Raw genomic sequence first — 262,690 nt, 5'->3', positions numbered from 1 at the left:
TCAGGAGCCAACAGTAGTAAAAATAACGGACAAAGAAAAAAGAATAAAATTTTTTAAGGATATAAAAAGAGAACAGGTTGCGATATGAATCTTATGATTTCCAAGCCATTTAAGTCCGTGGGAGTTGTTTTAGTCGAATGACTCGAATCTAAAGGTAAAATCTATATCTAGCGTTCTGGTTGCTTTTGTACCACTACCGATTAAGCAATTAGAGCATGTTTCACGTTCTACTACTCTGCGTGGGCTCGACCATGACAGGGAAGATTCGAAGCTCTATGTTCTCAACTTCACACGTGAAGTAGCAAACATGGAAGTCTATTAAGTTGTTAACATCTATCTTCCCATTGGTACCGATCAACCGTCATAAAAGCCACGGAACTCGGCTGTCATCAACATCAAGTCTTTGTGAAGTATTTCTCTTGTGATAAATATTCAAAGTTAAATTAAAGTTGTTCCATGCATGAATGATTGGTGATATTCTTAACTAGTAGGCAACATTATTAAAAGTGATATTCTTGATCAATTTGTTGAAAGACACTTCAATAGCAAACTCCTTTTGAATGGAAATAGTTACCCACAATGATGGACCCATGATTTGATTTGAGAGACACGTAACTGACGTAAGTATGCATGTTCATTTGAATATATATATATATATATATATATATATATAGCATTTGAGACCAATTTGAAAAATTAAAAACTATTTATTTGAAAACTAAGTCATGTGTGTGTTTGTTTCTTAAAAAAAAAAAAAAAAGAAGAAGTCATATTTAAGTCAAAACTCAAGTTATGAATTGAATTTTTTTACTAATTAAGAAATATACTACAATCTATGTAAATATATATATATATATATATATATAAACATTTGTTATATAACTATTTCCGTACTCAATTGTTTATACACATTTTTATGGAGTATAAATGATTGCAAAAATAAAAAATTTAAAATTGAGACTCTATTATCTTTTTTTAAAGGTAACAATAGTATTATAATTAAGTTCTAAACCATAATTTACATTGATAAAATATGTTTCTTTTTATTTCTTTTTGATAAAATTTAACGCAGCAGAAGGAATAGCTTATTAGCTATATCAACAAGAAAATTTCACAAAAGAAAAAACAAAAGTCCAATTATATTATAAGTCAAGTAAGGAGGGGGTTGTAAACTTGAAACAACTAATAAGTATAAGTTACGGCTCATCCCAAAAAATAAAAATAAAAGTGGCTCATTAATGTAAGAACATCTCCATGAACTTGTACATTACCATATTTTTCTTAGTATGATTAGGGAATTCACAAATACAACAAATTTATTGTATTATCCATTCTCCCTTGGCTATCAAATGATGTAACACGTCAACTTTTCGGCCAATAAATATGCTAGATATGTTCTATTGTACAAAAATTCAAGAAAAATTCTTGTGTCACACCAAAAGGCACAACATTGGCCACAACTCACTCATATGACGAGTTGTGGTTGGTAAAGGAGTGATGGTAGGTCCATGTAAGGACACCCCTCCACCAACCACAACTCGCCACATGAGCAAGTTGTGGCCAATGTTCTTCCTTTTGGTGTGACACAAGAATTACTCAAAATTCAATGATGTAGTTGTCAGAATTATTTAAAGAATCATTTTGATTTCTATTTGCTCTTAAGTGCCAAACTACATTTTCCTATGTACTTTAATAACATGGGTGAAATTTGTGTCCAGTGCCATTTTGCACTAGGCATGATACAATTCGGATACATATCTAATTTTGGATACTGCATTACAATGTGTTTAGTGCAAAAAAACATTGGACATAAGCCAAATCCAATAACACATGCATAGATCACAAGAAAGATGTATAGACTTAAAAAAGAAATAAAATATAAATTGTCCTAAAATTATCATTTTTTTAATCTAATATAAAAATCTTATTCTAAGATAATTTAAGTGTATGTGTAAAGCTTCCTCTCACATACTTGAATTTTAGCCCTTATCCCCCACTCCACAATTATTTGTATTTATGGAATGATTATAGCGCCAAGTGTGTTAATAATAAGATTATCAATATTATATCTTGAAAATATGTGACGCGTTAATGGGAGGTGCCATGTCAGTTGATATTAATTCCACCAAAAATTTGCAAAGGCTTGTAAAACGAAGCCAATGTCAAATGTGCATTTAGGTACGGGTAGATTTGAGGAAATTGAGGGCGAAGGTATTAATGAAGAAGCTCTTGCCTGCTTCACCAAACAAATTGTGGAATAAAAGGAAGCTCCGGAAAGAACAATGAAACTAACTCCAAGAATATAAATTAATCTGATTAACTATACACTTTTAGAGCTTTCTGATCATATTTCGTCCTATTCTAAAGACCAAGGAGTCACAATATGGTTAGCTCTTAGCATCAAATTAAGTTTCCTGAATCCAACCATTTGCCAACCAAACAAAGCAAGGAATTTTCTAGTTGAACTTAAAAACCAAATTACGTAGGTGTTCCGTCACAGCTCCCAAGGAAGCGACCATATGATAGGGATGCAAGACATAACAGCCGGCAAACTTTACTAGCTGCCAAGTGCCAACACAAGCTGCACAGCTTGCAATTGCATGCAAAACCAACAGACATGTATGTGGACATCTCATGTAGAGACTCGGTAAAAACAAAGCCATTCTAGGAACCTCAAATGAACACATCCAAGCACGCAAAAAAAATTTTAAAACGAAAGCTGGATTGGAAATCTAATCCAAACAAAATGTTACACATTAAAATACAAGAAAGTTAAAACATATAAATATATGGTAAAGAAAAGCCTCCCAAAAGTTTCCCATTTATGCAAAAGAGCAAATGGAGTCATATGGTGAAGAAAGAATAGAGAATCAAATTAATCAATCACACAAACCAAGAGACCCACGAGAAAGCTCTGGCAGCACATTAGAGGCTAAGATGGCTGAACTGACTAAGACAAAGGAAGAACTGAAAAGAGCCAAGGACAACACCATGCAGTCATGGCTAGACTCCAAGCCTCTCATTGATGAGCTTGAAAGACTGAAATCCAACCTTGAAAGTGCCAAAAATGAATCTACAACGTCAAATATTGTTATCTCAGAGCTTGACTCACACCTAGGGAGCACCAACACATCCATTAGAACCAAAAAGGAAGAAAAGCACAAGGCAACAAAGATGATCAATGAAATAAACCAGGCTTTGGATCGAACACGTGAAAAGATTAAGAGGCTCAAGTTGGATATGGAAGAAGAGCAACAAGCAAGGTTAAAGCTGAAACAAGTCCTGAGCGTAAAGAAGCAAACTCTTCAGACATTGCAACTCATGCTTCAAGCTACACAATTAGAGTCAGAAGCATTGGGAGCATCTGCAGCTGAAGCACTTCACCATATTGAATGTTCAGAAAAGGATGATACCATTGTCCATCTCAGTCATGAAGAATACTATGCCTTAAAAAGAAGGGCTGAAGAAGAAACAACACTTGCAGATTGGCATATTTCTGTGTCCACGGAACAGAAGCTTGCTGCTGAGGCAAGACAGAACTTAGCTTTAACAAGAATGAAAGATTTCAACTCACACAGCAAATTGCAGAGAAGGGGACTCAACAAGGAAAAGAAAATAAGGGATGGATTCACAAAGAGGAAGGCAGAAGAACAAGTTCCAAGTATCAAAGTGGGAGCTTCAGTCAACAACAGACGGAATACTTCCCCTAAAGCTCAAGCCAAACTAACTAAATCTGATCAGGGGAAACCACCACAACAGTTCAGAAGATCAAGAAGTAAAAATAGATTTAACAATAGAAAGTCAATTAAGAAGAAGAAATTATCAATTTTGCATAAAATAAAAGGCTTTGTACGAAAAATAACAAGATTTTTTGGATGATTCAGATGAATATTGTATGTAGCATTATGGTTCAAGCAAGCAATAATGTGCTATAAGTCTAGTTTGACAAAATCACAAAAATTGGTTCAAGCTAGAGTTTTCTAATTTGTAATTTGTCTCCTCAGAAGATCGGGCAACCCATTCTTGTCCTCCAACAAAGCCTGAAATAGACCAAAGCATCAAGGGTAAGCAAAAAGATTGAATGCAAACAATTTCTAGAAGGCAGATTTCCTATTCTGACAAATTGGCTGAATCTGATTATTCAAACCATCAAAAATTCAAAACCAGTGCACTGTCACAGAAGTTTTCTAATCCAACGGAAACAGAAAAGAAAGGAAATTCTTGACAGATACAAAGACCTGTCATTTCATGAATAATCAATAATTTGTTTTTGTATTTCACAATATGGCCATATAATCATATGATAATAATCACACAAGGAGCAGAAAATTTGTACCTGACATTTCCTAAAGCCAATCAATATCTGCAAACAAAAAAGCCTGAACCAGCTGACTATATAACCTAACAAATGCCCATCAATTCAAAGCCAAACCTTCCAGACAAAAGGGAGACTGTACATCAGAAAAAACAAATGGGAAGTTACTCTCAAAATTAAAAAATGAAGAGCAATTTTCACCAAAATGTGTTTAGCATACCAGATTGTGGCCAGAACTCTATTGGAACATTCTAGAGTAAGCTTTCTTTTCCTGATCACGTCTATCAGCAATCTGTAACCAGTATGAGCTTTCAAAACTATGTCCAATTGGAAATTTGTAAAGAAAGAAAACACAATGAACCATTACTAAAGTCACATCTAAACAATATAAAATGTGAAGTTCATTTACCTTCTTCCGTGCAGCAGCAAGCTCTTTCTTTATTCCTCCTGAAAAATGGAAAATAAGATGTACAGTCAAGAATTTACCCACCCCCCCCCCCCCTTTTACCACTGCGCACCCTTGGTGCGGTAGTCACCCTTGTGAGGTGTTAGGGGCAAGGGCCGGGTTTCAAGTCTCTAGGAATGAGCTTCACACACATATACACTTAGATTAGGCTAAAATAGAAAATCTATCTTGTGTATATATATATATATATATATAAATAAATAAAATAAAAAGAATTTACCCCTTTTAATAATATCCAATACTGAAAAACTTTTCTTGCTCCAAGTCAAACTTAAAACCTTAAAGCATAACAATTTGTTCATTTGCAAGAGACAATTTGTTCAACAGGAAGAGAAGAAATTAGTCTTCATGTCACTTCCAGCATCAAAATTCTACATTAGAAGACTGCTCATATTAAAGAAAGGAATGTCAACCGTTAAAGTCACTAACCATCATTTGGCTCCAATTCTGATGCCTTCTTGAAGCTTTCAACTGCAGAGTCTATGTCATTTAATGCCATATATGCCTGAAATTGGCAAGACCATAATACAAATATTAGAAATTACCAGTAAACACACAAAAAGGACCACAATGGTGCAGGCAATATGTTATGACAAGTATGAGCAAGCTTTTGCAAGTAATTGGTAACACAACCTATTTATGATTTGTCAACTACTTATTCTAAGTTATTTTAAGTGGAAGGAGTTGTCTTTGAAATTAAAAAAAATCCAAAAGTTCAAATACTTCCATCAAGAAAAGGAAGAAAAAACAATCATGAAACCAGTATCATCCCATCATGTACAAAACCACCAAGCAATATAAGGTCTATAGTCTATAGTTCAATTATACTTTTTTTTGTGACAATTTGATAATTACAATGGGAGAGGAGGGATTTGAACCCTAAAACTCCATTGGAAACACTAGGAAGTGCCAATTGAGATATAAGGCTCTTGGATATAATTCAATTATGCATATCAGACTCTTGTATTTAAAACTCAAGCTTATATTCTTGGTGAAAATAAAATAGTTGACAATGAAACTGACATTTGACAAAAATCCAATTCCTTAATATCTTGAAACCAACATAATGATACAAGGCCTTCATGGTATAAGCAATAAGATTCCAAGAGGCTTGTAACTCAATTGGCACTTCCTGTTATTTCTAATGAAGAGGTCTAGGGTCCAAATCCCCACCCTCAACTATTGTCGTCTAGTGATTCTGTCCGGTTGGGATACCTGGCTTATATCCTAGCAACCAAAGTTAAATCCCAGCAATGGATTTAATACTTTCCTTTTATCTATCTATCAAAAAAACAGAAAAAAGAACCAGCGGTTAACATGAAACCGAGGTTGCTATATTCATAACCAAAGCATTTATGCATACCTTAAATGTTCTTAATATATATATATATAAAAATTCAAAGGTCATTTGAATAAATGCCCTCTTAACTCCACATTTTAGTTGCCATCATCATGCCTTGACCCCAGTTGTATAAAGATGTACTCTTACTATTAAATGTCAGCTAAATTTCTAAATTTAAGAATGCTCACTGTACTTAAACTTCTTCCAATTCGGATTGCGCATGCAATATGAGTCATTAAATTAATAAATATTATTCTCACTAAAAGTTACTATACTCTATTACATCAAAAGGGGGGCAGGGGATAATTATCAATATCAGATGAAATATAAGAAGAGAGAGAGAGAGAAAGACAGGGGATAAACTAGAAGCAGACACTGACCTGGCCTTGGCGAAACAAAGCTTTCACATTATCTTCTCCATCACGCATTGCAAAGTCTGTGTCCAATAATGCTCCTTTTAGATCTCCTAATTTCAGTTTACAGGCCTAAAAGAAAAATGGCAAACATCAAGCAATAATGTAAGGGCAAAAGGAACCTTAGTAATGTAACGAAATTGTAATCCCATAACAAAAATATGAAATCTATGAGGAAAGCCAATATAATGAGATATCACCACATATGTGTGTGTATGCACAGTGTATGTGAATATGCAAGGCAATTGATCCGAAGACTACAGCATCTAGTAGAACTGTAGATGGTTAAGATATTAGCCTCTTCACAAAATAGAAAGAGCAAGCAACTAACCATCACTCCAAAGGTGAGAAGACAGCAAAATTTCGTTGGAACAATTGTGACAACATGTTACATGCATTCAGACAATAATCAATTGTCTGGTTGTCAACAAAAACAAAAAAGCTTTGACCAAAGCACCATGTAAAAATAAAATAACAATCTTGATCTTTAATAACAACCATGTCTATTATTAAAACGAAAAATAAGATCAAGCTTGAGATTCATAACCAAGTCAAATGATAGGATCAAACTAAACTAGGGGGGTTGATCAAAGAAATTGCAAAAGATGATAATCAATGGATATTTGAGCCTTCATTAGAGCCTCAAACTCAATTAAAGGATGCAAAATCAAAAACTTTCATTGACAGATGTTCTTCTAAACAGAAAATTCAATCATCAAGCAGGTTATTTATGAAATGTCACTACTATATCTTCAATACTAATGCTCAAGTTCACCAAAAAAAATTATCAAGTAAATAAGTCCATCTTGTCTTAATACAATTTCTGAATTTTTTTAATCAAATAATAAATGATGATTGATCTTGCCAAGAGCCTTGTAGCTCAATGGCATTGCTTGGTCTCCTTCATGAGAAGAACCAGGATTTGAATCCCCCCCTCCCCTACTTGTTGTAATGATTGAATTTTCAAAAAAATAAATGCCTAATATTTCTAGATTATGACTAAAGGATGCACTATAATCAAGTGGAAAATAAGTAAACTTACAGAACTGTTTGTAAATATCTGAGACTTTGTCTTCCGCAAGGAGGAACTCTTCTCTGTGAAGTCACAAAGGTAAACTCATCAGCTGGACAAAGCAAGCAATGCAGCAACTTCAGTAACACATTGTTAAAAGATGTGATCACAAGGAAAAATAGAAGTTCACCTTCATCAATGTCATCCTTTTCCCAACATACATCCAAGTAGCGCAAAGCTTTACGGTACTTTCTAAGAGCCGTTTTATGGTCTTGCTTCTGCATGTAAAGAAGTCAGGGAACATCATGTTAACAGAAGAAAAATAACCACTTTTCGAGCAAAAGGGAGCCAGAGATGTATTTTCTGTGATATTTAAATGTATGCACAGATCATTTAGATGGCAAGCATATGTACCACATATTTTACAATTTTCCTTTTTGACCAAACAAAGTGAAAATAAATGTCAAGCAGAAACACAATTCGACATCATCTACCTTGTAATACTCATTTCCAAAAATCTTGATGTCCTCTACAGCCTTCATCCACCAAGAAATTTCATCTGGTTTGGTGTCAAGGTCAGCTGGCCAATCCGCATAAGAATCACCGTCTTTAAAGAAGTTAGATATTCCATCATCTGCCCCCTCAGGAATCTCTCCACAATCCACAATTACAACATCTTGAGAAGGAATATCACCCTCTTCAGTAGTAACGTGCTCAGCCGAACGAACCACTCCCATTCCTTTGATTACCCTCCCAAATACAACATGTTTTCCATCTAGATGAGACGTGCGAGTTGTAGTAATAAAGAACTGGGATCCATTGGTGTTAGGTCCCGAGTTAGCCATAGATAGCATGCCTTTTCTCTCATGTTTCAACTCAAAGTTTTCATCTTCAAATTTCAAGCCATAAATCGATTCTCCTCCAGTACCATCCCCAGCGGATATGTCTCCACCTTGGATCATAAACCCTTTGATGATGCGATGAAAACGACCCCCCTGCATTGAAGATTTTGCTATATAATTAACAAAAATGACTAAGACTTGCAAAAGACTCAATAGATAACCATATGAACTGCAAAAGTAGAGTACTTTACAACATATCAAAATGAGTTGATTGGCTTCTTAAGTGTTACAAGTAGAGTTTATGCCAGTTTTAAATAAACTTTTAAGTGTTACAACTGACATATGCATAAAGATTTACATAAATAAACCCACACTCATACTCAAATCACCACCCCCTGTACTTCAAAAAATAAAATCATGCACAAATAGTTAATCCTTCAACTCCATCTATGCCTATGCTTAGTGTCATACACTTTGTTCACAGAGGTTGGAGGCGTAAAATTTAGTCACTCTATTATGAATGGTCAATCTGTGGCGGATTCATATCCGACCTCCAAAAATATTGTCAATAGTTAAGGGGCTGTTTGGTAGTATATTTTGAGCAACAGTTTTTAGTATTTAAACAATATTACACGTATTTCTAAACACTTTTTCACCCACGCTTATTTCCAAAAAATACAAATAATGATACTAGAACAACATTACCAAACAAGACCTAATCCTTCAAAGAATTTTTTTTCAAAAAAATAACAATAAATACTGATTACAAATGGAACCACATAAAAATGCATTTGTTCCTTAAAAGTGGTAGATTTCTCGCATTATTATCAGTTATTATTCATATATAAAATACCAAAGATAATGATGTTTAAAAAAAATAAAAATAAATAGTAAATAAATTGGTATTGAAATTGAAAATTTTGGTAACACAAAAACGCATGGTATGCACCGACACGGACATGGGTATTCGGTAACACGAGCAATTTTTGAAAAATTATAACATGATAAGACAGATAGAACACCGTTACGACCCCATATGAAAGTGTCCATGCATTCATTCATATCACAAACAGAAACAATGCGTTGTTGTTTAAAACTGTGGAGTAACAGAGTAAAGAAACAAAGCCAAAGGTTTAAAAAGAAGAAAAAGAGGGGGGAGGTGAGGTTTGACCTTGTAGTGAAGAGGAACACCGGTGTGAGGACCAATGCCTTTTTCGCCGGTACAGAGAGCCCTGAAATTCTCGGCGGTTTTGGGAACCACATCCTTGTACAGCTCTATCACTATCCTTCCTTCTACCTCTCCTCCTATGCTTATGTCTAGGTAGCACCGAGGGTTCGCCATTTCTCTCTGTCTCTCTCTCTAAAACCCTAAGTCCCGCTCTCTTTTTTAATTTTTGAACTCTAGTCTTCGTCGATGATCACACAAAGTCACAATAACTATTGTCTCTACCACCGCCGCTCACTCTATAATACTAATAAATAAGCACCGTACCGTAGTAGAATCTCAAGTCTCAACTACTCTCAGGGGCTATTATTGCTAAGATACGCGGTGGTGCGCATCGTGGCCCCTTTCTGCTTTCTTTATAATTCTTAGCTACCCTGATCTGACGTGCCTTAAGTTGTTCGTGTTGTTTGTGTGATCAACCACTAGTGGCCGTATGATTGTCATGTGTCATCCTAATTAGAAACCGGCCCCAGCGGATAGTGTAATCTTTTACAAGTCAAAATAAAATAAAACAAAAAATAGATTATAGGGCCTCCTCTAACTCGAAAAAGTAGTGTCACTAATTAAAAATGGGTTTTTTTTTTTCTAAAAAAACAAAAAATAAAAATGGGTAATTCAAAATTTAGTTATTGGTTAAAATTCATTAATCATATTCATTACAATATCAGTTTATAAGTTTCATGTAATAAAATTTTTAGTACTTTTCAACTCAAGATAAGAGTGTTGTAAAAGTATTGTGATATTTTGTTGGGTCTCTATACTTTCTATATTCTCTAATTGAACCCTAATTTGAATTTAAAATATCTTCCAATTTTAAATTTACATCAATTTTGTACCAAGCACATTTCTAATTGAACCATAATTTTGTGTTTAACAAATTGTCTTTACATATAAATTCATAAATCTAAACTCATAAAAATATAAAGGGGTTCAATTAGAATTTATTATATTTTTATGCAATATTGACAAAATTTATGCACAATTCCAGATGTGTTGTACCTTATGTTATCAAATTGAATTCAATCACTTGATTATATTATCCAATAAAGCAAAAATAGTATTATATTTTTCGAGGATAATTAAATTTAACCATGTTGTTCATTGATCAATATAAGTATATAACCATGTGGTTGAATTTAATTGGGAAACTTAAGTTGCAACATCTAAGGAGTTGTATTTAAGTTTTATAGTATTACTAGTCGCTAACCCGTGCGATGCACGGGAAAACTATTAGAAAATAATAAAGCATGCATATATTAAAAGACAATTTAAGTTCATGTGTGCTTGCAAGGGATACATACCTAAATAGTTCTTGCGGTAGAAATAAAAGTCTTATCTTTGAGATAAAGAACTGATGTAAACAAACTAACCTTACATAAAACAAATTAAAAAAAAAAAAAAAAACATAAAACTGATGTCACGGGAAATTCAACCACATAGTAGTAATATATAAATCTCTTAAAACCTAAACCTAAACCTAAACGTAAGGACTAAATATTTATGCGCCTTCTCTTGCTTTCCTGATGTATTTGGTTAAAAATATAAAACTGATGTCACGGAAAATTCAGCCACATAGTAGTAATATATAAATCTCTTAAAACCTAAACCTAAACCTAAACGTAAGGACTAAATATATAAACAAACTAACCTTACAAAAGTTGAACTTTATAAGCTAAAATCTATACCGTGAGTTGTAGATCTTGAATGCTATATCGTGCGTTTAGGGCTTCCTACATCTGGAGAGAGAGAGAGTTTGTAAAAACCAAAGAAAATCTCTCTATAGCTTAAGAAACACAATATACTAAAATCAAAGAGATAAAATTTTCAGAGGACAAAATATTATAGATAATTTAAAAGAATTTTGGTTTAATTCTTGAACACTGCAACTCCATAAAATTCATACTAATAATAATATTTTATGATAGCGCAGTTAGAATTTTGGTTTAATTCTTGAACACTGAATTGGAAATTGATTATATGAGTATTCAATGGTGAACAAAGTACTATGTATTAATTAATATATAAACAAAACTAACCTTACAAAAGCTGAACTTTATAAGCTAAAATTTATACCGTACGTTGTAGACTGGAGAGAGAGAGTTTGCAGAAACCGTGGTTTTATATTTCTTAACTTGAGAGAGGGGTAAGGTTGCTAGGGTTTTGTAGATCTTGAATGCTTTAGGGCTTCCTACGTCTGGAGAAAGAGAGAGTTTGCAGAAACCGTGGCTTTATATTTCTTAACTTAACTTGAAAGAGGGGTAAGGTTGCTAGAGTTTTGAGGAGTTATAATTTTTATTTATTTTTTATTTTTTAAATATTGTGCTGACGTGGAAAATTGTGGTGCCAGCAAAGGCTTCGGTTATATATATATATATAGATAATAGTATACAACTTGTTAGTTATAAATTTAAAATTAAAACAACAATTACCTCACATTATTTAGCGAGCGAATGTACATAATGAGCACTCTAGATTACAGATTCTCTCAAATACTTAAATTGTTAGAAAATTATGAATTTAACCATTTAACCATAATTTTAACACACTCTCTCTCTCTCACATGTGGGTCTAAAGAGGATGGCGGAGTACAATAAATTTAGATGCGTAGGCTAGTATTCCATCACAAGGTTTCCCAGAGGTGTAAATTATAGACTCGAAGAACTCTTTCTAAATTTAGTTTTCTCTTCAAGGGACTAGTTCAATTATGGCCGGATATGAGTCTTTAAGTTTCTTCCTCTGTTTTTTAATTTCTAACAATAATAATAAAAATAAAATAAATATATTGACAATAACTAATTGTTGAAAAATTAACATTAAACCCAATTGATTAAACCAAATGGTAATGTTTCTAATATTTTATCACAAAATAAAATATTGTAATGACCACCTTAAAAAATAAAAACAGTGTGACGTTTTTACAATATTTTTCACATTATAATTAATTTAACATCATTTTCATATATTTGCTTCACTAAAAAAAATAAATTTTATATATGTATATAGTAACTTATCATCTCAATAATATAAAAATTATATCAGTTGTAATTTGTCATCTGACTTGTCATCTCATTAATTATTAAAAAAAAAATTGTCATCTCAATAGTCCCATTATCTTTAAGCACTTTTGAAAAAAATGCATGAAAGTTTGTTTCGATATAGACGTTGTCCTTGCCTCCTTGGAGGGAAGGGAGGCCAAAGACAAGATATTTTTTTCAAAAGCGAACAATTGACTTGTTGGCGCTTTGAGCCAATGTGGCTAGCTTATAGCACCACTAGCTTGCAACCAATTATGGAGCTGTCAACCATGACCGACTTAGGACTTGTTTGATAATGATGTTCTAATAATGTTGTGTCCATCTAGTTTGTGCGTTTGCGTTCACGTTTGCAAAATTGCATCTGTTTTTTTTTTTTTCTTAACCCAGCATTTCTTATACTGTTTATAGGACATGAATAGTATAAGTAGGCAAAGCTATAGTGTTAAAAGAGTAAATAGTATTGCAGAAATTTTTTTTTTTTTATTTTCAGTTTTCAGCAAAATAAGAGGTATCCAAATCCATACATTGTTTGTATTTTAAAAAATAAATATAAGTGAAAAAATGTATGAAGATACGTGTAATGTTATTTAAAAATTGAAAACATATGTTTAAATACATGTAACAAACGGGTTCTTAACTTTTCAACCTTACATGATTATTCCTTAAAATAATGCTCGTTTAGCCCCCTTAAAATAATGCTAGTTTAGCCCTTTTATTTTGTCGCAGAGGAAGATCCACTCTTATTTAAATCCTTCACTTCTCTCTAATTTTTAATTAAATTTATGACACGTTGCATTTACTTGATCATGTATTGTTTACATGAGTTTTTTTTTTTTTTTTAAATGCCACGTCTCGTATGCGTCGCATCCAGTTTCGAAACACTAACCCCCATACCTCCCTTTTTTTTCTCTGAATTTGCATCTTTCTCCTAATTAATTAAAAGCTAATATGAATTAAGTGTAACCATCTGATGCTATTAATACAACCAGAGTTATTCCTTTCAACATTTATCAAAGGTAGCTTACAGACCAGCATTTTCTACGTACTAGTTACAGCCTTTCAACGCTTTTGAAGACCATCCATATCACATACAATTACAAAGGTTTTTAGTTCACCACCCTACAGTTCTTCCTAATCTCTCCACTTTGTCCAGTAAGTACACCTATGTTGGCCATCTTCACCATTGATGCTCCGAAATCCCGGGAGAAAGAATAAGGGAACTTGCTGTAGTAAGTGACCAGTGAAGCAGTTTTATTGTTCCCCATAAGAACTTGATCTGACTGAAGTAGCCCTGAGTTGTTCACAAGGTTTGTGTAATAGCTATTATCAAATTTGTCCGAAGTGACTGGATCCAAGGGAGCTAATTTTGTGTCAGAATCAGCTTGGTTTGGGCATACGCTCTGCAACTTTTGTAGGAGGGATCCATCAAGTGTTGGATCAGGTTTACCAGACTTAGCAAAGTCGAAAAGCCTTGGCTTGAACGTAAAGCATTGAGCAAAACCAATAGTGTGCGCACCTGTAATATTAATGAGCATATGAATTAATGAAAAATATTTTGACTAGAATAGTGGTTACTACATGTTACATAGTTACATTCCAAAAGCAGGAAATTTTCTTAATGTAAAAGCATGCAAAGCTTATTTTTTAGTGAAGCAGAAAAATGGCAAGGTGATTGTTATATATATGAAGTCTATGTTGCACACCTGATAGCAACACTAAATCCTTTATATCAAGACCCTTTGAAGTAAATTTTGCGGTGATATTTTCTAATGGCTCAAAAGGGCTTGGCAACTGATCATTAGCTGCACTCTGACTCGCTGTTGTGCCATCTCGGCGACCCAAGGGTACAGCCCAAAAAAAATATTGACCTCCAGCCTGAGAAAAAACATAATGAAGGACTAAAATAAATACACACACAAAAAGAAGAAGAGGAGATAAATATAGGATCATAAATGGATATTAGAGGGAATGGAGAGTCTTAATAATTTCAACGAAGTATATAGGACTTTCTTACAAGATAAACAGCTTCTCTTGCTACAAGAGTCAGTATATCAGCACAAGAAACTGTGGATGGGCAAGCTTTCTCCAAAGTAGCCTTGATTGTGTCGATAACCTCAAAGCCTCTGGCTGAATTTTTGTTAGGCGATGCATTTTTCTCCCCCGTAAATGTGGTGGTATCATCAAGTAACAATGATCCATCACATCCCTTTGACCAAAAATGAGAAAACAATCTTGCAGTTAGTTTCTAAGAAATGGAGTCAAAACAATTCATATTGCTAACCGGTAGTATTACAAGCAGCATTAATTAGGACCAATTTAGTCATTTCTGTTTTGTACCTTTTTTTTTGGTACGTCTTAATAAGTTTGTCATAGTACAACAAAAATGAACACATGACATAATATATATGATAAGGGGCCAGATATGAAGGGAATATGAGTTGAAATTCCAAGTGTGAGATGATTATAAAGTTCCAATAATCTCTAGAAGTCAACAAAATTCTTATATCTTTCAATCCTACGTAGTAGGAACCATTTTCAGTTTGTGACTTCTAGTGACTACTTTAATAGGGATAGCATAGCAGTGAGGGTGTTTTACAAAAATTAAACAACTAAACAAAGCAGGATAATAGAGTTACATTAACAAAACAATCGTGGAAGTGAAGCCGCAAGAGTGAGGCTGCAATCCTAGTATCATTTGCAATGGCTGACCAGACAGTTTTTCGAACAATATATGTAAGATTGGGACAAGTGGAATCATAGAATTTATAATCAAGTTGGCAAGATACAGGAGGACTTAGGATCAGGAGGCAAAACAAGGCCACCGAGAAAAGTTTGTAGGGATTTTGATCCATATCTTAAAAGTGAACAAAGTATGTAAATGCTCACTAATGCAGTGTGACAATAACTTGGAAGTACAAGCAATTTATAAACGGGCAATCAAAGGAGAACGCCAGCTAATTATCAATTAAAGTCTCGTGAAGAGTGGCAGATCCACTAGTGTTGTCCCTATCAGTCAATTAAAGTTTGGTACAATTCCACATTTCTGTTAATGGGGGAAGAACTCAGCTAACCCCACTTCCTTGAAATTAGAACTACTAAAGTGGCAGGATGATGTATTTCACTGGTACTAAAAGACCACTATTAGATGATTATCAACACCCGAAAGTTGACTTAAGTGTCTCCATACGAAGAAATTTGCACTCCGAGCATGTTCTCTCTCCTTCTCTCTCATTTTCAATTTTGGTGTAAATAATTGGATGGTTCTTAAGTTCTCGTGATATCTATAAAATCATGAGTTCAAAACCTTTAGCCAACATCTTAGAGTCACTCTCATAAGATTTCTCACTATAATACATTTCAAATCAATTATCAATCAAAACGAAATCAATGTTTGTTCAATGTTGAAAATAATCTATGATTAATTTTGTATTAAATTTATCAATAATTCCTTTTCAATGTAAAAGAAAATAAAGTATTCATTAAAAAAATTATATTTCATTTTGTGCCAATGGCAGCTCTATAATTTTTATTTAGAGGGGTCAATAATGGCGAAACCATGAATTTATTGGCAAGGGAGGCGTGAGTAAAAAATAAAATGATTTTTTTTTCTCTATATATATATTTCACATTATATTTGTGGGGCCTAATAATTTATGAGTCAGGTCCACTTGCTCGTGGGAAGTCCAAAGGCCCAAGCCAAAGAAGACTACGGCCCAAGCTCAATAACATAAAACCCAAATGGCCCGGAGATGTTGCCGAGGACAGTTCAGTCCTCGGCAGACCCAAAATTCCAACCGAGAAGAGGGGTAAAAGCGGTATAGGACCAGACTGGAAAGGAAACCTAAGATATCTCGGGAAAGCTGCCCTCATTACTCTTCCCAGATAAGACTCTGCATCCAGCAAAGCCGGATTCTTCGGCTTTATCAACCTCCCCCAGTGATTCTAGGATTAGACTAACGGGACAAATATCAGTCTGGGAAAGGTTGACCCTACACGTGGACGAAGGACAGCGAGCGTGAGCGAGTATAAAAGAGAAAGTAAGTAATCTGGATAGGGGGGCTGGGGAAAAAAGGAGAAAAAGAAACCAGGAGCTCCCATCCCACCTCTAGGAAAAGAGACTCCAGGGAGGAAAACACCTGAACTGTGTACGCCACCACGGGAAGAAAAACCACCGCCGGATAACCGGAGGAAGACCCTAATGGTCCTCGGACTAGGTCCGAGGAATCCAACCCCTCAGGATGTGATGCTATAGGGCTTAAATGTTCAAATCCAATTCCTTTTTTCTACATAAACTCCTCTAAAAACAGGACCGGACCATCGCCCCGTGATCAAAGGCAAGCCTTTCAAGCCCACTCTCTACAAATCATATTGTGAGGGATCTTTCATGTATGAGCCCAACATCATTATTGGGCCATTAAATAATCGTGTCCCTACAATTGGCGCCGTCTGTGGGGAGGCTTGCGTGTTGGCACAGGTGGCGTTCGAGTCAACTCTCTAGCAAGCGGAGATTCGCGGGTTTTCCCCCCATCTCCAGCGACATGCAGTTGTTGTTCCGACATAAAATGGTGCCGGGGCTTACGTCCTGTAGCGCCAACGGCACGGGCAGCTCTAGGAGCTTCCGACCTCAAGTCAGTTCTCCCCGCCATGGTTAAGGGGCTGACCTGCGAAAAAGCAAATAAGTACAAAAAAGTACTCAAAAAGTTTTGGACAGAACCAAGGCCTTGCATGGTCCTCGGACTCAAGCTTATGGGGAAACCAAGTACTCAAAAAAGTTTTGGACAGAACCAAGGCCTTGCATGGTCCTCGGACTCAAGCCTATAGGGAAACCAAGTACTCAAAAAAGTTTTGGACAGAACCAAGGCCTTGTATGGTCCTCGGACTCAAGCCTATGGGGAAACCAAGTACTCAAAAGAGTTTTGGACAGAACCAAGGCCTTGCATGGTCCTTGGACCCAAGCCTATGGGGAAACCAAGTACTCAAAAAGTTTTGGACAGAACCAAGACCTTGCATGGTCCTCGGACACAAGCCTATGGGGAAACCAAGTACTCAAAAAAGTTTTGGACAGAACCAAGGCCTTGCATGGTCCTCGGACTCAAGCCTACGGGGAAACCAAGTACTCAAAAAAGTTTTGGACAGAACCAAGGCCTTACATGGTCCTCGGACTCAAGCCTATGGGGAAACCAAGTACTCAAAAAAGTTTTGGACAGAACCAAGGCCTTGCATGGTCCTCGGACTCAAGCCTATGGGGAAACCAAGTACTCAAAAAAGTTTTGGACAGAACCAAGGCCTTGCATGGTCCTCGGACTCAAGCCTATGGGGAAACCAAGTACTCAAAAAAGTTTTGGACAGAACCAAGGCCTTGCATGGTCCTCGGACTCAAGCCTATGGGGAAACCAAGTACTCAAAAAACTTTTGGACAGAACCAAGGCCTTGCATGGTCCTCGGACTCAAGCCTATGGGGAAACCAAGTACTCCAAAGAAAAGTTTTGGACAGAACCAAGGCCTTACATGGTCCTCGGACTCAAGCCTATGGGGAAACCAAGTACTCAAAAAGTTTTGGACAGAACCAAGGTTTTGCATGGTCCTCGGACTCAAGCTTATGGGGAAACCAAGTACTCAAAAAGTTTTGGATAGAACCAAGACCTTGTATGGTCCTCGGACCCAAGCCTTTGGGCAAACCGATTACTTGTAAGGAAAAACTACATCACATGGACCTTAGGATTTATCCGAGGAAAACTCTCCACTAATAATTGGGTTAGTTCCTAAATTGCGAGGATTCTCAAGTCTGCTTTCGGATCTTCAGCACCAAAGGGATCGATGCAGTATAGAGTAATAGGTCGCCTGAAAAACAATCTGAGTTCTCTATTGCTCAGTCAACTCCTTAGATGGATTATTTAGAGATTATCATTCTCGGACGGTATTCTCGCACTTATCACAGAATATTCAATTGTGACCTCGGTTAGTTTCCTAAATTTAACTTACTATGAATTATCTTACTATGAATCATCGTCATAATGCCTGATAGTGTTGGTAAATCAGAATTAGTTGGATTATGTTTCAAGGTTTCCTGTTCTAAATATCTTTGAATAAACACACACATGGAGCACACTCATTCACAAAGTAGTACTGCCAAAAAGAATAGTATTCAAAACAAGTAAATAAAATTCCCCTTTTTACCAAGACAAGGAAATAGTACATCGTACAATGAAAAGCGGAAATCAGCTTATGGCAAAGCTCATTACATAATCAAAAAGAAAGATACAAGAGAATAAGACAAAGCCGAGGAGGCAGTACAGACGAGAGGTTGGCTTCTGAAGCTAACCACATAATCAAAAAGAAAGATACAAGAGAATAAGCCAAAGCCGAGGAGATGGCACAGAGGATAGGTTGGCTACTGCTTCAAGACCTTGTTCTTCCTCAACGCTTTTACATGCCCATAACTCAGGCAGTAAAAGAACCCAGCTTGGGGCCTGCACCATCGAAGAAAAGGTGCAGAGAAAGCCCAGTTTCAGGCTAGCGTAGCTGAAGAAAAGGTGCATGAAACCCAACTTGAGCCTCACACCGCTAAAGGAAAGGTGCGGGGAGCCGGAGGTTGAGGAGCCTTCACCAAAAATTTGCCTGCGACAAGGCAGAGGCGATGATGGCGGAGAATCTTTCTTCTGACACACCAAAATTCTGGCATGAACAGAACCTGCTTCGGATTTTGACTAAAAGAGGGAGAAACACCTTCCCCCTCTGTCGAAACGGAATATTCTCTTGAATTTATGCCTCCTTTGCCCGTACCTCACTAATCTGAGTCTCAGGATGACACGGTACCTCTGCGGCGGAGAGAGTTCCTTCTCCCCAACCCTCGCCTTAAACATGTTATACTAAGGAAGGACAGCACCGGATATGGAAGTTATGATGTGGGAGAAAGCTGAAGGATTTGTGTGTAGATAAAGCAACTCTCTCTCCTATTTATTTGAAAAGATAAGGTGGTGGCATTTAATTCACGCAGCGTCCCAAGGAACGCTACAGATAAAATGGCTCCGGCTCAATCTCCAACGCCACCTGCAACCATGGGATTAAAGGAGTCTCGGGAAGGTGCACCTCGAACACTGGGACGCTGAAAAGTACCGCGTGACCAAAGACTACAGAAATATCTCTTAACTTGTGGGCCTAGTGAATTCACGGCCCAAGCCCGTTCTGCATGGGGGCCCAGGGACTATGGCCCACGCCGAGGAATAGCCGTTGCCGAGGACAACCTCCTGCTCGGCACCTCGCGAAATATCTGAGGATAGGGAGAAAGTTTCAGACAGAACCAAGGCCTTGCATGGTCTTCGGACTCAAGCCTATGGGGAAACCAAGTACTCAAAAGAAAAACTATAAGTTTTGGACAGAACCAAGGCCTTGCATGATCCTCGGACTCAAGCCTATGGGGAAACCAAGTACTCAAAAGAAAAACTATAAGTTTTGGACAGAACCAAGGCCTTGCATGGTCCTCGGACTCAAGCCTATGGGGAAACCAAGTACTCAAAAGAAAAACTATAAGTTTTGGATAGAACCAAGGCCTTGCATGGTCCTCGGACTCAAGCCTATGGGGAAACCAAGTACTCAAAAGAAAAACTATAAGTTTTGGACAGAATCAAGGCCTAGCATGGTCCTCGGATTCAAGCCTATGGGGAGACCAACTACTTGGAGGATAAAACTAGGTTTTGGACAGAGCCAAGGCATTGCGAAGTCCTCGGACTCAAGCCTATTGGGACGCCAACTACTCGGATGAGGAAAGTCCTCGGCTCAAATGCTGTAAAATGTTAAGGCCAATAAAAGTGTTAGGATGATGGCGAGACGCCCCACTATTCGGTAGCCTAAGGGGGCTGTTCATTTTTGCGGGTAATATGTCTTCGGATGATTACTCCCTACACCGCATGGAGCATCCAATTCTAATCTCGGCATTGTTTTGGGTAAGTATCGTTATTCACAAATAGGCATTGCTGTGTCAAACAATTCTATTAAAGTTATAGTGACATCTTTTTGTTAGCAAGTATTTTGGCCTTAGTTATCATTGATTCAAATGCTATACTATTATGCCGAGCAGCGCTTGCAAATTTGTAAAAACATAGAGACAAAACATGCGAAGTAAGATAAAAACAATTTTTTGTTAATATGAAAAATTATTACAACATACAAAGATGGGCTTAAACAAGCCTATACAAAAGGTGAACTGCCGAAGCAGCGATAACATCCGCAATACAGATAAGTAAACAGCCAGGTGTCTTTTAAACTCGTCTTCAAAGTCTCTCCAATCTCTGCCTCAGTATTGCTCATATTGAAAGAAGAACTTTCTTTAGAAAAAGATGAAGGAGAAGGAAGAAGAAGATGAAGGAGAAGGAAGAAGAGGATGGAGGAGATGAATGAGGAAGATGGAGGAGATGAATGAGGAAGATGGAGGACATGAGTAAAAGAAGGAGGAGAAGAAGAGAGAAGAGATGAAAAGAAAGAGAAATGAGCAAAAGAGGGAGAAAGAAAAGCACTAGGATGGACCTGGTGGTGGAAAGAAGAAGAAAGGGAGGCAAAGGGAGGCGCCAGTGAACGAAGAGAGGAAGAAGCAAGGGCACTTAGTCCCTGCCCCAGTCTTGACTCCTAACACACTGGAGCCATGTTAGATATGCTCATGAGAGAGCGGGTGGTACTGATGATGCGCTTCCTCGGCTCAGTCACGCCGAAAGTGTGACGTGACGAGTCTCTGCTTCGGATTTTGGCTGAAAGGAAGGCTAGACGAATCTTGAGTCTCCGCCATCCTTGCCCTGACCGAGCCATTTCGAGCTTCGTTAGGACCTGGTGTTTCTGGGAGGGGAATGATTTTTTCATTGCTTATTACTACGGTGAATGTATTTCAGGTTAAAGTATAACTGGAGAGTAAAAGTAAACTCAGGAAGGAACCTGAGGGTTTCAAATTTTGATGGGGTTAAAGGGATTCATCTGTGGGAGAAACAACTCTTGTTCCTTCTCTTTATATAGGGGACGAAGAGGAGAGTACTTAATGTGTTCAGATCTCCAAGGAAATCTGCAGACATGAATACTCCCGTTTCATTCCCCCACGCCATCAAAAACCGTTGAATCTGGGAGGTCTCGTAAAGAGAAGATATTAAAGACGCGCTTCGGATAACCAAACGGCATAAACGCATCGTGCGCAAATTAAGGGGAACGTCTTGTAGACCGATACATTCCCTGGGCAGGTGAAGAGTCGCCAGCGTCAGTCAAGCGCTGAATTAAATGAGCCATAATGAAGGCTCGGTATTACCAAAACCCCCCTCTCCAACTAGAAAGTCGAACAGCAGGGTTTTGAGGGGCTATTGTGGGGCCTAATAATTTATGAGTCAAGTCCACTTGCTCGTGGGAAGTCCAAAGGCCCAAGCCAAAGAAGACTACGACCCAAGCTCAATAACATAAAGCCCAAATGGCCCGGAGATGTTGCCGAGGACAGTTCAGTCCTCGGCAGACCCAAAATTCCACCAAGAAGAGGGGCAAAAGCGGTATAGGACCAGACTGGAAAGGAGAACTAAGATATCTTGGGAAAGCTGCCCTCATTACCCTTCCCAGATAAGACTCTGCATCCAGCAAAGCCGGATTCTTCGGCTTTATCAACCACCCCCAGTGATTCTAGGATTAGACTGACGGGACAAATATCAGTCTAGGAAAGGTTGACCCTACACGTGGACGAAGGACAGCGAGCGTGAGCGAGTATAAAAGAGAAAGTAAGTAATCTGGATAGGGGGGCTGGGGAAAAAAGGAGAAAAAGAAACCAGGAGCTCCCATCCCACCTCCAGGAAAAGAGACTCCAGGGAGGAAAACACCTGAACTGTGTACGCCACCACGAGAAGAAAAACCACCGCCGGATAACCGGAGGAAGACCCTAATGGTCCTCGGACTAGGTCCAAGGAATCCAACCCCTTAAGATGTGATGCTATAGGGCTTAAATGTTCAAATCCAATTCCTTTTTTCTACATGAACTCCTCTAAAAACAGGACCGGACCATCGCCCCGTGATCAAAGGCAAGCCTTTCAAGCCCACTCTCTACAAATCATATTGTGAGGGATCTTTCATGTATGAGCCCAACATCATTATTGGGCCATTAAATAATCGTGTCCCTACAATATTCAACACAACTATATTGTATAATAATCTTTAAAAATATTAACATTCGAAAGATCATTAAAACAACAATCATTGGATGTGTAAACAAATAAAATTAAATAACTAATTATACATTTTTATCAAATTAATAATAACTTATTATATAATTTATATTTATAAGTTATAACAACTGAATAAAAAATATTAAATAAATAAGAATAGTAACACACTTAGGAGTAGGGCTAGGGTCTGGGAGTAATTGTGAAACTAAGAAAAATAATACTCCAGTAATAAAATTTTGCTTTTGAAGTGTATGGTTTTTTTAAATATGCACGCGGTCACTCTTTTGAAATTGGAGTATACAGCAAAAGACTTCTTGGACTTGGAAATGTGTAGAGCACTTGTCAAAATACTTGATCGGACATAGAGAAAAACTAAGAAAACATAATTAAATACAAATCAAACATAGAGAAAAACTAAGGATCATGTTCAAACTTATTTCGATTGGGTTTAACAAAAAATTTAAAGTTAGGGTATTCAAATTTTTATTGTAGGGGTCAAAAAAAATTATATATAATTTTTTTTTTTAGGACCAGGTCAGGGGGTTCATTTGAACCCCCTGGGTTGGTCTTGGAGCCGCCCCAATTTGTAGTTGGTTTTCCTATAATCTACAAGTCAAATAAATGCTACATTTAGTATCTCATGACATGCCTAATATTCTTATTAACTTGAAAATTAATAGGTGCTTTCAAGTAATAAACAAATTAAAAAATTAATCCAACCACACAAATGAAGTTTGAAACTATTATGCCTCTGTCTCAGCCACGCAACATTATTTAGTTCTTCACGTCTGATAAGTGTTTGAGAATTTTGAGTTTAATTGAGTTATAATTATGTGTGCTTGAGTGTATTGGGTTTTCAATAGAAATTTGATGTGGCGTTTATTCATTGGTGGCGTAAAGAAGGCTCTTTACGCCAGCTCCTGACCAAAGGATCTCTCTATAAAACAAAAACAAAGTAAACAAACAAATCATTGCGGTGAAACTAAATAGCAGCATGGTAGTACCTAGATCCTAAAGTCACAAACATGTAAGCTTTGTTTGGTGGGAAGGAATGAAAAGTTGAAGGATAAAAAATATTGTATTTCCAAGTGGTGGAGAAGATGAAAAAGAGCAAAAATAAAAAAATAAAATTAATATTATACCATTTTTATTAAAAGTAAAATAATGAAAAAGTAATAATAATTTTGCACTTTTTCTTTTAGCGTGTGTTTGGGACTAGCTTATAAGCTAACTTTTTACTTTTTAGCTTTTATAGATAGCTTTTTAAAATCTTAATTTTTTTCCTTCACTTTTTTAAAGTAAAAATATACTTTAACAAACTTTAAAAAAAAAAAAAAAGGAGTTATTTTCTTTCTTCTTTTCTTCCCAATTTGAAAGGGGGAAAAAATGGTGGTCCAGAGAGAAAACTCCATCCATCCATCATCATTTTTTCTCCTCTCTTTTCACTCTAACCAAACAAATGGAAATCACATTTTCCTCTCACTTTTCCTTCCCTCATTATCTATAATATTCCTTTTACACACCAACCAAACATAACATTAACTTTGGTCCCAAACAGCCAACAACCAAAGTGCAAAATACACCGTAATCTTTTTTTTCTTTTTCCTTTTTTCTTTTTTCTTTTTTCTTTTTTGAAAAAGAGTCAAACATATCACATTTGAATTTTATATTTTTTTTAAAAAATTATCTAATAAGGGATTCATTTACATACAGGGGGAGAAACCACTAGCCAGAAGAATAGGTTAAGTAACCATTTTATTTTTTAAGTTACTTTGGCCAACTTTCAATTTTGGAGGCCAATTACACCCCAAAAAAATTCTTTTCTTTTTTTAATCCATAATTTTAAAACTACATATATAATTTAAAGTGTTTTAAAATTTGGTATCTTCATGGTTCCGTCCCAGCAGATAGAGATAAGTAGGCCAAAGTTAGGGCACAATTTTGGTCAAAATTTATGTTCATAGACCGAAAGTGCTACTTATATATATTTTGTGCTAAGTGGAGTATACATATGCAATGTAATGGGGACAGGTGCTGAAATGGATCTATCGAAGACTAAAGGAAAGCATGAATAGCCCAAATGAGTTGAAGGTGGGGTTAGGTGGCTAAGTTGGGAGACCGAGACTTATTTCACTCCAAGGATATGAAACAAATTGGATCTTTGATATTTCTAACACAACAATGTTATTATTATGCACCAATCCAGATTGAAGCTGATAAGAAAGATGATTGTTTTATCTAATTAATGCAGTACCGCCTGTGATGGCTATTGATAGCGTTTTGTCTTGGTTTGGATCATAATTTAAATTTTAACTTTCCAGCATTTTTAATTTACACGTTTTAGTGATGTCCAATCAATCAACTTTTGGTATGGATTTTTATAACTATATAAAAAGAATGAAGTTTTTAATTTTGTTTGTGAATAGATTATGACATTTCCTTTTCAGCTTTGTAGAAATGTAGGAGATTTTTTTTTTATCATTGTTTTGCCCTTATAATGAAATGAGAATTAAATTATAGCCTGTGTTTTTGTAATTCAATTGGTTTACAATTGAAAGATAATTTAGATTTTATGATGACAACAATGTCACATACTCAGAGAAATATCGCCATAATAAGTGGTTTTAAAAAGTTTAGATTTTTTTTGGGCCACAACTAAAATTTATTTTTATTCATTCTTTTGTCCAACAAAAATATCATAAATGTTCTGGTTTTTCAATTCTAGTTGGTACAAAGCGATTTAACTGACAGTGATTTTCTCAAGCAGTTTCTTCATTTGAATGTTTTGATATTGGTTGGTCCAATACCAAATCCAATCATTGCACGCCATATCAATTATCTGAGCTTTCCATGCAATTTCTTGGATTCTACTTCATTGATGCAGCGCATTAATTTTTTGAGTTTTCAGGTCATCTGCATGTGTGCATATATTCATTGATTTTTTTTTTTAAATGAAAGATTGACCAAGTTAGTTAAAGTGCAACCAAAAGTGCCACGTAGCCCAATGTGATCAATTTTGTGCATTCGGTATATGAATTATCTTTCTCACATCATATGTATACATAATTGTGAGTTTCATATGTTGTGAGAAATATTAGAGAATGCGGCTTGTGCATCTGGCAAATGTGTTATCTTTCTCCATCATGTATATACATAATTGTGAGATTCATATGTTGTGAGAGAAATGATAGAGAATGTAATTTGTATATCCAGCATATGTCTTGTCTTCTTGCATAATATATATACATAAACATAGGATTTATATGTTGTGAGAGAAATTATGCATATATCGAATGAATGCATGAGGTAATTATTGTTATTCCAACAACATTAAGGAAGAATTATTTTTAGAAAGAATAAATAAAAGATTTGTAATAAGCGGTTTGGCAGTCCCCTCCCTTTTTTTCAAAAAATAAAATGAAATTGTGAAGACTACTAATGAAGACTAGAGATTTCCTATTTGGGCATGCAATTTTCAGGGTATATTATGGTTCCTTCTAAGTCTTACACTTTGTTTGTTTCGATGAAAAATATTGTGTCAAAATAGTTTTTCGTATTTTTCAGTGTTTGGTAGCATTAGAATAAATAAGTCAAAGGAAAACTATTTATAGTCAACATAAAAAGTATAACTTATTTTAATAGATTGTTTTCCACTAGTTTTTTTTTTAAAACAATTCTATCTCACAGCAAACTAAATAAGTGAAGTTAGAGATTATTTTTCAGCACATTTAAGGTTGTTACCAAACATAAGAAAATGAGATAGCGTTATGAAAAATGTTTTTTGGACTTTTCTAAAAAATATTATTGCTAAAACAAACAGAACATTAATAACATGAGAATTCTTGCATTTAGTGTGTTTGCTTTATTTGACTCCCTTTTTTTTAAGCCTAAACAGTAATTTCCCTATGAAATCATTGAAATTTGTGACTACAAGTTTATCTAGCCTCTCCTTGTAAATGTGGTTTTCAAATGTGTGCACAAATGCATAAGACACCGGAACCCAACCCAGATGGTGTTTCTTTCTATCTTCTACTTCCTCCCCCTCCCCCTCTTCCTATACTTTTTTTAGGTTTCTATTTTTTGTTTAGCAGGAATTGGCTCTCAACAATGCCCCGATAATTCTATTTTCTTTTCTATTGCCTTAATATTTTGGGGCCTATGACTAGAATTGAAATTTCAGACCATCAAATTTGACAAAATCCCATGAAGTTTTAAGTGGAATTGGGCATTGGAGTTCCTTACATGTTTTAAGGGGAAAGTTTCCGGTTCATTTTTGGTTCCCGGTTTCCCTCATATGGTATCTAGTGTGCCTACTGCCGCAAATTTTATTTTAAGTCACCGGGATATATCTCTCTCACATGAGAGACCCATTCTCATGTGAGAGAAATGCGATATATACCAATTATACCTAATACCTTCCCCAATTGCCGATACATAAGATAATTAATGGTTCCCCTCACGGCTGCAAAATTTAACCTGCCATCTGAATCTTCTAACTCAGCCATTTCATTGCAATATTGCACATATGAGAAAGCCTTGGGAGTTTGGACCCAGATATGGTGTGTCCTATTCAATAAACACACTCATGATGATTGCCTGAGTTTCTAAACATTGGCTCCCCCACCCCCACCCTCCCCTCTATGAGTCTATAGGATTAAACAGATTGTGTGTATGCCCAAAGTTAATGTGTGACAATTGTGAAGGCATAAAGTGCATAACATTGCCTTTTCTTCTTCTTCTTACTTTTTTCAGGTAGGTGCATGACACAACACTTATAAAATAAAATAAAACAAACAAGTGTGTAACAATATACTGGAGAGGAGGTAAGGTTCATTTCTCATCCACCAATTATCAAATCAGGCCAGAGATCTTGATGCATACTGAGAATGCACTAAAAGAAAACGAATTTAATAGGTACAACTCTTTCTTAACAAATTACTATGATTCTCCAATAGGACACAAGAAGCTGTTTTTTTACTATGATTCTACAGTACCCTTGATGTAATAATCACTAAATAAGGCCAATTTTTTTTTTTTTTTTTCTCTTCTGGCCAGGACAAAATACTACTGAGTCAGTCAACTCAATTGTGATACTCTCTAACAGAGGTTACAGAACAAGAAATCGAAGAAGCTCTCTGTGCAGTCATAACAGCAAGAACAACTGCAACCCAAACAAAATTAAAAGACTTAAGAAAATAATATTACAAAGTACATAAATCAATTTTTTTTTTCTTCCTCTAAGAATTTAAGTTTCAAGCCCAAAAAAATAAATAATATTACCACTCATCCACGACCTTGTCTTGCTCATCCTGTCCTGCCTGGAAGTCCTTGCTTGAAGTCTCAATGGATTGTGGTGGAGGAGGTTCCATCTCTCTCTCTCTCTCTCACTGTGTCTCTTTGAGACTGTGACTTTCTCTAGGTTTGTCTGGACAGGCTCTAAAAAATGAATGGAGAAAGAATGTGGGTAATCAAATCACGTGGAAGCACTTGGGTCGGCTATTAAAGATAGGTTGAAGCCAAAAAGATTTCACCTTTTCAATTTTCCAAAGAAATTATTCTTTCTTCATTTTTGATTAATTTAATTATAGACAAAGAATCGTGTATCGGGAATTTGATTTGACTATAAAGTATAAAGGATGATGCCACTCACAATTCACGATGACTACATAAGACAAACGTAAAAGGAGAGTGGCAGAAATTACGTACTAAGGTGGTCCCATTTAGATTGTAGCCGTTGGATAGCCATTTAACATTAACTCAGAAGGACATCTAACGGTTACAGATGAACAACAAATAAGGAACAAAAGGACTCCATACTTGTTATTTCCTATCCCATATTCCCATATTCAATCCTTTTCATTTTTTTGGGGCTAAAATCTAAATCCTATCTCATTCAATCCGGATGAACGAAATACACGCAAGCAATCAACTACCCAATTTATTGTTTTATTTCATAATTTTTTTTTGATGTGTTTCAATTTATTGCAGTTATCTGGGGATGCTTCGCCTGGTGTGAATTTTTTTTTTTTTTTAAATAGTAATTTACTAAATTACAAATTACACCATCTACAATACATGGTCATTTTGATTTTGTCCGTAATCTATATATATATATATATATATATATATAAAACCGAAGCCTTTGCTGGCACCACAATTTTCCACGTCAGCACAATATTTAAAAAATAAAAAGCCTTTGCTGGCACCACAATTTTACACGTCAGCACAATATTTAAAAAATAAAAAATAAATAAAAATTATAACTCCTCAAAACCCTAGCAACCTTACCTCTCTCTCAAGTTAAGAAATATAAAGCCACGGTTTCTGCAAACTCTCTCTTTCTTCAAACGTAGGAAGCCCTAAAGCATTCAAGATCTACAAAACCCTAGCAACCTTACCCGTCTCTCAAGTTAAGAAATATAAAGTCACGGTTTCTGCAAACTCTCTTTCTCCAGACGTAGGAAGCCCTAAAGCATTCAAGATCTACAATGCACGGTATAGATTTTAGCTTATAAAGTTCAATTTTTGTAAGGTTAGTTTTGTTTATATATTAATTAATACATAGTACTTTGTTCACCATTGAATAGTTATATAATCAATTTCCAATTCAGTGTTCAAGAATTAAACCAAAATTCTAACTGCGCTATCATAAAATATTATTATTAGTATGAATTTTATGGAGTTGTGGTGTTCAAGAATTAAACCAAAATTCTTTTAAATTATCTATAATATTTTGTCCTCTGAAAATTTTATCTCTTTGATTTTAGTATATTGTGTTTCTTAAGCTATAGAGAGATTTTCTTTGATTTCTGCAAACTCTCTCTCTCTCCAGATGTAGGAAGCCCTAAACGCACGGTATAGCATTCAAGATCTATAACTCACAGTATAGATTTTAGCTTATAAAGTTCAGCTTTTGTAAGGTTAGTTTGTTTATATATTTAGTCCTTATGTTTAGGTTTAGGTTTAGGTTTTAAGAGATTTATATATTACTACTATAAGGCTGAATTTCCCGTGACATCAGTTTTATGTTTTTTTTTTTTTTTTTAATTTGTTTTATGTAAGGTTAGTTTGTTTACATCAGTTCTTTATCTCAAAGATAAGACTTTTATTTCTACCACAAGAACTATTTAGGTATGTATCTCTTGCAAGCACACATGAACTTAAATTGTCTTTTAATATATGCATGCTTTATTATTTTCTAATAGTTTTCCCGTGCATCGCACGGGTTAGCGACTAGTGTATATAAATTTGGATTTCTTCCCTTATTGTTGTCTTAATGTTGTGTAGTTTTTTTATATATAAGTTATTCCGCTAATTTCAATTTATGAGGTGACATTTATGTGTGTTAGTTTGTCCAATAAATTCATAAAATGTTATTCAAATTATGTCATATTAATTAAATAAATTGTTTTCCCTTAATTTTTTTTTTCATACATTTCAAACTTGGGGCCTATTTTCTATTTAAGACTCCCAAACAATCCATTTTTTCTTCTAATATATGGTATATTTTTGTGAATAAATTTTTTTGTTCATATAATTAGTTAAAATTACAAGAAATATTAAAGATTTTCTATATAATCTAAACAACATAAATGTTTTCTATCTCATTTTCAAGGTTATAAATCAATATAGGAAAATAAGACAATTTTCTAAAAAACATTTTATTTTTTTTTTAAAAAAACATAAAGTGGAAAGATGAGTAGTGTAAATCTAGTCTAGCATAGAGATAACAAATGGGGATCTTTGCCTGGTGTGTGTGTGTATTTTTTTTTTTAATAGTAATTTACTGAATTGCAAATTACACAATCTATAATATGTGGTCATTTTGATTTTGTCGGTAATGTATAAAAATTTGAATTTCTACCCTAAACGTTGTGTAGTTTTTTATATAAGTTCTTCTACTAGTTTTGATTGATGAGGGACATTTATGTGTTAGTAGGTCTAATAAATTCATAAAATGTTGTTTTAATTATGTCACATCAATTAAATAGCCTAAAATATTGATAAAATAAATATTTTTAAAGTAAAAAAAGTTACATAAACCAAAAGATATAAAATAAAATAGAATAATTTAGGTTTTTCAACATTTTATCGACATCCAAATAGAAACCCTACAATCCCAATCTCCAAGCATATCAACCTCAAAACAAATCCTATCACACACCTTGTAACAAAAACTCAACGCATTGTGTTAACCACGACAACAATAAAAAATAAACATAAGAGAAATGCAAATCACTACTTGTTGAAGGCCATTGAGTTTGAATCCAACTTAACGGCTTTCAATTAGAGTGATGAATAGAGGTTTTAGGCCAATGGGTTGATGTTGCATAGAGGCTCTTAGGGATTTTGAAATTTGGTGATTCAATCAGTCGGGTGGCATTGTAATTGAGGTCCCTTGGTGGGCAACGTTACTTCAACTTAGTCAACCCAAATTGTGTGAGCCCACTTGAGAACCATTGCTCAAGACAACCACCCGTGACCCTTCCACGGCAAAATGTGTCACACACTTGGTACAATCATTAAAAATGATAATAATTTTAAAATATACTAGCCTCAAAGACTCTTCTATTTTTTGGGTAAATTTTAATAATTTGCAACCATTATAATTTGGGATTACTACATTTTTTAATCACAAAAAAACCTACGGGTGTGATGAAAAAATTATTTCACCCACAAATGCATAATACTCATCACATTTTTAGGAATTTTTTGTGATTAGAAAATATAGTAATCCCAAATTATAATTGATGCAAATTATTAAAATTTATCCAAAAAATAGAAGAGCCTCTAAATACACGCGTGCTAGTTTATTTTACAAAATAAAGAATTATTAAGGAGTTGTGCATAATTGCATGCAAGTTTTAACTTCTCTCACCCAAACTCAACTAACACCAAATTGTGATGCTTTGGCCTTTATGCAATCCACTAAAAAAGTCACCTTGCATTAAAAAAAAAACAAAACAAAAATTATATGAGTTAAATATGTTTTATGTTTTTAGACATTGAAACAAATACATGGTTGTTGTGTTTTTTTTTTTTTTTTTTTGGATCTCGTTAGAAATTAGTGCAGAGAAAAGTCTATAATTAAAAGGAAAAAAAAAAAATACAATGTAGAGAGATGTGAGGAAAAAATAGTTCAAACACCAAAATTACACAATAAATAAAAATATTAAGGGTACGTTTGGTACACTGAATGTGGATTACAATATGAATGATAATTTTTATTACCAAGAATAAAAGGTGTTGTAATGGAATAACTAAACATATTCATTAGTTTGGCTGTGAGTTGTAGTATTAAAATAAAACTTATGATCTATTTTAAGAAATATCTCATTGATACAAATATATTTCCCAGAAAATAATATATTTTAAATTTTAGAGAGATGAGTTATTTTTTGATGATTTTTTATTTTCATAATTGTTAGGTGGATATGGAAAGTTTATTTATTTGGAAATATATTAATGTTAGAAATTATTACATCTACTAAGGAATAGCTATTACAACCCTTTTAGAAAGGAATAATTATTCCTCATTTTAAAGAATAGCTATTCATAAGGAATGACTATTCCCTATAATAAAAGCATAACCAAACTATTGAATATCTAAACTATAGGAATAATTATTACATTACAGTGCCTATTACTGTCTACCAAACGTGCCCAAAAAGTAAAAATGATGCACCGATTCTTAATTATGATTCTTAATTATAGCGATCTCATAAACAAATTCTCCCATAAAAAAAAAAAAAAAAAAAAAAAAAAAAAAAAAAAAACAATACCTTGAAGAAAAGTTACATACCTTTTAATGAAATAAAGCAAGGTTTGTAGAACAATTTTTTTCACTTCAACTGTAGCACACTTTAACATATGTATCACTCAAAGAACATGTTTTTCTCTTTTAGTTTCTGGTGTGTTTCTCTCTTCTATTCAATTAAACCACACTCACTACTTTTATATAAAGAAGTAGCCGACTGACAGAATTTGGTTATCAATTAGGAATAGATGTAACAAACAATTGAGACTGCCAACAAAATTTCTGTTTCAATTAGAAACAGAAATAATAGTTCTTGTATACGTAGGGAATTGTTTTTTTTTTTTTTTTTTTTAATTTTATATATATATATATATATATATGTAAAAACTTCTGGGAAGAGTTTGTGTTTGTAAGAAGTTCAACTTCTGAGAAGTTTTTGTTTGTAGTTGTGGGGTCAGAGAACTCGTGGCCTAGGCCCACTCTACATTAGGGCCCAGGGCCCAAGCCGAGGAGAGCCATTGCCGAGGACGACCTCTTGCTCGGCACCTCATGAAATGCCTGAAGAAATGGGCAAACTGAGTGTAGGGGCAGGGCAAGGGAAAAAACTGCCAACATCATAATACAAAACCCTGTATCTGACAAGTCCATACTCTAAACCATACCCTTTAACTTTCCCAACGACCCCCAAACCACTCTAGGTATGGGTTGACAGGACAGGTCTGCACCCCAGAAAAGTGAAACTTACACGTGAACTCTAAAGGGGGAAACAAACACTAGTATAAAAGGAAAAACCCCCCAGAAGAAAAGGGGACTCCCTCCCCCGGTAAAAGGGAGAAAGGGAAGAATATAAGGCTCCTTGGACAGCGTCCGAGGACTTAAGTCCTACAACCCGTACTAATGGAGGGCTTAGCTAATCAAGCCAGGCCCGCCCATATAAGAACTTCCATAGACGCCACGATTAAACCGTCCACCTGTACCCAAGGTCATGCCTTTCAAGCCCACTCTCTACAAATCATATTGTTGGGGCCCTTTGCATACGAGCCCAACGTTATTCTTGGGCCGTTAAATAAATCGTGTCCCTACAATTGGCGCCGTCTGTGGGAAAGGCTTGCGCGTTGGCTCAGGCGGCGGCGGAGTTGAGCCTTTATCAAGCAAGGGTCTGCGAGGGTGCCTTTATTTCTAGCGACATGTTGTTGTTGTTCCAACATAAGTTCCCACTAGGAGCTATGCCTGGCAGTGCCAAGGGCACGGACAATTCTAGGGGCTTCCAACATCAAGCTAACCCCTCCCCACCTGGGTCAAGGGGCTAAATTAAATCAATAAATAAGTAAAAAATACAAGTTTTGGATAGAACCAAGGCCTTGTGTGGTCCTCGGACTCAAGTCTCTGGGAAAACCAACTACTTAGAAGAGAACTACAAGTTTTGGACAGAACCAAGGCCTTGTATGGTCCTCGGACTCAAGCCTCTGGGGAAACCAACTACTTAGAAGAAAAACTACAAGTTTTGGACAGAACCAAAGCCTTGTATGGTCCTCAGACTCAAGCCTCTGGGGAAACCAACTACTTAGAAGAGAACTACAAGTTTTGGACAGAACCAAGACCTTGTATGGTCCTCGGACTCAAGCCTCTGGGTAAACCAACTACTTAGAAGAAAAACTACAAGTTTTGGACAGAACCAAGGCCTTGTATGGTCCTCGAACTCAAGCCTCTGGGGAAACCAACTACTTAGAAGAAAAACTACAAGTTTTGGATAGAACCAATGCCTTGTATGGTCCTCGGACTCAAGCCTCTGGGGAAACCAACTACTTAGAAGAAAAACTACAAGTTTTGGACAGAACCAAGGCCTTGTATGGTCTTCGGACTCAAGCCTCTGGGGAAACCAACTACTTAGAAGAGAACTAAAAGTTTTGGACAGAACCAAGGCCTTGTATGGTCCTCGGACTCAAGCCTCTGGGGAAACCAACTACTTAGAAGAGAACTACAAGTTTTTGACAGAACCAAGGTCTTGTATGGTCCTCGGACTCAAGCCTCTAGGGAAACCAACTACTTAGAAGAGAACTACAAGTTTTGGACAGAACCAAGGCCTTGTATGGTCCTCGGACTCAAGCCTCTGGGGAAACCAACTACTTAGAAGAGAACTACAAGTTTTGGACAGAACCAAGGCCTTGTATGGTCCTCGGACTCAAGCCTCTGGGGAAACCAACTACTTAGAAGAGAACTACAAGTTTTGGACAGAACCAAGACCTTGTATGGTCCTCGGACTCAAGCCTCTGGGGAAACCAACTACTTAGAAGAAAAATTACAAGTTTTGGACAGAACCAATGCCTTGTATGGTCCTCGGACTCAAGCCTTTGGGGAAACCAACTACTTAGAAGAAAAACTACAAGTTTTGGACAGAACCAAGGCCTTGTATGGTCCTCGGACTCAAGCCTCAGGGGAAACCAACTACTTAGAAGAGAACTACAAGTTTTGGACAGAACCAAGGTCTTGTATGGTCCTCGGACTCAAGCCTCTGGGGAAACTAACTACTCTGGGGAAACCAACTACTTAGAAGAGAACTACAAGTTTTGGACAGAACCAAGGCCTTGTATGGTCCTCGGACTCAAGCCTCTGGGGAAACCAACTACTTAGAAGAGAACTACAAGTTTTGGACAGAACCAAGGCCTTGTATGGTCCTCGGACTCAAGCCTCTAGGGAAACCAACTACTTAGAAGAGAACTACAAGTTTTGGACGGAACTAAGGCCTTGTATGGTCCTCGGACTCAAGCCTCTGGGGAAACCAACTACTTAGAAGAGAACTACAAGTTTTGGACAGAACCAAGACCTTGTATGGTCCTCGGACTCAAGTCTCTGGGGAAACCAACTACTTAGAAGAAAAACTACAAGTTTTGGACAGAACCAAGGCCTTGCATGGTCCTCGGACTCAAGCCTCTAGGGAAACCAACTACTTAGAAGAGACAATACGGGGTTTGGACACAACCTAGACGTTAGATGGCCCTTAGAATCTACCCCGAGAAAGAATTCCCCATTTGATAGTTGGGCTAATCCCAGGACTGCATGGATTCCCCAGCCTACCTTCGGATTCTCAGTACCAAGGGAATTGGTGCAACTGCAATATAGGGCCATACGTTGTCAAAACACAGTTAAAGTCCCTCGCTGCTCGGCTACCCTCTCGGATGAAATATTTAGTATTTATCGTTCTCGGACGGTCGCCGCGCATGCATTACGGGGCATTAAGCCGTTATCTCAATTGGTAAGGTTTTGTTTCAAGGTTTCCTGCTTTAAGTAGCATTAAAGGAAGATACATACATAGCGCCCCCGTTCACAAAGTAGTTGCTGCTGAAAGGAAAAGTATTTACAAAGAAATAAATTCATCTTTTATTAAGACAAAGAAATAGTACAGCGTACAATGAAAAGCTGGAATAAGCTTATACTAAAGCTAACTACATAAGCGAAAAGAAAGATACAAGAGAGTAAAGAGAAAGCCGAGGAAGAAGTGCAGAGGAGAGGTTGGCTGCTGTTCCAAGACGTTGTTCAAGGAAACCATTCCTCAACACTTTTACATGCCTATAACTCAGGCAACCAAAGAGCCTAACTCGGGGCTTGCACTGTTGAAGAAAAGGCGCAGAGAGCCCGACTTCTGGCTAGCGTAGCTGAAGAAAAGGTGCAGGGAACCCAACTTGAGGCCAACACTGTTGAAGAAAAGGTGCAGGCAGCCGGAAGTTGATGGGCCTCCACGTAACCACGCCTGCGATATAGCAGACGGCGCTGATGGCGGAAAACTTTACTTCTGACGCACCAAGAATCTGGTGTGACCAGTACCTGCTTCGGATTTTGACTAAAAGAAGGAGAAATACCATTTCCCCCTTTGTAAAGGCGGAAGATTTTCTTGAATCTGTGCCTCCCTTGCCCAAACCACGCTACCTTGAGCCTCGGAAGGACCCGGCGCCTCTATGGCGGATGGATTTCTTTTACCCCTGTCCGTGTCTCAAACATATTGCACAAAGGACGGATAGCACTGAATACGAAACTGTGATTATAGCTGAAGGATTGTGATTTAGAAGAGAATCGGAAGGTTTGTATGTAAGGAAAACAACCTCCTATCCTACTTATATAAAAGATAAGGTGGTGGCATTCAATTCGTGTAACTTTCCAAGGAATGCTACGGACAAGGCAGAGTTGGCTCAATTTCCAACGCCATTCACAACCGTAGGATCTGAAGATCCTCGTGAAGACGCGCCTCGAGTATTGAAGCGTCAAAGGACTTCACGTGATTGGGTAAAGGAACGCCTCTCAATTTGGCACGTCCTCCATGTAAATGGAAAAACACAAATATTATTAGTAGAGTACGGAATCTGAGCAAGCTATGATGTAAGCCCAACATTACCAAAACCCTCCTCCCCAACTAAAAGTCGGACAGCAGGATTTTGAGGGGCTATTGTGGGGCCAGAGAACTCGTGGCCCAGGCTCACTCTACATTAGGGCCCAGGGCCCAAGCCGAGGAGAGCCATTGCCGAGGACGACCTCTTGCTCAGCACCTCATGAAATGCCTGAAAAAAGGGGCAAACTGAGTGTAGGGGCAGGGCAAGGGAAAAAGTTGCCAACATCATAATACAAAATCTTATATCTGACAAGTCCATACTCTAAACCATACCCTTTAACTTTCCCAACGACCCCCAAACCACTCTAGGTATGGGTTGACAGGACAGGTCTGCACCCTAAAAAAATGAAACTTACACGTGGACTCTAAAGGGGGAAACAAACACTAGTATAAAAGGAAAAACCCCCCAGAAGAAAAGGGGACTCCCTCCCCCGGTAAAAGGGAGAAAGGGAAGGATATAAGGCTCCTTGGACAGCGTCCGAGGACTTAAGTCTTACAACTCGTACTAATGGAGGGCTTAGCTAGTCAAGCCAGGCCCGCCCATATAAGAACTTCCATAGACACCACGATTAAACCGTCCACCTGTGCCCAAGGTCATGCCTTTCAAGCCCACTCTCTACAAATCATATTGTTGGGGCCCTTTGCATACGAGCCCAACGTCATTCTTGGGCCGTTAAATAAATTGTGTCTCTACAGTAGTGGATGGAGAGTGTTATTTCAATGTGGAGAGTGCTTTTTTTTTTTTTTTTGGACGAAAACACCATTTTAGTTTCTACATTTTGGGGTCATGGGGTCAGAGTCAATTTGGTCCGTACATTTTGATAGCAGTCAATTCGGTCTCTGTTATTTTAAACTTGCAACCAATTTGGTCCCTACCATTAAATTGCTAACATAAAATGTCTACATGGCAAACGGTTTGCATTGTTGACGCACACGTGACTATAATAATAATTTAAAATCAAATAATTAAACATTAAAAAAGCCACCTCAGCATTTTAATAAGAATGAAAACGCCATGTCAAATAATAAAAAACTGAAAAAATTAATTGAAAAAAATCAAATAAAAAAATTAAAAAAGAATCAATTTATTTTCTTTTCTTTTTGTATTCATTCACTTTCTTAGCTACCAAACACTATACCCAGCAAGCAACACAGTAATCTGAAAACTTTGAAGCTTTATCGGTGCTTCGGTCCACTTATCGGAGTGAATAGTTTGAAAGCTTTGAAGCTTTATCTGTGCTTTGGTGATTGGGATAAGCTAAAGGAATGAACACCATGCTTGAGAATTGTTCATCTTTTGAAAACCCTTGAATTGTTCAAATTTGAAAGTTCAAACGACTGTTATTGTGATTGGAGGAGTAGGTTTGTTGTTGTATCGGTACTTGTGATTCATCATGACTCCTACTTGTTGAAGAAGAGAAAATATGAGTAGTCAGTATTGTAACAATGAGATTTGTATAATATTAAACCAAGTTGAGCTTTATAACACCAATATGATCATAACACGGATGCTTCTTGTTATAGTTTTGATAACCGTGTGAATGTGTTATTTGTGTCATGTTTCTTGCTTGTTAGGTATGATGTTTGGTAGTTAAGAAAGTGCAAGAATACAAAAGAAAAAATAAATTGAAGTTTTTTTTTAAATCCATTTTCTTTGATTTTTTTTTCATTCAAATAATTTTTTTTCAGAATATGTTACCCGATGTGGCCTTTTTTTCTTTCATTAAAATGCTTAGGTGGCTTTTTTAATGTTTAATTATTTGATTTTATATTATTATTTTTATAGCCACGTGTGCGCCACAATGCAAACCGTTTGCTACGTAGACATTTTTTATTAGTAATTTAACGGTAGGGACCAAATTGGTTGCAAGTTGAAAATAATAAGGACTAAATTGATTGCTACCAAAATGTAAGGACTAAATTGATTATGACCCCAAAATATAGGGACCAAAATGGTGTTTTTACCATTTTTTTTATTTTTTTATTTTATGAACGTAGGGAGTATTTTGGTGTACTGGGAGTGTTTTTTTTTTTGGATAGAACATTTTTTTTTCCAATAGGAACGTGGGTAGATAATTGGTAGGTTTTTTTTGTTTTACTTGAATTTTTAAACGTTACACAGGGAAGACTTTTTTTTTTTTTTTTTTTTTTAAACTAATAACAAAATAATGGATGGCCGGGTAGTTTTTTAAAAAGAACATGGGATAGTATTTCAACCTAGGAGTAGAAGTAGTGTTTTAACGTGGGTAGGAATTTATTTAGGAGAGAATTTACTATTTTAACCCATTTTAATTGATTTTTTACAATAAAAAAAAAGTAATAACTAATTTTTTGAATTCTCTTAAACAAGGTTCAGTGTGTCACAAACATCTAGTTTGGTAAATGTTTATCTTGTTTTGGTGAAAACCCCTTCTGAAATTTTTTTTATGTATTTATTGGTATGCGGTACGACATAAAACTACTTTAAGTGGTTAGTGAAAAACAAGCCTAATCTTTCTTTTCTTTTCTTTTTTGTTGAGAAACTAGACAAAGAGTCTTGGACTTTATTGAATAACCAAAACTAATGAACATCAAAACTAACCAACGGCATAATGTCTTCAGGCATAGTCTCAGACCAAACCTGACAGCCTACAATGTTTTTTGCTTTTTGTGGCTAAGGAATCAGCCACCAAATTGCCATTATGGTGAACATGTTACATGTATGAAATCAAAGGACAGAAAGGATGAAGCTAAACATCGAATATCCTCCACAATGTTTCCATAAGAAGCTAAGAGCCTGTTTGGGTAAGGATTTTTCATTACTCAATTTTCATCACTCATCACTCATTTTTTCACACTCATTTGGCAACATCACTTTTATTTTCATCACTCAATTTTTTCACACTATTCATGGGTCCCACACCTGTCAGCCAGTACAGTTTTTTTTTTTTTTTTTTTTAGTACCCAACTCACCGAAGCTAATATATATATAAACCAAACCGAACAGCCAACCCAGGAAAAGAAAAAGAAAAAGAAAAAAAAAGGTCAAAAGTTGCGGCTATGGGTCCCTCATGTGTGTTTATTTACGAAAATGCCATTGAGTTATGAGTTATGGAAACTGAAAACAGTCTTTTGTTATTTTCAGTTTCCATAACTCATAACTCAAAAATCAGAGAATTGAGTGATGGAAACAGAGTTATGAAAATAGAGTTATCGTTTGGCCAAACAACTTTTTACTATGGGTCCCACCATTTTTGAGTTATGAGTTATGGAAACAGAGAATTGAGTTATCAAAAAACTCAATCCAAACAGCCTCTAACATTGCATATCCCTGAGAAACTGCGTTGATTTTTTTTTTTTTTTTGATGAAAAACCGTGTTGATAACAATAGCCGAATCTCCTTCAAAAATTACTTTGTGAAGACCAAGTTCAGCTGCAAAGTTGACAACACGACGACATGCTACTGCCTCCATATCTAGTACCGAGTTTGCTAGCGAGACAGCCACAGATAGAGCTCCGACTACCTCACCACGCCAATCACGAATGATAACACCTATCCCTGCTAAGTTTGTCGCCCCTGAAAACTCACCTTTGAAAAAAAATACTAGAATGTATATTAATAAAAAGAATTTTAATTCTCGCTCTTAAATTTATATACTTGGCCCTCCTCCCCAAAAAATTTACAAATTTATCTAAGAAATCCAACAAATAGATAACAAGAAAATCTATAAAAAAATGCATATATCCAGATGATAAGAAAATCTCTAGACAAATCATAAATCCGATCTAATCAAAAACGATAACAACAAATCAATTACAAATCCTAGCAAAAAAGATCACAAAAACCCAATAACATTTATCCAATTTCTCCCTCTCACTTGAAAGCTCTATGCCCCTTTTAAATGACTCCTCCCTCATAGCCATAAAGACAACTCCTATGCCACATATTGATCGCTTCATCCACACATTAGTTAGATCTAGAAAATATTAAGATATGCTAATTGACTTACAAAACTCTTGATTATAAAATCCTATTATTAATTTTTTTTTTTCAAAAGAAAAAATACAAATAATAATTAATAAATTAATGCTGAGGGAGGACTCTCGTCTCGGCCCCTAATCAGGTATTGTCCTCTTTGGAAATGGCGTTGAGCCTTAGTCCTCAAGGATTTGTTCAATCCCACATTGGGGAGAGACGCTTCCCATTCATGCCTTATAAGCCTTTGTCATAAGGATGAGTGTACCACTACAAAGATTAAAAAGAGAGAGAATAATTTTTCCTTTTTTTTTTTGGCTAGGCAGTTGCTTGCCATCTTCCTTTGCAGTTCCTATTCTTCAATATCTACTCGAACATGTGAGAGAGAGAGAGAGAGAGAGAGAGAGAGAGAGAGAGATAGAGAGAGAAGGTGGAGCAGAGTCTTTTTGGAGGTTTTATATTTTTTTTGGGGCAGTTTGTGTGAAGGTAGGATACATGGAAAAGGTGGGTAAGGTGATTCTAAGAAACTTGCCTGAGAATGCTATAATTTTGTCGGGCATGTTTTTAGTGGGAGTTAGATATGTATTTTTACTTGAGTATCCTTTAATTTTGTTTCTACTTAAACTTAGGAGTATTGGGGGTATTTTGGAACCAAAAAAAAATTCAGTCCAAACAAGGAAAGCCCTTTAAATAGTAGTATAGATATATATAGTATATGATTATTTATTTTGTTATTGTTTTTCAAATAAAATATATATTTTATAAGATTATGATAAAACCATACAACGCACGAGTTTTTAACTAGTAATTAGAAAATCTCACCACGCTTACCCCACCCCAAGTGTGTGTATTATTTAATTTGTATATATAAAATTAAATTATTCATATATAATTTAAGCTTTTCTATACATATTATACTCCGTATAACTTACTACCGAAAGGTCCAAAACTCTCTCTCTCTCTCTCTCTCTCTCAGACCATGGTCAAGACAAAGCAAGCCCAAAAAAAAAAAAAAAAACCAAAAATGTTTTCTCCGGTTTACATGTATCTCCACTACCTTACTATGTCAGTTGGTAGCTCTAGGAATTTTTTTTTTTTCAAAATAATTCTTATAAAACTTAAATTATACAAAATTTAATAAAAGAAATTTTCATATATTGACAACAAAAACATTAAAAAACACACACATATACACAAATACATAAAATTTTACAATTTCTTTTCACGGGTTTTTTTTATTTTGAAATTGTTGTATGATAGTTTCATTATCAATACTACAAGTTACATTTCTTTCAAAATTTTAGTTCAATAAAAATATTCTTGGACTTTTCCATTTTGTTTGTAAGAGCCTAATATATGGTCAAGGGAACTTAAGTTTAAGGATAAAATTTAACTATAAATTTAGTTGTAGCATAAAGCTATAAGTCTCACTAAAAAATTAACATTGTAACATATTTTGAAAATTTATCTATAAACTTATTTTTCATGTATAATTTTAAACTACAAAAATTCAAAAATTAAACATTTAATTGATAATATAGTTATTGATCTTTGATTTTATTGATATTTTGCAAGTATGAAGAATATAAAAAGAAAATTTAATTCAACAGTGGATTTGTCAAAATTCAAATTTAAAAAAATAAAAAAAATTAAGTGAAACTGTAACCTTAATTTACAATCAAGTTTATTGTCAAATTTTGTCTAAAGTTTAATTACCGTTGGGTCTAAAAAAATTTAGAGTGGTTACAAATTTTTTTTAAGGGTAAGAAAATCATAAAAAATTTTAATTTTATATACAATAAAATTTTGTTTCCAGGTCAGTGGTTCTGTTACCCCGTCTTTAGCATGGTCATTAATGTTAGCTATCAATAAATATAAAAAAACTAAAAGTCATACGACCGCATAGCGCAGTGGATTAGCGCGTCTGACTTCGGATCAGAAGGTCGTGGGTTCGACTCCCACTGTGGTCGATGTTCATTTTTTACCTTCTATGATTTTGATTAAAAAATTAGAATTTAAAAGCAGTTTATTGAGGCATTGTTTAACTATTTCATGAAATACTAAATACTATGTAGTGCAAGTATTACATGTGAAGGGTCCAAATCAAAAGTTTGAAACATAAAGTATAATTTAATCTAAAACCAATTACTGCCAATTTCTTGAGGCAGTTTAATCAAAATTTTTAAAATTTAAATGCAGTTTATTGAGGCATTGTTTAACCATTTCATGAAATACTAAATACTATGTAGTGCAAGTATTACATGTGAAGGGTCCAAATCAAAATTTTGAAACATAAAGTATACTTTAATCTAAAACCAATTACTACCAATTTCTTATGTAATCTTCATTTTTTTTTTTTTTTTTTTTGACCAAAGGCGATAAAATTTTATTAAACAATAAAAAAAAGTACAAAACTACTTAGTAAGAAGAGTGTCAGAAGCAAAAAGCCTACGCAGAGGCTATGATAGCTACTGGGCTCAGAAAAAGAAAAAAGAAAAAACAAACATGAAAAGATCCAAAGCAAGATGTGTGTACAATTACTACTACACAGGACAGAGAGCTACCATGTGCCGTTGATACTCCTCAAGGAAAGCAATCGCTCCACGGTGGATCCCAGCAGGGTGAGGCCGAACTTGCTCAAAGTGGACCTTATTGCGAGCATTCCACAGGGACCAGGAAATCATAGCCCACGCTTCCAGCTCTTTCTTTGGAAGTCTACCCATCATCTGCCTAGTCAGTAGGTGAAAACATGAAGCTACGGAGTTGGACTTCTGAATTTTGCCTCAGACGTGGGACCAAGTGCACCGAGCAAACGGACACTCCCACAGGACATGGCATGTTGTTTCATCCTGTTGACCACAAAAGCCACATTTGGGGTCAACTTGTACTTTCCGCCACCGAAGATTGACCCTAGTAGGCAGGATGTCAGAGCAAGCACGCCAAATGAAGTTCCGAACTTTCGGGGGAGTATTAAGGGACCAAACCTTGTTCCACAAGCCCTTATCCTGGTTAGCAAGAGAATGCTCCCCAATGGTTGCATTGGAAAGACAAAGTGCAACATGGTAGGCGGATTTGACCGAGAATGTTCGACTCTTTGTCTCAATCCATTGAAGTTTATCTCGTGTTCGTGCATCCTCTAACTTAATCCGCAGGATATCATCCCTTGTGGAAGCATGGAATAGTGACTGAATCAACGGTCTATTCCACTATCTAGTATCAACATCAAACAGATGACTAACCTTAAGTGATCGGTCCGCTCCAGGCTTGAAACTAGGAGGCCGTAGGAGCCATTTATGACTCTCTATGCCAACAGTTTCGCCATCACCAATCTTCCAGGCAGAACCCGTAGTGATGAGCTCTTTTGCTTGAAGGAGGCTGTGCCAAACAAAGGAGGGGTTGCTACCCAATTCAGCATCCATAAATGAGCAGGAAGGAAAATATCGAGCTTTATACACCCTATAAAACAGAGAGTGGGACCCCTGAATAAGGCTCCAGCTTTATGTAATCTTGTTATCAATGTTTACTCTTTCTCAAAAAAAAAAAAAAAAAAAAAAAAAAAATCAACGTTTACTTATAATTCCTATTTTAAAAAACGTTTACTTATAACGTTCATATAAAGGCGTCAAGGTTGTTTCAAGCACTAGAATTTTTTTTTTTTTTTTTGAGGAACATAATTAAAATGCTAGACAGCTCCACTGTATTGCTCAGCAAGGAAAGCAAAGGTCTGTGCCATTAAAATGACAAGGGACTAGATGCTAATGGCCTTTTAGCCTATCACCACCTCCACCAGTATACTATAGGGTCTAATCCCTGACGTCTTCATTTAAGCCGAAAAGACAAAGTACTAAACAAAATAATTGATCTTGTTAATAGTTATCCATAAAATAATTGTTATTAAATTATTTTAAAAAAATTTTGACATTATTTTTACAAAAAATATAAAAAATTATTTAAACAATTAATTAATTTTTTTTTTGTTTTTTATCTTTTTCAATAAAAATTTTCTTAAAATAGTTTCTAAACGAATGCTCTTAGGACATTTGATCTATTAACATTTCCTTCTCCAAAATAATTAAGGACAGCTGGACAAAGCATTAAAGAACCCAAAAACAGACTTCCTAGCTATTTCTTTTTTATTAAGCCTCATTCAAATGCTCAATTAAAAAGATAGAAAAGGCTAGAGGGCTAGATGCCTATGACCTTTTGGCTTATTGAAAGTTGACACCTCCACTGGTATACAATGAATTTTGGTCCAACAAATGTTTAACAAACTTCCCGTCATGTTCTTCAGGAAACGATGCTCTAGTAACATTGCAGCAGATGGTCTCTCTGCAGGATTTCTCTTCAAGCAGCACTGCAAAAATTCCCTGCCCTCAGATGACAATGTTTCAGGTATGGGGGGGGCATCGTTCGCTGCCCTGTATGCAGCTACAGGCTGCATCAAATATGATAAATGCAACTTAAACAAGAGGGGGAAGATCTAACTGCAAATAACACGATTAATGCAACTCCAACTATAATATACCATCCACTATAGTAAATCCAAAGACAGCAGACAAAAGCTACAGCTGAATGCAGAAGGCAAAAGTTGCCAAAATTTGCCAAACTTTACAGAACTAGGTAACAACATGAAATAATAAGAAATGTAATCCGATTACCACACTTCAGTATCTCCTATGAGTAGACAACGACATTACAATGCCACCAGATACATCATAAACATATGCCACAAATGCTCGTCCCTCCTCCATCATGGGTGATAGAACCCACATGAGAAAGGTGGGAAAATCAACTCTGAAATTGATTGATATTCTGCTACTAGCAGGCAAAATTAATTTGGTCTATTTTGTCAAACGTAACACCTTTTTTCCTCTGTATCAATTCCATAAAACAGAGTACAAGATATAGAGATACAAGAAACTATTTTAGGAAGCTAATCTTCGTCTATACAATATTTACGGCTACAATCATGTTTTATCCCTTGAGTGAAGGGATTCCTAAATCTAAGATTTCCATAACTGGCTAATTGCGGGACTCACGCCAACACTCCCCCTCAAGTTGGTGTGTAGATATCTCTAACACCTAACTTGTCAAGTGAGTCATTGAAGTTCTTACTGGAAACTGCCTTGGTAAGAATGTCAGCTAACTGATCTTCAGATTTAACAAAAGGAAACTGAATAATCTTCTCTTCCAGATTCTGTTTGATGAAATGTCGGTCTACCTCCACGTGCTTGGTGCGGTCGTGTTGAATTGGGTTGTGAGATATGTTGATGGCAGCTTTGTTATCACAGAATAAATTCATTGTAGAATCAGGAGGAAAACCGACCTCTGTTAGCAAACCTCTAAGCCAAAGAAGCTCACATAATCCTTTCGCCATGCCTCGGAACTCAGCTTCAGCGCTGGACAATGCCACTACCTTCTGCTTTTTAGTCCTCCATGTAACTAAGTTTCCTCCCACAAATGTAAAGTAGCCTGAAGTAGACTTTCTATCCAAGATATTCCCAGCCCAGTCCGCATCCGTGTACCCTTCAATATTCAGATGAGTGTTCTTGGAGAGAATTAGTCCTTTTCCTGGTGATGACTTTAGATAGCGAAGAATTCGAATTACGGCACCCATATGGTCTTCACTCGGATTATGCATAAATTGGCTTACCACACTTACGGCGTAAGCAATGTCTGGACGAGTGTGAGATAAGTAAATGAGCTTCCCCACTAGTCTTTGATACCTCACCTTATTGGCTGGCACCTGGTCCGAATATTCTCCAAGCCTATGGTTCTGCACAATCGACGTATCCACAGGTTGACACTCTAGTAATCCCACTTCCGTCAATAAGTCTAGTACATATTTCCGTTGGGAGAGGAATATGCCTTTTCTTGACCTCGCCACCTCTATTCCCAAAAAATACTTAAGCCCTCCCAAGTTCTTCATTTCAAATTCAATAGACAATTGTTCTTGTAGCCTCGAGATCTCATCGGCGTCATCCCCCGTAATTATCATATCATCCACATAAACTATTAATGCTGTCACCTTGCTTTGTCGATGTTTCAGGAAGAGAGTGTGGTCAGAGTTACTTTGGCGATAGCCATACTTCTTCATAGCTGAACTAAATCGGCCAAACCATGCTCGAGGTGACTGTTTTAGTCCATACAATGCCCTCTCCAATTTACAAACAATTCTGGTCCCAGCTGATCCTGTATTCCGCCATCCTGTATATCCTGGCGGAATATCCATGTATACCTCCTCATCAAGGTTGCCGTGAAGGAAAGCATTCTTCACGTCGAGTTGATGTAGTGGCCAGTCCAAATTTGCTGCAAGAGATAGTAAGACTCTAACGGTATTCAGTTTAGCTACTAGTGAGAAGGTTTCTGAGTAATCTATGCCATATGTTTGGGTAAAACCCTTCGCCACAAGTCTCGCCTTGTATCGGTCAATTGATCCATCAGCCTTGTATTTTATAGAGAACACCCATTTGCATCCCACTATTTTTTTCCCTTCTGGTAATGGGACCAACTTCCAGGTATTATTTTTCTTTAAGGCTTCTAGTTCTTCTTGCATTGCTTGTGCCCAGTCTGGATTAGATAACGCCTCCTCAACACTACTGGGAATGTGGCAGGAGGATAGTGTTTGAGTGAAAGTCTTGAGCAGCTTGGACAGACCTTGAGTAGATACATAATTTGCAATTGGGTACTTAGACATTCTTTCTTCTTCATCTGGGCTGTATTTGTTCGGTGGTTTCCCACGATTGTGTCTAAAAGGCAACACATAACCAGTAGAAGAATCCAAGATATTAACATGTAAAGGTGCAGTAGGAGTACTTACCTCAGGGACATTCTCAGGAGGAGAAGGGTCTTCAGGTACTGAGGAGTGAGGGGACTGAGGGTACTCTGTATTTTCTGGTTCTTCATTTTCAGCTTCTTCATTTCCAAGTTCTTCATTTCTTAACTCGACATATTCAATCTCTGGTGGTACCTCATCTGGTTCAACCTCTCTATTTCTAGTTCCATGCTCACCCACGGGGGCCATCAACCAATTCGACTCTTCTACTTGAGTCTCCCCCTGAAGGGAAGAATTGGATACCAGTGAAGGATAGAAATTCTCAGACTCAAGAAATGTAACGTCCATGGTGATATAGGTTCGGTTGGTAGTGGGGTCATAGCACCGGAAGCCTTTTTTATGTAAACCATATCCCAAAAATAAGCACCGAATGGCACATGGGTCCAGTTTGGTACGTTGATTTTTGTGGAGGTGGACAAAAGCAACACACCCGAAAATTCTAGGAGGAAGCATCAATATTGAAGGAAGGGATACATGAGTAGAGAGGATTTGTAAGGGGGTTTTAAAGTGTAAAATTTTAGATGGCATACGGTTGATTAAGTACACGGCAGTAGCCACAGCATCCCCCCAATGGCAACTTGGCACCATTGCTCCAAGGAGTAGGGCACGAGATGTTTCCAAAATATGTCGATTTTTCCTCTCGGCGACACCATTTTGTTGTGGTGTTTGAGAGCATGAGGTCTCATGGAGGAGGCCTTGTTGTTGGAAATAGGCCTGAAATCTTTGGTTGATGAATTCGCCACCATTATCGGAACGAAGAATTTTTATCTTGGAAGAGAATTGAGTTTGAACCATGGCATGAAATGCTTGAAAAATGGTGAAAACTTCATCTTTGATTTTTAGATGATAAAGCCATGTCATTCTAGTACAATCGTCGACAAAAATTACAAACCAACGATGACCAGAGGAAGTAGTTATTGGGGATGGTCCCCACACATCGGAGTGTATCAATGCAAATGGAGTACTAGTATTAGTTTTATTCAAGCTAACTGGATAGGGAACTCGTTGGCTTTTAGCCTTGATACATGTATCACATTTAAAGTCAACATTCTGTAAACGGGCAAATAAAGATGGGAGTAGATGCCGGAGATAGCCAAATGATGGGTGCCCCAAGCGCCTATGCCATAGCCAAATTTGCCGTTCGTGGTTATTGGTTTGATGGTGCGTGTGATTTGCTTTGCCTGGGCTGAAGTCATCAAGGTAGTACAGTCCCCCCCTCTTAGTACCACGCCCAATAATCTCCTTGCTGAGAACATCCTGAAGAAGACAAAAAGTAGAGTATATTAGTACAACACAATTAAGTTCTTCAGTAACTTGACTCACAGACATCAACTTGTTGGAGAGAGATGGAACAAGAAGTGTGTGAGCTAGAGAGAGAGAGGGAGACAGGGGCACGGTTCCAGCCCCTGTGACTGGGTAAGTTGCCCCGTTAGCATTGGCAATGCAAGTCCTCCGTGGCTGAGTTGTGTTGGAGAAGTCATTTGGATCAAATGTCCTATGATCCGTTGCTCCGGAGTCGATAATCTAGGCACCATCATTCCAAGTAGTAGAGCTACAAAAAACTTGACCACAATTACCTTGATCTGGGGTTAAGGTAGAAGGTTCAGCCACGGGAATAAGAGATAGTTGAGGTTCAACCGCGGCCACCGCTGCTCGACCCGGGACGTCTTCAGTTGTAGGAGCATCTCTTTTCTTTCGGGCTTGTAATTCGTGCCACCAATCTGGGTAGCCATGTAATTTGAAACAGGTTTCTCGAGCATGCTTTGTACTCCCACAGTGAGTGCACTTATTCCCACTAGGATGACCTTTGGATCGCGAGGAGGACCCAGATTTCACGCCTTTGATGGCCATAACAGCACCACTAGCCACTGTTTCTGCTCCCGATATCATCACAGATTGTCTGAGATCTTCCCTTCGAATGTGAGCATATGCCTGCTCAATTGAAGGGAAAGGTTTCAGGCGAAGAACATCGCTCCGAACATGATCCAATCGATCATCTAGTCCGTCAAGAAAAGTGTATACGTGCTTTTCCTGTAAAATGGAGTTGTAGCTTTGTATGTCGATTGCACATTTCATTGGATTCGGTCGACGAAAATCGATCTCTCGCCACAAACCCTGTAGATCGTTATAGTATTTTTCTATAGATCCGCCTGCTTGTTTCATTCGAGATACACGACGTCTGAGCTCGTATACCTGCGAGGTGTCAGTTCCATCGAAGTATGTTGTGGCAGCAGAATCCCATACCTGCTTAGCCGTTGGGTAGCGAATAAAGTTCACGACCAAGGAGTGGTCCATGGAGTTGATCAACCAGCCTTTCACCATGGCATTCTCAGTGCGCCACTTACGAAAGGAGGGGTCGGTTTCTGGTGGTTGGGGGTAGTCTCCATTGATGTATCCCAGTCTGTCTTTTCCTGAGATGTACATCTCAACAACCTGGGACCATAATCCATAGTTGGAACCATCCAACTTGACACTGATTGGAACCATCGGGGAATCAGTGATGGGAGAGGAAGAGGTCTGGACCCTTGACAAAACCTCTGTCATTTTTTATGTTAGATTATCAAGGATGGTTTCGGTGGAGTCAGCCATGGAGGCCGAGCAAAATCTTGACCCCTGCCTGATCAAAACACAGGGAACCCAAGATCATGCTCTGATACCATGTCAAACGTAACACCTTTTTTCCTCTGTATCAATTCCATAAAACAGAGTACAAGATATAGAGATACAAGAAACTATTTTAGGAAGCTAATCTTCGTCTATACAATATTTACGGCTACAATCATGTTTTATCCCTTGAGTGAAAGGATTCCTAAATCTAAGATTTCCATAACTGGCTAATTGCGGGACTCACGCCAACATATTTTTTCTTATTACCATTAAACATTTCTAAGATGAACTCCCGATTCGGTGGACATGCCAGCCATAATCATCTCATAACTTCAAAAACATTTAAATAAGCACACACTGTTCTTCATCGACATCTGATAGCATGGACATGTTACGTGAATTATAAGTTTTATTGATTTACTTGAATTACAATGTCGCTTAACTTGATTTATACAGAAAAGACAAATCTAAATATTGAAAAGAGATCATATATGAAATCTAAATAGGACTGGAATTATATATATAATTTCATAAGTAAATGTTGTAACAGAAAGATTGTGGTAAGATCCACACATAAATTCAGTCCACCTCACTTAAATTTATCACAACACTTGAATTGTACTTAATAACAAACGGACTACAAGTTTCATTACATACATGCTGCTATAAACTTCACTTTACCACTACAAAATTAGCCACTAGTTAGTGACCAACAAGTACACTGCCAATAAAACGTAATTGGCAAGGGGCAGTGCCAAAGTGGGAACTGCTTCAAGGGGAGCCCAAGAAGGAAGGTATGAATTACGAACATCAGGGAAAGGAGAGGAAGGAAGAACTTGCACATTATATATTTTTATCATAAATATTGTGTGCTTTTTATTTTTATTTTTTTGGTTCTCTAGGGAAAAAACTAAATTTCCAGGAAAACTTTTAAGAGGAAAAAAAATAATTCAATCAACACCCCCTTGATCCTGTAAGCATAGCTCTTCCATCACATCATTTTGAATTACCTCTTTTCACAGCATTTCCAGACAAGACAATAAATACCAAAACACATTTCTGATTAAAAAGTTTGTGATCTGTTGTTTTTGCATAACAGAGGAATTGAAGGACATCATTTATTGATTTCTTAGCGCATCAAATAACAATCCAAAAAGGAATTCAGGGCAAATTTTTTTTAATTTTTTTATTTTAACACTCTCATTCTGTTAGTGGGAAAGCACATCCATTCGGCATAAATGAACTGCTTGAACAATGTAGCTTGACCTTACCCTCATTCAGTCATTGGTAACTTAGATGGGAAAGACATGTACCAGAGCAGCTAATGCAAAACAACAATCCAACCAAATAAACCTTTCAAAAACTGAATACAATGAGGTCTTATTGCACAATCTTTTTTTTTTTAATCAAAATTTAATTTGAAATATGCAAAGAAACATCAACTCCTATTGTAATACTGCAGGTTGAAAGTTTCATGATCAATAAAGCATATAAAGAAACGGTAGGTACGTACCCTTCATACTCACTCCAAGGAGGTTTTCCAGTGATCATCTAATCTAATCTAATCTAATACTATATATAATAGCAGAAGCCTTTAACCACGTGCTGAAACGTTAGCAAAAATGCTTATCTAAAAAACTGACATGTATAGAGTTTAAACGTTACAGTTATGCAGAAGCTAGAAGCCTCAAGAACAAGAAGTAATATGTTACGATTGGGTCATCTCTATGGAGACGTCCTCTGCCTCAGTTAGTTGTGTGAGTAGATCAGCCAACTCAGTGGCTCACTCTTTGGCTAGATTTGCTAAAGGAGTTGAGGATGAAATAGTGTGGTTGGAGGAATCTCCCCCACCAGCATTGGAAGCACTGTATTTTGATTCATTATAATTTAATGGCAATGACTTCACTTTCAAAAAAAAAAAAAAAAAAACTGACATGTATAGAGTTTAAACTTAAAAAAACCCGGACGGTGTGTTTGGAGTGGTTCATCTTCAGACAGTAACCTGCTTATCAAAAAAAAAACGCAAGCCCTTTGAAAACGCCAGCTGCTTTTCCACAGAACAAAAGGAAAGAAAAAAAACAAAAACCCTAAAATCCAATCCGTATTTTCCGATCAAAATTCAGACTCACTCAAACTAGCGATACTTCGCTGCACCTTTAAACACACAAATCGGACTTGCGTGTTTCAACCTATCAAACAGACGAAAAATAAAACTTCTGCAACAGTGAAAACCTCTGCGACGGTGGAAATCTCTGTTCGTTCTCTACAACAGACGATTTAGAAGCTAACTCGTCTTTGCTCTTCAACAACAAACGATTCAGAAGGTAGACATTTTCCCCCTTTTTAGTTTTTTCTATTCAGTTGTTGTTTCTAGGGTTTCCAGAAAAAAAAAAGGGGTGTAGTCGAAGGTAGGCATTTTTTCCCCTTTTTTTCCTAATTTCTCATTTATTTTTGCAATTTCTTGAATCCTGTTTTGTTCGATTGCAGTATAAATAGACGAAAAGTAAAACCTCTGCAAGAGTGAAAACCTCTGCAACGGTGGCAACCTTTGTTCGTTCTCTGCAACAGACGATTTAGAAACTATCTCGTCTCTGCTCTTCAACAACAAACAATTCAGAAGGTAGACATTTTTCCCTCTTTTTTTGTTTTCTATTCATTTGCCGTTTCTAGGGTTTCCAGGGAAAAATGGGTATAGTCAAAGGTATGCATTTTTTCCTCCTTTTTCCCTAATTTCTCATTTATTTTTGCAATTTCTTGAATCCTGTTTTGTTCGATTGTAGTATTGATTAAATTTAGTTTTAGTTTGGCAGATTTCTGTTTAGATTGTATTTTTAAAAAAAAAACTAAATGCTTGGAATATACAATCGTCTTTCTTGTTTTCCTTTTTTGATATTTAATTTTATTTTTATTTCTCTATTGAAATATACCTCTATTGATATTTATTTTCATTTTTTGATTTATTAGAAAGTAGGAACTGCTTTTATGTTTTGTTTACCTATTTATGTCTTTGTTGGTTTATTTTTGAGATATTTTACTTTGTAATCTTGAGGGTTGTATAACTGCTAATTACAATTTCAAGCCAGTTTTGAATATTTAGTTTGTGGTCCTTAGCATAAAGTGTTTCATGTACAGCTTTGCAACTCAATGAACTGCTCAAATGTATTTTTAAATTGAGATCCATGGAGGAGTGTACCAACTGTAGGTTTCACAATAGTAACATTTTGTAATACAGTTTCTAAAATTTTGAAACCTACCTAACTTTTAATGGTTGGTTATCTTTTAAACTTAATAATTAAATTATAATTTTTGGGTTTTTTGGTTTTCTCTATTACCTGTTCTGTTATTTGTAAGGGGGGTTGAGAGTGTGGGATTTTGAATATTTGGTCAATGTTATTTTTTGTTTACTTTGAAGAGTTTGTTAATGACCATATTTATGAGATTGATTCTTTAAGTAACATGCATGGTTTATGTGAAGGTACAATTTACCTGCAGTTACATTCTTCATATCTATTTGGTTCTTTAATCTGTTTCTTCAACTGTTTTTTTAAATATATTATTATATTTAGGGATTCTAATCGTAGTATACTTTTGAAAGAAAAAAAATTTGTTATAAATTTTATTTTTTAAAACCTTTTTGTATAATTGATACCTGCATTTGTAATTAGTGTTTTGCAGAAAACAGTCTTACACTTCTTTTGTTATAAAGACATTTTCTTTGTTGGTGTAAAAGCAAAGCTTTTTTGGTTGATGTGCTCATCCAAAAGTATGCATTTATAGACTTTCAATTACTATTATAAGTGTGACGAAAAATATTAAAATATAGCAAGATGCTAACTTCTGTTTTTGGCTTGACTTTTGTAATTCATTAGATTGATTAGAAAAGCTTTGAGGAATTAAAAAGCTTTTTTCGGTTTTTGAAGTGGGCCTTCAGTTTTATTTGTGTCTACATAATTTCAAAATCATATAATTATGATACAATTTTGTTTCAGTTTTGATAAAGTAATTTAAATTGAAGTATTTCATTGAAGTTGGTATTGTCATTGTAATTCTATCATGTTCTATCATGACTGATAGTTTGTACCTGTTGGATGAACATTTTGTGGGTTTGGATGGTTGTTTATGATGTAATCCATAAGAATTACCCCATACTAGCTTCTTATCTTAGCATTAAAATTTGATTTTCGGATTTTAATTCAGATTTCAAGTTTCAAAGAATACATCTGAATTAATTCTATCTTTACACCAAATTTCATGATTTTAAACATATTTAGCACACTCACTTCTATTCTTGCCTTTGTATTTTTCTTCTTAGTATTTTATTTTACTATTGTTTCTCTTCTGATTTATTGTTTTGATTTACTGGAATGCTTACTATTATTTTTTTAAATTTTCCTTCTTGATGTTTATTTCAAAATTGTTGTATTAGACTTGGTATCTTTTATTTTTTGTACTGCTCAGGCTATTAGGTTCAGTTTATTGGCAGTGTTTTTAAATTTGTAATTGTTGTTGTTGTTATCTTTACTTATTTTGTATAGTCATTTGTTTTAATTGTGTATGTCTCATTCTTAGTATTAATTACTTTATTTTTAATTATTTCAGTAAACTGATAGTTTTTTGTTGTTTAATACAAATAAACCTGCCATGTTTTGTGTTTTCAATAGCATTTACATTCTCACGTTCTATTGTAGGTTTATCATCTCTGTTTTGGATTTTAAGACCTTTTTTTTACTATTCAAGAAGAACTACTGAATTAAATAAAGAGGTTAGTATTGCCAAATTTCCCCATTGTTGCTTTTATTTAGATTAGTATCTTTTTATCATTTGACTCTTAAAACAGATGCTAAGCCCAAATTCCCCTTTGTTGGTGTTATTTAGATTTGTATCTCTTTATAATTTGTTGATGCTTGATTAAAAAAAAAAATTGAACAAAAGTAGCTTTGAGAAGATTATTAAATATGTACTCTTTCACTTTTAAAATAGATGCTAATTTTACTTTTGTTTTTCCATCTTATAATAGTAAAAGAGAAAATGGAAAATGCAAGTTTAGAACGACAGAAAAGACGGATGATGATGTTTGAAAAGCGATCCAAAAAAAAACAGTATGAAATACAAAATACTTTACAAAATGAAGTTGCTGAAGCTAGAAAATACAGGAAAATAGTCATTGCTGAAAAAAAAAAAAAAAAAAAAAAAAAAAAAGGAGAAACAAAATGGTAGTCAATCATGAAAATTGTTCATTACATTCACCCGGTAATGCTATTGAACCTTGGAATTTTGGCCCACCTTCTTATGTATGTAAGCATTGTGGTGCTGTGTTATGGTATGAAGAAAGGAGTGTAAAATCTAAAAGGCCTAGAATTCCAATGTTTTCTTTGTGTTGTATGGAGGGTAAGGTGAAGTTGCCTTTGCTTAGAAAAACACCTCCTCTTCTTAATGAGTTATTAGATCCTCTTGGTGGACAACGATCTAAAACATTTAGAACTCAAATAAGGAGTTATAACGCAATGTTTGCAATGACATCTATGGGTGGCAAGGTGGATAATAGAGTTAACGATGGTAGAGGGCCATACATTTTCAGACTTAACGGTCAAACCCATCATAGGATTGGAACACTTCTTCCTAATAATGGTGAGGACCCACAATTTGCACAGTTATATTTCTATGATACTGAAAATGAAGTCCAACATAGAATGAATGCCTTTAGTAGCAGTACAGTTAATAAAGACCTTGATCCATCTATTGTTGATGCATTGGTCCAAATGTTTGATGAGTCAAACAATTTGGTGAAGATATTTCGTATGTCTAGAGATCGTTTCATAGAACGTGATATTCATCATTTAAGATTACGTCTTATTGGCTCACGAACTACAGATGGAAGAGAGTACAATCTTCCTACATGTTCTAAAATTGTTGCAATTATTGTTGGCGATATTGGTGTTGATAATGCATTTGGTGATATTATTGTGGAATTAAAAGAAGGAGGGTTACATAGGATCAATGAGTTGCATCCATCGTACATGGCATTGCAATATTCTCTTTTATTTCCATATGGTGAGGATGGCTTCAGGCTTGACATATTGTACAGAAATATAGATGAGACCAGATCTGACACAAATGACTTCGTTACTATGAGAGAGTATTACGCATTTAGATTGCAAGAGCGGGATGGTGAGGGACATACATTAATATCTGGTGGCCTATTATTTCAGCAATTTGATGTAGATGCCTATACATGTATTGAGGCAATAAGACTTATGTGGGTGAAAAATAATCAAGAAAAGTTGAGGATTGAACTGTATAATGGATTGAAGGATGCGGTTATGAGAGGTGATACCACCCCTGCATCTGCTGGAAAAAGATTTGTTTTACCTTCAAGTTTCACAGGAGGTCCAAGGTATATGATTGAAAATTACCAAGATGCAATGGCAATTTTTAGATGGGCTGGCTACCCAGATTTGTTCATTACCTTCACATGCAATGCAAAATGGCCGGAAATTGAGCTTTTCCTATCTAGGAAACCTGGGCAAAAAATTGAAGACCGACCTGATGTGGTTGCAAGAGTATTTAAGATAAAACTTGATCAACTTTTAAACGATTTAAAGCATGGTCAACACTTTGGAAGAGTGATTTCTGATTCCTTTTGGTGTTTATAATTACTCTATATTAATATATTTAACTTGCTGTTTTGGTACCAGTTGTCTATACCGTTGAATATCAAAAGAGAGGCCTACCTCATGCACACATATTGCTTTTTCTACCGTTGATTCATATTACTGAATGTACAAATGTTTCTTTAGAACTACCTTACTGAATGTACGTATGTTTCTTTAGAAGAGTAAACTGAATGTAAACAGAATGTACTGTTAAGTTACTATGACTATATTAGTGCTTTTTAAGTATTTTCTTTTGGTTCAAACACAAGCTTCTGATATGTGAGTGTATATTTATGTTAAAGCTCCTACTATATATTGATCATAGATTAAGACAACTGCTTCTATATTTTTCTATTATGTCTTATCAAAACAGATTTCTAATTTATCTCAACACATTGTGCTGAACTATGATTTTTAGCCTGAATGTACAAATAAATATGAATCAATATGTTGTTACAGAGTGCTGTAGCTTGGAACATTTGCTTTCAAAATATATAGGATCATGGACAAAGTAAAAAAAAAAAAAAAAAAAATTGCATGATGCCATGAAACTCTGTCCTTAGAATCCTTAAAACTTTTGTGAAAAAACCATATTTTGTTGTGAGAGAAGTGCAACTCAAACTTCAAGATTGATTTAAGAACAAATCAGAAACATGTTAATTCAATGAAAACCTGAAAGAAGTTTCAACTTCAAAGATAGTAACTTTAATTTTAGAATCTCATGGGAGTCTATTACCTCCACAAGTAGCATTTACTTCAGTTGAAATAGAATGTTACAAAAAAAAATTTCTCTTTGATTTGGTTATGAGCTAAGTAGATTTGATTATCTACTGAAGATGGAAGCACTGGTCATAAAAGAATACCGCTCCAAATGCTTCAATCATATAATTGTTTTTTTCTTTTTTCTTTTTTTTTTTCTTTTTTCCTTTGATTTGTATATGAACTAAGAAATTTGAGTTAGTTTTGAGTGTTTTGGTTGGATTAATTAAACAAACAAATTGATAACTAAGTATCATACACACTTTACAACAATTTTTTTTCTTTAAAAAATTATTTTATTACACAAATTTCTCTGCAACTTATGAGATTTCAAATGATCCCGTGCATTGCGCGGGTTAAATACTAGTTTCAATACTAGTACAACCCAAACTCCAAATATCTACAGCAAGAGCAAGAACAGAACTACAACAATGATCTGCATAAAGATCACGTTTGAAGATCTGCAGAAAGACAATGATCTCAATAGGAGAAGATAAGGTCTATGACAAATTGATGTAGCAGCAAGAAAATACCTCAGGAGCCATCCAGTGATAAGTTCCCTTAACAGAAAGATTAGCAGCTGGTCCAGTAAGCTGTGCAACTAGTCCTAAGTTACTTAAGCCCAATATTAGAAACATCAACTAGAATCCCAGAAAGCAAATTATTTATAATGGCAAGTTGGCAGCAACAATTCTTTTTATTGGTAAGTTGGCAACAACAATAAAAGAGACCAAGAATGGTAATAATGATGAACATGATGAGACACCAACTTATAGAATTAGGTATGACCGCTAACCCAGGTAATCACCCATATTTCTTTGAATTATCCTCAGCTCATTACTGTGGCCACGGGGTAATTAGCTACTGGAAATAACAACAATGTCCTACCAAAGAATTCACTAATTTAAAAGCATCCACCTAAATGCTTGAAGTAGGGAATTGAATAAAAAACACGGAAAGAAAAGCAATATTACTAATTGTAATATTTTACAGGAGCATTCTTCACACTACACTAAGGATTACACTACACAGATTCTGCTTTCTCGTAACAGGGGTCATGCTGATGTCATGACCAGAGTCAATCACAATTGAACATTTGAGCATGACCCCAGTTACGAGAAAGCAGAATCTGTGTAGTGTAATGATGTCACAACCATAGAGTCAATCACAATTGAACATTTGAGCATACAAATGTCAAATTATCTACTTTTTAAAAGAAAGTTATCCAGAAGTTTTTAAAATCTTTAATGAAAAAATAGGAACACCTAGGTGAAGTCAAGAAATTTTCTCACCAAAAGTTCAAGAAGATTATGGACTGCTAAGGTGAATCCATAATCAGGAAGAAAAATATGATGCAGAAATACCATGTACTAGATGTAAAAGGAAGAACGACTACATTAAAAGATAAACCATTATGCAAGATAAAAATCAAAATAAAACATGATACAATAATAAAGAAGAAGATGAAAAGAAAACAAATTCACATGTTTAGTCAGCCCAAAATCAGCAAGCTTGACAACTCCAGATGAATTAACAAGCAAATTAGCCCCTTTGATGTCCCTATCAACACAAGAAAAGAAATAAATTCCAAATGTCAAATAAAGTGTCATATTAAGCAAATTAACCACAATACTAATGCCACACTGAAGAGATAAATAGAAATTTCACAAACATAAGTGTTAAATTCTAATTTGCAACACCATGTAGATGTTTCAACAAACCAAATTAAATGTGAATTGTACCTGTGAATTATATTTTTGCCATGCAAGTAAGCCAACCCAGAGAGGATTTGGCGAGTAAAATTGCAAACAACAGACTCTGTAATGGCTTCATAATGTTCTCAAACATAATTATTGATTGAACCAGGATAAACATACTCCATATATATATGAAACCGGTCATTGACCTGGATATGCATAACAGTAATTTCATACATTGCTTCAAGGATACTACTGTAAACAATGTTGAGAATGTCTAAACATGAAACTGGGAGAATACTCACTATTTCACTACCATAATACTGTAAAATATTTGGATGATTCAGCTGGCTGAGAAATTTGATTTCCTGAAACCAATAATAGGAGTAATAGATTCATGAGGCTAGAAAACCAAATAAATAATTTTAAAAACAGAAAGAACCCTGTTAATTATAAAGATAATTTACCAAAAGAGTAATAATAATAACAATCATGCTAATAATAAATAAATAGGAAAATTTATATATATAGAGGAAAATTTAAAGCTCAACATCAAAGAACACGTCATACATACTCCCAAGTCACAGAGAACAAAGACAGCAGGAAACAGATAAGCATTTTTTAAACCAAACTTCATAAAAAAATTCACTGGCCAAACATCAATCAACTAAGATACTTTTCTCTTCTAATGAATCACATCACATGGATTAGGATTGTTCTGAATAATTACAGAATCCAAGAAATAAAAGGTGCCTTCTACAGAATCCTACATATTAACAAGAACTCATTATCTACATAAAGTATAATATAAGATCCTTATCCGCATAATGAAAGCAACAACTATGAATCTATGATAAAAGGAACAGTTAATAAAAATTAATAGATTATTTTTGCTAAAAACTTTCTTTTTTGAGGAACTACCTAAGTTAGTTTTCTTTTCTTTTTCAATAGGAACATTGCCAATGTTATGCTCTCTCTTTTTTCTTTTTAATTAGAGTTGTTAGATTAACTCAGAATTTTTTTTTTTTTTTGGGAGTTGTTTGTTGCGCGGGGGGGGGGGGGGGATCACAGTTCTGTACCCAAACTCTAAATGGTATAAACAATATATATGCTTTAAGAAAAAAATTAAAATTTGGGGGTGGGGGGGGGGGGGGGGGGGGGAACCTTCAATGTGACTTTGCCACCGACTCCAAAGGTTTAACCCCCCCCTTGGGGGAAGAGAGAGAGAATGTGCAGTCCTTAGAGCAAGGATTGCATGACTAAATACATCATTGTATGCAAAGCACATAGAACAGATCCTCTATTCAAATAAATCCTCAGGTGAGCAAGGAGAAAGGGGGCTCAAGTTATATAGGCTTGCTCATGTATAATAGAGAACTTATGCAGAATCTTCAAAGCCAAAATATTAATTCATCCACATTTCTCAATGAGGAAAAATTTTAATGTGAGAGTCCTGGGATTTGACGGCAGACTTAAAAGGCCACAAGAAAAAGAACACTAGTAGGATGACAACCTCAAATGCAAAGTGTGTGTGTGTGTGTATTTATAAAAAATAAGAAGGATAACTGATAATGCATGGGATTGAGGTACTCTTAAAGGCTAAAAAAATGAAAAACATTTGTTTCAATCAACCGGGGAAGTTCCGAAGTCATAGAAGTACAAAAGTTCACCAAGAACACAGACATACACATGTAAAGGAAGGCATTGTCCTAATATGATTTAAAAATTAAAAAAAAAAAAAAGATAATGCTCAGGATTAAGGTATCCACACCATATACTGCAAAACCTTCCTAGTGAAAATTGAAAAGATAAATAAATAGATAAAGAGGACAAATTGCCTCAAATTATTTGAATTTGGTTTCTTTAATGGGTTTACATGGAGTGAAAGGAAAAGCTTTTTACTTGGTGCAAAAGATAAGGAGTTTTCCTTGGCATGGAAGGAAAAAGAACTCCTTATTGAAGAAGCAATTGGATATTCCTTGTCCATCAAGGAAAAATTAGAGTCTTATAAATAAGTATTGTTGCAAAGGGTTCAGTGGCTTTTGCCCAAGGGTTATCCCACAGAGGGTGAGGAGAAGACTCTTAGAAGAATATGGAGTAGCTTTCTTCGAAGAGTAGTTTGACTGTTTATATATTTTTGTGTGAAAAAGTTTTTGGGTGCATTAGGGTTTTGGGATTGAGTTTATGTGTGTCAGATTTATAAATTAGTTTGTGATTGTGAGAGGATTTGTTTATATTTGTGAGTTTTATGAGTATCATTTGTTGTCTTATGTGGTTGTTTTAATTTCCGTTATAGCCTTATAGGGAAAGTTCCCAAAGATGGAAAATTAACAAGCACACAAATACCAATCCCAGTAAAATCATATATAAAGAAATATAATGTATGGTCCATTAATATGCCCATGCAATAATTAGCCTAAGCATAATTGCACCTGCTGGGTCAACCATTACCAATGTTCACATGTTCGAGTTCCAACTATTCATTGCATTCATATCTACCATAGTTTGTCCACAAAAGCTTTGTGCTATTTGAGGAAGTGGATGAGCTAATGGTTGCCCTATTATGAGGAAGAAGATATGGGATGCAAGCTAAACCTTTTTTTTTCACACATATATAATGAGCAAAGGAGATCAGCTTTGGTGCAATGGCAAGTGCCTTCCACCAAAAGCAAAAGCAACAGGTCGTAGGTTTGAGTTTAGGAATCAGCCTCTCCAAAAAATTGAGGGGGAGGCTGCTCACCACAACCTCTTCCAGATCCCACAAAAGTAGAAGTTTTATGAGTTTAAAATATATTGCCAAGATATGTTAGCAAAGAATTCCCTAAGATAAGAACAAAAGTAAACACTTTGCGGCAGCTATTAGCCCATGTTGGTAGCATAAAATTAACCATAAATCAAAATCAAGACAATTCATACCAAGATCTTTAATCCTTACTAAAATATTTCCTTAAACAAATCAGGACAAAGGCTTGATATGTTTGATAACAATATGTTATGATCCTAGTATCCCACATGGATTAAGTATTTATAAGATCTTGGGTACCATCCCATTGCAAGTCGATTTTGTGGTCGAGTCTTGGAGGGGAGACCTAAAGACTAAATTAAAAATGGTTTTTACTAAGTCATTGAATAACTGATAGGTGAGTGGAGCCGCAAAAAAAAAAAAAAAAAAAAAAAAAGAGAAAGGGCAACCATCGGGTCATTGTTGATAGAGTGGGCCGTTGTGGATGTTAGCTACAGAGCGTGGGTCCCACATGGATTAAGTCTATGCTTAACAATGTGCTTATAAGCTCTCGGGTACCCTTCCCTTCCAAGCCTGTTTTCAAGGGTGAGTTCTACCCATGGATTCCTAACACAATATATGTAGTTATAAAGCAAACTAGTAGTGCAACAAATTCTGGAGAATGACCTGCTGTAACTGCATTATACACTCTGCAGATCTTGGGTCATCAGGAATTAATACAACTTCCTTCATTGCACATAAAGCTCCAGTTTCCCTGTAAGAAAAGAGTAACTGTACTAAAGAGTTTGCTGCAGGTAAAGAAACTAGCATAAGAAGTAAATCAAGCATACCTGTTGATGGCAACATAAATACGTCCAAATGCACTGCTCCCAATATGTTTTCCTTTAAGCCATTGACTATTCATCGGTACTGACTCCAATTTAGCTATAGGTTGGGGAGTAGGAGCAGATGGTGAAGGCATGGCTGCTCCCAGAGGACTGTGAAGGGAAGAATTATTAGAACTGAATGCAGGTACTGACTCCGATTTAGCTATAGGTTGGGAAGTAGGAGCAGATGGTGAAGGCATGGCTGCCCCCAGAGGACTGTGAAGGGAAGATGTATCAGAACTGAAAGCAGTGTAACCAAAGAACACAGGGGGATGGAGTCCCGGAATCATTTCTGCTGATGGTATCTCTCTTGAGCTTTCAGAGCCATTTTTCTCTGGATTCTCCTGCCTACATGACTTATCACGATAATCCATACTCTTTTTCACGTCTCTTGTTTCACAGCTAGCAAACTCACTGAAATAGAACATGTGGAAGGTTAGCTCAATTATGGTGAACTACAACTAATAAGCCAACATAAAAAGAATCAATCAAAATTCAGAACATTAAACGGTGACGAAAATTAGCATGTTTTCCCAACAGGTCAACAAATAAGATGCAACTGACATTCATTTAACGTAAAGGAATCCCGTGGATGTGCTTTTATGCACATAAGTTATGCAGTTCACCAATCAAAATCCACACTTCTGGTTATCAAACTCACACACACAATTTGCACACAACCAATCCGTGCTTGATTTAGCTATTATAAACAAAATACCAATTGATCACCAATTCACCTTTGCAAAATCAGACAAAACAGTAACACAAATTGACAGGAAAGTATAAAAAACCAAAGCTGATTATTCTACCAGGAAAAAAAATGCCTAAACTTGTAATTTTTTTTAAAAGTGTATATATATATATAGATAACAAGATTCCCCTCTTTGAACTAGACTCTTATGTGGTTTAAAAATACCCCTAGACCCTACGTTTAATAGAGACAAAACTTGAGAACATTCCGGTAAAAATATATCTCCAACTCCACATAAAATGCCTACAAAATAGGACATTTTCCTACTAATTCATGTCTTCAAAATAAACTTATCCAAAAATTAAAATATAAATAAATAAATAAATAAAAAACTACTCAATCCACTTTGATATTTTCCTCAAGCCACATTCCAAAACTTTTTTTTTTTTTTTTTTTACTTTATCAAGACTCATCGGTTTCTTTTATTTCACTTTTCTCCTTTCTTTTTCTTTTTTTCTTTTTCCATATTTTTTTTCCGGTTTCCTTAATTCCTAATCTCACATACACTAGAACAAAAAAAAAAAGAGCCTCATCGCACACGCTATATTTGAAACTGTGAGTTTGACTGCAAAGACGAAAGGTTTTTTACCTTCTAATTGGAGAGTTTGAGCAAGCACTGTCTTGGTCTCTATCTCTATCTCTATCCTCAAGTCCTCTCCTAGGACACGTCTTGGGTGAAGGGAAAATGAAGTCAACAGAACACGACCTTTCCTTGGGGCGAAATATCCCTAACTCCAGCAGAGGTAGGCGCAGAGGTAGTGCCTGAGACTTGGGCAATGGCGGCAACGACGATGACGATAACGATGATGACTGCACAGACATATAATCGCTATGGCTGAGCAAATCAACAAGCAAAAGTGGCTCCATCAATGACGACTGCACAGACATGTAATCATTGTGGCTGAGCGAATTAACCAGCAAAAGTGGCTCCATCGGGCCAGCGGAGATCCCGGAAATGTCATGGTCACTATGGTGGTGGTGATGGTCATATCTCTTTTCTTTTACTACTTCTTTAAGAAAGAATTTCCAAAGTATGAAATATGCCAAAAACACTGATAAGACTGTTGAAAGGACCAAAACAAAAGAATGAACATAATCAGCCATGATGTACAATATCTTACCTAATGAGACATATTTTTTTTTCAATCACTTGCAGAAATTCAAATTTTCATAAATCCAATTATAGTCAAACATATATTATTCACCCAGTAGTTTCATAGTACAATTCAACAATGAAATTCTATACGTGTCTTGTTGTTGATACTCCCTAAAGATCAGGGCCAGTTCTAGGCCTAGGCCTCAGGTACCCTACATCTAAAAAATTGAAAACAAAACAAAAAGCCCCCAAAATTGTACAAAATGTCTCAAAAGTTGTAGGGTTATAATTGAATTTTTTTTTTTGACTTCGGGATAGAATTCTCCTCTAGCTTAATTTAAGTGTATGTGTGTGAAACTTTCTCCTGGAGACTTAGATCCAGCCCTTGCGCCCTACACCATCACGCCAAAGGTGTGCAGTAGTAATTGATTTTTTAAAAGAAAAAGATACAGGTGGAATTTTCATTCTTTCTCTCAACTCTAGGAAGGCCCACCAAAATATTGAGCCAATAGAAATCCAACCTGTTAAATTACCGATTGTTTCAAAAGCTTAAGTTATTAGGATATGGTAAATTTAATACCATGTTAAATTACCGATTGTCCCAAAAACTTAAGCTATTGGGATATGGTAATTTAATTATTTAAACAATACTTCTAACACTCCCCTTTACATGTGGGCCGAAACTAGTATTTAATAGCTAAGACCCTTCACGTGGAAATTTAAATGAGAGGTAAACTGGAGGAAACAATGATCAAACTTAGGACCTCCCGCTCTGATAACATGTTAAATTACCGATTACCCTAAAATCAACTATTGAGATATGATAAATTTAATCATTTAACCACACGATTCTAACACAACCAAATTGAATCCCCTATATCGTTTCACCAAAAGAATGAGTGTGTTCATTAAGTGGATTAACTATTATCAATTTTTAAAGAGATGTTAATAAATCCTAAATATAAAAACTTTATAATTTTTCATCTCAAAAAGCAAGAAGAAAGGTTTTTAAACAAAAGAAAAAATAATAAAAAGGCAAGTTAAATAAATATTATTTAATTGATATTTAAATATTAAAAAAACCCCCTTAAAATTATTGTCTTTGGCCTCAAACTATATTGAGCCCCTGCTAACAGTTTACTTTTACTACAAAAAGGATACACTAGCGCTATAAATATCTTCAATAATATGCAAACAATACTTCCTAAAACACTTGCCAATTATAATGTAAATTTACATATATACACACACAAGAAGAGAGAGATGGTAGTACCTTTCATTTTTGTCTTCCTGACAAAGCATTTTCCCCACTGTGCTCTTCCCAAATCCTCCAAAAGAAATCAAGAAAAGCAGCTGGACCTCCTCCTTCAACAGCAGCATCTTCAACTCCTTCATTGGCATATCCAACCCAACTGTAAAATCCGGGGGACTACAAATTGTAGAATCCACTTTCTGCAGAATAAGATTCACACTTTCTTTTTCAGCCACCTCTACAAACCCAGCTGTAAAATCCGGGTGACTCTGAATTGTAGAATCCAGTTTCTGCAGAGAAAGATTCACACTTTCTTTTTCAGCCACCTCTACCTCAAGATCGGAGAGGAATTCCTTGATAGGCTCCCATAACTTGGCCCACTCTTTGTCACATACCACAAGCTTTAATTGCTCAAGATCCTTTATTGATTCTGGAAACTGAGTACACAATCTCAAGCACCCTTTCATGTTGAGCTCTTTTAAATTACACAACTCACCAATGTGTTTTGGCAACTTCATAATGCTTAGGCAACCAGATATGTCTAGAATAATTAACTTATGGAGGCTTCTAATTGAATTTGGTCGCTCTAACAAATCAGTACATGACCTAAGCCTTAGCACTTCTAAATTCACCAGTTTTCCAATTTCTTTTGGCAATGCAAACAAGTTATGACAATTGGTGATGCTGAGTTTTTTGAGGTGGACAATATCACATAGCCCAACAAGCAATTCCTCCAGATCATTGCAACAGTCAATGTTTATCTCCGTCAAATTTGGAAATGCATCTGAAACCTGAATTGTACAATTCTCAAAAGCCTTACCAATATTACACATAAACAAGGATATTTTCTTCAAACTCTTCAATGGTACAAGGGTCTTGCAAAGCGAAGAAATTGAAATCTTCTCTAATCTGATTCTTTTTAAATTGGGTAGAGACCCGAGCAATTGAAAATTTCTTATTTTGGAATGGAAGAAACCATAGTTATTGATTATCAAAACCTTGAGTTTATCCATTTTCTCCACAAACTCAGGTAAGGTGTAATTCCTTGTATGAAAATTCAAAACTAAAACTTCAACTTTGGATCCTTGAATGTTGCACCAACTGGATGAGAATAATTCATCTGCAAAAAGAATTTTATACAATGTGACAAGCCATCAATATTATGTAAATTACATATTGTGTATGTCTGTGTGTCTTTGATACAAAGAAAAAGTGCCAACCTGTTGAGATAGATAATAGGTGAGCATTGATGAGTTGCTGTTCTTCTGTCCACCACTTTGGTAGATTGTTTCCACTTATGTTAATAATCAGTCTTGACCTTTGCCCTATAGACTTCTGGCTGATCTGATGCATAGCAAGCTCTCTAAGAATACTATATTGTGTGACAAAGTCTTCATTGTAATAATTTTTTACCTCACTTGCATCTTTCCTGTGAATGGGAAAAATTTAAGCTTAAAACATATTCAAAATTTTCAGCTTCACATATGAAAAATATATGTTCCATTATCATCCAACAAAATTAAGAATATAATGACACAACAAAGGGAAATAGATTCTATCAGTTTCTATCTACAATAATTATATTCAAGTGTATGCCAGACAAGAAGCAAAAAGGTGTTAACTATTAAAATTTGAAACACCCCTCTTTGCCAGGGCATGGTAGTTGGAAACTTGAAATATCTTATTGTTTCTAGATTGGCATAAGTTTCCTTTTTTCGAGCTCTTGTTAGTAACCACCTTTCAAATCAATGGTATGAAAAATCCTAAATCGGCCATTGACATGTCAAATAAACTATAATGACATATTATCGAATGCTATCAGAAGTTAATTAAGCCATAAGAAAAATATTTTGGGCCTTAGGCCAGGTATAGAGTTACGGCATAATACAACTAGCAGTAATAACGTGAAGAAATCACACAACAAGAAAATTGTAGTATAGAGATAAAAGTCAGCATACCTTGCCATCACAAGACAAGCCAGATTTCGAATGTTGAGTTCTTGTAAATTGGCAATGGCTTGCATGCCATCTTCATCCAGTTTATACAATTCTGCCCACATATCAATGAGGGCAGCGGCAGGGATCCTTTGGTCTTCGGGAAATGAACCTAGGTCCATGAAACACTCTTTGATGATGACCTCGTCATTGGAAAATTCTAGGCTTTTTTGAAGATGATCAAGCAGCTCCGTATCAGAACTAAAATAAAATTGACCCTCAGACCATTTCATTAGTCTACTGTGCCATACTAGTTCATGCTGCCTACGCAGTAAGCGACCAATCACTTTAATGACTAGCGGGAATCCCCCACAGCCTCTTACTATCTGCAATTCAAGGAAACAAATAAACTCAGTTATTGTTTGGAAGTTACAGGGGTAATTTTTGGCCCAAGCAAAGCTTTAATGTATGTGTATGAAAACATATATATATATATATATATATATATATATCTCACAGATTTTTTTTATTATTTTTTTTATAAGCTTTTTATATCTCTCACATATTGACAAAGTACCTTTTTGATATCTTCTTCTGGTGGAATATAAGAGCTCTCCTCATTCAGGGATGCTGCGTGACGAAAAAGAGTCATTGCATCTCCATCATTTAGCGGTTTTAAGTGATATGTAAATTCAAATCTTGGAAATGCAGTTCTTGATGTAACCAAAATCTTGTAATCTGGAATATCAAACTTAAACTTCTCAGGAAGGGATTCTGATCAAAGCCAGACATCATCCAGGATCAATAATATAGGATCAGGTCCAATATGATTCAGCAGTTGCAGCAGACTGTCAATTGCATCTTCATCACTTTGAAATTGAAACGCAAGCCTCAAATTCTTATAATTAAATAGGCTTTGTACAATGAGCTTCATGTTGGGAGTTTTTGAAACTGTGATGAAGAGAATATTTTCCTTAAATGTGCCTAGCCAACCAAACACAATGTAGTTAGAAAGCTGCCATGGAGGCACATTTCAAGGCTCACAACATTACACACAAAAATATTATTAGGTCTACAAGGAGGATTACTGAAATGATCATCCTGGTCCTTTTAACTAATAAAATGCTGTCATTTATGCAAATGTGACATCACTTAGTGGGTTATTATTTTTAATTTTTGTGCTGATTAGGAATCTGACTAACACATATGCATAAATGACATTATTTCATTAGTTGAGAGATTGGTTGGGAGGACCACTTCAGCAATTCTGTGAACCTAATAATTTCTCCAAATACACGTGCTAGCACCATAAATAACGTCAACAACATGCAAATTAGCAGCACTTTTTATAAAACTTTCCAAGTAAAATTAAACACACACAAAAGAAAAGAAAAGAAAAGAAATGGAAGTACCCTTAATTTCTTCATCCTGACAAAGCATTTTCACCATTGTGGTTTTCCCACATCCTCCAGGAGCAGTCAATAGAAGCAGAGCACCTCCTTCTTCAACAGCAGCGTCTTCAACTACTTTATTGGCATATCCAACCCAACTAATAACTCTTGGGGTCCACAAACCCCGCCCAACCCCCTTGGTGTCTCCACGCCCCCGAACGAATCCATTTTCTTGTTTACACTGTTCACCGTTTCTAAAGTCCTCAACTCATTCCTTTTGCACAGTGCTTGCAAACCAAGCTGACAGAAACTGAAGATTTCCTCGTTCAACTCTTCAAGGTTGACAGAGAGTTTGACTATTAAAAGGTATTTCCCCCAGTTGTTCCACCACGGGATTTTCAAGCACTTGCAAACCAGCTTCTGTCCCTCCTTCATTTGTTCCATCAATCTCTTTGTTTCCACTTCTGGGAGATCAAGCTGTTCGCTTGATTGTGTTATTTCGTTGACCGTTGGAGCCAAACGATCTAACGTGGATTCGAGGCGTTTAAGAAAGGGTTTGCACACACGAGCTTTGCTTACCACATACTTAACTGTGTAATGTAACACTGCAAAGGCCTCTCCAAATGCAGCCCCACCCACAAATGCTGCTGCCATGACTGTACTGGTTTGGTTCGCTCGCGACGCAACAGTTGTCAACTAACCCAAACGTCCAAATTCACCCAAAAAAAAAAATTGGAAAACCAATTAAGGGAAAAAAAATTCACAAATTCAAGATTTCACACACCTAGATCGGAGCTGAAACTTGACGGAATTCACACCCATAGCGACCCAGATTTATTTTTAATATCTTGAGGCTGAAACTTTACGGAATCGGAGTTGTTAGATCATTTTTTGACCCAGATCGGAGCTCAAAGGGAGAAACCACTCGGATAATGTGACCCAGACCAAACTTGACGGAATCGAAGTTCTTGGAGACCTCCGCCGTGTTGATCTGCGAGAGAGAAAGTGTGTCACAGACGGAGGGAGAGAGTGAGATTTGGAAATAAACAAATTATCTCTATTTGATTTTGATGTAATGAAGATTACAATGTATACTGAACGACTTCATCATTGAAATACTCAAAGAGCTACTTAATCAACACTCTAAAGTCTGAACATTGAACTTTGAACGCTTGAATTAGTGACCGTTTGGAAAGCGTTTCCCTCAGCACGCATTTAAAAGGTAGGTTCCATAGAAATCATGCACTTATAGTCAACTCCATTTTAAATACAGATTATATATTTTGTTGGGTTACTACAGTATATCTTTGGTGCGATAGTCACTTTATAGGTATAAGTGTTTATGAGGTGTGAGGGATAAAGATTGGGGTTTAAGTTTTTAGAAATGAGCTTTACACGTATATATATATTTTATATATATCTTTGGTGCGATAGTCACTTTATATATATATATATATTTTTTTTACTGGGTCCCACACTGTACTATTTATATTTAAAAATTATTTTGTTACAATATTTTTAGTAATAAGTTTTCAGTTTTCAACAAATAAGCGGTATCTAAACAAATCATAAGTGACCGTTTGGAAAGCGTTTCCCTCAACACGTCTGTGTTTGGCGTTTAAAAGGTAGGTCCCATAGCAACTGTGCACTTGTTAGCCAACTCCACTTTAAATGCAAATTATATATTTTGCTTGGTCCCACACTACACTATTCATATTTAAAAATTATTTTGCTACAATGTTTTCAGCAATAAGTTTTCAGTTTTCAGTAAATAAGTGCTTGTGGGGACTCTTAGTCCTTCTAGTTCAGTCCTTCTATAGAAGCTTCTCTTAAAAAAAAATGGGGGCGGTTTAGGTCTAGTGTCCTAGACCCATTAAGATGGTAACATGTGTTACTATTTGACTGAACCACCATCCTATGGTCCAATGTACTAGAAGTACTAGACCTGGACCCAAAAACAAGAGTAACCACATCAGCTCTTGCAAACTTTCCGTCTATTTTGCACAAAAAAAAAACTACTTTTTTATTTTACACACTCATTTTTATAAAACACCTACATCAGTCTATCTATTTTACACATCTATTCAATAAAATATTTATTCTTTTACAATTTTTATTATTTCCTCACTCATTACCCTTTTCTCTCACAAACCCAACACTACCAAAAAATACTAAAATATTAAATGCATGAGCTACAGTAACCGTTTATATATGCACGATTATTATAGCACTTGTGCATTTATGCACAATTTTACACCCACTGATATGAGTTTTTTTGCTCAAAATGTGTAAAATGTACTACTTTTTGTATTTTGCATGAGCTGATGCGGTTGCTCTAAGATAAAGCAACCAGATTGGACAAAAGTATGGTTTTTCAAAGTTTGGTAACCTAATAATTTCTTTCCGGTTTTATGCTCCTTTATTTTCTTTTTAATTTTTTTTAATGTATTTGAATCTTTCAAATTAGGAGTTCTTTAGGGCAAACTATTGCTTATTTATTGGTAAGCATATTACTATATTAGCTATTTTCTCTTTCATACAAAAAAAAGAAAAGAAAAGAAAAAACGTTTAAACATATTAGGAGGTGTGAAGTTATTTGAAATAATGAAGAAAGATTAAAAAATATTCGATATTATTTTTATCGAATTAAGGAGTAATTTAGTATACAAAATTCCAAAATAGGTGTTGAAAAATAAGAGTGAAAAAAAAAATTTTCAACGTGGAATTAAAGTAAAGAATGAGTGACAAAAACTTCACAGCTCTTTGAATCTAGTCTCTCTAAGATTTTTTTTTCCTATTATTAAAAAAAAACTTAAATTATACTGTGGGGCCCGATAATGTGTGGGCCAGGTCCATTCATTTGTTGGGGTCCAAAGGCCCAAGCCGAGGAAGGTTATGGCCCGAGCTCGATAGTACAAATGCACAACGACCTTGGGATACAGCCGAGGACGATTCAGTCCTCGGCATGTCCAAAGTCTCACCGGAAAGAAGGGAAAAAACGGTATATGACCGGCTTGGAAGAAAATCTAAAATATCTGGGTCAATAGAAAAGGATGCGCTAGAAAGTATAAAGACCAGGGAAAGCTGCCCTTACTGCCATTCAATACTCTGCACCTGATAGAGCCATACTCTTCAGCTTTTACAACCACCCACAACCACTCTGGGTATGGGCTGATGGGACAAGTATCAGTCCGGGAAAGTCGATCATACACGTGGACGAAGGATAAGGGACACATGCGAGTATAAAAGGGAAAGGGAGGAATCTATAAAGACTGGCTGGGAAAAATGGCAAAAAACCAGAGCCTCTCAGCCCGCCTCCAAGAGAAAGACTCCAGGGGCGAAGACGACTTAATCATGTACGGATATCACGAAAAACCCACCGCTTGGTGACCAAGGCCTAGCCTTTCAAACCCATGCTCTACAAATGATATTGTTTGGGTCTTTTTACGAGCGAGCCCAACACTGTTGTGGTTCATTACGAATCGTGTCCTTACATATACAAAATATAATAATTAGAAAATGTGAATATATTATCGTAAAATAAAATGAAAATATAAAAAGTTTTACAATTTGCTTCTACTAGCAAAATTAAAAGGTAAAAAGAGATTGGTGAGATATAAAGTGAGAATTAAAAATACTGAAATGAAATTAATAAAGTGAGAGTGAGTCTGAAATAATAATAAACAAAATGAAAATAGAGAGAGAAGAAAGCGGAGGGGGGGTGGGGACAAGGGAAGAGTAATGAGTGATACATGCTGAGGCTAAGAGCTGAGCCGTTAAGAAGAGCAATATTGTTATAGTTGCAAAATCGAAGAGAGCAGAGTTGTTGACGCCACCGATGAAAACTCATGGCCACGATATCTCTTTTGGTACCCTTTTTTTAGGAAAAATGAAATTAAAAATTATTTTTTATAGAATGGGTTAAACAATTTATGAATCTCAATTATTAGGGGGTTCTTATTTTTTGTTTCTTAATGATATTTTTGTTGAATATTTTGTTTATTTGTTGTTATTTAGCCTGATTTAGTTATTGTTTAGGTTATGTTTGTTATTTTTTGGCCCAATTTTTATTGTTATTATTTGGGCTTTTAATTTTTTGTTTAAGGGGTTAAGGATTATGTTTGGTGAGCAAGGTTATTTACTTATTTTTGTGTAATGCTAGGGAGACAACAAAATGTCACTAGAATTTTACAACATATCTAAATTAGCATATCAAAAAATTAAATTAGAGACCATAGTGAGCTCACGTGTGAGTTGGCATACTAATTTAGAAATATAAAATTATTGGAGAGAGAGAGAGATGATAGTCAAAATAGGTTAATTATAAAATAATTATTTCTATAATTTTTTTTTTTTTTTTTTTGCAAATATAATTTTTTGTTGGCAAGTCACCCTAACTTCTATCTATTTGTATAGCCACCCCTGTTAGAATCCTTCACTTTATAGCACAAGCATAGTAAGGTTTCTTAACTCTCTAAATTTTTATGATAGTGTTTCTTATCTGTAAAATAATATATTTTGTGACTTTTTTTTTTTGGATTTGTGTGTATTCTTGAGATATAAACGATGAAATAAACAAAAACATTATATATTATTAAAAACAATGTAAATAATTAAAATTATAGATTATTAAAAAAATCATCATTATTATTATGGGTTCTGATAACAGATATCCTTAGAATGTTTGTTAATGAACCATTTTAAGAAAATTTTGATAGCTTTTGGCGTCATAGCACCCACCAGAATACTTCTGGGTTCGATCCCCGCATCTTCACTTTACAAAAAATGAGGGCTAGACCAAATTATTGAATGAGAAAGGACAGTCGAGCAAAGCCTCCAAAAAGCCAAAAACCAAATTCCTATAGTTAAGCTGGAACTGTTTCTGATCTTCTTAGATACATCGACCTTTACTTATAATGTTGTAACAAGGGCGTTAAGGTTGTTTCATGGACTAGAATCAGAACGCTAATGAGGCATACCCCATTGAAATGCTCAGCTAAAAAGGAAGAAAAGACCCATTCAATAAGAATTATAAAGGACTAGATCCCAAGGGCCTTTTATATAACAAATGTACCTACAGGGTTCGATGATCCCTGGCATCTTCATATAGCAAATATGATAAAGGGCCAGACCAAATTATTGAGTCAGCAACGACAATTGAACAGCCTCCAAAATGTGAAAACCAACTCACTCTCCCACATGATTTAAAAAACGATTTTGACCAAGTAACTATTCTGGACCCAAAAAAAAAAAAAAAAAATGCTGAACTAAGTTCTCTAATGAGGGAACAATGACTTTTGCTCCAACAATTAATCCTACCATCCGATATCTTCATTCAAGAGAAGCTTTATCCCCTCCACTGGAAGAAATGTATTTATGTAAAACAGTCACATCAGACCATAGTTAAAATGAGAGTATTAAGACAGATCAATAATTTCAACATCTAATATGGTAATATCTACAAATTATTTATTGACTCCAATTATAAAAGTATTATTTCCATCCAAAAGTATGGTTAAGTAACCGTGATATCTGAAGCTCTACATGAGTAGCATGCAAAAACTGCTTCTAAATTCCCAGGCAGAATAAACTTCCAGAAGGAAGAAACTTTTATAACTTTGAGAGCTGTTGATGAAAAAAGAGAGGCAAAGAACCTACTATCAGATCACCCTATGGCTGCAAGTCACCTACTATAGCATCTGTGAAGTCTATAACACAATTTGCACAGCTGCATATCAGCAGAACCCATGAGAAAAGGCCAGTAGCAGTTTTTCCCTTTCTGCAGAAGGGCTGGGATGATCAGTTTATTTTCAGAAGCAACAATAAGTTGCATGACATTTATATTTACCATCAAGTTCTTCCCATTAAATGCTCAGTTGCAAGATGGTCCATCCAGCTGCCCCGAGTTCTTCACGAAGGGATGTTCTAGTAACATTGCAGCAGACGGCCTCTCCTCAGGAAGTCTCTGAAAGCAGCACCGCAAAAAGTCCTTGCCCTCAGATGACAATGTTTGAGGTATGGGAGGGTTGTTATGCAATACCTTGAAAATGGCTGCATCCTGCATCCTGCATCAAATATGATCAATGCAACTTAAACAAGATTGGGAAGATCTAAACACAAATAATATAATTAATGCAACTCCAACTACAATATACCACAAAAGCTACAGCTGAATGCAGAAAGCAAAAGTTGCCAATATTACCAGATTCTACAGAACTAGGTAACAGTATGATATAAAAGAAATGTTATCTGATTACCACACTTCAGTATCTCCTACAAGCAGACACACCAGACAAATACATTGTAATGCCAACAGATACAACATAACATATGCCACACATGCTTCTCCCTCCATAATGGAACCCACATGAGAATTAAAGGTGGGAAAGTAAACTCTGAAATTGATTGATATTCTGCTACAAGCAGGCGAAATTAATTGAGTCTTTTTCTAATTGTCATTAACTATTTCTAAGATAAACTCCCAACTCAGTAAACACACTAGCCATAATCATCTCATAATTTGCAAAACAGATAAATAATCGCACTCACTGTGTTTCATCCACATCTGATAGCATGGACGCATTACGTATGAAGTATAAGTTTTATTGATTTACTTGAATTACAGTGTCACTTAACTTGATTTATACAGAAAAGACACAAATCTAAATATTGAAAAGAGATCAAGTATCAAATCGAAGAATTAAATATATAATTTTCTAAGTCACTGATTGTAACAGAAAGACTGGTAAGATCCACACATATAAACTCAGCGCACCTCACTTAAATTTAATGCAACACTTGAATTGTAATTAACAACAAATTGGACTACAAGTTTCATTACATACATGCTGCTATTAACTTCACTTTACCACAACAAAAACAGCCACTAGTTGGTGACCAACAAGCACACTGCCAATACAACAGAATAATTTGCCAATTGCTGAAAATCCATGGGTTTTGATCTTTATGACCATAAAAAATAGGTGGTCGGGAGATTACCATGATGCTCTAAAATAATGTGTCTCAAAAAATAAGGGAACAAGAACTAGAACTTGAAAATGTTGGCTGGCTGGCTGATATGCTCTGAAGTCTAAACCAATCATTATGGGTTTGGTGGGTTGGCACAGCCGAAAGTTCAAAGATTCTTATTGGGCTTTGCGGGTTGGGGTGTGGGCTTCCAATAATTTGTTTTGTGGGTTTGTTTTAGGTTTGACTTAGTTGGGTTAAGTTTTTAATGGGCTGTGTTGGGGTTTTATTGGGGTTGGGTAAAAGGTTCTTCGGCTTCTTATATGGGTCGGGTTGTGACGGTTTGTAAGATTTTAATATGAATCAGGTTTGGGTGAAAGTTAGGTTTTTTTTCAATGGATCAGCGTTTGGTGACCTCTTGGGTGGTGGGACTCTTTGATAGGGCAGAGGACTTTGACGATGGCCCTTTTTTTATGGTTATTTTTTGGCAATGGTGGCAGGGTAGCTGGGCACTGTGGTTGGGTTTTCACAGATGGTATCTGATGGGAGGGTTTGCTGTTTGACTTGGGTTATGTGGCTGATGGGTTACAGTGATTTGATGGGATGAGAAACACAGCAAAGGATTTTTATTTAGTTTAGATTTTCCAGTGGATGGACTATGCTGGTTTGGTTGTGCAGTGGTTGGGATTTTGGGTTTGACTTGGGTGTCTAGTGTGAAAGACAACAGTGGTGAGGTTTTTATTTGTTATTTTTAAGAGTGAATTTGGTTCAGTTTTTTGTAAAAGTGCATAATGAAAAAGTGGAATTTTCAAAAAGTGCATAATGAAAAAGTGCATTTTTAAAAAGCTGAGTGTTTGGTAAAAGCTGCTAAAAAGTGCTCTTTAAAAAAGCTGAGTGTTTGGCTAGCACTTATAAAAGTGGCAGTTTGAGGGATAAATTACCAAAAATGACAATGTATATATAAGAGCATCTCCAGCAGGTTAGACAAATTTTTGTACTGTTTGGACAATCAACAGTGACATTTATCTTTTGCCTACCCACTTTTTTAATTTTTATTTTGTAATCAAATTTTTTCTTTTTTAATATTTATTTTTTCTTTTTCTATTCATTCTCAACAATTATATTTTTCAACAAAAAATGTTGCATCCACAATATTTTTTGCAATACTTTCACAAGAATCATAACAAAATCTTATATGGAAAGTTGTTACTAGTTCTAATTTGAACCCACCACTGAAATTATATTTTTACTTATCAATATTAGCTAATTACTTAAAATTTATTGTGAAAATATTGTGGTAATATTTTTAAATTGTGATTTCTAATTCTTTGCCTTTCTTTCATTTATACGTTTCCTTTTCCTTCTCTTTTTTTTTTTTTTTTTTTTTTTTTTTTTTTTTTTTTTTTTTTTTTTTTCACTTGCATCCTCTCCTTTTTCTTTTTCTTTACTTCCACTTTTCAGAAGCTCCTCATTCTTTTTTTTTTTTTTTTTTCCTTTACTTCCACTTGATTCCAGAAGCTCTCCGGCTCTCTCATTTTCTTCTTTTTTTTTTTTTTTTTCCTACTTGATTCCATAAATTCTCTACTTGATTCCATAATCTTGCTTGCCTTTTTGGTGTCATTATCTTCAAAGTTCAAACACACATAGACACAGACACGCATGGAGAGAGGAGAAATTGTCTTTGCTCCACCACACCGCCACCGCTGCTCCTCCTCCTCACTGCGGAGTGCATGCAACCAGGGGTCATATCGGTTTTTTTTTTTCTTGATTATTTATTGTTGTTCTAATTTTTTTTTTCCTGTTCTTGATCTGCTGTTGTTGTTGTTTTGATTTTAGATTTGTTGTTTAAATTATATCAGTTTTATGAGAGCAAGAATTTTTTTGCTTTTATTGTTGTGGTTTGATTAATTTTAAGATTATGCTTTTGAGTTTGTATTTTGATTATGCTTGAGATGTGAGGTGTGAGAGGAGATTCGTGCAAAGGGAGAGCAGAGAGATCAGATGAGGGGCGTGAGGCTTCACGCGTGAGAGAAGAATTGTTATGGGTATTTTCGTAATTCATCATCAGTCCAATGGTAACCGTATGCGCGTTATGATTTATGGACCTTAGGAGGTCCATAAATTTTGCGCGTTTTGGACGCGATTTTTGCCTGAGCCCAAAACACAATCAAAAAGTTGCGTTTTGGGTTGAGCTAAACACAATTTTTCTTCAGCTTTTTCTAATATGCGCGTTTTCAGCTCCTAAAAGTGCAAACAAACGCACACTAAATCTAGTTGACCATCAGTGATGCTCAAATGGATTGGAATTTGCTCTCATACCATGTTGCAGGACAATATCAATAGAAAAATAAAAGAACAAAAATTCTGGTTGTGCTCCCACGTCACAATGTAGCTTTATCTTAGCCTTATTCAGTTGTCAGTAACTTAGATGGGATAGACATGAACCACAGCAGCTAATGCAAAGCAACAATCCAACCATATAAACCTTCAAGATCTGAATATGATGAGGTCTTATCGCACGATTTTTTTTAATCAAAATTTAATAAGACATATGCAAAGAAACATCAACTTATTGTAATACTGCAGGTTGAAAGTTTCCCAATTAACAAAGAATATAAAGGAACATTAGATGCTCACCTTTTCATACTCACCCCAGGGAGCTTTTCCAGTGAACATTTCAATAATAGTACAACCCAAACTCCAAATATCTACAGCAAGAGCAACATCAGAGCTGGAATCTCTCCGCAACACAGCTTGCATGAGCTGCAGAAAGACAATGATCTCAGTAGGGGAAGATAAAGACCTATGACAAATTGATGTAGCAGCAAGAAAATACCTCTGGAGCCATCCAGCATGGGCTTCCCTTTAAAGATCAGCTGCTTGTTCTGTAAGCTGTGCAACAATTAGTCCCAAATTACTTAAGCCCAATATTAGAAACATCAACTAGAACCCAGAAGGCAAATTAAAATATCAAGTTGGCAGCAAAAATTCTATTTTATTTTATTTTATTGGTAAGTTGGCAGCAACAATAAAAGAGACCAAGAATAGTTATAATGATGAACATGATGATACACCAACTTATAGAATTGGGTATCACCGCTAAACAAAGGTAATCACCCATATTTCTCTGAATTATCCTCAGCTCATTACTGTGGCCAGGGGGAGATTAGATACTGGCAATAACAACAAACTCCTAACAAAGGATTCACAAGTTTAAAAGCAGGCACCTCAACATCCACCTACATGCTTGACATATGGAATTGAATAAAACACAGAGAGAAATGCAATAATACTAATTGTAATATTTTACAAGAGCATTCTTCATACGAGGGATTACACTACACTGATTCTGCTTTTTCGTAACAGCGGCAATGCTGTTGTCACAACCATAGACTTGATCACAATTGAGCATTTGAGCATACAAACGTCAATTTATCTTCTTTTTTAAAAGAAAATTATCCTCAAGTATTGATAATCTTGTTTAATGAGAAAATAAGGAACAAGTAGGTGAAGTAAAGATATTTTTTCACCAAAAGTTTAAGAAGACAAGGGACTGTTAAGGAGAGTCTATATACAGGAAGAAGAAGAAGACGGAAGAAATACCATCTACTACATGTCAAAAGGAAGAACGACCGCATCCAAAGAGAACCATTATGCAAGATAAAATCAAGACACAAGATGATACAATAAAGAAGAATAAGAAGAAGACAAAGAAGAAGAAGACAACGAACTCACATGTTTAGCCATCCCAAAATCAGCAAGCTTGACAACTCCAGATGAATCAACAAGCAAATTAGCCCCTCTGATGTCCCTATTGAGACAAGAATAGAAAAAATTCCCAAATGTCATATTAAGCAAATTAGCCCCAAGACTACTACCACGCTAAAGTGATGCATAGAAATTTCACATGCGTAAGTGTTAAATTCTAATTTGTGAGTTGCGACACTAAGTAGATTGTTTTAACAAATCAAATCAAACGTGAATTGTACCTGTGAATTGTCTTTGTGCTATGCAAGTACGCCAACCCAGAGAGAATATGGCGAGTAAAATTGTGAACAACAGACTCTGTTATGGTTCCAAAAAGTTCACGAACATATTTATTAATGGAACCAGGATGAACATACACCAGATATATAAAAAACCAGTCATCGACCTGCATATTTATTAATGGAACCAGGATGAATATACTCCAGATATATAAAAAACCAGTCATTGACCTGCATATGCACAACAATATTCATACATTGCATCAAGGACACTACTATAAACAACAATGAGAAAATCATGCAACTGGGAGAATACTCACTATTTCGCTACCATAATACTGCACAATATTTGGATGCTTCAGCTGGCTGAGAACTTCGATTTCCTGAAACAAATAATTGGAATAATACAGGCATGAGGCAAGAAAACCAAAAAAATAATTATAAAGACAATTTACCAAATACTAATAATAATAATAATAATATATTTATTTAGGAAAGTTATAAAGCTGAACATTTAAAAACATATGTCATAATAATTATAAATTAGGGCAAAAGCTTGACATGTTTGATTTCAATACATAATTATAGAGCAAACTAGTAGTGCAATAAATTCTGGAGAATGGCCTGCTGTAACTGCTTTATACACTGCAGATTTTGGGTCATCAGGAAATAAATCAATTTCCTTCATTGCAAATAAAACTCCAGTTTCTCTGTAAGAAAAGGGTAACTGTACTAAAGACATTGCTGCAGGTAAACAAACTAGCATAAGAATTATATCAAACATATATACCTGTTGGTGGCCAAATAAACACTTCCAAATGAACAGCGCCCAATAAGTCTTCCTTTATGCCATTGGCTATTCATCCATAATGACTCTGATTCAGCTATAGGTTGGGGAGCGGGAGCAGATGGTGAAGGCGTGGCTGCTCCAGGAGAAAGAGGTAATGGATGGACTTTTACAGGAAAATTACTTTCATTTTGCACTGTTGAGGTTTCGAGGGATTATTTAGAGTGATAATTTATTTATTTGAATAAAAAGATATAAGTGGATTTTCCATTCTCTCTACCACCTCCAAAATATTGGGCCAATAGAAATCCAACTCAATTGAAACCCTTTAATTGTTTTACCAAAAGAAAATTGTTATGAGTGTGTTCATTAAGTGCATTCACTATTATTAATTGTAAAAGAGATGTTAATAAAACCTGAATACAAAATTTTAAATAATAATTTTACATCTCAAAAAGCAAGAAAATGGTTTTTAAACAAAAGAGAAAAAATTATAAGATAGAAAGTTAAATAAACATTATTTAATCAATATTTAAATATTAAGAAACATCTCACTTAAAATGTATTGAGCCCCTGGAAACGGTTTACTATTACTATGAAAAGGATCCACTAGCACTTTAAATAACTTCAACTAATATGCAAACAATACTTCCTAAAAATCTAGCCAATTATAAAGTAAAATTACACACACACACACAAAAGAATAGCGAGATGAAAGTACCTTCAATTTTGTCATCAGGACAAAGCATTTGCACCAATGTAGTCTTCCGCATTTGCACCAATGTAGTCTTCCGCATTTGCAAATCAACCTGCCAAACCTTGCAATGTCCTCATCCAACTCGCAGAGTTTAATGGCGTAATGGACCTTGAAACAGTAGTTCCACCACCGGATTTTCGAGCACTTGCAAACCAGTTTCTCACCCTTTTTCATTTCTTCGATCAAGCCCCTTGTTTCCTCTTCTGGGCAATCAAGTTGTTGGCTTAGTAGTTTTATATCTTTGATCATAGGCAATAAACGATCTAGCGTGGATTCAAGGTGTTTAAGAATGGGTTTGAACATATGGACTTTGCTTCCCACATTCTTAACTGTGTCATGTAACACTGCAAAAACCTCTAAAAATGTTGCCTCCAGAGCAGCCCCTCCAACATATGCTACTGCCATAAATTGTTCTGTATCCAATATATTTGGAAATCCAATTAAGAAACAAAACCAATCTACCCAACTATGCCAAAAAGAAATTGAATTTTTTTTTTTCGCTTTTCTTTTTAAGATGAATTAGATTTCTATTCAAATAAATGAAAAAGTAAACTAGCAGTGAAATGAACTCCTATAAACATCGAATTCTTCTTAGCATTTATATAAACTCCTATAGTCAATTCTGGTATATATAAAAAATCCCACTTTTTCAATTTTTGCTAATCTACAATTTACAACTACTACTCAACAATCTACCACCATTCCATTTAATTATAAATTATTCTCTCTCCAGACCAGAAAAATTCACAAATTCAAAATTTCACATACCCTGATCGACCCAAAATTTCACACTTAGATCGGAGCTGAAACTTCACGGAATCTTGATGCTGAAGTTCACAACCAGAGCAAGATAGAGTCACAGACGGAGGGAGAGAATGAGGTTTGGAAATAAATAAAAAATTATCTTTATTTGATGTAATGAAGATACACTGTTTACTGAAAGACTTCATTATTGAAAGTGGAAACACAACACAAGAGCTAGAGCATTAGCATTGGGGATAGCATTGGGGAATGCTAATGCCAAACCTAAAGGAAATTTAGCATTTTTAACTTCAAAACCATCTGCATCAGAGAATGGTAAATAGCACTATTGCAAATTTTTTTGCAATAGTGTTACAGTGCAATTCTAAACATAGAATTGCACTGTAGCAAGTATTGTATCAAAAATAATATATTTTATCTCTACTCTCTCTCCTCTGTCTCTCATCTCTCTCATTTTTTCTGTGCTCTTCTCTCTCTCTCGTCTCTGCTCTCCATCTTCTCTCTCGTCTCTCTCATTTTTTTGAATGGATTTGCTCTGATGGCTCCAGTGATGTTTTTTTTTGAATGGGTTTGCTCTGGTGGCTTTGGTAATGATGTTTTTTGAATGGGTTTGCTCTCTCGTCTCTGCTCTCCATCTTCTCTCTCGTCTCTGCTCTCCATTTGCTCTCTCATCTCTCTCATTTTTTTGAATGGATTTGCTCTGATGGCTCCGGTGATGATTTTTTTTTAATGGGTTTGCTCCGGTGGCTCCAGTGATGATGTTTTTTGAATGGGTTTGCTCCGGTGATAATTTTTTTTAAATGGGTTTGCTCTGGTGGCTCCGATGATGATGTTTTTTGAATGGGTTTGCTCCGGTGATGATTTTTTTTGAATGGGTTTGCTCCGGTTTTTGATCGGTGGCCTGGGTTTCAAATCGGTGGCGTGGATTGGTTGATCAAAGGCATGGATCGGTGGCCTGGCTTGGGTTTTTGATCGGTGGCCCGGTTTTTGAATGGGTTTGTGTTTGTGTGTGTGGCTTGGCTTTGTTGCTGGTTTGTGTTTGTGTGTGTGGCTTTGTTGCTAGTTTGATGTTTGTGTTTGTGTGTGTGGGTGTGGTGATGGGTTTGGATAGGTTAATCGATGTATCATGGGTGTGTGTTGTGTGTTGAACTAGTGCTAGAGGAGAGAGGAATAAAAATGACTGTTGGAAAGCCCAGGAAAATGAGACTGAACGGTTGGAAAGAAATAATAAAAAATGGGTTAAAGAATAATATTTTAATAAAAATAGAGTTTTGGGATGTGGAGGTATTGTAAAATGGTATGATATATTGACAAAAGTGGTGTTTTAGAATGGTAAAATAGAATAACATTGAAATTTCCTAATGCTAATGCTCTTAAGTCAAGAGTCAAGACTCAGAAGTCTGAACTTTAAACTTTGAACTGAACGAGTAGGATAGTCAAGACACAGAAGTTAGAGCTAGTATCTGGTGTACCCGGCATATATGCCGGGTACAAGATATAATTTTCGCAGAAGTCATTTATTATTTTCAGTTTGGCGATTAATGTTACCCGTATTTTAAAACAAATCAAATAAATGGTAGACCTGTGACACAGTTGACCGCATAGCGCAGTGGATTAGCGCGTCCGACTTCTAATTAGAAGATCAAGGGTTCGACTTGTAACTAAAATTAAAAATATTCTTTTATTATTTAAACATGGTTGGAAATACGTGTAATATTGTTTAAGTACTGAAAACTGTTGTTCTAAATATACTACCATTAAAAATAATTTTTTTTTGATAAAATGTTAGAATTTAAGAGTGGTTTTTTGACGCATTGATTGTTGGGAAATTAAGGCATGTTTGTTAATATTATTTAAAGGGTCTAGTTAATGTGTGTCCTAAGGGCACACATTAATTTCCATTTTTGGAAAATTTTTTTTCGAGAATTGAAAAAGTAATGCATTGATTATTGGGAAATTAAGGCATGTTTGTTAATATTATTTAAAGGGTCCGGTTACTGTGTGCCCTAAGGGCACACATTAAATTTTCTATTTTTGGAAACATTTTCTCGAAAATTGAAAAAGTTGTCATTACTTTTTCAATTCTCGAGAAAATTTTTTCCAAAAATAGAAATTAATGTGTGCCCTAAGGGCACACATTAGTAAAATCCTTATTTAAACAGCACAACACGTATTTTCACAACACTTTTTTACTTACATGTATTTCCACAACACTTAAGCAACTTTGTTAAAACAACATTACCAAATGGGTCCTAACTTTTTTTGTTTTTCCTCTCTTTTTTTGGGGTTTGAGATTCCATAAAGTGACATTGGAGAATTAGATAAGTGTAAAATAAAAAATCACATTTTCTTGATAAAACGAATGAATTTAAATGTAGTTTATTGACTCAAAATGCACTCTCAAATACACAAAATCTAGAATATAGATTATATTAATGGGATGGATTGTAAAATAAAGAATTAGATGTTAGGTATATTGTTAAGTGAGAATGTAAAATAAATAAAATTGTAATTTAGGCAGACAAAATGCATATTCTTTGCTGGAAGAGAATGCTCTTAAAATTTAAATACAGTTTATTTCCGCCACTTTAACCATTGAGAATTAACCTCTCTCTTTTTTTGGGACTCAAAACTTGACACAGTTACATCAGTAGGATAATTAGATAAGTGTAAAATTTAAAACAAAGTTTTTATTCTATTTTCATATTGGTTATATTGTCCATTTTTGTTAGTAATATAACCATTAAATGCCCTTCATGTTTAACCATTTCATGAAATATTAGCTCTAAAATTTGGCGCAATGCAATAGTTTCATTGTTATAACTTATAAGTAGAAAAATATATTATTGAGGTTTAGATTATTAATGATAATGGACAACATAATCAATATATGAAAAATAAACTCTAACATGTAAAATTCTAAAACATGAATGGTCAAAATGAAAACAACTCCAAACTTTAAGGGCCAACAATATATTTTAGTCGAAAACCATTGAGTTTCAATGTCTTGTGTGATTTCTTAGTTATATGATTATATCAACTTTTACTTATAATGTACATATAAAGGCGTTAATTTGTTTCATGCACTAGAATTAAAAATGCTAATGACATGCAGCTCCATTTAACTGCTTAGTTTAAAAAATAAATAAAAAATTAGAGAGTTTCAACATATGACGTCTACTCTTGATAATTTTTCTTTATCAAATACTAATTGATTTTTGGTGGAAACAGGGATTGAACTCAAATTTCTTATTTAAAAACAAAATATTTTACCAATTGAGCTAATTAAAACCCACAATTGCTAGGCTAAAAGGAAAGACCGAAAGAATAGATCCATGCCATAGAATTAATAAGGGGCTTGATACTAATGGCCTTTTAGCCTATCAGCACCTCCACAAGTATACCTATAGAGTTTAATGATCCCTGCGTCTTCACTCGACCAAAAAGATAAAGGGCTAAACGAAATTATTCAGGACAATTGGATAAACCATTAAAGAAGCCCAAAACAAACTTCCTAGCTATTATCTTAGGTACATCAAACTAAGGCATTAAGACCATTTCATGCACCTGAATCAGAATGCTAATGCCGCAAGCCTCATTCAAATGCTCAATTAAAAAGATGGAAAAGGCTCATGCTGTGAGAATGATGAGGGGCTAGACATCGATATGCTTTTGGTGTCTTGGCACCCCACTGGTATACTGCTGGGTTGGATCCCGACATCTCACTTAACAAAAATTGATAAAGGGCTAGACCAAATTATTGAATGAGAAAGGACAGCCGGACAGCTTCCAAGTCAAAAACCAAATTCCTATTGTCAAGCTGGAACTGTTACTGATCTTAGGTACGTCGACCTTTACTTGTAATGTTGTTACAAGGGCGTTTGGGTTGTTTAATGCACCAGAATCAGAATGCTAATAAGGCATACCCCATTGAAATGCTTGGCTAAAAAGGAAGAAAAGACATACTATGAGGATTACAAAGGACTAGACCCCAAGGGCCAGACAATATATTGAGTCAGACAAAACAATTGGGTAGCCTCTAAAATTATTAGAGAAAGAGGTTTCTGGAAGTTTAGAGAGAGAATTTTGAGAGAGAAGATATTTCTCATTCATCAAAATCAGAAAATGTACAAAAGTGATTAATTAGATGAGTCCCTGTTTCTATATATATAGCAACAGAGGAGCTAAGACTGAAAACAGAAAATTAACTAACTCCCTAATCTAACGGAAATACAACTGAACCATTAGATGCTTGACAGGTGGACTACTAATACAATTAACTGGGATTAAATCACTTCACATGCTAAGCACATGATCTTATTAATCAACACGCAGTCGTTTTGTTCTTCAGCTTACTCTGATCTTTTAACCTCACGCGTGTCGTTTTGCCTTGCACTTGATGTTTGGCTTTGCCATTTTTATGTGATTCAGTTCCATCTTCAACACTCCCCCTCAAGTCCTGAACCTCAAGTTCTAGGACTTGACCTTCTTGAACTGAAACTTGATCTGTGATTTGTGCCTTTACAATCCTGGGAACAAAAATGTCCTTCAAACCCAGCTTTCCAAAAAGTCTTGTAAAAGTTGAGAAACCAAGTGCTTTGGTAAAAATATCTGCCACTTGTGAATTAGTAGCAACATGAAATGTTTTAATCATACCCTCCATGATCTTATTCCTTACCAAATGACAGTCCACCTCGATATGCTTTGTCCTTTTATGGAAGACTGGATTTGCAGCTATATGCAAGGCTGCTTGATTATCACAGAACAACATAGCTGGTCTTGTATGATTCACCCTTAAATCTTTAAGTATTTGTGGCACCTAAGTAATCTCACACGCCACACTTGCCATTGCTCTGTACTCAGCCTCAGTTGAGGACCTTGAAACAACACCTTGCTTCTTAGACCTCCATGAAATTAATGATTCCCCTAAGAAAACAGCATAACTCGTTAAGGACCTTCTAGTGTTAGGGCATCCAGCCCAATCCGCATCACATAAGCTTTTAATATGCAGATTAGATTGGCTTGGGAAGAAAATGCCTTTTCCTAGTGAGCCTTTTATATATTGAAGTACTCTATTGGCAGCTAGTAAATGGGGCTCTCTTGGCTGTGATACATACTGACTCAGCCTGTGCATAGCATATGTGATGTCTGGTCTTGTCAAAGTAAGGTATAAGAGTCTCCCAATGAGCCTTCTAAACTGAGCAGGATCTGTCAATGGCTTTCCCTCATACTTAGACAACTTTAAGTTCTGCTCCATGGGAAACTTGACTGGTTTGGAACCTAGAAAATCTGTATCTTCCAAAATTTCCAAGGCATACTTTCTCTAGTTCAAGCTTTTACCTGCATCAATTCTAGCCACTTCAAGTCCTAAGAAATATCTTAAGGACCCTAGATCTTTTAAACCAAATCTGTCATCAAGAGCCTTCTTCAAATGTTGAACACAAGTTGGATTATTACCAGTCAACAATATATCATCTACATAAACTAAGAGCACTGTGAATGAAGCTCCTTGTGTGTGTAAACAAAGAATAATCTGATTTTGATTGAATGAAGCCCATTTGCAAAATGATGGATGAAAACTTCTCAAACCATTTTCTAGAGGCTTGTTTCAATCCATAAAGGCTCTTATTCAATTTACATACTAGATGCTCCCCCTTGCTGTGAAAACCAGGTGGTAAACACATGTAAACATCCTCAACCAACTCACCATGGAGAAAAGCATTATTGACATCCATTTGGTGAAGAAACCACCCATTCACATCAGCCAAAGATAAGACAATCCTGATTGAAACTGACTTAGCAACAGGGCTAAAAGTTTTTGAATAATCCAAACCAAGCTTTTGGGTAAAACCCTTGGCAACCAAACGAGCTTTGTACCTCTCTATAGAACCATCTGAGTGATACTTAACCCTATAGACCCATTTACAGCCAATGGGAGACTTACCTGCAGGTAAAGGGGTTAGTGTCCAAGTATTATTGAGCTCCAAAGCTGCAATTTCCTTGTCCATGGCAGCTTTCCACTCAGGAAACTGAACTACCTGAGAGAATGAAATAGGTTCTGATGGGACAGAACTAACAGCTATGACAAAGGATGCAAACTGAGGTCCAAGATGTGAGTAACTGAGAACATTTGAAATGTCATAAGGCAAACCAGAAGCAGGCTTGGTACTAACTTCTTTACAAGAATAATCAGCAAGGTAAGAAGGTAGGTGATGGGTTTTGGTTGATCTCCTTAAGGCAGGTAAGGAAGAGGATGAGGAAATAAGCAAAGATTGATCAAGGGAAGGTGGTGAGGGAGGAATAATAGGGTCCAAAGCAGAAGGTAAAGACACATCAGGTTGGTAATCACAATGGGAAGTATTAGAAGTAGAAGGAGTAGGATCAATGGTTGAATCAGGTTGGGAAGTGGCCAAGATTGAATCAACCAAAGGAAGGTTAGGAGGATCAGAAACATAAGGTGCATCATAAACATGAGATGCATCAGAAACACAATGGGGAAACACAAAAGAATCAAGATAAGAAGTGGAAGGATGATCTGATGAGACAAAAGGAAAAATATGTTCATAGAAGATGATGTCCCTGGAAAAATGAATAGAATTGGATTCAAGGTCAAGAACCTTGTATCATTTAATGCCATGAGGATAGCCTAAGAAGACACATTTTCTAGCCCTAGGTGCAAATTTGTGCCTATTATGTGGTAAAGTGGATATGTAACACAAACAACCAAAACACTTTAAATGTTTATAAGATGGAGAAGACTTAAAAAGTAATTCATATGGACTTTTGTTATTTAGAAGTTTGGAAGGCAATCTATTAATAAGATAGACAGCAGTGAGAATGCAATCACCCCATAAGCACAAAGGCACATTAGATTGAAATTTTAGTGATCTTGCAACATTGAGAATGTGTTGATGCTTCCTTTCAACGATTGCATTTTGTTGAGGAGTATCAACACATGACAATTGATGCAAGTGCCTTTGGAATGAAAAAAATCCCTCAGGAAAAATTCTGTACTATTGTCACTCCTAATAGTCTTAACAAAAGCATGAAATTGAGTATGAACCATGTTAACAAAATTAGGAATGAAAAACTGAGTATCAGATTTATTCTTGAGAAGATAAACCCAAGTACAATGAGAGAAGTCATCAACAATTGTTAAAAAATACCTAAAACCTTCAACAGTACAAGTGGAAAAAGGACCCCACAAGTCACAATGAACAAGCTCAAAAGGCTGAACAGATGCATGATTGCTAGAAGGAAAAGGTAACCTCTTTTGCTTAGAAAGGTGACAAACTTCACAACAATCTGGATTATTGAAAGCTTCAAAACTTACAATCTTATTTAACAAAGAAAGCTTTGAAAAAGAAGGGTGTCCCAATATGCTGTACCATAAAGTGGAAGAAGAATGGCCAGCAGAAGTAACCAAGGCAGTAAGAGCAATCTGAGAAGCAGGAGCTTGCAGCAGATACAACCCTTGACACTCTTTACCCAGACCAATCATGCTCCATTGAGCAAGGTCCTGGATAAAACACCAATTTCCAAGAAAAATAAGGCAACAAGAAGATTGTTGTGTAAGTTTGCTAATGGAAATAAGATTGAAACTGAAAGTAGGAACACATAAAACATATTTTGGATCAAATTTGGATTGGCTGAGGCAAAACCATCCATATTGCCAAATGTCCAGAAGGCGAAATTGCTGAAACTTGATTTGCCATAGCTTGATTGCTTCCCTTGTGCTTGTAGCCTGGACGATACCCATGTAACTTATAACACTTGTCTGCAATATGACCACTAAGGCCACAGTAAGTACAAATGGGTTTATCCTTCTTGAAATGACCTTTGTTACCACGATTGCCTTGATTCTATCCTTGATTGCCATTAAAACCCTTAGCATGATTAGCAAACATAGCAGTAGCCTCAGTAGGATAAACTATATTGACTCCATGCCCAAAACTCCTTCTCTTTTCTTCTTGCAAGATCAAGGAGCAGACCTTGCTAATAGATGGAAAAGGCTCAAGCAATAAGATCTGACCTATTATGTTCCCATAACTATCATTTAATCCCATCAAGAAACGGAAAACATGCTCCTTATGTTGTGCTTCCAATTGAGAAGCCTTAGAACCACATGTGCAAGTACAATTGCATACAGTGAAAGGTTGAAAATTGATGAACTCATCCCACAGAGTCTTAAACCTAGTGAAGTATGAACTTACTGTGAGTGTACCTTGAGAAAGACGAGCAATTTCCTTTTGCAGCTCAAATTGCCTTGGAGTATTGCCCTGTGAAAGTCTGTCTCTGAGGTCAATCCATAAATCCCTTACAGTGTTGATATACATCACACTTGCCTTGAGATCCATGCTGAGAGAGTTGGTCAGCCATGAGAGCACAGTGGTATTACACCTACTCCAAGAATTGTACAATGGAGAGGTAAGATCTGGCTGTGAAATTGAACCATTCACAAAACCAAACTTGTTTCATGAACTTAGAGCCAAGAACACTGATCTCACCCAACTCAAATAGCTCTCTGGACCTGTTAAAGGCTGTGAAGTAAGAACTATTCCTGGACTCTTAGTGGCTGGAAGAAAATAAGGATTGTTAGCAGATTCATCTGCCATTGTTGTGCTCAGAGAAGGCACGGATTGAGTGGAAGATTGTGCTTGATTGGCTGTTGAATCAAAAGCCATGAAAACTAGAATTTCAAGCGAATCAAGAAGAAAAGAACGAAACTTTGAAAACTAAAACTGTTTTGTAACTAGAATTTCAAGCGAATCAAGAAGAAAAGAAAGGAACTTTGAAGACTAAAAAGTGTTTGGCAACAGCGAAAATGAAAGAAAAAAAAAAAAAATCTTGCTCTGATACCATATTAGAGAAAGAGGTTTCTGGAAGTTTAGAGAGAGAATTTTGAGAGAGAAGATATTTCTCATTCATCAAAATCAGAAAATGTACAAAAGTGATTAATTAGATGAGTCCCTGTTTCTATATATACAGCAATAGAGGAGCTAAGACTGAAGACAGAAAATTAACTAACTCCCTAATCTAACGGAAATACAACTGAACTATTAGATGCTTGACAGGTGGACTACTAATACAATTAACTGGGATTAAATTACTTCATATGCTAAGCACGTGATCTTATTAATCAACACGCAGTCGTTTTGTTCTTCAGCTTGCTCTGATCTTTTAACCTCACGCGTGTCGTTTTGCCTTTCACTTGATGTTCGGCTTTGCCATTATTATGTGATTCAGTTCCAGCTTCAACAAAAATGCCGAAAACTAAACTTCCTGCATGATTTAAAAAATGATTTTGACCTGCTAACTTTTATGGACAAAAAACAATGCTGAACTAACTTCTCTAATGAGGGAACAATGACTTTTGGTCCAACAATTAATCCTACCATCCGACATCTTCATTCAAGAGAAGCTTTATCCCCCTTCATTGCAAGTAATGTATTTATGTAAAACAGTTGCAATAGGTCCATAGTTAAAATGAGAGGATAAGATAGATCAATAATTTCAACATCCAATATCTACAAATTCATTTATTGACTCCAATTGTACATGGAGGTAAAAGTATTAGCATCAGAAAGTATGGTTAAGTAACCGTGATATCTGAAGCTCTAAATGAGTAGTATGCAAAACTGCTTCTAAATTCCCATGCAGAATTAACTTCCAGAATGAAGAAGCTTTTCTAACTTCAGAGCTTTCAATGATAAAAAAAAAACGAGGCAATTAATCTACTATCACAACACCCTATGGCTGCAAGTCACATACTATAGCATCTGTGAAGTCTATAATCCAATTTCAACAGCTGCATATCAACACAGCCCATGACAAAAAGCCAGTAGTTTTTCCCTTTCTCCAGAAGGGCTGGGATGATCATGATTATTTTCAGAATGTTATTTATTTATTTATTTTTTTGAAAAGTTCAGAATGTTCTTTTGGTCTATGTGGTTTATCCTAACAATGTAAGACAAACTATAATAAAAACAACAATTTAGCAACAATAAATGGCATGACAATTATATTTATCGTCAGGTTCTTCCCATTAAATGCTCAGTTGCCATCCAGCTGCTCCGAGTTCTTCACGAAGGGATGTTCTAGTAAGCTTGTAGCAGATGGCCTATCTGCAGGATTTATCTTAAGGCAGAGACTCAAAAATTCCTTGCCCACAGGTGACAATGTTTCAGGTATAGGAGGGGTCATCCCTTTACCTAACCTGTAAATGACTGCTACCTGCATCAAATATGATAAAAAGAAATGTTATCTAATTACCACAATCCAGTATCTCCTACAAGCAAGCACCAGACAACTACATTGCAATGCCACCAGATACAACATAACATATGCCATACATGCTTCTCCCTCCATAATGGAACCCACATTTTTTAATATGTAATAATCAATAACCATTTCTAAGATGAACTCCCAATTCAATGGACATGCTAGCCATAATCATCTCATAATTTGCAAAACATATAAATAAGCACACTCACTGTGCTTCATCCACATCTAATAGCATGGACGCATTAAGTATGAATTATAAGTGTTATTGACTTACTTGAATTACAGTCACTTAAACCTGATTTATAGAGAAAAGACACAAATCTAAATATTGAAAAGAGATCTAGTATCAATCTAATAGGACTTGAATTAAATAAATAATTTCCTAAGTCACTGATTGTAACAAATAGATTGCGGTAAGATCCACACACAAAAATCCAGCGCACCTCACTTAAATTTATTACAACACTTGAATTGTACTTAAGAACAAATTGGACTACAAGTTTCATTACGTACATGCTGCTATTAACTTCACTTTACCACAACAAAACTAGCCACTAGTTGGTGACCAACAAGCACACTGCCAATACAACAAAATAATTTGCAGGGGACAAAGCCAAAGTGGGAACTGCTTCAAGAGTAACACAGAAGGAAGTTATTAATTATAAACATCAGGGAAAGGAGAAGGAAAAACTTGCACATCATAGATATTCATAAAAAAAATTGTTTTTTTGGGGGAAAAAACTACATTTCTAGTAAAAAAATTTAAGAGGAAAAAGAAATCCACCAACAACCCCTTGATATACCATGTTTAGGAACACAAGAACACAAGAACACGAGAATTACATAATACAAATCCTATGTTATGATGAACCATAAGGAAATCTTTAAGAGCTACATCTTTATTATATAAGAGTGTAGTATAAATCCTTTTTTTTTTTTCTACTGAAAGTACAAATCCTAAGTTATGATGTACTACAACATGGATGTATATAAGAGGTTAAACCCTAAACTAGCCATACATTATTTATGGTTAATAGGCTTAAAGTACAAGTAATAAGAGACTTAGTTTGCACAAGATTGGGCTTGGATTTGGCCCTGGGCCTATAACAATGGGCTAATATATATCTCTAAAATGATTCATCTCAAAATAGCCCATTGTTGAAAATCCTGGGTCTTGATATTTATAACCATAAAAAATAGGTGGTTTGGAGATTACCATGATGCTCTCAAATAATAAGGGCCCGTTTGGTACTTGTGTTTAAACACATATTTTCAGTTTTTAAACAATATTACATGTATTTCCACCCACTTTTTTACCCACATATATTTCCAAAAAAATACAAACAATATTACTAGAATAACATTACCAAATGGGCCCTAAGCCTCAGAAAATAAGGGAACAAAAACCTCTGTTGGCTGGCTAAGGTGCTCTGAACCGATCGTTATGGGGTTGGTGGGTTGGCACGACTAAAGTTCAAAGATTCTTATAGGACTTTGTTGGTTAGGTTGCAGGCTTTCGAATAAAACTTTTGTGAGTTTTTTTTTTTTTTTTTTTTTTTTTTTTGACTTAGTCAGGTTAAGTTTTTGAGATAATTACGCTTTACCCACCTATGGTTTGCCTCTAATTTGACTTGCCAACCCATGGTTTCAATTTTGACACTTTACCCACCCGAGGTTCAATCCGTTACTGCTCCGTAACCCACCTCCCTGTTTGCCGTTACTCTAACACGTTTTCTTTCAAAATCAAAACACAAAACAGATCAAAAAGTTAAGGTTTTTGATTGCTTAAGAACTTCTATGAGAACATATGCCCAGAAAAATCAAACCTAAGTCAACCACTATAAATATCATATTTTCCTTCTCTATGGTGGGCAGTTTGACCAAATAGACCTGAAGACACTATTTAGAGCACTGACTGAGAAGGTCGGTTGGCAAGAAGAAGCAATTTGTGTTATTAGCCAAACAATAGCCTGCTGCCAAACAAGAAGTAAAAAACGCCAGGGAGCAAGTCTGAGAGCAGATATATGGTTTAATTTTGTTGGACCTGATAGGCTTGGTAAGAAGAAAATAGCTCTTGCTCTTGCTGAGAAATTACATGGAAGCCAGGAACATTTTATTTCTATGGATTTGAGTTCCCAAGATGGGATGATTAATTCAAACACAATCTATGGTCTCAAAGGAATGAATGGTTATGATGTAAAGTTCAGGGGGAAAACTCTTGTTGATTGTCTTGTTGAGGAGTTAACCAAGAAACCCTTGTACATTGCCTTCCTTGAAAATGTAGATAAAGCTGATGTACTGACTCAAAATAGTTTGTCTTAGGCTATTTGGACTGGAAAACTTTCAGACTCACATGGAAGAGAAATCAGCATCAATAACATGATAGAGAATGTTGTAGAAGAATAGGTGAGAGGAAGGAGACAAGTAGATAAGGAAAATATGATATTTATAGTGGTTGACTTAGGTTTGATTTTTCTGGGCATATGTTCTCATAGAAGTTCTTAAGCAATCAAGAAACCTATCTTTTTGATCTGTTTTGTGTTTTGATTTTGAAAGAAAACGTGTTAGAGTAATAGCAGATAGGGAGGTGGGTTACAGAGTAGTAACTGATTGAACCTCGGGTGGGTAAAATATCAAAATTGAAACCACGAGTAGACAAGTCAAATTAGAGGCAAACCACAGGTGGGTAAAGTATAACTATCCCTAAGTTTTTAATGGGCTGTGTTGGGGTTTTATTGGGGTCAGGCAAAAGGTTCCCAGGCTTCTTATATGTGTTAGGTTATGATGGTTTGTATGATTTTAATATGAATCGGGTTGGGTAAAAGTTAGGGTTGTGGAGCTTCAATCGACATTTGGTGACCTCTTGGGTGGCGGCAACTCTTTGAAGGGATAGAGGACTTTACAGCGATGGCCCTTTTTTATGGTTTTTAATTTTGGCAATGGTGGCGAGGTAGTTGGACACTCTGGTTTTGGTTTTGACTAGGGGTGGCAAATGGGTGGGTTTGGGGTGGGCATAATTAGGTTGGGTATATAAAACTCATTTACCCATTAAAACCCATTTGACTAATTGCTTCTAACCCAAATCCAATCCAACCCAATTATTATGGGTAAACCCCAACCCACTCAATTACCTAATTATCAAAATTATCAAAATGTCACTAAAGTGAAAATGACCAAAGTACTCTAAAATCTTCAAAAAATGACAAAAATACCTCCAAATCTAAAATTACCAAAATACCCACAAAACCCAAAAAATGACTAAAATGCCCCCGAAACCTTAAAATGACCAAAATACCCCTCGAAACCCAAAAAATGACCAAAATACTCCCGAAACCGAAAAAAATGACCAAAATACACCCGAAATCCAAAAAATGACCAAAATACCCTTGAAACCCAAAAAATGACCAAAATAACCCCAAAACCTTAAAATGACCAAAATACCCCCCTAAAAAAAACCTATAAAATGACAAAAAGGCCCTAAAACTTATAAAATGACCAAAATACCCTTGAAACCCAAAAAATGACCAAAATATCCCCGAAACCTAAAAATGACCAAAATACCCTCAAAACCCAAAAAATGTCCAAAATACCCCCAAAACCTAAAAAATGACCAAAATAATCTTGAAGCCTAAAAATTAACCAAAATAACGCTGAAACTTAAAATGACCAAAATACCCCCGAAACCTTAAAAATGGCCAAAATAACCCCAAAGCCTAAAAATTGACCAAAATAACCTAGAAACCAAAAAATGATCAAAATACCCTCAAAACCTAAAAAAAGATCGAAATATCCTCGAAACCTAAAAATTAAGTGAAATACCCCCTGAAACCTAAAAAATTACCAAAGTATCCCTGAAACCTAAATATGACCAAAATAACCCCTAAACCTTAAAATGACCAAAATATCCTCGAAACCTAAAAAATGACCAAAATACCCCAAAACCTATAAAATGACAAAAATGCCCCTTAAACCTATAAGTCAATAAAAATACACCCTAAACCTAAAAAATTACCCAAATCCCCCCTAAAACTAAAAAATGACCAAAATACTCCCTAAACATAAAAAATGGCAAAATACCCCCTAAACCTAAAAATGACTAAGATACCTCAGAAACCTAAGGAATGATTGAAATATCCCCAAAACCTAAAAAGTTATTAAACGACCTCCAAAACCTAGAAAATTACAAAAAATGGCCCTAAAATCTAAAAGTTAACGAAACACCCCTAAAACCTAAAAAATTAGTGACATTCCCTCAAAACCTAAAAAATGACTAAAATACTCTTAGAACCTTTAATTTAACGAAAATACCCTCGAAACAACCAAAATACCCCAAACTCCTATTTTGGTAATTTTCGAGGCTTCTGGTGTATTTTGTTCATCTTATAGGATTAGTGGTATGTTGGTCATTTTAGATATTTTGAGGGGTATTTTGGTTGTTTTATAGGTTTAGAGGTATTTTGGTCGTTTTAGGGGGTTCAAGGTATTTTTGGTAATTTTAGAGATTTCAGGTTGTTTGTGGCCATTTTAGAGGTTTTGGGTTTATTTGGGCCATTTCAAAGTTTTAGGGGTATTTTCGTTACTTTATAGGTTTGAGGGTATTTTGGTCATTTTTAAGGTTTCATGGGTATTCTGGTAATTTTTAGGTTTAGGGGGTATTTTGGTCATTTTATAGTTTTAGGGGGTGTATTTTGGTCATTTTTAGGTTTCCAGACTATTTTGATCAATTTTTAGGCTTCGGGGTTATTTTGGCCATTTTTTAGGTTTTGAGAGTATTTTTGTCATTTTTCGGTTTCGAGGGTATTTTAGTCATTTTTTAGGTTTTGGGGTTATTTTGGTCATTTTTTAGGTTTTGGGGTTATTTTGGCCATTTTTTAGGTTTCAGAGGGATTTTGGTAACTTTTAGGTTTCGGGGGTATTTTAGTCATTTTTAAGTTTCGGGGTATTTTGGTCTTTTTTGGATTTCAGGGGTATTTTGGTAATTTTTTGGGTTTCGGGAGTATTTTGGTAATTTTTTGGGTTTCGGGGGCATTTTGGTCATTTTTTGGGTTTCAAGGGGTATATTGGTCATTTTTTGGGTTTTGGAGGTATTTTGGTAATTTTTAGGTTTTGGGCGGGTATTTTGGTCATTTTATGGGTTTCGAGGGTATTTTGGTCATTTTGTAGGTTTTGGGGTTATTTTGGTAATTTTTAGGTTTTGGGGGTATTTGGTCATTTTTTCGGTTTTAGGGGTATTTTGGTTATTTTTTGGGTTTTGGGGGGTAATTTGGTAATTTTTAGATTTTGGGGTATTTTGGTAATTTTTAGTTTTTGAGGGGTATTTTGGTCATTTTTTGGGTTTAGAGTGATATTTTGGTCATTTTTTGGGTTTCGGGGCATTTTGGTCATTTTGGGGTTATTTTGGTAATTTTTAGGTTTTGGGAGTATTTTGTTCATTTTTTAGGTTTAAGGGGTATTTTGGTTTTTGTTTAGGTTTTAGGGGTATTTTAGTCATTTTTAGGTTTAGGTGTTATTTTGGTTTTTTTTGGTTGAGGGGGTATTTTAGTAATTTTAGTGGTTTTGGGGCATTTTAGAGTTTGATGATTTGTAAAAATGATAGTTGGATTGTAATTGGGTCTAAATAGGTATCCAATTAGAACCCAATAAACATTAATGTTAATTGGGTTTAATTGGGTTAATACCCATTTAACCCAATTAATAATTGGATGGATTTTGGTCTTATTTAAGTGGGTGGGTTTGAGTGGGCAAATGAGTTTGGGTTGATTTTGTCATCCCTAGTTTTGACAGATGCTTTTCTGATGGGTGGGTTTGTTGTTTGGCTTGGGTTACCGTGATTTGATGGGATGAGTATCACAACAAAAGATTTTTATTTTGTTTGGGATTTCCAGCTGATGGGCTATGGTGGTTTGGTTGTATAATGGTGGGATATTGGGTTTGACTCAGGTTTTTGTTTTTTGTGTGCGCGTGTTTCAGACTATTATGGTGGAGGGATCTATGGGTCACAGTGGTGCTGGGTGTTTAAGGATAAAGCTCAAGGCTACATAGCAACTTGCAATTGCAGCAGATAGAAAGGAAGAAGCAGAGATGCTACAAGTCGTATTGTATAAGTGGTTCTAGAGCTACCAGTCGTTTAATATTGATGTAATTAGTTAGCTAGTGGTGGACACGTGTTAGCTCTGTATTGGTAGATTGATTAGTTAGTTAGTCTGTTAATAGTTTGTTAAGTTTTCCCGCCTATTCTTACTGTATATAAGAAGCAGAGGTCCTATATTTGTAATACACAGAATCATTCACATTCAATTCTCTCTTTCTCTGGTTTCCTTGAGTTCCACCATTATGTGCTTGAATTCTAACGTTGGGATTTTGTAGAATTTTAGTGTGGCACTTGGGCTTGAAAGTGTGAAATATGATATGCCAGCAGGGTTTATTATTTTGGATTTGGTTGGTCTGTTTGTACTCTGATACCAAGTTGTTGCAAGACAATATCAATAGTAAAATTAAAGTATATCCCTAAGACTCAGCACTTACGATTTGTTTAAAATCAGCATTAAGCTAGAAAACTTGGAAATCAACACCCAACAATTTGGAAAAGTCTCCAACCTAAAATTTTATTCCTCAAAAAGTCTACTTAAAAAACACCACCAGAGCCTTCCAACCTCCAGGACGAAAAGATAATGTCCATAAAACTCTCAACTAGTAATAATTTAAAACACCAATCCCAATCTGAACTCATAATAAAATGAAAGTCTAAACTAATCCAATTACTACATAAGAAATCCAATCTCCCACGAGATAAAGATAATCTAAAATAATAAATTCCAAAATAATTGTGTTAAGCTCCCGCATCACAAATGTAGCTTGATCTTAGCCTTTTTCAGTTGTCAGTAACTTAGATTAGATGGGATGAACATGAACCAAAATAGCTAATGCAAAGCAACAATCCAACCATATAAACCTTCAAGAATTGAATATGATGGGGTCTTATTGCAATATTTTTTTAATCAAAATTTAATGAGATATATGCAAAGAAACATCAATTATTGTAATATAATACTGCAAGGTAAAAGTTTCCCAATGAACAAAGCACATAAAGGAACATTAGGTGCCTACCGGTTCAAGATCACCCCAGGGAAGTCTTCCAGTTAACATTTCAAGAACAGTACAACCTACACTCCAAATATCTATGGCAAGAACAGCATTAGGGCTGGAAGGCTCCAAACCATGCACGAGCTGCAAAAAGACAATGAACTCAGTAGGGGAAGATACAGGCCTATGAGAAATTGATGTAGCAGCAAGAAAATACCTCTGGAGCCGTCCAGTGTGCAGTTCCAATAAAATAAAGCTTAGCTGGGTCTGCGTGTAGAGCAAGCTGTGCAATAATAAGTCCCAAATTTCTTAAGTCCAATATTAGACACATCATCTAGAATCCCAGAAAGCAAATTATAATGGAAAGTTGGCAACAACAATTCTTTCATTTTATTTTATTGATAAGTTGGCAACAACAATAAAAGATAACATGAATGGTTTTAATAATGAACATAATTTACATCAACTTATCAAATTAGGTAGGTAGTCACCCATATTTCTTTGAATTATTCTCAGCCAGTGGGTAATTTGCTATTAAATGCTTGAAGTATGGAATGAATAAAACACAAAGAGAAAGCAACATTATTGATTGTAATATTTTACAAGAGCATTCTTTATACCAAGGATTACACTGCGCTATATATTCTGCATTCTTATTGTTAGAGACATATTTTATGTAATTAGCTAATCTTTTGACAAAATGCACTTTACTTGTAATTGGGTAGGTCTAGGTTGGGTTTAAGACTTCAAGAAATATGTTGTTCAAGTCAAGTGTTAAAGTCATGAAGATTTGACCAAGAATCAAGTGAAGAAGAGCTGTTCATTAAAGCTAGATAGATACTTCGACAGAAACAGTATTTATCGAGATTTAAGAACAAAGCTTGACAAAAGCTGAATTTGTCGAGATCTACGAAATCAGAATTTCCAGATCTGATTTTTGGGCCATGCTGAAATATTTGTATAGGGTTTATTTTCTCACAATTCTAGATATATATAAGAATTATTTTAAAGGTCGTCACACATCTTTTGAGTGACCAAATGCAAACAATGACCTTGTTCATCATTCTCTCTGAAGAAGCTATTGTGTCTTTGTGCCATAGGGTTTTGTAACCAAAGAGTTTCTTGATCTTCATTGTTGATGAACTGAGGAATTTTGCAGTCAACATTTTCTTCAAGTTACTGGTGTTAGTCACGTACTTGGATCCGTGCATCATAGGTTAATCACGTACTGGGATTTATGCAATGAATGGAGAGATTATCGCTACAATACAAGTCCAATTGGGTATTGGGGTAAATGTTCAACTGTAGGTTGGTATTTCGAGATAGGCCAAAGGGTTTGGTAAGATTCCTTATACTTGTAACCGCTTGTGATTGATAATAGTGGATTCTCGAAAGTGGTGACCTTAAATTCACCCGTTGGGGTTTTGCCTCAATGGTTTTTCCCATTCATACACAAATCACCTATGTCAAATTTAATTTCCGTTGCATTTAGTTATTTGGTGATTTGTTTGTACTACCACGTTATTGCATGTAATTTGACTAATTAATTAACCTAGGTAATTAATTAATTTGCAAGGGGTCAATTCATTTTAACCCAATAAGTGGTATCAGAGCAGACACACTCTGATAATGTTTTAATCTTTGTTGTATGATCCATTGACCCCTGTTTGTCATGGATATAGGACAGTCTCAGTTTGCTACAACATTCAAAGGTGCACACCATCGATACCTCTGTGCCTTAGTTTGCTACAACATTCAGAGGTACACGTATCGTAGTTACTCCGGATCTTATATCTGAGGTACTATATGTTCCTAGGGTAGCGCATCTTGACTACTCTGGTTATGAGCATCTCAGGACGGTGTCTAGAGACAAGCTTATTTCTCACTTTTGTGAGAAACCTTCTCTTTGGGGTGGTTTTCTAAACACCCCTTACTCGGACTTTGCAAAAGGTTCGAGATTTTTGAACATGGTTGTTAGTTTTTAGACCCCTTAAAACAATTGATTTAACCTAGGTAATTAGCCAAGTTGTTACTTAGTCCAATTAAACAAGTCTAGGTTATCACAATAACAAAGATCAAATCATGCAAAGCAGCGGAAAATAAATAACACAAGATATGATCACCCAAGAAACCAAATCGGTAAAAACCTGGGGAGGGTTTGACCTAGCTATCCTCAAGGTAAACTTGAATCCACTATCTTGAAAGAATCGAAGTTCATACAATAAGACTTACAAGCCCCCATGCTCGACTTCTTATTACTACCAACCAGTAGAACTTACTGACACGACCACGTGTAAGCTCCGAATCCACGGACTCCTTCTTTCTTGGATTCACCACTAGATACAAGCACACCCGCTTATGTTTTCTTTAAGTTTCAATGGCAGCAACTGAATTGATCATCAAGGCGTAGATAAATCTTCTCCTTGAAAACCCTAAGTTTGTGTAAAGGAAAGCTCCTCTAGATCTCACAAGAGATTTACACAAACCACAAATATGAGCAACACTAAAACGTGACTAGGGTTTGCCTTTTATACTTAGGACAAATAAGAAACCCTAAAAACATTTTAAAACACTTAGGGCTGAGTTGGATGAATTTGCAGAAAAACATTCTGCCCGAGCTTCGATCGACCGAGCCTGTCTTTCGATCGATCGAGCCAGGCCGAAAGGCACAATCCTTTCCTACTTTAACTCGATTCCAACTTTACATAGATGCACAACTTTAAGCTAGACTTAGACACTTCTAAACACATTGTTTTGATCATGGTTTGCCAACAATACAAATTAGAGTTCTAAATACATAAAATCCTAAGACTTTAGAACCTAACAAACTCCCCCTTTGGCAATCCGTGACAAAACACAACTAGAAACTCAAAGTTTACAAAATAAAAAGCCCTTTACAAAATAATGCTCATAAAACAAATTCAATCCTAACTACTATCCATCAGTTCCAAGTGTAGACAGCAGTTCAATTGAATCAACCTGTATATTTTCTGAAACACTAAACAAAATGCATAACCGCATGTATGGAAACAATACAAGTAAACAAAATAACTTCTTGATTTCAAACAACACATAAATAAAGACATATATCAATGAATAACTCATAAATATAAATTAATAAGTAGTTTGAAACAAGAAACATATAAAGTACCAACAAAAACATAAAACTCTCCCTAACATGAATATCCCAACAAAAACAAGGCAAGAGCTAAAAAATGTAAAGTACAAAGTGAAGCACCTAGATACAATCTAAACTCCACAAGCTCCAACCAAAATAAATAAACTCCTCCTGAAAACAAAAACTCTACAAAGTACTCCCCCTTTTTGTGACGGAATGCCAAAGGGCAAACAAGATATCCATCATCAAAAGGGAGGTGGTCTAAACTGCGCCAACTTCGCACGCAAGGCATGGATCTCATCGAGCACGTCCACCAAAATCTGTCCTTGAGCCGCCTGAACGATCAAGACATGATCCAACGTGCGACGAATGTCTGAATCATTCGAAGCAGTCGGTGGAAGAACATCAGCATCAGCAGCAGCATCTGATGTCTCAGCAGCAACAATACCTGTAGAAGAGGGAGGAGGGGGAACACCACTAGATGACGCACCTCTAGGATGAGAAGGAGCAACTCTCAACTGAGCAGCCCTCTGACGAAGAAAGGTGGCACCTATGGGAGCAATCACATGAACAGGCTCACCAGACGGAAAACCATCTAGACCTAAGAAGAGCAAAATCCTATGAATGAAAATAGGATGAATCAGCGCATGCCCTACAGCAGAACTCCTATGAACCTCGTTCAAAGAATGAAGGAACAAGTGAGGAAAACTGATAGACGCTCCAGAAACAAAGGCATACAAAAACACACATCGCTCTAAAGGGATGGTGTGAAAGTGAGAGATAGGCCACAAGGAATGACACACTATCCTAAAAAAGAGATAGGCCATCTCGGTAAGCTCAACGGACGTGATCCGAGGATCAGAACCCCATTGGATAGATGACCCAATGATGTAAGACATGACTACATCTAATGAAGGTGACTCATCATAGGGATAGTCAGGCTCCCGAACAACCGGAACCCCAAGAGTCTCAGCCACTACCCGAGGGATAATGGTGAACTCTACACCTCGTATCCAGCTCCTAACAAGGGTGTTGGAATCATAGATGTGGCAAGAGAGGTTCGAGAAGAACTCTCTAATCAGGGCGGTCGGGGGTGGATGATCTATCTCTAAGAGAGACAACCAACCTCTAGACTCAAAATTGGCCCTAATGGCCGGATCAAGCTCATTTAAGACCACAGCTCGCTCAGCCCATATCTTACACTTACAGTTCAAGGTCTCAAAGGCTTCTCTACACTTATCATTCCTAAACAACTCAACCCTAGTGGGAGACTCAGAGAAAGTGGAAATGGTCCTATGAGCTCTAGTTTTCCTAGGCATGGTGCTAGGATAAGGACCAACACACAGAGAGAGAAAACAAACAAAACCAAGGGCAGACTGCAAGTTAGCACAAAACAGAATATAGAATAAAAATCTATATGAAGCATGAACATGTTAAATGACATGATGCATGTTCTAATGCAGTGAATTAAGTCCAAAGGTTCAAATTCACAAAATTGGCTTGAACATTGAGGTATTAACACAAAAACCCCAAAATTTGGAAAACCACTTGATCAATTTGAAAAATATTGACGAATTGATCATCACACATGATAGAATAACAAAAATAATGACCAAATACATCAATTTGATAAGCCAATTTCATCAATTTAACCCAATTAGACAAAAATCCCCAATTTGGATCAAATTCAAACCCTAGAATTTCCAATTTTTCAAAAACCACAAAATTGATCAAATTAAACTACAAGGATCATTATTATAGCATCATAGAACAAAAACCCATTGATCAATTTCACCGAAATAGGTTCGAACCATCAAAAACCCCAATATTTTGAAAGTGCCGAAAATAGCCACAAGAATGCATGAATAATGCATGAAAACATGAAATAAAATGCAAAAGGAAGGGCAAAAGAGACTTACTGGCCTTCAAGGACAAAAACCTTGCAAAAATCTTGAAGGAAAACGACAAAAAATTGATGGTGGAGCCTATAGCCAACGCGGAGAGAGAGAAAAGTTGAAAAACTTTTGAAAAAGTCCTTTTGAAAAAGACAATCTGACCTTTTTAAAAAACATGTTTCACGAGTTTCGATCGATTGAAAAACAGCCTTGATCGATCGAAACAGATAGAGACTCTCTCTATCAAATTTAAAAATTTTTGATCGATCAAAAAACAGAATGGATCGATCGAAATAGGCAGAGGCTCACCAAATTTTGAGGAAAAAACACAGTTTTTGAAAAACATTTAGAATTAACTCAAAGCATTGAAATTTAAGAACAAAAATGCATGAGTATGTGATGATATGATTTTCAAAACAAGAATTTGAAGCCCAAATTCCCAAAAACAAAAATTCTTGCATTCTCTACAAATTTTCCAGCAACAAATTAATTTTGTACAAAATTCAAAGTATTTGCAAAACTTGGTTGGTCAGACCATAAACACACACAATAACATGTACAATGTTTAGCAAAGAGTAACTCATGTAGTGTGTGCAACTAGCAAAAGCTTGAGATACATGTGAGGTGATATGTGAATAGCAATCAATCACAAAGTCTACAAAATTCATCACAAAGAATTTAAAAGAGACTATCACCTAAAGAGTTACATCATATAACTCCCATATCTCCTAGATCATAAGCTTGCAATCATGTAAGTTTCTTGTATTTATGCCTCATAATATACATACCAATTTTAAGTTATGTGAGTTTGGCATCAAGCCTAATAGTACACACCAATTTTGATTTTAAGAATTAAGCAATTTAACCCGAGGCTTCACCTTATGTTCTTTTTGTGCATGTGCTACACTTTCTCGAGCACAAAATCTTATGATATGCACTAAGGTATTCATGATTAGCTAGTGAATAGTGATGAGATGGTTATTTATGCCTTTCTCTAAAAGTTCAAGTTAAACATTTAAAAACATGCGACTTCAAGATTAAGATATAGTAATCAAAAAACCATAAACATCTTTCTCACACAACATGCATTACAAAGCTTCAACTAGTAAAGTGCAATAAGCAAGCTCATCAAAGCTAAACAAGGTACAAAAGACATGTTATGTGAAAATAAATTGACCAACCTTGTTCTCAAAAACCAAGAAGAATAGTACAAAACACAATGTGCTTCCTTTTTCTTCCCTTTTTATTTATTTTTTTTTATTATTAAAAAAAACACCTAGAATGAAATGCATGAATATTATGCAATGCAAATCCTAGAAACAAAAAATAAAAAATAAAAACAAAACCAAAGAACAAAGGTCACAAAGGGTAGAGCAATGAAGCACAAGGACCATATCAGAAAGACTCAGTTAGATCGAGTCTTTTGCATCCAAAACCTTTTAGATGCACCACGAGCATTGGAGTTCTTATTCACATGAGAATAATTACCAACTCCAGGATTGGAATAAAGGTTTAAAACCTTTACCAAATCACCAATAAGTACCATAGGATCAAGTGCTTGAGGCACAGGTACTTTTGGTTTGTTTGCTCTCTTAGCAACTTGCAGCTTGTAGCAGTTTGGATGGATGTGTCCAGACTTTCCACAAAAGTAACAAACCCATGCAGGCTTATCATGTGTCTTGTCCTTAGATAGGGTAGGCTTCTTAGACTTAGACTCTTTCAGATCAACCCTAATCTTCCTAGATGATGAACCTTCTAAGGGTTTAACAACCTCACTCACAGGAGGTTTGACAGTTTCACTCACTATCTCACTCACTGAAGGTTCAGAAGAAGAAGATGAAGGAACAAACTTTGTGGAATGAGGAGCGGACACAGAGATGCTTTCAACATAACCTAATCCAGTTTTGTCAGAAGAAGACTTTTGAACACTTAGCATTTGATCAAGTTTAGAACTAGCAGATCTAGCAACAGATAAATCAAATTCCAAAGATTTAACTTTATCAAGCAAAAGCATATTTTCAGTTTTCACATTGTTCAAAAGATCATTAGCATCAAACAGTTTAACAAGCAAATTTTTCTTTTCAAGCTCAAGAGATTCAATTTTCTTCAGGTCAAGTTCAACATTCATAGCATCCTTTGCAGCAACTTTGTAAAGTTTATTATAGGCCTCTTGAAGATCTGCATCTTCAGAGAGTTCCCCATCAGAAGGGTTCTCTTCAATAGATATGCTCTCATCAACTACAGCAGTAGCGGTGAAAGCAATGAAGTTTCCATCCTCATCACAATCAGACTCATTATCATAAACTTCACCATCACTAAGGGTTACAGCCATAGCCTTACCCTTAGACTTCAAATAGGTTGGACATTCAGATTTCATGTGTTCATACCCTTGACATCCAAAACACTGAGAGCCCAAGGAATTATTGGAAGATTGACCTACTCTTTCTCTAGGTTTATCATTGTTGTTAACCTTAGTGGGATCATGCTTCCTAAAATTTCTAGGTTCATCAGTGTTTGTGCCTCTTGCCTTTCTATTACTATTCCTGAGAAAGTTTCTAAAGTTCTTGGCAAGGTAGGTAATCTCTGTAGCAGAGAGCTCATCATCAAATCCACCACCTTCAACATCATCAACTGACTTAAGAGCCATTGATTTGGATTTGGTAGTTTTGGGTAGATCCAACTCATAGGATTGAAGAGATCCTACAAGTTCATCAATAGGGATGGAGTCCACATCTTTGCTTTTAGTAATGGCAGTCACCTTGGGTCTAAAGTCTTCAGTCAAAGATCTAAGAATCTTCCTAACAATTTTAGGTTGATCATAGATTTCACCCAAGTTAAAAGCAGAATTAACAATATCATTCAATTTAGCATAAAATTCATCAAAAGATTCATCATCAGACATCCTAATGCTTTCAAATTTAGAAGTCAATTGCTGCAATTTACTAAGCCTGGTCTCATTATAACTCCATCACTAAGCCTTGTGCTTGTTTTCGTTTTTCCTTGATGGAGGATCTTTCCATTGACTTTGCCTCTCACTTCATCACATCTATTATAGATGTGTATCAGGATACCGCTACCCGTGATAAGCTTATCTTTCCTTCAGCTATCATGCAGATCCTTCAGCATTTTTACATTCTCATTCCTTTCTCTCCTTTCTTTACCATCATAGGTGTTATCAGCCCTGGTTCTATCCGGCGGAGTGAGGTTCAGTTTCGACCGAAGCGGCCAAGAGTGGAGACGACCGATCCTGCAACTTCTGCTATTCCATCCTCTTCCGCTCCTTCTTCCTCCGCGGTTGGTGGTGTGACCCTCGAGGCCATCATGGAGCAATTTCAGTGGATGCATGCTGACATTGGTGGTTGTCTTGACTATCTCATTGATGAGATGTGTTAGATGAACACCTGAGTAGGCGTATTGCCCGCCGGCAGGCTTGCATGGTTGGTCTTGCTCCTTCTCCCTCTCCTTCTCCAGAGGCGTCGCCCGATGATGATGATGAGGATGATGCTAGCTCTTTCGATGATGACGACCTCTCAGTGACTTGCTCTTTGTCATTTGTGACAAAAAGGGAGAGTAGTTTTGGGTTTAAGAGTAGTCTTGTATTTAGGAGGAGAGTTAGTGTAACACCCCATAACTTTGATACCTATTTAATTATTATACATAAATTATAAAGGAGACCTACAATTAAATGGATTAAATCGATTTGGGCCTAAGATATTAAAAATAAGATAAATACTATGGGATATGAAGCCCAAGTGAGGTGGTATAAGTAAATATATGGGCCTTGAAAACTCTAGCCTTCTTCCTCTTTAGTCACACGTGTATTTTACTGATGGGGCTTCCTTTTTCTTCAGCCGACTATTGAACTTTGCCTTTCTTCATTGTGGCGTTGAGTTGGAGTCTACAGGTATGATTTTCTCATGCTCTAGATTTAAGAAGTTTGAATAGTCAATAGCTAGCAACTGTTATGAACCTAGACTATCATTATACTAATAGAAAAGGGCTCCTATAATTGTGTTATATTAGATAAGGATTGTTCAATATGTTAGGAAGGGCCACAGACTTTGAAATTGAACCAAATAGAGTAATAGGCTTGGACTTTGTCACCATGTTAAAGGGAAAAGAGCATTTGTAGTTGTGGTTAATATGCATTCACACATAGCCTCAATTGTTGACCAATTAACCATCACCTTTTATTATTGTCTAAAACTAGTCCAGCAGCATTAAAGGGGCAATAGGCAACTAGATTGATAGTAAGGCTAGTACATGGCTTCCCATGTTAGATTGAATAAATATATATATATATATATATATATATAATATTAAAGTCAATAGATATCATCAAGTGGGAATACTAAGTAACTAGATTGATAAATTGAGGGCTATCACGTGGCTTCCAATACTAGGTTGAATATATATAATATTAGAGTGAATGGATATATATAATATATGGCTTTTTTTGTTAGATGATCAGACATCCATCATTCAGCCTATATTGAGTCTTATTTTACTTGAAGCTATTCCATACATGTGACCCTGACTTTAGGTTCGGCCATATTGAAGTTCATGAATACCTATGATTACGTTAATAGAAAAATCTGATTAGGCAGCAATATTTTTCTAAGTCCAAAAATTTGATCAAAGTTGAAAGTGAATTGGATAGTTAAGTGAATAAATGGAGGATTTTGGATATATCAATATTATCTAGGATAAAACCGTTTAAGTGGGAAATTGTGTATTGATGAACCTATTTTTGGTGTTGTTAAGTTTTAATTCTACTGATTCATTGTGACTCAAGGGTGATTGATTCCTTTTATTTTGCAACTAAGAGGTAAGTGGTGTTTACTAATTTTGGGGGTTTTCCCAAAACAGTGTTGATTATTAAACTATTTTATATCAAAGAAACATGTTGATATTTTATATATGAATTGATATTTTATAAATGTTTGATATGCACATTGACTATTCGTTTTATGAAAATTTGTGGGACAACCTGAATTTATTTAAACTTGTATGCGAGAATATATCTTTATATTTTTGAGAATTATGAATGGATTATTTTTGTGAGCATATTGAAATGTGTTTTGAAAACCTATGACAAGTCGTGATTAGAAGCTCAGTATTGTATTTAGTCCTTAGCAAAGGACAATTAGACTGCAGCTAGTCCTTAGCAAGGGACGGTCCTAGAAAAGGGGACAGTACACATTTGATAACTTCTTAGCAAGGGAGTATACTATTGAGGATCCAAAAAGGAAACTCCTTAGCAAGGGAGTGCACCTTTAGGCTCCAAAGGAGCCATCCTTAAGTAAAGGGATGTAAAGGAGGTTCCAGTCCTAAAAAGGGGATAGGACAACCCTGTCAACGAGGCGTAAATGTTGACTACAAGAAAAGTCTAGGAATTTGTTTATATGATGGTATTGATATATATATATAACCATATATATATATATATATTATGATGTCTTACAATATAAAGATATTATTATTTTTATGTGAAATATTTGATGACAAAATATTGATGAGTTACAAGTTATGAATTTGTTGAAAGAATTATTTATTTGAAAGGTTTGTTCCCACACCCCCAATGTTAGTGAATTCCACTTATTGAGTTATCTCACCCCACCCCCCCTTTATTTCCCCTTATAGATACATTAAAGGAATTATTGGAGTAGAGACTCGTGGAAGACAACAGTTATGAATTATTTTGTGGAATTGAGGAGTTTATTATGATTTTTTTATGGCATTAAACTTTGTACTAGAGAATTATTTTGAGGATGTTTTGTCTTTGGTGGATTAGAGCTCTGACATTTGTGATGAGATTTTAGATTGTTGGTTTCTTTCATTTAATATTTTTTATGGATTATTCAGATTAAATAGACTTTTATTGCTTATGATTTTGGGGCGTTACAGTTAGTATAGGACATTTTTTATAAGGGGAGTGTATATAGTTTTGAGGGATGTAGTAAGGTTTATATGTACTTTTCTCTCTTTTTAGTAACATTAGCCTCTTGTATACCGATCTTGTGACCATTTTTTTTATGACATACTTTGTACTTTATGTTCATATATATGATGATGATGTATGTTTTTTTTCACTTATCTCTACATGTGTTGTTGTTGTTGTTGTTGTTTTTTTTTTTTTTTTTTTTTTTTTTCCTCTTTATACACATGTTTCTTTATGTATGCAATCTTTATTTCTTTTTCACACATGATGCCTTGATGAGTCTTGTTTAAGTGTTTCAAAAAGAAAGGTTGTGAAAGTCTATCATGCCATGAACTCTCTTCTTGCAAAAATTTTCAAGAGTTTGTAGTAGGGATAGATTTCTTTTGTAATACAACAAGTGGTTATGAGTTTAATAATTTAAGACTTCTCTCATGATTATTTGTTTGCTATGATTTTGTCACGAATTGCCAAAGGGGGAGATTGTTAGGGACATATTTTATGTAATTGGCTAATCCTTTGACAAAATGTACTTTACTTGTAATTGGGTAGATTTAGGTTGGGTTTAAGACTTCAAGAAACATGTTGTTCAAGTCAAGTGTTAAAACCATGAAGATCTGACCAAGAATCAAGTGAAGAAGAGCTGTTTATTAAAGCTCGACAAATACCTCAACAAAAACAGTATCTATCGAGATTTAAGAATAAAGCTCGACAAAAGTTGAATCTGTAGAGATCTACGAAATCAAAATTTCCAAATTTGATGTTTGGGCCATGCTAAAATATTTGTATAGGGTTTCTTTTCTCACAATCCTAGACATATATAAGGATTATTTTAAACGCCGTCACACATCTTTTGAGTGACCAAATGCAAACAGTGACCTAATTCATCATTCTCTTCGAAGAAGCTAGTACATCTTTGCGCCATAGGGTTTTGTAACCAAGGAACTTCCTGATCTTCATCGTTGATGGACTGAAGAACTTTGCAGTTAACATTTTCTTCAAGTTGCTGGTGTTAGTCACGTACTTAGATCCATGCATCATTGATTAGTTACATATTGGGATTTGTGTATTGAACGGAGAGATTGCCGCTACAATACAAGTCCAATTGGGTATTGGGGTAAGAGTTCAATTGTAGGTTGGTATTTCGAGATAAGCCAAAGGGTTTGGTAAGATTCCTTATACTTGTAACCGCTTGTGATTGATAATAGTGGGTTTTCGGGAGTGGTGACCTTAAATTCACCCATTGGGGTTTTGCCTTGGTGGTTTTCCTCATTCATAAACAAATCATCTATGTCAAATTTAATTTTCACTGCATTTAGTTATTTGGTGATTTGTTTATGCTACCACATTATTGCATGTAATTTGACTAATTAATTAACTTGGGTAATTAATTAATTTGCAATGAGTCAATTCATTTTAACCTAACACTTATAACAAGGGTCATGCTGTTGTCACATTTATAGACTTGATCAAAATTGAACATTTGAGCATAAAAATCAAAGTTTTGAATTATGTTCCAGATTGACAATTGGAACAAAATATTCCAGTACTGGTGTGTTTCGGTCCACCATTTCAAGATTACGCACCGGATATATATACACACACATGTACATAATTTATATATTTTCAACTTCATATTTCATTATATCTAAGTAACCAAAAAAAATTTAAAATATGATATGGGAATAAAATGAGTCAAATGATGACTTTTGGGCTCCAAAGTTTAAAATAAGCAGGAATATAGAGACTAGAATAACTGAAATTCGTTCGGTACGTCGGAATAGTCCGAAACAAATTGGAATTTAGACCAAAACGGAACAAAGAGTTATGTGCACCAAATTAAGGACTGGAATGGAACGAAATTTAAAACATTGATACAAATGTCAATTTATCTTCTTTAAACAAATATTGAGAACCTTCTTTAATGAGGAAAAAAAAAAAGTAGGTGAAGTCAAAAGATATTTTCTTACGAAAAGTTCAAGATGATGAGGGACTGTTAAGGTGAATCTAAGTATAGGAAGAAGAAGAAAATGAAAAAAAATACCATCTACTAAATGTATAAGGAAGAACAACTACATCAAAAGAGAAATCATTATGCAAGATTAAAATCTAAGCACAAGATGATACAGTGATAAAGAAGAAGAAAACAAACTCACACATTTAGCCGTCCCAAAATCAGCAAGCCTGACAACTCCAGATGAATCAATGAGCAAATTAGCCCCTTTGATGTCCCTATTGACACATGAAAAATAAATAAATCCAAACGTCAAGTTAAGCAAATTATCCCCAAGACTACTTCCATGCTGAAGAGATGCATAGAAATTTTACGAACTTATAGTAAGTGTTAAATTCTAATTTGCAACACTAAGTAGATTGTTTCAACAAATCAAATCAAACGTGAATTGCACCTGTGAACTATATTATTGCTATGCAAGTAATCCAACCCAGAGAGAATATGGGTAGTAAACCGGCGAATATCAGATTCTGGTATGGCTCCATTATCCTTAATATATTTTTTGATTGAACCTCTAGGAACATACTCCAGATATATACGAAACCAGCTATCAACCTGCATGCATAACATTAATTTCATACATTGCCGCAAGGATACTACAGTAAACAATGTTGAGAATGTCTAAACATGCAAACTGGGAGAATACTCACTATTTCGCTGCCATAATATTGCACAATATTTGGATGCTTTAGCTCGCTGAGAAGTTTGATTTCCTAAAACCAATAAGGAGTAATAGAGGCATGAGCCAAGAAATCCAAATAAATAATTATAAAGACAATTTACAAACAGAAAGAACCATGAGAATTATAACGACAATTTACCAAAACAATAATAATAATAAATATTTATTTATTTATGTAAATTCTATAACTCAACATCTAAGAAAACATGTCATACATACTCCTGACACACACAGAACAAAGATCAAACCAAACTACATTAAAAAAATCACTGGCCAAACATCAACCAACTAAGATACTTTTACCTTCTAATGAATTACATAAGTTAGAATCATTGTGGATAATTACTTTCAAGAGATAAAAGTTTCCCTTACCATAATGCCACTCTAGAGGTGATGCAGGAGGCAATGGGAAGACGGTTTTGTTTTGCTTTATTTATTTTTAAGTGTCAGGGGCAATTTTGTAATTTTTTAAATTCTGGATTTGGGCTGTGCTAACAGTCCATTAAGTCCTCTTTTGGGTTTTATTTAAGTTTGGTTATTTAGTTGGGCTTGGTAGTAAAAGCCTAAGGAGTCCAAGTTCATGCCTTATTAGGGTTTTAAGAAACCCTATTTTGAGTCTTCTATTTAAAGAATTGTAATGCATTCTATTAAAGGAGATTAAATATTTTCAGACTTAAGAGCTATGAAGCTTTTTTATGGTTAGTGTGATGCAAACTTCATCGAGGTGCAGGGTCGGACCTAAGAGGGGGCTCCTAGGTCCCCAAAGGGGGCCGAGCCCCCTGGGCCTATGAAAAAATAAAAAATAATAGGCATTTTTAAGACTTGGAGTTGGTTGAACCACATCAAAATATTGTTGTCTTGTTTGGTTGTTTTTTTTATTGTTTGTGTAATGCCCTTCCACAAGCCCCATGTCATAACAAGAACAAACAACTTCTTAGTGAAAATGGACGACCATTGATTTTTGTTATAGCCTTATAGGGAGAGTTCCTAAGGATGGAAAGTTAACAAACACAGACACACACCATTACCAGTAAAATTAAATATATAAGTATAAAACAAGAAATAAAATGTATGGTCCATTAAAATGCCTATGCAATAATTAGCCTAAGCATACTTACGCCTACTAGGTCAACCATAACCAATGTTCACATGTTCAGGTTCCAACTATTCATTGCATGCATGTCTGGCATAGTTTACCCACTGACAGCTTTGTGCTATTGAGGAAATGAATGTGCTAATGGTTTCCTTATTATAAGGTCCAAGATATGGGATGCAAGCTAAACCTTTTTTTTTCACACATATATAATGAGCAAAAAAAACTCCCCAAAATATGTTTGCAAAGAATTCCCTAAGCTATGAACAAAAGTAAACCCTTTGCTGCAGCTATTAACCCCCCTGTTGGTAGCAGAAAATTACCATATTTACAAATCAAGACAATTCAGACCATGAACTTTAATCCTTACTATACGATTTCCTTCAATAAACCAAGACAAAAGCTTGATATGTTTGATAACAATATATATAATTATAGAGTGAAACTAGTAGTGAAAAAATTCTGGAGAATGACCTGCCATAACTGCTTTATAGAGACTGCAGATCTTTCGTCATCAGGAAATATTCTAACTTCCTTTATTGCACATGAAACTCGAGTATTCCTGTAAGAAAAGTGTAACTGTACTAAAGACATTGATGCAGGTAAAGAAACTAGCACAAGAAGGACATCAAACATATATACCATTTGGTGGCCAAGTAAACACTTCCAAATGAACCGCGCCCAAGAAGTTTTTCTTTTTGCCATTGGCTATCTATACCTAATGACACCAATATTTCAGCAAAAGGCTGGGGAGTGGGAGCAAACGGTGAAGGTGTGGCTGCTCCAGGACAAATACTTTGCACTGTTGAGGTTTCAAGAGATTAATTAGAATGACAATTTATTTTCATTTTAAATAAAAAGATATAAGTGGATTTTCCATTCCTTCCCCCACGTCTATTGAAGGAATTGAAATCCAACTCAATTGAAACCCCTTAATTATTTTACCAAAAGAAAATTGTTATGAGTGTGTTAATTAAGCGCATTAACTATTATCAATTGTAGAAAAGATTTTAATAAAACTTAAATATAAAAATTTAATTAATAATCTTACATCTCAAAAAGCAAGAAAATAACTTTTAAACAAAAGATAAAAAAATTTAAACATAGAAAGATAAATAAATATTATTTATTTTATATTTAAATATTACGAATCATCTCACTTAAAACGTATTAAGCACCTGGCAACGGTTTACTTTTATTATGAAAAGGATCCACTAGCACTTTAAATAACTTCAATAATATGCAAACAATACTTCCTAATAAAAACTCGCCAATTATAAAGTAAAATTACTCACACACAAAAGAAGAAAGAGATAGAAGTACCTTTCAATTTGAAATCAGGACAATGCATTTGCACCGTCTTCCATATTTGCGTCCCTATAGTCGGCACTATATGCAAATCAACCAGAAAGAACCTGACGATACTGTTGTCCAACTTTTCAAGTCTGCGACAGTATAAGAATTTGAGATAGAATTTCCACCACCGGATTTTCAAGAAATTGCGAACCAGGTTCTCACCCATTTTCATTTGTTGGATCAAGCCCCATGTTTCTTCCCCTTTTGGGCAATCAAATTGTTTTGCATATATCATTATAGGCTCCAAACGATCTAACGTGGATTTGAGGCGTGTAAGAATGGGTTTGAAGTTCTTGGCTTTGTATAACACATCCCTAACTGTGTCATGTAAATCCGCAAAGCTCGCTCCAAGTGCTGCCCCAAGAACAGCCCCTCCAACCACTGCTGCTGCCATAAATTGTTCTGTATCCAATATATTTGGAAATTCAATTAAGAAACAAAACCACTCTACCCAACAAATAATTTTGAATTTTTTTTCTTTTTTCTTTTTAAGATGAATTTGATTTTTATTCAAATAAATGAAAAGGTGCAAGTGCAACACGGTAAAAGTAAACTAGCAGTGAAATGAACTCCTATAAACATGAATTCTTCTTATAGTATTTAAATCAACTCCTATAGTCAAATCTGGTCAAAAAATCCCACTTTTCAATTTTTGCTAATCTACAATTTACAACAACTACCTCAACAAGTCGGAGCTCTAAGAGAGAAACCACTCGGCTGATGTGAATCAGACCGAACTTGACGGAATCGAAGTTCTTGGAAACCTCCGCCGTGTTGATCTGAGAGAGAGAGAGAGAGTCACAGACGGAGGGAGAGAGTGAGATTTGGAAATAAACAAATTATCTCCATTTGATTTTGATGTAATGAAGATTACAATGTGTTGGGTGCATGGCACCTAGGGGGTTCAGCCCTCTTGTCACATAAGTCAAAGCTCAATTCATGAGCTTACTTCCTCAAGCTTCCAAAACTCAAGCGTGTGAGACACGCTGAGGAGAAAAGAAGGAAAAGAAAAAAAAGGCCATTCGGCCATGTTGTGTGGCTAAGAGAGAAACACACTGAGAAAGGGCTGAAGCAGAGTGTGTGAGTTCCATAGAGTGGGCAAAAACACAGAGATATTCAGCCATTTGAGCAGTGGCGGAGCCACATTGGGACCCAAGGGGGCCTTGGCGCCCCCCCCCACCCCAAAATATCTGAAAAAATTAGTGTATGTATATAGTAGAGTTATTTTAATAAAGAAATGCTATATTCACAATATTTTTACAATAAATTTTAAATGACAAGTTATTATTGGCTGTTACGTGTATGCAAAAAATTTATTTAGTTGTGGATTAAAATTAAAACTAATAATAACTTATCACTTAAGATTTATTGAGAAATTGTTGTAAAAATATTGTGAAAGTAGCACTTAAATAATTTTCCTCCACTACATAACATGTGTGTGGTTAAAATACTTCCTACAAAAGCAGTTGTGTAGCTGTGTAGGCTAGTCTCACTTTCTCATATTTTTATTTGTTCTTAAAATATTAAAATAATCAATGTATCATAACATCATAAATGTATATAATTAAAATATATTATTTTTATCATTTTATTTATATATAAAATAATATAACATGTATTTGGTTGTAGTTATAGCTATTTTTTTTTATATTGAAATTTGAATGATTGTTTGTCTTTTATTTAAAAATCTTTAAATTATTAGTATTTTTTAAAATTTTAGTCATTATATTTAATGGGTGATAATTTAATTTGAAAAATCTAGGTTCATGGACAAGTTTAGGAGTTGGTAATTCAGAAATAATACACTTTTGGGTTTTGATTATTAAATTGTATGTACATTACTTTTAGTATGGATATAATTAATATATACACAAAAATAATTAATTGTCTAATTTTATGTTTGGCCCCCCCAAATATAAATTCCGGACTCCGCCACTGTATTTGAGGTGCAGTTTGGGTGAAGAGATAGAGAGAAACACAGTGAGAGTGTGAGAGAGTGAAAAAGAAAAAAAAAACATTTTTCTTTGCTCAAGTTACACACAAGGAAGATAAATTGGTGGAGCTTTTGAGGGTTACAACCATGGAGAGTTAGAGTTTTCAGAGAAAGATTTTGTTACTGGTTTTGTGGCGAGATTGTATTTACTCCTTGAGATTTATTTGTTGTATATCCAATTTATTGTGGACTCAAGTTTAGCATAAACTTGATAGTTGTAATTTCTATTTCATAGTAGATATTTTTTAGAACTATCCCGTGGTTTTTCCCTCTACACTAGAGGGTTTTTCACGTAAGATTAGGTGTTCTTGTGTAGTTGTGTTTATGTGGTACTTGCTAAAACTTTTTTGTTTCCATAATATTGCTATTGCTTGGTAGTTATAGATTTTAATTCACAAGCACTTGCTATTGCTATTGCTAGTGCTTGCTGGATTAGGATTTTTTCCCAACACAATGTTTACTGAACGACTTCATCATTGAAATACTAAAAGAGCTACTTAGTCAACACTTTAAAGTCTAAACGTTGACCTTTGAACTCTTGAATTAGTCCTTCTAGTTCAGCCAAAAAACAAATAGAATTCAGTCCTTCTGTAGAAGCTTTTCTTATAAAATAATGGGGTGGTTTGTGTAACACTCCGACCCAATTTTTTAAAATTAAACTATGTGTTTAAGTGGTTAAGTATTATTAATATTTTAAGCCACTTACGTACAAAGCATTTAATAAACATATTATTTTATAATGTCATTGAATAAGAATTTTAAAGATTATAAATAATTGAAACGACTATTTGTATTATAAATATATACTTAGCATGTACAAAACTATATTAGGTGGTAAGTTATGAGAGATATATATATATATATATATATATGTGTGTGTGTGTGTGTGTATGTATATGCAAAGTGGTATTATTTTTGTAGAAAAGTAAGTGTGAATGCAAGAAATTATTTTGGTAGAAAAGTGAGTGTGAATGCAAGAAAGTTGAAAAGATGAGTTATCCTCCCTTTCCTTAGCAATATACATATGTCACCCAAGATAGTTCACCCAAGATATTTTTGCTGGACTTCTTGACTGCACCAGAAATTTCCCTTGGTCATTCTTGCTTTACTTCTTTGTTTTCTTCCTTCGTTGTTCTTATTGGTTGCACCTTTATCTCTTCTTTGACTTTCTCAAAGAAAGAAGACTTAAGAAACTCTTTTGCTCCCATTTCCCACGGATCCATGCAAATCAGAAATTTGCACCTCACTTTACACTCTTTTCTCTTAAGGAAAGTGCTAGGAAGCTCCCTTGAGTCTTCCCTCAAGTCCACCGGTTCACACACCAAAAGAAAGCTCATTTCTTCTTCATATTCTCTCAAAGGAACCAGAAAACTCTCTCAAGCTCTCTACCATTCTTTCATGAGTGGTTCTATGTCTATTTTTCCCCACAAGAACCATAAACTTGGTAAGGATTCTAGCTACTCTCCTCTTAGAATCCATGTTTTCCTTTAAATAATTTTAGTAATGGTATTTGTAAGTCTGTATATATATATATATATATATATATATATATATGCTGTTTTAAGAAGCTTTGAAGTTGTGTGGGTGATTTTTTGAAGGTAGGTTAGGGTTTTTACTAATTAATGATTTTATAGGATTAAGGAAGTAAGAAAAAGTTAGGATGAGTATTTTGATGCTGCTGCTGGGATTTTTGGTTGTGTGTATTTTGCTCTAAATGGTTAAATGACTGTATGAAAGTGTTTTATAACATGTCTAATGAGTGTATAAAAATACCCAAATGAAATTAAGGCCTATTGCTATTTGTTGATAATTTTGTAAGAATATGTACTGAAGCTGTCACTGTGACAGATTCTGTGTTCATGCATGTTAAATTATGTATTAAATTGTATATAGTGAATTTGGATGCTAGGGATAATTCCTATGAAACCCAAGACACTTGTGGTTGTTATTGAATTGGTCTCACAGTATCTGGATTAATATAAAAATAATGGTTTAATTTATAAGTTGCATGAAATTCTGTCAGGACAGATTTGAGTATGCCGTCTTGTGTGATTTTTAGTAAATCATGGGTTTATGATTTGACTCCGAAATTTGTATGGTATATACTGGAAATATAGGGGAGTTGTTCCGTAAAATTTCATGACAATTGGATGTGTGTGAACAGCCCATTTGTATTTTACAAATGAGGCATACGCTGCTGGAATAAAACAGTGAACAATAAGGGACATGCCTAACTTTGAGGATTTAATTCTAAAGTTAGGGTGAATGTTTTGAGCTATAATTTAATATGCTCATCCTTTGGTATGTTAGAATCATATATAAATTTTATGAATTGGTTTCTCTACAATTATTACATCATGTTGTTTGATGAATGTATTTTGTATTTGTGGGAACCTCTTTGAGGTGGGATTAGGAATTCCTTGATTCTAAGAGATAGGCTTTGAGATGAATGTGAAGTTTATGATAAGGAATTATGGATAGTAATAAGCTTTGATATTTGATTTAGGTGTTACCAATTCCCCAAGTTTAAGCTCCTTCGACTTTAGACTCTCGGTTCCTCTGCTTTCAGGTAAGGGATAAGTTATATGGGCATTTGGTAAGTCATGAGGTTATTTTAAAGTATATTATGCATTAAAATGTTTTTGATTAGAGATATGACATGTAATCATTATTCTGACAAAGATATGTTCGTGAGCTTTTGAAACCTTATGTATATGATTTCAGCATATTGATGCTATTATTGATTCCGCGAACATGATGTTTAAAGAAAATAATGGAAATGCTATTATTATGAAATGTTATGCAAAATAAGAAATTTCAGTATGATGTAAAGTATGAAACGTTTTCGGGTTATGTCTTCTGGTGATCTGAACTCTCCTAGTAGGGGTTAATTACTAGTTTTCCATGGAAAACGTTATATGATTGGCCATTAAGTGGGACTGGCTCTGCTGTACCCGCCCCTTGTTGGTTACAGCCAACTTGTGGGGGAAGCCAACCTACCCCCATGGTTGGAAGATATGTATTATGATGTAATCTCGGGAATACCTGGCATTGTGGGGAATGCTGGATGTCTAGCACCGTGGTGCTAGAAGCCTCCCAAATAAATACAGACTTATCAGATACGGGCTAACCAATAAGTTATTTATGAACAACTATGTTATGTTATTAATCATGAGAGAATTATTTTGTTTAAATGCATTGTGAAAAGTGAAAACTCTCATGGCAAGAAGTTTCTAATGAAAAGAAAAGTTGTTCATTAAAGATAAAAGTTTCTGAAGTTCTGTTATGCTATAAAGGTAAAGCTTCTGATGAAAATACAAGTTATGTTTAAAAGTTATCAGATACCTGTTCTTTATGAAATGTTAAGTTTTATGACTATGAAAGTTATAATATTTTTCGGAAAGAGGTTTATAAAGAAAGGTTTTCTTATTGGGTCAAGATATTTCTAGTTTGATACAAAGTTGCCGATTAATTGATTTAAGTTAAAATGATTATTTTGTAATAAGAATATACATATGGTGACTTTGTAGGAAATGAAAGAAGTTTAATCTGAAAGGTTTTGGTAATATTAAACCGATAAGAAAAAGGAAAACAATTATTTTCTATGAAGAGCGTATAAATTATTATTATGAATAGTATTAAATACTATGCATGAAAAGATGTTCTTCTATTTGAATATTCATAGAATGAAATGATTTGGTTACATGCATCCTTATTGAATTCTCATATATCTTACCTTTACTGCGCTGTGTAGCTCACCCCTTCCACTCTTTCAGTTAGCAGGTTTTATTTTGGAGCAGAGGGAGCCTTAGTCGAGTTTTGGAAGGAGCTGGTTTAGTTTTATATGTATAGATCCTAAATTAGCAATATGATGTTTAGATTTGTAGCATTATTTATTTTAGGATCTAATGAATGTGTATAGCTTAAGTATTAAGAGATGTATTATGTGAAATTTCGAAGTTGAACAATTGGTGAATTATGTTATTCTTTGGAGTACAATGTAGATACTCTGAATGTCAAGTGAAAGGTTATATCTTTTAAGTAAAGAAACAAAAAAGAAAAGAATTAGGAAAGCTTTTGGAAAAGTTTTGTAAAAGTTAAGTTGGTTCTTGTTAATATCAGGTTTAAACTTGATATTAGCATGCCGGTCATGGGGCGTGACAGTTTGGGTCCAGTGTTTTAGACCCATTAAGATAGTAACATGTGTTACTATTTGACTGAATCACCATCCAATGGTTCAATGTACTAGAAGTACTAGACCTAGACCCAAGAGTAACCACATCAACTCTTGCAAACTTTCCATTTATTTTGCACAAAAAAACTACTTTTTTCTATTTTACACACATTTTTACAAAACACCCACATCAATCTATCTATTGTACACATCTATTTAATAAAATATTCATTTTTTTACAATTTTTTATTATTATTTCCTCACTCACTACCCTCCTCTCTCACAAACCCAGCACTACCAAAAATACTAAAATATTAAATGCACGAGCTACAGTAACCATGCATATATGCACGGTTACTATAGCACTTGTGCATTTATGCACAATTTACACCCATTGATGTGGGTTTTTTTTGCTCAAAATGTGTAAAATGTACTACTTTTTGTATTTTGCATGAGTTGATACGATTGCTCTAAGATAAAGTAACCGAATTGGACAGAAGTATGGTTTTCAAAGTTTGGTGACCTAATAATTTCTTTCCTGTTTTACTCTCCTTTTTTTTTAATGTATTTGAATCTTTCAAATTAGGAGTTCTTTAGGGCAAACTATTGCTTATTTATTGGTAAGCATATTGCTATATTAGCTATTTTCTCTTCCATACCAAAAAAAAATAAATAAAAAGGTTTAAACATATTAGCAGGTGTGAAGTTATTTGATATAATGAAGAAAGATTAAAAAAACATTCAATATTATTTTTACCGAATTAAGGAGTAATTTAGTATACAAAATGCCAAAATAAGTGTTAAAAAATAAAAGTGAAAAAAGTAAAGTATAATTCAACATTTTCAACGTCGAATTAAAGTAAAGAATGGGTGACAAAAACTTCACAATTCTTAGAATCTAGTGTCTCTCTAAGATTTTTTTTTTTTTTTTTCTATCATTAAAAAAACCTAAATTATACAAAATATAATAATAAGAAAATGCGAATATATCAACGTAAAAAAAATGCAAATACAATAAGTTTTACAATTTGCTTCTACTAACAAAATTAAAAGGTAAAAAAGGATTGATGAGATATAAATTGAGAATTAAAAATACTGAAATGAAAGTAATAAAGTGAGAGAGAATCTGAAATAATAATAAACAAAAGAAAAATAGAGAGAGAGAGGGAGGGGGGCAAAGAGCAACGAGTGATATATGCTGAGACTGCAAGCTGGCAAACACCCCCTAAACTTCCCGCATGATTTAAAAAAAAAAAAAAAAAAAAAAAAAAAAAAAAAAAAAAAAAATTGACCTGCTAACTTTTATGGACAAAAAACAATGCTGAACTAACTTCTTTAATGAGGGAACAATGACTTTTGGTCCAACAATTAATCCTACCATCCGACATCTTCGTTCAAGAGAAGCTTTATCCCCCCTCCATTGCAAGAAATGTATTTATGTAAAACTGAAACAGTTGCAATAGATCCATGGTTAAAATGAGAGGATAAGATAGATCAATAATTTCAACATCCAATATCTACAAATTCATTTATTGACTCCAATTGTACATGGAGCTAAAAGTATTAGCATCAGAAAGTATGGTTAAGTAACCGTGATATCTGAAGCTCTAAATGAGTAAGTATGCAAAACTGCTTCTAAATTTCCATGTAGAATAAACTTCCAGAATGAAGAAGCTTTCTAACTTCAGAGCTTTCAATGATAAAAAACATGGCAATAAACCTACTATCACAACACCCTATGGCTGCAAGTCACATACTATAGCATCTGTGAAGTCTATAATCCAATTTCAACAGTTGCATCAACACAACCCATGACAAAAAGCTAGCAGTTTTTCCCTTTCCCCAGAAGGGCTGGGATGATCACGATTACTTTCAGAATGTTATTTTATTTTATTTTATTTTTTTCTTGAAAAGTTCAGAATGTTCTTTTGGTCTATATGGTTTATCCTGTCAATGTAAGACAAACTATAATATAAACAACAATTTAGCACCAATAAATGGCATGACATTTATATTTATCATCAAGTTCTTCCCATTAAATGCTCAGTTGCAAGGGACATTCAGCTGCTCCTAGTTCTTCAGGAAGGGATGTTCCAGTAACTGTGCAGCAAATGGCCTATCTATAGGATCTATCTGAAAGCAGCACTGCAAAAAATCCTTGACCTTAGATGACAATGTTTCAGGTAGAGGAGGGGTGTTTCCTTGACCTAGCTTCCATATGACTGTTTGCTGCATCAAATATGATAAAAAGAAATGTTTATCTAATTACCACACTTCAGTATCTCCTATAAGCAGACACCAGACCACTACATTGCAATTCCACTAGATACAACATACATATGCCATACATGTTCCTCCCTCCATAATGGAACACACATTAGAAAGGCGGGAAATTAAACTCTGAAATTGATTGATATTCTGCTACAAGCAGGCAAAATTAGTTGAGTCTTCTTTTAATTATCATTAACCATTTTTTAGTAAGTAATTATCATTGACAATTTCTAAGATGAAGTCCCAGTTCAGGGGACATGCCAGCCCTAATCATCTCATAATTCACAAAAAATATAAATAAGCACACTCACTGTGCTTCATCCACATCTGATAGCATGGACGCATTACATATGAATTATAAGTTTCATTGATTTACTTGAATTACAGTCGCTTAACCTGATTTATACAGAAAAGACATAAATCTAAATACTGAAAAGAGATAAAAGTGTCAATCGAATAGGACTAGAACTAAATAAATAATTTCCCAAGTCACTGATTGTAACAGAAACATTGTGGTAAGATCCACACATAAAAATTCAGCACACCTCACTTAAATTTATTACAACACTTGAATTGTACTTAAGAACAAATTGGACTACAAGTTTCGTTACGTGCATGTTGCTATTAACTTCATTTTACCACAACAAAACTTGCCACTAGTTGGTGACCAACAAGCACCCTACCAATATAACAAAATAATTTGCAGGCGGGCAAAGCCAAAGTGGGAACTGCTTCAAGCAGAACACAAGGAAGGTATTAATTATAGATATCAGGGAAAGGAGAAGGAAGAACTTGCACATTGTTGATGGTCATTTTGGGAAGCCCAATAGAAAGAAGAAGCCCAGCAACATGAGCAAAAAAGAGTTAGCGAGTGGATAGAAAAGTCATTAAGCTCAAGCGGTAGGAATAATGGATCACAAGCCCATGAAATAAACAAATGGGCCTTGAGGAAGCAAATGGGCCTAAAGGAGCTCGGAGAGAGAGAAGTGGCAAACCCATGGGCAGTATGTGATGTAGAAAAGTAAGAATGGGCCACAGCAAGCCCGAAGTAATGCAAGCAAAGAAAGCAAGGGGTTGATGGCAAGTCCATAAGCTCCAAGGATGAGGGATAAGGTAATTAGGCCAGAGAAGCCTAAAAGTGTTAGTAAAAGCCCATGGAAATACAGAGTCAGGAAAAATGCCTAAAAAATGCCTAAGGAAAGTAAATGGGTCAAAGATGCCCAAAAGGAAAATGGGACACAGGAGCCCGCAAGCAACGTAACCAAAAAGCCTAAATGACTATACTGAGTCATTGAGGGAAGAATAAGCAACAGGCCTAAAGAGGCTCAACAGGCTTGGGTCAAATAACACCAAGCAGGAATAGCAAAACGATACAGCAGGAAACGCAAAGACAGCAAAAAAGAGCAAGAAAGTGGGCTGAAGGAGGAAAAGCCCACGACCAAGCAAAAACCCAGCCTCGAAAGGAGCAAGCTCTAAAGAATGAGAAGCCAGAAAATGGCTCACGCCATAAGAAGCCAAGGATGGGTGGCAGAATGTGCAGACAAGCCTCCAGACCACGGCGAACGCGTGAGTAGTAGGCAGATTTTGGATATACATGGAAGTGAAGCACACGCAAGGCCCAGACATTACCAACTTGTACCCAATCAATACAAGAGGTGGTGAGATCATGGGTTAGAGGTAAGAGGGAATGGTTTAGCAGTGGGGAGAGGGGAAAACCTATTTTGGGGTTCCTGCTCAGGCTCTTTTGGGGGAAATGTCTTGCTGGGATGACATACCACCCAAAGGAAGCAAAGATGAGCTGGGACCACTAGGTGCATGCCATGAGGGATAGGAAGAAAGAGAGGACTCACACTGTAGCACAACAAGCAAACAAACAAAATAGTCTTCTTTGTCTGGTGGCACGGCCAGCACAGGTAAGTGGTGATGGCTGAACGACTAGCAAACCAGTAAGTGGTCGACAAGGACACCCAAACCAGACAAAGGTTGTTAAAGGCTAAAATAGTAAAATCCGGTCACGGCATGAACTATATAAAGGACCCTTACTATGCACAGTGGGGGGAGGACACCATCACAATCACAAACACAGTAATAGCAACTTCTAGGAGAGAATCGCAACAAAAAGGTAAACACTGAGAAAGAAAAGGAAGAGAAAAGAAAGAAAGGCAAGACTAGGAAGAATAGAGAATGGGGAGAATAGAATGGCAGACATGCACCAATAGGTTGTCATTTCTCTCCCTCTAAAGCCCTGCTCTCTATCAAAGACAAAGAATCCTCATTGGACATAAACCATTAAAGCCCATTCCCGTAAAGCAATTAATTTCTTTTCCTAGGGAGATTACTTGCATTGAGGAAGTGGTTTCCCTTCTTGGTTTCAACTCCGCAGCATTACTTGGCATGGCAAACTGATTTTCCCCTCTTTGATCCAAACAAGCCTATTATTATTATTATTCCCCCATTTATTTCTTTACTATTCGTGTACGGGGTGCTTCTTGTCGCTCCGTTTTATTCATTTTGTCTAGTATTTCTTGTGTTATCTTTATTATATCTGCTTGCCATAACTTTCCCGTAGCGACTCTGCCTGCCATGGACATGTGATCAAAGTCTGGCAAAAGAAAAGAGCATAGTTTGTGCACAAGCTAAACCAAAATGAGTTGCAGTTGGACCGGTCTCAATTCCCTTACTCAGAACACTTGGGCGCAGTACAGCAGGAGGCAACCCAGCCTAACATCACAAAAAGGCCTACTACACACATCATATGTATTCATCATAAAAATTGTGTGTTTTTCTACGGTAGAAAACTCCATTTCTAGGAAAAACTTTTAAATGGAAAAAGAAATCCACGAACACCCCCTTGATATACCATGTTTAGGAACACAAGAACACAAGAATTACGTAATACAAATCCTATGTTATGATGAACCATAAGATAACCTTTAAGGGCTACATCTTTGTTATATAAGAGTAGTACAAATCCTAAGTTATGATGAACCATAACATGAATGTATAAAGGAGGCTAAACCCTAGACTAGTCATACATTAATTATGGTTAATAGACTTGAAGTACAATTAAGAGACTTGATTTACACACAAGGTAGGATTGAGCTTGAGCTTGGGCTTGGGCTTGGGCTTGGGCTTGGACCTGGGCTTGGGCCTCTAACAATGGGCTAATATATATCTCTAAAATGACTTATCTTAAAATAGCCCATTGTTGCTGGGTCTTGATATTTATAACCACAAAAAATAGGTGGTTTGGAGATTACCATGATGCTCTCAAATAATAAGCCTTAAAAAATAAGGGAACAAGAACCTGAGCTTGAACTGTTGGCTGGCTGGCTGAGGTGCTCTAAACTGATCATTATGGGGTTGATGGGTTGGCACAGCTAAAGTTCAAAGATTCTTATAGGGCTTTGCTGGTTAGGTTGCGGGCTTTCAAACAAAAAATTTGTGGGTTAAAAGTTAGGGTTGTCGAGCTTCAATCGACATTCGGTGACCTCTTGGGTGGCGGCAACTCTTTGAAGGGGTAGAGGACTTTACAGCAATAGCCCTTTTTTATGGTTTTTTTTGGCAATGGTGGCGAGGTAGTTGGACACTCTAGTTTGGGTTTTGACAGATGGTTTTCTGATGGGTGGGTTTGTTGTTTGGCTTGGGTTATGTAGCAGATGGGCTATGGTGGTTTGGTTGTGCAATGGTGGGATATTGGGTTTTACTCAGAGATGCTACGCACGTGAGAGAGAGCTTTGTTTTTTGTTTTTGTTTTTTTTTTTTTTTTTTTTCACTGAATAAGAGAGAGCTTTGTTTTAATTGTCTGTGAAAATAGTATTTTTGTCTTTAAACTATGCGCCACCTAAGTAAAATTATTCATGTGCAAGTCATATGCAATTAATAATTTCAGTTTAACTTAATAGTAAAATTAGCATTAGGGTGCAAAGTGTAACAAATGTGATAGTTTAAGGTACAAAATGTGCATCCAAATAATTTTATGTGCAAACGTACAAGTCTCATGCAATTAATAATTTCAGTTTAACTTAATAGTAAAATTAACATTAGGGTGCAAAGTGTAACAAATATGATAGTTTAAGGCACAAAATATGCATCCAAATAATTTTATATGCAAAATATAATGTAGTGTATAGTTGAAGGAGGCTAAAGTTTAATTTCTTTGTATGCGCGTGTTTCAGACTATTACGGTGGAGGGATCTATGGGTCACAGTGGTGCTGGGATTTTGTAGAATTTCAATGTGGCACTTGGGCTTGAAAGTGTGAAATATGTGCCAGCAAGGTTTTTTTTTTTGGATTTGGTTGGCCTATTTGTACTGGGAATATCAATAGTAAAATTAAAGTATATCCCTAAGACTCAACACTTAGGATTTGCTTAAAATCAGCATTAAGCTAGAAAACTTGGAAATCAACACCCAACAATTTGAAAAAGTCTCCAATCTAAAATTTTATTCCTCAAAAGAGTACTTAAATAAATTAAAAAAAAAAAAAAAAAAAAAAAAAACCACCGAGGCCTTCCAGGTAGGGGTGTTCATGCCCCGATCCGGACCAACAGAGTTAACAGGTGCGACACCGCTCAACAAGGTTGCCAGCAGTGATTGGTGGTTGGAGGTAAGTGGGGCTTTCTGACGTTAGCACTGTACATTTGTCGGTAGCAAATCTAGGATTCCAACAATACCAAGCCGATATATAAATACTCTCTCCCCCTCATTTCACTCACTCAGAAATAGATCTATCTCTCTCTGCCTCTTGTAATCTCCACAAAAACCCCAAATCCCCAAACCCTACCTAGTAACCACCACTATTTCCAGCCATCAATCCAATGAAATCTGCCACTTCTGCCATTTCTTCAACACAGTCAGATCTCAGACCTTCAGCCCAGTGGATGCCTCCTCAATCTCCGGTCAGATCTAATATATCTAACCTTGTTTAGTTTGATTTGTTATGGGTTTTGATATTTAGATCTTAGGTTTGATTTGTTGTGGATTTTGATATTTGTGGGTTTTGAATCTAGGGAGATTTTGTGGGTTTGTGATTTGCAGTGGTTGTTTTAGTCTGAACCTTCCAGATTGCTCATTAAAAAGGCCCAAAAGGCCTACCGATGAACAGCCCTGTTCCAGGACTAAAAGATAATGTCCATAAAACTCTCAACTGATAATAATCTAAAATACCAATCCCAATCTGAACTCAGAATAAATTGAAAGTCCAAACTAATCCAATTACATAAGAAATCCAATCTCCCATGAGATAAATATAATCTAAAATAATCAATTCCAAAATAATTGTGTTAAGCTCCCGCATCACAAATGTAGCTTGATCTTAGCCTTTTTCAATTGGTAACTTAGGCTGCGTTTGAATCAACTTCAAAGTGATTCCGGAAATGATTTTCCGGAAAATAGGTGTGTTTGGTTGTTACTTCAAATTCGATCAAACTGAAAAGCATTTCCAGTTGACCGAATTTGAGAGCCAAAACAACGGAAATGATTTTCCGTTTCTATTTTCACTTCAAAGTACTTCCGACCTTGGAAAATAGAAGAGAGAGAAAGAGAGAGAGAGAGAGAGAGAGAGAGAGAGAGAGATCGCAACATCATCGTCCGCCGACATCACCGGCTCGCGCAGTAGCGCCGATGGCGATCGCGATCGCGATCTCTGCTTCGATCTTCGTGCGATCGCGATTGATGCATCGCGCGAACGCGATCAACGCATCGCACGAACGCGTCGATCGCGATCACGATCGACGCATTGCGCCGCCGATCACGATGCGCCGATCGCGATCTCTCCGATCACAATCTCGCCTTCGTTTGTCCGGATTTGATGATTTTTTGCTGGGTTTTGTTTGAGTTTTGATGAATAAATGATATTATATAATCGTTTGGTAACCAAGAAAATGTGAGAAAATGTGAGCAACAAGTAGAAAATGTGAAAATGTGTTTTCTATGGTATTTTCAAGAACACAACCAAACATCAGAAAATATTTTCCGAAAAATTTTTTGAAATGCAACCAAACACATGAAAACATTTTCCTTTCCGGAAATACTTTTACACGAACCAAACATAGCCTTAGATGGAATAGACATGAACCAAAACAGCTAATGCAAAGCAACACTCCAACCATATAAACCTTCAAGATCTGAATATGATGAGATCTTATTGCAATATTTTTTAATCAAAATTTAATGAGATATATGCAAAGAAACATCAATTATTGTAATACTGCAGGTTAAAAGTTTCCCAATTAACAAAGCACATTAAAGAACATTAGGTGCCTACCGGTTCAAGATCACCCTAGGGAAGTCTTCCAGTTAACATTACAAGAACAATACAACCCACACTCCAAATATCTACAGCAAGAACACCATCAGGGCTGGAAGGCTCCAAACCATGCACGAGCTGCAGAAAGACAATGAACTCAGTAGGGGAAGATACAGACCTATGACAAATGGATGTAGCAGAAAGAAAATACCTCTGGAGCTGTCCAGTGTGCAGTTCCAATTAAATAAAACTTAGTTGCGTCTGCATGTAGAGCAAGCTGTGCTACAATAAGTCCCAAATTTCTTAAGCCCAATATTAGACACATCATCTAGGATCCCAGAAAGCAAATTATAATGGAAAGTTGGCAACAACAATTCTTTCATTTTATTTTATTGATAAGTTGGCAAACAACAATAAAAGAGAACATGAATGGTTTTAATAATGAAAATGATTTACATCAACTTATCAAATTAGGTAGGTAATCACCCATATCTCTCTGAATTATTCTCGGCCAAGGGGTAATTTGCTATTAAATGCTTGACGTGTGGAATGAATAAAACAAGAGAGAAAAGCAATATTACTGATTGTAATATTTTACAAGAGCATTCTTCATACTAAGTGTAAGAACCAAGTACAAGAACTCTGGGCCTTAGATCCCTTGGGCTCACAATTTATTTGTAGTGGGTTTAAGGATTTCCTACAATGGGTCGTTCTCGGCAGAGAGACTCAAAGCAACACTCAGCTGAAAAGCTCTCTCTTTCACTCCTTTTCTCTCAATTTTTCTGAACCCCTTCTTCTCCCAACTTTCCTCTATTTATAGCCAAGGTTAGTGGGGAGACCATGATTATGTTCATCGTTAGTGCTATTGAAGGTCCAGTATTATCTGGTTAAAGTGGCTGTTTTAGGTGAGAGGGCGGTGCAGCATTTATGATCTTGGAACTTGGCTCCATTTTCACCGATTATGTTCGGCGACTCACGTTCCCGTGCATATCATGACCTTCCCGGGTATTGACTCATGCGCTCTACCGAGAAATGTTAACCGGTCAACCCCGGGAGCTTAATAACCAAAACTTGTTTTTGGCCCTAAGGCAGTTTTAAGAAGGGCATAAGGTAACGGGAACTATCTGCTGGGCCTGCGCCCAAGGCTGGTATGGGCTTGGGCCCGGGGCCTAGATGGGTCTGGGCCCAAGGCCTGTATGGGCTTTGGGAGCTCGGTGCCGTACACTAAGGATTACACTACGCTATATATTCTGCGTTCTTATAACAGGGGCCATGCTATTGTAACAACCATAGACTTGATCACTATTGAACATTTGAGCATAAAAATCAAGGTTTTGAATTCCGTTCTAAAGACCGTTTCGGATTGACAATTAGAATGGAATATTTTGGTACCAGTATGTTTCGGTGCATCATTTTGGAATGACGCACCGGATATATATACACACACATGTACATAATTTATATATTTATAACTTCATATTTCATTATATCTAATTAACCAAAACAAAATTTAAAATATGATATGGGAATGAAATGAGTTAAATGATGACTTTTGGACTTCAGAGTTTAAAATAGACCGGAATTTAGAGACTGGAATAATTGGAATTTATCTAGTACATCGGAATAGTCCAAAACAACCTGGAATTTAGACTGAAACGGAACAAGGGGTTATGTGCACCAGATTAAAGACCAGAATGGAGTGGAATTTAAAACATTGATACAAATGTCAATTTATCTTCTTTTAAAATAAATTACATCAAAAGAGAAATCATTATGCAATATAAAAATCAAAGCACAAGATGATATACAGTAATAAAGAAGAAGAAAACAAACTCACACGTTTAGCCGTCCCAAAATCAGCAAGCCAAACAACTCCAGATGAATCAATGAGCAAATTAGCCCCTTTGATGTCCCTATCGACACATAAAAAATAAATAAATCCAAACGTCTCATGTTAAGCAAACTAGTATGTAGCCCCGTGCTACCGCACGTGAATGGATATATTATTAATTATGAGTTTATTTATGTTTAAAAGGTTCAGTTAAGTCTAAATTCATATTATTAACCAGAAAATTTCATTAACAAAACTTAGCAGTATATATATTTTACACAGAAAGATGAACCTTGGTGACAATGTTTATCCAAAAGATCCATTCACGCTTTTGAATCTTCAATCTCTATTGGTGATTGAAATTTTCGCAACTTAAAAAAGTTAAAATTAAAAAAAAAAAAAAAAAAAAAAAAAAAACCTCAGAGTTGTACTCATTTTGTAGTTTTACGATGGATCATTTTGTAACATGATGGACATTTGTGTGAAGAAAAAACCTCTGAAGTTCCATGGTTGATAAAAGAAATTCTCTCCAATCTCTTTTTATAGAGAGATGGGTTTGTGCGTGTTTTTATACATCCTTCATAGTTGTATTATCACGAAGCAGGTCCAATAGATTTAGATTGGTACTACTGATTCCCAAAACATGAGTGTTTAATGTGTTATTAATTTCATCTCACTGGCTTCTGCACATGATAGCAAAATTAAAAATAATTAGATTGTACACGTGTATAGTAAAATTGGAATGAACAATTGGAATGATAATATATAATAGTAACAACAATAGGAAAACTCAAATAAAATTTCGAATTAAATTGTAACAATCTGAATAAAAAATTCCAGTAGAAAGACAGGGTGGAGTGATCCACTCCAAGAAGGCGACCAAACTTGCGTAAATATAGAATAATAAATCTCTCTCCGGAAAATTTACATTGTTCATAACATTTACCTTCACTGAACATTTTAAAAACATAGTGACTCACATCTGCCATCCAGACATCTACAGCCGGGTCCTCTCCAATTCACGTGAGATTTCATTGATCACTAAGTTCCTTTGCAGCCTACAAAAAGTATCATCCATCGGTCCACAACAGTGCTTTCTTCATTGTTATAGGTGCCCAACCTGAACAAAAAGCCAAATATAAGAATAGTGAATTTTAGGCATAATGTGCATCTAATCACATATTAGCAATTTATAACAAATGTAAAGATGCAAACTTTGTAAGTGAATAGTAAACAAAACTCATCATCAGAACCAAGAAGAAAGCACTTTAATCCGAAACTCAGTGCAAATGTAAAAATGCAAACTTTGTAAGCAATTTATAACAAAGATGCAAACTCTGGCTTTGCTATCTATTTGGAAATTATGCAATGTACCCAAACCAAGTTCTTATCACCGATATTAATAGTCTCTTTGATTTTCACGTTTGACTACAAAATCAAGAAAAAAAACTTAATTAGCACAGTAACTCACTTGACCCGATACATAGAAGTGGTTTTAATGAGAATGAGCCCACATACATTTAGCCACATGATGCAAAATTCAACTTCAATTTCAGATTCTAGACACATGGCATAAAATTAGAGTTCTAATTTGGAATTCAATTTCACACTCTCTCTGCTTCACCTATTATTTTATATATAGATTATCCCTAAGACTAGCTACTTCCATGCTGAAGAGATGCATAGAAATTTCACGTACTTATAATAAGTGTTAAATTCTAATTTGCAACACTAAGTAGATTGTTTCAACAAATCAAATCAAATCAAACGTGAATTGCACCTGTGAACTATATTTTTGCTATGCAAGTAAGCCAACCCAGAGAGAATATGAATAGTAAACCGACGAACATCAGATTCTGGTATGGCTCCATTATCCTTAATATATTTTTTGATTGAACCTCCAGGAACATACTCCATATATATACGAAACCAGTTATCAACTTGCATGCATAACATTAATTTCATACATTTCTGCAAGGATACTACACTAAACAATGTTGAGAATGTCTAAACATGCAAACTGGGAGAATACTCACTATTTCGCTGTCATAATATTGCACAATATTTGGATGCTTCAGCTCGTTGAGAAGTTTGATTTCCTGAAACCATTAAGGAGTAATAGAGGCATGAGGAAAGAAATCTAAATAAATAATTAAAAAGAAAATTTACAAACAGAGGAGAACCATGAGAATTATAACGACAATTTACCAAAACAATAATAATAATAAATATTTATTTATTTATTTAAATTCTATAGCTCAACATCTAAGAACACGTCATACATACTCCTGACACAGAGAACAAAGATCAAACCAAAATACATTAAAAAAACCACTGGCCAAACATCAACCAACTAAGATACTCTTACCTTCTAATGAATCACATAAGTTAGAATCATTCTGGATAATTTCTTTCAAGAGATAAAAGTTTCCCTTACCGTAATTCCACCCTAGAGGTGATGCAGGAGGCAACGGGAAGACAATTTTGTTTTGTTTTATTTATTTTTAAGTGACAGGGGCAATTTTGTAATTTCCTAAATTTTGGATTTGGGCTGTGCTAACAGTCCATTTAGTCCTCTTTTGGGTTTTATTTAAGTTTGGTTATTTAGTTGTGTTTAGTAGTACAAGCCTATGGAATCCAAGTTCATGCCTTATTAGGGTTAATTTTAAGAAATTCTATTTTGAGTCTTCTATTTAAAGAATTGTAATGCATTCAATTAAAGGAGATTACGGGTCTGTTTCGTTGGAGGTTTTTAGTATCGTTGTTTAAAATGATGTAAAAATTGTGATTTAAAAAGTGTTGTGAAAACACGTATTTAATTATAGTATTCATAAAACAAAAAATGTGTTTGGTACTTGATGTAGAACAGGCTCTCTGCCTTCCTGGAGTAGCAAGGGTGCAGGAAGTTACAACGCAAGATTAAAAGGGGGTGTTAGTAGAGGCCATTGGAGTGACAGTGTCGGAATTACATGAAATTTGGCAGGTTGAAGAGAAACGGCGTTCTGATCCAGATTCATGACCATGATCGTCGCCAAAATTTAGACGAATTCCTTCATTAAGGCCCTGAAAACAATGTTTTTTTCTATTTATAGTAATATTTGTTTTTCCTTAATAACTTTTAGTTTAAAAGTCAGAATAAGGTCTCGTCTGTTTTGGGACGACCCTTAAGGTCATTAGCTTATGATTCTGCATTTAACTCAATGTTTGGTTGGAGGGGTAGAAAAGTGGGAGGATAGAAAAGATTTTAATTTCTCTCCTCTTTGTTTGGTTGTGAGTGAAAAAGTGGAAGGATGGAAAAAGTGAATTTGTATAAATTTACTCATATATCTTTGTTAAAAAATGATGCCCAATTAAAACAAAAATGTGATAAGCAAGCAAAAAAAGTCACCCAAAGTTATTTTTAAAAAATCATTTCTAGTTAAACAAAAAAAAAAAAAAAAAAAAAAAAAAAAAAAAAACACACACACACACACACACAAAGCGCCAAGCTTGGGAAATCAAAAAAAAAAAAAAAAAAAAAAAAAAAAAAAAAAAAAGAAGAAGAGGAGGCAGTGTTCACACCCAGGAAACCATAAGGAAAAAAAAATAGCCAACTGGACTTTGCCCATGTGCAATGTACATGGGCAATTTTGTCATTTCACTATCAAACTCTCCCCACTTGGTTTTCTCTCCATTTTGGAGAAACAAATTTTGTGTGGGCCCGGGTGAAAAATGCCTAGGCCCCATAAGAAAATTTTCTCTCCCTCCCCCTTTACCAAACAACACCATTCCCCATTTTCCCTCCTATTTTCTCTCCTTTTATTTTCCATCTCTCCTATTTCACCTTCTACCAAACACACCCTAGAGGTTTGACAAAACTTGAAGACAAGTAAGCGAAAAAATGTAGTGCAGATAGAAAATAAAGCAAAATATGAAAGGGAAAAGAAAAGATCAAGCATGCAAATGAAGGTTGGACACTACCAACGTTGTTAATTTCCTTCTCTCTTCTTAATTTCTTTTGGGTTGTGATTATTTTCTTTTGAATTTAAAGATTTAGATCTTGTCAAAATAGAAGCTTTACATGTGTGAATGGATCTATGAACATCTGATTTGAGATGTAAAACAACGTAGTTGCAGGATAGATTTTTTTTTTTTTTTTTTTTAAGGCAAAACTAGTACCAACCGAAATTCCCATTCCACACGAAATTTTCCAAAATTGACTGAAATGGCCAAAACATCTCGAAATAGACCAGAATTTTACTCGAGTTGGAATGGGTGGTAGTAACATTCTAGATTGCACACCGACACAAGAAATTCTAGCCGTTCCAGCCAAAATAGAAAGAAATTAATAACATTTGTTGAATCTTTCAAATACAACCATCGTTGGAATTTTATAGGGCAAACTATTGTTTTATAGGCATAGTTATTAAATATGGATGTTAACTCCATCAATGAGTTGGGTCATTGGTTCAACGGCCAATAATTATTGGTTAAATTGCGTGACCATATTAAATTTTTTTGAAATAAATATATATAGGGTAAATTTCACTAACTACCCCTGAGGTTTGAGCTAATGCCAACTAGGTCCAAAACAATTCAAAACTAACCATTTCAGTCCTTAAGTCCAAACATACTATTACACTATTTTTTTGTGTGTTTAAAAAGACCAAAATATTGTTAAGAAGATCATTTTTGAGCTTATTTCAATTGTACTAAAAAAAAAAAAATTTAGGTTCAGGGTATTCAAATTTTCATTTTAAGAGGGACAAATCAAAAATTAAAATTAAAAATATTATATATTATAAAAAAAAATGCCAGCTTAAGGGGTTCATTTGAACCCCCTAAACTCTACATAACGTCGCCCCTCCCCTTATAGATAACTTGCCTTATAATGTTCTTTAGCCAAATGACTCACCTTTCTAGTCTCGCCTTTCATTTCTTATATTCAATTAAAATATATAATTGTCCTATCTTAAACCCCGTTAGGTTGGGGTGATTTTAAGGGTATCAAAAAGGAGAATGGAAAATGAATTTGGTTAGGAGAAAAAAGAGAAGAGATTTTAGGAGCCCAAATGTTTTCTATCTGGATTCACCAAAACACGGTTTCTCCAAAATAAAGAGAAAACTAGAAAGAAAAAGAGGCGTCAAACTAAATTACCCAATTGTCCTTATTAAGGTTCACTGAGTTCACCAGTCATCATTAAGAAGTTCTTTAATTAAGGAAAAAAGTATATAACAAAATTAATAATGGAAAAAAGTGTAATTGTGACAAGGAGAATGCGTACCAGTGAACCTTTTTCCACTTACATACACACATAAAAATATACTCACGATTGTGTTCTTTTACAATAATTGGAAAAAAAAAAATTTATCACAACATTTTTTTAATTCAAATAAAGTTCATCTTTCTCACTACATTTCAACTTAGAGAACAGATTCCATATTTTTAATTTAAAACAATGATTAAAAAAAGCACAAAACATTAAATCCTTAATGTAGGGGCAAAGGTCCAAAGGCCCCAAAATCATACAATGGGCCTTGGGCCCCATACGGGATGGTCAACCATGTCCGAGGAGAGGACGTGAATGCCAAAAGGGGTCCCAGTCTAGTTCTCGTAGGCCTGAAGTCGCTTAAAGGGCAGTCCGAGGAGAAATGTCTCCTCGGATGTGACGAGTATGGCTCAAAATGCACTCTGCCTACTAAAAGGATCCATCCCAACGAACACTAGTAGCAAGGACAAGTCCTACAGACCTATGGCAAAGAAGGAAACGAAAGATGCCCAAGGAGAGGCTGCAGTTGCCACATTAAATGCGTTGCAGCTACTTTTCTGGCTGCATTAATGTGAAGAAGACCTGTGAACAGTGCTGTCTTGCCTACCACAACTCACATAAAGATGGAAGGGATGTCCGATAGGACAAGCACTCAAGTGGAAGTCCAAATAATTAACAAGTGTAAAGTCACGATGGCTTCAAGGAGGCTATATAAGAAAGGGAGTCCTCATGAGGAAGGACACAGGAAAAAAGGGAGAGGAATAGAAAAAGAACTGGAAAACTTAAAGTAAGAACTAGCAAATATCTATCCCATCTCCTTGGACTGAGAATATATGGACATTAACATGATCTTATTATGTCCAAGTGTTGTGTAGCCCAACCTTAGCCTCTATCTACTTCGCTAAGGCCCGGTTCTGTCACCCACTCTCTACAAAATTCATTATTTCAGGATCTCTTGGGCCAAGACCCCATACTTGTTGGGCTTAAACCCATACTTGTTGGGCTTGGGCCCCAAATTGAGACCTTACACTTAATAATACCATTCTTTTCCTAATATTTTTTTCCCTCAAGCTGTGGATCTTTCACAAATTCAAACTCTAGGTTTTGCTATAAACTCATCATTTTAAATAATTAGAATAATATTTTTTTGCTAAACAAATAATTAGAATAATATGTAAAGAAAGTTGAATTCTATGTAATTTTTTAAAAGTAATCAAGGCATGGAGAAAGTGCACAATTTTTCTGGTTCTAATATATTGCCATATTTCAAACAGTTATACATTAATTTATTTTCGGCAATCAATTTAAATTACAATTTCAAACCTGATGTACTTAGATTAATCTCTTGAATTGTTTGTAATCTTGTCTTTTAATTTTGTCTCCTGGACCTCCACCGCTGGTCGTAGTTATTAAAAAGATAGTTTCATGCAGCGGAACCAGAATGCTAAATGAGGCAAGCCCCATTGAAATGCTCAACTAAAAAGAAAGAAAAGGCCCAAGCCATGAGAATGATAAAGGGCAAGACGCCAATTCCATGGGTTTACTTTTGGAGTTCGATATCGGCATTTTCATTTAACCAAAAAAGTTAAAAGGTCTAGATTCTAGACCAAATTATTGAATTGAGAAAGCACAGTTGGACAAACTTTTACTGATCTTCTTATAGCCATAGGTACATAGACCTTTACTCATAAGTCATAATGCTTATACTAGGGCGGGCGTTAATGTTGTTTCATGACCCAGAATGCCGCACCTCCATTACCACTGGTATATACCTTCTGGGATCAGTGATCCCTGGCATCTTCATATAGCAAATAAGATGAAGGGCCAGACCAAATTATTGAGTCAGCAATGACAATTTTTACAAAGCCTCCAAGAAGCCATAAACAAACTTCCCATTTCGACATCGTAATTTTTCTGGACAACAAAAAGAAAATCATTTTTTTTAATTAAAAAAAATTACTTAAGTAACTTCTCTAATGAGCAAACAATGTCTTTTGGTCCAACAATTAATCCTACCATCCGATATCTTCATTTAAGAGAAGCTTTATACCCTCCATCGAAAGAAATGTATTTATTTATTTAGTGGAAAGCTGATAACTATCCTGGTGTTTCCATTTTTTGTTTTTAATATCAAATTCCAAGAGTAACTTAACTGCTATTTGTGTTTTTAACGTAGATATTTAAGATTTAAATACCCTCTTCCTGACTATTGAATTATTACAGAAATAATAATTAAGCCATCCATTCAACCAGTATAACTGCAGAAGTCCTTGGTCGGTATTGTTGCAAGAAAGTGTACATTTTAAATTTTCAAATTGCATGAAACTAAGATGAACCACTCCGACTTATTATAGAATATCGGCCACAATCCCAGAAATCAATATCAAAACTGAAGCTAATTTATGTAAAACAGTCGCATCAAATCCATAGTTAAAATGAGAGGACTAGATAAATCAATAATTTCAACATCTAATATCTACAGATTCATTTGTTCGACTCCAATTGTACATGGAGGTAAAAATATTACCATCAGAAGGTAATGGTTAAAGTAACTTCCGTGATATCTGAATCTCTAAATGAGTGGTATACAAAAACTGCTTCTAAAATTCCCATGCAGGGTAACCTTCCAGGAGGAAGAAGCTTTTATAAGTTCAAGAGCTGTCAAAGATAAAAACAAGGCAAAAAAACCTACTGTCACAACACCCTATGGTTGCAAGTCACCTACTATGCCATCTGTGAAGTCTATAAATACAAATTCTACAGCCGCATATCAGCAGAACTCATGAAAAAATGCCAGAAGCCTTCATCCCTTTCTGTACGTTATCTGAAATTACTACTCTTTTTGGCTCCATGTTTGACATTGCTAGGAATACTTGCAGAAGGGCTGGGGTAATGTCTGTTGCAACCCGTGTGTGGAGGAGATAAACTAGAATGGGCCTCAAGGGTAGAGCGAGGAGAATAACGGGAGGCCACTGTTAAGTCGGAAGTTTCATGATGAGATTGTTGGCCAGTGTCACTGGAGAAAAAGAATAATGCATGAAACTGGAGTGGTAGTCATGCAAGAGAATGCATTGAAATTCATGGTCCTTTTTTTGTTTTTTTTTTTCTTTCCATTGTCACAAATATTTGTGGTCTAAATATTCATGTTAATGCAGAAAGTAACTCTACCTCTCAGAGGCCAACTTTTCTTTTGCAATAGGTGTGCTTGGGAACCTTGGCAGCTGATCACATTTATTTTCAGAACGCTCTCTTGGACTATGTGGTTTTTCCTGTCAATGTAAGACAAATTATAATATAAACAACAACAATTTAGCAACAACAAACGGCATGTCATTTATAGTTACCGTTAAGTTCTTCCCGTTAAATGCTGGGTTGCAAGATGGAACATCCAGCTGCTGGGAGTTCTTCAGGAAGCGATGTTCTAGTAACATTGCAGCAGATGACCTCTCTGCAGGATTTCGCTGAAAGCAGCACCGCAAAAAATCCTTGCCCTCAGAAGACAATGTTTCAGGTATGGGAGGGGTATCCCTCATTACCTTGAACATGGCTGCAGCCTGCATCAAATATGATAAATGCAACTTAAACAAGAGTGGGAATATCTAAATGGAAATAAAATGATTAATGCAACTCCAACTACAATATACCATCCAGTATGCTACATCTAGAGACAGCAGACAAAAGCTACAGCTGAGTGTAGAAAGCAAAAGTTGCCAATACTACCAAACTCTACAGAACTAGGTAATAAAATGCAATATTATATGTTATCCGATTGCCACACTTCAGCATCTCCTACAAGCAGACAACTACATTGCTACACCACAAGATACAACATAACATATGCCACACATGCTTCTCCCTCCTCCATCATGGAAACCACATGAGAAAGGTGTGAAAGTAAATTCTGAAATTGATTGATATTCTGAGAAAAGCAGGCGAAATTAATCAAGTCTTTTATTTATAATTATTAACTATTTCTAAGATCTCCTAATTCAGTGGACATACCAGCCGTGATCATCTCATAATTTGCAAAACATATAAATAAGCACACTCACTGGCTTCATCCACATCTGATACTATGGACATGTTGTGTATGAATTATAAGTTATTGATTTACTTGAATTACAATGTCCCTTAAATTAATTTATATAGAAAAGACACAAAACTAAATATTGATAAAAGATCAAATATGAATCTAAATAGGATTGCAATTGAATATATAATTTCCCAAGTCACTGATTGTAACAGAAAGATTGTAATAAGATCCACGCATATAAATTCAGAGCACCTCACTTAAATTGTACTTAATAACAAAGTGGACTTCCTAAGTCACCGATTGTGGCAGAAAGATTGTGGTATAAGATCTACACACATAAATTCAGAACACCTCACCTAAACTAATTAACACTTAAATTGTACTTAACAACAAATTGGACAACAAGTTTCATTACGTACATGCTGCTATTATCTTACTTTACCGCAACAAAACTAGCCACAAGTTAGCAAACAACAAGCACACTGCCAATACAACAAGGTAATTTTGCAGGGGGCAGTGCCAAAGTGGGAACCACTTCAAGAGGAGCCGAAGAAGAAAGGAATTGATTATAAACATCAGGGAAAGGAGAAGGAAGAATTTGCACATCATATATTTTTATTATAAAAACTGCATTTTTATTTTTTGTGGGAACAAACTACAATTCTAGAAAAAACATTTAAGAGGGAAAATAAAATCCACCAACACCCCCTTAATCTTTTAAGCACACCTCTTCCATCACCTCATTTTGATTACCTCTTTTCACTAAGTAGCAATTGCAGAAGAGATAATCAATACAAAATAAAGGTCATACCCAATGCATAAAACTCCCACTTTTGCAGGATTTGGGAGAGGTCATAGTAGGCAACCTTACCCCCAATTTATTGGAGCTGCTGATTCCCAAACTTGAACCCGCAACCTATTGCTTTTGGTGGTAGGCACTTGCCATTGCACCAAGACTTGACCTCTAAACAATACAAAACATATTTCTCATAAATTAGAAGTTTGTGAGGCAGTTGCCTAGAAAAACAGAGGAAATGGATGGCGTAATTTATTGATTTCTAAGCGCATCAAACAACAATCCAAAAAGGGATCTAGGGCAAAAAATGATTTTAACACTCTCCTTCAGTTAGTGGGAAAGAACATCCATTCATCATAAATGACTTGCTTTAACAATGTAGCTTGATCTTAGCCTTATTCGTTAGTTTGTAACTTAGATGGGATAGACATAAACCACAAAAGCTAATGCAAAGCAACAATCCAACCATATAAACCTTCAAGAACTGAATATGATGAGATCTTATTGCACAATCTCTCCCCTTTATTTTTTTTTTTAAAATCAAAATGTAATGAGATAAATGCAAAGCAACATAAACTTCTATTGTAATACTGTAGGTTTAAAGTTTGATGATCAATAAAGCATATAAGGGAACATTAGGTGCCTACCCCTTCAAAGTCGCTCCATGGAGGTTTTCCAGTGAGCATTTCAATAATAGTACAGCCCAAACTCCAAATATCTACAGCAAGAGCCAGATCAGAGTTGGAATCTCTCTGCATCACAGCTTGCATGAGCTGCAGAAAGACAATGATCTCAGCAGGGGAAGATACAGGCCTATGAAATATTGATTTAGCAGCAAGAAAATACCTCTGGAGCCATCCAGTATGGACTTCCCTTTAAAGAAAGATCAGCTGCTTGTCCAGTAAGCTGTGCAACAATAAGTCCCAAATTACTTAAGCCCAATATTAGAAACATCAACTAGAATATCCCAGAAAGCAAATTATAATGGCAAGTTGGCAACAACAATTTATTTTATTGGTAAGTTTTCAAAAACAATAAAAGAGGTCAAGAATGGTTATAATGATGAAAATGATGATACACCAATTTATAAAATTAGGTATCACCACTAACCAGAGGTAATCACCCATATTTCTCTGAATGATCCTCAGTTCATTACTGTGGCTGGGAGGTAATTAGCTACTGGCAATAACAACAATATCCTACCAGAGGATTCACAAGTCTAAAAGTAGGTACTTCAGCATCCACCTAAATGCTTGAATTAGGGAATTGAATAAAACATAGAGAGAAAAGCAATAATAGTAATTGTAATATTTTACAAGAGCATTATTCATACTAAGGATTATGCTACACTGATTCTGTTTTCTTGTAACAGGGGCCATGCTGTTATCACAACCATAGACTCAATCACAATTGAACATTTGAGCATACAAATGTCAATTTATCTTCTTCTTTTTTTTCAAAAGAAAATTATCCACAAGTATTGATAATCTTCGTTAATGTAAAATAAGGAACAAGTAGGCAAAGTCAAAATATATTTTCTCACCAAAAGTTCAAGAAGATGAGGGACTTTTAAGGTGACTCTATATACAGGAAGAAGAAGAAGACGAAGAAATACCATCTACTAAATGTAAACGGAAGAATGACTACATTAAAAGAGAGCCACTATGAAAGATAAGAAAACAAAACACAAGATGATACAGTAATAAAGAAGAAGAAAATGAACTCACATGTTTAGCCATCCCAAAATCAGCAAGCTTGACGACTCCAGATGAATCAACAAGCAAATTCGCTCCTTTGATGTCCCTAGTGAAAGAAAAGAAAAAAATTCCAAATGTCACATTAAGCAAATTAGCCCCAAGACTACTACATTCATGCTAATGAGATGCATAGACAATTTCACATACTTAAGTGTTTAAATTCTAATTGGCAACACTAAGTAGATTGTTTCAACAAATCAATCAAACGTGAATTGTACCTGTGAATTGTCTTTGTGCTATGCAAGTAAGCCAACCCAAAGAGAATATGGCGAGTAAAATTGCGAACAACGGACTCTGTTATGGCTCCACAATGTTCACGAACATATTTATTGATGGAACCAGGATGAACATACTCCAGATATATAAAAAAACGGTCATCAACCTGCATATGCACAACATTAATTTCATGCATTGCTTCAAGGATACTATTGTAAACAACAATGAGAATGCCTAAACATGCAACTGGGAGAATACTCACTATTTCGCTACCATAATACTGCACAATATTTGGATGCTTCAGCTGGCTAAGAACTTTGATTTCCTGAAACAAATAATTGGAATAATAGAGGCATGAGGCAAGAAAACCAAATAAATAATTATGAAGATGATTTGCCAAATACTAATACTACTACTAATAATAATAATAATAATAATATATTTATTTAGGAAAGTTTTAAAGTTGAACATTTAAAAACATATGTCATAAATACTCCCAACACAGAGAAACAAGACAGCAGGATATGGATAGCCTTCATCAAACCAAACTACATAAAAAACTTCATTGACCAAATATCAACCAAGATACTTTTAGCCTCTAATGAATCGCATAAGTTAGGATCATTCTGGATAATTACAGAATCCAAGATCTAAAAGGTGCCTGTACCATATACAGCTACTCAAGAGGTTTAACCACTACCTATTCATAAGAAACGTTTTGATAGACAAATCAACAATGCCAAAATTAGTATACTCATCTGTTACAAATGATCCAAATTACAATCTCAATCACACTTATTTCCCCCCACCCCCATGAGGGAGGGAGGGAGAGAGAGAATGTGCGCTCCTTAGTGCAAGGATTGCAAGACTAAATACATCATTGTATGCAAAACACTGGCATAGGACAATCCTTAATTCATAGAAATCCTCAGCTGAACAAGGGGAAAGAAAGCTCAAGTATACTCATCTATCATAGAGAACTCATGCAGAATCTTCAAAGCAAAAATACTAATCCAAGAAAACTTCTTAAAGAAAAAAAAAATTTAATATGAGAGCCTTGGGATTTGATGGCAGAATTAAAAAGCCACAAGAGAAAGAACACTAGTAGGGTGTCTACTTCAAAAGCAGAGTGGTTTTGGCCAAAAACATGAAAACCATTCATTTCAATAAAAGGGGAAGTTCCCAAGGCCTAGAAGTACCAAAATTCACCAAACACACACAACTAAAAGAAGGTATTATCCTAATATGATTTAGAAATAAAAAAGAAAATAAAAAGAAAAGTAGATGATGATCAGGATTAAGGTATCCACAACATATACTGCAAAACCTTCCTAGTGAAAATTGAAAAGATAAATAAATAGATAAAAGAGGACAAAATTTAAACTGTTAGAAATTGTCTCAAACAATAAAATAAAAAAACCACACAAGACAAAAACAGCCATCACCCATGTTCACATGTGCAAGTTCCAACTATTCATTGCATGCATGTCTGCCATAGTTTACCTACTGACAGCTTTGTACCATTGAAGAAATGGATGAGCCAATGGTATGAGAGAAAAGATATGGGATGCAAGCTAAACCTTTTTTTTTTCGTACATGTATAATGAGAAAAAAATATATATATCTCGCCAAAATATGGTAGCAAAGAGTTCCCTATGATATGAAAAAAGAGTAAACACTTTGCAGTAGTGATTAACCCACGTCGGTAGCATAAAATTAACCATTATTAGAAATCAAGACAATTTAGACCATGATATTTAATCCTTACTATAATATTCCCTTCAATAAATTAGGGCAAAAGCTTGATATAGTTTATTACAATACATATAATTATAGAGGGAACTAGTAGTGCAATAGATTCTGGAGAATTACCTGCTGTAACTGCTTTATACTCTCTGCAGATTTTGGGTCATCAGGAAATATTTCAACTTCCTTCATTGCACACAAAGCTCCAGTTTCCCTGTAAGAAAAGAGTAACTATACTAAAGACTTTGCTGCAGGTAAAGAAGCTAGCTTAAGAAGTACATCAAACATATATACCTGTTAGTAGCAACATAAACACTTCCAAATGTACCACGCCCAATAAGCTTTCCTTTTTTCCATTGACTATTCATCGGCACTGACTCCAATTTAACTATAGGTTGGGGAGGGGGAGTGGGAGGAGGGGAAATGGGATTGGGAGTTGTAGTACTTGGTGAAGGCGTGGCTGCTCCTGGAGGAAGAGGTAATGGGTGGACATTTACAGGACAACTACTTTGGCTTTTGGGGAATTGTTGGGGACATTTTGCCCGAGGACTGTGAAGAGGAGAAGTATCAGAACTTAAAGTATGGTAATCAAAGAACGCAGGGGGAGGGAATCCCGGAATCATTGCTGTTGTTGGTATCTCTGGAGCAGACCAGACTTGATTTCCCTTTGGAATCATGTAATAATAATATGGAAATGAGTCACCGGTACTTGCCCTATGTGGGCTGAGTGCAGGACTTGAAAAAGGACTATTTGGAGCACTCCTCATAGGAACATGGACCCTGAAGTCATCTCTTGAGCTTTCTGAGCAATTTTGCTCTGGAAGCTCCCTTCTATATGACCTCTTTTCACCATAATCCATACCACCTTTTGTGTCTCGGCTAGCAAACACACTGAAATTAAACATAGTAATAGATGCAAAATGTCTCAGCCAATGCACAAAGAATCAACCAAAATACAGAATATTAAACCGGGAGGAAAAAATTAGCATTTATTTCCCAACAAGGCAACTACTACAATCACGCAAAATGACATACATTCAACACAAACTAATCTCATCAACGAGCACTCTATGCACGTAAATTTAGCATTTCACCAATCAAAATCCACTCTTTTCATCATTAAACACAAACATACACAATTTGCACACAACCAAAACGCTCTTGATTGAAATATAATAACAGAAATACCGGTGAATCACCAATCTGCCTATGCAAAATCAGACAAAAACAGGAACACAGAAATTCACCAAAAAAAAAAGAAAAACCACAGCTGATTATTCTACCAGAAAAAGAAAATTCCTGCCTCAAATTGTAAATTAAACCAAAAAAAAAAAAAGTAAATATGAATATGAAACTGTGAATTTGACAGCGAAGACGAAAGGTTTTTTCACCTTTTAATGGGAGAAACAGAGGAAGAGGCTCTGTCTCTGTCTCTATCTCGGTCCTCAACGACTCTGCTCTGAGCGGTCTTCGGCGAAGGGAGAGGTACGTTGACGAAATCAGGAACAGGCCTTTCCTTGGCGCGAAAAATCCCTAACTCCGGCAGAGGCAAAGGCTGAGGCTGAGGCTTAGCCTCCGACATGGTGGTGGACCGCGAAGCCATGCTGGGCGATCTCGTCAGCGAAAGCGGCTCCAGCGTGATGGAGCCGGCGGAGACTCCGACGACGTCGTTGTCGCTCAAATGCCTGAGCTTCCTCTGCCGCGTCAGCCTCTTTATCGGCCCGAAACGCCACGTACCGGAACCTACCTCTTCGCTCCTTTTGCTGCTGCTAACGCTACTACTACTACTATTATTATTATTATTAATATTACTATCATTTGGAGATTCACCATCGCTCGGAGATTTGAGCGGAGACGTCGAGATCGAGGATGATGAAGCCGGTGAGAATGAAATGCTTGGCAACCAACGCATTGTAGCTCGCAATCATACCTGATACCAACACACCTACATAATATATGAATATGAATTTTTCTTTGAAAGAAAAAAAATTTAACGGTGTTGATGGAGAGGAGGGACAAATAGGTCGTCAGGCAAGAGAGAATCAAACCCTAAGAGGAGAAGGAGATCCATGGAAACTGTGGATCTTCTTCAACAGAAAATTTGGACGGTGCACGAGTCCTTGTTTCTTTGGGCTTTTGGTTTTGGTTTTGATTTTTTCTCTCTCTTTCTTTTTTCTTTTCTTTTTTTCTACGCGGTTTTTTTACAACGTACTTCCACGCCAAACGGGAAGGGTGCGTCGATTTTGAGAGGTCAATAATTAATAGGTTCTCCTTCTTTTAACAAAGTCAAGCTCTAGAGAGAGAGAGAGTGTTTGCGTTTGGTGTTGCTTCTTTCGTCTTTTTTAAATTCCGTTATTTCTGCTATTTTGGATTTTGGTAGTTGTTCTGTTTGCTATGCCAGATGTACGCCTAGGTGGTAAGGTTCGTTAAGCTAATTTTGCCAATGTATTAGTTATGTAATTAAGATTTGAAACATATTGGTTATCATAACTAATATATTTGCAAAATTATTACTGACTAATATGCTTCACTTCCGGTGACATAACTAATATGTTTGTAATTTATCTTAATTAGTGTATAATTTATGCATATGTACGGTACAATTAAAAAAAATTACAATTACATACATATGGATTCAAATTATTCTCTTTCTCTTTTTATTTTTTATTTTAATTTCTTTTAGATATATACATGAATTTATTCTTTCTTTCTTTCTTTTTTTCTTTTTTTGTTTATTGAGTTTTTGATGATTTATTTATATTAGACCCTTTGTCTTTTACACCTTATTAGCTCACCTAGAACAAAAAAAAATTAAAAATTAAATAGGACACGTGGCGCAAAATTAGACAAGAATTAGAATCAAATTTAAAACCTAATTAAATTTTCTCTCAACTTTACCTATTAATATATATATATATATATATATATATATTGGCAAAAAAAAAACTTTGGTGATAGGCCTCTTTATCATTTTCCATTTTTTAAAAAAATTAGATATGTTTTTTCTAATTTTTCAATTCAAAAAATTCTTTTATTAACAAAATAAGCACTTGCACACTTTTATAATAGAAAACTAACTATATTTTAGCAAACTAAATTCAAAATTCACTCATATTTGACCATGCAAAATTATGTAAAAATACAGGATTGCTATAATAATCGTGTAAATTTATACTAACACTATTCATTTTGCATTTAGTGCTAATTTACATTGACATTATTCATTTTGCATTTAGTGTTTTTTAATTCTTTCTTTATGTACCTAAGGATAAATGAAGAGAGTAAATGGTAGTTGTGTGTAAAGAAAAAAAAATTAAAAAAAAATAAAAATTGATATTTTAATAAAATGTAATATAAAATAGATAATCTAATATAAGGAGCATTCACATCAGTTTATATAAAAATTCATATCTATTTTAACATAAAAACCTATTTTTTTCTATTTTACATACTCACTTTTCAAAACACTCTGCACCTTAAACCAATTTTAAAACACACACATAACATTTGAACATTTGTGCAGTTGATATAATTCAATATTCATTGACTTGTGTTATTAATTAGTAATAACAAGAGATAGGAATATAATTTACTGAAATTGTATTTAGTGTATAAAGAAGTCTAGCTAACTCCATGTAAAGAACAAGTCAAATTACGTGTTTTCTTACCACGTAACATAGCCTTATAACGATTCAACATGCACAACAAAGGTCAAATTGTTAATTAAGAAAATTACCAGCATCTAACTGAAGAATAAGTAGGCGGTTTGAGAGGTAATGACCAAAACCAAGTCATTTGGACTAGACCCAACATCGCTCTCTTTTTCTTTCTTTTTATTGTACTGTTATTGCTAAAGTGAAAGTCTATACATCCAAATTGTTGACCCTTCCAAAAGGTTACCTTCTTTACCAAAATTGGTCAACATTATGATTGAAATTGTAACAAGTGGATGCAGTTAACATCAAATAGCTTAGCATAGATTTTATTAAAATATTTGACAGTGACAGGGTATACTGCATCCATTATAAATGGAAAAAAAGAAAAATAAGGGTTAAAAGGAAAAGATTTAGAGTTGACTTTAGGTCTAGAATGGACCAGGGACTCATTTTCCTTTATCTTTTATCTTTTTTTCTTTTTTTTTATTGATAATATTTACCTACAAATATAATTGTTCAATTGATATATATATATATATATATTTATTTAATTTCAGTTTGTTTGAGATCATCTACTGCGATGAATATATGTTGTGAACCAAGAATAATGTGTTCTTGATGTTTTGGAAGTCTCTAGCATTTGTTCTAGAGAAGATTTTATTCTATTGTGGATGTTTTAACCAGATTAGGACTCATGGTTTTTCCCTCATTGGTTTTCCATGTAAAGATTCAGTGTTCTTGATTATGGGCTGTTGTTGAATTTTCTATTTATATTTAGTATTGGAATATATATTGACTAATTTATCTGGAATATCCATTTAATTTGCACAAATAGAGAAAAGAAGATTGTAAGGACCAAATTTGAGTCCCTAGCCTAGACGATGGATGGACCTAGGCCCAAAAAGTCCAAAACAATGAATTTATAAAGAATGGGTTGGAAAACTGGGTTAAAATGAGTTGGACAACAAATAAAGTGAACTCAATTGACAAGAACAGGAAAGTAGATTGAATTAATCCAAAGAAAATCGTCCTCGACACGATCCGAGGAAGTCAGTTCTTATGTATTTTTTATAAGTTTGATTACAAAGTTGGTTCTTGATTGCTACAGTGTTTCTCTCTTGATTTCTCAATCTTTTCTCCATGGAAGGTCTCTTCTATTATATAATTCTCCTTAGACAATCTTAACCTTTCATTTGTTGATTATCCAAGACCACTTGAGTGCTTGTCCCATCGGACACCCTCTCAGTCCCTTTGTGTATTAGGGTAGTCAATACAACACTGTTCAGGGGTCTTTTCCACATTAATGCAGCCAGAAAGTTAGCTACAGAGCATTCAATGCGGTGATAGCAGCTTTCTCCTTAGATATTTTAGGACTCCTCCCTGTCTTGTGTTCCCATAGTGTTTATCTGTATCAATAGAATGTTCTTAGGACGTTTCTCCAGACGGCAAACCGTCTCTATGGACCTCGGCCTTGGTTAGCCAAGGAGGCATAGTCCTCGGCCCAATCTCCTAGGCAGTTATGATCAAAACTGACTTCTTCATTTATTAACATAGGCTCTGTTGACAATGTCTTCCCTCATCGGACGACCTCTAGTCCTTGGCTTGGGCCCTAGACCCATTATATACATAGATAATGAGTTCCTGGGCCCAATACCCCTACAAAAATAATTATGTTGTGTGTTGTATTAATTGGTTATTTTGCCTAACAAGCACAACATCAACCTAACTTCATTGGGTCTCTGGCAACCATAGCTCGACCAATTTCCCTACAGAGACCTACAACCAATTTTACACCCATCATAGATATCAACCAAGAACTACACACAGCCATCACTAAAGCCAAACCCGATTTTCTTTCACATGAGAGAGAGAGAGCTACAGACCAAAAAAAAAAAAAAAAAAACCCTGTAAGGACTGAATTTGAATTGGACCCAGTATAGGATTGAGTTTTAGCCCAATAAGCCCAAACAATGAATTTGTAGAGCATGGGTGAAAGAACTAGTTCTATTCCAGAAGAAAGAGTTGCTGATTTAAAAGTATTAAACACAAATAAGATAAGAAAATCTGTCCTCAACACAGTCTGAGGAGCTCTGTTATAATGTCTTATTGATGAACAAAATTACAAGAGTTCAAAATATTATTCCAAAAATTTCTTGGTTTTTTCGATCCCTTTTCTTTAGGCCACCTCCCCATACTATATACTACAATCTTGGTATCATCTCTACCATACACGTGTATGTTAGATTCTAGGAACTCTTTCTTGTCCCATCCAACACTTCCCAGAACTATTAACTAGTAGCTATAAGGCTGCTTGACTACTGTTCAGGTATTATCTCCACATTAATGCGGCCAAAGAGTTAGTTGTGAGGCATTTAATGTGGAGGTAGCAGTTTTTGAAAATATTTATTGCCTCCCTTTACTCATCCCTTATCTAATGTCCGACTGCTAGTTGTGATGCAACCTTGAAGAATGTCCAGGATGATAAGACATTCTTATTGACCTCGGATCTCCGTTTCCGAGATGACTTTTCTCCTCGAACGTATTTTAGACTATCACATACAATCTTTATTTCTTCTTCTTATACCATTCCCATTATAACTTTACTTGACCATCCTCGGATTGGGCCATAGGCCCAATTCATATAGTTTTAATTGTACCTTCTAGATAATTGGCCCCCACAAAACCCAACTAGAAAAAATATTGAAAGCGTGCTAATGGGCAAGTGGGTTTTGAAGCAAGAAAAGATCTCTTTGTTTACAAAATGTTATGACCTCTTGTAAATAATATAAAATTCACTAACTTTTTTAATAGACACTCTCATAGCATATTTTACAATTTGTTGAGATAATGAGTTGTGAGAGGTGGATAATTAATTTTCACGTGGACCCAACATAATGTCACTTTGCAAAATAAGTAATATCTCTACACTTATTCAAAACTCAAAACCCAAAATATTTTTATGATTTTTTTTTTCTTTAAATGGCCTCAAGGCTCAACAATGTATTTTGAGAATTTTTTTAAGAAAATAAAAATCAAATTCTATATATATATATATATATATATATAATTTGGGATCAAGTTACACTTGATATAATTTTAAGTAATATTACACCACTTAATAAATTTTTACTAAATTAATATTTTTAAAATGACATTGGGGGTTTAAATGTTCTATATGTTTTTAATATATATGTCAAATTTTGTGTCAATTAAATGTTATTTACAACTTGATCGTAAACTCATATCTTACGCATAATTTTTAACTATAAAATTTTGAAATTTAACATTTGATTAATGATATAGCTATTAATTTTTAATTATTTTGAAAATTTATAAATATAAGAGATATTAAATAAAAATGTAATCTAGCGGTGAATTTATCAAAATTCATAAGAAAAAAAAAAAAAAAAATGATGTAACATCATTTAAAGTTACATCATTCATTATTATTATTTTAATAGCTGAAAACATTTTTTTTTTTTTAATTTATAAATATGTTACTCAAGTACCCAACAACCCGCCGAGTCTCATATTGCTTCAAGACACGGTCCACAAGAACTTGCTCCAAGGCAGGGTCAGAAGTCAACTATAAAGGAATTAAGGAAGGCCACATGGGCTTTAATACGATACCCTTCTACAAGACAAGTGACGTTTGCCATAGAAGTGGTCTACTAAACTACTGTTGAGTCTCAATAATGCACAAGAGATTAATCCCAAATTAGATATGTTTACTAATTAAAATTTTCAGTTCATAAAAAAAGAATGTCCAAATTAAGACATGGCAAGTATATAAGTTGTATCTTTTACATACCAAATAAAGAATTGGGAAGAAAAAACACTTTCTCCTTTTTACGTATGGGGTAATTCACAATTTACTCGTTATCTTTGTAACTAACTAATTTCTTCTTTATATTTGAGAAATAAGTAAATAACTCCAATTTACTATCTCAGTTAAATCCAATGTGTCTTTTGAAGAAATTATTAATTATACACCACAAGGAAGAGAAAAAGTTGAAAATTGTATTGTTGTTTTCTTTGATTACATTTGTAATCATTGTGATTTCATTGGATTTAACTGAAAAAGTAACAGATTTGGGATATTTGCTTATTTTCCAAATATAGAGGGGGAAATTGATTGGTTTCAAAGATAAAAGAGGAAATTGTGAACTATCCTAAACATAGAGGGGAAAAGTACTGTTTCCCCTAGAAAATTTTACGCGAGTTATTACAATTGAACTAGTTACACACTTGAAATCATGTCTTCAATTTACTATTTTAGTTCAAAATTCCATTTATGGACGTGTGTGCAAAATGGTGTGTAATTAACATTGCTCTATGACAGTATACATCGGAAAGAGTTGTCTCACCAGTATAAAAACCTGTGCAAGTAGCTTACAGCTACAGAAATGAGGAATCGCAATTATCAAACAGAGGTGTACCTTATGCCTACAGTCATACCAGGTCTGGGTTTTCATGAGAAGTTTATTTGGCCCAAGTCCAAACTCCTGATTCAAGACTTTCTTTTATTTGTTTAGCTAGAAGTTTGACTTGCTAGATCATGGGATTAAATGGTTATTTCCACATTCAATTAGATTTATAGAGCTCATTACATTTTCACAGAAATTATTACTTTAACATGTGCATAAAAAAAAGATAAGGAAGATTCATTCTTGCCTTACAATATGGAAACAAAAAACTGGGATAAATTGTGAAGTGTTCACAAAGCTAAACAATATGTCATGGGACCAGAATACAGCTGTTTATGTCACTCTCTGGTTATGCTTGAAAAGAAAAACATCTCAATTGACCATGCTCTGGAACTAGAATTGAAGTCACAGGCCAAAAATAAAAGGAACTGCCATTTATGAATAATTTGACATCCACTAACAGCCTTGACCATTACTGCCCATACAATTAAACAAGTGATTCAACAAAGAAATATTGTGTAAGATCTTCTTGTCTGATTAAACTCTATTTCTAAACAACAATGTCAAGTTTCTTGTCTACCTGAGATTTCCAAAGCACCTCTCAAGTACTAACCTAGCCAAAGCAGCAGACTTATTCTTAAAGTGCTTCTTGCTGTAAGTCATGACAAGCAAATCAGAAATGGCCATTCAAGTTGTGCTTCATTGCCTATAAACTGGCAGGTTCTGGATTTTCCCACTTCGTGGCTACTATCTTACATATTGGCATGTTTTCATTCTTACTCAGAAGCTTCAAGGATGGATGAACCTCAACATCATGCATGAAAATTCTATCTCCGATATCTAGATTGCTCACGTCCACCTCAATTTTGGGAGGAATGAGTTCAGCCGGACAAAGATATTTTAGACGAGTTCTTACCCTATTCAAATGGCCACCTGTTTTGGCATAAAAGATTTATAATCAGCGTAAAAGTAGCATTAAAACAATATTTGACCAGAGATAATTCACTGAGCTTGTCAAGTGCTTACAAGTAAATAGGAACACCAATACCCTAATCAAATTCAAAATCGACCTGAATAAGATACATATCCCCATGGCTAATTCACAAAAATAATAGCAACAAAAGTGATTCCAGTTCAACAATTAATGACACATATAAGAGTGATTAAGATCTAAATCAACATCTAATCGAGTAAATAGAGTTCGCTGGTTACGCTTAAGAAATCTGAAGTTTGCTAAAATTTCCAAACATGCTGAAATGGAATAAGAATAATGTGAAATTCTCCTTTCTGGCTCAATTACAGGAAGTATCTGGTCTGGAAACAATACATATATTTATCTAGCAAAAAATATTTTAAATTATGGCAAAACACGTTCAAGATACAAAAATTATATTTTTTGTTGCATCACAAAAGTAGATTTACTTTATTTGCTCTCGAGGAAACAAAAAGAGATCATCTCTATATAGCATCTAAAAGCTGCCACATAAATTGCATTTTTTCTAAAGACTTATTATAGCAAAATTTTGTACACAATAGGATTATAGAATGCAAACTAGCCAATTCCTCCATTGCCAAGTGATTGTACATTGTTTTAGAAGGATGTTTGTAGGTCTATAATTATCACTCACCATCAATGTGAAATAATGTCAAGAAACAAGTGACATTTCGCAGCAGACTTCAAACTACAAAATAACATAAAAACCCCATCTCCAAACAACAAAAAACAAAGAACGTGACACAGTATTAAGGAAAAAAAAAAATCTTTGATCTAAAGACCTATCATATAGAACACACATACTTTAACATCAAAGATTAGGGAAAATCTTGGTAAAATTGTAGCACATCTTTCATTTTACGGATGATTGAATATGGTCTCCTGAATACTATACAAGGACAAGTCTCCTCTCACTTCCCCTTCCCCACAATCACAGTGTTTGTTGTTAACACCTCCTGACACTATTAGCTAAACTTCACTGGTTGAGCTGTTGGAAACTACTAGCAGCTTGCAACATGTAGAATATCCAAAATGCACAAAAGAAAAAATATTTTCAACGGAACAAGTGTTAGAAGTCCGTTCGCTTGATTCAATATCGATGAACCTAGAAAAAAGAATAGAGCAGCATGTCTACCAATTTCACCATAGCGGCTTGTTCAAAATCATAATAACCCATGCAAAAGTTTGCAAAGCAGAACGCAAAGCTTAGTTGATAGGATTGATAGAACAACAGAACCATGGATTTAATAACCTCTTGGTGGAAAGAACTGGTTTAAAAATCCAGAAGAAAATTTCAGTCTTTAACCAGTCAAAAGCAACCGACTCTCAATAGGCTGCTTGGTTTAGGTGAAAATATCTGTAAGTTAACTCCCCTTAATTTGGATAGATAAATATGCTGCAACAATATTGACATTCGCTATATGTGCCTCTGTCCTTTAAAAAAATGAAATTTTGCATTTTAATAGGAGATTGAGGCACATGTTTTGGTTGGTCCACTTCCTAATGTAATGCATACAGCTCTAAGCTATTCCTAATGTATTGAATCATATTGCGACGTGAAATCCAGAAACACCAAAACATTATCTGAAACAAACAAAGCAAAAAATACCTTTCTGAAGACCTGGACAAACATCTTCTCCTTTGAAAACAACGGGCACATCAACCTTCAACTCCGACCCGTCGTCGGCCCAAACAAACACCAAATTCAATACCTTCCCAGTAGCTTCGTCCCTATGAATCTATTAACCCATCAAAAACAGAGAAAATAAGCAACAAATTATAAAAATGATTAATAACAATTTGAAAAGAAAAGAAAAAAAAAAGGGGGGGGGGGGGTTGCCTTGATGGGTAGGACGGTGCCGGATTCAATTAGGTGAGAGGATCCGGAACCGGCTCGGATCTGGAGCGGGAAAGTGGTGGAGCAGAAAAATGGGAGCTCAACGGACTTGAGAATGGCTTGAATCTGCTTCCACTCAGTGGTGACCAGGTGCTTCCTGGACATGGATCGTGGGGCTGTGGAGTCTTTCTGGAGGAGGTGCTGGGAAATAACGACGGCTGGGATTCGACCCTGAGCTCTGTCCCTCGACGACACTCTGTTCCCTACGCACTCCCTAGGGATTGCCTGGATCGTGTGGTACCCGGCCGATGATGGCTGCGATGAACTGTGGCTTGACACGGCGGTCCTCAGGTTATTGGTAGCAGAGCGCCACCACCTCGCCATTTCTTCTTCTACTTCTGCAAATGCAATGAGGGGTTTGGAGTTTGGAGTTGGACTGTGTTGTGTTGTGTAGTGTGAGGGTTTTTACTTTTTTTTTTTTTTTTTTTGTGATTTAATTTTTTTTAGGGGTTTAAGTTGTTGGGCATTGGAGAGAGTGATGGGACTTGGAGAGCTCCCACATCGGGTCTGGTTATAGGGTTTTTGGGGCCTTTTGATAAAGCCCAAGAAGAATCTTTTTCAAAATTTAGTTCAATAAAAATTTTCTTGCAACTTTTTTTTTTCTTTTTGTTTGAAAAGACCTAATGTATTGTTAAAGCCCAAAGTCAAATTTTATTAGACCTAGAAAAATTTAGGATGGCCACAATTTTTTTTTTTTTTTTAAGAGAAGACAAATCATAAAAATTATACATAATTTTCTTCTTCTTCTTTTTCAAATTAAGGTGTTCCTGTTACCACCTGTCTTCAATGTGATTCAGTGAAGCCACCCTGAGAAAAGCATGTTACATTTCAAAAGGCCATATATTCCATTTAAAAGTTTGGCTTCCCTACTTTTTACAATGCATGCCTAACATCGTAACCAAGAAGCCCAGCTTAATTGCTTGAGTCTGTCATTAAACGTTGGTGGTTGGCATTAGCTCAAATAAAGTAATAAACAATCTCCAACCCAACCAGAGTGTTAATCCATTTTTCCATAAGAAGTTGTATGCCTTTTGATTGTGTTCGTTTGTATCTCAACCTAGAGGACTTCGATTAAGAACAAATAATAATTTAAATTGAATACAAATATTGGGTGTTAACAACCCCATCAAACTCAAGGTGAAGGGTGAGAGCAGCTTTCACCCCCAAGAGGGTGTTAGAAAGTTAAATAAATATATGATAAGTTGTGATTAGTAGAACAAAAGTTTGCATTTAGAAATGAAAATGACTTTTGTTAAACCCAAATTCTTGGAATACTCAAGTCAAGGTGTTCAATTTTTCAGTGGACAAAACAGGTTAGTATAAAAATAATTATGCGTATAAATATTTTTTTTTTGGTAAGTCTAGGAGCCACCCTTGAGAGGGGAAGTGCGATTTGAACTATAGACATGAGATGATACCAAAAAAAAAAAAAACCATTCTCACTAGGTTATCATTGAAACCTCTTACATATTTGAATGATTATTTAATTACTTTCAATTACACTTTTTCGATAAAAGAAGAGTGAGTTTATCCTATTAAAGATTAAAAACTGAAAATTGTTTTAATTTATGCCACTTAAAAGGCATAAAGATTGGTTGACAAATTCAAGGACATTTATTTAGGAAATACATTAAAAAAAATTGGGAAAGAAAAAAAGCAACTAATTTTTTAATAATTATATATATATATATATATATCTATTTTTTCAGTAAAAGTGATATCAAAACTTTTCTAAAATGGTTCATTAACAAATACCCTAAGAGCACCCATATAATTGTACATGCAAATAAATTTTACAATCGGTTCTTAAATTTACATGACACATCCAATAAATGCAAAATGGGACAGCTGGACCGTTTATGAGACATGTCATTTTGTCATTTGTGTAAAAGTTTAATAATATTCATATGTAATAAGAAAGGCAATGTTGTCTCTAGAAGTTTTTTGTACGGTAATTATTAAGAAACTTAAATTATAAAAATTTTAATAAAAAGATAACTTTATATATTAACAAAACACACACACACACACTCACACTCACACACAAATAAATAAAGTTTTAAGATTTCCTTCTATAAATTTTTATATTTTGAAATCGTTGCATAATATATATATATATATATATATATATATAGTCTCATTATCAATGATGTAAGCTACTTCTTTTTCAAAATTTAGTTCAATAAAAATTTTCTTGGATTTTTGTTTTCTTTTTGTTTGAAAAGACCAAATGTATTGTTAAAGAGCCCAAAGTTAAATTTTATTAGGCCTAGAAAAATTTAGGGTGGTCACAATTTTTTTAAAGAGAAGACAAATCATAAAAATTATACATAATCTTCTTCTCTTTTTTTTTTTCAAATTAAGGTGTTCCTATCACCACCTGTCTTCAATGTGATTCAGTGAAGCCACCTCGAGAAATGCATGTTACATTTCAAAAGGCCATATATTCCATTTAAAAGTTTGGCTTCCCTACTTTTTACAATGCACTAACATCATAACCAAGAAGAAAAAATAGTCCCTTCTCAAAAAAAGAAAAGAAAAGAAAAGATAATTACAAGATACTGCTAATCTTATAGTTTGAATCTTTTCTTCCTAAACTCTCAAGCACTTAGTGTATATAAAGATGACATTTTAGCTAGAAGACCTTGGTTTATTTGTGTTTTTAAGTAACTTGTTTATATAGATGCACTGATATGGTAAGTTTTAACAATTAAATCATCAAAGCACGTGGAAGAAAGAAACAAACATAGTCTTTTCGGCATTGTCAAATCCACTTAGCTAAAAGCCTAAAACTAAAATCACTATCCGCAAATCAAACAAAAATGCATAAACTTCGAATCAATACATTGATCGGTTTTTGATATAGACAAAGGATTAAACTTCAAATATTTTATTCAACCATAAAAAATTTTATTAATTGAACTAATTGAAACTCATTTCAATTTTTATTTTTTTGTCCTTAGTTAAACATAAAAACAGTATTGTTCATAATTGTGCAAATGTTATAATAATAATAAAAATTGTGGCAAATTGTAACCTATGCAAATCTCAGTAACTATCAAACGGACTTGAGGCTTATAGACTTATCTTATGTTACAGTTCCTCTAAAAAACAAAAAGTCTGATGTTATAGTTAATTGGAGACATGCATGGTAGTGCCACTTCTTTCCTTGAAGGGATAAAAAATTAATTAGATTACTCTGTATGTTTCTTAAAAAAAAAAAAAAAAAAATTTGATTACTCTGTATCATAGTTTTAAAAACCGGACCGGACCGGCCAGTCCGACCGGTTCAACCGGGAACCGGCCTTCAATCCGGTCCGGTTATGGTATAAAACCGAAAATGATCTAAAAACCGGTAAATAGTAAAAACCAGCCGGTTCAACCTGAGAACCGAAAACTGGTGCGGTCAAACCGGTTTTGCTCCTCAAACTAAACTACGTCGTTTTTAAGTGTTTGGCTCCTCAAAACAACGTCGTTTTTTTCTGCTCCTCAAAACTAACCTAAAGTCCTCACTGACTCACTCTTCTCATCAGCCATCTCACTCTTACCTCACGATTCACGCCTCCTCTTCTCATCTGCCTCACTCTCACACTCACCTCAAGCTCTCAAGGCCGCTCAACTCAACTCAATCTCTCTCTAGTCTCTACTCTCTACCTCACTCTGTTCTCTCTGCCTCACGCACAGCGGCACAACAGCACTCCCTCGCCCTTTGAGCTCACTCCTAGTCTGCTCTACCCACAAACCATTTCAACTACCCACCCAAAACCCGCAACTCAGCCACCACCAAGACCCACAAAACATCCCAACCATCCACCACAACCCACAAACCCAGCCACCACCAAGACCCATAAACCATCCAAAAACCCAAATCGATAAAGCTTCACAACAATAAAGGAAAAAAAAATCCAGAACTGAGATTAAAAGAATGAATCAACGATGGTGGAGGTGGCCAAGAAACAGTGGGGCCGACGACGATGGAGGATAACGGAAAGAAAAAAGAAAAAAAAAACTCAGTGGATCGGTGATGATTGGATCGGTAATGAATGGCGCCGATGGCGGTGGAGATGCAATCGGTGATGAGTGGCGCCGATGAGTGGATCGGTGGTCGGTGATGAATGGCGCCGATGAGTGGATCGGTGATGATTGGATCGGTAATGAATGGCGCCGATGGCGGTGGAGATGCAATCGGTGATGAGTGGCGCCGATGAGTGGATCGGTGGTCGGTGATGAATGGCGCCGATGAGTGGATCGATGGCCGGTGATGAGTGGCATCTGGGAGTGGATCAGAGGCTTTGGATCTGAGATTTGGTCTGTGGAAGGGAAACTTTTTTTTTTTTTTTTTGGAGAAAGCACAGTGTCGAGAGAGTAGGGAGAGATGAGTGACTGAGTGATTTTGTATAATATTTTACTGTTTTTACACCTGTTTGACTTTTACACACACTTGTTAATATATATATATATTTATATGTAATTTAAAAATTATTAATTATTTATATAATTTAAATAAATAATAATTAAATTATTTATGACGTCATCGGTTCGACCATCGGTTGAACCTCGGTTCGACCAGAAAACCGGTAATTAGCTCCTCGACCGGTTCTTTCATCGTACCGGTTTTTAAAACCATGCTCTGTATGTTAAACATCTTAAACATATTTTCTACAGAGAGATGCTACGTCTACAACATTTCTATAACATTTTTACAACAAATCACATGTGGTTAGTGGTTATTGGTTCAAATTTCAAACAACCCTAAGATTACTTTTTTGCCCCAACAATAACAAGTAGTAACAACTTACCACTTAGGATTTGTTGTAAAAATGTTATAGACATATCATTTCTTTTTTCTGCAACATGCTTTTTGTGCCCCCACATTATAGTTAAACATGCCTGGTCTGTAGCAAAAAGAGCAATACAAGTGCCTTTGAACTATTGCTGGTACAACCCAGCATTTTTATAACTTTTGTTTTTTATCTCCCTTTGAATGGTATCAAAAAAAAAAAAATATATATATATATATATATATATATTTATTTTTTTTGCTAAACATGTTAAACATCTTTTATATGATAAATTATAGAATAAAAAAAATTAACTTCAATAGTAGTTTTATAATGGAGTATGATTTTGGGAATTGTGACATGTAGTTAACCTTGACTAATATATCAAGCCAAGACCATTTCTAGGAATATCAAATAAGTTGTTCTTGTTCATGCTCGTAGGTGCATGGTGGCACAAAAAGATAAAAATGACAAACAATTCATTTTAGATTCTGTGTGCATTTTGGTTTATAAATCTTGTGCTTTTAAAATAAACCGCTTTTGGTAATTGCCTTATTTATCATCAAATTAAGACATTAATCGGTTTTTGGTGTAGACAAATGATTAAAACTTCAGATATTTTATTCAATCATAAAAAACTTTACCAGTTGAAGTAACTGAAACTATTTCCTTGATGGGATAAAGAATTAATTAGATGACTCTATATGTTTCTTAAAAAAAAGGAAAGAAGATTCCTCTATAGGTTAAACATCTTAAACATCTTTTTCTTTTTTCTTTTTTGCTAAACATGTTAAACATCTTTTATCTTTTAAATTATAGAATACAAAATTTTAACTTCAATAGTAGTTTTATAATGGAGTATGATTTTGGGAATTGTGACGTGTAGTTAACCTTCACTAATATATTTAGGATTTATAACTAACTTCAAAATTTCATGACTAATATTTGGTTGTTGTTTTTATTAGAAATTTTTAATGCTCATTTTCTCCGAAAGCCCAAGACAAAGCAAGAACAATTATTTTGGACCTGTTATTTAATTTCTTTTATTTTATTTAGCCAAGACCTTATAATTTTAAGAGGGAACTTTGAAGAAGTGTGATTTGAAGGATAAAATGATGTTGTATTTAAGATTTTTTTTTTTTTTTTTTAAGAAACAAACACACACACAAATAAGGAATAAAATTTTAATATAAAGACATACTACAAACTCCATTAAAAACCATGGGTACATTGTATTCAAGTTTACTCATGAATCCGAGAGAAAGATTTTGCAGAGTAGGCTTGGAGCGCTTTTTGCAAAATCCATGAGCATATGGGCAGGACCACATGCAAGCTACAAGCCCAAGAAATAATGGCCCAATATCTATTGTATGATCTTTAATTTCAGCCTAATTACCTCAAACCATGAATAAGCATTTGACCTCATTTAGTGTTAATTGACTAAGAGCATTCACATCAAGGATTCTAAAAATATTAGCATTTAGCATCTCAAAAAGTCATTTTATAACATTTAACATCCCACTTTATAATACATTCAACATCAAAACTTCTATTTTTTTGACAACTTCATTTAAATATTATTTCTTTATTATTTTTTATTTCTTTTTTGTTTTTATTTTTTTCATCCTCTCTCCCTCTCAATCTCACTATCTCTCTCTCCCTCTTGGTCTCACTGTCTCAACCCAGCAATCCTACCCACCACCGGCCACCAGCCACCATAATTCCAATGACCACCACAACGATCAGAGACCCACGCCGATCAAGTCAATGACTCACGTTGATCAAGTCGACAATCCACGCCAGTCAACTCGACGATCCATGCCAGTCAAGTCGATGGTCCATGAACCCAGATCCACAAACCCAAACCCATGAACTCAGACCCACAAACCTAGAACCACAAAATCAAATCACCTTGCTAGACCACAACCATCGGACCATCAGATCACGACCCATGACCATCGCCGGACAACAACCATCGTTGGACCACAACCATCAGGAAAGGGAAGAAATACCAAAGAAGAGAGAAGTGAGAGAGGAACGTTGGTGAGAATATAAAAGTTTTTTTTTTTTTTTTTTTTTACAATCCAGCTACAGTGAGCTGTTATTGATAATAGCTCACTGTAGCTTGGTGCTGAATCAATAACAGCTCACTGTAGTTTGGTGTTGAATTTTTTAAGATTTAGCATGTTTGATGTTAATATGTTTTTATCATTTGAGGTGCTAAAAATGCTAAAAAATAGCATTTAGTATTTTTAGCACATTTGATAAGAATGCTTTAAATCCCTCAACTTTAGTGGGTTTTTATGGGGACATTTCTTCCAAGTTCCAATATAGCATAACAAAGCTGGTTTAGCAATCTAGATTACCCTGATTTAGCATTAAACCAGATTGCTACAATGTTCAATGAAAACCACTACTCAAACTTGCCATTTCTTTCAAAAATCTAGTAACCAAAAGCCTTGTTCACTGCTTAAATCTTTGATCCACTCTAATGCTTTGACCAACCAAAGCATTAAATAACAACCAATATAACCCTACCAATCATATTTATTTTTCTCATACACTTATTATTAAAAACAACATATTTAGAGGGGCGTTTGTGTGTGTGGCAGCACAAATATATAGAGCTGTCTTTCTCTCCTTCACCACATTTTTCCTTTTTCCCTGACCTCTTATATTGTAAGCGTAATTCATTATTATTATTATTATTTTGAATTGGTGCCGTGGTGGTTCTTTGTGAGTGATAGTGTTTGAGTGAGTCCTCATAGTGCACTACTTGCCTTAATTGCGCTATGCAATAGCAGAGCCAGGAATTTTTCTCGAGAGAGCCGGTGAATACATTTTGATGTAATTTTAAGATATATTACCAAATGCAAAAAATAATAATTCAAAAGTTAGGGGGATCATGGTCCCCCAGCTCTCTTTGCCTATGGCTATGGGCACTAAAGTGCACGGTTTTAAAAACCGGACCAGACAATTCAACTAGGATCCAATTAGATTATGTTATTGAATAGAACCAAAAATTAAGAAAAAAGTGCAGATAAAACCAATAATCCTTAGTTCAACCGAGAGAATTGAGAACAAGAACAAGAATGCTTGAACCAATTTTGCCAAATTAATGAAATAGATATGGAACTGTGCGTTTTATAGCAAAAATCTAAAAAAGTTTTCTCAGATTTGCCTCATGTGATGACTGAAGGGCTCCTGCTATAAATATGGCATCAAAGGTTATGTTGTGAGAATTGGGTGAATTAATTTGTTAACACAAGGTTAAAGAAGAGAGAGAAGAAAATATAATACAAAAGATTTACATGGTTTAGCAATATACCTACGTCCTCTGGAGGAGATAGAATATATTTTCACTCTAATTGTGGAGATTACAACAATGACTTGAAAACGCTCTCACACAAATCCAAACCTCAAATATACCCTTAGTTCTGTCACAAATAAATAGAGAACCTTAGTTCTGTCACAAATAAATAGAGAACACCCTATGGTATTTAGAACAAATGTTGCAAGACACTAATTGCTAATCAAAATAATCTCCAACATCAGATCTTCCCGGAAAAAGAAAAAAAGGAAAACAAGTAAAAAAAGAAAAAAAAGAAAAGAATAGAAAACTATGGAAGAAAGGCTACAAATCTGCTTCTGGCTTCTGCATATGCATCTACATCTGTATCTGCATCTGCATCTGCTTATGCTTCTTCTTTATTTGTTGAAAAATTGTGGAAGGAGACTGCTGTTTGTTTGAAAACTGTGGAAGAAATATCAGAGTAGAGAGAGGCGGAGGCTGTTGGGAAAGCAAAAAGAATAGAAGACAAAAGTCCATAAGGTTTGAAGTCGATCATGTGGTGTGGCTTGAGGAAACGTGTAACTTTGATCATGATGTTTGGGGAAATGTGTGAGTGGGGTTGGGTTTCTCATGAGATTCTCATGAGTCATAAGTTTTTTTTCTTCTCTTTTTATCCAGCACAGCACAGCCAACTTATTAAAGGTTTAAGTTTATTATTTTTTAGTTATATTTTTTAAAACTTTTTTTGATATTTATTTGTTATTTTTTAGATATAATGTTTTAAAATATTTTAAATAACAAGAAAAAATCTAACAAATATCATATTTATCGTAAATTAAGATATATTTGAATCTCTATAAGTACTAATTTAGTCAATATTACAAAATTTTAAGCATTTATTTTAATTATTTTGTATTAAATATTATTAATTTAATACAATTTAATTAAGAGAAAATAGTATTTACAAATGACCCAAATTTTTCCTATAAATTTTTATGTAATTTTTCAATTTTTACTAATTTAATGTATTTATTTATATTTTAAATAATTATTAAATTAATTATGACGTCATCACGGTTCGATCCGGTTCGACCTCAAAAACCTTGAACCTCTTCCTTTTACGGTTCAATGAACGGTCCGAGTCTGAAAACCTTGATTGCTATCCGTAGCTCACTTGCATGCTTCCTCATTTGATCCACCTCTACTTATAGCCAAGGATTCAATCGAAATGTCACCAACGTGAAACACTAATGGTTAAGGAAGTCAACAATAGTGGCCAAGTATTTATTGCCAAAGAATTCATACAATTCGGCTAGCACACTCTTCTTGACAATTCATGAATTCAATGAAGTCACATATTTCGGCTGCATGTCAAGTGTTCTAGACCAATGGGAATGAAAGACTTCTATCAACCAAGAAGTAAACAAATACGGCTTAGTCCATGCAACAATTTCATGCAACTTCTTTGCATTTCTTCACGTATAGCAATTATGCAACTTTCTGATGGTTTGTTGTCTAATTATCAAGCCACTAATTTTTGACAATTTAAGCCATTTCAACAGGTTAGCATCTTGAAGCAATTAGAATTCCTACCCAAGCGCAAAAGACACAAATCTTCATAGACATGCGAGTAATGAATTGGCGCCCCTCCATGAACCTATATCAATAAAGCCTAAAAGACCGTTTATGTGACGTGGCATAGGAGTCAAATCTGCCCAAGCAAAAGTAAATTTTTTTTTCGGTCATATATGTAAGACTTTTCATGATACAATGTATAGACCATTTTACTTTAGTGATTGAAACTAAAGTTAATGAGAGAGACGTCTTGCCACGATGGGACGAGTTCTCACCTTGGTTTGTGCAATGATAACTGTTTAGTGTAATTTAAATAGATCATCCAATATATTAGACATTTCCTAAAAGGATGAATAATTGAATAACAAATTTAAACTCTACCATTATATTACTGTTATAAATTGGATAATCACTGATAATGAATTACTATTTACCACCGGACGTTGTTTTCTTAATTTCTAATTGCAGACAAGGTTTTCAAACCCAGATCGTTGATTAAACCGTAAAAGGAAAATGTTCAAGGTTTTTTAGGTCGAATCGAGATGGGACCGAGGTCGAACCGTGATGACGTCATAATTAATTTAATAATTATTTTAAATATAAATAAAAACATTAAATTAATAAAAACAGAAAAATTAACAAAGATAGTCTAATTTAATATAGAGATATATCTTTCAAATATTTTTTATATCATAATTTTTACAAGACAAATAAGAAATATCAAATCTTAAGCAAATATAAATAAAGTATATCTTTATTTATTTACATGTTAATTAGTAAAACTTGTAATAATAATAATAATAATAATTATTATTATTATTATAATATAAGAGTGAGAAGGACACTTACCTCAAATAAAATAAAATATTTAAATTATCTAATAATTTAAAAATTAAAATAATTATTTAATAATTTATAATTATAGGTATAAGTATATCTATTTCCAAAAAAAACTTTAAATATTATAGCAATACTAGTATTATTATAATATTTCACACAACTTTTATTATAACTCGTTATATGATAAGTTGTGAGGAGTGAAAAAAATTGTAAATGTATATGAGTTTATATTTTTATCACTCAAAACTTATGACAAAAATGGTTTAAAATATTGTAATATTAGCATTATTCAAAATATAAATTTGTTGCAATACTGTAGTAATTTGGCAATACACGTACATTATGTCACATCACGTTGGGCTCAAAAGCCAAAGCTAAAAGAAAGTAATGGAGAGCTTTCACGTGGAGAGCTCATCCTTTATTCAAAATTTAAAAGCTTTCATTATCTAGCCTCTGTTACAAAACCTCCCTTCTCTCACATACGAGAAATTCTTGGGACCTCCCGGAGGACCACTGACGTGGTCCTCCTGGGTCCTGCCATCCAATAGAGAACTGCCACCTAGCCATTTTATAAAACTCAGCTCCACATCATCTTACCCTTTAACTAAACTATAGTTAGCAAAACCAAACCACGGTTAAAACTAAAACAAACTCTGCAACCCAAACGTGTTAACCCAAAATTAGTTGTAATCTTCTAAGTTCTAACCCAAGATCTAACTCAGCAACAAAAACCTTCTCTCTCCCTCTACCCACAGCCGGAAACCCAAAATCAAAGCCAAAATCAATGGCAACGGCAACAATAATGATACTCTGAGCTCATTCAAGCGTGCGAGAGCATGGGCGTTGCTAGATCGAACGAAAAGGCCGCTGCTTTCTTTCAGGTTCTCAACGAAGCCGGCATCATTCTTCTCTTTTGCGACAAGGTTTACCTTCATCCCGATAAGGTCGAAATCTCTCTCAAGCAGCATCTTTGCCCAGAAGCAAAGATAGGACCCAAAGCCCACAAGCTTCGATCGGTTTTGGTAGTCATGGGAATTTTGGGTTTTGGTTTTAAGACTCATGCCCATTCGATCTTAACGAGGATGTGGTTTATGAGATGAAGGGCATACAGATTTTTTTTTTTTTTTTTTTTTTATGGGAATTTGAATGTTGTTGTTGATGCTGCGAAATTGATGTCCCAAAGTTTTGAAGAAAGATTGTATCAGTGGCTTTGAAGAATTGGTTCTGATGTGATACAAGGCCAAAATACTGAGGCACGTGCTAAGGCAATGGTGTGCATTAAGGTGTGTTGGGTGATGCACAGCTGTGTGCATTGAGGGACGTGTGCATTGGGTTGCGCGGGCTACTACTGTATTGTGCGTGGGTTGCTTCTGTGAGGTGCGTGGGCTGCTGCTGTGTTGTACCAAAAAGTTGAGCAGTTGGTTGGGATGAGGGGTAGTTAGTTAGTTAGGTAGTTAGAGCAGGGTTGTTAATCATTGGATAGTAAATTAGTTACTTACTGTTAATGCATTGATTAGTGAGATGTAATCATTGATTAGGGGATTAGTTAGTTAACATGGATTCTGTTACATAAATAAGCTGGATTGTATTGATGAGGGTCATAAGGAATAACACATTTGATTTCACTTGCTTCATTTATGGCTCTGTTTTTAGTGTTTGGATCTCACTGTAAATTTTGTTCATTTTGGCAATAAAATTTCTCAATTGTTGGGCAGCTTGTTGTTGAGTTGGAGCTTGTTCCCATTAAAAGGCCAATTTCTTATTGAGAAGTGTAAGTATTTTGCTTTGATGGATGAACTCTTCAAAAAAATAAGGTGCTGATTCATCTTTAAAAAGGGACATGGAAGAAGGAATTCTAAAACATCATTTCCCTCCCAAAACCAGGCCACATACAATACCTAATAAAAGGATCATAAGTATATTAAAATAACCACATCTATGAGCAAAGATTTTTTTTAAAACAAACTGAACCGTGCCTTATCTCTCCCAAGTCCCAACATCCAATAAAAAAAGGCCACATAACCATCTTTTCTTACTCAGCTCCACATCAGCCTTACCCATTAACTTAACTATAATTAAAAAATCAAACCAAGGTTAACTCTCAGCTCCACTTACAGACTTACTCACTTACCCGCAGCCGGAAACCCAAATTCAATTAGACAAAATCAAACCGTGTTAACCCACTGTGTTACCACTTCTCACCCAATTTCTGAAACCCAAAATTTTATTTTACTCGCTCAATCCTCTTCCCTCTCCCTTCCCGCATCATTGGACAAGCCTTTTAAACAATCTTATGCTGGGCTTTCTTTTTTCTCCATTGGATGAATAGTGAGTACGACTGACTGCAAGCTATGGCTGAAGCGGTTCCTGGAATCCACACACCACCATTGCAACTAACCAATATTGATCAATGTATGTATGTTACAAAAACTCATTTCACTCTTCAATGTATCATTCTCTTAGCTTTGTTTTGTTTTTATGTAGTTTACAAACATGGTATCTTCTATGTGTTTGATAAAAGCCCAAGATAAGAAATAATTAAAATAATGAAATTTTTATGTGTTGTTTTCTTTCTATCTAGTTTATAGATATTAAAAATTAAATTTTTACGAGTCTGTGGTGTGAATCGTTAGAGCCCATTTCATACCCTTGCCTACTTTTTGTTTTTGGGTTTATTAGATGCCACTCTGTTTCTTTGTTTTTGAAACAGAGCATAAGTTCTAAACGAACCTTAAGTCCAAAATGTAAAAATAGTTCAATTTTTTTTTTCTTACAATCAATAGTTTATACACACACACCATTCTAACCATTCTTTTTTCTTTTTTTATTATCCTTTTGATTTGAGTTTCCTTAGAAATGTGTTTTGTGTTGTTTTTAATTATAGATATTAGAGCCGATGAAGAACATGTTGAAAATTTGCTTGGAATGGTGGTGCACAGTGAGGAGGAAGCATATAAATTGTATAATGATTATGCTATACGAATTGGGTTTAGTGTTCGAAAAGAAAAACTCAAATATGCAAAAAATGGTGTGAGACAGAGAGAGTATGTGTGTTCGAAAGAAGGATTTCCACGAGATGGTGACCATTTGGATGATAAGAAATTCAAAAGATTACAAACTAGGACTGGTTGTGAAGCTAGTATCCGGTTTACAGTGACAAATGGTGAGTGGAAGGTTACTCATTTCAATCCTAATCATAATCACGAGCTTGCAAAGCCTGAAGAAAGACTGTTTTTAAGGTCGAATTGAAAAATAACCGATGCTCAGTTAGGTGTAATAAGAACTTTGAAAGAAGTGGGCATAAGAACAGTAAGTACATATTCCTATTTAGTTGAGGAAGCTGGGGGATTTGAAAATGTTGGGTTTATAAAACGAGATTGTTATAATGCGGTGAACAAGTAGAAGTTAATCAATGTTGAGGCTAGAGATGCTCAAAGTTTAGTAAACCATTTTAAACAGAAGCAAGCAGAAGATCCTATGTTTTTTTTATGCAATTCAAGTTGATCAAGAAAATCGAATGACAAATTTTTTTTGAAGAGATGGTAGATCAAGAATTGATTATAACTCTTTTGGAGATGTAATATGCTTTGACACTACATATCGAACTAACAAGTATAATATGATATGTGCCCCATTTGTAGGTGTCAACCATCATTGGAAGAATGTACTTTTTGGTTGTGCATTTCTATTGGATGAAACAACTGCTTCGTTTACTTGGTTGTTTGAAACATTCTTGGAATCAATGGGAAATCAAAAACCAAAGACAATTTTTACTGACCAATGTCAAGCAATGAAAAATGCCATAAGAGCTGTGCTTCCTGATACTTGTCATCGCCTATACTTATGGCATATCTCAAAAAATGCTGCAGAAAATTTACCAAAGCATTATGGGAATCCTGAATTTAAGAGTAGATTTAATAAGATTCTTAATAATTGTGAGACAGAAATAGAGTTTCAGTCTTGTTGGGATGCCTTGCTTAGAGATTAAAATTTGGTGGGTAATAAGTGGCTTAGCACCTTATATGAAAATCGTGAAAGGTGGTGTTCAGTTTTTAGTCATAACATTTTCTCTTGCCAAATGAAAGCTTCATCTAGGAGCGAGAGTACAAATAATGTTTTTCAACATATGGCATGCAAAACAATGAGACTAACAGAATTTGTACATGAGTATGAGAAAACTTCAAAAAATATGCGCACAGAAGAGTTAGAAGAAGATTTTCGTTGCAAACAAGGTACGTCTTTTCAAATAGTCCAAAATTGTGGACTTTTGCAACATATATCATCTGTTTATACTTGTACAATGTTTAAAAGATTTGAGTTAGAAATTACTTCTACCTTGGGGGTTACACACCAAGATGTTAATTCTGATGGAATGTCTTTCACCTATGAAGTCATTGAAGGAGGTGGTCGGAGGGTTCATGTTGTCCAGTTTAACTCCTTAAATAATGAAATCACATGCAGCTGTAAAATGTTTGAAACATTGGGGTTACTATGTCGACATGCTTTGCGAATACTTATTGTGAAAAATGTAACAGAGCTTCCTGTTCAGTATATTTTGAAATGATGGACAAAAAATGCAAAGAAAGATAATGTTGTATGTGATCATACAAAATCAGCGGATGCAAATGATGAGTTGTCAGTGACATCACGTCGTAATGAATTAATGCGCTTAGTTTATGAATTTTTCACAAGAAGTGCAGCAACAACTCGGCTTACTGAAATGTACAAAAGAAAAATTAGAGAGATGATAGAATTTGTTGAGAAAGATATGGAGATGTTAAGTGTGGCAAGAGATGATGGTGAAAGAGAAAATAGTTTTGTGGATAATAATGTCTTTGGTGATGTTGAGAAGACTAATTGCTCACTTAATAATTTGCCTATATTAGATCCCCCATGTGTGCGACCAAAATGAGTCACAAATGCAAGAATGAAAAGCAACATGGAGAAGCGTAAAAGGAAGGCATTAAAAGATATTACAAGATCAAGTAACTCTTTTTCTTTTTAAATTTTATATGTTAGTTCAATGATTTAATTATTTATTTGTTGTGAATAATGCCCAATATTTCCTCTCTTTTTTTAGAAAAATTGCTCAAGAGAGGACTTCCAGCAATCTATGTCAGCCGATGCACCCATCTAATGTACCCATGGATGAGAACTACAATAATCAAGTATGATCTAAGCCCCTTGCATCCTCTTTTTTATTTATTTTTAAATGATCATACATTTTAATCTCTTATAGTATTTTATAGGTTTTCCATTCTTTGGGCATGCCAATGACTAGTAGTTCAAATCATTTTCAACTATCAAATTAGGTACAAGTAAAAAATAAAATAAAATAAAATGATTTATGCACTAGCATTTCATTTTTATAAATATCTACAATTTGATGTTGAGATAATTTGAATGTAGATCCTTTTTTCTTATTGAAGCGGTGCTTCTCCAAATGTTAGCTTAACAAGTATGCTTCAAAGTAATAATTGCTTAAATCATTTAAGCCAGGTAAATGTACTTGCTATTTTTATTCCTCATTAGTTATGTTTATTTATTTGTATCAATAGTTATCACTTTGTTACTAATAACTGAAAACGTCCATATTTAATTTTGCAGAATTCTTTCTTAAATGGTTTTACGCAACTAAATCCAGGACAAAAGTGATTTGACTTGAAAGATTTTTGATGAGTCTTCAATTCAGAAGATTCTTGACAAGTACATGCAACTAACAAGTATAGATTGATGATGAGAGGAGTGTAAGTTGTAGGAAATGTTATTTTTGTATATTGAAGGTGTTGTGAAATTTTAAAATACTCGCAAGTGTACGAACCGTACCTAAGTATAGTTGGACAAGAACGAGGTCGAACCCACAAGGACTTGTATAAATGTAGGAAAATTAATTAAACCTTAACCAAATTAATCCTAATCTAGTTTAAATAAAAATTAGTTGGTTGCAATAAAATAAACTAAGCAAATAATAAAATTAAGCAAATAATTAAACTAAGCAAAGATATAAAGCAATAAAAAGATGTAAACAATTAAGAGAAAGGAATTAAGGTTTTGGAATCCGCCTTGTAAATCATATCAGCATATATTTATGATCATTAATTTTTCCCAACCACTGCATGATAATCTAGAAATCAATCTTGCTACCATGGAAAATATCATCATTAAAATCTTTATTTTAAAAATCAAAAGCATGTTCTTCTTCGCTTCTTAAGTATAAAATCAAATCATCAATTGTATCAGTAGTGAAACAAATCACAAGATATATCCAATTCTAAAAATCAAATCATAAATTATATTCATTGACAAACAAATCACAAGTGATATCCAATTTTATAATCAAGAATTAATAAACCAAGCATTCAATTAATTAAGATAAATCCTAAATCATAAGAAAAACATGATTGAACTCATATCTAGAATTCCATCTTAGTCAATTGATATGAAGTAAGAACAATTTAAATCATTAAAGAACAACTATATTGGGAAAAATCAAATCACATAAATATAACTGATAATCCTTAACAAGGTTTCATCCTCAACCCTAATTATAAATTTAGCTACTCATAGTAATTGAAAGAAAACACAAAAATAAAATACTAAACATTAAACTAGAAAAAATAAAATAAAACTAACTGTCATAGAAGAAAACCAAAGAAGTAGCCGCACTCTCTATACATTCAGCTCTCAGCCCTAGCACTAGCCTCAGCCTCAGCCTCAGCCTCAGCCTCCCTGAATTTTGCCCTAAAGAGCCTTTAAATAGGTTAAAGAATCCTATTAAAAGTTGAATTCCCATTTGGAGAAAATCCCAGATTTTTAGGCTTCATTTAACCGACTATTTTGGCCTATTTAACGTCAGAATTTGGACTTTTGGTGAACAACAAAGTTGTAGCCCTTTAAGTTATCGTTACAGCCCAACTTGAATCATCTCGATTGGACATTTGAGCCAAAAGTTATGCAAAAAATACTAACTGATATGCAGTCTGAAATCTTAATCCGAATTGGACTTGGATTTGGCGCAAATTTCCTTTGATTCCTTACTCCAATTGGACTTAATTTTAATTGGGTTGGTCTTTTCTTGAATTCATGCCTGGCTGGATGTAAGTTGGCTTGATTCAATTGGCCTAGCCCCACTTTGCATGTAAAGCCCTTGTTACCTACAACACAAAGATATTATATAATCAGTCACAAAATAACATAAAAGTAAGGATAAATATGTAGATATGTGAGTACTTTATTGTATATATTTCATGCACATCAGAAGGCAATGAAAATAGGCTAATTTTTAGGATATGTTAGAATACATTCCTTTTTGTATATTTACTTTTGTTATGCCTTCTCATCCTCTAGACAAAAATTGTATTATTCAACACTGTTATTCATCCAATTGAATATAACTAATATAAATGAAAAGTATTTTCATTTCAAATTTAGGGGATTACAATGTTAAAAAAGCTTACCAGGTTCTGCTGCAAGATACCAACCATCAATTCCCTGCTAATCACTTCCATTTCTCTTCCCCCCTGCTATGTGTAATCTTCTTTGGAAGGTTAAGTTGCCCTTGAAAATATGCAATTATATTTGGAGACTTCTTCATGATAGTCTACTGCCTACCAACCTTCCATGAAAATATGCTAATGTTGGCCTGTGCCCTTTGTGTGATTCAGATGAAGAGACTGCCACTCATCTTTTCTTACATTGCCCTTTCTCTAGAGCTTGCTCGTATGGTTCCCAATTAGCTATTCAGTCCTCTAAGGTTGTAGCTGTGTCTGTGCAGCAATGGGTCATTATGACCTCTCAGTCTCTATTTTGCAGGGAAATTTGAAAGTATTTCCTCTTACCAGCTTGCATGTGGTCGTTCTTTTATATGTTTAATTTTATTTTTTGGGAATATATATGTGTACTTATTCAGAAATTTTTAAGATATAGGTGCATAGGGAAATGATACCTGTTATTTATTCAGATTCATTTTCATGGCCTTTGAACTTGAAATTTATCTTATAGGTTTTTGTGGTTGCAATCATCCTGTTACCATAAGCTTTATGGTAATTTACCTTAAGTTTATGTGATTTCCATGTTTGAATTATGATAGGATTTGTCACATACATATGATTCAGATTCTAATTCATTTTTATATAAACAATATATTGTATGCCAAAACCCCAAACCCACCTATTAAAAAAGTCTCTCATTTCCTCTTTCTATACTAGCAAGGTAACAACATCTAATTCTTCAATTTTTCTCTCTTTTGAATCTTAGGTTTTTTTGTTTCTGTAAATTAAACTTAGAAGCATTCTAAAGCCCATGTTATGAAATTGGTTTGGTTGGTCCAAGTAAAGTTCTTGTCTTTCTCTCTGTAATTGATTCAATTTTTGTTTTTTGGGTGTTTTTTTTTTTTTTTTTCCTTTCTGGAGGACTCTGGCTTATTAATCTGATTTTCGAGTTTTGCTTTCTGGGTTTTTGTTTTTTTGTTTGTGGCATCCATTGCATGCTAAAACCCCAAAACCCACATGTTAACAAATTCTCTCATTTCTTATTCAGTAATTTATCTTATAGGTTTATGTGATTTACATTTTTGTGTTAAGGTATTAAATCTGGCTCATGTAGTGTTTTTTATGTTTGTCAAGTCCTTAATTACCGCTACCATCTCTCTCTCTCTCTCTCTCCTATTTTGCCTTGGTTCCACTTAACCTAGCATGTGTTTTGGCCTATTGAATGTAACTTGGTCTAAATCATGCATATCCTGCTTTTTCTTTTTCAGATTAGTAGTGAAGATGCATTCTCAGTAAAACATTGCTTAAGGTAGGCTGATGATTGTTATAAATATATTGAATGGTCCATGTGTTCTTCTTTGTGATCAGAAATCAGTTTTTAAAAATGTTTGGTGTTGACTTTATTAATATTTTTCTGTTGATTCCCTCATCCCATGTGATAAACTGTTGCATGTTTTCCTAAAAACTTTGAAAAGGAGAATTATGGACAAGTTGGTTTTTCTTTATGAAGATTTGCTTCTTCTTTTGAAATAGCTTGGTATAGGCTTCAAGTACCTTTTTGTGCCTTCTGTTGTACTTAATAGTGTCTATTCTATAGCTGTTTTTTTTTTTTTTTTTTTTTTTTTTTTGCTGATTTTTTTTTTCCGCTAAATGTCTATTCTATAGCTGTTTTGGCTACTAAATCTTCTATGCACTATAACTGGGCTATGCCACCAAATGTGTAACTCTCCTTTTGTTTTGTTATCAAAAAAAAAAAAAAAAAGTGCAGTGGGTTGGGCAATTACTACCTCTCTCTTGTATTCTGATAAGTACCTGTGTAATTGTGTAATTGTAAGTGGTAGGCCAAACTGGTAGGATTCTTCATGGCATACTTAGTAGATGCATTAACTGCTCTTTTTGTGGTAGGCCAAACTGGAAATTTCATATGCAAGGTAGGACTCTTTGTGACAGTCATCAGTGTGATACTTTTAAGATGAATTGAAGATTTTGAGAACCTGAAGAAGCTAGCTAATGAGGCTACCTTCTATGACAAGTAGTGGCAAGCATCATGGCAAGACCAAAATGCTGGTGCTTTGGAGCAAACTGGAAAGAAAATTTAGTTTGCCTTGTATAAATTTGTTCTTTCACTGTGTTACAAAAAGTCAGGACTTAGGACTATAATAGGCACCGGATTTGCAAGTGAAGGAAAATTGTATGATGATTGCATAATGCATCTGCTAACTGTTTTGGACTACATAGTTTTCATTTGGCATTGCTGTGGGAAGTAGAGCTTTAACTGTAAATTTTAGTAGTAGAGCTTTTGTGATACCAAGTTATGATATTGCTAGTGTAATGGTATAAGTAGGTAGTCAAGTGAAAAAGGTGGGGATGAAATATATGGAGACATAAATGAGAGAGCATTGAAAAGGCCTAAGCAGTTTCATTATCTTGCATACTACCCAGGATGCTCATGGCCAATTTTTTTTTAAATACAGTAGCTTTACATCAATAACATTTCTAACATTTCTCTCCAAAAAACATCACTAATAGTGTAACAAATGAGAAATTTTATTGTCAAAATGAACAAAATTTACAATGATATCCAAACACCAAAACAAAAAGATGAGGGTCATCTATAAACACAAAATTTATTTGCAAATACAATAACTATACCAAAACAACTATACCAAAACCACATAAACAATTCACATCAAAACACATTTCCTACAAGTCAGCAGCAAGACTACAACCAAATACCACTAATACAATCTTTATTCAAAACTTTGGGACATCAATCTTTGCAGCATCAACAACAACGGACAAATGCAAAAACATGAAACCCAGCAACTAAAAGACTCATAATCACAATCTCCCCCACATTACAAATTGAAAAGAACTCTTGTATGCCTTCATCTCATCAGTGGTCCTTCAAGACATTGTTGACATCTCCAACCTTGCCAAAACGGAAAAGCAGGACGAAGAAGAGGAGTTGTCACTGAAACACATCGTCACAAGGAATTCGTGAAGCTCTGGTGGCGACCAGCTGAGATGCCAGGACACGTGTGGTTAGAAGAAGAGGCAGAAGAAGTAGCAGCAGATAATGGATCGCTGTTGTTGTTGCCGCCGGTGATGGAGTCTGAGGACATTTCCCGGTTCCGCTACACGAATCCGATGGGCCACCCATCTGGATCGCTGTTGTTGTTGAATCCGCCAGTGATGTTTTCGGCTGGATTTGCCCAATATCTTATCTAGAGAGATATTGGGGAAATAGAGTTTGAGGTAGAGAGGAGGAAAGAGGAAATAGAGCTGATTTTGGGTTAAATCCGGCTGTGGGTAAGTGGAGTTGCTGAGTTTTCGACGCCCATGCTCTCACACGCTTGAATGAGCTCAAAGTATCATTATTGTTGTCGTTACCGTTGCCGTTGCCGTTGCCGTTGATTTTGGCTTTGATTTTGGGTTTCCGGCTGTGGGTAGAGGGAGAGAGAAGGTTTGTGTTGCTGAGTTAGATCTTGGGTTAGAACTTAGAAGATTACAACTGATTTTGGGTTAACACGTTAGGGTTGCTGAGTTTGTTTTAGTTTTAACCGTGGTTTGGTTTTGCTAACTATAGTTTAGTTAATGGGTAAGATGATGTGGAGCTGAGTTTTATAAAATGGCTAGGTGGCAGTTCTCTGTTGGATGGCAGGACCCAGGAGGACCACGTCAGTGGTCCTCCGAGAGGTCCCAAGAATTTCTCCTCACATACACACACAAACAAGCATTATTTCCAATGTTTGGCAGCAAGTGTCCATGTACTATAGACACGTGGAGAGCTTAGGAAGCTTTCAATATTTCCCATGCTAGGCAGCTTTCAAGTGTCCGTGTTAGTGTAGTCAAGTCATAACAAATACAAAGAAAGGGAAGGTGAGAAACTAGACCACATACATAACAAAGTTCAGCAAAAAAAAGAGAGAGGGAGATGGACAGAGAAGAAGAAGAAAAAAAAAAAAAAAGAAGCGGAAGAAGAAGAAGAAGAAGAAGCAGTTGCTTCATGGCACCACCCTTGCTTCGTCGTCGTCTTCTTCCTTTTCTCCTTTTCTTTGGTTTTATTTTAGGTTCAGATTCAATGGGTTGCTTCATGGCACCACCCCTTTGTCGTCGTCGTCTTCTTTCTTTTCTCCTTTTCTGTGTGTTTTTTTTTTTTTTTTTTTGGTTTAGATTCAATGGGAAGTATGGAACCGTAAAAAACGGTCTGGTCAGGGTTTTCAGAACCGTGAGATACAACCGTACGGTCCAGTCCGGATTTCAAAAGCTTGATTGCAGAAACCTTTTATGAGCCGTCCATCTATAATATATATATATATATATATATATATATATATATATTGTCATTGTGAAGTTAAACGATGTGCAAATGAGCTAGCAAAAAGGGGTTGACAATGACAGGGCTTTTAAGGAGTTTATGACTTATGCCCAAATTTTCTTTGTCCAGCTTTTATCTGGAATATGAAGTGAAGGGGCAAAATTTAGCACAATGGACTTTCACCACATTAGGCCTGACGGATCTGAGCCCATGGGCCGGCAACAGTAGAGCCCAGGGGCCTAGAGCAGTTCCATATTCTTGTCACACACGTAGAGTCTCCAAGGAAATCAGAAACCTAGCGCAAAGAGCATTCTGGAAGATACGCGCATTAATCCCCTCTACAAGGAAATGTCTTGTCCATCACGTTTGAGATTACTCAAGAGGATTCCTATAAGGAAAAGACTTCCACATCAAGGAGGAGAGGTCAACCTACTACTATAAAAGCCTTAATACCCTCGCAAATCAAGGTACGCATAATTTACCCTCTTTAGCACTCTAGAGTTGAGAACAATTCTAACTTGACCGTCGGAGGGTATTTGGCCGACACCACACCGGTGCCCTCGGCGAGATCACTTCTTTCTTCTTGCAGGTTGTTAGTTTGAGCAAGCGTAGATCGTGTAGCTCACTAGTGATTTTACGGCATCATCATGAAGTAATTTGGGAGCTGGGACTAGTAAAGGTGTCCTTAGAGGCCTATACGCCTTTTGTTTTTTAAATTCTTTATTAGTCAAATAATATTCCCCTTTTATATCAAAAAAGAAAAGAAAAGGAAATTATGAGTTTATGACAACACAACTAGCTGTGTTTATTTGCAAATTAAACGATTGGAACACAATCCATGTCTCAAATTTCAAATTTGTTTTTCAACTACAAGATAGCTTTAACTTCTTCTATTTTTTTTTCCTTCTTGGTGAATATGAGAAACCACAAAAAAGGGAAACCGCCGAAAGTTCCCCCCACAGCCACAAAATTTGAAGTGGAGGATGGAAAAACGGCTGTGACTTATGACTTATGACATATGAGAAATATGAAACATGGTTATTGGTGTGAATGTCCAATATGATGACATCAGAGTATTCTTTTTTAATTTGAATGATGCTAAAACCATAACAAATCACATAATTTCTTACTCAATTTGTTTACGTGATAAGTTGTGAGAGGTAAAAAAAAGTTGTAGTTCCACAATATAACTACTTGCAACTCATTATATGAGCAAATTACGGTAAAAATTGTATGCTCTTAGCATTATAATTTTGATTTTAGATCTGAATATTAATCTCATAAAAATAAAAAATAAAACGTTTTGGTACTCAATGTCAAATCCATGCACGTGATGATTTTTCCAGCAGCCTAAGAAAATGACAACAGCAAAAAGAGGAATTGCACGTGATGATTTTTCCAGCAGCCCAAGAAAATGACAACAGCAAAAAGAGGAATTGCACGTGATGATTTTTCCAGCAGCCCAAAACCCCTAACCTAAAATCTTAGCGCCGCTGCCGACTGCAAGCTTGTCAATCATTTTGAGTCAAGATTGGAGTAAAATTAAATTGAAAATGTATTAATTGATATTAATAACAAAATAAATAAATAATTATATGCAAATGTAATTGTCGTCCACGATTAAAATTTGGGTTGGTAAAAAAACTTGGGCTTGTGACTAAAATATGTTGGTAAAGAAAGAAAAATTTGTTATATTAAACAAAGGTGGTATGAGTAGTTCTAGATTACAAATTATTTTATAATTTTTTTATCAAAATCCTGGCATGAGAGATTATGAGTGGTTAACCAATACTAACACATAAACCCACCACTTTTTTTTTTAACAATCACACTTTGCCATGTAACAATTATGACAAGAAGTTGGAAAAAAATTTATGTCCCTCGACTTGTTCGAGATGATTTAGCGACTAATGAGTGAAGGTAAATATTTTTTTTTCTCATACTTCTATTCAGGAAAATAGTGGCGGAGAAGTAGGCTGTACAAGTGGTTTTATTTTATTATAATATTATTTAAGGTGGGACCCATTATTCTACTAAAATATTATTTTAGTGGGCCGTGGGAATGTGAAATGGGGTTTTTCTGTGATGAACTAATACACAGTATTATATTTATGTAAAAAAAGGTGATTATCCTTGTGTATACTAATAACTAGTCGCTAACCCGTGCGATGCACAGGAAAACTATTAGAAAATAATAAAGTATGCATATAGTAAAAGACAATTTAAGTTCATGTGTGCTTGCAAGGAATACATACCTAAATAGTTCTTGCGGTAGAAATAAAAACCTTATCTTTGAGATAAAGAACTGATGTAAACAAACTAACCTTACATAAAAAAAATTAAAAAAAAAACATAAAACTGATGTCACGGGAAATTCAGCCACATAGTAGTAATATATAAATCTCTTAAAACCTAAACCTAAACCTAAACCTAAACGTAAGGACTAAATATTTATGCGCCTTCTCTTGCTTTCTTGATGTATTTGGTTAAAAACATAAAACTGATGTCACGGGAAATTCAGCCACATAGTAGTAATATATAAATCTCTTAAAACCTAAACCTAAACTAAACCTAAACGTAAGGACTAAATATATAAACAAACTAACCTTACAAAAGCTGAACTTTATAAGCTAAAATCTATACCATGAGTTGTAGATCTTGAATGCTATACCGTGTGTTTAAGGCTTCCTACATCTGGAGAGAGAGAGAGTTTGTAGAAACCAAAGAAAATCTCTCTATAGCTTAAGAAACACAATATACTAAAATCAAAGAGATAAAATTTTCAGAGGACAAAATATTATAGATAATTTAAAAGAATTTTGGTTTAATTCTTGAACACCGCAACTCCATAAAATTCATACTAATAATAATATTTTATGATAGCTACAAAACTAACCTTACAAAAGCTGAACTTTATAAGCTAAAATCTATACCGTGCATTGTAGATCTTGAATGCTTTAGGGCTTCCTACGTCTGGAGAGAGAGAGTTTGCAGAAACCATGGCTTTATATTTCTTAACTTGAGAGGGGGGTAAGGTTGCTAGGGTTTTGTAGATCTTGAATGCTTTAGGGCTTCCTACGTCTGGAGAGAGAGAGAGTTTGCAGAAACCGTGGCTTTATATTTCCTAACTTGAGAGAGGGGTAAGGTTGCTAGGGTTTTGAGGAGTTATAATTTTTATTTATTTTTTATTTTTTAAATATTGTGCTGACGTGGAAAATTATGGTGCCAGCAAAGGCTTCGGTTTTATATATATATATATATATATATAGATTATTACTTGTACTATATACAATGAGTACAAACAGCAGCAAATGAAGACAAAAAAAATAAATAAATAAATAAAAACAAAAAGGGAGAAAAGATTAGTCACAAACCCCACTTTTTGGCTGCCAAACAAAAAAAAAAGTACCTCTGAGGTTCACCATGCAGGGTATATATTAAATGGAATGAAACGCATTGCACGCAATTGCTCACCAACACACTAGCCCATCTCTCTTTTTCTGGGCTCAGTCAGTACTACTCACTCACTCAGACTCAGACTCAGTGGCACCACCACCACCACCACCACCACCACCACTCTCCCTCCTTTCTAGGTCCCACTTATCCATTTTTTTCAAAACGGATCTAGAAATATCTTAATACTCCACAAATTCCCTTACATTTTGAGACGGTGTAGTTTTTTTTAGCGGAGAGATAGAGAAAGCGATAAGGGCTTGTTCATAACGCGATTTCTATAGGGATTTACGAATACATTTCTGGTAATTTACACAGATTAGTTCTCGTTTCATTGTTTTCTGTTCCACTGTCGCTCGCTCTTCTCTCTCTAGTAGTGTAGTTTGGAAGTTGACAAATATCGGCAACCTTTTTGCCGGGTTAGGATTTAAACGATTCGTTTCTGTTTTGTTGTTGTTGTTTGTTACACCATGACTGTGAGGAGCTTTGTTATTCTTTCTTCTTCTTCTTCTATCGTTAGCATGACCCTTTAAACAAAAACACACAAACCCAGGGGCGGAGGAACGTACAAGGGTGGGGGGCATTTTGAAATTTTTAAAAATATGTATACAATTATTTTAATATTTTCAAAATTTAGTCTACAAAAATAAGAGTTAGTCCCCTCAAATATTTGAATTAGTCCAATAATGCTCTTAAAAGAAATAATTGGTCTAATAGTTATAGAGATATAACTTTATTTTTTGTAATTCTATTTTTTATTGTAAAATGTGCTCTTATATCTGTTAAATATTTAATAAAGTTTGATATCAAAAATGTTTGAATTTATCTTTTTTAATCCGTTATATGACGATTAACAAGTTATTAACTCATTAAAAAAAATTTGTCACTAAAACTACATATGAAATGTGTCTTTAGTTGCCATATAATGGGTTAAAGTAAGGTAGTTTTAAATATGTTTGGAACCTAACTTATTTCTCCAAGTTTTGGATATTCATGTTTTGGAAAATTTCATTAGTTCAATTGAAAGATTTTTTACTTCTTTTAGCATAAAATTTGATAATTTGTATTTAAAATGAAACTTTTTAAAAATTTGACTATGAAAATGGAAAAAAAAATGAATTTTATTTTATGAAAGATCATCATCAAAAATAGTTTTGATTGAAAATACTAAGCTTTTTTTTTGTTGTTGTTGTTGGGCGTGTATATATATATATATATAACTTATCAAAGAAAAAAGTGTGCGTAAATATGTGTGTATATATAATAACAATGTGTGCGTGTGTGTGGAGTATATATATATGTGTAGAAGTTATCTTGATAAATATATTAATGTTGCAACTTAACCCTAAACATAATTCTTGGCTCCATCCCTGCACAAACCCAGTCTCTCTCTCTCTAACCATCGCTCTCTCTCTCTAGGTTACTAATATTATTCTGAAGAAGTCAATTTGTCCTTTTCTCTAACAATTATGAATACTAATAATTTTCTATCTTGTTGATTTTTTTTTTCCTGCTTTCAGAGAAATGTCATCATCGAACTCTCTGTGCGCAGCATGCAAATTCTTGAGGCGAAAGTGCACGCAAGGATGCGTGTTCGCACCGTATTTCCCACCGGACCAGCCTCAAAAGTTTGCCAATGTCCACAAGGTCTTCGGAGCGAGCAACGTGGCCAAGCGTCTCAACGAACTCAATGTTGCCCAGCGTGAAGACGCGGTGAACTCGTTGGCCTACGAGGCAGAGGCTCGCTTGCGAGACCCGGTGTATGGCTGTGTGGGTCTAATTTCCATTCTTCAACACAGGCTGAAGCAAGTCCAGACTGATCTCTACAATGCCAAGAAAGAACTTGCCACATACATTGGACCTCAGGCCATGCTACCTATTCTCCAACCTCCCGGCTTTATCCCACAGCAACATCACCCAGGCAATCCTTCCTCTTCTAGCGTGGCCTTACCTTACAACATGTCGCCGATGATGATGGGGATTCCCACTGGTGTTGCTACGCATAACGGCCAAATGATGATTCGCGAGACCCAACAGCAACAGCACCACCAGCATCAGATTTTCGAGGCGCAACAATTGGCTGCGGCGGTAGCTGCCAGAGAGCAACATGAGATTTACCGGAATTACGAGCAGCAGCAACAACCAGAGCTTGTGAGGTTCAATAGCGGGTTCGACCCGGCCGGTGCAGGTTCGGTCACTGCAAGTGGGTACAATCAGATGAATGTTGCGGCCATGTCACCTTCTTTGGCTCTGGGAACCTATGAAACCCCTTATCAGATTCAAACACAGCAAGGAGCGGAACATCACCACCCTCATAGCATCTCCAGCAGTACTGTTTGGAGAATGAACAGTGACATTTAACTTTTACCTATCCACTTTTTTAAATACACTTTCCAACAGATTCTCTATTCCATTCTCTATTTCATTTAAATATTATTTCTTCATTCTTTCTTTATTTTTTTTTTTATCATCATTTATTCTTTCTATATTCATTCCCAACAATTATATTTTTCAATAGAAAGTGTTATATTCACAACATTTTTCGCAATACTTTCATAAGAATCACATCAAAATCTTATGTGAAAAATTGTTACTAGTTCTAATTTAAACCCACTGCTGAAATTATATTTTTACTTACCAATATTAGCTAATAACAATATATTATTTAAAATTTATTGTGAAATTATTATGAAAATATTATGGTAGAATTTCTAAATTATCATTTCTTTTTTTTATATTATTTTTCATTTCTTTCTTTCTATTCTATCATCCATACGTTTCTCTCTTTTTTTTTTCTCTTGATTTTTCTCCACCACACACGTATACCCATATATCCCATCCCCTCCCTTTTTGTTTTCTCTACTTTCCACTTTCCCGAACCTCCCTCTGGCTTTCTTTCTTTCTCCAGTTCTCTTTCTCAACTTTTTTTTTTCATTGTAATAAGAATCAGAGAAATAGGTAGAGAGAGAAAGAACAGATGGGTTAGATGGCTCCGCTCTGCCGCCGCCGCCGCTCGTCGTCCTCTGCCGCTGCCACTCGTCTTCCTCCCAACGCAGCCCAGATGGTAGATAGCTTGTTTTTTTTTTTTTTTTTTTTTAGCTTTTATTATTATGGTTTGATTAATTTTAAGATTATGTTTTTGAGTTGTATTTTGATTATGCTTGAGTTTTTAGAGATGTTTGAGAGAAAGAATTGTTATGAATTTTTTTTTCCATATTTGCTTGTTCTGATTCAATTTTATTTTAAGAATTGGATTTTGTTTTGTGTTTTGTGTTTGGATTCTGTGAGAAACGGAGAGAATGAGAGAAAAAAAAAATCCGGAGGATAGAGAAAGAATTGATATAATAGTAACTGAGATAATATTTTAAGCAGAAAAATTGGTTTGGAGTTGCTACAGTGATCTCGAAATTAAGAGAATCACTGTAGCAACTTCAAAAATAAATTTGGAGAATTTGGATGTTTGGAGAATCGGCTGGAGCATGAACAGTGCTGTTTGGTGGTCCAAATTTGGCTTTACATTAGCTGTTGGAGATGCTCTCACCATCAGCTTCAGGCACAGCTCTTGCTTCAACCACAACAGACACAAGCACAGCAACAAGGCCAGCAAACCCAGCCGCAGCAACCTAAGTCAGAAAGCGAGGAGGGTAGGAGTGTTGGTCCGTCTTGTTGATGCTTCTTTTTTGTAGCACCCTAACCTTCCCGCTTTTTCATCCAACCAATTTTCATTCTAAGGTATGTATTTTCTTTCTTTCTTTTCTTTTTGATTTTTCTCTCTCTTTCCTCTTCCGGCGTGGCCTTACATTACAACATGTCGCCGGCGATGATGGAGATTCCCGCAGGTGGTGCTACGCATAACGGCCAAATGATGATTCGCGAGACCCAACAGCACCACTAGCGAGGCGTCTAAATGTTCAAAATATTTTTAATATTTATGTGAAATTTTGTGTCAATTAAATATTATTTACAATTTAATCGTAAACTTATTTTTATGCATAATTTTTAACTATAAAAACTAGAAATTTAACATTGATGACAAATCTATTAATTTTTAATTATTTAAAAAATTTATAAACATAAAAAGTATTAAATAAAAATATAATCTAAAGATAAATTTATCAAAATACACATAAAAAAAATAATAATAATGAATGATGTAAGATCATTTAAAGTTACATCATTCATTATTATGTTTTTAATAGCTGTAAACAATTTTTTTTTTTAATTTAATTTATAAATATGTTACTCAAGTACCCAACAACCCGCCGAGTCTCATATTGCTTCAAGACTCCACATGGGCAAGTCCACAAGAACTTGCTCCAAAGCAAGGTCAGAAGTCAACCATAAAGGAATTAAGGAAGGCCACATGGGCTTTAATACATTACCCTTCCCCAAGACAAGTGACGTTTGCCATTGCCAAAGAAGTGGTCTACTAAACTACTGTTGAGTCTCAATAATTAATGCACAAGAGATTAATCCCAAATTAGAATAAGTTTACTAATTAAAATTTTCAGTTCATAAAAAATGAGTGTCCAAATTAAGACATGGCAAGTATATAAGTTGTGTCTTTTATATATTGGGAGGAAAAAACACTTTCTCATTTTTACGTATGGGGTAGTTAATAATTTACTCGTTAACTTTGAAACTAACTAATTTCCCTTTTATATTTGAGAAATAAGTAGATAACCCTAATTTACTTTCTCAGTTAAATCCAATGTGTCTTTTGAAGAAATTACTAATTGTATTTGTACACCACAAGGAAGAGAAAAAGCTGAGAATTGTATTGTTGTTTTCTTTGATTACATTTGAAATCATTGTGACTTCATTGGATTTAACTAAAAAAGTAACGGATTTGAGATATTTGCTTATTTTCCAAATATAGAGGGGGAAATTGATTGGTTTCAAAGATAAAAGAGGGAATTTTGAACTACCCTAAACATAGAGGGAAAAAGTACTGTTTCTCTAAGAAAATTTTACGCGATTTATTACAATGAAACTAGTTACACACTTGAAATCATGTCTTCAATTCACTATTTTATTTCAAAATTTCATTTATGGATGTGTGTGCAAAATGGTGTGTGTAATTAACATTGCTCTATGACAATATACATGGGAAAGAGTTGTCTCACCAGTAGAAAAACCTGTGCAAGTAGCTTACAGCTACAGAAATGAGGAATCCCAATTATCAAACAGAAGTGCACCTTATGCCAACAGCCATACCAGGTGGGGGTTTTCATGAGAAGTTTATTTGGCCCAAGTCCAAACTCCTGATTCAAGACTTTCTTTTATTTGTTTACCTAGAAGTTTGATTTGCTAGATCATGGGATTAAATGGTTATTTCCACATTCAATTAGATTCATAGAGCTCATTACATTTTCACAGAAATAATTACTTTAACATGTGCACAAAAAAAAGATAAGGAAGATTCATTCTTGCCTTACAATATGGAAACAAAAAATCTTGGATAAATTGTAAAGTGTTCACAAAGCTAAACAATATGTCATGGGACCGGAATACAGCTGTTCATGTCACTCTCTGGTTATGCTTGAAAAGAAAAACATCTCAATTGACCATGCTCTGGAACTAGAATTGAAGTCACAGGCCAAAAATAAAAGGAACTGTCTTTTATGAATAATTTGACATCCACTAACGTAACAGCCTTGACCATTACTGCCCAGACAATTAAACAAGTGATTCGACAAAGAAATAGTGTAAGATCTTCTTGTCTGATTAAACTCTATTTCTAAACAACAATGTCAAGTTTCTTGTCCGCCTGAGATTCCCAAAGCACCTCTCAAGTACTAACCTAGCCAAAGCAGCAGTCTTATTCTTAAAGTGCTTCTCGCTGTAAGTCATGACAAGCAAATCAGAAATGGCCTTTCAAGTTGTGCTTCATTGCCTATTAACTGGCAGGTTCTGGATTTTCCCACTTCGTGGCTACTATCTTACCTATTGGCTTGTTTTCATTCTTACTCAGAAGCTTCAAGGATGGACGAACCTCAACATCATGCATGAAAATTCTATCTCCGATATCTAGATTGCTCACGTCCACCTCAAAATATTGGGAGGAAGGAGTTCAGCCGGACAAAGATATTTTAGACTAGTTCTTACCCTATTCAAATGGCCACCTGTTTTGGCATAAAAGATTTATAATCAGTATAATCAGTGTAAAAGTAGCATTAGAACAATATTTGACCAGAGATAATTCACTGAGCTTGTCAAGTGCTTACAAGTAAAAAGGAACACCAATACCCTAATCAAATTCAAAACCGACCTGAATAAGATACATATCCGGATATCCCCATGGCTAGTTCACAAAAATAATAGCAACAAAAGTGATTCCAGTTCAACAATTAATGACACATATTAGAGTGATTAAGATCTAAATCAACATCTAATCGAGTAAATAGAGTTCGCTGGTTACACTTAAGAAATCTGAAGTTTGCTAAAATTTCCAAACATGCTGAGATGGAATAAGAATAATGTGGAATTCTCCTTTCTGGCTCAATTACAGGAAGTATCTGCTCTGGAAACAATACATATATTTATCTAGCAAAAAAAATTTTAAATTATGGCAAAACACGTTCAAGATACAAAAATTATATCTTTTGTTGCATCACAAAAGTAGATTTACTTTATTTGCTCTCGAGGAAACAAAAAGAGATCATCTCTATATAGCATCTAAAAGCTGCCACATAAATTGCATTTTTTCTAAAGACTTATTATAGCAAAATTTTGTACACTATAGGATTATAGAACGCAAACTAGCCAATTCCTCCATTGCCAAGTGATTGTACATTTTTTTAGAAGGATGTTTGTAGGTCTATATAATTATCACTCACCATCAATGTGAAATAATGTCAAGAAACAAGTGACATTTCGCAGCAGACTTCAAACTACAAAATAACATAAAAAATCCATCTCCAAACAACAAAAAAACAAAGAACGTGACACAGTATTAAGGGAAAAAAAAATCTTTGATCTAAAGACCTATCATATAGAACACACATACTTTACGGATGATTGAATATTGTTAAGAATATAAAGTGTGAGAAAGACTGAATAGTCTGTATATTGATGTGTGTATAATAATGTACAATAGAGAGTCTTATATAGACTAGATATGTGTGCAGTACAAGTAAAAGGAGTAAACTACAAGTACAGTATACTGGGCTAAGCCTAATGGGCTAAGCTAGTCTAAGCTATACACTAACATCCCCCCTCAAACTCGAGGTGGCAAGGAGGAAGCCAACTGGAGTTTGGATATAAAATCTCGAAGACGACCAGGCGGGTGAATCTTGGTAAAGATATCAGCAGGCTGGTCAGCAGAGGAGATGGAGAATAACTGGAGATTTCCTTTCTTAAGATGCTGGCGAGTGATGTGGCAGTCGATCTCAATATGCTTAGTGCGTTCATGGAAGACATCATTATGAGCAATGTAGATAGCACTACGATTGTCACAATAAAGAGGAGTGGCAGTGGGCTGTGGAGCATCCATGTCAGCCAAGAGCCAGCGAAGCCAAACAAGCTCACAAGTGGTGTCGGCAAGGGCACGATACTCAGCCTCAGTACTAGAACAGGAAATCACATCCTGCTTCTTGCTGCGCCACGAGACCAGAGAAGTACCTAACAGGAAACAGAAACCTGTGATAGAGCATCGATCAGTCGGATCACCTGCCCAGTCAGCATCTGAATAAGCATGAAGCTCGAGAGAAGATCGAGAGGAGTAATGCAGACCATGATAAAGTGTACCTTTGACATATCGGAGAATCCGAAGAACAGCAGCATAGTGGACAGAACGAGGTGCATCCATGAACTTACTAACCATACCCACGGCATGTGAAATATCTGGACGAGTAACAGTGAGATAGATCAAACTGCCAACCAACTGACGATAGCGAGTAGCATCAGATATAGGTTCACCGTCTAAGAGTGTGAGCTTTGCATTGTATTCCAAATGAGTGGAAACAGTCTTGTTATCAGTGACACCGGCTTTGGAGAGAAGATCAGAAGCATATTTAGCCTAGGAAAGATAGTATCCATCAGAGGATGAGGTAACCTCAAGCCCAAGAAAATAGCTGAGAGTGCCCAGATCTTTCATCTCAAAATGCTGACTAAGGAAGTTCTGAAGAGAGCGGATACCTGCAGAATCATCTCTAGTAATAATCATATCATCAACATAAAGAAGAATAAGAGTGATACCAGCAGAAGATCTTCGAACAAAGAGAGCAGTGTCATGAGGACTCGAAGTGAAACCCTGCTGAGCAACAACTGAGCTAAAATTTTCAAACCAAGCTCGAGGAGCTTGCTTAAGGCCATAAAGAGCACGGCGAAGGCGGCAAACTTGATTGCCTGAGTGTGGATAGCCAGGGGGTGGTTGCATGTACACTTCTTCATGGAGGTCTCCATTGAGGAAAGCATTCTTCACATCCATTTGATAAAGAGGCCAACGACGAACAGCAGCCACAGCAATGAGACATCTAACAGATGTAAGACGAGCAACAGGAGCAAATGTTTCCTCATAGTCAATACCATACTCCTGAGTAAAGCCCTTGGCAACTAGGCGAGCCTTGTATCGTTCAACAGATCCATCAGCCTTGGTCTTGATCTTGTAAACCCACCTACAACCTACTACAAACTGACCAGGAGGCAAATCAACCATATCCCAAGTGTGATTCTTATGAAGGGCATCTAGTTCTTCATTCATAGCTTGCTGCCAAAAAGGGTCAGTATGAGCCTCACGATAGGTGTGAGGTTCATAGAGAGTGGCAAGAGCAAAAGAGTAATGATAATTAGTGAGATAAGGGGGAGGAATGCTTACCCGAGTGGAACGACGAAGTTCAGGACTAATAGGAGACTCAGGAGAGGGTGGTGCCACAGGATCCAAGACAGGCGGGTCATATGCCGAAGACAGAATCGGAGATGAGTCGTCTGGAGAGGCAGTCGATGCTGAAGAATCCTCCACAAGTTCAGGATAGAGAGGGAGGAAAAGATCAGTAAAAATGGGAGACTCTAAGGAAGAAAATGTAGGAAATTGCTAAAGACTCGTGAAAGGACGATGTTCCCAAAACTCAACATGACGGGAGACACGAAGACGATGAGAAATGGGATCATAGCAGCGAAACCCTTTTTGAGACACACCATAACCAAGGAAACAACAGAGACGAGTACGAGGTTGGAGCTTTGTTCGTTCATGAGGAGGAAGAGAGACAAAGCAAGCACAACCAAAAACCCGAAGAGAGGAGTAGTCAGGAGTTTGACCATAGAGAAGCTCAAATGGTGATTTGTTGTGTGTAGTTGATGAAGGAATACGATTAATAGTGTGCACAACAGTGAGTGCGGCCTCACCCCAAAATCGCTCAGGAAAAGAGGCAGAAATGAGAAAGGTACGGACAACATCAAGAATGTGACGATGTTTTCGTTCTGCACGACCATTTTGTTGAAAGGTGTAAGGATAAGACCGCTGAGGAAGAGTACCATGTCTATCTAAAAAGGATAGGAAAGATTTATCATTATATTCTTGAGCATTATCTGATCGAAAGACTTTAACGGTGCGATTGAACTGTGTTTCAATCATTTTATGAAATGTTTGGTAAATAGACACAAGTTCAGACCTATGGTGAAGCAGATAAATCCAAGTATACCGAGAAAAATCATCCACAAATATGACAAAATATTTAGATCCCCCCTCAGTGGGAACAGGTGCAGGACCCCAAATATCAGAATGTATAAGATCAAAAGGGGCAGAAGAAAAGGAGTCACTTTTATTAAATGGCAATTTTGTTTGTTTGCCAAAATGACAGGAAGTACAATCAAATTTTTGAAACTGAACTGAACCTAAATGACCTTGAGAAGCTAACAATTGAAGACGAGATAAGGATGGATGACCAAGACGAGCATACCATAGATCAGGTGAGGAGGTGGCAGTGGTAGCAGCTACAGAAACAACTTGTGAAGGAATCTTCAAGTCATGAACCTCAAACATGCGACCAACCTTACGGCCTGTCCCAAGCACTTGACCCGTCCGGGGATCCTGCACATCCACACCATGATTAGTAAATAGAAGATCTATGCCTAATTCACAAAGTTGACCAACAGAAAGCAAATTGAGGGATAACTTTGGAATATGAAAAGTGTCACTAAGGGATAAACAAGGAGAAGAGATTGTTCCTTTATGACTAACAGGCATAGGAGTTCCATCAGCAGTGTAAATGGTGATTGGATGTTCTAAGGGTGCCTTATCAGAAAATTGGGATTCATCAGGAGTCATATGGTTACAACATGCAGTATCAAAAAATCATGGTTGTTTACCTGAGGTGACAGAAAGGGCAGTGGAAGTGCGGGATAAAACCTGTTGAACAACTGCCTCAATATCAGCCGTAGTAAGTGAGGAAGCCAAAGACGAACCTGTAGGAACCGATGGATCTGAAGGACATACAACAGCTGCCTGAGGAAGAGAAGCTTTATTCTGCTCTTGCACAAATTTCTGTAGCTTACGACAAACAGAGATGTCATGGCCTTTGGCACGGCAAAACTTGCAGTGAGCACCTTTGGAAGACTGAGAGGTGGGACACCCGGAGTTTATTCGCGGAGGAGCAGTGAATGCAACAATGGGAGGCTGTGGTAAGGGTGTAGCCAAGACATGATCAGATGATGTCATGTGATAAGTAGGCCGACGATTCTCCTCAGAAATGAGCTCCTTTACTGCAGCATCAAGAGAAGGAGTAGGAGACCAGCTAAGTAGAGAAGCCCTAGTAGGCTCAAAATCCTCACGTAAACCCATCATGAAGTGCATAAATCTACGGCAATCCCGATATTTGACAAAGAGCTCAATGTCCTTAGAACACACCAGTGGAGGATCTGCTGCAAAGAGTTGTTCCCACATAGTAGAAGTTTGAGAATAAAAATCAGAAATAGACTGACCTGTCTCTTGGCGCATTTGATAAAGTTTTGATTCAATGTGAAACTCCAAGCTTGAATCATTAGTGCAGTTATAACGATCGGCGAAAAATTTCCAAGCAGCCTCAGCAGTTTCAAGACGAGGAAGAAGATTATGAATGGAGGGAATAGAGGTATTGATAAACCAAGATAAGATCTTACTCTGAATACTCTCCCATTCTTCTAGACGTTCTTCATAATCATCTGTTGTAACAGCAGTCTTGGAAGACTCTTCAGCAGCTGTGGCTTTGGACTTAGGGTTTGGTACTGGCTTAGGAATTGAACCAGTCACATATCTCCACAGTTTACGACCCTTGAGAAAGACGGTCATATTCTGAGACCATGCATGATAGCTAGTAGGACCATCCAACATGATGGTGATAGGACGTATGATATCTCGTTCACTTTGTTGAGCCATAATGGAGAAAATGACCAAAAAGTGAGATTTAGATACCTCAAATGTAGAAACGAGCCCAAAATCAGAATCTACGTGAAAAACTGAGCAAGACAGGTCCTGTTGAAAAATTTTGACTTGGTCAACGGTTAACGGTCAAAGTCAACGGTCAAGTCAAAGTCAACGGTCAGGTCTGGTCTAGTCAACCGCTAACGTGTGCTGACATGGCAGGGTGACGTCACACTAGGGCTGACGTGGCAGTTCGTGAAACGAAGCTGGCGCGTGGGGCGCGTGGAGTACGTCCGGTCTGGCGCGTGGGGCGCGTGAGTGAGAGTAGCGGCGCGTGGAGCGCATGCTCGTGAGGCATAAACTTCAGGCGACGCGTGGAGGCGCGTGTGAAGTGTTTTCTAGCCGTTCTTGGTTGGGTTTTGCTCGGGATTGTTTGTTCTGTCACTCAATGCCTTTGCTTTGACAATTGGATGAGCAGAACAATGAGATCCGAGAGTTGTTGGGATTGTGGGCGTGACGACGGTGACTCGCCTCTGATAGTGGCTACTGGATGAAGGCGAGAGCAATGGAAGAACGCCGGAGATGTCCATAGGAACCAGAAAGTCAGAGTATTGGCTCTGGTACCATGTTAAGAATATAAAATGTGAGAAAGACTGAATAGTCTGTATATTGATGTGTGTATAATAATGTACAATAGAGAGTCTTATATAGGCTAGATATGTGTGCAGTACAAGTAAAAGGAGTAAACTACAAGTACAGTATACTGGGCTAAGCCCAAGTGATTGTACATTTTTTTAGAAGGATGTTTGTAGGTCTATATAATTATCACTCACCATCAATGTGAAATAATGTCAAGAAACAAGTGACATTTCGCAGCAGACTTCAAACTACAAAATAACATAAAAAATCCATCTCCAAACAACAAAAAACAAAGAACGTGACACAGTATTAAGGGAAAAAAAAATCTTTGATCTAAAGACCTATCATATAGAACACATATACTTTACGGATGATTGAATATGGTCTCCTGAATACCATACAAGGACAAGTGTCCTCTCACTTCCCCTTCCCCACAATCACAGTGTTTGTTGTTAACACCTCCTGACACTATTAGCTAAACTTCACTGGTTCAGCTGTTGGAAACTACTAGCAGCTTGCAACATGTAGAATATCCAAAATGCACAAAAGAAAAAAATCTTTTCAACGGAACAAGTGTTAGAAGTCCATTCGCTTGATTCAATATCGACGAACCTAGAAAAGAGAATAGAGCAGCGTGTCTACCGATTTCACTGTAGCGGCTTGTTCGAAATCATAATAACCCATGCAAAAGGGGGGGTTGCCTTGATGGGGAGGACGGTGCCGGATTCAATTAGGTGAGAGGATCCGGAACCGGCTCGGATGTGGAGCGGGAAAGTGGTGGAGTAAAAAAATGGGAGCTCAACGGGCTTGAGAATGGCTTGAATCTGCTTCCACTCAGTGGTAACCAGGTGCTTCCTGGACATGGATCGTGGGGCTGTGGAGTCTTTCTGGAGGAGGTGCTGGGAAATAACGACAGCTGGGATTCGACCCTGAGCTCTGTCCCTCGACGACACTCTGTTCCCTACGCATTCCCTAGGGATTGCCTGGATCGTGTATTCGTGTGGTACCCAGCCCATGATGGCTGCGATGAACTGTGGCTTGACACGGCGGTCCTCAGGTTGTTGGTAGCGGAGCGCCACCACCTCGCCCTTCTACTTTTGCAAATGCAATGAGGGGTTTGGAGTTGGATTGTGTTGTGTTGTGTTGTGTAGTGTGAGGGTTTTTACCTTCTTCTTTTTTTTGTGATTTAATTTTTTTTAGGGGTTTAAGTTGTTGGGCCTTGGAGAGCTCCCACATCGGGTCTGGTTATAGGGGTTATGGGCCCTTTTGACAAAGCCCAAGAAGAATCAGTTTTGTTGTTGGAGAATTTTGTGGTAGAAATGTTGAATAGAATTAGAAGTATGAAGAACTATCTCTTCAGAGCGAGCAACGTGGCCAAGCTTCTCAATGAACTCAATGCTGCCCAGCGTGAAGATGCGGTGAACTCCTTGGCCTACGAGGCAGAGGCTCGCTTGCGAGACCCGGTGTATGGCTGTGTGGGTGTAATTTCCATTCTTCAACACAGGCTGAAGCAAGTCCAGACTGATCTCTACAATGCCAAGAAAGAACTTGCCACATACATTGGACCTCAGGCCATGCTACCTATTCTCCAACCTCCCGGCTTTATCCCACAGCAACATCACCCGGGCAATCCTTCCTCTTCCAGGGTGGCCTTACCTTACAACATGTCGTCGACGATGATGGGGATTCCCACTGGTGTTGCTACGCATAACGGCCAAATGATGTTTCGCGAGACCCAACAGCAGCAGCAACAGCAGCACCACCACCAGCATCAGATTTTTGAGGCGCATTGAGGATCTAAATGTTCTATATACTAGTTATATATACTAGTTATTGCCCGTGCATTGCACGGTTTTATGAAAAAACTTATAAAATATATGTATAAATAATTATATATTTTAATAATTATTATAACAAAATAAGTGCTAATTTGTTAGTGACTTGAAGTATTGTTAAAAATAATATCAATGATTAAAAAATGTCAAAAGTATTTTTTTTCCTTTGAATACTTATTTGTACACTATGTTTTTAGAGTATCCTTGTTCTTCTTCGTCATTGTTCTTTATTAAAATCTTTAGACATAGTATTATAAAAATTAGCTACTTTTAAAAGATAGAACTATTTGAAGAGTAATAACCTTTAATTTGTTCTAATTATAGAACCTATCATAATTTTTGCTTCTTGTACGTTGCATGATTTTATACATAAATTCATATAATACAAAATTTATTTGAGAAACAAAAGAAAATGAATAGTTTGAATTGTAAGAGAGACATATAGATTACAGACCTTTCTTAAGATGCTTGGAATCTTTTATGACAAACCTGGAAAACAAAATCAAGAAAAAATTAAACTGAGTTAAAAAAAAAAGAAAAAATTGAAGCATATAGATTGTAAAATTGCATGAGTCTATGACCATTTAATACCATGCTTTAAAATAAATTTTTTTCTATAAAGAGCTATCATTTCCACTTTGATTTTACTACTTTAGTCAAATAAGTTCCATAATCACAAGGAAAAAAAAGAAAAAAAAAAAAAACCTATTTTATAATGATGGTCCAAAATTTTGCAATTTAAAACCAAAAATATAAAAAGATTAATGAAGAATTTGTTGGGAATAGAAAATTATACTAATAATTAGCAAAAAAATATTAATTAATGTTGCAAATGGATACATAATTCTATGCACACTTTACATAAATAAATACTGATATACAAAATAAAAATAAAAAGTGAAAAGGGAACAACATGAATAAATCATACTTGACAAAATTTATTTCATTTTGTTTGATAAATTATATAAAATAAATCCTATTAACTTAGTTGTAGTGTATTTAAATGATCTAGAAAAATAATGAAGCATATACTTTTGAGCCTAATCACATCTAGCAAAATAATAAAGGATTCAAAATAAAGGCAATTTAAGTTCATATATGCTTGCATGAGATACGTAACTGTCCATAGTAGCAATGGAAGCATCATCTTTGAGATGAAGAATCAATATAATGCTAATAAAAATAAAAATAAATAAAAAGAGAGAAAGAGAACGTGGTTGATATTTTTTTATATATATAAATGATGCAAAAATTCATATCTAGTTAAACATCTAGATGATGAAAGACAACCTGCAAAAATGACAAATTTAACAAAAAGAAAAACACGGCTAAGTTCTTAGTTGGGCTGACAAAAAAACAAAATGTATAACAGATAATTAACAAATATTAAGCACTGAATCCAACACTATTTTCACTCATCATCATCGGCTATGGAGTTAAAAGCATTCAATCTCTCAATCAATTTGGCCTTCCTTTCCTTGTATGAAAGCTTCTTCAAGTTGAATTTCTTGTGTTCCTTTGGAGGCTATTTCTCAGACTTCTTATTCTAATAGATTTTTTTTTTTTTTTTTTTTTTGTTTAAAATGTCATCAACGTATAAATTATCAAATTAATAGAGATATATATTGTTTTTTTGACATAGATAAAGATTATCAAATTAATTGAGATATGTACTATTTCCTTGAATAGATATATATTAATCACTGAATTTTGCTTATCCCTTAATAGTCAAAAACGTGAACAATGAACAGTGGGATGAGATTAAAATTTAGAAAAATTTTAATTGTTTGTCAGTGACAATATCCTTTGTCTCAAACTTTCTTTCTTTCTTTATTCTAGAAAATTTGAAGTTGCAATTTTGATCTCGTGACTCATTTTTTATACAACTCAGAGAAAAACAAAGACTATATAGACTTTCAGTGGCATTAGTCTTCCACCATTGTAGACCTCTCTCACGTGCTATGTTAGTATTTGAGGATGCAAAGTGTAGCATCAGCTAAAATTTAAGTTGCAACTTGAGGAGAATAGAAACAGCAAAAACGTGGGATGAGATTCAAATTTAGAAAATTTTTAAAATAGACTTTTAATTATAGTAGAATTACATTTTTGAAAATTTAGATGATAAATATTATCTAAATTAAAATTTTGTATTATCTCTAAAAAAAATTAAATTTTTGTATGTTAAATATTATCCCTTAATTTAAGAAATATATCCTAACAAATAAAAAAATAATGTTAATTAGATGATATATATTATCTAAATTAAATTTTTGTATGTTTAATAGTATCCCTTAATTTAAGAAATATATCCTAACAAATAAAAAAAAATAATGTTAATATAATTTTATTTGATGATAAAAATGAATTAGAATCTTGGTAGAATACTATTCATTTTTAGTTTTTTTTTTTAAATCTAAAAATTTAATAAAATTTCTGTAATTTGATGAAGCCACATGATGCAATCATGACTTTTAAGCCCAACTTTTAAAGAGAGATACCACTGCAAATCTGTAGAGAGCCGGCGCCAGTAGAGTTCTGAAGCAGACTGTAGAGTACTCGTCGCTCGTGGCTTTGCAAATTTGTGGAGTTAAGGCCTTAGGTTGTTTTTTTTTTTTTTTTTTTTAGTCAGATTCTGTATATATATAGATTAGGAAGAGTCCTGATTTACAATGGTTTTGTTTTTTTCCTTAACCAACTAAAGTCGAATTTTAAGGGAGGTTTAACGAAATCAGTAGCTTTTTTATTCATCTCAAAATTCTAGGGGGATGGTACGCATATATTTACTATGATTCGTTTTATGTTTATTCATATCAAAACCGTATGCCAAAGCATACACTTCTATTACGTTACATAGTGAAATTCTTTGAGACTTTGCATGCCAAACCTGCTTTATCCCCTAATGTGTTGACATGTGGCTAGATTTGAATTTCAATAGTTGTATGGCTCAAAGAAAAAAAAACCAAATAAATACATGTAGTGTAGTAATTAAACAACACTTAAAAAATAATGATTAGATGGATTAGATAAAGAATTTGGATTATAATACACTACATGTAAAATATAATAATTAAATGGATTAGATGAAGAGTTTAAATTGTAATCAAATTAAGATTTTTATCAACTTAAAAATTATAGGAGAAGAAAAATATTAAAATTTAAAAATTTAAAAAAATTTCTACAATTTGGTAAAGCCACTTGGCGTAATCACGACTTTTAAACCTAACTTTTATTATATAGTATATGATATGATTTTTAATATACATGTCAAATTTTGAATTAATTACAATTTGATCGTAAACTCATTTTTTTATGCATAGTTTTTAACTATAAAAACTTGAAATTCAACTTGATGACAAAGCTATTAATTTTTAATTTGAAAATTTATAAACATAAAAAGTATTTAATAAAAATATAATCTAACAATAAATTTATCAAAATTCACCTAATAAAATAATAATAATAATGAATAATATAACATCTTTTAAAGTTGCATAATTCATTATTATGTTTTTAATAGCTGAAAACAAATTTTTTTTAAAAAATTTATAAATATGTTGTTCAAGTACCCAACAACCCGCTGAGTCTCGTATTGCCTCAAGACTTGGTCCACAAGAACTTGCTCCAAGGCAAGGTCAGAAGTCAACTATAAAGGAATTAAGGAGAGCCACATGGGCTTTAATACGACGCCTTTCTACAAGACAAGTGACATTTGCCATAGAAGTGGTCTACTAAACTACTGTAAAGTCTCAATAATGCACAAGAGATTAATCCCAAATTAGAATAAGTTTACTAATTAAAATTTTCAGTTCATAAAAAAAGAGTGTCAAAACTAAGACATGACAAGTATATAAGTTGTATCTTTTACATAGCAAATAGAGAATTGGGAGGAAGAAAAAAACACTTTTTCCTTTTTACGTACGGGATAGTTCACAGTTTACTTGTTATCTTTAAAACTAACTAATTTCCCATTTATATTTGAGAAATAAGCAAATAATCCCAATTTACTTTCTCAGATAAATCCAATGTGTTTTTTAAAGAAATTATTAATTGTACACCACAAGGAAGAGAAAAAGTTGAGAATTGTATTGTTGTTTTCTTTGATAACATTTGTAATCATTGTGACTTCATTAGATTTAATTGAAAAAGTAACGGATTTGAGATATTTGCTTATTTTTCAAATATAGAGGAGGAAATTAATTGGTTTCAAAAATAAAAAAGGCAAAACACGTTCAAGATACAAAAATTATATTTTTTGTTGCATCACAAAAGTAGATATACTTTATTTGCTCTCGAGGGAACAAAAAGAGATCATCTCTATATAGCATCTAAAAGCTGCCACAGAAATTGCATTTTTTCTATAGATTTATTATAGCAAAATTTTGTACACAATAGGATTATAGAACGCAAACTAACCAATTCCTCCATTGCCAAGTGATTGTACATTGTTTTAGAAGGATATTTGTAGGTATATAATTATCACTCACCATCAATGTGAAATAATGTCAAGAAACAAGTGACATTTCGCAGCAGACTTCAAACTACAAAATAACATAAAAAACCCATCTCCAAACAACAAAAAACAAAGAACGTGACACAGTATTAAGGAAAAAAAAAAAAAAAAATCTTTGATCTAAAGACCTATCATATAGAACACACATACTTTAACATCAAAGATTAGGGAAAATCTTGGTACAATTGTACCACATCTTTCATTTTACGGATGATTGAATATGGTCTCCTGAATACTATACAAGGACAAGTCTCCTCTCACTTCCCCTTCCCCACAATCACAGTGTTTGTTGTTAACACCTCCTGACACTATTAGCTAAACTTCACTGGTTGAGCAGTTGGAAACTACTAGCAGCTTGCAACATGTAGAATATCCAAAATGCACAAAAGAAAAAATCTTTTCAACGGAACAAGTGTTAGAAGTCCATTCGCTTGAATCAATATCGACGAACCTAGAAAAGAGAATAGAGCAGCAGCGTGTCTACCGATTTCACCATAGCGGCTTGTTCAAAATCATAATAACCCATGCAAAAGTTTGCAAAGCAGAACGCAAAGCTTAGTTGATAGGATTGATAGAACAACAGAATCATGGATTTAATAACCTCTTGGTGGAAAGAACTGGTTTTAAAATCCAGAAGAAAATTCCAGTCTTTAACCAGTCAAAAGCAACCGACTCTCAATAGGCTGCTTGGTTTAGGTGAAAATATCTGTAAGTTAACTCCCCTCAATTTGGATAGATAAATATGCTGCAACAATATTGCCATTTGCTATATGTGCCTCTGTCCTTTAAAAAAATGAAAATTTGCATTTTAATAGGAGATTGAGGCACATGTTTTGGTTGGTCCACTTCCTAATGTAATGCATACAGATCCGGAAATAACCACGGCTGTGGAGTCTTTCTGGAGGAGGTGCTGGGAAATAACGACGGCTGGGATTCGACCCTGAGCTCTGTCCCTCGACGACACTCTGTTCCCTACGCACTCCCTAGGGATTGCCTGGATCGTGTGGTACCCGGCCGATGATGGCTGCGATGAACTGTGGCTTGACACGGCGGTCCTCAGGTTATTGGTAGCAGAGCGCCACCACCTCGCCATTTCTTCTTCTACTTCTGCAAATGCAATGAGGGGTTTGGAGTTTGGAGTTGGACTGTGTTGTGTTGTGTAGTGTGAGGGTTTTTACTTTTTTTTTTTTTTTTTTTGTGATTTAATTTTTTTTAGGGGTTTAAGTTGTTGGGCATTGGAGAGAGTGATGGGACTTGGAGAGCTCCCACATCGGGTCTGGTTATAGGGTTTTTGGGGCCTTTTGATAAAGCCCAAGAAGAATCAGTTTTGATGTTGGAGAATTTTGTGGTAGAAATGATGAATAGAATTAGAATTATGAAGAACTATCTCTTCCTATTTTTGTTTGCGTGGCTGTTTCATTTTGAAGGTTAATAAATAGATATGTTTAATATATATATATATTTTTGGTCTTTTGTCTTTTAAATGAAGGAAAGTAATTTCAAAACCGATAACTTTTATCTCAAACGAAACACATTTGATTATATTTTCTTTAAAAAGAAAATTTTATAATTTTATAATAAAAAAGACAAAAAAAAAAAATGGGGACAAATAGGAATACATTATAAGACTTTACTAATTACTTGAATGGATTTTCTAAATGATGTATAATGAACAATTATGTATGAGATAAGTAATGGTTTACATAGTCCAAGGCCAGAAAAAAAAAAAAAAAAAAAAAAAAAAAAGAGGACATAGACAAAATGGACTATGAAAAAGGCTTTCGTAAAAACGATAGAGATTTGTAACTCTAGCAAAGCCTAAGGGCCCAAAATATCAATGAACCAAATTTGAACAGTAAGTTCAATGCAGCTTCAGCAGGCCTAGATAATAAAAAACATTATAAGCCCAGCTTAATTGCTTGAGTCTGTCATTAAACGTTGGTGGTTGGCATTAGCTCAAATAAAGTAATAAACAATCTCCAACCCAACCAGAGTGTTAATCCATTTTTCCATAAGAAGTTGTATGCCTTTTGATTGTGTTCGTTTGTATCTCAACCTAGAGGACTTCGATTAAGAACAAATAATAATTTAAATTGAATACAAATATTGGGTGTTAACAACCCCATCAAACTCAAGGTGAAGGGTGAGAGCAGCTTTCACCCCCAAGAGGGTGTTAGAAAGTTAAATAAATATATGATAAATTGTGATTAGTAGAACAAAAGTTTGCATTTAGAAATGAAAATGACTTTTGTTAAACCCAAATTCTTGGAATACTCAAGTCAAGGTGTTCAATTTAGCGGTGGACAAAACAGGTTAGTATAAAAATAATTATGCGTATAAATATTTTTTTTTTGGTAAGTCTAGGAGCCACCCTTGAGAGGGGAAGTGCGATTTGAACTATAGACATGAGATGCTACCAACAAAAAAAAAAAAAAAACCATTCTCACTAGGTTATCATTGAAACCTCTTACATATCTGAATGATTATTTAATTACTTTCAATTACACTTTTTCGATAAAAGAAGAGTGAGTTTATCCTATTAAAGATTAAAAACTGAAAATTGTTTTAATTTATGCCACTTAAAAGGCAAAAAGATTAATTGACAAATTCAAGGACATTTATTTAGGAAATACATTAAAAAAAATTGGGAAAGAAAAAAAGCAACTAATTTTTTAATAATTATATATATATCTATTTTTTCAGTAAAAGTGATATCAAAACTTTTCTAAAATGGTTCATTAACAAATACCCTAAGAGCACCCATATAATTGTACATGCAAATAAATTTTACAATCGGTTCTTAAATTTACATGACACATCCAATAAATGCAAAATGGGACAGCTGGACCGTTTATGAGACATGTCATTTTGTCATTTGTGTAAAAGTTTAATAATATTCATATGTAATAAGAAAGGCAATGCTGTCTCTAGAAGTTTTTTGTACGGTAATTATTAAGAAACTTAAATTATAAAAATTTTATTAAAAAGATAACTTTGTATATTAACAAAACACACACACACACTCACACTCACACACAAATAAATAAAGTTTTAAGATTTCCTTCTATAAATTTTTATATTTTGAAATCGTTGCATAATATATATATATATATATATATATATATATATATATAGTCTCATTATCAATGATGTAAGCTACTTCTTTTTCAAAATTTAGTTCAATAAAAATTTTCTTGGATTTTTGTTTTCTTTTTGTTTGAAAAGACCCAATGTATTGTTAAAGAGCCCAAAGTTAAATTTTATTAGGCCTAGAAAAATTTAGGGTGGTCACAATTTTTTTAAAGAGAAGACAAATCATAAAAATTATACATAATCTTCTTCTCTTTTTTTTCAAATTAAGGTGTTCCTGTCACCACCTGTCTTAAATGTGATTCAGTGAAGCCACCCCGACAAAAGCATATTACATTTCAAAAGGCCATATATTCCATTTAAAAGTTTGGCTTCCCTACTTTTTACAATGCACTAACATCATAACCAAGAAGAAAAAATAGTCCCTTCTCAAAAAAAGAAAAGAAAAGAAAATATAATTACAAGATACTGCTAATCTTATAGTTTGAATCTTTTCTTCCTAAACTCTCAAGCACTTAGTGTATATAAAGATGACATTTTTGCTAGAAGACCTTGGTTTATTTGTGTTTTTAAGTAACTTGTTTATATAGATGCACTGATACGGTAAGTTTTAACAATTAAATCATCAAAGCACGTGGAAGAAAGAAACAAACATAGTCTTTTCGGCATTGTCAAATCCACTTAGCTAAAAGCCTAAAACTAAAATCACTATCCGCAAATCAAACAAAAATGCATAAACTTCAAATCAATACATTGATTGGTTTTTGATATAGACAAAGGATTAAACTTCAAATATTTTATTCAACCATAAAAAATTTTATTAATTGAACTAATTGAAACTCATTTCAATTTTTTTTTTTTTTTTTGTCCTTAGTTAAACATAAAAACAGTATTGTTCATAATTGTGCAAATGTTATAATAATAATAAAAAATTGTGGCAAATTGTAACCTATGCAAATCTCAGTAACTATCAAACGGACTTGAGGCTTATAGACTTATCTTATGTTACAGTTCCTCTAAAAAACAAAAAGTCTGATGTTATAGTTAATTGGAGACATGCATGGTAGTGCCACTTCTTTCCTTGAAGGGATAAAAAATTAATTAGATTACTCTGTATGTTTCTTAAAAAAAAAAAAAAAAAAAAAAAAAAAAATTGATTACTCTGTATGTTAAACATCTTAAACATATTTTCTACAGAGAGATGCTACGTCTACAACATTTCTACAACATTTTTACAACAAATCACATGTGGTTAGTGGTTATTGGTTCAAATTTCAAACTAACCCTAAGATTACTTTTTTGCCCCAACAATAACAAGTAGTAACAACTTATCACTTAGGATTTGTTGTAAAAATGTTATAGACATATCATTTCTTTTTTCTGCAACATGCTTTTTGTGCCCCCACATTATAGTTAAACATGCCTTGTCTGTAGCAAAAAGAGCAATACAAGTGCCTTTGAACTATTGCTGGTACAACCCAGCATTTGTATAACTTTTGTTTTTTTATCTCCCTTTGAATGGTATCAAAAAAAAAAAAAAAAATCTTTTTATTTTTTTTGCTAAACATGTTAAACATCTTTTATATGATAAATTATAGAATAAAAAAAAATTAACTTCAATAGTAGTTTTATAATGGAGTATGATTTTGGGAATTGTGACATGTAGTTAACCTTGACTAATATATCAAGCCAAGACCATTTCTAGGAATATCAAATAAGTTGTTCTTGTTCATGCTCATAGGTGCATGGTGGCACAAAAAGATAAAAATGACAAACAGTTCATTTTAGATTCTGTGTGCATTTTGGTTTATAAATCTTGTGCTTTTAAAATAAACCGCTTTTGGTAATTGCCTTATTTATCATCAAATTAAGATATTAATCGGTTTTTGGTGTAGACAAATTATTAAAACTTCATATATTTTATTCAATCATAAAAAACTTTACCAGTTGAAGTAACTGAAACTATTTCCTTGATGGGATAAAGAATTAATTAGATGACTCTATATGTTTCTTAAAAAAAAGGAAAGAAGATTCCTCTATAGGTTAAACATCTTAAACATCTTTTTCTTTTTTCTTTTTTGCTAAACATGTTAAACATCTTTTATCTTTTAAATTATAGAATACAAAATTTTAACTTCAATAGTAGTTTTATAATGGAGTATGATTTTGGGAGTTGTGACGTGTAGTTAACCTTCACTAATATATTTAGGATTTATAACTAACTTCAAAATTTTATGACTAATATTTGGTTGTTGTTTTTATTAGAAATTTTTAATGCTCATTTTCTCCGAAAGCCCAAGACAAAGCAAGAACAATTATTTTGGACCTGTTATTTAATTTCTTTTATTTTATTTAGCCAAGACCTTATAATTTTAAGAGGGAATTTTGAAGAAGTGTGATTTGAAGGATAAAATGATGTTGTATTTAAGATTTTTTTTTTTTTTTTTTTTTTTTTTAAGAAACAAACACACACACAAATAAGGAATAAAATTTTAATATAAAGACATACTACAAACTCCATTAAAAACCATGGTACATTGTATTCAAGTTTACTCATGAATCCGAGAGAAAGATTTTGCAGAGTAGGCTTGGAGCGCTTTTTGCAAAATCCATGAGCATATGGGCAAGACCACATGCAAGCTACAAGCCCAAGAAATAATGGCCCAATATCTATTGTATGATCTTTAATTTCGGCCTAATTACCTCAAACCATGAATAAGCATTTGACCTCATTTACTGTTAATTAACTAAGAGCATTCACATCAAGGATTCTAAAAAATTTAGCATTTAGCATCTCAAAAAGCCATTTTATAACATTTAACATCCCACTTTATAATACATTCAACATCAAAACTTCTATTTTTTTGACAACTTCATTTAAATATTATTTCTTTATTATTTTTTATTTCTTTTTTGTTTTTATTTTTTTTCATCCTCTCTCCCTCTTAATCTCACTATCTCTCTCTCCCTCTTGGTCTCACTGTCTCAACCCAGCAATCCTACCCACCACCGGCCACCAGCCACCATAATTCCAATGACCACCACAACGATCAGAGACCCACGCCGATCAAGTCAATGACTCACGTTGATCAAGTCGACAATCCACGCCAGTCAACTCGACGATCCATGCCCGTCAAGTCGATGGTCCACGAACCCAGATCCACAAACCCAAACCCATGAACTCAGACCCACAAACCTAGAACCACAAAATCAAATCACCTTGCTAAACCACAACCATCGGACCATCAGATCACGACCCATGACCATCGCCGGACAACAACCATCGTTGGACCACAACCATCAGGAAAGGGAAGAAATACCAAAGAAGAGAGAAGTGAGAGAGGAACGTTGGTGAGAATATAAAAGTATTTTTTTTTTTACAATCCAGCTACAGTGAGTTATTGATAATAGCTCACTGTAGCTTGGTGCTGAATCAATAACAGCTCACTGTAGTTTGGTGCTGAATTTTTTAAGATTTAGCATGTTTGATGTTAATATGTTTTTATCATTTGAGGTGCTAAAAATGCTAAAAAATAGCATTTAGTATTTTTAGCGCATTTGATAAGAATGCTTTAAATCCCTCAACTTTAGTGGGTTTTTATGGGGACATTTCTTCCAAGTTCCAACATAGCATAACAAAGCTGGTTTAGCAATCTAGATTACCCTGATTTAGCATTAAACCAGATTGCTACAATGTTCAATGAAAACTACTACTCAAACTTGCCATTTCTTTCAAAAATCTAGTAACCAAAAGCCTTGTTCACTGCTTAAATCTTTGATCTACTCTAATGCTTTGACCAACCAAAGCATTAAATAACAACCAATATAACCCTACCAATCATATTTATTTTTCTCATACACTTATTATTAAAAACAACATATTTAGAGGGGCGTTTGTGTGTGTGGCAGCACAAATATATAGAGCTGTCTTTCTCTCCTTCACCACATTTTTCCTTTTTCCCTGACCTCTTATATTGTAAGCGTAATTCATTATTATTATTATTATTTTGAATTGGTGCCGTGGTGGTTCTTTGTGAGTGATAGTGTTTGAGTGAGTCCTCATAGTGCACTACTTGCCTTAATTGCGCTATGCAATAGCAGAGCCAGGAATTTTTCTCGAGAGAGCCGGTGAATACATTTTGATGTAATTTTAAGATATATTACCAAATGCAAAAAATAATAATTCAAAAGTTAGGGGGATCATGGTCCCCCAGCTCTCTTTGCCTATGGCTATGGGCACTAAAGTGCACGGTTTTAAAAACCGGACCAGACAATTCAACTAGGATCCAATTAGATTATGTTATTGAATAGAACCAAAAATTAAGAAAAAAGTGCAGATAAAACCAATAATCCTTAGTTCAACCGAGAGAATCGAGAACAAGAACAAGAATGCTTGAACCAATTTTGCCAAATAAATGAAATAGATATGGAACTATGCGTTTTATAGCAAAAATCTAAAAAAGTTTTCTCAGATTTGCCTCATGTGATGACTGAAGGGCTCCTGCTATAAAATATGGCATCAAAGGTTATGTTGTGAGAATTGGGTGAATTAATTTGTTAACACAAGGTTAAAGAAGAGAGGGAAGAAAATATAATACACAAGATTTACATAGTTCAGCAATATACCTACGTCCTCTGAAGGAGATAGAATATATTTTCACTCTAATTGTGGAGATTACAACAATAACTTGAAAACGCTCTCACACAAATCCAAACCCCAAATATACCCTTAGTTCTCTCACAAATAAATAGAGAACCTTAGTTCTCTCACAAATAAATAGAGAACACCCTATGGTATTTAGAACAAAAGTTGCAAGACACTAATTGCTAATCAAAATAATCTCCAACATCAGATCTTCCCAGAAAAAGAAAAAAAGGAAAACAAGTAAAAAAAGAAAAAAAAGAAAAGAATAGAAAACTATGGAAGAAAGGCTACAAATCTGCTTCTGGCTTCTGCATATGCATCTACATCTGCATCTGCATCTGCATCTGCTTCTGCTTCCTCTTTATTTGTTGAAAAATTGTGGAAGGAGACTGCTGTTTGTTTGAAAACTGTGGAAGAAATATCAGAGTAGAGAGAGGCGGAGGCTGTTGGGAAAGCAAAAAGAATAGAAGACAAAAGTCCATAAGGTTTGAACTCGATCATGTGGTGTGGCTTGAGGAAACGTGTGACTTTGATCATGATGTTTGGGGAAATGTGTGAGTGGGGTTGGGTTTCTCATGAGATTCTCATGAGTCATAAGTTTTTTTTCTTCTCTTTTTATCCAGCACAGCACAGCCAACTTATTAAAGGTTTAAGTTTATTATTTTTTAGTTATATTTTTTAAAACTTTTTTTGATATTTATTTATTATTTTTTAGATATAATGTTTTAAAATATTTTAAATAACAAGAAAAAATCTAACAAATATCATATTTATCGTAAATTAAGATATATTTGAATCTCTATAAGTACTAATTTAGTCAATATTACAAAATTTTAAGCATTTATTTTAATTATTTTGTATTAAATATTATTAATTTAATACAATTTAATTAAGAGAAAATAGTATTTACAAATGACCCAAATTTTTCCTATAAATTTTTATGTAATTTTTCAATTTTTACTAAATTGATTATGACGTCATCACGGTTCGATCCGGTTCGACCTCAAAAACCTTGAACCTCTTCCTTTTACGGTTCAATGAACGGTTCGAGTCTGAAAACCTTGATTGCTATCCGTAGCTCATTTGCATGCTTCCTCATTTGATCCACCTCTATTTATAGCCAAGGATTCAGCCGAAATGTCACCAACGTGAAACACTAATGGTTAAGGAAGCCAACAATAGTGGCCAAGTATTTATTGCCAAAGAATTCATACAATTCGGCTAGCACACTCTTCTTGACAATTCATGAATTCAACGAAGTCACATATTTCGGCTGCATGTCAAGTGTTCTAGACCAATGGGAATGAAAGACTTCTATCAACCAAGAAGTAAACAAATACGGCTTAGTCCATGCAACAATTTCATGCAACTTCTTTGCATTTCTTCACGTATAGCAATTATGTAACTTTCTGATGGTTTGTTGTCTAATTATCAAGCCACTAATTTTTGACAATTTAAGCCATTCCAACAGGTTAGCATCTTGGAGCAATTAGAATTCCTACCCAAGCGCAAAAGACACAAATCTTCATAGACATGCGAGTAATGAATTGGCGGCCCTCCATGAACCTATATCAATAAAGCCTAAAAGACCGTTTATGTGACGTGGCATAGGAGTCAAATCTGCCCAAGCAAAAGTAAATTTTTTTTTCGGTCATATATGTAAGACTTTTCATGATACAATGTATAGACCATTTTACTTTAGTGATTGAAACTAAAGTTAATGAGAGAGACGTCTTGCCACGATGGGACGAGTTCTCACCTTGGTTTGTGCAATGATAACTGTTTAGTGTAATTTAAATAGATCATCCAATATATTAGACATTTCCTAAAAGGATGAATAATTGAATAACAAATTTAAACTCTACCATTATATTACTGTTATAAATTGGATAATCACTGATAATGAATTACTATTTACCACCGGACGTTGTTTTCTTAATTTCTAATTGCAGACAAGGTTTTCAAACCCAGACCGTTGATTAAACCGTAAAAGGAAAATGTTCAAGGTTTTTTAGGTCGAATCGAGATGAGACCGAGGTCGAACCGTGATGACGTCATAATTAATTTAATAATTATTTTAAATATAAATAAAAACATTAAATTAATAAAAACAGAAAAATTAACAAAGATAGTCTAATTTAATATAGAGATATATCTTTCAAATATTTTTTATATCATAATTTTTACAAGACAAATAAGAAATATCAAATCTTAAGCAAATATAAATAAAGTATATCTTTATTTATTTACATGTTAATTAGTAAAACTTGTAATAATAATAATAATAATAATTATTATTATTATTATAATATAAGAGTGAGAAGGACACTTACCTCAAATAAAATAAAATATTTAAATTATCTAATAATTTAAAAATTAAAATAATTATTTAATAATTTATAATTATAGGTATAAGTATATCTATTTCCAAAAAAAACTTTAAATATCATAGCAATACTAGTATTATTATAATATTTCACACAACTTTTATTATAACTCGTTATATGATAAGGTGTGAGGAGTGAAAAAAATTGTAAATGTATATGAGTTTATATTTTTATCACTCAAAACTTATGACAAAAATGGTTTAAAATATTGTAATATTAGAATTATTCAAAATATAAATTTGTTGCAATACTGTAGTAATTTGGCAATACACGTACATTATGTCACATCACGTTGGGCTCAAAAGCCAAAGCTAAAAGAAAGTAATGGAGAGCTTTCACGTGGAGAGCTCATCCTTTATTCAAAATTTAAAAGCTTTCATTATCTAGCCTCTGTTACAAAACCTCCCTTCTCTCACATACGAGAAATTCTTGGGACCTCCCGGAGGACCACTAACGTGGTCCTCCTGGGTCCTGCCATCCAATAGAGAACTGCCACCTAGCCATTTTATAAAACTCAGCTCCACATCATCTTACCCTTTAACTAAACTATAGTTAGCAAAACCAAACCACGGTTAAAACTAAAACAAACTCTGCAACCCAAACGTGTTAACCCAAAATTAGTTGTAATCTTCTAAGTTCTAACCCAAGATCTAACTCAGCAACAAAAACCTTCTCTCTCCCTCTACCCATAGCCGGAAACCCAAAATCAAAGCCAAAATCAATGGCAACGGCAACAATAATGATACTCTGAGCTCATTCAAGCGTGCGAGAGCATGGGCGTTGCTAGATCGAACGAAAAGGCCGCTGCTTTCTTTCAGGTTCTCAACGAAGCCGGCATCATTCTTCTCTTTTGCGACAAGGTTTACCTTTATCCCGATAAGGTCGAAATCTCTCTCAAGCAGCATCTTTGCCCAGAAGCAAAGATAGGACCCAAAGCCCACAAGCTTCGATCGGTTTTGGTAGTCATGGGAATTTTGGGTTTTGGTTTTAAGACTCATGCCCATTCGATCTTAACGGGGATGTGGTTTATGAGATGAAGGGCATACAGATTTTTTTTTTTTTTTTTTTTTTTTTTTTTTTTTTTTATGGGAATTTGAATGTTGTTGTTGATGCTGCGAAATTGATGTCCCAAAGTTTTGAAGAAAGATTGTATCAGTGGCTTTGAAGAATTGGTTCTGATGTGATACAAGGCCAAAATACTGAGGCACGTGCTAAGGCAATGGTGTGCATTAAGGTGTGTTGGGTGATGCACAGCTGTGTGCATTGAGGGAGGTGTGCATTGGGTTGCGCGGGCTACTACTGTATTGTGCGTGGGTTGCTTCTGTGAGGTGCGTGGGTTGCTGCTGTGTTGTACCAAAAAGTTGAGCAGTTGGTTGGGATGAGGGGTAGTTAGTTAGTTAGGCAGTTAGAGCAGGGTTGTTAATCATTGGATAGTAAATTAGTTACTTACTGTTAATGCATTGATTAGTGAGATGTAATCATTGATTAGGGGATTAGTTAGTTAACATGGATTCTGTTACATAAATAAGCTGGATTGTATTGATGAGGGTCATAAGGAATAACACATTTGATTTCACTTGCTTCATTTATGGCTCTGTTTTTAGTGTTTGGATCTCACTGTAAATTTTGTTCATTTTGGCAATAAAATTTCTCAATTGTTGGGCAGCTTGTTGTTGAGTTGGAGCTTGTTCCCATTAAAAGGCCAATTTCTTATTGAGAAGTGTAAGTATTTTGCTTTGATGGATGAACTCTTCAAAAAAATAAGGTGCTGATTCATCTTTAAAAAGGGACATGGAAGAAGGAATTCTAAAACATCATTTCCCTCCCAAAACCAGGCCACATACAATACCTAATAAAAGGATCATAAGTATATTAAAATAACCACATCTATGAGCAAAGATTTTTTTTTAAACAAACTGAACCGTGCCTTATCTCTCCCAAGTCCCAACATCCAATAAAAAAAGGCCACATAACCATCTTTTCTTACTCAGCTCCACATCAGCCTTACCCATTAACTTAACTATAATTAAAAAATCAAACCAAGGTTAACTCTCAGCTCCACTTACAGACTTACTCACTTACCCGCAGCCGGAAACCCAAATTCAATTAGACAAAATCAAACCGTGTTAACCCACTGTGTTACCACTTCTCACCAAATTTCTGAAACCCAAAATTTTATTTTACTCGCTCAATCCTCTTCCCTCTCCCTTCCCGCATCATTGGACAAGCCTTTTAAACAATCTTATGCTGGGCTTTCTTTTTTCTCCATTGGATGAATAGTGAGTACGAGTGACTGCAAGCTATGGCTGAAGCGGTTCCTGGAATCCACACACCACCATTGCAACTAACCAATATTGATCAAGGTATGTATGTTACAAAAACTCATTTCACTCTTCAATGTATCATTCTCTTAGCTTTGTTTTGTTTTTATGTAGTTTACAAACATGGTATCTTCTATGTGTTTGATAAAAGCCCAAGATAAGAAATAATTAAAATAATGAAATTTTTATGTGTTGTTTTCTTTCTATCTAGTTTATAGATATTAAAAATTAAATTTTTATGAGTCTGTGGTGTGAATCGTTAGAGCCCATTTCATACCCCTGCCTACTTTTTGTTTTTGGGTTTATTAGATGCCACTCTGTTTCTTTGTTTTTGAAACAGAGCATAAGTTCTAAACGAACCTTAAGTCCAAAATGTAAAAATAGTTCAATTTTTTTTTTCTTACAATCAATAGTTTATACACACACACCATTCTAACCATTCTTTTTTCTTTTTTTATTATCCTTTTGATTTGAGTTTCCTTAGAAATGTGTTTTGTGATGTTTTTAATTATAGATATTAGAGCCGATGAAGAACATGTTGAAAATTTGCTTGGAATGGTGGTGCACAGTGAGGAGGAAGCATATAAATTGTATAATGATTATGCTATACGAATTGGGTTTAGTGTTCGAAAAGAAAAACTCAAATATGCAAAAAATGGTGTGAGACAGAGAGAGTATGTGTGTTCGAAAGAAGGATTTCCACGAGATGGTGACCATTTGGATGATAAGAAATTCAAAAGATTACAAACTAGGACTGGTTGTGAAGCTAGTATCCGGTTTACAGTGACAAATGGTGAGTGGAAGGTTACTCATTTCAATCCTAATCATAATCACGAGCTTGCAAAGCCTGAAGAAAGACTGTTTTTAAGGTCGAATTGAAAAATAACCGATGCTCAGTTAGGTGTAATAAGAACTTTGAAAGAAGTGGGCATAAGAACAGTAAGTACATATTCCTATTTAGTTGAGGAAGCTGGGGGATTTGAAAATGTTGGGTTTATAAAACGAGATTGTTATAATGCGGTGAACAAGTAGAAGTTAATCAATGTTGAGGCTAGAGATGCTCAAAGTTTAGTAAACCATTTTAAACAGAAGCAAGCAGAAGATCCTATGTTTTTTTATGCAATTCAAGTTGATCAAGAAAATCGAATGACAAATTTTTTTTGGAGAGATGGTAGATCAAGAATTGATTATAACTCTTTTGGAGATGTAATATGCTTTGACACTACATATCGAACTAACAAGTATAATATGATATGTGCCCCATTTGTAGGTGTCAACCATCATTGGAAGAATGTACTTTTTGGTTGTGCATTTCTATTGGATGAAACAACTGCTTCGTTTACTTGGTTGTTTGAAACATTCTTGGAATCAATGGGAAATCAAAAACCAAAGACAATTTTTACTGACCAATGTCAAGCAATGAAAAATGCCATAAGAGCTGTGCTTCCTGATACTTGTCATCGCCTATACTTATGGCATATCTCAAAAAATGCTGCAGAAAATTTACCAAAGCATTATGGGAATCCTGAATTTAAGAGTAGATTTAATAAGATTCTTAATAATTGTGAGACAGAAATAGAGTTTCAGTCTTGTTGGGATGCCTTGCTTAGAGATTACAATTTGGTGGGTAATAAGTGGCTTAGCACCTTATATGAAAATCGTGAAAGGTGGTGTTCAATTTTTAGTCATAACATTTTCTCTTGCCAAATGAAAGCTTCATCTAGGAGCGAGAGTACAAATAATGTTTTTCAACATATGGCATGCAAAACAATGAGACAAACAGAATTTGTACATGAGTATGAGAAAGCTTCAAAAAATATGCGCACAGAAGAGTTAGAAGAAGATTTTCGTTGCAAACAAGGTACGTCTTTTCAAATAGTCCAAAATTGTGGACTTTTGCAACATGTATCATCTGTTTATACTTGTACAATGTTTAAAAGATTTGAGTTAGAAATTACTTCTACCTTGGGGGTTACACACCAAGATGTTAATTCTGATGGAATGTCTTTCACCTATGAAGTCATTGAAGGAGGTGGTCGGAGGGTTCATGTTGTCCAGTTTAACTCCTCAAATAATGAAATCACGTGCAGCTGTAAAATGTTTGAAACATTGGGGTTACTATGTCGACATGCTTTGCGAATACTTATTGTGAAAAATGTAACAGAGCTTCCTGTTCAGTATATTTTGAAATGATGGACAAAAAATGCAAAGAAAGATAATGTTGTATGTGATCATACAAAATCAGCGGATGCAAATGATGAGTTGTCAGTGACATCACGTCGTAATGAATTAATGCGCTTAGTTTATGAATTTTTCACAAGAAGTGCAGCAACAACTCGGCTTACTGAAATGTACAAAAGAAAAATTAGAGAGATGATAGAATTTGTTGAGAAAGATATGGAGATGTTAAGTGTGGCAAGAGATGATGGTGAAAGAGAAAATAGTTTTGTGGATAATAATGTCTCTGGTGATGTTGAGAAGACTAATTGCTCACTTAATAATTTGCCTATATTAGATCCCCCATGTGTGCGACCAAAATGAGTCACAAATGCAAGAATGAAAAGCAACATGGAGAAGCGTAAAAGGAAGGCATTAAAAGATATTACAAGATCAAGTAACTCTTTTTCTTTTTAAATTTTATATGTTAGTTCAATGATTTAATTATTTATTTGTTGTGAATAATGCCCAATATTTCCTCTCTTTTTTTAGAAAAATTGCCCAAGAGAGGACTTCCAGCAAACTATGTCAGCCGATGCACCCATCTAATGTACCCATGGATGAGAACTACAATAATCAAGTATGATCTAAGCCCCTTGCATCCTCTTTTTTATTTACTTTTAAATGATCATACATTTTAATCTCTTATAGTATTTTATAGGTTTTCCATTCTTTGGGCATGCCAATGACTAGTAGTTCAAATCATTTTCAACTATCAAATTAGGTACAAGTAAAAAATAAAATAAAATAAAATGATTTATGCACTAGCATTTCATTTTTATAAATATCTACAATTTGATGTTGAGATAATTTGAATGTAGATCCTTTTTTCTTATTGAAGCGGTGCTTCTCCAAATGTTAGCTTAACAAGTATGCTTCAAAGTAATAATTGCTTAAATCATTTAAGCCAGGTAAATGTACTTGCTATTTTTATTCCTCATTAGTTATGTTTATTTATTTGTATCAATAGTTATCACTTTGTTACTAATAACTGAAAACGTCCATATCTAATTTTGCAGAATTCTTTCTTAAATGGTTTTACGCAACTAAATCCAGGACAAAAGTGATTTGACTTGAAAGATTTTTGATGAGTCTTCAATTCAGAAGATTCTTGACAAGTACATGCAACTAACAAGTATAGATTGATGATGAGAGGAGTGTAAGTTGTAGGAAATGTTATTTTTGTATATTGAAGGTGTTGTGAAATTTTAAAATACTCGCAAGTGTACGAACCGTACCTAAGTATAGTTGGACAAGAACGAGGTCGAACCCACAAGGACTTGTATAAATGTAGGAAAATTAATTAAACCTTAACCAAATTAATCCTAATCTAGTTTAAATAAAAATTAGTTGGTTGCAATAAAATAAACTAAGCAAATAATAAAATTAAGCAAATAATTAAACTAAGCAAAGATATAAAGCAATAAAAAGATGTAAACAATTAAGAGAAAGGAATTAAGGTTTTGGAATCCGCCTTGTAAATCATATCAGCATATATTTATGATCATTAATTTTTCCCAACCACTGCATGATAATCTAGAAATCAATCTTGCTACCATGGAAAATATCATCATTAAAATCTTTATTTTAAAAATCAAAAGCATGTTCTTCTTCGCTTCTTAAGTATAAAATCAAATCATCAATTGTATCAGTAGTGAAACAAATCACAAGATATATCCAATTCTAAAAATCAAATCATAAATTATATTCATTGACAAACAAATCACAAGTGATATCCAATTTTATAATCAAGAATTAATAAACCAAGCATTCAATTAATTAAGATAAATCCTAAATCACGAGAAAAACATGATTGAACTCATATCTAGAATTCCATCTTAGTCAATTGATATGAAGTAAGAACAATTTAAATCATTAAAGAACAACTATATTGGGAAAAATCAAATCACATAAATATAACTGATAATCCTTAACAAGGTTTCATCCTCAACCCTAATTATAAATTTAGCTACTCATAGTAATTGAAAGAAAACACAAAAATAAAATACTAAACATTAAACTAGAAAAAATAAAATAAAACTAACTGTCATAGAAGAAAACCAAAGAAGTAGCCGCACTCTCTATACATTCAGCTCTCAGCCCTAGCACTAGCCTCAGCCTCAGCCTCAGCCTCAGCCTCCCTGAATTTTGCCCTAAAGAGCCTTTAAATAGGTTAAAGAATCCTATTAAAAGTTGAATTCCCATTTGGAGAAAATCCCAGATTTTTAGGCTTCATTTAACCGACTATTTTGGCCTATTTAACGTCAGAATTTGGACTTTTGGTGAACAACAAAGTTGTAGCCCTTTAAGTTATCGTTACAGCCCAACTTGAATCATCTCGATTGGACATTTGAACCAAAAGTTATGCAAAAAATACTAACTGATATGCAGTCTGAAATCTTAATCCGAATTGGACTTGGATTTGGCGCAAATTTCCTTTGATTCCTTACTCCAATTGGACTTAATTTTAATTGGGTTGGTCTTTTCTTGAATTCATGCCTGGCTGGATGTAAGTTGGCTTGATTCAATTGGCCTAGCCCCACTTTGCATGTAAAGCCCTTGTTACCTACAACACAAAGATATTATATAATCAGTCACAAAATAACATAAAAGTAAGGATAAATATGTAGATATGTGAGTACTTTATTGTATATATTTCATGCACATCAGAAGGCAATGAAAATAGGCTAATTTTTAGGATATGTTAGAATACATTCCTTTTTGTATATTTACTTTTGTTATGCCTTCTCATCCTCTAGACAAAAATTGTATTATTCAACACTGTTATTCATCCAATTGAATATAACTAATATACTTTTCATTTCAAATTTAGGGGATTACAACGTTAAAAAAGCTTACCAGGTTCTGCTGCAAGATACCAACCATCAATTCCCTGCTAATCACTTCCATTTCTCTTCCCCCCTGCTATGTGTAATCTTCTTTGGAAGGTTAAGTTGCCCTTGAAAATATGCAATTATATTTGGAGACTTCTTCATGATAGTCTACTGCCTACCAACCTTCCATGAAAATATGCTAATGTTGGCCTGTGCCCTTTGTGTGATTCAGATGAAGAGACTGCCACTCATCTTTTCTTACATTGCCCTTTCTCTAGAGCTTGCTGGTATGGTTCCCAATTAGCTATTCAGTCCTCTAAGGTTGTAGCTGTGTCTGTGCAGCAATGGGTCATTATGACCTCTCAGTCTCTATTTTGCAGGGAAATTTGAAAGTATTTCCTCTTACCAGCTTGCATGTGGTCGTTCTTTTATATGTTTAATTTTATTTTTTGGGAATATATATGTGTACTTATTCAGAAATTTTTAAGATATAGGTGCATAGGGAAATGATACCTGTTATTTATTCAGATTCATTTTCATGGCCTTTGAACTTGAAATTTATCTTATAGGTTTTTGTGGTTGCAATCATCCTGTTACCATAAGCTTTATGGTAATTTACCTTATAAGTTTATGTGATTTCCATGTTTGAATTATGATAGGATTTGTCACATACATATGATTCAGATTCTAATTCATTTTTATATAAACAATATATTGTATGCCAAAACCCCAAACCCACCTATTAAAAAAGTCTCTCATTTCCTCTTTCTATACTAGCAAGGTAACAACATCTAATTCTTCAATTTTTCTCTCTTTTGAATCTTAGGTTTTTTTGTTTCTGTAAATTAAACTTAGAAGCATTCTAAAGCCCATGTTATGAAATTGGTTTGGTTGGTCCAAGTAAAGTTCTTGTCTTTCTCTCTGTAATTGATTCAATTTTTGTTTTTTGGGTGTTTTTTTTTTTTTTTTTCCTTTCTGGAGGACTCTGGCTTATTAATCTGATTTTCGAGTTTTGCTTTCTGGGTTTTTGTTTTTTTGTTTGTGGCATCCATTGCATGCTAAAACCCCAAAACCCACATGTTAACAAATTCTCTCATTTCTTATTCAGTAATTTATCTTATAGGTTTATGTGATTTACATTTTTGTGTTAAGGTATTAAATCTGGCTCATGTAGTGTTTTTTATGTTTGTCAAGTCCTTAATTACCGCTACCATCTCTCTCTCTCTCTCTCTCTCTCCTATTTTGCCTTGGTTCCACTTAACCTAGCATGTGTTTTGGCCTATTGAATGTAACTTGGTCTAAATCATGCATATCCTGCTTTTTCTTTTTCAGATTAGTAGTGAAGATGCATTCTCAGTAAAACATTGCTTAAGGTAGGCTGATGATTGTTATAAATATATTGAATGGTCCATGTGTTCTTCTTTGTGATCAGAAATCAGTTTTTAAAAATGTTTGGTGTTGACTTTATTAATATTTTTCTGTTGATTCCCTCATCCCATGTGATAAACTGTTGCATGTTTTCCTAAAAACTTTGAAAAGGAGAATTATGGACAAGTTGGTTTTTCTTTATGAAGATTTGCTTCTTCTTTTGAAATAGCTTGGTATAGGCTTCAAGTACCTTTTTGTGCCTTCTGTTGTACTTAATAGTGTCTATTCTATAGCTTTTTTTTTTTTTTTTTTTTTTTTTTGCTGATTTTTTTTTTCCGCTGAATGTCTATTCTATAGCTGTTTTGGCTACTAAATCTTCTATGCACTATAACTGGGCTATGCCACCAAATGTGTAACTCTCCTTTTGTTTTGTTATCAAAAAAAAAAAAAAAAAGTGCAGTGGGTTGGGCAGTTACTACCTCTCTCTTGTATTCTGATAAGTACCTGTGTAATTGTGTAATTGTAAGTGGTAGGCCAAACTGGTAGGATTCTTCATGGCATACTTAGTAGATGCAATAACTGCTCTTTTTGTGGTAGGCCAAACTGGAAATTTCATATGCAAGGTAGGACTCTTTGTGACAGTCATCAGTGTGATACTTTTAAGATGAATTGAAGATTTTGAGAACCTGAAGAAGCTAGCTAATGAGGCTACCTTCTATGACAAGTAGTGGCAAGCATCATGGCAAGACCAAAATGCTGGTGCTTTGGAGCAAACTGGAAAGAAAATTTAGTTTGCCTTGTATAAATTTGTTCTTTCACTGTGTTACAAAAAGTCAGGACTTAGGACTATAATAGGCACCGGATTTGCAAGTGAAGGAAAATTGTATGATGATTGCATAATGCATCTGCTAACTGTTTTGGACTACATAGTTTTCATTTGGCATTGCTGTGGGAAGTAGAGCTTTAACTGTAAATTTAGTAGTAGAGCTTTTGTGATACCAAGTTATGATATTGCTAGTGTAATGGTATAAGTAGGTAGTCAAGTGAAAAAGGTGGGGATGAAATATATGGAGACATAAATGAGAGAGCATTGAAAAGGCCTAAGCAGTTTCATTATCTTGCATACTACCCAGGATGCTCATGGCCAATTTTTTTTTTAAATACAGTAGCTTTACATCAATAACATTTCTAACATTTCTCTCCAAAAAACATCCCTAATAGTGTAACAAATGAGAAATTTTATTGTCAAAATGAACAAAATTTACAATGATATCCAAACACCAAAACAAAAAGATGAAGGTCATCTATAAACACAAAATTTATTTGCAAATACAATAACTATACCAAAACAACTATACCAAAACCACATAAACAATTCACATCAAAACACATTTCCTACAAGTCAGCAGCAAGACTACAACCAAATACCACTAATACAATCTTTATTCAAAACTTTGGGACATCAATCTTTGCAGCATCAACAACAACGGACAAATGCAAAAACATGAAACCCAGCAACTAAAAGACTCATAATCACAATCTCCCCCACATTACAAATTGAAAAGAACTCTTGTATGCCTTCATCTCATCAGTGGTCCTTCAAGACATTGTTGACATCTCCAACCTTGCCAAAACGGAATAGCAGGACGAAGAAGAGGAGTTGTCACTGAAACACATCGTCACAAGGAATTCGTGAAGCTCTGGTGGCGACCAGCTGAGATGCCAGGACACGTGTGGTTAGAAGAAGAGGCAGAAGAAGTAGCAGCAGATAATGGATCGCTGTTGTTGTTGCCGCCGGTGATGGAGTCTGAGGACATTTCCCGGTTCCGCTACACGAATCCGATGGGCCACCCATCTGGATCGCTGTTGTTGTTGAATCCGCCAGTGATGTTTTCGGCTGGATTTGCCCAATATCTTATCTAGAGAGATATTGGGGAAATAGAGTTTGAGGTAGAGAGGAGGAAAGAGGAAATAGAGCTGATTTTGGGTTAAATCCGGCTGTGGGTAAGTGGAGTTGCTGAGTTTTCGACGCCCATGCTCTCACACGCTTGAATGAGCTCAAAGTATCATTATTGTTGTCGTTGCCGTTGCCGTTGCCGTTGATTTTGGCTTTGATTTTGGGTTTCCGACTGTGGGTAGAGGGAGAGAGAAGGTTTGTGTTGCTGAGTTAGATCTTGGGTTAGAACTTAGAAGATTACAACTGATTTTGGGTTAACACGTTAGGGTTGCTGAGTTTGTTTTAGTTTTTACCGTGGTTTGGTTTTGCTAACTATAGTTTAGTTAATGGGTAAGACGATGTGGAGCTGAGTTTTATAAAATGGCTAGGTGGCAGTTCTCTGTTGGATGGCAGGACCTAGGAGGACCACGTCAGTGGTCCTCCGAGAGGTCCCAAGAATTTCTCCTCACATACACACACAAACAAGCATTATTTCCAATGCTTGGCAGCAAGTGTCCATGTACTATAGACACGTGGAGAGCTTAGGAAGCTTTCAATATTTCCCATGCTAGGCAGCTTTCAAGTGTCCGTGGTAGTGTAGTCAAGTCATAACAAATACAAAGAAAGGGAAGGTGAGAAACCAGACCACATACATAACAAAGTTCAGCAAAAAAAAAGAGAGAGGGAGATGGACAGAGAAGAAGAAGAAAAAAAAAAAAAAAGAAGCGGAAGAAGAAGAAGAAGAAGAAGCAGTTGCTTCATGGCACCACCCTTGCTTTGTCGTCGTCTTCTTCCTTTTCTCCTTTTCTTTGGTTTTATCTTAGGTTCAGATTCAATGGGTTGCTTCATGGCACCACCCCTTTGTCGTCGTCGTCTTCTTTCTTTTCTCCTTTTCTGTGTTTTTTTTTTTTTTTTTTTTTGGTTTAGATTCAATGGGAAGTATGGAACCGTAAAAAACGGTCTGGTCAGGGTTTTCAGAACCGTGAGATACAACCGTACGGTCCAGTCCGGATTTCAAAAGCTTGATTGCAAAAACCTTTTATGAGCCGTCCATCTATTATATATATATATATATATATATTGTCATTGTGAAGTTAAACGATGTGCAAATGAGCTAGCAAAAAGGGGTTGACAATGACAGGGCTTTTAAGGAGTTTATGACTTATGCCCAAATTTTCTTTGTCCAGCTTTTATCTGGAATATGAAGTGAAGGGGCAAAATTTAGCACAATGGACTTTCACCACATTAGGCCTGACGGATCTGAGCCCATGGGCCGGCAACAGTAGAGCCCAGGGGCCTAGAGCAGTTCCATATTCTTGTCACACACGTAGAGTCTCCAAGGAAATCAGAAACCTAGCGCAAAGAGCATTCTGGAAGATACGCGCATTAATCCCCTCTACAAGGAAATGTCTTGTCCATCACGTTTGAGATTACTCAAGAGGATTCCTATAAGGAAAAGACTTCCACATCAAGGAGGAGAGGTCAACCTACTACTATAAAAGCCTCAATACCCTCGCAAATCAAGGTACGCATAATTTACCCTCTGTAGCACTCTAGAGTTGAGAACAATTCTAACTTGACCCTCGGAGGGTATTTGGCCGACACCACACCGGTGCCCTCGGCGAGATCACTTCTTTCTTCTTGCAGGTTGTTAGTTTGAGCAAGCGTAGATCGTGTAGCTCACTAGTGATTTTACGGCATCATCATGAAGTAATTTGGGAGCTGGGACTAGTAAAGGTGTCCTTAGAGGCCTATACGCCTTTTGTTTTTTAAATTCTTTATTAGTCAAATAATATTCCCCTTTTATATCAAAAAAGAAAAGAAAAGGAAATTATGAGTTTATGACAACACAACTAGTTGTGTTTATTTGCAAATTAAACGATTGGAACACAATCCATGTCTCAAATTTCAAATTTGTTTTTCAACTACAAGATAGCTTTAACTTCTTCTATTTTTTTTTCCTTCTTGGTGAATATGAGAAACCACAAAAAAGGGAAACCGCCGAAAGTTCCCCCCACAGCCACAAAATTTGAAGTGGAGGATGGGAAAACGGCTGTGACTTATGACTTATGACATATGAGAAATATGAAACATGGTTATTGGTGCGAATGTCCAATATGATGACATCAGAGTATTCTTTTTTTTTTTTTTTTTTTAATTTGAATGATGCTAAAACCATAATAAATCACATAATTTCTTACTCAATTTGTTTACGTGATAAGTTGTGAGAGGTAAAAAAAAGTTGTAGTTCCACAATATAACTACTTGCAACTCATTATATGAGCAAATTACGGTAAAAATTGTATGCTCTTAGCATTATAATTTTGATTTTAGATCTGAATATTAATCTCATAAAAATAAAAAATAAAACGTTTTGGTACTCAATGTCAAATCCATGCACGTGATGATTTTTCCAGCAGCCCAAGAAAATGACAACAGCAAAAAGAGGAATTGCACGTGATGATTTTTCCAGGATTTTTCCAGCAGCCCAAGAAAATGACAACAGCAAAAAGAGGAATTGCACGTGATGATTTTTCCAGCAGCCCAAAACCCCTAACCTAAAATCTTAGCGCCGCTGCCGACTGCAAGCTTGTCAACCATTTTGAGTCAAGATTGGAGTAAAATTAAATTGAAAATGTATTAATTGATATTAATAACAAAATAAATAAATAATTATATGCAAATGTAATTGTCGTCCACGATTAAAATTTGGGTTGGTAAAAAAACTTGGGCTTGTGACTAAAATATGTTTGTAAAGAAAGAAAAATTTGTTATATTAAACAAAGGTGGTATGAGTAGTTCTAGATTACAAATTATTTTATAATTTTTTTATCAAAATCCTGGCATGAGAGATTATGAGTGGTTAACCAATACTAACACATAAACCCACCACTTTTTTTTTTAACAATCACACTTTGCCATGTAACAATTATGACAAGAAGTTGGAAAAAAATTTATGTCCCTCGACTTGTTCGAGATGATTTAGCGACTAATGAGTGAAGGTAAATATTTTTTTTTCTCATACTTCTATTCAGGAAAATAGTGGCGGAGAAGTAGGCTGTACAAGTGGTTTTATTTTATTATAATATTATTTAAGGTGGGACCCATTATTCTACTAAAATATTATTTTAGTGGGCCGTGGGAATGTGAAATGGGGTTTTTCTGTGATGAACTAATACACAGTATTATATTTATGTAAAAAAAGGTGATTATCCTTGTGTATACTAATAACTAGTCGCTAACCCGTGCGATGCACGGGAAAACTATTAGAAAATAATAAAGCATGCATATAGTAAAAGACAATTTAAGTTCATGTGTGCTTGCAAGGGATACATACCTAAATAGTTCTTGCGGTAGAAATAAAAACCTTATCTTTGAGATAAAGAACTGATGTAAACAAACTAACCTTACATAAAAAAAATTAAAAAAAAAAAAACATAAAACTGATGTCACGGGAAATTCAGCCACATAGTAGTAATATATAAATCTCTTAAAACCTAAACCTAAACCTAAACCTAAACGTAAGGACTAAATATTTATGCGCCTTCTCTTGCTTTCTTGATGTATTTGGTTAAAAACATAAAACTGATGTCACGGGAAATTCAGCCACATAGTAGTAATATATAAATCTCTTAAAACCTAAACCTAAACTAAACCTAAACGTAAGGACTAAATATATAAACAAACTAACCTTACAAAAGCTGAACTTTATAAGCTAAAATCTATACCATGAGTTGTAGATCTTGAATGCTATACCGTGTGTTTAAGGCTTCCTACATCTGGAGAGAGAGAGAGAGTTTGTAGAAACCAAAGAAAATCTCTCTATAGCTTAAGAAACACAATATACTAAAATTAAAGAGATAAAATTTTCAGAGGACAAAATATTATAGATAATTTAAAAGAATTTTGGTTTAATTCTTGAACACCGCAACTCCATAAAATTCATACTAATAATAATATTTTATGATAGCGACAAAACTAACCTTACAAAAGCTGAACTTTATAAGCTAAAATCTATACCGTGCATTGTAGATCTTGAATGCTTTAGGGCTTCCTACGTCTGGAGAGAGAGAGTTTGCAGAAACCATGGCTTTATATTTCTTAACTTGAGAGGGGGGTAAGGTTGCTAGGGTTTTGTAGATCTTGAATGCTTTAGGGCTTCCTACGTCTGGAGAGAGAGAGAGTTTGCAGAAACCGTGGCATTATATTTCCTAACTTGAGAGAGGGGTAAGGTTGCTAGGGTTTTGAGGAGTTATAATTTTTATTTATTTTTTATTTTTTAAATATTGTGCTGACGTGGAAAATTATGGTGTCAGCAAAGGCTTCGGTTTTATATATATATATATATATATATAGATTATTACTTGTACTATATACAATGAGTACAAACAGCAGCAAATGAAGACAAAAAAATAAAAAAAATAAATAAAAACAAAAAGGGAGAAAAGATTAGTCACAAACCCCACTTTTTGGCTGCCAAACAAAAAAAAAAAAAAAAGTACCTCTGAGGTTCACCATGCAGGGTATATATTAAATGGAATGAAACGCATTGCACACAATTGCTCACCAACACACTAGCCCATCTCTCTTTGTCTGGGCTCAGTCAGTACTACTCACTCACTCAGACTCAGACTCAGTGGCACCACCACCACCACCACCACCACCACCACCACCACCACTCTCCCTCCTTTCTAGGTCCCACTTATCCATTTTTTTCAAAACGGATCTAGAAATATCTTAATACTCCACAAATTCCCTTACATTTTGAGACGGTGTAGTTTTTTTTAGCGGAGAGATAGAGAAAGCGATAAGGGCTTGTTCATAACGTGATTTCTATAGGGATTTACGAATACATTTCTGGTAATTTACACAGATTAGTTCTCGTTTCATTGTTTTCTGTTCCACTGTCGCTCGCTCTTCTCTCTCTAGTAGTGTAGTTTGGAAGTTGACAAATATCGGCAACCTTTTTGCCGGGTTAGGATTTAAACGATTCGTTTCTGTTTTGTTGTTGTTGTTTGTTACACCATGACTGTGAGGAGCTTTGTTATTCTTTCTTCTTCTTCTTCTATCGTTAGCATGACCCTTTAAACAAAAACACACAAACCCAGGGGCGGAGGAACGTACAAGGGTGGGGGGCATTTTGAAATTTTTAAAAATATGTATACAATTATTTTAATATTTTCAAAATTTAGTCTACAAAAATAAGAGTTAGTCCCCTCAAATATTTGAATTAGTCCAATAATGCTCTTAAAAGAAATAATTGGTCTAATAGTTATAGAGATATAACTTTATTTTTTGTAATTCTATTTTTTATTGTAAAATGTGCTCTTATATCTGTTAAATATTTAATAAAGTTTGATATCAAAAATGTTTGAATTTATCTTTTTTAATCCGTTATATGACGATTAACAAGTTATTAACTCATTAAAAAAAATTTGTCACTAAAACTACATATGAAATGTGTCTTTAGTTGCCATATAATGGGTTAAAGTAAGGTAGTTTTAAATATGTTTGGAACCTAACTTATTTCTCCAAGTTTTGGATATTCATGTTTTGGAAAATTTCATTAGTTCAATTGAAAGATTTTTTACTTCTTTTAGCATAAAATTTGATAATTTGTATTTAAAATGAAACTTTTTAAAAATTTGACTATGAAAATGGAAAAAAAAAATGAATTTTATTTTATGAAAGATCATCATCAAAAATAGTTTTGATTGAAAATACTAAGCTTTTTTTTTGTTGTTGTTGTTGGGCGTGTATATATATATATAACTTATCAAAGAAAAAAGTGTGCGTAAATATGTGTGTATATATAATAACAATGTGTGCGTGTGTGTGGAGTATATATATATGTGTAGAAGTTATCTTGATAAATATATTAATGTTGCAACTTAACCCTAAACATAATTCTTGGCTCCATCCCTGCACAAACCCAGTCTCTCTCTCTAACCATCGCTCTCTCTCTCTAGGTTACTAATATTATTCTGAAGAAGTCAATTTGTCCTTTTCTCTAACAATTATGAATACTAATAATTTTCTATCTTGTTGATTTTTTTTTTCCTGCTTTCAGAGAAATGTCATCATCGAACTCTCCGTGCGCAGCATGCAAATTCTTGAGGCGAAAGTGCACGCAAGGATGCGTGTTCGCACCGTATTTCCCACCGGACCAGCCTCAAAAGTTTGCCAATGTCCACAAGGTCTTCGGAGCGAGCAACGTGGCCAAGCGTCTCAACGAACTCAATGTTGCCCAGCGTGAAGACGCGATGAACTCGTTGGCCTACGAGGCAGAGGCTCGCTTGCGAGACCCGGTGTATGGCTGTGTGGGTCTAATTTCCATTCTTCAACACAGGTTGAAGCAAGTCCAGACTGATCTCTACAATGCCAAGAAAGAACTTGCCACATACATTGGACCTCAGGCCATGCTACCTATTCTCCAACCTCCCGGCTTTATCCCACAGCAACATCACCTAGGCAATCCTTCCTCTTCTAGCGTGGCCTTACCTTACAACATGTCGCCGATGATGATGGGGATTCCCACTGGTGTCGCTACGCATAACGGCCAAATGATGATTCGCGAGACCCAACAGCAACAGCACCACCAGCATCAGATTTTCGAGGCGCAACAATTGGCCGCGGCGGTAGCTGCCAGAGAGCAACATGAGATTTACCGGAATTACGAGCAGCAGCAACAACCAGAGCTTGTGAGGTTCAATAGCGGGTTCGACCCGGCTGGTGCAGGTTCGGTCACTGCGAGTGGGTACAATCAGATGAATGTTGCGGCCATGTCACCTTCTTTGGCTCTGGGAACCTATGAAACCCCTTATCAGATTCAAACACAGCAAGGAGCGGAACATCACCACCCTCATAGCATCTCCAGCAGTACTGTTTAGAGAATGAACAGTGACATTTAACTTTTACCTATCCACTTTTTTAAATACACTTTCCAACAGATTCTCTATTCCATTCTCTATTTCATTTAAATATTATTTCTTCATTCTTTTTTTTTTTTTTTTTATCATCATTTATTCTTTCTATATTCATTCCCAACAATTATATTTTTCAATAGAAAGTGTTATATTCACAACATTTTTCGCAATACTTTCATAAGAATCACATCAAAATCTTATGTGAAAAATTGTTACTAGTTCTAATTTAAACCCACTGCTGAAATTATATTTTTACTTACCAATATTAGCTAATAACAATATATTATTTAAAATTTATTGTGAAATTATTATGAAAATATTATGGTAGAATTTCTAAATTATCATTTCTTTTTTTTATATTATTTTTCATTTCTTTCTTTCTATTCTATCATCCATACGTTTCTCTCTTTTTTTTTTTCTCTTGATTTTTCTCCACCACACACGTATACCCATATATCCCATCCCCTCCCTTTTTGTTTTCTCTACTTTCCACTTTCCCGAACCTCCCTCTGGCTTTCTTTCTTTCTCCAATTCTCTTTCTCAACTTTTTTTTTCATTGTAATAAGAATCAGAGAAATAGGTAGAGAGAGAAAGAACAGATGGGTTAGATGGCTCCGCTCTGCCGCCGCCGCCGCTCGTCGTCCTCTGCCGCTGCCACTCGTCTTCCTCCCAACGCAGCCCAGATGGTAGATAGCTTGTTTTTTTTTTTTTTTTAGCTTTTATTATTATGGTTTGATTAATTTTAAGATTATGTTTTTGAGTTGTATTTTGATTATGCTTGAGTTTTTAGAGATGTTTGAGAGAAAGAATTGTTATGAATTTTTTTTTTTCCATATTTGCTTGTTCTGATTCAATTTTATTTTAAGAATTGGATTTTGTTTTGTGTTTTGTGTTTGGATTCTGTGAGAAACGGAGAGAATGAGAGAAAAAAAAAATCCGGAGGATAGAGAAAGAATTGATATAATAGTAACTGAGATAATATTTTAAGCAGAAAAATTGGTTTGGAGTTGCTACAGTGATCTCGAAATTAAGAGAATCACTGTAGCAACTTCAAAAATAAATTTGGAGAATTTGGATGTTTGGAGAATCGGCTGGAGCATGAACAGTGCTGTTTGGTGGTCCAAATTTGGCTTTACATTAGCTGTTGGAGATGCTTTCACCATCAGCTTCAGGCACAGCTCTTGCTTCAACCACAACAGACACAAGCACAGCAACAAGGCCAGCAAACCCAGCCGCAGCAACCTAAGTCAGAAAGCGAGGAGGGTAGGAGTGTTGGTCCGTCTTGTTGATGCTTCTTTTTTGTAGCACCCTAACCTTCCCGCTTTTTCATCCAACCAATTTTCATTCTAAGGTATGTATTTTCTTTCTTTCTTTTCTTTTTGATTTTTCTCTCTCTTTCCTCTTCCGGCGTGGCCTTACATTACAACATGTCGCCGGCGATGATGGAGATTCCCGCAGGTAGTGCTACGCATAACGGCCAAATGATGATTCGCGAGACCCAACAGCACCACTAGCGAGGCGTCTAAATGTTCAAAATATTTTTAATATTTATGTGAAAACGTTCAAAATATTTTTAATATTTATGTGAAATTTTGTGTCAATTAAATATTATTTACAATTTAATCGTAAACTTATTTTTATGCATAATTTTTAACTATAAAAACTAGAAATTTAACATTGATGACAAATTTATTAATTTTTAATTATTTAAAAAATTTATAAACATAAAAAGTATTAAATAAAAATATAATCTAAAGATAAATTTATCAAAATACACATAAAAAAATAATAATAATGAATGATGTAAGATCATTTAAAGTTACATCATTCATTATTATGTTTTTAATAGCTGTAAACAATTTTTTTTTTTAATTTAATTTATAAATATGTTACTCAAGTACCCAACAACCCGCCGAGTCTCATATTGCTTCAAGACTCCACATGGGCAAGTCCACAAGAACTTGCTCCAAAGCAAGGTCAGAAGTCAACCATAAAGGAATTAAGGAAGGCCACATGGGCTTTAATACATTACCCTTCCCCAAGACAAGTGACGTTTGCCATTGCCAAGGAAGTGGTCTACTAAACTACTGTTGAGTCTCAATAATTAATGCACAAGAGATTAATCCCAAATTAGAATAAGTTTACTAATTAAAATTTTCAGTTCATAAAAAATGAGTGTCCAAATTAAGACATGGCAAGTATATAAGTTGTGTCTTTTATATATTGGGAGGAAAAAACACTTTCTCATTTTTACGTATGGGGTAGTTAATAATTTACTCGTTAACTTTGAAACTAACTAATTTCCCTTTTATATTTGAGAAATAAGTAGATAACCCTAATTTATTTTCTCAGTTAAATCCAATGTGTCTTTTGAAGAAATTACTAATTGTATTTGTACACCACAAGGAAGAGAAAAAGCTGAGAATTGTATTGTTGTTTTCTTTGATTACATTTGAAATCATTGTGACTTCATTGGATTTAACTAAAAAAGTAACGGATTTGAGATATTTGCTTATTTTCCAAATATAGAGGGGGAAATTGATTGGTTTCAAAGATAAAAGAGGGAATTTTGAACTACCCTAAACATAGAGGGAAAAAGTACTGTTTCTCTAAGAAAATTTTACGCGATTTATTACAATGAAACTAGTTACACACTTGAAATCATGTCTTCAATTCACTATTTTATTTCAAAATTTCATTTATGGATGTGTGTGCAAAATGGTGTGTGTAATTAACATTGCTCTATGACAATATACATGGGAAAGAGTTGTCTCACCAGTATAAAAACCTGTGCAAGTAGCTTACAGCTACAGAAATGAGGAATCCCAATTATCAAACAGAAGTGCACCTTATGCCAACAGCCATACCAGGTGGGGGTTTTCATGAGAAGTTTATTTGGCCCAAGTCCACACTCCTGATTCAAGACTTTCTTTTATTTGTTTACCTAGAAGTTTGATTTGCTAGATCATGGGATTAAATGGTTATTTCCACATTCAATTAGATTCATAGAGCTCATTACATTTTCACAGAAATAATTACTTTAACATGTGCACAAAAAAAAGATAAGGAAGATTCATTCTTGCCTTACAATATGGAAACAAAAAATCTTGGATAAATTGTAAAGTGTTCACAAAGCTAAACAATATGTCATGGGACCGGAATACAGCTGTTCATGTCACTCTCTGGTTATGCTTGAAAAGAAAAACATCTCAATTGACCATGCTCTGGAACTAGAATTGAAGTCACAGGCCAAGAATAAAAGGAACTGTCTTTTATGAATAATTTGACATCCACTAACAGCCTTGACCATTACTGCCCAGACAATTAAACAAGTGATTCGACAAAGAAATAGTGTAAGATCTTCTTGTCTGATTAAACTCTATTTCTAAACAACAATGTCAAGTTTCTTGTCCGCCTGAGATTCCCAAAGCACCTCTCAAGTACTAACCTAGCCAAAGCAGCAGACTTATTCTTAAAGCGCTTCTCGCTGTAAGTCATGACAAGCAAATCAGAAATGGCCTTTCAAGTTGTGCTTCATTGCCTATTAACTGGCAGGTTCTGGATTTTCCCCCTTCGTGGCTACTATCTTACCTATTGGCTTGTTTTCATTCTTACTCAGAAGCTTCAAGGATGGACGAACCTCAACATCATGCATGAAAATTCTATCTCCGATATCTAGATTGCTCACGTCCACCTCAAAATTTTGGGAGGAATGAGTTCAGCCGGACAAAGATATTTTAGACTAGTTCTTACCCTATTCAAATGGCCACCTGTTTTGGCATTAAAGATTTATAATCAGTATAATCAGTGTAAAAGTAGCATTAGAACAATATTTGACCAGAGATAATTCACTGAGCTTGTCAAGTTCTTACAAGTAAAAAGGAACACCAATACCCTAATCAAATTCAAAACCGACCTGAATAAGATACATATCCGGATATCCCCATGGCTAGTTCACAAAAATAATAGCAACAAAAGTGATTCCAGTTCAACAATTACTGACACATATTAGAGTGATTAAGATCTAAATCAACATCTAATCGAGTAAATAGAGTTCGCTGGTTACACTTAAGAAATCTGAAGTTTGCTAAAATTTCCAAACATGCTGAGATGGAATAAGAATAATGTGGAATTCTCCTTTCTGGCTCAATTACAGGAAGTATCTGCTCTGGAAACAATACATATATTTATCTAGCAAAAAAAAATTTAAATTATGGCAAAACACGTTCAAGATACAAAAATTATATCTTTTGTTGCATCACAAAAGTAGATTTACTTTATTTGCTCTCGAGGAAACAAAAAGAGATCATCTCTATATAGCATCTAAAAGCTGCCACATAAATTGCATTTTTTCTAAAGACTTATTATAGCAAAATTTTGTACACTATAGGATTATAGAACGCAAACTAGCCAATTCCTCCATTGCCAAGTGATTGTACATTTTTTTAGAAGGATGTTTGTAGGTCTATATAATTATCACTCACCATCAATGTGAAATAATGTCAAGAAACAAGTGACATTTCGCAGCAGACTTCAAACTACAAAATAACATAAAAAATCCATCTCCAAACAACAAAAAAACAAAGAACGTGACACAGTATTAAGGGAAAAAAAAATCTTTGATCTAAAGACCTATCATATAGAACACACATACTTTACGGATGATTGAATATTGTTAAGAATATAAAGTGTGAGAAAGACTGAATAGTCTGTATATTGATGTGTGTATAATAATGTACAATAGAGAGTCTTATATAGACTAGATATGTGTGCAGTACAAGTAAAAGGAGTAAACTACAAGTACAGTATACTGGGCTAAGCCCAATGGGCTAAGCTAGTCTAAGCTATACACTAACATCCCCCCTCAAACTCGAGGTGGCAAGGAGGAAGCCAACTGGAGTTTGGATATAAAATCTCGAAGACGACCAGGCGGGCGAATCTTGGTAAAGATATCAGCAGGCTGGTCAGCAGAGGAGATGGAGAATAACTGGAGATTTCCTTTCTTAAGATGCTGGCGAGTGATGTGGCAGTCGATCTCAATATGCTTAGTGCGTTCATGGAAGACATCATTATGAGCAATGTAGATAGCACTACGATTGTCACAATAAAGAGGAGTGGCAGTGGGCTGTGGAGCATCCATGTTAGCCAAGAGCCAGTGAAGCCAAACAAGCTCACAAGTGGTGTCGGCAAGGGCACGATACTCAGCCTCAGTAGTAGAACGGGAAACCACATCCTGCTTCTTGCTGCGCCACGAGACTAAAGAAGTACCTAACAGGAAACAGAAACCTGTGATAGAGCATCGATCAGTCGGATCACCTGCCCAGTCAGCATCTGAATAAGCATGAAGCTCGAGAGAAGATCGAGAGGAGTAATGCAGACCATGATAAAGTGTGCCTTTGACATATCGGAGAATCCGAAGAACAGTAGCATAGTGGACAGAGCGAGGTGCATCCATGAACTTACTAACCATACCCACGGCATGTGAAATATCCGGACGAGTAACAGTGAGATAGATCAAACTGTCAACCAACTGATGATAGCGAGTAGCATCGGATGTAGGTTCACCGTCTAAGGGTGTGAGCTTTGCATTGTATTCCAAAAGAGTGAAAACAGTTTTGTTATCAGTGACACCGGCTTTGGAGAGAAGATCAGAAGCATATTTAGCCTGGGAAAGATAGTATCCATCAGAGAATGAGGTAACCTCAAGCCCAAGAAAATAGCTGAGAGTGCCCAGATCTTTCATCTCAAAATGCTGACTAAGGAAGTTCTGAAGAGAGCGGATACCTGCAGAATCATCTCCAGTAATAATCATATCATCAACATAAAGAAGAATAAGTGTGATACCAGCAGAGGATCTTCGAACAAAGAGAGCAGTGTCATGAGGACTCGAAGTGAAACCCTGCTGAGCAACAACTGAGCTAAACTTTTCAAACCAAGCTCGAGGAGCCTGCTTGAGGCCATAAAGAGCACGGCGAAGGCGGCAAACTTGATTGCCTGAGTGTGGATAGCCAGGGGGTGGTTGCATGTACACTTCTTCATGGAGGTCTCCATTGAGGAAAGCATTCTTCACATCCATTTGATAAAGAGGCTAACGGTGAACAGCAACCACAGCAATGAGACATCTAACAGATGTAAGAGGAGCAAATGTAAGACGAGCAACAGGAGCAAATGTTTCCTCATAGTCAATACCATACTCCTGAGTAAAGCCCTTGACAACTAGGCGAGCCTTGTATCGTTCAACAGATCCATTAGCCTTGGTCTTGATCTTGTAAACCCACCTACAACCTACTACAGACTGACCAGGAGGCAAATCAACCATATCCCAAGTGTGATTAATATATAAAGGGCATCTAGTTCTTCATTCATACCTTGCTGCCAAAGAGGGTCAGTATGAGCCACGATAGGTGTGAGGTTCATAGAGAGTGGCAAGAGCAAAAGAGCAATGATAATTAGTGAGATAAAGGGGAGGAATGCTTACCCGAGTGGAACGACGAAGTTCAGGACCAATAGGAGACTCAGGAGAGGGTGGTGCCACAGGATCCAAGACAGGCGGGTCATATGCCGGAGACAGAACCGGAGATGAGTCGTCTGGAGAGGCAGTCGATGCTGAAGAATCCTCCACAAGTTCAAGATAGAGAGGGAGGAAAAGATCAGTAAAAATGGGAGACTTTGAGGAAGAAGATGTAGAAAATTGCTGAAGACTCGTGAAAGGACGATGTTCCCAAAACTCAACATGACGGGAGACACGAAGACGATGAGAAATGGGATCATAGCAGCGAAACCCTTTTTGAGACACACCATAACCAAGGAAACAACAGAGACGAGTACGAAGTTGGAGCTTTGTTCATTTATGAGGAGGAAGAGAGACAAAGCAAGCACAACCAAAAACCCGAAGAGAGAAGTAGTCAGGAGTTTGACCATAGAAAAACTCAAATGGTGATTTGTTGTGTGTAGTTGGTGAAGGAATACGATTAATAGTGTGCACAGTAGTGAGTGCGGCCTCACCCCAAAATCGCTCAGGAAGAGAGGCAGAAATGAGAAGGGTACAGACAACATCAAGAATGTGACGATATTTTCGTTCTGCACGACCATTTTGTTGAGAGGTGTAAGGACAAGACCGCTGAGGAAGAGTACCATGTCTGTCTAAAAAGGATGGGAAAGATTTATCATTATATTTTTGAGCATTATCTGATTGAAAGACTTTAACAGTGCGATTGAACTGTGTTTCAATCATTTTATGAAATGTTTGGTAAATAAACACAAGTTCAGACCTGTGGTGAAGCAGATGAATCCAAGTATACCGAGAAAAATCATCCACAAATATGACAAAATATTTAGATCCCCCCTCAGTGGGAACATGTGCAGGACCCCAAATATCAGAATGTATAAGATCAAAAGGGGCAGAAGAAAAGGAGTCACTTTTATTAAATGGCAATTTTGTTTGTTTGCCAAAATGACAGGAAGTACAATCAAATTTTTGAAACTGAACTAAACCTAAATGACCTTGAGAAGCTAACAATTGAAGACGAGATAAGGATGGATGACCAAGACGAGCATGCCATAGATCAGGTGAGGAGATGGCAGTGGTAGCAGCTGCAGAAACAACTTGTGAAGGAATCTTCAAGTCATGAACCTCAAACATGCGACCAACCTTACGGCCTGTCCCAAGCACTTGACCCGTCTGGGGATCCTGCACATCCACACCATGATTAGTAAATAGAAGATCTACGCCTAATTCACAAAGTTGACCAACAGAAAGCAAATTTAGGGATAACTTTGGAATATGAAAAGTATCACTAAGGGATAAACAAGGAGAAGAGATTGTTCCTTTATGACTAACAGCCATAGGAGTTCCATCAGCAGTGTAAATGGTGATTGGATGTTCTAAGGGTGTCTTATCAGAAAATTGGGATTCATCAGGAGTCATATGGTTACAACATGCAGTATCAAAAAACCAAGGTTGTTTACCTGAGGTGACAGAAAGGGCAGTGGAAGTGCGGGATAAAACCTGTTGAACAACTGCCTCAATATCAACCGTAGTAAGTGAGGAAGCCAAAGAGGGACCTGTAGGAACCGATGGATCTGAAGGACATACAGCAGCTGCCTGAGGAAGAGAAGCTTTATTCTGCTCTTGCACAAATTTCTGTAGCTTACGACAAACAAAGATGTCATGGCCTTTGGCACGGCAAAACTTGCAGTGAGCACCTTTGGAAGACTGAGAGGTGGGATGCCCGGAGTTTATTCGCGGAGGAGTAGTGAATGCAACAATGGGAGGCTGTGGCGAGGGTGTAGCCAAGACATGATCAGATGATGTCATGTGATAAGTAGGCCGACGATTCTCCTCAGAAATGAGCTCCTTTACTGCAATATCAAGAGAAGGAGTAGGAGACCGGCTAAGTAGAGAAGCCCTAGTAGGGTCAAAATCCTCACGTAAACCCATCATGAAGTGCATAAATCTACGGCGATCCCGATATTTGACAAAGAGCTCAATGTCCTTAGAACACACCAGTGGAGGATCTGCAGCAGAGAGTTGTTTCCACATAGTAGAAGTCTGAGAATAAAAATCAGAAATAGACTGACTTGTCTCTTGGCGCATTTGATAAAGTTTTGATTCAATGTGAAACTCCAAGCTTGAATCATTAGTGTAGTTATAACGATCGGCCAAAAATTTCCAAGCAGCCTCAGCAGTTTCAAGACGAGGAAGAAGATTATGAATGGAGGGAATGGAGGTATTGATAAACCAAGATAAGATCTTACTCTGAATACTCTCCCATTCTTCTAGACGTTCTTCATAATCATCTGTTGTAACAGCAGTCTTGGAAGACTCTTCAGCAGCTGTGGCTTTGGACTTAGGGTTTGGTACTGGCTTAGGAATTGAACCAGTCACAAATCTCCACAGTTTACGACCCTTGAGAAAGACGATCATATTCTGAGACCATGCATGATAGCTAGTAGGACCATCCAACATGATGGTGATAGGACGTATGATATCTCATTCACTTTGTTGAGCCATAATGGAGAAAATGACCAAAAAGTGAGATTTAGATACCTCAAATGCAGAAACGGAGCCCAAAATCAGAATCTACGCGAAAAACTGAGTAAGACAGGTCCTGTTGAAAAATTTTGACTTGGTCAACGGTCAACGTTCAAAGTCAACGGTCAAGTCAAAGTCAACGATCAGGTTTGGTCTAGTGAACCGCTGACGTGTGCTGACGTGGCAAGGTGACGTCACACTAGGGCTGACGTGGCAGTTCGTGAAACGAAGCTGGCGCGTGGGGTGCGTGTGGCGCGTGGAGTACGTCCGGTCTGGCGCGTAGGGCGCATGAGTGAGAGTGGCGGCGCGTGGAGCGCGTGCTCGTGAGGCAGAAACTTCAGGCGGCGCGTGGAGGCGCGTGTGAAGTGTTTTCTGGCCGTTCTTGGTTGGGTTTTGCTCGGGATTGTCTGTTCTGTCACTCAATGCCTTTGCTTTGACAGTTGGATGAGCAGAACAATGAGATCCGAGAGTTGCTGGGGCTGTGGGCGTGACGGCGGTGACTCGCTTCTGACAGTGGCTACTGGATGAAGGTGAGGGCAGTGGAAGAACGCCGGAGATGTCCACAGGAACCAGAAAGTCAGAGGATTGACTCTGATACCATGTTAAGAATATAAAGTGTGAGAAAGACTGAATAGTCTGTATATTGATGTGTGTATAATAATGTACAATAGAGAATCTTATATAGGCTAGATATGTGTGCAATACAAGTAAAAGGAGTAAACTACAAGTACTATATACTGGGCTAAGCCCAAGTGATTGTACATTTTTTTAGAAAGATGTTTGTAGGTCTATATAATTATCACTCACCATCAATGTGAAATAATGTCAAGAAACAAGTGACATTTCGCAGCAGACTTCAAACTACAAAATAACAAAAAAAATCCATCTCCAAACAACAAAAAACAAAGAACGTGACACAGTATTAAGGGAAAAAAAAAATCTTTGATCTAAAGACCTATCATATAGAACACACATACTTTACGGATGATTGAATATGGTCTCCTGAATACCATACAAGGACAAGTGTCCTCTCACTTCCCCTTCCCCACAATCACAGTGTTTATTGTTAACACCTCCTGACACTATTAGCTAAACTTCACTGGTTCAGCTGTTGGAAACTACTAGCAGCTTGCAACATGTAGAATATCCAAAATGCACAAAAGAAAAAAATCTTTTCAACGGAACAAGTGTTAGAAGTCCGTTCGCTTGATTCAATATCGACGAACCTAGAAAAGAGAATAGAGCAGCGTGTCTACCCATTTCACTATAGCGGCTTGTTCGAAATCATAATAACCCATGCAAAAGGGGGGGGTTGCCTTGATGGGGAGGACGGTGCCGGATTCAATTAGGTGAGAGGATCCGGAACCGGCTCGGATGTGGAGCGGGAAAGTGGTGGAGCAAAAAAATGGGAGCTCAACGGGCTTGAGAATGGCTTGAATCTGCTTCCACTCAGTGGTAACCAGGTGCTTCCAGGACATGGATCGTGGGGCTGTGGAGTCTTTCTGGAGGAGGTGCTGGGAAATAACGACGGCTGGGATTCGACCCTGAGCTCTGTCCCTCGACGACACTCTGTTCCCTACGCACTCCCTAGGGATTGCCTGGATCGCGTATTCGTGTGGTACCCAACCGATGATGGCTGCGATGAACTGTGGCTTGACACGGCGGTCCTCAGGTTGTTGGTAGCGGAGCGCCACCACCTCGCCATTTCTTCTTCTACTTCTGCAAATGCAATGAGGGGTTTGGAGTTTGGAGTTTGGAGTTGGACTGTGTTGTGTTGTGTTGTGTTGTGCAGTGTGAGGGTTTTTACCTTTTTTTTTTTTTTGTGATTTAATTTTTTTTAGGGGTTTAAGTTGTTGGGCCTTGGAGAGCTCCCACATCGGTTCTGGTTATAGGGGTTATGGGCCCTTTTGATAAAGCCCAAGAAGAATCAGTTTTGTTGTTGGAGAATTTTGTGGTAGAAATGTTGAATAGAATTAGAAGTATGAAGAACTATCTCTTCGGAGCGAGCAATGTGGCCAAGCTTCTCAACGAACTCAATGCTGCCCAGCGTGAAGACGCGGTAAACTCCTTGGCCTTCGAGGCGGAGGCTCGCTTGCGAGACCCGGTGTATGGCTGTGTGGGTCTAATTTCCATTCTTCAACACAGGCTGAAGCAAGTCCAAACTGATCTCTACAATGCCAAGAAAGAACTTGCCACATACATTGGACCTCAGGCCATGCTACCTATTCTCCAACCTCCCGGCTTTTTCCCACAGCAACATCACCCGGGCAATCCTTCCTCTTCCAGGGTGGCCTTACCTTACAACATGTCGCCGACGATGATGGGGATTCCCACTGGTGTTGCTACGCATAACGGCCAAATGATGATTCGCGAGACCCAACAGCAGCAGCAGCACCACCAGCATCAGATTTTTGAGGCGCATTGAGGATCTAAATGTTCTATATACTAGTTATATATACTAGTTATTGCCCTGCATTGCACGGTTTTATGAAAAAACTTATAAAATATATGTATAAATAATTATATATTTTAATAATTATTATAACAAAATAAGTGCTAATTTGTTAGTGACTTGAAGTATTGTTAAAAATAATATCAATGATTAAAAAATGTCAAAAGTATTTTTTTTCCTTTGAATACTTATTTGTATACTATGTGTTTAGAGTATCCTTGTTCTTCTTCGTCATTGTTCTTTATTAAAATCTTTAGATATAGTATTATAAAAATTAGCTACTTTTAAAAGATAGAACTATTTGAAGAGTAATAACCTTTAATTTGTTCTAATTATAGAACCTATCATAATTTTTGCTTCTTGTACGTTGCATGATTTTATACATAAATTCATATAATACAAAATTTATTTGAGAAACAAAAGAAAATGAATAGTTCGAATTGTAAGAGAGACACTACATGTAAATGAAAAAAAATAAAATTGCAGAGCTCTACATATAGATTACAGACCTTTCTTAAGATGCTTGGAATCTTTTATGACAAACCTGGAAAACAAAATCAAGAAAAAATTAAATTGAGTTAAAAAAAAAAAAAAAAAATTGAACCATATAGATTGTAAAATTGCATGAGTCTATGACCATTTAATACCATGCTTTAAAATAAATTTTTTTCTATAAAGAGCTATCATTTCCACTTTGATTTTACTACTTTAGTCAAATAAGTTCCATAATCACAAGGAAAAAAAAAAAAAAAAACCTATTTTATAATGATGGTCCAAAATTTTGCAATTTAAAACCAAAAATATAAAAAGATTAATGAAGAATTTGTTGGGAATAGAAAATTATACTAATAATTAGCAAAAAAATATTAATTAATGTTGCAAACGGATACATAATTCTATGCACACTTTACATAAATAAATACTGATATTCAAAATAAAAATAAAAAGTGAAAAGGGAACAACATGAATAAATCATACTTGACAAAATTTATTTCATTTTGTTTGATAAATTATATAAAATAAATCCTATTAACTTAGTTGTAGTGTATTTAAATGATCTAGAAAAATAATGAAGCATATACTTTTGAGCCTAATCACATCTAGCAAAATAATAAAGGATTCAAAATAAAGGCAATTTAAGTTCATATATGCTTGCATGAGATACGTACTTGTCCATAGTAGCAATGGAAGCATCATCTTTGAGATGAAGAATCAATATAATGCTAATAAAAATAAAAATAAATAAAAAGAGAGAAAGAGAACGTGGTTGATATTTTTTTTTTATATATAAATGATGCAAAAATTCATATCTAGTTAAACATCTAGATGATGAAAGACAACCTGCAAAAATGACAAATTTAACAAAAAGAAAAACACGGCTAGGTTCTTAGTTGGGCTGACAAAAAAACAAAATGTATAACAGATAATTAACAAATATTAAGCACTGAATCCAACACTATTTTCACTCATCATCATCGTCTATGGAGTTAAAAGCATTCAATCTCTCAATCAATTTGGCCTTCCTTTCCTTGTATGAAAGCTTCTTCAAGTTGAATTTCTTGTGTTCCTTTGGAGGCTATTTCTCATACTTCTTATTTTAATAGTTTTTTTTTTTTTTTTTTTGTTTAAAATGTCATCAACGTATAAATTATCAAATTAATAGAGATATATACTGTTTTTTGGCATAGATAAAGATTATCAAATTAATTGAGATATGTACTATTTCCTTGAATATATATATATTAATCACTGAATTTTGCTTATCCCTTAATAGTCAAAAACGTGAACAATGAACAGTGGGATGAGATTTAAATTTAGAAAATTTTTAATTGTTTGTCAGTGACAATATCCTTTGTCTCAAACTTTCTTTCTTTCTTTATTCTAGAAAATTTGAAGTTGCAATTTTGACCTCGTGACTCATTTTTTATACAACTCAGAGAAAAACAAAGACTATATAGACTTTCAGTGGCATTAGTCTTCCACCATTGTAGACCTCTCTCATGTGCTATGTTAGTATTTGAGGATGCAAAGTGTAGCATCAGCTAAAATTTAAGTTGCAACTTGAGGAAAATAGAAACAGCAAAAACGTGGGATGAGATTCAAATTTAGAAAATTTTTAAAATAGACTTTTAATTATAGTAGAATTAAATTTTTGAAAATTTAGATGATAAATATTATCTAAATTAAAATTTTGTATTATCTCTAAAAAAAATTAAATTTTTGTATGTTAAATATTATCCCTTAATTTAAGAAATATATCCTAACAAATAAAAAAATAATGTTAATTAGATGAGATATATTATCTAAATTAAATTTTTGTATGTTTAATAGTATCCCTTAATTTAAGAAATATATCCTAACAAATAAAAAAAATTAATGTTAATTTAATTTTATTTGATGATAAAAATGAATTAAAATCCTGGTAGAATATTATTCCTTTTTAGTTTTTTTTTTAAATCTAAAAATTTAATAAAATTTCTGTAATTTGATGAAGCCACGTGACACAATCATGACTTTTAAGCCCAACTTTTAAAGAGAGATACCACTGCAAATCTGTAGAGAGCCGGTGCCAGTAGAGTTTTGAAGCAAACTGTAGAGTACTCGTCGCTTGTGGCTTTGCAAATTTGTGGAGTTAAGGCCTTAGGTTGTTTTTTTTTTAGTCAGATTCTGTATATATATAGATTAGGAAGAGTCCTGATTTACAATGGTTTTGTTTTTTTCCTTAACCAACTAAAGTCGAATTTTAAGGGAGGTTTAACGAAATCAGTAGCTTTTTTATTCATCTCAAAATTCTAGGGGGATGGTACGCATATATTTACTATGATTCGTTTTATGTTTATTCATATCAAAACCGTATGCCAAAGCATACACTTCTATTACGTTACATAGTGAAATTCTTTGAGACTTTGCATGCCAAACCTGCTTTATCCCCTAATGTGTTGACATGTGGCTAGATTTGAATTTCAATAGTTGTATGGCTCAAAGAAAAAAAAACCAAATAAATACATGTAGTGCAGTAATTAAACAACACTTAAAAAATAATGATTAGATGGATTAGATAAAGAATTTGGATTATAATACACTACATGTAAAATATAATAATTGAATGGATTAGATGAAGAATTTAAATTGTAATCAAATTAAGATTTTTATCAATTAAAAAATTATAGGAGAAGAAAAATATTAAAATTTAAAAATCTAAAAAAATTTCTACAATTTGGTAAAGCCACTCGGCCTAATCACAACTTTTTAAGCCTAACTTTTATTATATAGTATATGATATAATTTTTAATATGCATGTCAAATTTTGTATTAATTACAATTTGATCATAAAATCATTTTTTTATGCATAATTTTTAACTATAAAAACTTGAAATTCAACTTGATGACAAAGCTATTAATTTTTAATTACTTTGAAAATTTATAAACATAAAAAGTATTAAATAAAAATATAATCTAACAATAAATTTATCAAAATTCACCTAATAAAATAATAATAATGAATAATATAACATCTTTTAAAGTTGCATAATTCATTATTATGTTTTTAATAGCTGAAAACAATTTTTTTTTTTTTTAAAAATTTATAAATATGTTGCTCAAGTACCCAACAACCCGCTAAGTCTCGTATTGCCTCAAGACTCGGTCCACAAGAACTTGCTCCAAGGCAAGGTCAGAAGTCAACTATAAAGGAATTAAGGAAAGCCACATGGGCTTTAATACGATGCCTTTCTACAAGACGAGTGACGTTTGCCATAGAAGTGGTCTACTAAACTACTGTTGAGTCTCAATAATGCACAAGAGATTAATCCCAAATTAGAATAAGTTTACTAATTAAAATTTTCAGTTCATAAAAAAAGAGTGTCAAAATTAAGACATGACTAGTATATAAGTTGTATCTTTTACATAGCAAATAGAGAATTGGGAGGAGAAAAAAACATTTTTTCCTTTTTATGTACGGGGTAGTTCACAATTTACTTGTTATCTTTAAAACTAACTAATTTTCCATTTATATTTGAAAAATAAGCAAATAATCCAAATTTACTTTCTCAGTTAAATCCAATGTGTTTTTTAAAGAAATTATTAATTGTACACAAGGAAGAGAAAAAGTTGAGAATTGTATTGTTGTTTTCTTTGATAACATTTGTAATCATTGTGACTTCATTGGATTTAACTGACAAAGTAACAGATTTGAGATATTTGTTTATTTTTCAAATATAGAGGAGGAAATTAATTGGTTTCAAAAATAAAAGAGGCAAAACACATTCAAGATACAAAAATTATATTTTTTGTTGCATCACAAAAGTAGATATACTTTATTTGCTCTCGAGGAAACAAAAAGAGATCATCTCTATATAGCATCTAAAAGCTGCCACATAAATTGCATTTTTTCTATAGACTTATTATAGCAAAATTTTGTACACAATAGGATTATAGAATGCAAACTAGCCAATTCCTCCATTGCCAAGTGATTGTACATTGTTTTAGAAGGATGTTTGTAGGTCTATAATTATCACTCACCATCAATGTGAAATAATGTCAAGAAACAAGTGACATTTCGCAGCAGACTTCAAACTACAAAATAACATAAAAAACCCATCTCCAAACAACAAAAAACAAAGAACGTGACACAGTATTAAGGAAAAAAAAAATCTTTGATCTAAAGACCTATCATATAGAACACACATACTTTAACATCAAAGATTAGGGAAAATCTTGGTACAATTGTAGCACATCTTTCATTTTACGGATGATTGAATATGGTCTCCTGAATACTATACAAGGACAAGTCTCCTCTCAATTCCCCTTCCCCACAATCACAGTGTTTGTTGTTAACACCTCCTGACACTATTAGCTAAACTTCACTGGTTGAGCAGTTGGAAACTACTAGCAGCTTGCAACATGTAGAATATCCAAAATGCACAAAAGAAAAAATCTTTTCAACGGTACAAGTGTTAGAAGTCCATTCGCTTGATTCAATATCGACGAACCTAGAAAAGAGAATAGAGCAGCGTGTCTACCAATTTCACCATAGCGCTTGTTCAAAATCATAATAACCCATGCAAAAGTTTGCAAAGCAGAACGCAAAGCTTAGTTGATAGGATTGATAGAACAACAGAATCATGGATTTAATAACCTCTTGGTGGAAAGAACTGGTTTAAAAATCCAGAAGAAAATTCCAGTCTTTAACCAGTCAAAAGCAACCGACTCTCAATAGGCTGCTTGGTTTAGGTGAAAATATCTGTAAGTTAACTCCCCTCAATTTGGATAGATAAATATGCTGCAACAATATTGCCATTTGCTATATGTGCCTCTGTCCTTTAAAAAAATGAAAATTTGCATTTTAATAGGAGATTGAGGCACATGTTTTGGTTGGTCCACTTCCTAATGTAATGCATACAGATCCGGAAATAACCACGGCTGTGGAGTCTTTCTGGAGGAGGTGCTGGGAAATAACGACGGCTGGGATTCGACCCTGAGCTCTGTCCCTCGACGACACTCTGTTCCCTACGCACTCCCTAGGGATTGCCTGGATCGTGTGGTACCCGGCCGATGATGGCTGCGATGAACTGTGGCTTGACACGGCGGTCCTCAGGTTATTGGTAGCAGAGCGCCACCACCTCGCCATTTCTTCTTCTACTTCTGCAAATGCAATGAGGGGTTTGGAGTTTGGAGTTGGACTGTGTTGTGTTGTGTTGTGTTGTGTAGTGTGAGGGTTTTTACTTTTTTTTTTTTTTTTTTTTGTGATTTAATTTTTTTTAGGGGTTTAAGTTGTTGGGCATTGGAGAGAGTGATGGGACTTGGAGAGCTCCCACATCGGGTCTGGTTATAGGGTTTTTGGGGCCTTTTGATAAAGCCCAAGAAGAATCTTTTTCAAAATTTAGTTCAATAAAAATTTTCTTGCAACTTTTTTTTTTCTTTTTGTTTGAAAAGACCTAATGTATTGTTAAAGCCCAAAGTCAAATTTTATTAGACCTAGAAAAATTTAGGATGGCCACAATTTTTTTTTTTTTTTTAAGAGAAGACAAATCATAAAAATTATACATAATTTTCTTCTTCTTCTTTTTCAAATTAAGGTGTTCCTGTTACCACCTGTCTTCAATGTGATTCAGTGAAGCCACCCTGAGAAAAGCATGTTACATTTCAAAAGGCCATATATTCCATTTAAAAGTTTGGCTTCCCTACTTTTTACAATGCATGCCTAACATCGTAACCAAGAAGAAAAGATAGTCCCTTCTAAAAAAAAGAAAAGATAATTACAAGATATTGCTAATCTTATAGTTTGAATCTTTTCTTCCTAAATCCTCAAGCACTTAGTGTATATAAAGATGACATTTTAGCTAGAAGGCCTTGGTTTATTTGTGTTTTTAAGTAACTTGTTTATATAGATGCACTAATATGGTAAGTTTTAACAGTTAAATCATCGAAGCATATGGAAGAAAGAAACAAACATAGTCCTTTCGGTACCATCAAATCCACTTAGCTTAAAGCCTAAAACTAAAATCACAATCCACAAATCAAACAAAAATGCATAAACTTCAAATCAATACATTGATCGGTTTTTGGTATAGACAAAGGATTAAAATTCAAATATTTTATTCAACCATAAAAAATTTTATTAGTTGAATTAACTGAAACTCATTTCAATTTTTATTTTTTTGTCTTTAGTTAAACATAAAAACAGTATCGTTCATAACTGTGACAAATGTTATAATAATAAAAAAAATTGTGGCAAATTGTAACCTATGCAAATCACAGTAACTATCAAATGGACTTGAGGCTTATAGACTTATCTTATGTTACAGTTCCTCTAAAAAAAAATGTTACAGTTCCTCTAAAAAAACAAAAAATCTTATGTTATAGTTAATCGGAGAGATGCATCGTAGTGCCACTTCTTTCCTTGAACGGATAAAAAATTAATTAGATGACTCTATATGTTTCTTAAAAAAAAGAAAAAAAAAATGATTACTCTGCATGTTAAACATCTTAAACATATTTTTCTGCAACATGCCTTTTGTGCCCCCACATTATAGTTAAACATGCCTGGTCTGTAGCATAAAGAGCAATACAAGTGCCTTTGAACTATTGCTGGTACAACCCAGCATTTGTATGACTTTTGTTTTTTATCTCCCTTTGAATGGTATCAAAAAAAAAAAAAAAAACTTTTATTTTTTTTGCTAAACATGTTAGACATCTTTTATATGATAAATTATAGAATAAAAAAAATTTAACTTCGATAGTAGTTTTATAATGGAGTATGATTTTGGGAATTGGACATATAGCTAACCTTGACTAATATATCAAGCCAAGACCATTTCTAGGAATATCAAAATAAGTTGTTCATGCTCGTAGGTGCATGGTGGCACAAAAAAATAAAAATGACAAACAATTCATTTTAAATTCCGTGTGCATTTTGGTTTATAAATCTTGTGCTTTTAAAATAAACCGTTTTTGGTAATTGCCTTATTTATCATCAAATCAAGACATTAATCGGTTTTTGGTGTAGACAAATGATTAAAGTTCAGATATTTTATTCAATCATAAAAAACTTTACCAGTTGAACTAACTGAAACTATTTCCTTGATGGGTGTTGCGGGCGGTTTTTGCGCGTAGCCACGTGCCTTTGGAGGTGTGACTTTGCTAGGCCCGGATTTGTTTTGGGGAGGTCAACCCGGAACTCGACATTGGGCCATATAGACCAATGGCTTTCAGTGTATTTTTAAGCCTACAAAATAGATAAACCCAAAGTCTAAGAATCATGATAATGGTTGAAATAAATAAATAATATAGTTAGCATGATAGCTTTCATTAAATGGTGAGTTGATACATTATTATTATATTTATTAAGTAGCGTCTGATATTAGAAAGTATTTAATTAGGTGTCCAATGTCCAAAAATGGGATGAGTCCAATAGTCCATGTCTAGTTGTGGTTCATGTTCAATATAATAAGGTATGTCTAACAATAGTACATGTCCAAATAATATATGTCCAATGGTAGTTCATTCCAAAAATATGTGTCCAAGGGTGGTTCATGTCCAAATAATATATGTGCAACGGTGGTAAATCGATTTATTAATATGTATGTTCATTAATGAAGTATTAGTGAATCCATGATTATTAGATGGTGAGATAATATTAAAGTAATTTGCATCCAACGGTAAAATAATAATGAATAAAATATGCTTAATAATACAAATTTGAAGATAAAATATAATAACTTATCTTCATATTTTGTAGCTCTAACCATAACATCAGTGGACTTAGCATTTCAGCAACCTTCAAACTTTGCAGCTTCAGGTGTACAACACCAGTGGACTTAACATCTTAACAGCATGGTGAAGTGAATCCTTTCATGGTGACTTCATGTTTGAAGGGGAAAAATGGGTGCAACTGGAGAGAGAGAGAATATGTCCAGCCATGTGCATAGGTTAGTTAACTTCATCATTTTTATCGTGCACTTAAATGATTTTCCCCATGTAATCCTCTTTTAGTTTTTTAGTCAAGTACGAGTGATATTGCCTTCCATAAGAAGGGCTTTTAATAATAAGTTTTTGCCTTTCATAAGAAGGGCTTTTAGCATTATAAATATGTCTTCCATAAGAAAGGGTTTTTAGTAATAAGTTCTTGGAAGAGTATTTGATATGTTTTAAGATGTGTGGAGATGGTAAGAAACATATATATTTTGTGAGATATGGTGTTTGTAATATGTATAGGAATTATATGAGATACTTTGTTGGACATGGATCTTGTATATGTATACTTTGTGAGATATGGAGTTTAAAAATATATGATAAGTATGTATGGGTATTTTGAGAGGAAGGTGTTTGTAAAATATATGGAGGTGTGAGATAGATAATATGAAGGTTAAATATAGTAAATACATGTGATTATTTGTGTTATGTGTTATGTTACTTTCTAAGAAGGGAGATTTTGTGTGAGAAATAAAGAATGAGATGGAGATATATTTTTGGACAGCAAAAATGATGAAGTTTCAGAATATTAAAGTGTGGGAGAGATGGATAGTGTGTAATGGTGTGCTCTAAGAAGATATATTTTTGCAAGGGAGATGGAGAAGTATGGAAGAGTTTAGAGATATATGCAGCAAAGTGAAGTTTCAGAGTATTGGGGGCTGAGAGAGGGATCAAAGAGAGGGGATTAGAGAGAGAGATACCCCTTGGTGTGTGGCTTGGTCCTCTTTATATAGAGTCAAGCTATGTAACTAGATCAGAACTAGTTGAAGGGAGGTTCAGCAAATAAGGAAAAATTATTGACAAAGTAAGTGGTTTCATTAGAGGGATTTTGTTTTTTAGCCAAAAGAAGAAAGCTAGAGACTTAATGGTACTGGAGCTGCTATCACAGCTGTTAATCATAGCTGTCACAACTGGCTGATGACATCTTTTGCTTGGAGGACAATACTTGGCATTAAATTCATGATTTGGCTAAAAATAGTAAGATAATCTTTATGGGATCCTCTCGTTTCTGGTACCACAGCTACTAGGATTGGGCATTAATGGGCAAATGACATCATTTTAGGACATGTGTCAACCTGCTGGAGCTTCTGCAGCTTCTGCTCGGGCTAGAGGTGTCAATGTTCGACTCAACCCGCGAACATGACACGAACCCGACACGGGTTTTTTCAGGTTAGGGTTGGGCCTTAATGGGTTTGGGTCATAAACGGGTCGACTCAAAAACGACACGATAAGAAACATGTCATAAGCGGATCAACCCGCTTAATCCGCAATAGACACGTTTGACATGCCAATTTAATTGTGTCAACCCGAAATGACTTACTTAACACAACTCATTTAACTCGTATAACAAATAAATATTTATTTTATTTTAGATTGGTCAAATACCTTTTATATCCAACATATATTTTAAATTTAAAAAGAAAAATGAGTAATTACAAAAATTTACAAGGGATATAATTGGAAATTGAAACTTTACAGACCCTAGAACTATAATACTTTTTTCTTTTTCTTTTTGGCATAGAACTTGCACAAATGAAATTGGATGAGCTTGTGGAAGATGTTATGAATTTGGACATCAACAAAGAATCTATGGATAATAATCATAGTCATAGTCAAGATTAGTTTACTGTTTGCTCAAATTCTTTCAATATTGATACTTAGGCTGTGTTTGTTTTGGGTGAAAATCATTTTCGGAAATGCTTTTCTGTAAATGTGGGTGTTTGGTTGCGCATGGAAAATAGCATTTCCGGAAATGCTTTTCAGTTGACCGTGTGTTGGGGTGTAAAATGATTTCCGTTTTTATTTTACTTTCAAATACCATTTTCCAGAAAACAGAGAGAGAGCTGAATGAGAGTGAGATAGAGGAAGAAGAGAGAGGGAGAGAGCACACCCCTCCGGCTAGCCAAGCTTCGGCCAGAGAGATCGTACCCAGAGAGAGATCGAACCTAGAGCCCAGAGCCCTTCGACTTCGACTTCGAATCGCACCCTTCGACTTCGCCGTTCGACTTCGACTTCAAATCACACCCAGATCGTAACCTTCGACTTCGCACCCTTCGACTTCGCCGGTGAACCCAGAGCCCAGATCACGCATTCGACTTCGTCGAGATCGCACCCCAGGATCGCACCGAGACGGCACCGATCTCACTGAGATCGCAATTGAGAAATGGTTGGGTTTTGATGAATTTGACCGGATTTGATGAATTTTTTTTGGTTGGGTTTTGTTTTTGTGTTTACCTATTGAGAAATGGTATTATATATTTGTTTGGAAGCTGAGAAAATGTGAGGAACAAGAAGAAAATGTGTTTTCTATATTATTTTCAGCAACACAACCAAACACTAGAAAATATTTTCCAAAGCATTTTTTGGAATGCAACCAAACACCTGAAAATATTTTCCTTTCCCGAAAATAGCATTTCCGGAAAATATTTATTTTCCGGAAAATATTTTACATAAACCAAACACAGCCTTAGCATTTGGCGAGTTCCAAGTATATTATATTTTTGTTGAACTATGTTATTTTATTTTTGTTAAACTTTTTTATTTTGAATTTGGGTTGAAGTGTATGTACTTCTTTTGGAGTGTAAAGAATTTATTTCTAGATGAAAGTTATATTTTTATTGAACTATATTATTTTGAATGTGGGTTGAAGACTTGAAGTGTATGCACTGCTTTTTGAGGTGTAAAAAAAAGTTATTTCTGGATGAATGTTATATTTAATATTATGCAGGTTGAAATGGGTTGTGTTACATTCGTGTCAACCCAACACGACTCGTTTATTCAGCGTGTCAAATGGGTTGGGTCAAGTCAACCCGTTTTATTAACAGGTCGGGTTAGGGTTGAAGGATCATGACATGATTATTAAACGAGTCGGGTTAGGGTTGAGCCATTTAGTCGAATACCCCTACTTCGACATGACACGAATCCGACATGCTAACCCGAATTGACACCCCCAGTTGGGGCTATCACAGCTTTTGCAGAAGCTATTTCAGCTTCCGCTGGAGTTGTTTTAGCTTCTGCAGAAGCTGTTGCAACTTCCGCTAGAGCTGTTAAAGCTTATGTTGAAGTTGTTGCAGCTTCCACTGGAGTCGGTTTTGGTGTTTTTGACTAAGTTTCCTCTCTTGGAAAAATTATATGTTTAGTCCATATATAATTTTGATAAGTAATAGACTAGTCGGTTGATATTTGATGAAGTTTTAAAGATATAATTATGGTTTTTTTTTTTTTTTTTTTTGGTATTTTAACCAAATCTTGGAGAGTAAGGAAAGCATTTTAATGCTAGATATAAGATATTAATATATATTTAGCCATGTGCTTGGAATTGATTTATATGAAAATAATATAAGTGATATGTAATACTATAATTACAATTTTAAACTTATATTATGTGATGAACATTAATATTGATATAAAGAGCATGGAGAGTTTTATCATTTTAAGTGATATGTGATATGAGAGGCTTACCAAATGTTACCTATTGCACACTAATCCGTCAAAGTTCAGGGAATTGGGGAAGACATGCCAAGCAACATGCTTTCCTTTATCAACTTTGAGCCACTGGAGCTTTACTGAACATACTTTTTGGCCCTCCAAACCACGACTCCCAAAATTCTCCCGATGAGACTCATGAGCTTGGATCATGAGCCAAAAATGAGATGATGTGCTATGAGCTTGAACCATGGGCTTTGACGCCTTTTTATGTAAATATGGGCTCTTTTGGGCTTTAGAAGAGATTTTTCCAAAATCCATGATAGTGTTGACGTGATACGGGTCGCCAATGAAATGAAGCCATGTGGTGTGAAAAATTTGTCCTCAACAATGAGATAAAGAATTAATTAGATTACTCTATATGTTTCTTAAAAAAAAGGAAAGAAGATTCCTCTATATGTTGAACATCTTAAATATCTTTTTCGTTTTTCTTTTTTGCTAAACATGTTAAACATCTTTTCTATTTTAAATTATAGAATACAAAATTTTAACTTCAATAGTAGTTTTACAATGGAGTATGATTTTGGGAGTTGTGATGTGTAGTTAACCTTCACTAATATATTTAGGATTTATAACTAACTTCAAAATTTTATGACTAATATTTGGTTGTTGTTTTTATTAGAAATTTTTAATGCTCATTTTCTCTGAAATCCCAAGACAAAGCAAGAACAATTATTCTAGACCTGTTTTTAAATTTCTTTTATTTTATTTAGCCAAGACCATATAATTTTAAGAGGGATCTTTGAAGAAGTGATTTGGAGGATAAAATGATGTTGTATTTAAGATTTTTTTTTTTTTTTAAAGAAACAAAAACACACACAAATAGGGAATAAAATTTTAATATAAAGACATACTACAAACTCCACCAAAAACCATGGGTACATTGTATTTAAGTTTACTCATGAACCTGAGAGAAAGATTTTGCAAAGTAGGCTTGGAGCGCTTTTTGCAAAATCCATGAGCATATGGGCACGACCACATGCAAGCTACAAGCCCAAGAAATAATGACCTAATATCTATTGTATGATCTTTAATTTTGGCCTAATTACCTCAAACCATGAATAAGCATTTGACCTCATTTAGTGTTAATTGACTAAGAGTGAACATCAAGGATTCTAAAATTTTAGCATTTAGCATCTCAAAAAGCCATTTTATAACATTTAACATCCCACTTTATAATACATTCAACATCAAAACTTCTATTTTTTTGACAACTTCATTTAAATATTATTTCTTTATTATTTTTTATTCCTTTTTGTTATTATTTTTTTCATCCTTTCTCCCTCTCTCTCTCCCTCTTGGTCCCATTGTCTCAACCCAACAATCCTACCCACCACCGGCCACCAGCCACCACAATTCCAATGACCACCACAACGATTAGAGACCCACGCCGATCAAGTCGATGACCCATGCCGATCAAGTCGACAATCCACGCCAGTCAACTCAACGATCCATGCCGGTCAAGTCAATGATCCACGAACCCAAACCTATGAACCCAGACCCACAAACCCAAACCCAAACCCATATTCTCAGGCCCATAAACTCAGAACCGCAAAATCAAATCACCCTGTCGGACCACAACCATCGGACCATCAGACCATGACCCACGACTATCGCCGGACAACAACCATCGCTGGACCACAACCATCAGGAGAGAGAAGAAATACCAAAGAAGAGAGAAGTGAGAGAGGAACTTTGGTGAGAATATAAAAGTTTTTTTTTTTTTTTTTTTTTTTACAATCCAGCTACAGTGAGCTGTTATTGATGACAGCTCACTGTAGCTTGGTGTTGAATCAATAACAACTCACTGTAGTTTGGTGTTGAATTTTTTAAGACTTAGCATGTTTGATGTTAGTATGTTTTTATCATTTGAGGTGCTAAAAATGCTAAAAAATAGCATTTAGTATTTTTAGCACTTTTGATAAGAATGCTCTAAATCCCTCAAATTTAGTGGGTTTTTATGGGGAAATTTCTTCCAAGTTCCAATATAGCATAACAAAGCTGGTTTAGCAATCTAGATTACCCTGATTTAGCATTAAACCAGATTGCTACAATGTTCAATGAAAACCACTACTCAGACTTGCCATTTCTTTCGAAAATCTATTAACCAAAAGCCTTCTTCACTGCTTAAAGCTTTGATCCACTCTAATTCTTTGACCAACCAAAGCATTAAATAACAACCAATCTAACCCTACCAATCATATTTATTTTTCTCACACACTTATTATTAAAAACAACATATTTAGAGGGGCGTTTGTGTGTGTGGCAGCACAAATATATAGAGCTGTCTTTCTCTCCTTCACCACATATTTCCTTTTTCCCTGACCTCTTATATTGTAAGCGTAATTCATTATTATTATTATTATTATTATTATCATTATTTTGAATTGGTGCCGTGGTGGTTCTTTGTGAGTGATAGTGTTTGAGTGAGTCCTCATAGTGCACTACTTGCCTTAATTGCGCTATGCAATAGTAGAGCCAGGGAATTTTCTCGGGGGAGTCAGTGAATACATTTTGATGTAATTTTAAGATATATTACCTAATGTAAAAAATAATAATTCAAAAGTTAGGGGATCATGGCCCCCAGCTCTGCCTATGGCCATGGGCACTAAAGTGCATAGTTTTAAAAACCGGACCCAGACAATTCAACTAGGATCCAATTAGATTATGTTATTGAATAGAACCAAAAATTAAGAAAAAAGTGCAAATAAAACTGATAATCCTTAGTTCAACCGAGAGAATCGAGAACAAGAACAAGAATGGTTGAACCGATTTTGCCAAATTAATGAAATAGATATGGAACTGTGCGTTTTATAGCAAAAATCTAAAAAAGTTTTCTCAAATTTCCTCTGTGATGAGTGATGACTGAAGGGCTACGGCTATAAAATATGGTATCAAAGGTTAGCATCTTTGAGCAATTAGAGCAATTACATCAGCTTGGGCATAATTGTGCAAAATGAAAAAAGTGGCTAATTTTACACAATTTGAGCAAAAAAACACCCACACCAATTTGTGCATAATTGTGCATTTATGCACAATTGCTACAGTAACTGTGCATGTATGCACAGTTACTGTAGCACTTCCATTTATTATTTTATTCGTTTTCTCTCTCTCTCTCTCGTCTCTGGTGCTCTTTGTGCTTAAGAAACTTGACAGAACCAGCGATGAAAAATGTGTAAAGTTTAGCTTTGCTGCAAAATAAAAAATCTCTAGATTCAATCAGATCGCAATGAAAAAGAAAGGAAAACTATAGGAATAGAGAGAGTGAGAGAGAGAGGAAAGAGAAACGTACAGATCGAGAATGGAAGTTTCATCCTCCTCGCTGGTGGTGACGGCGATCTCCTCTAGCTTAATGATCGGAGCATGGGTCTAAGAGAGAGAGAGGCGGTTTCTTGCCGATCGGAGCTTAACGATCGCTAATGGTTAGGGCTTCCACTTCTTCTCTGTGCTCGTGCTCGGGTTCAGTGCTTGCCATAGCCTTTGGTTTCTTGCTTTGATGTTGTAGAGAATGGGTCTGAGAGAGAGAGAGGCGGTGAGGGAGAGAGTAATAAAAAATTATAAAATATTGAATATTTTATTGAATAATTGTGTATAATAAATAAATTGATGTAGGTGTTTTATAAAAGTGATGGTGTAAAATAGAAAAAGTAGGTTTTAAGTGTAAAATAGACGGAATCTTATGCATAAGCTGATCATGGGTCTGAGAGAGAAAGAGGCGGTTTCTTGCCAATCGGAGCTTAACGATCGCCGATGGTTGGGGCTTCCACTTCTTCTCTGTGCTCGTGCTCGGGTTCAGTGCTTGCCATAGCCTTTGGTTTCTTGCTTTAATGTTGTAGAGAATGGGTCTGAGAGAGAGAGAGAGGCGGTGAGGGAGAGAGTAATAAAAAATTATAAAATATTGAATATTTTATTGAATAATTGTGTATAATAAATAAATTGATGTGGGTGTTTTATAAAAGTGATAATGTAAAATAGAAAAAGTAGGTTTTAAGTGTAAAATAGACGAAATCTTATGCACAAACTGATATAATTGCTCTTAAAATTCCTACCCAAGCGAATCAACACAAATCTTCATAGGCATGCGAGTAATGAATGGGCGCCCCTCCATTAACCTAGATCAATAAAGCCTAAAAGACCGTTTATGTGACGTGACTTTTCATGATACAATGTATAGACCATTTTACTTTACTGATTGAAACTAAAGTTAATGAGAGAGGCGTCTTGCCTCGATGGGACGAGTTCTCACCTTGGTTTGTGTAATGATAACTGTTTAGTGTAATTTAAATAGATCATCCAATATATTAGACATTTCTTAAAAGGATGAATAATTGAATAACAAATTTAAACTCTACCATTATATTACTGTTATCAATTGGATAATCTCTGATAATGAATTACTATTTACCACCGGACGTTGTTTTCTTAATTTCTAATTGCAGGAACCTTTTAAGAGCCGTCAATCTATTTTATATATATATATATATATATATATTTTTTTTTTTTTTGTGAAGTTAACAGATTTGCAAATGAGCTAGCAAAAAGGGGTCGACAATTACAAGGCTTTTTAGGAGTTTATGACTTATGGCCAAATTTTCTTTGTCCAGCATTTATCTGGAGAGTTTATGACTTATGCCCAAATTTTCTTTGTCCAGCTTTTATCTAGAATATAAAGTAACTTGGGAGCTGGGTCAAGTAAATGTGTCCTTTAGAGGCCTAAACGCCTTTTGTTGTATAAACTCTTTATTAGTCAAATAATATTCCCCATTTATATCAAAAAAGAAAAGAAAAGACAATTATGACAACACAACTAGCTGTGTTTATCTTCAAATTAAACGATTGGAACACGATCCATGTCTCAAATTTCAAATTTGTTTCAAGTTTCAACTACAAGGCAGCTTTAACTTCTTCTATTTTTTTTCCTTCTACTTGGTGAATATGAGAAACCACAGAAAAGGAAAACCGCGGAAAGTTTCCCCCACAGCCACAGAATGTGAAGTGGAGGATGGGAAAAAGGCCGTGACTTATGACATATGAGAAATATGATACATGGTTATTGCTGCGGATGTTGAATATGAAGACATCAGAGTATTCTTCTTTTTATTTTTTTATTTGAATAATGTTAAGACCATAACAAATCATATCATTTTTACCTCAACTTGTTTACGTGACAAGTTGTGAGAGGTAGAAAAAAATTGTAGATCCACAATATCATTATTCGCAACTCATTATATGAGCAAATTATGGTAAGAATTGTATGATTTGTCATGCTCTTAGCATTATAGTTTTGATTTTAGATCTGAATATTAATCTCATAAAAATAAAAAATAAAACGTTTTTGGTACTCAATGTCAAATCCATGCACGTGATGATTTTTCCAGCAGCTCAAGAAAATGACAACAGCGAAAAGAGGAATGGAAAAAACAGGAGGGTCACCGAAAATATAAATATAATAAATAGGTACAAACAAGGATGACTCAAAATGGTTGACAAGCTTGCAGTGGTTCCTGGCCATTTATTTAGGTGATCTATAGAGGACCCTGGAATTTTATTTTATTTTATTTTTTCTAATGAATGGTGAAATTAATTTTTGTAAACGTCAGTTAATGGTAGATTTTAATGTAAGGGAGTCAATACTGTATCGGAGGGTGTACCGGTTTAGCTACTGGTACTATATATTTTGGGTACCAGTCAATACCGATATACCATTTCGGGTTTATCGCTATTTTATATATTTAATATATATATATATATATATATATATAACTAACAATAAATGTGAATTTTTGTTTAATTGACTAGACATTTAAAAAAAATTATAAGACAAATTCTAGGTCTCGTTTTTACTCAAATCCGAAGTTGTTGCACATGTACAAGCCAAGGTATACCTGCCAACATTTGTTACTACTTTTTTTAGTTTTTGTTCTCTTCCACTATTTTTAGTATCTTTTATTACTATTAATATATATTTTCCCTATATCTAATTGCTCCTTCCCTCGTTTTTATCACCTTCAATTAATTTTCTCTCACACCTTTTTTTTTTTTTTTTTTAATGCTTCACAGGCAGGCCTAATTGATGAGTCTTTTGGGTTAAAATTGCAAAATTTAAAGTTAATTTGCGTTATAGCTACTGTTCGAAGTTAATTGGGAAACTGAGGAGAGAGACTGAATTTCGGCAATGGCGTTGCTGAAATTCAGCCAAAAAAGCAGGAGAGAGAATAAGGATACCGAAATTCAACCAGAAAGTAGGAGAGAGGAGAGAGAATAACCAAAAAGCAGGAGAGAGGAGAGAGAATAACCAAAAAGCAGAGGTAGAAAATGTTGAATTTCGGCAATTGAGTGCTCTTAAAATTAAAAAAAAAAAAAAAAAAACAATAACGGCAATGTCATTGCCGAAATAGGGGAATAAATTTTTTTTTTAGCCATTGTGATAATGGTATTGTCGAAAATGGGAAAAAAAAAGTGGTTTCGAAATCTCTATAAGAGTAAAAAACAGGTTTCATGTCCATAATATTTTCAAAATAAATCACATATAATTAGTCCACAATATTTTCACAATAAATCACATATAATTAGTTATTATTAGTTAAAAAAATTTGTGACAACTAATTGTGGCAATGACATTGCCAAAATAGGAAAAAAAATTTGTGGTAATACCATTGTCGAAATAGGGAAAAAAAATTTTTAGGAAAAAAAAAATTTTTTTTCCCCACAATTTCGGTAATGTCATTGCCGAAATTGTGGAGGAAAAAATTTTTTTTTTTTCCCCACAATTTCGGTAATGTCATTGCCGAAATTGTGGAGGAAAAAAAATTTTTTTTTTTCCCACAATTTCAGTAATGATGCCGAAATTGTTGGGGAAAAATTGTTTTTTTTTCCCCACAATTTCGGTAATGCCATTGCCGAAATTGTGGAGGGAAAATTTTTTTTTTTTTTTCCCACAATTTCGGTAATCCCATTGCTGTTTTCTCCTTTTTTTTTATTTATTTATTTATTTATTTACATTTACGGCAACGCTATTGCCGAAATAGGGGGAAATTATTTAATTTACGGCAACGCTATTGTCACTTTTATTTTTCTCCCTATTTCGACAATGGTATTACCACAAATTTTTTTTCTTATTTTGGCAATGTCATTGCCACAATTAGTTGTCACAAATTTTTTTAACTAATAATAACTAATTATATGTGATTTATTGTGAAAATATTATGGACTAATTATATGTGATTTATTGTGAAAATATTATGGACATGAAACCTGTTTTTTACTCTTATAGAGATTTCGAAACCACTTTTTTTTTTCCCATTTTCGACAATACCATTATCACAATTGCTAAAAAAAATTTATTCCCCTATTTCGGCAATGACATTGCCGTTATTGCCTTTTTTTTTTTTTTTAAGAGCACTCAATTGCCGAAATTCTACATTTTCTACCTCTGCTTTTTGGTTATTCTCTCTCCTCTCTCCTGCTTTTTGGTTATTCTCTCTCCTCTCTCCTGCTTTTTGGTTATTCTCTCTCCTCTCTCCTACTTTTTTGTTATTCTCTCTCCTCTCTCCTGCTTTCTGGTTGAATTTCGGTATCCTTATTCTCTCTCTTGCTTTTTTGGCTGAATTTCGGCAACGCCATTGCCGAAATTCAGTCTCTCTCCTCAGTTTCCCAATTAACTTCGAACAGTAACTATAACGCAAATTAACTTTAAATTTTGCAATTTTAACCCAAAAGACTCCCTAATTGATAGCTCTTCTCATTTTGTTTACTTTTTTTTCTCTCCCACATCACAAGCCTGTTCTAGTCACCTAACACTCACCTCCAATTTCAAAGAATGCTTTATCTTCACACGTTTAAACTTAACTCTTTAGTTTTCAAAGTTCATTCATTTATTTATCTTTACTTCTGATCTATCTCCTTTAGTTTCACTTTCACCTCACCTCTCTCTCTAGTTTCATCTCCTCTCTCAAGTGCCACCGTCCATCACCACTCAAAATTCAATGAGAGGCCGTTGGCTTCAGTGAAAAAAGAGACGGTGAGTGTATAAGGTGATTCTAACTTCATTTTGCAAAGCTATGGTGCATTTTTCTTTCATTTTTCTCTTTTTTTTTTGCTGGGTTTTCCTAGCTTACTCAGATTTGCACCATCTTGCCCTTAAAAAACTACCAAAATTACCAACAAAAAAAAAAAAAGAAAAGAAAGAAAGCATTTTGTGTTTCGGCCCGGTATCCATTTATTGGCCGAAACAGCTGGTTGGTATTTTTTCCAGTACGAAACAAAGAGGTTATGTGTACCGAATTACTAGTCGGTACAGTATATACCGGCCGGTACGACTTCCTTACTTTAATGGGCTATAAATGCTGCTTACCTGAAAAAATTAAGGGCTAGATCACCTGCCGTATTTGTAATCAATGGGGGTACCTAATTTTTTGATTCCGCAAATTTTAAGAATACGAAATCTTTAACATCAATTGAGGTGACATATTATATAAATCATACTAATAAAAAATTATGTCAATAAGAGTATTTTAAGTATAATAAAAAAATGTGTAAAATTTAAATAATTTTACTTAAAATGGTTCTTATAAGTCTGTGTATACATGTGAATTTAAAATTTTGTTACAATAAACATATAAAATTACACTGACACTATTAATTTTGTGTTTAGTTTTTTTTTTCTTTTTTTTCTTTTTTTTTTTGCATATTTCGATGATGAATAAAGAGAATAGATGGTAGTTATTGTGTATGAAAAAAGGGAAATAATTTTTAAAAATTAAGAAATTTTGATATTTTAATGAAATTTAATGTAAAATAAATAATCTAATGTAGAATGTTTCGAAAAGTGAGTATAAAAATAGAAAAAATGGGTTTTTATACTCAAATAGACAAATGTTTTTGTACAAGTTGATGTGAATGCTCTAATGAATTTATATGAAAATGATAATTATATTACAACTTTCTAGTATTTCAAATTTTCAAGAGCTGTAAAAAAAGATTGTGAATAATTGTATATCAACTTAGCATTTTTTATTCTCCAAAAAAAAAAAAAAAACCTTAGCATTGTTTTTTCTCTCAAGTCTCAAGTCTCAACTCCCCTGCTCCCCTGCTCCCCCCCAAATTAAAAAAGAAGAGTGGATCATGAGTTCATAACAAACATTCCGTTTGCATTAGTGTGAAAACATGTACAACTTGGGGTGAGATTTGATCATTGATTTCACGTAACTTAAATGGATCTTTTGTCATCAAGATCATGGTGATTATTTGAAAATGAAAGTTTGAATTGAAAATTGCAAATAGAAAAGTACATATATAATTTTCGTACAAAATTTCTGTTTTAAATGCGCGAATGCTTACGTATTAGAAGATAGAAACAGACCCGCACCTTCCTGATATATATTATTTTAAATCCATGCAAATTCTGAAAATATCCAATTTTATCGATTACCAAGTTGATAAATTCAAAGACTTCATATATAGCATGTATAATACCAATTTATTATAATTAGCTCCCTTCTAGAGTGTTCAATTTTTCATTGACAGATGCGTGCACTATTTTCGCAATTAAATAAATAGAAAACAAAATCATATTATACAAAACCAATTGTTCTATTAGTAAAGCTATAGTGTGTCCAAAACAGCAGGCGAGTAAAAGTAAAAATCGAAAAAGGGTACTTGCATTAATCTTTGGGCGAATTTCCCCCATCTTTACATGAAAGAGAGAGTCTTTACATGAAAGAGGGAGAGAGAGGGACAAAAAAGGCTCTAATAATTCATTTAGGACAAAATACATCATGTTACGTGTACATATTTCTCCTTTTACACAGTTAGTGAGATTCGCCAGCTATAAATCTCATCAGCTTGTGAGAGAAAAGAAGTGTATACCTGTAATAAAGTATATTTCATCTTCCTTTAGAGCCACTATAAATTACTCCATAGATGTGTGTGAAA

At 35.0% G+C, this 262,690-nt stretch overlaps 7 protein-coding genes, 3 long non-coding RNA genes, 1 other non-coding gene and 2 pseudogenes across 18 annotated transcripts; 3 read left to right on the top strand and 10 right to left on the bottom strand.

Moving 5' to 3' along the window:
• Positions 1-3,854: 3,854 nt before the first annotated feature.
• On the bottom strand, positions 3,855-9,958 carry LOC126732720 (peptidyl-prolyl cis-trans isomerase CYP40-like). 3 transcript variants are annotated; one of them, XM_050435712.1, is made up of 10 exons: positions 9,562-9,957; positions 8,043-8,543; positions 7,739-7,826; positions 7,579-7,631; positions 6,504-6,608; positions 5,211-5,286; positions 4,725-4,762; positions 4,536-4,607; positions 4,337-4,451; positions 3,855-4,040 (listed from the first exon to the last, which is right to left on the bottom strand). In XM_050435712.1, the coding sequence occupies exons 1-8, from the start codon at positions 9,730-9,732 to the stop codon at positions 4,554-4,556; spliced, it is 1,086 nt and encodes a 361-aa protein (XP_050291669.1). In that variant the 5' UTR covers positions 9,733-9,957; the 3' UTR covers positions 3,855-4,040; positions 4,337-4,451; positions 4,536-4,553. The 3 variants fall into 3 exon arrangements, with proteins under 3 accessions (XP_050291669.1, XP_050291670.1, XP_050291671.1); XM_050435713.1 differs by having other exon boundaries at positions 4,337-4,432; XM_050435714.1 differs by lacking the exons at positions 3,855-4,040; positions 4,337-4,451; positions 4,536-4,607; positions 4,725-4,762 and having other exon boundaries at positions 5,222-5,286; positions 7,579-7,660; positions 9,562-9,958.
• Positions 9,959-13,603: 3,645 nt separating this feature from the next.
• On the bottom strand, positions 13,604-15,566 carry LOC126732712 (peroxidase 10-like). The gene is made up of 4 exons (XM_050435699.1): positions 15,287-15,566; positions 14,665-14,856; positions 14,354-14,525; positions 13,604-14,166 (listed from the first exon to the last, which is right to left on the bottom strand). The coding sequence occupies exons 1-4, from the start codon at positions 15,500-15,502 to the stop codon at positions 13,757-13,759; spliced, it is 990 nt and encodes a 329-aa protein (XP_050291656.1). The 5' UTR covers positions 15,503-15,566; the 3' UTR covers positions 13,604-13,756.
• A 12,132-nt stretch (positions 15,567-27,698) lies between these two features.
• Positions 27,699-28,436, bottom strand: LOC126732711 (uncharacterized). The gene is made up of 2 exons (XR_007659528.1): positions 28,109-28,436; positions 27,699-27,989 (listed from the first exon to the last, which is right to left on the bottom strand). It is a non-coding gene; the product is annotated as an uncharacterized LOC126732711 (long non-coding RNA).
• A 14,381-nt stretch (positions 28,437-42,817) lies between these two features.
• TRNAR-UCG (transfer RNA arginine (anticodon UCG)) lies at positions 42,818-42,891 on the top strand. The gene has a single exon. It is a non-coding gene; the product is annotated as a tRNA-Arg (tRNA).
• A 15,135-nt stretch (positions 42,892-58,026) lies between these two features.
• On the bottom strand, positions 58,027-59,608 carry LOC126732707 (mitogen-activated protein kinase kinase kinase 5-like). Its single transcript, XM_050435697.1, has 3 exons — positions 59,260-59,608; positions 58,309-58,368; positions 58,027-58,236 (listed from the first exon to the last, which is right to left on the bottom strand). The coding sequence occupies exons 1-3, from the start codon at positions 59,383-59,385 to the stop codon at positions 58,132-58,134; spliced, it is 291 nt and encodes a 96-aa protein (XP_050291654.1). The 5' UTR covers positions 59,386-59,608; the 3' UTR covers positions 58,027-58,131.
• A 5,075-nt stretch (positions 59,609-64,683) lies between these two features.
• Positions 64,684-70,697, bottom strand: LOC126732704 (probable disease resistance protein At5g66900; annotated as a pseudogene).
• Positions 70,698-74,851: 4,154 nt separating this feature from the next.
• LOC126732708 (mitogen-activated protein kinase kinase kinase 5-like) lies at positions 74,852-82,976 on the bottom strand (annotated as a pseudogene).
• Positions 82,977-92,241: 9,265 nt separating this feature from the next.
• On the bottom strand, positions 92,242-117,246 carry LOC126732706 (mitogen-activated protein kinase kinase kinase 5-like). Its single transcript, XM_050435696.1, has 10 exons — positions 116,907-117,246; positions 116,194-116,628; positions 115,513-115,672; positions 115,345-115,432; positions 113,746-113,808; positions 113,490-113,650; positions 113,238-113,313; positions 100,348-100,413; positions 100,155-100,274; positions 92,242-92,996 (listed from the first exon to the last, which is right to left on the bottom strand). Exons 2-10 carry the CDS (start codon positions 116,618-116,620, stop codon positions 92,817-92,819), a joined length of 1,341 nt encoding a protein of 446 aa, XP_050291653.1. The 5' UTR covers positions 116,621-116,628; positions 116,907-117,246; the 3' UTR covers positions 92,242-92,816.
• Positions 117,247-119,312: 2,066 nt separating this feature from the next.
• Positions 119,313-122,218, top strand: LOC126732709 (uncharacterized). Its single transcript, XR_007659526.1, has 3 exons — positions 119,313-119,663; positions 120,726-120,788; positions 121,996-122,218. It is a non-coding gene; the product is annotated as an uncharacterized LOC126732709 (long non-coding RNA).
• Positions 122,219-133,529: 11,311 nt separating this feature from the next.
• Positions 133,530-134,333, bottom strand: LOC126732710 (uncharacterized). The gene is made up of 2 exons (XR_007659527.1): positions 134,263-134,333; positions 133,530-133,864 (listed from the first exon to the last, which is right to left on the bottom strand). It is a non-coding gene; the product is annotated as an uncharacterized LOC126732710 (long non-coding RNA).
• Positions 134,334-140,420: 6,087 nt separating this feature from the next.
• LOC126732705 (mitogen-activated protein kinase kinase kinase 5) lies at positions 140,421-148,797 on the bottom strand. 4 transcript variants are annotated; one of them, XM_050435695.1, is made up of 11 exons: positions 147,933-148,797; positions 146,836-147,432; positions 146,668-146,755; positions 145,058-145,120; positions 144,798-144,961; positions 144,550-144,625; positions 143,669-143,728; positions 143,470-143,595; positions 141,338-141,547; positions 141,162-141,262; positions 140,421-140,965 (listed from the first exon to the last, which is right to left on the bottom strand). In XM_050435695.1, exons 1-11 carry the CDS (start codon positions 148,451-148,453, stop codon positions 140,932-140,934), a joined length of 2,040 nt encoding a protein of 679 aa, XP_050291652.1. In that variant the 5' UTR covers positions 148,454-148,797; the 3' UTR covers positions 140,421-140,931. The 4 variants fall into 4 exon arrangements, 2 of the variants coding, with proteins under 2 accessions (XP_050291652.1, XP_050291651.1); XM_050435694.1 differs by having other exon boundaries at positions 140,421-141,009; positions 147,933-148,796; XR_007659525.1 differs by having other exon boundaries at positions 140,801-140,965; positions 141,162-141,248.
• Positions 148,798-155,023: 6,226 nt separating this feature from the next.
• Positions 155,024-246,428, bottom strand: LOC126732702 (uncharacterized). 3 transcript variants are annotated; one of them, XM_050435691.1, is made up of 4 exons: positions 246,243-246,428; positions 239,664-239,858; positions 157,228-157,357; positions 155,024-155,557 (listed from the first exon to the last, which is right to left on the bottom strand). In XM_050435691.1, exons 1-4 carry the CDS (start codon positions 246,426-246,428, stop codon positions 155,331-155,333), a joined length of 738 nt encoding a protein of 245 aa, XP_050291648.1. In that variant the 3' UTR covers positions 155,024-155,330. The 3 variants fall into 3 exon arrangements, with proteins under 3 accessions (XP_050291648.1, XP_050291647.1, XP_050291646.1); XM_050435690.1 differs by lacking the exons at positions 239,664-239,858; positions 246,243-246,428 and adding exons at positions 195,946-196,140; positions 202,497-202,682; XM_050435689.1 differs by lacking the exons at positions 239,664-239,858; positions 246,243-246,428 and adding an exon at positions 157,459-157,936.
• On the top strand, positions 184,792-187,161 carry LOC126732701 (LOB domain-containing protein 36-like). The gene is made up of 2 exons (XM_050435688.1): positions 184,792-185,587; positions 186,807-187,161. Exons 1-2 carry the CDS (start codon positions 184,792-184,794, stop codon positions 186,935-186,937), a joined length of 927 nt encoding a protein of 308 aa, XP_050291645.1. The 3' UTR covers positions 186,938-187,161.
• Positions 246,429-262,690: the final 16,262 nt, after the last annotated feature.

Source organism: Quercus robur, chromosome 6 (assembly GCF_932294415.1).
Source record: "Quercus robur chromosome 6, dhQueRobu3.1, whole genome shotgun sequence".
NCBI classification, from domain to species: Eukaryota; Viridiplantae; Streptophyta; class Magnoliopsida; order Fagales; family Fagaceae; genus Quercus; species Quercus robur.
This window is presented reverse-complemented; position numbering and strand designations above follow the sequence as displayed.

Bases quoted from the DNA above. Each gene is read 5' to 3' on its own strand.
- LOC126732720 (XM_050435712.1), bottom strand. From the start codon at position 9,732: ATGGCGAACCCTCGGTGCTACCTAGACATAAGCATAGGAGGAGAGGTA. The intron at 4,763-5,210 runs GTTAGTGACTTT...TCCATTTTTCAG, and splicing joins AGAATTGGAGCCAAATGATG to GAGGAATAAAGAAAGAGCTT. The intron at 4,608-4,724 runs GTAAATGAACTT...TACTGGTTACAG, and splicing joins TTGCTGCTGCACGGAAGAAG to ATTGCTGATAGACGTGATCA.
- LOC126732705 (XM_050435694.1), bottom strand. From the start codon at position 148,453: ATGCGTTGGTTGCCAAGCATTTCATTCTCACCGGCTTCATCATCCTCG. The intron at 145,121-146,667 runs GTAATTCTCCAG...TATTTGTTTCAG, and splicing joins GTATAAAGCAGTTACAGCAG to GAAATCAAAGTTCTTAGCCA. The intron at 143,596-143,668 runs GTATTTTCTTGC...GTCTTTCTGCAG, and splicing joins CATACTGGATGGCTCCAGAG to CTCATGCAAGCTGTGATGCA.
- LOC126732706 (XM_050435696.1), bottom strand. From the start codon at position 116,620: ATGGCAGCAGCAGTGGTTGGAGGGGCTGTTCTTGGGGCAGCACTTGGA. The intron at 113,809-115,344 runs GTCATTCTCCAG...TATTGGTTTTAG, and splicing joins CTATAAAGCAGTTATGGCAG to GAAATCAAACTTCTCAGCGA. The intron at 113,314-113,489 runs GTGCAATTCACG...ATGTGTCAATAG, and splicing joins AGCAATAATATAGTTCACAG to GGACATCAAAGGGGCTAATT.
- LOC126732707 (XM_050435697.1), bottom strand. From the start codon at position 59,385: ATGACACTTTATTTGACATTTGGAATTTATTTCTTTTCTTGTGTTGAT. The intron at 58,369-59,259 runs GTGAATTTGTTT...CTAGTTGCACAG, and splicing joins ATTTTGGGCTGACTAAACAT to CTTACTGGACCAGCTGCTAA. The intron at 58,237-58,308 runs GTATTTTCTTGC...GTCTTTCTGCAG, and splicing joins ATCACTGGATGGCTCCTGAG to ATCTTCAAACGTGATCTTTA.
- LOC126732712 (XM_050435699.1), bottom strand. From the start codon at position 15,502: ATGGATCAAAATCCCTACAAACTTTTCTCGGTGGCCTTGTTTTGCCTC. The intron at 14,857-15,286 runs GTAACTCTATTA...TTTTGGTCAAAG, and splicing joins TCCACGATTGTTTTGTTAAT to GGATGTGATGGATCATTGTT. The intron at 14,526-14,664 runs GTAAGAAAGTCC...GTTTTTTCTCAG, and splicing joins CAAGAGAAGCTGTTTATCTT to GCTGGAGGTCAATATTTTTT.
- LOC126732702 (XM_050435691.1), bottom strand. From the start codon at position 246,428: ATGGCGAGGTGGTGGCGCTCTGCTACCAATAACCTGAGGACCGCCGTG. The intron at 239,859-246,242 runs CTCCTCCAGAAA...ATTTCCCAGCAC, and splicing joins CCGTCGTTATTTCCCAGCAC to CTCCTCCAGAAAGACTCCAC. The intron at 155,558-157,227 runs GTATTTTTTGCT...ATGCCAAAACAG, and splicing joins TTGTCCAGGTCTTCAGAAAG to GTGGCCATTTGAATAGGGTA.
- LOC126732701 (XM_050435688.1), top strand. From the start codon at position 184,792: ATGTCATCATCGAACTCTCTGTGCGCAGCATGCAAATTCTTGAGGCGA. The intron at 185,588-186,806 runs TCTCCAGCAGTA...GGAGATGCTCTC, and splicing joins ACATCACCACCCTCATAGCA to ACCATCAGCTTCAGGCACAG.